This window comes from Zeugodacus cucurbitae, chromosome 2 (genome assembly GCF_028554725.1).
Source record: "Zeugodacus cucurbitae isolate PBARC_wt_2022May chromosome 2, idZeuCucr1.2, whole genome shotgun sequence".
Classification (NCBI taxonomy): domain Eukaryota; kingdom Metazoa; phylum Arthropoda; class Insecta; order Diptera; family Tephritidae; genus Zeugodacus; species Zeugodacus cucurbitae.
In genome coordinates, this window is record NC_071667.1 from 87,377,987 (window position 1) to 87,666,344 (window position 288,358).

The window sequence follows — 288,358 nt, forward strand, 5'->3', positions numbered from 1 at the left end:
AGTTTGAAAAACTGATTGAACTGATGGAGAAATATCCAAAATCTGGGCGAGACAAAGTACAATTCAAAAGCAGCAAAAATCAATCTGCGGGTTTGTGAGAGTAACGCGAACATGGTGAATCGATAGAACCTACTATTCCCGCATACTTACATTTAAAAAAAAAAAGTGAAATGTTACTTGTGAAGCGATAAAAAACAAAAAGCTTCCTTACTTAAACGAAAATAACTTATGAAGCTGCCATAAATATTATTAACCCCACTAGCCACTACAATATTGGCATACTTGGTGCTTGGAAATTCAAATGCCTTTTTGTATTTTGTAGCATATCAGTTTTGGCCAAAACATCTTCGTCGTTTTAATATATGTATATCAAGACTTATCTCCATTATAATACTTATTCGCACTTATAAAATAACTTTATTTTTTATTTTAATTTTCGTTTAAAATGTTTCAGCTGGTAAATTATCTGTTAAATCTACACATTTTTAACTTGGCAACGCGAATCAAGCTTCAACTAAAATTGGTTGGAATTCTAAGTACAAAATTTTATTTTGGTTGCTCTGCTGTTGAATAGCTTTTACTTCAATTCAACACTTTCAGAGCTGGAGAGTTTTCATCCATTCGCTGAACTATGTCAATGTCGTCCTATAAATCGTACAGCTCATCGTTCCATCGTCCGCGGTATTCGCCGTTGCCAATGTTCAGAGGACCATAATCTTACGCAAAACCTTTCTCTCGAAAACCCCAAGAGTCGTCTCATCGGATGTTGTCATCGTCCACGCTTCGGCGCCATACATCAGGACGGGAATAATGAGCGACTTGTAGAGTTTGATTTTTGTTCGTCGAGAGAGGACTTTACTGTTCAATTGCCTACTCAGTCCAAAGTAACACTTGTTGGCAAGAGTGATTCTGCGTTGGATTTCAAGGCTGACATTGTTGGTGTTGTTAACGCTGGTTCCCAAGTAGACGAAACTATCTACTACTTCAAAGGTATGACTGTCAACAGTGACGTTGGAGCCAAGACGCGAGTGTGCTGACTGTTTGTTTGATGACAGGAGATATTTCGTCTTGTCCTCATTCACCACCAGACCCATACGCTTCGCTTCTTTATCTAGTCTGGAAAAAGCAGAACAAATGGCGCGGTTCTTGCTTCCGATGATATCAATATCATCGGCATACGCCAGCAGCTGTACACTCTTGTAGAAGATAGTACCTTCTCTATTTTGCTCTGTAGCTCGTATTATTTTTTCCAGTAATAGATTGAAGAAGTCGCACGATAGTTAGTCACCCTGTCTGAAGCCTCGTTTGGTATCGAACGGCTCGGAGAGGTCCTTCCCGATCCTGACGGAGCTTTTGGTGTTGCTCAACGTGTCAGTTTACATAGCCGTATTAGTTTTGCAGGAATACTAAATTCAGACATCGAGGCATAAAGGCAGCTCCGTTTCGTGCTATCGAAGACAGCTTTAAAATCGATGAAAAGATGGTGAGGTGGATCGATTCTTCTCTCTCGGGTCTTTTCCAAGATTTGGCGCATGGTGAATATCTGGTCGGTTGTTGATTTTCTAGGTCTAAAGCCACACTGATAAGGTCCAATCAGTTCGTTGACGGTCGGCTTAAGTCTTTCACACAGTACGCTCGACAAAACCTTATATGCGATATTGAGGAGACTTATGGATTGGGCAGAGCACACTGAGATTCCAATCGTCGGGCATGCTTTCTTCCGACCATATTCTACAAAGAAGCTGATGCATGCACCTTATCAGTTCTTCGCCGCCGTATTTGAATAGCTCGGCCGGTAGTCCATCGGCCCCCGCCGCTTTGTTGTTCTTCAAGCAGGTAATTGCTATTCGAATTTCTTCATGGTCGGGTAATGGAATATCTATTCCATCGTCATCGATTGGGGAATCGGGTTCGCCATCTCCTGGTGTTGTACTTTCACTGCCATTTAGCAGGTCGGAGAAGTGTTCCCTCCATAATCCCAGTATGCTCTGGACATCCGTTACCAGATTACCTCCTCGGTCCCTACATGATAATGCTCCGGTATTGAAACCTTCTGTAAATCGCCTGATCTTTTCATAAAATTTTCGAGCATTACCCATGTCGGCCAGCTTTTCAAGCTTTTCATACTCACGCATTTCGGCCTCTTTCTTTTTACGTCTGCAAATGCGTCTCGCTTCCCTCTTCAGTTCTCGATATCTGTTCCACCCCGAACGTGTTGTGGTCTTTCTCAACGTTGCGAGGTAGGCAGTCTGTTTTCTCTCCACTGCGGAACGACAACTCTCATCGTACCAACTGGTTTTTTGGTGTGGCCGCAGACCAATTGTTTCGGCTGCAGCGGTATGCAATGAGTTTGAGATGCCGTTCCACAGCTCCCTTATATCGAGATGCTGATGAGTGCTCTCAGAGAGCAGGAGCGCAAGTCGAGTAGAAACTTATAAACCATACTTCGGGCCCCAGCGAAGTCGATCAGCCTCAGGCCGTTTGGCATGTTTCGTCATGGAGGCTGAATTTTCCGACTATTGTGCCAAAGACACCTTCTTTACCCACCCTGGCGTTAAAATCGCCAAGCACGATTTTGACATCGTGGCGGGGGCAGCGCTCATAGGTACGTTCTAGGCGCTCATAGAAAGCATCTTTGGTCACATCGTCCTTCTCTTCCGTTGGGGCGTGGGCGCAAATCAGCGATATGTTGAAGAACCTCGCTTTGATGCGGATTAAGACAAGACGTTCATCCACCGGGGTGAATGCCAGGACTCGGCGACGGAGTCTCTCTCCCACCACAAATCCAACACCAAACTTGCGCTCCTTTATATGGCCGCTGTAGTAGATGTCACATGAACCCACCTTCGTCCGTCCTTGTCCCGTCCATCCAACTTCTTGGATGGCGGTGATGTCAGCCTTTAGTTGTATGAGGACATCAACCAGCTGGGCAGATGCACCTTCCCAATTAAGGGTCCGGACATTCCAGGTGCATGTCCTCAAATCATGATCCTTAGTACGTTTGCAGGTGTCGTCATCAAAAGGGGGGTTTTTCTCCCGAGCCTCTGATTGTTTTTTCATTGGGGAGGTTTTTTTATGTGGTGGGTCCCAAACCCTACGCACAACCGCAGAAGCGGGCTTCGCCTTCTCACTTTAGCTCGTTTTCAGAATAGCAATCAGAAACTTTCCTCACTTGCGTGAACTTCTACATATGACCCTATCCATGAATTTCATATAGTTGTCACAAATAACAAGTAAGCCGACCACCATTTTCATTTCTGGTTTATGGCAAGCAGATTACGTTGATTTCAACAAGCTGTGTTTCAGTCATCACCCTCTATATATTATACATGGTACCCAAATTTTATACATAACCCCAAAAGGAAGGACCATTGCCGTAACTGGAAGTCTGTATATAATTTACCCTCTTCATTTTAATAAGTTGTTTGCATTAAAAGCATTTCTGTGTTCCTTTTTCAGACATTTAGATCTGGGATTTAGAGTATTCTGCATATTGCTATCCGGAATATATTAAACGAAAAAAAAGAGTTTCAAACATTTAGGATAAAAAAGCGCGGCTTTTATTTTGTTTTTATATTGTTCGGTCTTTCATTGGGGAGATTTTTTTTAAGTGGTGGGTCCCATACCCTACGCTCAACCGCAGAAGCGGGCTTCGCCTTCAAACTGATGTATGTTGGCTACCCAGAGGATACTTGGTCTAAAACCGGAAGTCGTGAGCTGCTTGAGTCATATGCAAAAGAATCGTTCCTAACCACTCCCAAGTGACTGGCAATCAGAAACTTTCCTCACTTGCGTAAACTTCTACATATGACCCCATCCCCCAATTGAAAAGTACAGTCCTCTCTCGACGAACTAAAATCAAACTCTACAAGTCGCTCATTATTCCCGTCCTAATGTATGGCGCTGAAGCGTGGACGATGACAACATCCGATGAGACGACTCTTGGGGTTTTCGAGAGAAAGGTTATGCGCAAGATTTATGGTCCTCTAAACGTTGGCAACGGCGAATACCGCAGACGATGGAACGATGAGCTGTACGATTTATACGACGACATTGACAGCGAAAAGACAGCGGCTACGCTGGCTAGGTCATGTTGTACGAATGGATGAAAACACTCCAGCTCTGAAAGTGTTCGATGCAGTACCTCCACTCCGATGGAATGATCAAGTGGAAAGTGACCTGGTTTCACTTGGCGCCAAAAAGCAAAAAGGAGAAACGAGTGGCGAGCTCTGGTGGATTCGGCTATAATCGCTTAAAGCGGTTCCCACGCCAAAATATATATACATATATATATATATATATATTGGTTTATTCATATGCTTACAGCCGTATTAAGGGTAATATACAGTAGCGGACAAAAAAACGGGACACTTACTAGCAGTGACTTTAAATCGATGCAGTGTTAACAAATCAAACTGTCATATACAGGAAAGTATTTATTTAAAATATACTTAGTTTAATATTATTCAAATATAAGAGAACGGTTTTATTTATTTTCCTGAGTGTACACGTCAATGCATATAAAATTAAAAGTTCAAAAAGGACAAAATTGAGTGAAATTGACAAAACAGCAATTTTGGCTTTGCGATCTCAGAACTTGAGGATACGCAAAATTTGTGAACAAATAAAGTTTAGTTAGACTATTATCAGTATTTTCCTTAAAAAATATCCAAAGACTGGGCCTATAAAACGCAAAGCTGGCTCCATACGCCCGAAGAAGGCTACTGTCAAGGACTACCACCATATTAAGCGGATTAGAATCCGCAACAGATTCAAAACCGTTGAAGCATTAGAAACGAAGTTCGGAAACTGAATGGAACCGAAATCAGAACCCGGATTGTACTACGGCGCCTCCAAAAAACCGGAATAACTGGCCGTTGGCCATCCATAAAAACACTTTTTTCGATAAAAATTCGACAAAGTCATATTTTCAGATGAATCCAAAATTAATCACATCGGTTCAGACGATATGTCGCACGCTCCCCCATTGGGGGGAGCTTAACGATCGGGGGGTGTTTTTCTTATCAGTTGCCCTTAATTGATGAAAATGTTAACCCAATTAAATACCAACAGCTCTTATTGGAGAACCTGGCCCCTTCAATTGAACAGCACTTTTCTTATATGGACAACGTAATTTTTCAGTATGATTCTGCACAATGCCATCGAGCCAAATCGGTAAGTAGTATTTTTTAATATTACATAACATTATTAACATTTAATTTCTAAAAAGATATGGTTACTTCACATGTTAATTTTTTTTTTCAGATAAAAAAATATTTAACAGAATTGGGTGTTTTATCACTGGACTGACCCGGAAGCGGTCCCGATATAAACCCCATAAATAAACTCTGGCCCATCTTGAAAGTGGTGATAACAAAGAAGAAGACCAATGACTTTGTTAGAACTTCAATTGAATTGAAGAAGTTTGGTATAACGGTATACCGGCACAAATTGTACAGTCGTTAGTTGATTCCATGCCTGAACGAGCCAAAAGAATAGCAAAGTGCAACAAACATAATTACAGAATATATGTTTTAACGTATTTAAATAAAACGTTATGCGAAGTAAATAATTAAAACTGTGTAAAAATCTATGTAAATTTTACAGCTTTTTGAAAAATTGTTTGCTTTAATGAAAAATTCTATTACTCGAAGTCTCTCTAACTCGAAATTTTTTTGTGAATTATGATGATTCGAGATAGAGAAGTTCCACTGTATTTTCAAAAAAAATTCGAGTTTTTATTGAATCGCGTTTAGTTTTTATACTCTCGCAACAAAGTTGCTACGAGAGTATTATAGTTTCGTCCACATAACGGTTGGTTGTAAGTCCTAAAACTAAACGAGTAAGATATAGGGTTATATATATCAAAATGATCAGGGTGACGAGAAAAGTTCAAATCCGGATGTCTGTCTGTCCGTCCGTCCGTGCAAGCTGTAACTTGAGTAAAAATTGAGATATCTTGATGAAACTTGGAAGACGTATTTCTTGGCACCATGAGTAGGTTAAGTTCGAAAATGGTCGTAATCGGACCACTGCCACGCCCACAAAATAGCGAAAACCGAAAACACTTTAAGTGCCATAACTAAGCTATAAATAAAGCTATGGAAGTAAAATTTGGTATGAAGGATCGAACTATGAAGGGGCATATGTGGATGTAATTTTTTTGGGGAAGTGGGTTCCTACTCAGTTTTTTGTACATATCTCGCAAACTACTAAAGGTATATCAAGAAAACTTTCTAGAGGCAGTCCAAAAATGGAGCAAATCGGATTGTAACCACGCCCACCTCCCATACAAAGGTTATGTTGAAAACTACTAAAAGTGGGTTAACTCACTAACGAAAAACGTCATAAACACTAAATTTCACATAAGAAATGGCAGATGGAAGCTGCACTCAGATTTTTTTACAAAATGGAAAATGGGCGTGTCGTCGCCCACTTATGGATCAAAAACCATATCTCAGGAATTACTCGACCGATTTCAATGACACTTGGTTTGTAATAGTTTCCTTACATCCCAATGATATGTTGTGAAAAAAGGCCAAATCGCTTCACAACCACGCCTACTTCCTATATACCAGAACTTTGAAGACGATCTGAATCGTTTACTTTAGAATATTTATAGTAAGCACTAGTGAAGATATCGGTGCAGAACTTTGCACAAAAACTTTGTTTATAGTGTGGCAGCCTCATTCTAAAAATCGCCGAAATCGGACCATAGGTTGTCAAGGCCCCATATATCGAACATGAGGACCTCGGAGCTTCTAACCTAATATTATGGTTTCCAACTTTCAATGGACTTTATACCATATATATGACGAATATGTGTGTCAAATTGTGTATTATATAATTAATATTAATAAAGTTAAATAAATAAATTGCGAGAGTATAAAATGTTCGGTTACACCCGAACTTAGCACTTCCTTCTTACTTGTTTTAAGAATATTTTTAATAAATACCATATTTGAAATTCAAATATCTATACTTCTATACTAATATTATAAAGAGGAAAGGTTTGTTTTTTTGTTTGTTTGTCTCGAATAGGCTCTGAAACTACTGAACCGATTTGAAAAAATTTTTTCACCGTTGGAAAGCTATACTATCCCTGAGTGACAGAGGCTATATTTAGTAAAAAAAATAGGGTTCCTTACCAAAACTCCGATAATGAAAAAAAAATACCAAACAACTTTCTTTAATCGCGAATGCTGCGAAAACGATTGAAGATATAACAAAGTGATGTACTACAATTTTGTAGAACTTATCATTATCTACAAAAAACATCGCGACATGATATCTCTAACTATTATAGTTCTGTCACAATAAGCGATTTTCTATAAAAAAAATTAATTGATATGCCACTACTTGAAAAGGCTCTTTATTTGTACCTTAGTATTAATCCTTATCGAAATAAATGATTTATTATTTAAGATCGCTTCAAAACCTTTATATAATTTTTTGAATTATTAGATTCTGACATTCCATTCAAAAGATATCACGGTTAAACACGGGATATCATGGTTAAAAATTTTGAAAAGCCGCTCGGCGGATAACTATGCGTTGTAGAGTTGTAGGCGTCACTCGGGCACGGAGTTTACCCCTAAATTGCAAATGAACGAAACACCAGTTGGCAAAATCGCCAAAAGTAGCGCTATAACGAAGATTTTCTAAATATTCAAGAAGTCGGTGGAGGTACTGCACAGGACTTTAAAAGATCTTGATTGTCGATGAACGTTTTTGGTGGAGCCAGGATTCTGTTAGCGGGTGATTTACGCCAGACTCTTCCAATTATTCTTGGATCAACTGTTACTGACGGGCTAATAGCATGCCTAAAATAATTTAATTTGTGGCGACACATAAAGAATCGCAAATTAAAAACTAACATATGAGTGTTTTTGCAACAATATCAAATAGCGATTGTAGAATCAGTTGGAAATGGTAGGGTCGCAGTTGACATCTCGATGGATTAATTTCATTGACTCGAAAGAGAAGTTTTCCTGACATGAAACCTCAATATGATAACCATAAATGACTGATTGAATGACCTATATTGGTGGTAAAAAAAGATATCGATGATCTTAATGCGACAATTTAGAATTTCGTCCAAGAGAATTGACACAGCTACAAACCAGGATGACGTAGTCTAAGATTGGACCAACTTAATTTAATGTATACCTTAACCACAAAAACGTGTAGCCGGGTCTGCTAGTCGCAAATATTTTATTTTGGCTTCTAATCGGAAATGAAAAGATGTATTTTTAACTGAAATATTTATTTATGTTGAAAATACTTATATATATCTAGTTGCATAACAATTTTTTTTTCATATAACTGTTTGTTTTTAAAGAAAATCAAAAGCTCACACATTTCTAGAGTGTCCTTTTTTTGTCCGCTACTGTATGTAAGTATTTAAATATTTCAGCACCATATTTACGTTAGTATACATATGTATATCAATATAGCGACCGGATATTGGAAATTTGAACAATTCTTTTATTAACACAATACATGTGCAACAAGTCCAAGCTCACTTAATTTAACATGATTAATTGTCAGTCCATGCTAAATTATCTTAAACAAAAGAAACAATATGCATTGGAACCAAGAATGATAGAATACAAGATTACGACATTCGTTTACAGTTAGCTTTTTTGGGTTTTAATTTCCTGTGGCGTGAAGACCCAATTGCACAGTAGTACAACTCAATAAAACAAAGCCAAAAGGTGAAAGTGAGCGATAGTGTTTCACTATTATTTAAAATTCACAATGACGGAATTTAATAACAATAGTATAAAAAAACGTATATACAGAAAAAAGTTGTCAAAAATAGCGAACGTTTTGTAACAAAACAAACAATTTCAATTCACTAATGTCGTAATATTGTCTTCTATCATTCTTAATTGGAACTCACTATGGCCATAGTGTTTTAAAAAGTATTTCACAGATTATTTATCCAACAAACGGCACAACGGTTTAAAAGCTTTGCCAGTAAAATGAGTGGATTATTTAAATATTAGGGTGGTTGAAGAGTAACGCAAAAGCTAAACATTATGAGAGACAGAGAGAATTTGAGTATCCATATTTTCCTATATAAATTATACATACATTATACACTTACATGTATAGCTGATAGAATGTAATGCTCAAAATAACCGACTAGTTCCAACAGGTATTCATTTACGTAGTTTACTCGTCAAGGGTGTTTGAAATATTTGAGAGGAAGTTGTAAGGAATTTATACTATGTATTCAAGTTTGTGGCAATTAAAACGTTGATGATGTTATATATTCAGATATACTAACAAAAATATTCATAAGATGGTGGTATACATACTTTTTATACACATTTAATTTTGTATAAATTTGTCTTTATACATAAATAAGTATATATATATAAATCGATTTTGAGGAATTGAAATAAAAAATACGTGCCTACCACTTTGGTATCGAAAGCTTTTCATAGCACATGAATACGTACACATGTGTGCTTTCATGCGCATTGAGGCTAAAAAAGCATTTTATGAGAGAGCACAGCGTGAGTAAGGAGTTCTCTCATCAAGTCCACTTCTCGGTAAAAGCTACAAAAATGTCCACCCATTAAATATGTACACATTTGCCCAATTCGTTCATCTTAAGTTTTCATAGAGTTCAAAAGGTGCGAGACATTTTCAATGCCTCAGAGCGCACCATAGTTAGCGAGCGAACACACACAAAGCACCAGCGATGTGCACTTCGTGCGGTTAACACAGAACAAACGCTGAAAATTCATATAAAAACTTTATACCTACCGAAATAAAAGTTTCTTTAACTAAGCAAAATTATTCCATTTTCTAACGTGGACAAAAATGTAAAAATTACAAATTATATGTAGATGTCAAAATACAAAAGCTAAAACGAAAGATCGCAACTATTTTTTTAATAACAAAACGAAATCGCAAAAATTAACTAAAATATATAAATTTACAAATTTATGCGTGAATAAGTGTGTGTTAATAATTATTCATTAGTTTCAATTCTAAAAATTTTAAACGTGAATTGGAAACGATGCCTGTAAACTCCTTTAACACAGGAGTAACAGTTAGTGCAGTACAATTTGGATATATAAAGTTTTCTATACCCAGTATGTAGAAGAAAAAATCAAATCACACTGTCACGGACTTGTACTTTATAGTATACTTATAGATATGTATATATTATAAGCGAATACTGAGCGCGAGCGGGGGAAACGATCAGTAGTACACGACGAGAATCAGCAAGGCAAGTGTAAAGCAAAGTGTGTGTGTATGGCAAATAAGGTGTATATTTTTTTAGTGAAAATTGCGGAATAATTTTTGTGAAATAATAATCTTTACAGCGAATCTACTTCCAACAATAACTATGTTATTTCTTTCGTAGGCAGTATTGTTTTCAGCAAATATGTAACAAAATAGCAAAGAGTGGCAACGCAGAGGTACCATACGAGTACTTTTATATGTACATATGGATATAGGTATGCATGTATCCTAAAACCCAAAACTATATGCATACATATATATGTATTTGAGGAAGGAAAACTTTAAAAACTTGAAATACCGTCAAAAGTTGCAGCATAAAAAGTTAAAAGGTGAATAATAAAACATATTAAAATAACTTAAGTAAAAGTTTACATATTTACTATATAGATAAATATGTCCGTATGTTTGTACACATATGTGAGTATACTTTTATATATTTATATATTTGGTATCCATATGTACACACAAAGATGTCGAAGAACAAAAAGTGATACGTAGTGAACGTATAAAAAACTTCAATGAAGTACACATGTACATACAATCGAGACTACTGGTACTGTTGCACCTTTTTCCGGAAGTGATTATCTATCCTCCAATAATAATAATAATAGTATTAAAAATAAATAAATATATATATTATAAATAAATAACTGTCAGCGAAGAAAGAATTTAATTTATTTGCTACATTAGCGTACCATAAAGGTGAAAATTTCTGTGCCGAGAATATGAATTGAAAACTGAAGGAATGTTAATACGGATGCAAATAAGCATTAGGAAGTAATAAAACTGCGTTAAAGAGTGGAGTGCTAACTATTCTCAAAACACAATCCAGCGAAATAGATAAGAAAAAAAAAAACAACGAATATAACGGTACAAATCCAAAGATTTAATGAACGAATCGGTTTTCGGCGAATTTGTATACTAAACAACGAGCAGTAAAGGGCGAATAAACAAACGAACGAGCTATATATCTATAAAAATAGAATAGCCTACCTACCACAATCGTTATTAAGTAACGAATAAACCAAGCAAACATGAAAACTATATTAATTTAATCTTAACAATATGTACCTGTGTATATATGTATATATATTTTCATACACATAAGAACATATGTATGCACAATCCAACAATAAAATTGAATATCTTTTTTATCCATTCACACAATTATATATAAGTATCTACTTATCATTCGATTATACCAGCAGTCAACAAGAAGGACTTATACATACAAGTACATACATAAAATTGGATAATACTTACCAGATTTATACCTATAACTAAAATATCGGAAATGTTTTTGCTTTGTTACTTTTGAGAATTATAATTCTGGCATGGAATTTCAATTTAACTAAAGCAGATTTCGGAGTTTCCGTTTTACAATACGATGCCTTCCAAATAATTATTGCTTAAAAGTAATGTATGCTATACTTTTATAACCACTTAAGGTAAAAACTTCGGATGTCCACCACATAAAATATTTGAAAAGAAGGTGTGGCCGGACACTTTGATTCCTTTTTATGAATTTTTGGATAGGCTTACAAGCTGAACTTATGTATACACGTGCATTGATATTGAGTGAAATTACACTTTAACATATGTATGTAAATAGATTTTGCTTTCCCACAGAACTTACAAATAAATCAACATAATTACTAAAAAATGCTTTTTAGTTTGGTAAACCACGGTTAATCAAACAGATTGTTAAACATTCCATGTCTTTTGTAAAAAGAAATTGATATAAAGAATATTAGGTTAAAAACTAAACGTTTTTATGTACTTATGTATATTGAAAATGAGTTCTCGTTCAAATTCGAATAATCTAGCTAACATCTCAAACCCACAAAAAACAATGTTCCAATTGGAATGCTCTTAATTCTGGAAACTTGGATTGATCAGAATTCCTTATATACTCCCAACTCACCTCGTTCAACGTAGCAACATGTATAATATTATTCCGTTTAAAACTTAATACCTTTTAAGTAATTAATTGTTAATTAATGAATTCACTTTTGAGCATTATTCAAGTATAATTAAATATTTACACCTGCAAACATATCGCTCATTTACTTGAATAGTGTCACATCTCAAAAAAGTCGATTCAGGAGTGCGATTTAAAGTTTTCAATTGTCTCTTATCAAATATAGAAAAATGCCATCAGAAAATCAAATTCACCTTTTCCCAATATGTGTTGGAACACAAAATATGTGGTTATTTCGTAAAAATAATTATAACTAATTCTGGCACAACTGAGAAGTGTCTTTATTTTGGTTAAAAACTAATGCAACATAACAAGTTTAAGGACGGCACATTCTAATATCGCCGTTTATTTTCCTACGCAGCTGAATGAAATTTTTATACAATATGGACGATGAAATTGCGCACATTTCTGCATACTCAACTCAAAAATCATGTTTTTTGAGTTATGACTCTATTCAAGTAACTATTTAAGGATAACTACTCCTTGAAGTAGTATGTTGAAGTCAGTAAAAAAAATCGAAAATTTTTTTATTCCTTTATCTTAAAGTATACGTTCTTAAGCAAGTTATCTAAATTTTTAAAGATGTTTAACATTAGATTTATGGATTGAAATCCGCCATTTTGACCGGTATATTAAAAGGCGATTTTGTTGTAAATTATTTATAAGAAACTATAACTTTTTATTCACTAATATCTTCAATACTTTTATATACACACGCTCACATAAGTATACATACGATAACGATTTTGAACATATTTTAAAACAAATTAATAGAAACGTAGCTTTGTTCTCACCATTTGTTCAAACTACAGTGGAACTTCCACAACTAGAACTACTATAACTCGAATATCTATATAATTCGAAGTTCTACATAATTCGAACTCTTGAATTGGCAATAGAAGTCAAATTTGATACAAATATTCTTCCATAAATCGAACTTTTCGACCAGGGCATAATAAAAACTTAAAAATTTTACTATCGGGGCAGAATTTTAAAAGAGTCTCTCTATATCGTATGGAGGCGAACAAAAAATATGATATTACACTTATGGATTGCATAAATCATGTAACAAAGGCATGGGATACAGACGTCAAGAGCCAAAAAATAGAAAACTGAAACAAACAAAATTACAGAATACATGTTTTAACGATTTTAAATAATACTGTTTGCGAAGTAAATAACTAAAACTGTGGGTAAATATATATTTTACATCTTTTCGAAAATTTGTATGTTTTAATGGAAACTATAACTCGAAGTCTCTTTCTAAATCGAAGTTTTACAATTACCTTCCACCTTACGTAACTCGAAGTCTCTCTAATTCGAAGTTGTTTTGTGGATTATAGTGATTCGAGTTAGGGAAGTTCAACTGTATATATATATATATATATATATATAATAAGAAGAGTAAATGTAATGCACTGCTAATATTTATGCGGCACGAAGAAATTAACAACATATTTCTGTTTATGTTTCTAGGAATCGGTCCAAATGTCTGGATGAATAGTACAAATGGATGAAAATGCCGCCGTCGCAGTCACATTTGTCGTCGTCGCCGCCATTTTGTCATCACTTTTATCGAGCACAAACGCAGCAGTACAAAAAACTAAGCCCAAAAAATCAGTCAATAAAGCAACTACTGCTGACACAAAGATCGGAACTAAAAGCCATCAACTGGAAGACAATAGAACATCAACTGGAATTCGAAGCAGCTCAAATAGTCAGGAAACACGTAATAAATATTCAGAAATATATAATTACAGAGGTAGAAAAGGGATTACAAAGGCAATTGAAAGGATCGGCGGTAATTTTTGTGGTCAACCAGAAAAATTGTTTCCAAAATTCTTATTCTGCGTACAATGGACCAATAAAAATATCAGAAGTCACTCTGAGTTATCCAATTTGATGTTGAGCAGTTGAGTGAATTGTCTGCTGTCATACTAAAGGCAACAAAGAAGCAAAAACGATTATTAGAGAAAGATTAAAAAAAATAAACCGCAAATAAAGAAGCATAATAAAAGCTGTTATATTATTACAAAAAAACTTTTCAGTTTCCGTATCGTCGATATCTTCGTTATATTGGTCAGCTGCCAATTGCGATTCAACGATACGCATAATCCGAAGTATCCTTATAGAATGCGCAAAATGGCGGATGGTGGACATACATTCGTAAAGAAGACATTTGGAAAGCCAACGTATTGCCATCATTGTTCAGATTTGATTTGGGGTATTATTCAGATCGGTTATATATGTGAAGGTATGTTTTATTTAATTTACACATAATTGAAATAAAGAAATACATATGTATATGTATATTTGTATATGTAACACAAATATATTTTACGGAGGTATACTGTATATTGGATTTCAATGAAACAAGTCTTTAATTTATTCTTCTTTTTTTAAATTATTTAGTTCATTACTCCATGAGTTCATATGCATTAATATATTTATAATATTATTGTTGCCGTTTTTATAGTGTGTAATTTCGTCATACACGATCGTTGCGTCTCAAATGTTGTTACTCCATGCTCTGGTATTGCCCCATGTATTATAAAGGTAAGAGAAGTTTTCGTTGATACTGTACAAATAAGAACGATTAATAAATAATATACATTTGGAAACACAATATATGTATGTCTTTCATACCTGACATATTGATAATTTAAAATCCCCTATTTTAACATGCCGACGAGTTATATTCGTTTTTCCAACATATGACACTATTAATCCTCGCTTGACACAAGTAGCTATGGGTCCATCTTAGATTTAACTGATTTAAGCTTCCGCCTTTGTTATAACTGTAGTCACAAACAAATTAAAAAAAAGTAATAAAATAGAACAATAACTTTTGTCATTCAACACTTATAAAGTTGTTTTCTGTTATATTTCTAATTACTAGTATTGTACTGTATAGTTTATACATACATATACATATACAGTGGAACTTCCATAACTCGAAGATCTTAGTCGTCTTTTGAATTGGCAATAGCGTTTAGAAATCAAATTTCCTACAAATTTCCTTTATAACTCAAACTTTCTTAACTCGAAGTTCTCTAGAACTCGAACTCTTGAATTGGCAATTGAAGTCAAATTTCATACAAATTTCCTTCCATAAATCGAACTTTTCAACCAGAGCATAATACAAAATTTAAAATATTATTATCGGGGTACAATTTTAAAAGAGTCCCTATATTCGTATGGAGGCGAACAAAAAATATGATATTTCACTTGTGGATTGCATAAATCATGTAACAAAGGCATGAGATACAGACCTTAAGAGCCAAACAATAGCAAACTGTAACAAACAAAATTACAGAATACATGATTTAACATATGTACATAAATAAAACTGTGTATAAATCTATATTTTACAGCTTTTTGAACAATTTTATGTTTTAATGAAACATTCTATAACTCGAAGTCTCTCTAAGTCGATTTTTTATAGATTATGGTGATTCGAGTTAGAGAAGATCCACTGTATTTTTGAAAATAGGAACTTGCAGTGTTGTTTGATAAAGTATTACAAAAAACGACATAATAATTGTTTGAGGTTAATATATGTAGTACTTACATGGTTTTTGTTTAAGATGTAAACTATTTCGTATAATGATCCAGATTGAGACATTCTTATAATGTATAAATATGTCAAGCATTACTTATCAACAAACTCATGAACATATATATATGATTGAGCGATGCAAGCAGGGAGGCCACTTGCAATGTAATTTATAAATATGTTTCATGTTTGACACATAATTAATTTTAAAATATACCAATTGGTCTAATTATATGAAAATAATAGATTATACCTTGTATGAATTATTTAGAAAATGTACTTAAATTGTCTTAACTCATTTTTTTAAGAATCCCGTCGCGCATTGCTGGTCGGAGCCAACTCACCATAAAAAGAAATTCTGTACCGTTTGCCGCAGGCGATTAGATGACAGTCCAGCAGTACATTGTTTAAGTAAGTTTCCAACTCTAAGAAAGTCACATCATGTATGTAAAATTGTATGCCATTTAATCATATATCACTTCTATAATTCTTGCTCTGATAGTTTGCGAATATTTCGCACACATTGAGTGCCAAGATTTTGCTGTGCCTGATTGTACTGAAAATGCGACGTATGTGCCCGGCAAAGAGTTGCAGAGTGTGAAACATCAGGTAATTAAGATGTAAAAAATATTATGGGTATGTATATGTATGTTTGTATTTAAAGGAAACAAAATGATATTGATAGCTCCACAAATTATTACTTCGGCTTTTGATACATCACTATTATGTAAAATGTTCCTTTATTTATTTAAATATGTTTAAACCCGGATGAACTGTTATAGACTATTTTTAATTGGCTTTAAGAATTTTGTTCCTGATACTAGCATAGATAACAATCATATTGTGCATGGACTCTCTTATTTTCTTTACTACGTTTTGTTCAATATCTCAAATGGTTATATTAAAAACCATCTGACAAGCACAAATAATTATAATCATTACATTAGTGCGATGGGAAGCTTAGCACATACCTATACCAGTAAATTTTACCAGACGATATAATGCTGAACCATATTGCATTTTATCATATAATGTCGAAATATCACCGATTTAAAATATATGAAAATAATAACATAATTTATTATAATATTGTTCAATTGCATTAAAAACAGCATCATTGGAGGGAAGGTAATTTACCGCCCACGTCTAAATGCGCCTATTGTAAAAAGACATGTTGGTCATCAGAATGCCTCACAGGTAAAGCAATATGCTTTAATACATATAAATATATATTGTTAAATATATTTTGAATTGTAAATGTTTAGGCTATCGATGCGAATGGTGCGGTATGACAACACATGGTGGATGCCGCACGTACCTGACAACAGAATGTAATTTTGGTGTACTGCAACCCATCTATTTACCTCCACATTCGGTCTCGATTCCACGCACAGAGGTGCCAATTGAAGCTATTATTGGTGTGCAGGTTAAATCGAAAACTACATTAGTACGTGATTACTCGTGCCGTAAGTATTAATTTCGAATGAAGTTCAATAGAATAACGAAAATCATCATATATAGTATACGAGGGCTGAGGTAATTCCTGAACCGATTTCACTAATTTTGACCACCAACATACATTATATCCAAGAGTATATACTCACTTAATTTGGCAAAGATATTTCATATATTAACCAATTTATAAGGTACTAAGCCAATCGTATTTAAAAAAAAACCTATAATTAGGTATATGGTTCCTGAGTAGTTCCTGAGATATGATTTTTGACCCATATCTTAATCTTTACTCAAGTTATCCGTTGCACGGGCGGATGGACGGACAGGCAGACATCCGGAGTTCAGCTCGTCTCGTTATCCTGATCATTTTGATATATATAACCCTACATCTAACTCGTTCAGTTTTATGACTTACAAACAACCGTTATGTGAACAAAACTATAATACTCTCTTAGCAAATTTTGTTGCGAGAGTATACTATATGAGAATACTATGAGTTGCGGATACATTTTCCTAAATGATAAACACAATTTAATGTAATTTTTTATCTGATTATACAATATTTATACAACAATTAAAGCGCCGTTACACTTATAACTTTCTTAAATTAAAGCCATTTCAACGAAAATATTTATAAATTTTACGCTTTAAAATGTTATTATAATTATCCACGACAATTTGTAATTTGTCAGAAATTGCAATAGGGGTTCAATCTTCAGTTTATATATATAAAATTTTAATTACGATAAATAAAGGGAAAGGAAAGAAAAGTCGAAAAAATGATACTCCTGAAATCTGTGTCACTTAAAGAAATATGAAATATTTTAAGGTGTCTGCAATTTTTTTTTACAAATGATTCATATGAATACAACATTCGCTAGTATCCGTAATTGAATCTTTTGGCTTTAAATTCTTAAGATAGCTTAATGTCCTTTATATTCACAGAGATTAGAAATAAAACAAGTAAGGAATGATTAATTTCGGGTGCAACCAAACAATTTATACTCTCGCAATTTATTTATTCAATTCAATTAAAAAAACACACGATGCGTCTAGTATATTCGGCATAAAATCCACTAGAATAGCAAAAATCCTTATTATATGTATATGGAAGCTGGGGTAATTCCTGGTAATTATATCCAAGATTTTATGTTCACATAATTTGTTAAGATCTCACATATTAATATATATACCGATATATATGGTATAAAGTCCTCAGGAAGTTTGAAATCCGTATATGAGGTAAATGGGAGCTAGAGGAAGTATTGACCTTTGGACAGATGATGTCACACTAGAAATGTACTATTTATGCAAAGTTTTGTTCCGATATCTTCACTGGTGCTTAATTTAAACAAATTTCAAACCATACCATTGGATATGATTTTTGACCCATAAGTGGGCGGCGCCACGCCCACTGTCCACTTTTTATACCAGTTTTAGTGTAGCTTTTCTGTACCATCTACCACTTTTCCAAAAAAATTGCATCCAAATATGCCCCTCCTTGGTGTGATCTTTTGTACCAAAATAATAGGCACACTTCCTTTTTTCAAGTAAAACACATAACACAGCAAAAATTTGGAGAAATATATAGATCGACGAAACAAAAATATGTTTTTAGGAACGGTAGTTAAAGAAGTGTACGTCACTCATATGGAAAGGATTTCCACGTCCGGTTTATTCTTTCTCCACTTTTTTGTTCTTTTCGTTAAACGTCAAGCTACCAATGACCTTTTAGAAGCACCTGTGAACTGTCAAATCATTAACTTCATTTCCAATTTTTGCTGCCATCATTTTACCTTTAGTCCTTTTTGCAAAAAGGACGATCAAGCATATTAATAATTTTTTGTAGTTTTTCGCGATTCTAACTGCTAGATTTTTACATTAAAGCATTAAAGAGACCTTTCCCTTAATTTCCCAATATCCAGAAGTAATTTTCCTTGTATTCTGAGCTGGAAACTTGTAGGGCTTCTCCAACTGAGCAGTATGACCTGCGACTCATCTGATATATCCAAAAAAATAAGTAAACCAACCCGGAATGATGGTGGATATACTCTCCATTAACTAAACAATGTTAAATATGTAATAAAACAATTGCATCATAATTTCAATAATAAAAGCCTCATCAAAAGTGTACCAAATTTCTTTGTTCTGCTTTTTTTAAACGTGAAGTTTATTTAATTTAAGTTGTAAACGTCTAAGGAATAGCATTGCATTTCCACTTTTCTCAAAAATTAAAAAAAAACTAATTTTTGATGTGATTTACTTGAAAAAGGTTGGCGTGCCTATTAGGGGCCATCCATAAATTACGTCACACGAATTTAAGGACTTTTTAACCCCTCCTTGTCACAAGTTGTCACATTTTGAACAATACGGGAAACGATATTGCCCTAAATTTTGAAATGTGATGTCACAAAGCTTTTGACCCCCCCCTGCCCCTTGTCACACAATGTCACTTCTTAATGATAACCACCCCCCCAATCCCCCCCCACCTTCAAGGTGTGACATAATTTATGGATGGCTCTATCACTATCGCTTGCATGGACATCAATTCGTCTTACATTGTTTATTCAGTTATTTTTAACCTTATATTCATCTCGTTTAGTTTTAGATATTACAAAGTACCGTTTATACTCACCACAAATTTTACTTCTCAAAGTTTACGTCATAAAGTACTATAACAAGTTTAACTCGTTCTAGTGCGCTGTTTTTTTTTACTAATTAAAATTTGACTCAATATTCAAGCAGACTATTGACCATTATGGTTTTGGTCAATTCTATACTTTGCACTATACTTCCTGCACTCTCAACCGATATTATATCCTCTATGCTCAGGATTTTTATTATTAAACTAAATATACATTTCCTCTAGAAAAATTCTATACATTCATTAGCCGAAAAAAGAAAAAACGCGTATACCGGAGAAATCGTTTATGCAGCCTTTATTTCAATATAATAGCCTATTTTCAAACGTTGCAGTCTTACATGTTCGTAATTAGAACTAGAAATTAAAAATATTTAGGTTTTAATATAGGCATAGCTACACGTGTAATGTAGGTACCCATATGTATATATATATATATATATAAAATACAGTTACATAAGACAGATACAATTCATAAGTCCAAACATTTTGGCATTTTTGTAAATACCATTTAATTTTAATGTAAAGTTTTAAAATAAGTTAAAAATCAAAAATTATCTGTAAAAATAGTTAAGACATCAGGCAGGTGAAGTTTAGTATTCATATTACATGTTCTGCATGCACTGGGTTTAGGTTTATAATGCTAATATTTATCCCAATAAACGTATCATTGAAAAAGAAATATCATTTCGTTTATTTTTATATTTAGTGTTTCTTATTTTTAATTTTATTTCCCTTTTTGAAAATCACTAAAAAACACCTTCAAAACCATAGCTGATTTGGGAACGATAGAGTGCCCATCAAATTCTACTACCGTTAAGTGCATGACAGCCAATGAAGGCTCAATGGCAGATGTTATGAATGAAATAAACAAAGCTCCTGAACTAAGCTTAAAAGAAATTTTGTTTATCGAAAGACAACGTCGTAAGAAATCAAAAGAAAGATTTCTACTATCATCATCGACATCATCAATATCCGCCACACCAACACCATCTTTATCTTTACTTACACTCCCAGTAGTTGAGAAAACAGCTATAAATGCAGAGAACAAAGAAGATGATCAATATAAGTCCATGAGTATTCCTGTACATTTGAGTGAGGATTGTGCTGTAAAGATTGCCAGCGGAACACCATTGAATCCAAATTTGATATGCAATATTCAAAGGTCTTCATCTACATCCTCTTCACTCCATTTATTATATACGAATTTATCGCGCCGCATGCATCCAGTTTCGCGAAAACATTTATCATCAAATACCGAAGATGAGGAAGAGAATATCAATTTTTGCGATGTAAATAATAGTGAAGTTAGTGGTGAATATCATAACCGTAACATTAAACGGCTAGAATGTAGAGAACATGGAATCGGGGGAAACACTTTACGACGACAATGTCCGAGTCATTATGAAACTTCTGATACGGGAGATTATTTGACAACTGCGAACGACATTGAATATGACTCTAACGTAAATCAGAATAGTAATTTAAGCTATAATAGTAGTAAAATTAATATATCAGTAGAAAATCGTTATAAATTAGATGAAAAACTGGAAAATGCTCAAAATGTAATATTAACTGCATGTGCACTCAATGCATGTCAAACAATCAACACACCAACACTAGCTACGCAAGCGGCAATGACTACAAAAGTTGACAACAGCAATGCACATGAAAAATTTTCCAAGACTGCTGCTTTGTTAAAAGCGAAAACTTACAACCTCAACCCATTGAAGGGTGTCCCGAACAAAGGCGGCTCCCTCAGCTGCTCGCCTAATTCCAGCGATTGTTCGTCACATTCGCCTATGCCGGAGAGTTCTTTAAAAATGGATCTTTCGGCAGTGAATCGTAGTAAATCATTCCAGGAGCCTGGCGTCAAACAATATACACGTAAAAAAAACTACACACGACTTTTTCGACGCCGCTCGAAAAAACGTGCTCATGAATTGGTGCCAATAGGCACTAAAACATCTAAGAGTGCTTTCAGTTTAGATACTACAAGACAAAATATAGAAATTACCATACAGGATGAATATGGAAATTATCAACCATATAATGATGACTATTTGAGTTTAAAAGATGTGCGCAGTGGACTTGGCCGAAGCGGATATACTGACGATGATGACGATTACGAGGAGGAGTTCGATGATGAGAAATCAGAATATCAAACGCCAGCGTATGGTAGTGAGGCCAGCAGTCCTATTAACTTTCATCGACATATAGATGTTCAGCCATATGGCTTTACGAGTGACGACGCCACAGCAGGTGATATAAGTGATGGTGGTAGTAGTCGCAGTCGATCGCGCGTTAGTGACAACGAAGAACATGTATTCGGACGGTTGCTGCGGCGAATGCAGTGCATATCGCTTGGGTGGCGGAAGCATCGTTACTACAAACGCAGAGGTGATTAATGTATCCTGTTGTTTTCAATATTGGTATTTTCTTAAACATTGCCTTATTAACTTTCATTTTTTTCTCTTTTACCAATACTTCTTCGTTATACTAATTGAAGTTTATTAATTATAAAATTATTTGTGATAGAAATTATTAATGATTAGCAAGGTTAAAACCGAAGCATATGCATGAAATTTTAGCTAGATGTGACATTTGGTCATTATCGGATCACATTCGTAAAAAGTTTATTGGTACCTCAGTAATTACGTATTTTTTTTTACTTTCAAAGAAGACAAGTACGTATGTACGTATTGCCATGCTCCGAATTGCAAAACTAATTAATTCTTTATTACTGCTTTTATTTTTAATATGTTGACCCTAAAAATGTAAAACAATAAGAACAATAAATACATGCATACGTATGTACATTTGCACGTACTTATTATTGACTTCATTGTATACAGAACATCCGAAATTTATTTAATAATGCACTAATATATTTAATAAAACCATACCAAATCGTACCTCCCTACATATAATAGTAAGAGATATAATAACATCATTTACATGAATAGTGTCAAAACTCAAAAAACACGATTTTTTAGTTAAGTATGAGGGATATGTTAATATATATTTCGGCTACATTAACTCCCCCTAAACGAAGTGGACGAAAAGAGCAAAGAAGGGCTAAGTTCGGGTGTAACCGAACATTTTAAACTATCGCAAATCATTTATTCAATTCTATTAAGATAACAAACAATTTGACCCAAATATTCGACATAAAGTTCAATAACGAAAATCATTATATAAATATAGTATATGAGGAATGCGGTAATTTCTGAACCGATTTTAGTCACATGTACGGTATAAATCTCACTGTAAATTTTAAAATTCTAATAATTGTTGTTGCTAAATATGTTGTAGGCGTGGTTGTGAAGATGAGCGATATTTCACTACCGGTGATTTTTTCACTGTGATTGAAAAATCGCATATAGCAACTGCGATCAATTTTTGTAAATAGTAGTGATTTACAATCGCAATGGAAGTTCAATCACTGTAGCTATAGAGAAGTTCAGTGCTTTTGTTCGATCGCAGTACATATTCTAATTCGATCACTGTAGCAATAGCAGTTCGAAAAGTAGCATTCACAGTTCAGTAGCAATAGCAGTTCGCAAAGTAGCAATCACTGTTCAGTAGCAATCACAGTTGAGTAGCAATAGCAGTTCCAAAAGTAGCAATCACAGTTCAGTAGCAATAGCGGTTCGAAAAGTAGCAACCACTGTTCAGTAGCAATCACAGTTGAGTAGCAATAGTAGTTCGAAGAGTAGCAATCACAGTAGGAATTTTAGTTGCGCTTTTGATAATTTTGGGTACGGTGATTACAAAAGCAGTTCAATGTACCCAAAATTTATTAATTAGTTAATTGTGATTACAAAAGTAGGTAAATTTTAGATATTGTTAAAATTAATAAAAATTTAAAAAATAAAAAAATGTGGAGTACAAATTCTCATAAATTCGTTTTTTTTTGTTGCGATCGCAATAGCAATATAAAATCACAATGATTTAAAAATAGCAATCACTGAAATCACAATGATTCAAAAATGACAAATGAGTAGTTCCTGAGATATGATTTTGATCCAAAAGTAGACACGTCATGCCCATTTTCCTTATTTACACAGATCTAAGTACAGCCCTCCTATAAACAGATCTGACGTTTTCGTCAGGTGGGCGTGATATATTGTAACCATTTTCTGTCCATACAATAATGGGTCCAAGAGAATTTTAATTAGTCTGGTTGATATACATGTTATATTGCTTTAGGTGTTTGCGAGATATATATACATACATACATATGTACATAAAAAACCTATAAGAGGCTTACAACTAACCGATATCACAACAAAACGACAATAATTAATGCAACATGTTGCAAGAATATAATTATAGTATTTTTATTTACTTAATATTCTTACTCCTTTGTTTTAAGTTTTTCACCATTTATTACGCACAGTAAATAATACTTGACATTTTAATAAATAACTTAAGAAATGACAACAATAACAGAAAAAGAGTTAGTATATTATTATTACATACTTATTTATATATGGAAGAATGTATGCATATTTCGACTTTTTATTAAAAATCGATTTATTTTTCCCTTCATCTCATATATGGTAAAATAGAAACTCAGTATATAACTTTATACAGTTCCCAAATACTATACGTGCCATATTTACCGATAATACTGATTTCTGTCTCTTCTTTTTTGAAATATTTTTGCGGTAAACATCTAGCAATAACTCAGATCCATTATATTTATACAAATAAAGAGATTATTTAATATTCTAATTTAATACCAGATATATACATAAATAAATGCATAACAACGTTAAACCAAATTCTGAAATATCGAGAAGATAATTTTTATCCAACATGGTTGAATTTTCTCCGCAAAATTTATGAGATTTATAAGTACATACATATTAGTGCAAATAACACACAAACTGATTTTTTCCAAAGTCTGCATGTCTTCATTTGATAAAGTAAAGTCACGTCAAACGGATTCGTCGGTACTAGTTTGAACGAGTTGAGCTTGATATAGAACACATCAAAAGAATCATGTATGTATATATATTGTTATTGAGTAATACTCTGTCTTTCGACAGAAAGTGGTCGACAGACCACCATTGAGGTTGCGACCGAGTTTAGGTGAAGTACATCGGCAAAGAGAGCAAATTTTGTCATTAATAATTCAAATAATTTTTTAAAACTACTTATGTTTTACTAATGCATGCAAATTTTAAAATACAAGGAATTTTAGTGAAGGAAATGATTTATGAAAAGGTTTTGAACAAAACCAGACATACAAATGTATATGAATACACATGCGCCAATCTTAACAAATAAATACATGGATACAATAATTAATAAGTGGAACTTCTCTAACTCCAATCACTATAATCCACAAAAAAACTTCGAGTTAGAGAGACTTCGAGTTATAGAATTTTTATTTAAGCATGCAATTTCTCAAAAAGCTGTAAAATATAGATTTATACAGTTTTATTTATTTCCTTCGTATAAAGTTTTACGTAAATACGTAAAATCATGTATTCTGTAATTTTGTTTGTTGCATTTTGCTATTATTTGGCTCTTGATGTCTGATTCCCCAGACCTTTGCTACATGATTTATGCAAGCCATAAGAATAATATTACATTTTTTTTTCGCCTCTTTACGATATAAAGAGACTCTTTTAAGATTCTGCCTCAATACTAAAAATTTTAATTTTGTATTATGCCCTGGTCGAAAAGTTCGATTTATGGAAGAAAATTTGTATGAAATTTGACTTCTATTGCCAATTCAAGAGTTCGAGTTATGGAGAACTTTGAGTTATATAGATCTTCGAGTTATGGAAGTAAATTTGTATGAAATTTGATTTCTAAACGCTATTGCCAATTCAAAAGTTCGAGTTATAGAGATCTTCGAGTTATAGAAGTCCGAGTTATGGAAGTTCCACTTTATTACGTTTTAGCATAAGTTTACTAACTTAAAAGTATTTGTATGCATATCGCTAATATTTGGTTTTGTGGTTGCAAAGATTTTACAACTAATATACATATATAATAATACAAATAATATTATAAAAATAAAATTATTATTATATTAGAACGAATATACCCATATACATATGTATGTATAATGATCGCATAGTAAGAGGTAACATAAGTTATAACTTTCTTTAATTTTTTTAAATTTAAATTGCTGGATAGCTCGAAGTATATCAGAAGAGTTTAGCAGTGGTGACACGCCACGCCTAAAAGATGATGAATCTGTCATTAAAACTGATACAATGCACGCTAGTGCAGTTAGTGGCGGCAGTGGTGCGTCATCTCACTATCGCCAAGAATCTTCACACAAATCGGATAAATCAGACAAAGATAAAACCAAAAAGGAAAGAGAAAGCGAGGAAAAGGACATTGGTAAGAATGAAAATATGACGAGAGAATAGACAATTTTACTACTTATATTGTTTCATTTATTTAACAGAAATGATTAAAGTTTTCGACGGTAACAACTCATTTAGACGGCAACTATATCGGGTAATTAGTGTACCACGGACGTATACCTTAGAACAATTATTAACAACAGCATTACGCGCATTCCATATTACTCGGGAACCCAGCGTAAGTAAATTATAAAATCATCATTCCGAACATAATATATTGAAATATTATGTAGTAAAAGAATAATTTTCGTGTTTTTCTGTAGGCATTTTACATGACTGACTTGTATGCTGCTTCTGGTATGGAGGACGCCCCATTACAAGATCCAACGCCCGTAATGAACTTGACGCATTTGGAAGGTAAGAGACCAGCAATATATCTAAGGTTTCATGATAAGGACAAAGGATATGTACGCGTTTATCCTGGTAAACTACAATGCTCTCTGGAAGAGCCGTATGTTAATGTTCCTGTTGAAAATACAACCATTATTAAGGATTTGATTCGTGATGCTTTAGATAGATTTGGTTTACAGGATAACCAAATCCAAGATTACAGGTAAAAACTAGTTTAAATCTTAGAATATTTCACTATCATCAAAAATATGTATTATGCTCACAGGTGTTCTGAGGTATTATTAGACCGTGGGGTTACCGAACGGATATTATCATGGAATGAGCGTCCATGGGATATAATGAAGCAACTTGGCAAGGATTCCATCAGACAAATGGAATTAATGCGATTTTATATGCAGCATAAGCAGGATCCGCATGGACCAAATATCGCGTTATTCGTTGGAAATTTACCACCAGGCTTATCACAACGCAACTACGAACAAATTTTGAATAAATATGTTACAGATGAAAATAAATTTACTAGTATTGGACCTATCTACTATGAATATGGCTCAGTGGTACTGTCATTCGAAGACGCTCAAAAGGCGGTAAGTTAGTCGATTCACAAACATGTTATTATACTATAATATTAATTCCCAATATAAGTATTGACATTTTATTCAATTACATTAAGTCTTCAAATAAACAATGTTCTTATATTGTTGAAATTAATTTTTTTTAAATCTGGCTACATTTTGCGTAGATTTAAGAGACGAATTAATTCGGCGATATCTGACGCATATACACGAAATAGGCCAATTAGTTCATGGAGCAAAGCCACCAGTTTGTGTAAGAAATAAAATGAAATGACACGAAAAAAATTATTGGTCAAAAAAAGTTAAAATACGTCAATATTTTTTTATAATATTACGAATGCTTCCAATAGAATAATTTCCCTACCTTGATCTTTAAATACTTTATGAAATCATATTTTCAAACGATATTTACTTCGTTTCAAGATTTGTATGCCCGGTTTCACAGTCAGTGCTTAGGTTGTGCTTAATATAAAACAGAAATATTGCGTTTTACAGTTCATACTTAAGTTCTGCTTAAGTACTGAAAATGGGAGACTTACGCAGTGCTTAAGTAACAGCTGATTTTTGTATTGACTTATTTGTCAAAAAAAATAAAATAAAAATTATTTGCTGAAAAAAATTTTTGGAACTGCTTGCATTCAATGGCGGTTATATGCTTTCCTGCGAGTTGCAATAGGTGCCACCATTCGCTTGCGGTGAAATTCGGTGTCCTTTTATTGTTTTCATCCATTTCCCAGATTCTAAATTTATTCGTCGCAAAGTTATTTTTCATCCACAATAATTTCAATTTGTCAGATGGTATTTGTAAACAAATGTATTTCATTGTGCTGCCATATATCATAATAGAATTTTATAGAAAATAAGCATTGACTGTGAAACGCAAATGACTACTCAGTCAACAACAATGCTTAGCTAAGATTTTATTTGGGCACAACTTAAGTACGAACTGTGAAACCGGGCATTAATGCTTTTAAAGTTATTGATATAAACATTTTATTACACAAACATTTATAATTCCAATAATTGTGCTAACGCGTTGCTTTTTTATAAGTTGATGATAGTAAATAGAATGCACAGAAAACTAATAATTTCACGAGAAACGTTCAAATAAATAATTTCTAATTCACGATTTTAAATCTGAAACTTAGGGTTGTGATCTCCGTATTCAAGGATACTGAGCTACATAATAAACTTGTATACCCCTTTTCACAGTCCTTGTTTAAGTTGTGCCCAAATAAATTGTCAATGCTTATTTTCTGTAAAGCTATACATTTTTTTATGATATTTATGTATGTACATATGTACATAGTAACACAATGGAAAACATATGTTTTACATATGCCATCTATAAATATATGGATAATTATTGATATTTGCAACGAAAATAGATTTATTTGAATAACGAAAATGGATGAAAATAATAAAAAGTCACCGAATTTTACCGCATGCGAGTCGGGGCACCTGCAAATTATAATTTTGAAAAATTTGCTTTGCGGATTGCCACTATAAAGTTTAGATGTTTTATATTTTAGTTTATATGCATTATTAATAGTTTTGATTTCATTGAAATATTTTCTATGATTGCTATTGGGGAACTAATAAATATATAATTAAAAAAATGGAATTGGATGCACATATCCATTTATAATTTAAAATTTGTTTTCATCAGGTTCGAGCCTTCTATAACCTACGTGAAACTATTATAGAAGATAAGAAACTTTTAGTCATGCTATTACCAAATATAGAACCCAGCATGGTACCACCAGATGTACGACCACTACTAGTATTTGTTAATGTTAAGTCAGGCGGTTGTCAAGGGCTTGAACTAATATCAAGTTTTAGGAAGCTTCTGAACCCATACCAGGTATTCGACTTGGATAACGGAGGGCCACTACCGGGGTATGAGAAATAGTATACAAATATTATTTTAATGTCCTTATTAACCTCACATTGACTTTATAATAGATTGTATGTATTTCGGCAAATTGTCAACTACAAAATACTGGTATGTGGCGGCGATGGCACCATCGGATGGGTATTACAATGCTTGGATAATGTGGGACAGGATTCAGAATGCTCAAGTCCGCCTTGTGCCATAGTTCCTTTGGGCACCGGTAAGGAAGCGTAAACAACAATTTTAAATGATATATGTATAAGTATTTCAATTTTTATTATTCATTTAATCTTCAACATCCAATAGGAAATGATTTGGCCCGAGTACTCTGCTGGGGTTCTGGGTATACAGGAGGCGAAGATCCTTTAAATTTGCTCCGTGACGTTATCGAAGCTGAAGATATTCGCTTGGATCGTTGGACGGTTGTATTTCATCCAGAGGACAAGCCGGATGAGTCTGCATTAAAGACGCCCTCAAATACAACGGGTAAGAAGAAGAAGGCTCATCAAGCACATCTATCGCAACAAACAAATCAGCACCATCAATTACCGGCTATAACATCGACTGAAATATCAGGTCATTTGATGTGCCACATTTCACGTTTTTGTAACCGTTATTTATTATTATCATTTCCTTACACTTGTGGCAAGTTGCTGAAAGTAGAATACTTTTGTTCGGTAACATCTGCTTCGAACGCAAACTATGTTTATACCATGCCACATGATCATTAATTTTTAACACTTTTCAAATTGTCATTATACTGTATATATGTAAATATATTTATATATCTGTCATCCTTCTTTTCATCTATGTAAGGAATAATTAACTTGATCTGCAGTTAAATAAGTTTTCATTAAAGTAAATTTAATCAAAATGTTTCAAGAATGTGCGTTTGCTTGATTCGGATCAAAGCAAAACCCACACAGTGATGGAAAAGATTTATTAAATTTATAAGTTTAAATATTATAGCTTTTAATACATAATCACATCAAGAGAGGTAGTCCCATATTCTAAAACATTGATGTAAATGGAATAAACCTTCACCTAATAACGCAAATCATATTTCACAACTCAAAAGTTGTAGATGTTTCTTTATTGTATTAGCATAATACAATAATGTTGAGAGTAATCGTATGCATTACGGCAGCATTCCTATACAACTTTTACACTCACCCACAGTAATTTTGCCTGGGTATATGTCGGGGATGTAGTAGTACACTTATAAATCAAAATGATAGTAAATTATAGTTTGTTTTATTTAAAAACTAATAATTAATAATTTTATTTTGAACATGTCTCTAGAAATTTTGAAATTGGAATTGAAAATCTGATAAAAAGAAAGACTCATCACAAGGCTATATATATTCTTATTTACTTCGTCATTCAATTCCTGTGCTGAATCATTTAAATTTGTGTTTATTACAATCTTTTTTCCGAACTTAATTTCTATATTGTTTTTTTTTGTGCAGATATTTATAATATAATGGAGAAACCCTTGGCATTCTAACCCTGGAACATTACCATCAAAGGAATTAGTCCTGCTTTTTGAAACAGTTTTGGATTGCAGTTTCTTTTTTATACGTAAAATTTCGTATCGTTTTAAAGGATTTTTTTGCTTGCTAAATTGGTTCACATACATATAGTACATTTGCGACACTTATTTATTGCGTCTGTTTGTCAGATGTTAATTTTCCAACAAAACATGGATCAATTGATATTAATTGTAATAATTACTTTTCAAAAATAGCTATATGATGTTTTAGAAATATTATAATTAACAATTAATTTAGCCAAAACCAATTTTATATTTCTACAATTTGCTAGAGGGTCGACAGTTCGATTCTGCGCGATTCTTTCTTATACAAGTATGTGTTCCGTTTATCTATTCTATTCTGTACTAATATATAGGCCTTTGAATATGGTACAGGAACTTATGAATATTATGAAGCGAATTGAAAATCAGAAGCAAAATACAATAATATAGTTGTAACTTTTACAATGCGAAAATTTGCTCTGTTATTCACCAGGCGCCCTTTTCTATTATGAAAAATTATTTAACATTTATTCTTAAAAATTAATTTGAAATATAGTACTGCGTGCGAGAGTAGCTAGTATTTTAAAATTATGATAAAATGGATTTATTTTTGTTATGATGAATAAATAATACTTCTAATAGTGTAGGTTGCATAAATAAGAATACTTTTCTTGGAAGTCACTTCAAAAATAACTTTCTTTTTTATTGTTGATTGTTTGACTTCAATTTGTTAACAGTATATTTGAACTCCCTTTCCTTTAGGTGGTGGCGCCCAAAATGAGGACAACTCACAAATATTCGTTATGAATAATTATTTCGGTATTGGCATTGATGCCGATCTTTGCCTCGATTTTCACAATGCACGCGAAGAGAATCCAAATAAATTCAATTCTCGACTACATAATAAAGGTTATTATGTTAAGATGGGTTTGCGAAAAATTGTTGGTCGAAAAACCGTTAAAGATCTTCATAAAGAATTAAAATTGGAAGTTGATGGCAAAGTCGTTGACCTTCCACCTGTTGAGGGTATTATTATCTTAAATATATTGAGGTAAGTATATGCAAACATAAGTTATATCTATTACTTCTATTTACATCTATTTTTAGCTGGGGTAGCGGCGCAAATCCGTGGGGACCAGATAAGGATGATAATTTTTCTACACCAAATCATTACGATGGAGTATTGGAGATCGTTGGTGTTACAGGTGTTGTACACTTGGGACAAATACAATCCGGTATACGGACGGCAATGAGAATCGCACAGGTTTGTTATATCATTTGCACGCCAACATTTTCAGGTCTAAACTCAAAGACATTTAATTACCATGGAATTACATTTCAAAATTAGATATCTTCATATATTAATATTCTATTAAAAACTTAAATTATTCTCAATTTTTTTACAGGGAGGTCATATCAAAATTCATTTATACTCAGATATGCCAGTACAAGTCGATGGAGAGCCGTGGGTACAAAGCCCTGGCGATGTTGTTGTTTTAAAATCAGCTCTAAAAGTGAGTATACTCATATTTCAATGTCATCATATGTTTTGGCTTCAACTCATTTCATATACATATGTACATACATATATTACATAATTTCTCTTCCTTTAATTAAAATATTTATGCTATATATAACACAAATATATTCGTAGCTGTGCATGAAAAATCTCTATTACTGTATATTGCTTATAAATACGGTATATGCATGTACATATGTGCATAATAAATACGAATTTCCCTACTTTAAACTATGTAATTCTTATGTAATTCAGATTATTTTCTGTTTTGAATTATACTGTAAAAGTTTGTAAAATTTATTAACACTCAATTTATAAAATAATATTCAATGAAGAAATTTTCTTACCTTTATGTATTTTGCATACTTACCCTCATAACCCATCATTCCTGTACTACGTATAGTACTACTACTACTCAGATAAATATTTTGTGCAATAACATAATTAAATAGATCTTGTTGTTTTTGCAATCCACCTAATTTATTTATTTTTTCTTATATTACAAAATACATATAATATAATAATATAATATTTTTATTTATTTATGCTTTGTTTTATAAATATAACAAAATGAAACAAGAAGTGAATGAATGAGAAAAAATACCCCCGAATGTCCTTAGTTGGTAGAATGTATACCCAGACCATGCGGAAGTTACTATATAAAGTATTAAGTAGTCTACAATAAAAATTGTTATTACAAATACTTCCAAAAAGTATTGGAGGTTAACTACTTTTTTTTAATTTCATCATTTATATTAGATTCATTATATAATTTTTTATTTACATTAATTATTTTATTTTGTTTCGTTTGCGTATTTCTCGTAATCGATCAAACTTAATATGCCGACTTTTATAGAATTTTGTGTAGCAATTATTGCATACATATGTACATATATATTTTGTATTTATATTATTTAAATTTTTGGTTTTAATTTTCTTAACTGTTATTCATGTATGTAACTGAAAACTAAGACTGGCATATTTTATTAGGTCAATAAGTATTTAAATGAGTTATATGACACAAACTTGTTAAATATTAATGTTTATATTTACTAAAAACTATTTATAAACAACTCATAATAAACGGGATTGAGTGATTAATTAAAAGTTAAATAAAATGTGTACGATTTTACGTATATCTGGTCTACATCTTCCCATTCCTTCTCTACACATTTCCAATATAGGCCACAATGCTGAAAAAAAGTAGAGGTAAACGCCGCCTTACTGAGCCACATATTTCGCCAGCTGTACTAGCCAGTAGTTTATCAGCGTCAGCAACGGCATCTACTGCAGCATCACAGGCTACCATCCAAATAAATTCCAGTGGAAGCGGTGGTAGCGGACTCGGGCAAGGACCAGAAAATGGCGATCGCGACCGCGCAAATCCAATTGGCACATAGAGATCGCGTCCGTCCGGTCCAAGTTTTTTGTTCTCTTGTTTTCTTTGATTACTAAAAACAACAAAGCTATTTGACAACAAGAAAAATAACAATTAATAAATCAATTAACTAAAAATGGAATAAATTTATATTACAAATTAAAGCATAACTGCTACAAAACGTTCACAGGACAACATGCATTATAAAAATAATTACGTTTGAAATTGAAATAATTTAATTTACGTAATGATACATATTTTTTACTTTATGTAACATTTCCAAAAATTAAATAGTCTATATACATATATATTGCTTAATCAAATACTAATTGTCTGTGTACACCTGACCCCTTGTAAACTGTTACAGAAGAAAAAATTTTGTAACGCACCTCACAATCTACTCACAAATTTACATACCTTGTACCTATGTGAAGCAAAAACTATAAATTCTTCACGAACGAATTCATATAATGCATTCACTTATTCCCTTTAGTTTCTCTTATATAGTATAGTTTCACGGATGTTATTTAACAATATTTGTATTTCTATACATTATTTCATTTACCATACTAAATAAATTCTGCTTGTACACGCTTTGTATACATTTATACTACATCAATTTTTATACAATTATCTCACAACAACTTAATTTGTTATAATTTTTTCCAATGTTTATAATGCAAATAAATGCAAATTTGCTGTTTTGCACTAGTTCTAAATTTTTCAATAGTGCTATTGAAGTAGATAAATATGATTCTATTCCACTTATTTATTCGTATACATACATATGTATATTTTATTGTTATTGAACTGATACCGACTATGCCGAATGCTGTGTAAATGTAATTTAAAACAAAAGCTTTAAAAAATCGCCATTCACCATCAAGAACTATTTACTGCTTAATCTTTACATAAGATAAGAAAAAATCACGTATGTGAATTTAAATACTTCTTGTTTTATAACAGTTATGCATATGATAGATTTTTGTAATCAAACAGTATAACATTTTTTAATTATAACGAATGGAGTTGAATTTATATTTTTTACAAAGTTTTTATCAATAATAATTTAAAGATTAACGGCGCCTATTATTTAAAAATCAATATATATCGAATATGTCATATGCCTGTTTGTTAAATACATTGCTTTATTTATTTATTAAAGGGTGTTCTGCTTTGATAATTGCATTCCTTCTTTTATAATAAATGGACTATAATCAAGTATGAATGTTTTCATATGTATGTGCAGGACTTAGTTAATATTGTTGCTTACTTGTGTTATAATTTCTATTCTCACATAATCATATTACATTTATTTCTACTATTAAACCAATATAGATTTATTTTACTATACAAAGGCTCCTCAAAATTTTTAATCCTCTTTTCATTGTTTGTTTTTCTTTAATAAACTCTCAACATCTCTTTGGAAAATATTCACTTAATTGATACAATATAAAAAAATCGTCATAAACATTTCGGATATCAATATATAATAAAAAAAACTATAATGAACCTAAAACACTTTAAAATCGTTCAATTGTATCTAACTTCTTCGTCGGCGCAACAAAAATCCATATTATTTATAAAAAATTGAACCGGACGGAATCATTATGGATTAAAAAATCATTAAAACAACATAATCTGCATGCATAAGGCCACAATGTTGAAGAAAAACAAAAGCAAAATGAAGCGACGCAACACCGAGCCAACAATGACACTTACCGGAACAGCAACACCACAACTCTCGCTAATGCCCGTTACCGTATTGGCTGCGGCCAGCGACAGTAGCACCGGCGATGCCGATGCTGAGAATACGCCGAACAATACCGATTTCTGAATATGGTACAGTGAGCGATTAATTTAACGTACTAATTAATGGGAGTTTTTTGGAACATATAAAAATGTGCTTGAAAAATATATATTATAGCTTATTTGGATTTTATATTAATATCAATGCATAATAAGAACAAACATTCCAAATATAAAATTTATTCTCTTTGTACTTCCACATTAAAAAAAATTTGTTTATCCACTGAGTTGGAAAAATATATATACTCTACTAAAATAGTTTATAGCGGGAAATACTAAATTAAAAAGATATGTATATGGATAAAACACTACCCCTATAGCTTATTTAAGTTATATACATACCAAAACACACATAAGATCATTTATAAAAGAGACTTTTTAAACATTAAATTTAAAACTTTTTAAAGCAGAAGTGTGAACCATGCATATGCATAAAGTATAATTGTTGGAAATTTTTGCATTATGATTAATAGTACGTTAAATGGAAATCGCTCTCTGATTTGCAATTTATCTTACTTGCTTCAAATGTATGTATATTATAAGGAGCCACTAGCTTCTACACTATTGTGCAAATTATTGAAAGAAAAAAGAAATATATTTTTCCTTTCACATAAAGTGAATGTATATCATTCAATAAACGAAAGCACTTAAGTAAAAATAATATGACCAAGAATATAATAAATGTCAATAGCACACCAATAGCACACGCACGTATGAGCACAATGAGAATCATTGTAAAAGCATTCACCTATATTTGACAAATGTATTAAATGACTTAATTTACTGCATTAAATATCGGAATGAATTTGGTGTATTTTCATATAGACTTTTAGCTTATTTTAAGTTTATTTTTCTCGCAGAGATACATACATATATGTATATATGAATATGTTTTTCCGGCCAGATAATCAAATATTAAAAATCATTTCATATAATCGTAATTCAATTCAAAATAAATTTGTAATAACAGATTTTACATACGTATTATTATTATTTAATCTGCGCAGTGAATGCAACAAATTCACTTCAGGCACGATATTTTAGAAATTTGTAAATATCAAACACTAAATGATGTGATTTACTCAAGTCAGACGAATAGAACTTACATAAGTATATTCATACTCAAGACTACTCTCAAATATGGACATACGTAAAATAAGAGATGAGCAGAAGTAATGAATGCTTTGAATACCCTGTGCAAACTTTCAAGCAATACGTATAGATATTGTTTCTTATTTTCTTGCACAGAGTCACATCAACCCATATTCACATAAAATGAAATCTATCTACACAAATATATTCCAAAAGTTTGTTGTCTGGGAGTCACGAAACTCAGACAACATCATTTCAACATTCATATTCACACTTAAAATACAGTTACGTATACATAAATTAAATTATTAAAAAATTACATAAACATCTGAGCACATGTTAAAAAAGAGATAATATATATAGTAATAAATAAGCAAATATTGCGATAAATCGCCTCCACCTGCTAAGATTAGGGGCTCAGTGAATGTGGTCTAATCAGCCGCTCATTAAAATTTCGTGAATATTGGTCACTGACACACTGCAGACAAAGTCAATTTTTCAATATTTCTTGCAATTTTAACAACTTAAAATTGGGAGATATATTGATAAGTGTATTATCACCAACGATTAACCGCTTTCACAAAAAATCGGCAGCTGCTTGGCGATTTTGAAACAAAAAATCAATATAATTTTTTTAGCTTAATACATAGTCTAAATGAAATATAAAAAACCTCTCTATCTTAAGAAAAGTGAAATAAGTAAAAACTGAATAAATACTTATAAAATATGCAAATATTTAAAGAAATCCAAAACATAAATACCAACAAAATTTGAACTACTAAAACAGAAAAATAAACCAATTAGAAATTGATGTAGTGTGTAGTATTAAGTCATATAACAAATTATAGAAGAACACATTACCCACTTAAAAACATAAATTGACAAAAACCAAATATAACTACATAAACCCATGCATATGTAAGTACATACATATAAGCATATTAAAATGAAAACAGCACTTACTAAATCGTAACAACCACTATGTACGCTAAAAAATGCAATTATATGTATATGTATGTACATACATATGCATAAGTATGTAGTATGTTTAGAAAAGATTCAAAATGGAGAGACGTGAAGTCAGGAATTTGCTGATTTTCATATTTGTAACCTATATACATATGTATATTGCATATAATTTCAAATTTATGAAAACATCCCCTCCGTTATACATATAATTATAAAAATGCATTATTTTAAACTGTAGTAACCTGCTAATACATGATCATAAAAATATAAGCTTTTTGGTTGAATTTGTTTTAAAAAACAAGCATACATTCATACGAGTTAGCATAGATGTACAGATATACGTACTTCATATATCTGAAAGTGTTCGTTATCAAAGGTTCATAGTTACATACATATGTATAGTTATAGTTGTACATTCACCATATGTACTACTAAGATTTATAGTAGGTTGGTTGACCACAAAAGAATATGAATATGAACGCAGATATTTAGAATGCTGTATCTATGTATCTATGTATAAATGTGGACTTACACAAAATATGAGAATGTCATAAAATATGAAAACATCCACCTTATTTCCTTATTTACAGAACAAAAAAAACTTATTTGAGGTACTATATCATATAACTCGTAGACCTGTTTTTAACACATAATAAAATGTACAAGTATTATGGCATGCATGATCATATTGCTAAAATAGAAATTAATTTGTTTTGATATTGTGCCATAATGCATTTTATATAAATTATTCTATCAAAATGTTCTAGAATTGATCACAGACTCTATTACAATAATTACAAAACATAGATAATTGATGGCTATGTATTCTCTAATTAAATGCATGAAATACATATGTATGTATAAAACAACATTGATGGAACTTGAAACACCATGAAAATACTACATGACATCCTAAAAGTCATAGAACAATGCGAATTTGCAAATAGAAAAAAATACAAAACCATAAAACTACAAATAAATGTAACTAATGACAGAACAAATAAATCTTAATGAAATTTCAATCGGCCAATCAAGACACACATATTTAAGAAAAAGTTGGTAAGTAAATGAACTTAAATTATAATAAAAAGCTAAAGCTAAAAGCTGATGCCCAATTCATTCTCAAGTGAGAGATGAATGGCTCCCCAGCCCTCCTCACTCAAATCCCTGCTGAATTCAACCCATTTATATAACACAATAATCAGTTGGTACATGATCGTTTTAAATCTCTATAACATGTTGCACAATAGTGAAAACAAAGTAATTTCACTGAAAACGTGTGTCATATAGATAGCGACTTAACGTAAATGTCTTTACTTTTACTTCAAAATTGTGTTGATAATCTTTTGTACATTATTACAAGTTGTGAAGAAAGTTAAACAAAAATAAAATGGATATATAGACGCTTCAGTTTAGATACAAGGTCGATTAGACATTTATCTGCTCGTTATCTTTGTGCGCTGCTCTCCTGTCAAAAAATTTGCATGTAAAAGTTTATCCAGTTTTGGTTTTGGTTGAACACAAAGACGACGACACGACACGACGTAGCGACTACAAATGTCGCTTTGAAGCCAGCGTCTTGAACATTTTGAAGACGGCAGCGACATATCAAACAACAATTTCATTGTTGCCGTACTGAAACCTTTCACTTCACGAAAATTTACATATTTTGATCAAAGTGAAATTTTTTGTGCAAAATTTGTATAAATACTAGGTCGATTTAGTTGTTTCAATACTTCTGTTGGCAAAATAACGTCATACTTGTCAAAACTTTGAATATTTTTACATTTCACATAATAGTGGCAACCACAGTATGTATGTATGTTATTGGCGTTCAACCATTTAGCCGGTTATAGCCGAATCGATGAGAGCGCGCCACTCTTCTCTTTCCTTCGCAATTAGGCGCCAGTTGGAGATTCCAAGTGTAACCAGGTCGCTCTCCACCTGGTCTCTACAACGGAGTGGAGGCCTTCCCCTTCCTCGGCTTCCTCCGGCGGGTACTGCATCGAAGACTTTCAGGGCTGGAGTGTTTTCGTCCATTCGGACAACATGTGCTGTGCATGCCGCTGTCTTTTTATTCGCTGAACTATGTCAATGTCGTCGTATAACTCGTACAGCTCATCGTTCCATCGTCTGCGGTATTCGCCGTTGCCAATGTTCTGAGGACCATAAATCTTGCGCAAAATTTTCCTCTCGAAAACTCCTAGTGTCGTCTCATCTGATGTTGACATCGTCCAAGCTTCTGCACCATAAAGCAGGACGGGAATGATAAGCGACTTGTAGAGTTTGATTTTGGTTCGTCGAGAGAGGACTTTACTGTTCAATTGCCTACTCAGTCCAAAGTAGCACCTGTTGGCAAGAGTGATTCTGCGCTGGATTTTGAGGCTGACATTGTTGGTTTTGTTGATACTGGTTCCCAGGTATACGAAATTATCTACGACTTCGAAGTTATGACTGTCAACAGTGACGTGGGAGCCAAGACGCGAGTGCGCTGACTGTTTGTTTGATGACAGGAGATATTTCGTCTTGTCCTCATTCACCTCCAGACCCATTCGCTCCGCCTCCTTATCCATGCGGGAAAAAGCAGAACAAACGGCGCGGTTGTTGCTTCCGATGATATCAATATCATCGGCGTACGCCAGGAGCTGTACACTCTTGTAGAAGATTGTACCTTCTCTATTTAGCTCTGCAGCTCGTATTATTTTTTCCAACATCAAGTTAAAGAAGTCGACGATAGTGATCGACAAAAAGGTGGTGTGTGTCGATCCTATTTTCACGGGTCTTTTCCAAGATTTGGCGCATGGTAAATATCTGGTCGGTTGTTGATTTTCCAGGTCTAAAGCCACACTGATAAGGTCCACTCAGTTTGTTGACGGTGGGTTTAAGTCTTTCACACAGTACGCTCGATAGAACCTTATAAGCGATATTTAGGAGGCTTATCCCACGGTAATTGGCACAGTTTGTGGGATCTCCCTTTTTATGGATTAGGCAGAGCACACTGAGATTCCAATCGTCGGGCATGCTTTCTTCCGACCATATTTTGCAAAGAAGCTGATGCATGCACCTTACCAGTTCTTCGCCGCCGTACTTGAATAGCTCAGCCGGTAATCTATCGGCCCCTGCCGCTTTGTTGTTCTTCAAGCGGGTAATTGCTATTCGAATTTCTTCATGGTCGGGTAATGGAATATCTATTCCATCGTCATCGATTGGGGAATCGGGTTCGCCATCTCCTGGTGTTGTACTTTCACTGCCATTCAGCAGGTCGGAGAAGTGTTCCCTCCATAATCCCAGTATGCCCTGGACATCGGTTACCAGATTACCATCTTGGTCTCTACATGAGGATGCTCCGGTCTTGAAACCTTCGTTAAGTCGCTTCATTTTTTTCGTAAAATTTTCGAGCATTACCTCTCTCTGCCAGCTTCTCAAGCTCTTCGTACTCACGCATTTCGACCTCTTTCATTTTTTGTCTGCAGATGCGTCTCGCTTCCCTCTTCAGCTCTCGGTATCTATCCCATCCCGCACGTGTTGTGGTTGTTTGCAACGTTGCGAGGTAGGCAGTCTGTACAGTGTACATACAGTAAAAACCTTATTCGTGGGGAATTCTCGGTGGTAAGATAGCCGCCATCTTGGAAAGACACAGTGCTGTTTATATTAAAGTACTTAATTTTAGTAAATCTGAAAAAAAAAAAACTATATACAGAGGCAGCAACTCTACAGCGGCCATTGTCGTCGGTAAAATTAGAAAGATTTCTAATTTGGCGACAGCGATAACTTGAAGCCTGCCGTCCCGAAGTAGTGCTGTTGTCTAAAAAGTTATGCCCATAAGAACGCTTGTGTTATAATATTTGACAGATGTTGCTTGTCGTCGTCTATGTGTTCAGCACTTTAGCTGTAATTGATTGGTCACTTCTCTGCTCGCTATCTTTGGGCGCTTCTGGCTTGTCAACAATTTCGTGCAAGAGAGTATGCGGATTCCTCATTAAAATTTTCTATCGCCTATTGCTGAGTGCTACCAAATTTTGTTTTATTTGTGTAGCCCACTCACAATGGTAAAAATGCTCGAAGGACAAATTATTGTCAAAAAGGACAAAACAAATATAATTTTGTAATATTTTTAACTTTATATAAGGCATGGAAACTGGAAACTTTATTGTAAGGCATGGAAACGAAGTGTTAAATAAATATTGTTTAAAAAACTAAAAAACCCGCTTTTAAATCACATCAAACTAAAAAATTAAAAATAATTCTTAATATATGCTGACAAAAATAATTAATGAATAATATTTGTATTTTGATTGAAGAATCAATTTTATTGGGTTGGTTGTCGTCAATCAATGAGAGATTGCATTGCAGCTAAAGTGTTGAGTTTCAAGCGAAGGAAACAGAGATGTGCGCAATTCGTGGTAAAAAGACTAACGAGATGGCGGATGTGTGCATCAAAAATTTGGAAATGCGCCAGAAGCTATGTATCCGGAGAACATTTGCAGTTGTATCACATCCACGATCCGATATCATGGTGGAAAGATTCATCCGAAATTTGGAAGAGCATTTCGGGACGATCAGACTTGAGTGGCGGGCAGTGTAACGAAAATGCCACCCGAACAAACTAGAATTGACTATCGAAATCGATAACTTGCCAGATGTATCTAGACATCGATATTCGTAGTTGCCAGAATGTTCGAGTGCAATGTATCGCTTACAATCGACTATATAAGGGCTGCCCGACTGGCAGCAATACACAGTGCTAATAAGAGAGTTGTCGAGTAGGGACAATTCTAAGAAGAGAGTTGTCGCGTAAGTGTAAACATGTTATATGTTAGAGTTGTAAAGAAGAGTATTGAGTAATACATTGTTAAGTTATAAGGATTTAGAAATAAAGATTAGTGTATAGCCATTAAAGTGTAACTTTTATTTGACAATCCAGTGATCGAACTAAGGGTAGAGTTTCAGCGTAAACAACAGATTTTGGAAATGCTTCACAGTATATATACAAAATATTTAAACATTTTAATTTTATAGTAAATTTTGTGTATGTAATATGCAAGTTCATAAATAATATGTATACTATAATTGAAATATATACGAAAATAGAGAATAAGTTTAAAAATTAGCTAATGATATATATATTTATGTTTATGTTTGCAAATACTGTTTGGAAGTTGAGAGAATTATATGAAAGAGAATGACAGAAAACCCCGAACCGAGTTGACACCAAAAGAGAATCACCCGAAAATTCGCGCCAATAATATTCGTGTATGTACTCGAACTTAAGAAGTTATTTGAGCGCAGGATTGCATCACAACTGCTGCCTGTTTGTTTGAATATCTGACTTGTGTTTTCGACTGGATTCTCCTCAATGATTGCCAATTGAAGACTGCTAATTTTATTTTTTATATGTCATTTCTTCAAACCCCATTCCAACAAAAGGTAATAGAGACGAAACGTCTTTCTGATCTTAATATAACCTGTCATCGATTGGCTAAGCGTTATAGGGAAGCCATAAGAACGCACTATCCTGTAATTCAAACAGATAGGAGCACCTATGGTGCAAGCCTGCGTTAAAATGTCCTCTTAATCATGCCCAATAGTGTTGCACCATTTCCTTTTCGGCGGTAGCATTTTTTATGAGTTATACGCTAGACAGACGGCAGAGTTATTCCCGATTAACTGCGCTTTTAATCAGTTCCAATTTTGTGGGTGACAGACGGCAGCAAACAGCTGCAATAATATTTCCATTTTGGTGAAATGAAATTGGATAGAGAGCAAGTATTGCGGTTGTTAGCCGCTCAAATAGTACAAAATCACTAATTATTAAAAAAATAGATATAAATACGTTATTATTAGAACTTCCATATTAGAAAAAATTAGCATGCGTATGCTTTTGTTTACATTTAATTGAAAAACAGCTGGCAGTATTGCATATTTTCATTCACAATAGATAAAAAGCGGCCATGTTTAACAATGTTGCTAACGAAAATGCCACGAACTCCCACTAACTCTATGAAATTTTGAGGATTAAATGGGAGTTAGCAAACGGAGTTAACTGAGATAACTCTCGAATTAACCCCGATTAAAGCAGTTATGCCGCCGTCTGTCTGGGGTATTATCCGCATACTCTCCTGTACGAATTAAACTAGACAACATTGTTGTTGCTTTCACATGTAAAGATAGATAGCGAGCAGAGAAGTGACCAATCGATGACAGCTATATTTTGTTTTTTGTATCGTGTATAACCAGCTTTATATAATTGCTTTCGATTTGTTATCGGCAGTGCATATTTTGATAGCATTGAGTTTGTTTATTGTAATTATAAGAGGAAATATTAATATACTGAAGTTTATCATAAAATGGTTTTGGCAAATGTGTTAGTATTAAGTCAAATCGCTGGTCATGTAATATTAGTTATATTATCGTTGTGCATGATGGTGCCACTTGGTATGAGTATCCATGAATTTGGGTAGGTATCTCATAAGCCAATCATGAAGTTTTTGGAGCGTAATATGTTGTTGTTATTTTGATAGTGGCCATTGCTTGCTTTTTACAAGTGGAAAATGGCGTGAAGAAGATGGAATGTTTGAAGTAAAATGGTCATCGACAAGTTTTTGTAGCTTTCCCCTTTTTACTGCAATGTTTCTATTCTCAGTATCAACTTTACAGATTTATCGGTATGAGTCCATATGTTCATAAATTTTAGAATTAATATAGTATTTTAAATACAGGTACTCTCGGATGAAAGAGGAAGCTTCATTTCTTTCTTTATTCATAGACGTTGTGGTTGGTATTTGGATGTTAGCCTTTTCTATCTTGTCAGCAATTATGGTGACTTTAGGATTTATTGTATGGTGTGATGGAATGACTGAACGCTTTCCGTCATGTGAAACCGCAGCTGGACAAAATATCATACACGGTGACCAAGACCATATAGACACATCTGGCTTCTATATTGAAATGGGAACAGCTCAGGTGACTAAAAACTTTCCGTAATTACATATATAATTTACGCATTTGGTTTTTTGTTAAACTTTGTATAAAGTTCGGCGCTTGGGGTTCTTTTGCAATATCGGTTGGAATTGGAGTTATAGCACTTCTTAAACTCATTCAAAATCATCAAGTACGTAACATTAAAGTTTCTATGTACTTGGAACGTCAAAGACTGGTGAATCAACATCTACAACAATTAGATGGACAATCTGCAACTCCGACTATTGCTGAAGCCAATAATAAATAATAATTACATGTGATATAGACAAATTTTAAATTACCTAAACACTACTCTTATACTCTAAATTATATGTTTTTAATGTTTGCATTTTACGATTATTAAATGTATCAATTAAATAATTTAACCTGTACCACAACATCAATGTTACAAATCAAGATGTATCATTAAATTTGGTTCGCTGATGTTAGTATGTAACATGTTTACCGTTACCAATATTTATATTAAATTCAATTGCATCTTTTTTAAGGCCGCTTACTCTCGGAAGGGCGCAGTATTTAAGTATAAACAACTAGAATCAATTAAATTAAAGATTCGTATTTCACATGTTCAATTGGACTCTACTTCACATTTGAATCAGGGTAAAATCGCGATTTGTTGTTAGGTCTGGCTTAAATTAAATTACGTTACTTATTTACACGTAATATCCAATATGGTCACACTAAGTCTTCAAATGGTGTAAATATGGATTGCTCTGATTCTGTCCTTAAAGTTTAAAGCGGAAAAAACGACCAATGATCAATTTATACTTACATTGTTAAGGTTGCAACACTTCAAAGTAAATTTTACTATGAAACTAATACTATTTGCAACACCCAATAAACTGTAGGAATTTAAAATATAGTTAAAGCTGATGTCTTAACTCGTTTATTTGTAACCTTTGTATATATGTATATGATCTAATAGAAGTTTGTTTTCCGAATTTTTTATTAGATAGGTTTCAAACATAGGTAATGAAATTTTCTCTTTTAATGAATTTATATACATTAAACAATCATAATTGCAGATATTCCCTTTGTTCGAACTTGATTGCAATTATTTTAATTCATCGACACGTGGTGATATGAAAATTTTTGATTCTGTTTCAATGTATATTAATGCAGGATAATAAATAACGAATTATAATAAAGTAATATTAATTATGATAAGTTTTAATTATACGCTCGCAACCTATTGCATAGTGTCCAGTGTTAACCTATTGGTTGTTGGCAACACCTAAATCTAATTGAAAAGAGAAAGAGTTATGTATACCAAATGATCAGGATGACAAGGCAAATTAATTTTGAATGTCATCTGTCCATGCGTCAGTGTGCACGTACAATCGATAACTTTAATAAAAATTGCAAATGCACTGTGAGGTGGTTGGAATTGGCCATTTCCACGGCCAACTAAATAGCAGTGATCGAAAACATTCAATGTGCTATAACAAAGTAACAAATCATGCGACAAAATTGGAGAAACTGGTCCATTCATATGTAACATGTTGTATTCTAAAGATTAGTTGACACTTGAAAATAATTTCAGGTCATGAACTTTTACGAATTGCGAGAGTATATAATGTTCGGCTACATCCAAACATACTTATGCGATCCTTGTTACTTATACAATTTACAATGGGTTTGTTAGTCCCATCGAATATTAAATGCGCTGATTATACTATGAATACTAATAATAATAATTTTTCAATTTTTACTTAAAATAATTATAATAGCTATCATATAATATAATAATAACTATGTTTTTGAACTCATAATTATTTATATTAGTTATTCCATACAATTTGTAGCTACCAGCAATTCCTCAAAGCACGTACACTATGTGGCAGTGAGTACATTCCATTCAAATCGAGGATTTTTCGAATGTGTCACAGGTAAACATTCCGGTTCAACCAACTTCCAGTCACCTGTATCCATCTCCTCGACAGCGCCTAAACTACAGTATGGTATTTTATGTATCACTTGTCGCAATTCATTTGTTGAACGTGGTCCCGCACCAATTAATTGACGCGTACACGTGTCAAGGGTAGTTGCATGCGCCACTATTAAAATGTTTCCCTCTTCAAAAAAATTAATCAAATTAACAGAATCCAAGTTGTTTGATGAAAATAACTCACTTGTAGTTTCAATGATTTTTCGTACAGTTTCAAAGTTACGCGTATAAAATTCTTCTGTAGTTTCTTTGACACACTCATTCAATTTATTGGCAGAGATGAAAGGATGATAACTTGTATCTATGTTGTAATCAGCCTCCAGCAACTCCGATCTACTCATCCAATCTGGCACACCGTCCGGATACCAGGCCATCCATTCAAACAAGCCAGGTTCCAATTTAATTTTAAATTTGTTACGCGAATGTAAACCTATAAGTTTAGGATTATTTATGAGTAATAATATGTATTTTCTATATATTTTTATTATAATAAACTACTGAATACGAGTATGTAATACTAACCTTCTAATGTACTTATACATGTTTGAACACAGCGATAGGCTGGAGAGCAATAAACATGGTCGATGCGAGCATTACAGTCAAGTAATGCTTCGCCCGTCAATTTCGCTTGATAAAGTCCTATGTTTGTAAGTGGTGAGTCATTTTGCCAACCATCTGGACATCTTTGCCTTTATAAACATAAGTAGAGTAAATCAATTTGTTTCAATTTCCCAAATGCTTCTTATGTCCGTTTTGTTATTTTTAATATGGTTAAGACATTAAGATCTGCTTCCTTACCTGCGTGGTAGTTTACGGGGCATATTTAAGTCCTTACGCACATAATTGTTAAATTCATCAAAACAATAAGGTATCCATGTGCCGAAGGTAAAATCAACACGTTCACCATGTCGCATTATATATAATCTACGACTCTTGTTCGTTGATACCTCTAGGCTTGTACCTTCATTTGAACGCTCAGAATTTATACTAAGAGTGTCATCTGCATGTGGTGTTGAAATGCTAATCGGCTCCACCATTATCTCCATGTCTCTTCGCCTCTTGGCTACTTCCATTGCGTGTGGTGAACTAATTTCTAAGCTTGGTTTTTCTTGTATTAAGATACATTGCGGCTGATGATTTATCGGCTGTGACTTTGTCAGCTGACTACTATTTTGCATTAAATTGTGATTACTCTGTACAATTGGCAAATCTAAACAAGGTTGTAAAGTTTTACGTAAGTAATTTTCCACACTGTTCTCGGATTCCTCATTAAAAGAAGTACCCTCTATTAATTCATGTGACAAGCCAACTATCACATCTGAAATAGGACAGAAATGGACAAAAAATATTTATACAGCCAATTGTATAGAATCATTTAGCAACACCGACTTTGATGATGTAAACCCTTATCCTGTTCGTCATGATCAATAGAAATGATACGACCATCCACAATGTCAATTTCTTCAGCCGATATCAAAGATGGTGTCGTTGATTTAGATAACTGCACAACGCGGTGAAGTGTCCAAGCATCTGATTCAGTGGTACGTTCAATGTAATTCACAGGCAAATGACCAACACTTCCTGTTAGCCATGAAATACCCTCAGCCCATCCATCGCAGGAATTTTCTACAGCATCCGTACTCAAATAAATATAATCGCCGATGCGCAACTCCAGTTCATCAATTTCATGGGGGCTATGAGGATACACCACTTTGTGCACCTACGCAGGCACCTCATAGAAGCGCGAAAATAGTGTTATTTCAAAATACCAATAATTAGGAACAGCAAATGTAAATAGAGAATTGTTTTGAATGTTATTAATAAATAATTGATAAGAGAAAAATGTATATATTATGCTAAATGAAGCAATGTACTTGTTTGGTGGTTAGTCGTGGGTCGCGCGAATACAGACGCAGCTCCCAATTTGAGGCACAAGTTGCATCGAGTGATTCCACTAAGGTTTTAAGTGAATTAAACTGATTCTGCGGAAACTGATATGCTAAGGTAAGATGTAGTGATTTTACATGCGGCTCCAAAGATATAGCTAAAATATATATATATATGTATATGTATATATATATTTATTGTATTTATAGAAAATAAAGGTTAAATTTGGGCTTATCTAAGTTTTATATTTGTATGTCTACGATTGCATTCTTTATTATCCGAATATTTTTTATAAAAGAAAAATAAATAAGAGTACTTTAAGCCAAACAATTACAACTACAGAAACAATAAATTTCAAGGGTGGATTAGTATAAGTATCCTGAAAAGTTTGTTGATAATTTCATGTTTTTTGTCCAATATTTTTTAAGTTCTACCTTGGTTTAAATTAACTTGATATCGCTTTTCTATACAGAATTTTACCGTTATGTGTTTTTTATTTTCAATATTAAAGAGAAGTTCAATTATAATACTATTTCCGAATTTTTATTAATTTATTTATTTTTTATTTCCTATAGGCATTGAAAGTGCAAAGTGCTATCGAGTTTGCGAGTTTACGAGAAGTACAAAAATATACTAATATCGATGCATATGTATGTAACTATGTAATTATCCTTTATTAACAAAGTTGGAAGGGTTTAATTACTTTACTTATTTATATATCGCTTTTAGTTGATCACAACTTATGGATTCTTATATTAATGATGCGAAAAATTTAGTGAAAACAGTACAAGAAAATGTGATTTCCCCAAATGGTTAATACCAGGTCAATTAAACGATATTCAGAATACCTTTGATAATATGTAAAAATAATAATATCTACACATAGCAATGCAAACTCAAACATTAAACATTTTCCCAAATAATTGCTACTTTCCTTACATCGACTACTACGCGGTATACAACGTGTACCAGACGAAACAGCACCGCACCATGGGAAGCAAGCCACTATTGCATCAAGCTGCTCATATGTATCGCTTATGACTTTATGAAATTATTTTTAGCAAAACATTATTTTGGGCATTATGGTACACATTCCAATGAGAGCGTTATTAGAAAATGTAGAAAAGAGCACCAACAAAATTTTACATATTTACATCCTACATCATAATATTTCGGTTAAAAAGTATGACAATGAAAAATTAGCTTAAATGTTATAATATACATATAAGAACAATGTCATACTTGAATTGGACACCTCCTTCACATATTGTAGTGATAACCGTTTCAAATAGTTTGCGTCATCTTCAGCTACAAAAAAGCCCATAAAATTTTGACTCAAATAAGGCTCTAGTTTCAATGGACGATCTAGAAGTGGTCCACTCATATCAACTACTTGTTTCAGAGCTTTAGATAATTGTAAAGAACTTTCATCAGGGGCCTTTATAAAAGGGAAAAAATTAAAACAATGTTTATTTTATTATATGCGTAAAACTCAGAGAAACGCTTACTGTTTACCTTGAAAAATGAAACCAATGTAATATGTGGCACATAATTGTGAGCTCCGTTCCAACCACAAACTCTTCGTGATTTGTTCCAGAATTCCTCCAGCTGATGTAAAAATGAGCCAGTAGGACAAGCGTACAGAATATATTCCCGCGGGCAGTTCTCATCCAAAGTTGAATCATTTACATGCGCAAGCAACCAGTCGGATGCGATTTGCACCCCTCGGTTACCAGTTGCTGCCAATGCCTTTTCACTGTATACAAAGTAATATGTGATATTATATATGTATGTACTATATGTCACACCAAAGCAAATGTTAACTCAAGTTGTCTCCAATGAATTGTAAAGTTTTAATGTCTTTCAAAATTAAAAGCAATATATATTTTTATTTGCCGAAATCGGCTTTAATCGAAGTCGAAATTGTATCGTACTATACTGGTCATTGACAATTCATTATTAGCTATCGATTTGCTACAAACATTCCTAAAGAAACTACAAATACGTTTTGTTTCGAATATTAAAAGTTGGTAATAGTTTAAAAAGGAGAAACGTCAACATATTACTTCTGATTGGTATATACGTAACTGAATGTAATGGAAAAATCTTTATTTTTTTTAAATACCTTCATATCCATCTTAAATTACAAGATGAAATGATATTTATATAGTGAATGTTAATTTTATTGGGTATTTACCGATACCTCGATATATAAATGGATGTAGTTTACATGTGACAATTATGTAGAACTCCGCTTGCAATCATATTATGTTAACTTACGCTCTGTGCTTGGTAAACCCCATTTGCAATAACGTCTGCAACGGCGATAAGTGCTGCTTCGAAATTCTAGTTGGTGTCAGGTTCTTCCGCGGCGGGAGTTGAGCCATATTTTATGCACGCCCTTTTTGTATTAAAAACAAAAAGTGACTTTATGGACTTTAATAATTATAAACGGATACATACAATTTAATAACTTTTGTTGTCGTATAGCATATGAAGAAAATATATCACTAAAAAATCCGAACAGTGTTCACCTTTTCTTTTATCGTCTACATAACTGAAATTGTCATGTAACAGTAGCTATCAACGTTGAATATATTCGATGGATTTGTTAGAACAACGTTCGCAATGAAACGTGACAAATATCAGACTGTGTGCAACCTGTTACTTTTCTCCCTATGGTCAGTTGGCGTGAAACAATTTTATATGGGGTAAATAAAAAATGTCAATTGAAATGTGAAGTTTGACTATTAAAAAATGTAGCGTGACATTTCGGCTGAATTCTAAATTCTTGACTTATTATTTACATCATAAATATGTATGTACATTCTCAAAAAACCTTGACCTTATTTCCGGTTATTGGAATAATTACGAATGATGACTATTGGTCATTCGAATCTGATATTTTTTGCTATTTCTTCGGGATGACTTGTGGTTCCAGTTACGGAATCTCAACAAGCCTCACGGTGAGTGTTATACATATGTTAAATAAATTTGTGAGGCTACATTATTTGAGAACCGTTATCTTGTCATAGATTTGGGTTAAAAAGATAGTGTTTAGAAAATTTATGGTTCTCAAATAAGAATGAAATGTCTTGATAACAAACAGCTGCGGATAGTGATGGAAATATACAGACATCTTATAAGATTTCCTGTATCTATGAATGACACTCGTGTTTTCCTTAAGATCCTTCAATATGCAAAAGGTTAGTTTCGTTTTTATACAGTATACTCTCGAAAAGTAAATCGATTGGTTATTTGGGTAATTTACTTTTTCGAATAATTTACTTTTCCAAATATATACATAAATTATCTGTTTTTAAATGCATTTTTAAACTTAAATAATTCGTTCATTTATTTGCTTCAATAAAACATATGGATTTACATGAAAAACATATTTACATTAACATACATACAATATTCTTTTGCAATATATTTTCTGACAATTTTTGTACGACAATTCAAAAGGTCGTAACACCTGATTTGCATCGTTTTCATTTTTAAACCAGTGGATCAAGTAGGAGAGTTTATTTACTAAAAAGACGCGATAAACAAGAGAGTAAGTGTTTTTGCAACATCGTAAAAAACGTTGCTTGCTTCGTTTCGAATTTTTTATCACACTCTCTGAAAAGTAAATTAAAAAATTTAATTGTGTGAAATTAAAAAATTTACTTTTTCGAGGTGCATGTGTAATCTTAAAAGTGATTAACTTTTCCGCGATTATTTACTTTCTGAGAATTTACTTTTCGAGAGTATACTGTATCTATATAATACAAATTGTTTGTATGGGAGATTAGAAAAATGTGATTTCACAGTTCGTACTTAAGTTGTGCCCAAATAAAATCTTAGCTAAGCATTGTTGTTGACTGAGTAGTCATTTGCGTTTCACAGTCGATGCTTATTTTCTATAAAATTCTATTATGATATATGGCAGCACAATGAAATACATTTGTTTACAAATACCATCTGACAAATTGAAATTATTGTGGATGAAAAATAACTTTGCGACGAATAAATTTAGAATCTAGGAAGTGGATGGAAACAATAAAAGGGCACCGAATTTCACCGCAGTCGAGTGGGGGCACCTATTGCAACTCGCAGGAAAGCATATAACCGTCATTGATTGCAAGAAATTCCAAAAAATTTTTCAGCAAATAATTTTTATTTTATTTTTTTGACAAATAAGTCAATATTCAAAACAAAAATCAACTGTTAATTAAGCACTGCTTAAGTCTCCCATTTTCAGTACTTAAGCAGAACTTAAGTATGAACTGTAAAACACTATTTCCCTATTTTATCTTAAGCACAACTGTGGACTGTGAAACCGGGCATTAGACTTTTTCAGGTAATTTTTTTAAATTTTTCTCTCATCCATTCTCAATTCCCCTGGAATACACACAAAAAAGAATTAGTGAAATCGGTCCAGCCGTTTAGGAGGAGTTCAATGACTAACACACGTACAGAAGATTTATATATATAAAGATTTTAATCATAAAGCTATTACCAACATTGTATAATTTCCCAAAATTTTGAGAGGCTTAAGAAATACATATGTCGTATTCATAAATCACGGTCCGTATTGAAATATTTGTTAAAATATAGATAATTGTAATTATACGTTGTTTACTAAATTCGTCCCTGCATGTCACTAATAAATGGACATAAAACTACAAGTGTATAGAATGATATTTGCGAAATATATCCCATTAAAATTTAATAATTTGAGTCGACTGCAACTGTATTTCGTAAGAGACAACTAAATATATGTATACATTAATATAAGGATAGCTTTATATGTACATGAATACGAATTTTTTGCAATTTTTTTTCATTTCCGTAGTTCAGCCATTTGAGCTTCAAATAGAGCAGTATTTATTTTATGTTTAAGACCCAATAATACTTCACGATTTGTTATGTTGCGCATTTCATTAGATACATATTCGCCATAAGTTGTATATTCATCACGTATAGGACCAGATGAATGAAATAATTGCGCTCCAGAATTTGCATTCGATGGTTTATCTTGATTTCGCCCTAATAATTGTTGTTTGTGATGACTGGGGATTTTGATTTTGGAGTTTAACAATATATTTGCTGGATGTGCAGCAGCAGATGGCGTTGATGATATAGACACAGAAGTTTGTTGTCCTGTGCTCCCATAAAAAATACGTTTATCCTCATGCGACGGCTCAGCTTCATCCACATACTCAATCTCAGGATCATTACTCGTATTATGTTGTGATTTTATAATACGTGTAGGTATTGTTTGCTGATTATGAGAAATACCATCGCAACCATCAGCCCCTGTCGAAGATGTATATGTAATTTCTTCCTCTTCTCCCTGTAATTGAATCGATTCCAATTGTTCCTCATCCTCTTCTATATTTATTCGATGGCTACTTATTTGCTCCTCAACTTGCATTTCATTGTTGTAACTTTGTGGTTCCATAGTAATAGTCATTTTAGGCTTATCATCAGTTTCATCAATATCTTTGGTAGTTTCCTCAATTAATTTTTCTAATGCGCGGGAACGACTGGTATTACGGTAATGTCTAGAGTTGCCCATTGGCTCTATCGCAATGGAAGGCTTTTGATGTATTGTCAAAAATTCTTCATTCACATTGTTATTTAAATTCCCAGAACTACCGCTGCTATCGTGATGATGAGTATTAGAATCTCTAATAATATATTTGGCCGTAACTGTACCATCTTCCGTAATTTCATTTTTAATACGACCCTTCGACAACCTCCGAGCCATTGGAGAACTTAAAAATTGCAAGTTTTTAAAACCAAACCATTTTGAGTTGTATGGCTCTTTACGGTTCATTCGATTTATTTCGCGATGGTATTGAGTGCGCAATGTGTGAAATTTCTTTTCGATCTCGCTAACTGATATGCTTCCTCCAAGACTACTACTAACTTCTATTAAAAGATTCTGCTTTATATCCTTTTTCCTATAATCATCATGTGTCATATCCCATAGACCTCGTCTTTTACGGTATTCATTAATAAGAGTAAGTGTTCTCTCGCGCGTCCATTCCATAATAAATTTTAACGACCACAATACAAGTTATATTGTAATCTCTATGCAAGTGAATCGCCTTAAAGTTAACTTTTTAACAACTCTTAAGTGTTGCAAAATCTTTGGCTGCACAATATTATATGAAACTTTTTTTACACATATGATCAAATCACCTTAAGCACAAATGTATAAATACAAATGTTTAATTAAACAAAATTTATAGGTAAACAATTTTCCATTATTGAGATGCTACAGCTCTGTTTTAGTCTCCATTTTTAACAATCGGGACCTAGTTATCCACAAATTGTTTTTCCCCCAACTTAGGAGACTTTTTGACATTTATTAAATAACTGAGTGGCCACTAATTTAAATTAGATATCCCCTCAGTTTTGAAGAGTTGAAAATTGTGGGATTCGAAATTACTTACACTTCATCTCCACATCCAATATTTGCTAACCGACAGTCCGATTTATTAAGAGAAAAAACTGTAATCATTGGTAATGTTTTTATGTGGGATACAAATATATGAAAAAACATAAAAATATTAATTATGGATGAATACAATGGAAAGATTTTTGTACAAATTAAAATGGAAGTACTTCTTTAGTTAAGTGACAATTTATTGCCACCAATAAAATTTCAGTTGCACACAATCAAATAATTTAGTCTGGAGATGCCACATAAGATGGAAGTTTTGTTTACAAAAACATAGACTATTAAACATTGCTCATAAATAGAAGATACATCGCATTAAATCCTAGGTATACAATTTTATCAAGAATAATAGAAGTGTTCTTGCAATTTTATGGTACAATTTGTGAAATTCATAATACAATTGACGTTTTTATTATAATACAATCTATATAAAAACTAAAGTACGTATTATGAGTCTTAGTTCAATCGCTAACTATTAATATGAAGAGGCAAAACGTTCGTACCTTATCTTTGGTCGTTTGTACGTTTACATATTTGCTTATTGGCGCTGCTGTTTTCGACTCACTGGAGTCGCGCACGGAAGCAAAGAGATGGGAGTTTCTACAAGGTAAATACATTTTTTTTTAAACAGTTAATACAATGTCTACTTACCTAATAAAATTACGCGACTATATTATCTACCTTTTAAGCTGAAATATATAGATTTTCAATTAATTTTTATACATTCGCAACTGTTTGTTTACTTATCATTTGTTTATTATACATAGAACTGCTATAGATAGATATAAAGTTATATATAGAGATCAGAATGTCGAATTCAATTCAATTCAATTTCTATCGTATCAGCTATAAGTTTTGCTGTATGAAATTGAGATATACAGTAATCCCCGCTCAATTTCCCCCCGTTTTAGTTGCTTCCCACTTAAGTGACCATATTTTGGGGCATCGTTGTTTTTTCTATAGATTACATATAAAATTCTTCGGTTAAGAGTATCCGCTTAAGTGCCTTTCCCGCTTAAATGGGCTGTAATATTTAAGCCACAAATACAAAATTGTTTGCAATTTTACTCTTTTAAGTGCCTTTTAATATTTTTACTTTGAATGTGCTGAGTATTGTCAAAAGGAAAACATATATGTATATAGTTTTGTAAAGTTTTTATATCATTTTTTTATGAATAAGAAATAAATGTGACTTTCATTCTAAAAGAAAAAAATATTAAATCGAAGTATTTGAGAAAAGGCTTGGTAAGTACCTCGAGGCACTTAAGTGGGATTCATTTAAGTGTCTTTTCTGTATTATGAATACCACCAAATACCATGTTTCAAAAGCTCAAATGAGATTGTTAAACCAATATGACTACTAATAATAATATTAAATGTACCTTAAACGAAAATTGAGCAGATCGAACGTATATCTGAGATTTTATCTGATTGTGGTCTGTTTTAAAAGTTTTAAGGAGTTTTGAATTATTAATTAAACTTTTTATTAAGTGTCGGGATTAGTAATTTTAGTCTTTGCCTGGATTATCTCTATTTTCATTTAGTGTTTTGGAAATAATGACGAATTTTTAGTCAGCAATGCAATTCCATTTATTGTTCTAAATAATTTTTATATATCATCCACTACTCCTTTTCGTTTTCGATGTCGTCGTCGTCAGTTTTTGTCAAGCATCAAACTAATTTTTGTGAGTACTAATCATATATTTCTACTTTTTCGCATAATTACTCCCCTAAATGTAGCTGTTAAAAGCAATTTCGTTAAAAAGTATAACATCACCGCCGAAGACTATCGGATGATGGAAATAGTGATCATCGAGAATAAACCGCACAAAGCCGGTCCGCAGTGGAAATTTGCCGGTGCGTTTTACTTTGCGACTGTAGTTCTGGCTATGATTGGTTATGGGCATTCAACGCCAGTGACAATCGGTGGTAAAGCGTTCTGCATGGCATACGCAATGGTACGTATATATTCTAATTCCAACTTAAATTCTAATAAGATATGATAAGATAAATTCTAATAATAAGGTAATGGCAATATTATAACAACGAAAATTGCATTAATTTGATGCTTTGTTTAATAATTTTAAGTGTAGTGTTGAATACACTTTGATTTTAAGTATGATATAAACTCAGAAAACACAAATGCATATTTACACTCCAAACAAGAAGAATTGTTTATACTCTCCCAACAAACAGAGAATCTTCTTCTTCATCTAACGGCTCTTTACTATTGTAGAGTTTTTCAAGCGAAAGTGGCCTTTCAGAGAAGTGAAGATTGACCCTGATAGTAGAGCGGCGATACTAGCATTGAGCTCGCTGACAGTGCACTCCAGGCTGGTGAAGGAATACCAGTCCTTACTATCAGTGGCATCGGATCATTTCGGATTCAGCCTAGTTTGGGTGCCTGGCCACAACCGAACGAAATTGCTTGGCTGATGAGCTTGCTAGGCTAGGTACGTCAGTCTCACCTACAATGGAATGGGAACAAGTAGAAGCCACCATCCCCTTGTAATATACTTCTGGATGGCTGGACCTCAGTTGAACTAAGCAAGCGCTGGACAGTCACTAGCCCAATACTACAGTTTGAATGGGCGAAATCGGTTTACAGCCCCGTCTAAAATGTTCGGTTCGGTATATATATATATGCATATGAGCCTTGCGAATTGCGGTTACATCCGGACGTAGCCCATCCTTACTTGCTTTCATGTTTGCTAATTCTCTGCAGTACACATTTTTTCACTATAAAACAAAAATAAAATAAAAAGTCGGTGTTTGATCGAAACTAAATGTTTATAATTTTTGAGATTTTATTATTTAGTTAAATTTTCTACAGAATTTTTTTATTAACCATTACATGCTTGTTTAAATACATAAAGACATACTGGCCAACTTGAAAAGAAGATTAACGAAATTAAAATACTCAAAAATTATATCGTTGCAGGTAGGCATTCCGTTGGGCCTCGTCATGTTCCAGTCAATTGGAGAACGTTTGAATAAGTTCGCGTCGGTAATAATACGACGGGCTAAACGTTATATGCACTGCACTCAAACCGAGGCAACAGAAATGAATTTAATGTTAGCGACGGGTATGCTATCGTCCATCATTATAACCACTGGCGCAGCAGTATTTTCACGCTATGAGGGCTGGAGTTATTTCGACAGTTTCTATTACTGCTTTGTGACGCTCACAACCATCGGATTCGGTGACTATGTGGCGTTGCAAAACGATCAGGCGCTGATCAATAAACCCGGCTATGTTGCGCTCAGTTTGGTGTTTATTCTATTTGGACTTGCAGTAGTCGCTGCCAGTATCAATCTGCTAGTGCTTCGCTTCATGACCATGTAATAGAAATAAAGTGTTGGGTATATGACACTGAATTTCAATTGAATTATGCTTCCGCACACCGATACTCGGACGTCGTTATGTCGACGGCGTACGGGTGTCAAGAAGCATGATATTTGTTTTATAATAGACAGAAATGGTAATGTGTATAATTCGATTAATATTATGAACATTACTCTTACAGGCAAGCCGAAGATGCAAAACGCAACGAACAGGATGCTCAAGAAGCCGCAGCCACTGCTTTCTCCAATCGACAACTAGCCTACGATGTGGAATCCAGTAACTTTAATATGCATGGCAAATTGTTACTGAACTCAAATTATACCACGGATTTCGATGAAACTTTATCAATTTGTTCATGTACTTGCCTTGGAGGCACAAAATGTCTAAATCATGAACCCTTTGTTGATCCTGATTTTCGTCCTACTGATATCATTGAGAGTACCCTGAGTTTAAAACGTGCATCGGTTTGATATATGGTAACAATACTATAATGATTTATTGAACAATGTTAAATTGTCATATGTAGAAACGCTTACAGACAGATAAGCGGAGGATATCAAACAAGGTTGATGAACTATATAGTTATAACAAGCAGCAATTATTACTTTTTTTCCAACGGTTGCCCACTTCCACCCATCAGAGTGTCAGATGTAAAACTAAATTTATCAGCTTATTAAAATGTATTATACAGTGCAATCTAAACTGGCATACGTTATGAGTTAAGAGAAGATTGTATAGTATTTTTTTGTTTCAATATATATTCGATATATCGTGTAGTTTAATACCTTATGAAACAACAAAAATTCCAAAAAGAGCTGTAACATAAATAGTTTCAAAAATACTGACTAATTTACAGTTTTTGGGTAAAAAAATGAAAACAAGTTTGTTCTTCAGTCAGAGGCATCGCTCGAAAATCATAAAATTCTGGCGCATTTAGAGTTTTAATAACAGTCAGCTAGAAATATTTAGTAAATGGGCACTTAGAAAATTTTTGGACCAATTTCACTTAGATATTTTACACATGAGCGTATCGCTCATAAAGCCAAATCGAAGATCATAGGCACTAAGATCCTGACATCAAGCATTGCAAACCTACTGTATTATTAAAAAAGTTAAATTACTGTTATTGGAAACCAAAAATTAATAAAAGCAAATACAACGTCTCAACATCAAGAACATTTTGGTAATTCCTCCAAAGTAATAAGTTGGCAAAATATGGAAATTTGTCTGACTCGAAATATATTTAGAATCTAAATATTATATATAAGAAATATGATTTTGTAAAGTTCCATTTGTTATAAAGAATTTTATTAAAGTAACAAATACTTTGCAAAAAAACACTCACTCTCATTTTCAGTATTTTGTGGAAGTAACGTATCTTTTTAAACTCAATAAACAGAGCGATGTTTTGGAATTTTTTCACACAAAACATATTTTGAAAAGATTTTAGTCAGACAAGAGCGTAGTAAATTAGTTTTTTAAATTGCAAAACCGGTCCAGTGATCAATTATAATCGAAAGTGTACTAAGACGACGAGCACTGCAATTTTATATTACTTTTCCATACGCTAAATTTTAACCTAATATTCATTTCCAACTAACCCAACATTATTTGCCTTATAATAATTTATAATTAATAACAATTACCAAGCTCTTTAAAGGATAATAGTTTTCTGACTTTAAGTGTTAAAGGCAATTTGAAAATGCGCGAAATCGTACATATACAGGCTGGACAATGTGGCAATCAGATAGGTGGCAAATTTTGGGAAGTGATATCTGATGAACATTGCATTGATGCCACAGGCACCTATTATGGCGATAGCGACTTACAATTAGAACGTATTAATGTATACTATAACGAAGCTACAGGTGCCAAATATGTACCTCGCGCTATTCTAGTCGATTTAGAGCCGGGCACTATGGACTCAGTACGTTCTGGCGCTTTCGGACAAATCTTCCGTCCAGATAATTTTGTATTTGGTCAGTCAGGAGCGGGTAATAATTGGGCTAAGGGTCACTATACAGAAGGCGCGGAATTGGTCGACTCAGTACTTGATGTTGTAAGGAAAGAGTCTGAAGGATGCGATTGCCTACAGGTGTGGAATTATATGAAATGCAAATAAATATATATAAGTATACAAAAGGCGAACATTTTTATTCAATTCTAGGGATTTCAGTTAACACATTCCCTTGGAGGTGGCACAGGCTCTGGCATGGGCACATTATTGATATCGAAAATCCGTGAGGAGTACCCTGATCGTATTATGAATACATTTTCTGTAGTACCCTCGCCTAAAGTGTCGGATACTGTCGTGGAACCATACAATGCTACGTTAAGTGTACATCAACTAGTAGAAAATACTGATGAAACATACTGCATCGACAACGAAGCTCTTTACGACATCTGCTTTCGGACATTAAAGCTAACTACGCCAACCTATGGCGACCTAAATCATTTGGTATCTGCAACAATGTCTGGAGTAACGACATGTTTACGCTTTCCTGGTCAACTTAATGCAGATCTGCGGAAGTTGGCTGTGAATATGGTGCCATTTCCTCGTTTGCATTTCTTCATGCCTGGTTTTGCTCCATTAACCTCTCGTGGTTCGCAACAATACCGTGCTCTTACCGTACCTGAACTAACGCAACAGATGTTTGACGCTAAGAACATGATGGCTGCTTGCGACCCGCGCCATGGGCGGTATTTAACCGTTGCAGCAATATTTAGAGGACGAATGTCAATGAAAGAAGTTGACGAACAAATGTTGAATATCCAAAATAAAAATAGCAGTTTTTTTGTAGAATGGATTCCGAATAATTGTAAAACTGCTGTGTGTGATATACCTCCACGAGGTTTAAAAATGTCCGCCACATTTATTGGGAATTCCACAGCGATTCAGGAATTGTTTAAGCGCGTTTCAGAACAATTTACGGCAATGTTTAGACGCAAAGCGTTTTTACATTGGTACACCGGAGAAGGTATGGACGAGATGGAGTTTACAGAAGCAGAAAGCAATATGAACGATTTGGTATCAGAATACCAACAGTACCAAGAAGCGACCGCAGATGAAGAAGGAGAATTCGACGAGGATGAGGAAGGAGGTGGGGACGAATAACAGTTCCATCAATCGTAGTGATGATAGCTAATGTGTCTAACTTAGGAGTTTTGCTAAATTTTAACTTGTGCGCTGAAAGCAATTGTAAAATTGGATTGTAACATTCATAGTTATCATTTACACCTCAGTAAGCACTTTATGTTCATATTCATATAATATTTGATTCCTCCCTGCGTGTATGAACGCCTTTTAGTGGAACTTATTTTTCATGTAATTTTTTGAATAACTTGTCAATAGAAAGAAACAAAATACATATTTATGTCTAGACCAAATTAACAAAATGAGAAGAATTTTGCTTGTGTGTACTGTGACCTCTTGTGCTGATCTTCAACCTGAATTGAACTACTTGTTAATGGAATGCTATGAAATCTTGAGAATAAGGTTTAAACCAGGACTGTATCGGTTTTGAAACGAATCGGTTTCTGAATCGAATCGAATATTTTAAAATGCGAAAACCACTAGTTCAGTTCTTTTCAAATGCATGACAAAATATAAATCACTAACAGACTGCTGCGGCTTAGCACGGGTTTAAACACACATTTCGAAAGTTATAAGTTTTTACACACTTAAATTATATTTTATTTGCAATGAGCTAAAACTTGATTACGAGCTCTAGTTTTTGGTGTTGTCTTTCTCTCTTATTATGAAGGAGTTGGGAACGCTCAGAGTTTGGCGCTATATATTTGTATATTTATAATACATTGTTATTTAAGCCGCAGCATACGCTCCGTAGTCGACTCCCAAGCACGTACTTAGAAGGTTTTGAAATTTTTTTCAGCAAGCAGCTGGGAGCGCTCGTTAATCGACTCCCAGACACGCGATTGCGATGCGAAGAGAAGGAATGACTGCAAGAAGATTTTCAGTTTTAGATTAAGATTCTCCATCACGGAGTTTCTTTGATACCCTCACCTGGGGACTATTTCCAGAAAGTTGAGATGCTTGCAAAAAATATAGCCTATGTTACTCGGGGTGAATATAGCTTTCCAATGGTGAAATAATTTTTGAAATCGGCACAGTAGTTTTTGAGTTTATTCATTACAAATATACATACAAATCTTTTCTCTTTATAATAGTAGTATAGATATAATATATGGTCCTCTAAAAATTGGCAACGGCGAATACCGCAGACCAGTGTTGACCAAACTACCACACGCACAAAATTATACAAATGTTAGTTAAGAAGAACAAGAAGCGAAGCAAGCAGCGAAACAAAAAGTAAACAAAGCAGCTACACCGAAAAAAGTTTTCATAATTAAAAAATATGTTTATTTTAGTTTATTCAATTATTTATTAATGTCAATTTCATATTCATAATTTTTGTAGCTTGTAGATATCGTTTATTGTGTTCTTATATAAAGTTGAATCCAGACATACAATTTCTAAGTCTATATATTGAACATCTAAAAATATATGAACTTATTTGTTCTGTTCGACGGACTAGCGTGGGGCGGGACAAAGGGACAGATTCTAATATCCGACAGGCATCATGACCTTTGTTTCCAAAACAACTAAAAAATTCAAGATTATTTTCATTTTCATACATAAAAAATTGATCAATTTTTTTGCTCAGTGTTTGTTCAAAATTCAGCCAGCAACTGATTTGTTTTCGCTTGTTCTGCTGCGAAGCTTCGGGCATGTTGGTGTGAAAAAACGAACGCTCAACTGTAGGTGTGAAAAAACGAAGACTAAAAATAGTAGAAGCTGGTCGACACTGCCGCAGACGATGGAACGATGAGCTGTACGATTTATACGACGACATTGACATAGTTCAGCGAATAAAAAGACAGCGGCTACGCTGGCTAGGTCATGTTGTACGGATGGAAGAAAACACTCCAGCTCTGAAAGTATTCGATGCAGTACCCGCTGGAGGAAGCCGCGGAAGAGGACGACCTCCACTCCGGTGGAAAGACCAAGTGCAAAGTGCAAAAAGCAAAAAGGAGGAATGAGTGGCGCGCTCTGGTGGATTCGGCTATAATCGCGTAAAGCGGTTCCTACGCAAAATATATATATATATAGATATAATACACAATTTGGCCCACATATTTGTCATATATATGGTATAAAGTCCATTGAAAGTTGGAAACCCTAATATTAGGTTAGAAGCACCGAGGTCCTCATATTCGATATATGGAACCTTGAAAACCTATGGTCCGATTGCGGCGATTTTTAGAAAGGGGCTGCCCACTATAAATGCAGCATTTATGCAAAGTTCTGTTCCGATATCTTCCTTAGGGCTTACTTTACATATTGCAAAGTAAACTACTTCAAAGTTCTGGTATATAGGAAGTAGGCGTGGTTGTGAACCGATTTGGCCTATTTTCACAGCATATCATTGGGATGTAAGGAAAATATTACAAACCAAGTTTCAGTGATATTGGTCGCGTAGTTTCGGAGATGTGGTTTTTGACCCATAATTTTTTGACCAATTTGAGTTTTTCCGTACCTTCTTTATAATGACATTTAAGGTTTCTGCTGTTTTCCCTTACTAAATTAAAGCAATTTTAATAGTTTCAAACATAACCTTTGTATGGGAGGTGGGCGTGGTTATAATCCGATATTCTCCATTTTTGGACACTTTGGTATATATAACCCTATATCTAAATCGTTTAGTTTTGGGTGTGACAAACAACCGTTATGTGAACAAAACTATAATACTCTCTTAGCAACTTTGTTGCGAGAGTATAAAAATTTTAATTTTAAAATTAGCTATCATAATGTGTAAAGCACATTCGTAATCCGAGCACATATTAACGCTAAGAACGCTTACTTCAAAATGATTATTTCGCAGTTTTGTTGTGACTTGCACAAGTCTCGTTTTGCGCAATACTTTTATGTGGTGTAGGGGCCCTATAAGTTTAAGCGCAGCAGAGAAGCAATTAACTGTCATATTTGTGCTTAAAGTCATATTACATTCCGGAAATGTAAAAACTGTAAACTGAAAAAAATTTAAGCCTTTAGGAGGCTCATTGTGAATCCACCGGGTCCAGAATTCCCTCACACTACCTCGTTGTCCTCTTTGAACCACTCTGTGATTTTTATGAAGTTTATCAAACTCAAAAAGTTTTATTTATCTTGGCAGCTTCTACAGTACATAGTCATTGTATAGTTTTCACAGTTGTTGTTTTTGTTGTTCTAGCGGCATAAAGCATTTCCCAAAAAATCATTTTGAAATAGGTCTTCATCGAGTTAATATGTGCTCGGATTGCGAATGTGCTTTGTATTTTTTGATAGCTAATTTTAAAATTACATGTATTGAGGAATGAGGAAAGAAAAACATATGCTGTATTTCGGCCACAGTAATGAGAGAGAACGAGAAAGATAATCAGACCGGCAGGGAAAGAGGAGACATTGCCACTTTTTTCCTGATACATGATGATAAAAGTTGACCTATATGATAATAAAGGCTTGAATTACTGATAACCCTAGTGTGATAATTGCTCTTTACCCGTCTTGTAGGGGGAATGAAACAGTGTTGACTACCCGATGTATATTGTTAAATTTCTGCTAGCATTAAAAGCTAAAAAGCTTATAAATTGCGCGTAAGCGAGGTTGCTACCTAGTTATTAGACGTTCATCTTCTTTTCGGTATGTATGTATGTAATATGTATTTAGCAAATAGAATTGTATATTAGGTAAATTGAAGTTGAAAGTTCTGTAGTCTAAATTTTAGATTGAAAATTGTATAAATGAATTATAAAAAATATTAAACGAAAGGCATTTGTTATACAATAATTGTAGTTAACTCATCCTTTATTTAATATTCGATTGCAGTAACACTGGTTGATGATTCTCCATATCGTAAACTTAAGCTTATCATCAAAGTACATACATACATACTATATCTATTATGAGTTTCTATCATTCTTCACATTCTACCTTGCTTATCAGGTTCAAAGGAAAACAGATGTGAGAGAACATGCGATAGACCAATAGCTACAATCACAAAGAACCCGTTTGCAACTGATGCAGCGTGACCTTTATATTACCACTAATAACCTTATGTAATCTATGCTAAGTATGAGCCATATATCAAAACGTAAGTACAATGATAATTTCTAAATATGTAGTCTAACTTACAAATATATCATGTTTTTGTTCTAAGAGATTATGAGATTGGTTCTGCTTCAATTAAAAGTTGGCGAGGACAAATCGTCGAACATACATAATGCTATTGACAAAATAGCACAAGCCGTAAATGAATATAAACCGCGTTTGGTAACGTTGCCAGAATGCTTTAATTGTCCTTATGGTACCAAATACTTTAGGAAATATTCTGAAACAATACCAGATGGATACACTTCCCAGCAGCTATCTGCCTCGGCGAAGGCTCATGGTATTTATATTATTGGAGGAACGATACCAGAACTAGGTGAAAATGATTGCATTTATAATACATGCACTATTTGGGACCCTGCTGGAAAATTGATTGCCAAATATCGTAAAATGCATCTTTTCGATATTGATGTTGAAGGAGGAATTCGTTTCAAAGAATCTGAAACCTTAACTGCTGGTACCAATTTTACTGTGATAGAAATAGACGGTCATAAGATTGGTGTTGGTATCTGCTATGATATACGTTTTGAAGAGCTGGCTCGAGTATATCGTAACGAAGGTGATTACTCAAAGAAAGTGTATATATATACATATATATGTGAATATTATTTAAAGAGTCCGATATACTCTAATTAAAGGTTGTGAGATGCTAATATATCCCGGTGCATTTAATATGACTACTGGTCCCTTACATTGGGAACTTTTACAGCGTTCGCGAGCCAACGATAATCAATTATATGTTGTAACGACTTCGCCTGCTCGCGATGAAAATGCTGAATATATAGCTTGGGGTCACTCGAGCGTAGTTAATCCATGGGGACAAGTTTTGAAAACAGCTACGCAAGGCGAAGATTTAATTTCAGTTGATATTGGTAAGAAAATATATGTATATGTACATATTGTACATGCATATGTATCCTAATAATGGAGTTTATTTGTCTATTTCTTGTTTCCAGATTTTTCTATTGTACAAGAAGTTCGTGCACAAATTCCAACTTTCAAGCAGCGTCGTTTGGACATGTATACAACAACACGTTTAAAATAAAATGTTATTTCGAATCGTAAAAGTAAATAATATTTTGTGGGAAATATAATAAACTCAGCAAATAAAATACATATTTTCAATTGTTACGTTTAAATTATATTAAATATTAATAAAATACCGCAAACTGAAAAATGCTTGACCGTATCTTCTATAATATAAAAATGAATCGCAAAATGTGTTGCAAAGCGCATAACTCGAGAAAAGCTGAACCGATTTCGCTAATACTTTTTTACAATATTCCTTGAAGTGCAAGAATGGTTCTTATGGAGAGAAAAGTTAAAAAAATTTCCTGAAAAAGACTAAAAACCACACTTTTCTAATCTCCCATACAAACAATTGGTAATCAATAGATATAAAAATTAATTGCTCTGTTCGTTAGTCTCGCAAAAAGTCGAGAACGGCAAAACCGATCTGGCTAATTTTAGTCTTGAAATATTCGTGGAATGCCAGGAAAATATTAGAAAGTAAGTAAATATGGAAAAATTGCTAGGAAGATTATAATCCGAGAACTTTATTCGAGTTGACAACAAAAAAATAATAATATTTTGAAGGTTGTTGTTGTTGTTGTAACGATTATCTATCCCTGCCGAAAAGGAAAGTATAAATCTAGTTGTCGTCGAGGTAACAGGAGGCCCAGGAAGCATGCTGCTTCGACGGGGTCGGACCAAAAGTAAAAGGGTGTTAGATGAGTAGGGTTCGTTGGTCATACAAAAATGTGGTTAGTGTCATGCGAGGACTCGTTGCATGCAGGACAAGTATTTTGTATGTCGGGGTTTAGCCTGGATAATTAGGAGTTTAACCTGCTACAATTGCAAGATCGAAGTTGCGTAAGGGTCACTCTGGTTTCACGTGGCAACTCGAGCTCTTCGTCTGCTAAACGTGGTGGTTTGGTTCCAAGGACGCCATTCACTGGAAGGGAGTCAAGGAAGGTGTTAATAGCTCCACTGTGAATGGCGTTTAGATCGTGTCTGAAACTGAGGGCGGTTCTGCTTCCAGCAAGTGATTACATGGGTGATTTCTACGAAAGCCTAGTAGAAACTGCTTGGTAAGCAGTTCATTATGCTTCTTATGTTAGTGTCATGCGAGGACTCGTTGCATGCAGGACAAGTATTTTGTATGTCGGGGTTTAGCCTGGATAATTAGGAGTTTAACCTGCTACAATTGCAAGATCGAAGTTGCGTAAGGGTCACTCTGGTTTCACGTGGCAACTCGAGCTCTTCGTCTGCTAAACGTGGTGGTTTGGTTCCAAGGACGCCATTCACTGGAAGGGAGTCAAGGAAGGTGTTAATAGCTCCACTGTGAATGGCGTTTAGATCGTGTCTGAAACTGAGGGCGGTTCTGCTTCCAGCAAGTGATTACATGGGTGATTTCTACGAAAGCCTAGTAGAAACTGCTTGGTAAGCAGTTCATTATGCTTCCTTATAGGCAGCATAGTGGCCTCATTGTGCAAATGTGCTTCTGGTGACATCAAGAGGCATCCTATAGCTGTCCGGAGTACGGTGTTCTGACACGTCTGTATCTTCTTCTGCGCGTGCCGCTGCATACAGGCGACCATACCGGTGCTGCGATATTTACGACCGGCCGGCCGATAGCCTTGTAAGTGGCCAGCAACATTTCTTTGTCCTTTCCCCCAAGTGCTACTACCAAGTGTTGCGGCTCTGTACTTTAGTGATTATCGCGGTCGTGTGTGGAGTGCAGACAGAAACCATGTTGATGTACCGCTAGGTTCAGGTTCATGAGTGTCGGGAGCAGCAAGGCCTCAAGTGTCCTCACTACCGGGGAAAGGAGAGTTATCGGGCGATAATAGCCGAGACACACATGTAATAACAATACTATTGTTCGTACGAATACCAGATGTGTTTCACCAAATACCAGCACTTTACCATGTGAGCATTGTAGTATTTTGCTGGTAACAATATCAGTATTTTTTGTTCACTGAACACAGCTAAAAATAGGTAAGAAAATAGGTGAGAGCTTATATACAAAAGCTTTTGAAAATATTTTGTCAAAATGACTTTTAAAAAATAAATAAGTAAAATGGAAAATAAAAAAAAATCCACATGTTTTTTTTTTCAAAACGCCAGAGGTTTCGCCGTAATTTGATGGCCATATGTGACGGACTTTTAAGATACATTTCAACTACTTCTGTTTTTTGTACAGAAGATACATATTTTTGCCATCTTTTTGTAATGTTAAAAATTGCATTCTCCATTACACATATGTAAATATTTATTGTTTACATTTTTTGTGGTCTGTGAAACAAAGTTGGTATTTCAGTTTACTCGATGTGTGACAATACACGTAGTAAACACAATACCATAATTCTTTTATCAGACCATTTACATGTGTGTCTCGGGTATAGACTCCCTTGGTTGGCGGTTAGCGATAAATTGAGTACCTTGGTGAGGCATTCTGCTCCCGTTGAACCTAGTTGTTTTAATACCAGAGAATTGATTCCGTCAGGGCCGATGGCTTTAGAGGACTTAGTCTTCTTGATGACATCCTGAACTGGTGAAAACAAGTGGCGCGCAGTTGTTTCGCATTTTCTGCAGCCGTCTGGTGACAAGTCTTTTAGCCTTGTCAACCGGGGGCAGCAGAATAAATTGTCGGCTAAAATAGCTCGCGCACCCCTCTGAGTCTGAGACATGAAACCACAATGTGATAACCATGAATGACTGATTGAATGACCTATATTGGCGGTAAAAAACAAAGATCTTAATGCAATCTTCAGGAGAGTTGACACAGCTACAAACCAGGATGACGTAGTCAATTATCTCACAGACTATTTAAAATTGCCCTGACTATCCCCACTCAATTGCAATTAAAACATAACAAGACTGGCTGTGAAGAAGGTAATCAATATCGTCATCGAAGCCAAGTTTGAGCCAACTTTGAAATATGCTAATACGATTAAAAAAATTAAACTTTTACAAATTATGATAATTTACGCTTAATAAATATCTACAATATATACATATTCATTTTAAAATATACCGGTTATAACGTTTTCGTCTTTATGCGTAAGAATTTTTTCTTTGTATTGAAGAATTTACTAATTTAATGTATACCTTAGCCACAAAAAAGTGTGGCCGGGTCTGCTAGTTAAAATATAAAAAAATTAAATAATGAATTAAACGGATTTTTTAGCATCTATTAACGTTTTAATATCGTGCAATAACACGATTTAAATAATTAGATTACGATTATAATAATTTATAATGATACAATTATAACAAATTTCCATTCCCTTCATTTGCGTCAATTTTAAAATAATTTACAACAAAAAAACACTAGTTTTGTGCACTTATCCTACTATATGGTCGCTGAACTTGCCCGAAAAGAGCTTTTATCGCTTCATCAGTTGCCATTAAACGCTGACTAATGAATTGTAAAGACTGTACCGCATATTTTTCAGCTTCACAAAGCGGATTTTTACTAGTACTCAAAATATCAACGTCTCCTTCGGGTATTCCAACACCAGAGTGTAGTACCATCTGTTGCACAATATTTAAATTTTCTGAACTAAGGCTAATTACGTCAGTACTAGGAAGGTTTAGATAACGTATCTTTGCTACAAATTTCAAATTGTGTAAAATGTCTAACTGCATTTCTCTCATTTGATGAGTTGCGTGCAATAATCGTTTAGTAGATTCTTCTAGTATTTGGTTCTTCTGCATTAGGTCAGCTTTCCACCTTGCTAGTTCTTCTACCATTACGCTACTAGCAAGGAATTTGGAACGCCACACTTCACACTGGCTCGCAAGGAACTCAATTTGATCCTAGAAAAATAATAACATTTCTAAATTAATATTCATTAAGAAATCATGATATCTAAAAAAACCCATACCGTATGAGTTGTTAAATTTTTAGCGGTATCTAACAACGCGCGTGCTAACTGTAGTTTATCTTCAGTAAGCACATTAACATGCGACTGCATATCTTCGCCTACAGAAGCAACTAACAAGTTTTTTAATTCAGAATTAACTTGCGTTTGAAATCTAAATTGTCCTTGGTAATAATCACGTTCCTCTGTCATTTTTCGGAGATCGCCCCTTAGTTCTTCTAATTCAGTATCCAAGCAACTGCTACCACAACACTCATCTCTGTTCCTGTCACCTAATTCCTTTGAACGCATTGTTGACATTTGACTTACAAGTACTCCAATATCTAAATTGTTTTTACTTTTTATCGTTGTTTTTGGCGTTGAGCTAACGGGGGTTTGCACATTTGGTTCAATGAAACTTGTAGCGCCTGTGTAGGGCTCATATGGGATAAATTTTGGAGGCTTATTTTTCTTATGTGTGCCCATGGTCTTAGTCGGATTGACGAAATGAGGAATCATTTGAATCAATCTACCCCTTGGTAGAACTGGTGCAAGATTTCGTGACCCTTCGTGTCGACGATAAAGTGTTTGCAAACTAGGTTGTAGGAATGAGTTATTAGAAGCTGTTGAAATACTACTTGATGTTTTTTTGTGAACATTTTCGTGTATAGCAACACTAGTTGGTCGACGGACAGAACGAGTTATTAAATTATCGTATTTAATATCAACTTCTTTGGACGTGTTAGTTTTTTGGGGTCGGCTTTAGTATAGTATCCCCCGATTTCAGAGTTAAAATGGGTATGGTTGGAAAGAGGACGATCTCCAGATTACGAATATATATAATAGTTGCCGCAGGAGACTTATAGTTTTCGAGATATTCGCATTTAAAGTTGAAAATTTCACAAATTTTATGTGGCGATATTTCGATTATTACTTAACTTTTAATTTGTATAATACGCTTATTATACACTAACACTTCACTAAATTGTTTCCACATACTTATTTTATATCAATTGGTTTAATATTTGCTTTAAATAAGCATTTTAATTTTTAAACAATTTTGTTTATATGCACAATAACCAGTTGACAGATATCAAGTGTTGCCAAATCTATATATTTTACAAACGAATAAAAGTTAATAAAAAAATTACATGATTTATAATACATTTATTCCTGTTTCTTGAAAAACCATGATATTGGGTGGACCAGAGTTATTTTTCAAAAGCGCGGCCGAAGGCCGCAATTGCACAAAAAAGAAATACGCGAAAGATTATTATTTTTATTTTCATTTGTTTGGTTATGGCAATACTTGATATCTGTCAACCTGGTTATTGTGCATATAAACAAAATTGTTTAAAAATTAAAATGCTTATTTAAAGCAAATATTAAACCAATTGATATAAAATAAGCATGTGGAAACAATTTAGTGAAGTGTTAGTGTATAATAAGCGTATTATATAAATTAAAAGTTAAGTAATAATCGAAATATCGCCACATAAAATTTGTGAAATTTTCAACTTTAAATGCGAATATCTCGAAAACTATAAGTCTCCTGCGGCAACTATTATATATATTCGTAATCTGGAGATCGTCCTCTTTCCAACCATACCTATTTTAACCCTGAAATCGGGGGATACTATACTAAAGTTTCCCCGTTTTTTGTTCTTCCATTCCATCGCCACTGGTTCGTTGTCGCACCAAATCGCCAATAGAACTTTCCATTTTAATTTCTTAAGTTTTAAAATAAATGCACACGGAAAATCAGCGCACTATGAAATACAAAAATGTTGTCAAAATGTATGTAAATTAGTTGATTTAAACAATTTAGGATATGTTAAATGAGGATCGCTGTAAACTCACAATCAGAGCTCTGATTTTTTTTAACTAGATAAACTCACAATGTTGTCATATTATTTCTACTCAGAAATGTCAAATAATAAAAGCAGTGTTGCAGAGTTTAGTTTAGGTTAAACTGTTCAACGATTTTTATAACAAACAAATTATGTGTTGAAATTTTTAATAGTTATGTGTTTGTATTAACATTTTTATTATATGTAAACCAAGAGATTTTTAAAGCATTTATTTGTAAAATAAATTCCATCTCTCAAAAACTATACTACAACACGAAAATGTGAAAATTTTATGAAAAAAATCCGAATAAGTCTCCTAGTATATGAGTTTAACCAAAACCTTAAATTAGATAATATATATTTCAAATTTATTTGAAAGAAAAATAAAACCACAACAAAAGGGTAGTTTAAATTTTGACATTTCTTTTCACACTCAATGTACTCTGCTTCATTACAAAGTAAATAAGTTGGCTTGTAATTCTACATATTGAAGAACTTGCATGACATGTGTTCCTAAAATATTAAATATATGGATAAGAATAGTGAATAAATTCAATGATGAGTTTAGTTTACGTTACCTGCCGTTTTCTATAACACAGGTATACGCAGAATAATAACATTGCTATACATTAATACCAAAATATTGGGATATTGACTGCAAACATCTTTAATTTGGTTATATGAGAAAATACATATTATGTCGTCTGAAAAAATCGATACCATCGGGAAAATTGAGTTAATTGAACCTACAACTGGGAAACTATTTTTCGAGCATAAAACTGAATTAATTTTCTGCCAACCGCACTTAATAGCTTTAAAATCGCAATCATTGTACCGTTTGGAGGAAATGCAGCGCAAAATAGAGCGACAATTACAAGATAAACACGTAGATGATCCTAGAATGAATAACATTCAAAAGCGTATCTAAAGTAATGCTGTTCTTTGTTGTTGTATTAACAAACCTTTAGGATTAGAGCGTAGAATGGCACACTTGCTTACATTAGCGGTCATAGCCGCTTTACTACTAGCTGGATTTTTACTCTTTCGGTATGGAAACATTCCGCGTCAGCATATTATTGTAACATTATCTGTGTTGATGGCATGGTGTTTCTCTTTTCTTATTGTCTTCACTATTCCACTTGATGTCACAAATGTAAGTACTGAACTATATTATTTATCTATATATTTATTTAATTATGATATATTTTTTCTTGTTTACTTCATCAAGACTTTGTACCGACAATGTCTTCAAGAACATAACGATATTGGAATGTCGACGACACCTGCAGTTTTCAATCAGTCGCAAGTTGAAATCGAGTCAGTAGCTTATTCTCATTGTCAAGCTCCATGGGGCATGATTCCTGATGATATGTTTCCAAATTTGTGGAGAATAATATATTGGTCGTCACAGTTTCTTACTTGGTTAATTATGCCGCTTATGCAATCGTATTTGAAAGCAGGCGACTTTACCATTAAAGGAAAATTAAAGTCTGCTCTTGTCGAGAATGCAATATATTACAGTTCATATTTATTCATATGTGGCATATTGTTGATTTATATAGCTGCGAAAGGCGTCTCTCTAGATTGGCAGAAGCTAAAAGCCATTGCATCTTCGTCTTCAAATACTTGGGGATTGTTTCTACTAGTGCTGCTGCTTGGTACGTAATTTGTATAAATATATATATGTTTGTTTAAAATATTATTGCTTGAGACTTTTAGGCTACGCACTCGTCGAAGTACCTCGCTCATTATGGAATAATGCAATGACTGGTTTTACATTACAATACGCATATTTTAAATTAGCAAAACTAAGCTCGAGTAAGGCAGAGGCAGAAGAGAATGTAGACGATGTTTTAGAGTCTCTACAAGGAATAAACCGTGCCATCCCTAATGATCATGAGTTACGTCCATGTGTGGAGACAATACTACGCAAAGTACCAACAGAGCTTATTGAGCGTGCGATTCGGAATTATGCCCGTGGGGGTAGTAACGGGGGCATTCCTACAAATATACCAACAGAAAAGTCATTAATACGAATTCATAAGCAAGTAATTAAGTCGTTGCAGACATTACAACGTAGTGAATCCCTTTGGAGTGTACAGGTAGAGACAGTTCTGTACCTTGAAGATATATCACGAAATATGCATTCTGCGGATAGATTATTCACATCAGAGTTTCCATCCCAACGTCCTCAATTATGTAGAGCCCTTTATAGCCCATCATTGCATTGGTATTGGGAGTGCAAATGTAAAACGCACTTCTTGAAAGCTCTTTCCATTTTGACAGCAATTATGTCTTTCATGGTCGTATGGAGTGAACTTACATTTTTTAATCGACAACCGGTGCTTTCTATATTCGCTCAGGCTATAAATATTGCCAAGTATAACTATAAATTCTTTACTATTGAATTATTTTCAATGATTGTGTTGTGCTATCTCTTCTACTGCACTTATTCTACGATTTTGCGCATACGTTTTTTAAATCTTTATTACTTGGCTCCACATCATCAAACAAATGAGCACAGTTTAATTTTTAGTGGAATGCTGCTATGTCGGCTAACGCCACCAATGTGTCTTAATTTTCTGGGTCTTATACACATGGATTCGCATATAATTGAAAAGGTAAATTCTAATTATAATTTAATTAAAAAAACTAAATAATTGAATACTTTACAGCGGATTCTCGAAACATACTATACCCAAATCATGGGTCACATGGACGTTTTAAGCATAATTTCAGATGGTTTCAATATTTATTTTCCAATGTGTATGTTGGCATTTTGTTTGGCTACTTGGTTTAGTTTGGGTAGTCGCATTTTAAATGCTATAGGATTCCAACAATTCCTTCAGAATGAAACAATTGCAACGGAGTTGGTTCAAGAAGGCAAAGATTTGATTGCGCGAGAAAAGCGACGGCGCCATCGAGCCGAGGATGCAATGTCACGACGTAGAGATACAACATCTGTTACGAATGAATATATTGCTAAATATCGTAATTTTGGTGGAACCACCGCCCAAGTTGGTGCACTTGGCCCTTTACGCACACCAACTGATGGACTTTTGTGTGATAGAGACCGATTAGGATATGAGACTGTTTCATCACCCTTAAACACTCGTATTTCACCGATGGGAATGACGCGTAGTCTATCCGAAGAAATAAATGAACGTTTCGGAGTTAGTACTCATCTGGAAATTGATTTTAAAGGCCTCACGCAACCCCTAAATGATACTGAGAAGAGCTCTGATAATTTTAAAGACGTTACGGAAGGACGTGAGAGATCACCGCTTCGGGGGCTTTTTGATGATGTTTGATAAATCGTAGATATACGGAAAGCACACTATATTCCAAGGATAATTAATTATTATAATTATAATACCCAAAAATTAACAGAAGCGATTCATTTAATACAATATAAATGATACTCGGTTGAACTATTTGCAGTTTTATTTATATCTGTTAGTATATGCTAATAAAAATTAAAAATTTAAGAAACAATGCAAAATCCTTGTATAAAAGATTATATTCAAGGGTAATACATATACAATATGACAAATATACACTTGATCTCATTTATGCACGGTTAACTGGGACAGTAAATAACCCGTGCAATAAAAATTAAATTTTAATATTGAACTCACTATTAGGATCAATAAAAAAAAAATCTGCAAAGAATAGAAAACGTGTAAAATAGATATAATTTTACATGAAAATCTATCTATTCGTACAATGAGAATTTACACTGCAGACTTGTATGGTATTATATGTATTTATATATATTACTTTTAAAAGGAAGAAACAACAATTATTATGGGAATGTTAAAAAAATAAAAAAAGTTCATGTATATTATATAATTATAATGAAAAATCCGTTTAAAAAAGTAAAACCGCGTAAAATATGGTAACTAGGAGGTGTACAAACACACCGTTTAAAAAAAAACGTGTAGAAAGGAGATCAAGTGTTGTTGTTAAAATAATTTTTTTTTATTTCTCTTTATATATAGCAAAATACGAATCGGGCCTTTAGTTTTTTATACAATTTTTTAAAAATTAATTATTTAATTTCAGAAAATGGATGCATACTTTAATGTATTATATTTGAGCTTGTACAATATACAATATATACGTACGTTAAATATAATTTGTTGAGAGATACATATGTGATTTAATTCTTTCTCTCAAACAAAATAGGAAAAGGATTATTTTTTTGCGGTTGCAGCCAATTATCTTCAGAATACTGCACATTATTCTCCGTCTCAATGACATGGAAAGTGTAAGCATGTCGGCTCTTTTGGGAATGATTTTGTTCACTTTTATGCACCACATTGCCATGTATAAGAATGCAGGTACCTATAAGAAAAATAGTAGAATAAATGAATATATGTTTATTTTACTTTACCTTTGTCAACGAGCAATGGTGTATAACTTGATTCTGGATATATTGGTGCTGGACGATCGTAAACAAGTAACTGATTAGCTCCCTTTTCTGGATTTCGTTTGTAATGACGGTGAATACCACTTTTATGGGATCCCTTTATAACTTGTAAACACCCATTTTGAATAGTGCAATCTTCGAGTGCGAACCAAAAACCAATTACAGAATTTGGTTCAGTGTGCAAAAACCAAGAATCCTGGTGTGATATAACTTCGCCGCCAATACCTGGGTTCTTGTAGATATACATGCTTTGGCAAACAGCCGGTTTATTGAAGTTCAACTGCAAACACACCTCCTTAACACGATCACTAAATGTTATCTTGTTAAAAATAGGATGTTGAACATGCAAGTAATGCCCTACTTTGTTTAAAGCCATCATAGGATCTACCAATAATTCACCACTTTCACCGAAAGCACCTTCCTCGAAAAAAAAACGAACTTTGTCACCTGAATCAAGAAAATATGTTTCTCTGCTATGAGCATCTTTTTGATTTACTGTACTGAAAATTTTCCGATTTTCTTTAGGGGCATCCAGACAAAGACCGCGGCCAGCTAAATAAAGTTCATCGACTTCGGTTGGTGTAAGGAAATCTTCGACAACAACATAGCCATTTTGGTTGAGCTGAAAAATCAAATTTTTATTTGAAATGAAATACAAATTTATTTTGTGGAATGAACTATTTATACATACATACATACGAAATTAGATCAAACCTGATAACTAAATCCTGAATTATCTTTTGTGCTTTGTGAAATAAAAAGCCAGTTCGTTTCATTATTTAATTAAAAGAAAAGTACAATAAAAATTTACAATTTAGAATTTTAACGGTACTATTGAGAAAATATACATTGGTCGTCAAGTATAACAAAGGATCGAAATATCGAATTTTGGGTTTAACGAACCATCAAAATTATAGATTACAGGTTCTATTGTAAGTATCGATCATTCAACCATCCTCTTTGATTGCTTTTCAATAGCTCATTTGTAGACAATTTTTTTTTTCAATCGTTAGAAATTTTTGAATTTTGTCTATCAAGTTACACAATAGTGTAATCGACTGGAGTCTATTCCATTTTAAAATCTGGGAATACGTTAAACGCATGGCACGACAAACTAGGTAAATCCCTTAAACCTCAGGAATGGAGCAGGGCCCTCTACAAATGGTTTATGACTCAACCTTGAAATCAATCAATGAAACCAATCGTGGAATTTGTTTTTTGGCATTGATGGTTGAATGACTAAATTCAAAAAATGCTTCGGAATACGTCTTCTCAGAGATTGTGAGAAAAACCTGTCATCTAATTCACATACAGTGGAACTTCTATAACTCAAATCACCATAATCCACAAAAAAACCTTCGAGTTAGAGAGACTGCGAGTTATAGAATTTTCATTAAAAAATATAATTTTTCAAAAAGCAGTAAAATATAGATTTATACAAAGTTTTATTTATTTAATTTGCAAAAAGTTTTATGTTCATACGTTAAAACATGTATTCTGATTTTTGTTTGCTGCAGTTTGCAATTGTTTGGCTCTTGACGTTTGTATTCCATGCCTTTGTTACATGATTTATGCAATTGATAAGTGTAATATCATACTTTTTGTTCGCCTCCATAAGATATAGAGGGACTCTTCTAAAATTCTACCTCGATAGAAAAATTTAAATTTTGTATTATGCCCTGACTAAAAAGTTCGATTTATGGAATTAAATTTGTATGAAAGTTGACTTTTATTGTCACTTCAAAAGTTCGCGTTATGGAGAACTTAGAGTTAGGTAAGGAAATTTATATGAAATTTGGCTTCTAAACGCTATTGCCAATTCAAGTTTTCGAGTTATAGAGATCTTCGAGTTATAGAAGTTCGAGTTATGGAGGTCCACTGTATATATGTATATAGGGTACAAGCTAGATAACGTAATAAAATATAATAACATTTCCTACTAAGCAATTTCCAATGCAAATGAAAGTGGTATTTATTGGTTTACCGATGACGATTTGGGCAATGTAACGCCATCGATTTAGTCAATGGATCAAAATGTTTTTAGGCTTGTTACTTGTATCTCAACGTCTTTAAAATATATCAATATTTTCATCTGCTACTAAAGGATTTGCACGAAGTTACAATAAAACAAGTAAGGAAGGGCTAAGTTCGGGTGTAACCGAACATTTTATACTCTCGCAATTTATTTATTTAACTTAATTAATATTATATAATACACAATTTGACCCACATATTCGTCATATATATTGTATAAAGTCCATTGAAAGTTGGAAACCATAATATTAAGTTAGAAGCACCGAGGTTCTCGTGTTCGATATATGGGGCCTTAAAAAAATATGGTCCGATTTCGGCGATTTTTAGAATGGGGCTGCCACACTATAAACATAGTATTTGTGCAAAGTTTTGCACCGATATCTTCACTAGTGCTTACTATAAATATTCTAAAGTAAACGATTCAGATCGTCTTCAAAGTTCTGGTATATAGGAAGTAGGCGTGGTTGTGAAGCGATTTGGCCTATTTTCACAACATATCATTGGGATGTAAGGAAACTATTACAAACCAAGTTTCATTGAAATCGGTCGAGTAGTTCTTGATATATGATTTTTGACGATCGTTGATCGATTTTGCCCATTTTCGAATGCAACCTCCTCAGGGTGCCAATGAACATATGTTCCAAGTTTTATTAAGATATCTTAATTTTTACTCAAGTTATCGCTTGCACGGACAGACGGACGGACAGACATCCGGATTTCAAATCCATTCGTCATCCTGATCATTTATATATATATAACCCCATATCTAACTCTTATATTTCTTGGTGACACAAACAACCGTTATGTGAACAAAACTATAATACTTTGTGCAACAGGTTGCGAGAGTATAAAAAGCTGCCTGAGTTTATAACGATATTTCGTAGAAGATATCCCAATAAAATGTAGTGGGAATATTTCTATTAGAACCATATCAATCCGTTGGAAAAATTATACCTATTAGTATATACTTTCTCACAGCACATAATGTTCAATGAAACTAAGTGAGTATTTAGTCTATAGTATAAATTATTAAGAGATCAATTATGATCAGATAGCGAATATTTAATTCATATTCAACAAGGAAACTAAAATCATGAAATTGATCGATGAGATTTAAATTTGTATACAAGAGGCACGATTTTTGAAACAGACGGAGAACTGTTATGATAACGATTAATCATTTGATTATTCGACAGTCACCGCTCAGAAACTTAGTATAAACTGTAGAAAAATTATGTACAACCTCCACATATCTGCTCTGCTCTTAATTGGTCTTAACTACATTATCGCATAGCTATTGAGCAATAAACACAATAAACCTACACATGCACTGCAACAGATAGTCCTAAAAAAGTTTATGTATATATGTTTCTGCAAATAAAAAAAAAATAAAAAAATTGTGCTTTGAATTTGATTGTACGCTTTATGTACACGAAATTGTTTCATACATTTTTTATTCTCATTTTCGAAAAGCACGACAATTACGTTTGCAATTACATTTTGATTTTTAGTCATTCCGATTACTACTGCTGTCATTCATAAAGTAGTTATAAAAGTTTATATTTAAAATAAAATTGATTTAAGCTTACTTGTTTATATTATATTTGATATGAACATTGTTAATTTGGATCATATGTAGATCTATGTCAGTAAATGTTTATGGACATATTTATTATGCTTATGTACACAAATAATTCAGTTTCCACTGCATAAGTACAAAGGTCCCGTCCACATTGTACATATGCACATACTTACAGACATACATTTGTAGACGTCATTTACGGCGATATTAATTCGTTTTACATTATTTATTTAGAAACTTCATCATACGTAAGCTTTAAAATCATTGAAATAATAAATTATAAGTATCATAGTAGGTTTAAACCATATGTATGTAAATATGTAATGAATCTTAAAATAAAATGTGTGGTGATTGATTTTGCATATATTGTATGTATATAAATTTGTGTTACAAACCTCATCTAACAATGTACTATGCATTTTTAATCTTTCATTCGTTTTTTGTGTAAAATGTACTCGAACTTTTATTTATTGAAACCGAATAAATCCTAACTATACTATTCAAACACAATTTATTTGCTTAATATCTCTTATCACTCTGCTTTACACACGAAATTTGTACAGGATAAAAAACACAAATTTCATGCGATCAGTTGCACATTCAATTTTGAACTGAGTTGAAAATTTTTCCACTTTTTATTTAACGATTCGGCTTTTCTTCATAGTCTACAGCACTAATGAGAATAATTTTAACCGAACATTAACTAGCCGAGTGACATCAAACGCACGCAGCCATTATCACATACATACATATATGCATTTGTATATGTACCGCAGTGGAACATCAAACTAGTTAAAATTTGTACTAGTTAACAACCAGAAATTTGAGTATGAAATCAAACCATTCAGAACGATTAATCGATTTGTAATATATTTGAATTCCCCAGATACCGAATACGAGGACCGAACGCCTCTGTCTTTTACGAAAGTATCGGTAAAACTATGAGTTATTTTAATAAAAAATCGGGATACAGTAAAACCTGTAAAGTAGGACACCCTTATAATTTGGACACTCGCTCAAATTGGATAAACATAATATAGTACAAAATATCCATATATATATATATATTTATATACGATTTAACATACATATATTTCGTATATAAAGAAAGATTTAGTATTATCGCTAATGATCTCATTACCAATAGCATAAGTAAACAAGTAAGGCAGGGCTATGTTCGGGTGTAACCGAACATTTTATACTCTCGGAATTTATGAATTCAATTTTATTAAGTTATTTTATTAAGGGGAAGTAGTGATCCGCTTTTAACCATTTTTGGCACAAAAGCACATTGTATATATTATATAAAAGAAAAAATATTCTCTCTAAATGTCTATAAAATATCTGTGAGCTTCATCGAGCTTTTTGGTAAAAATTTCGAAACAGGCATTGAGCCATTAATTTTCGATATCTGGAGCGTTGAAAATGTTTAAATTACCGATGCTAGAGCTGTGGCATTAACAAAAAGTAATATTCCGATATCTTCATGCCCACTTTTCCAAAACCAACTCAATCGAAATATGTCCCTCTTCTATTTTTTGGTTTGGCAACGGTCCGATTCCACCTATCAGCAACAGCAACCCATGTACCAAGTTTCATTAAAATATCTTAAGTTCTACTCACGTTATCGCTTGCATGGACGGACAGACATCCGTCTTCCGAATAATTTTAATACATATAATCCTATATCTAACTCATTTACTTTTAGGGTACACATAAACATACGTATGTAAATCAATATTTATTTTAACAGAGTTCTAAAATGTTATTATCAATATCAAGCTGCTGAAAGATACCGTTAGTGGGCGGGTCAATGGTTCGATTATATTCAGTATGAAAGCAGCCTTACTGGTTTCCACTGGTATACAGATTTAACTCAATATACATATGCATGTATAGTGAATACACATAAATATATGTATATGCATATAAACACAAACAACATAGTATAAACATACTAACCGATAGGCACAATACTATTGCTGATAATATCTAAGACAGTCATCAACCAAAAATAATCAACCTATTTTTTGTATTTACATACCGTACATTCTTTACAAACGTAAAATCGTATAATGATCATTACGGTGATATTATTATAGATGTGTTTTTTGAAACGGCATTTAATATCTTTAGCTACGAAGTTAAACCGTATTTTATACACACACATGATTGTATATGTGTTTATATTTTCTTAGAAACACGACGCAAACAAAAATGTGTTTTGGGACATGTTTTAATTCCACTATTTTAAATATCTTTTTGTTTTGCTCTTTTTTATAAAAGCGTTTAAGCGGCCACCATTTTTACAAAACTGACATGTTAGTTTCCACATACATAACTTTAGCATAAACAAGTAAGGAAAGGCTAAGTTCGGGTGCAACCGAACATTTTATACTCTCGCAATTTATTGAAGACATTTTATTAAGATAACATAAAAATTAACCCATAAATTCGGCATAAAGTTTAATAGAATAACGAAAATCGTCATATATAGTATATGAAGGCTGAGGTGATTCCTGAACCGATTTCATTCATTTTCATCAGCAAGGTACAGTATATCCAAGACTATACGCTCATTTAATTTTGCTAAGATAGCTCACATATTAACCAATACATATTTGCGGAATAAAGCTCACCGTAGTTTTGGAAAACCTATAATTAGGTATATGGGAGCTAGGAGAAGATACTTTTGAAAAACCTACAATGAGGTACATATATGGAGATGTTATGACCCGATTTTAATAATTTTTGGAACAGAGACACACTATTAGAAGAAAACAATTTCCTCTGAATTACATTAAATTATCTGAGAGATTTACCCATATTTTCGGTTAAAATTTATCCTTAGGCGCTGAGTTCAACATGTTCGATATCTGGGGCCTTAAAAAGTTATTGTCCGTTTTCGACAATTTTTTCAGTAGTGAAGCCAGAGATAATATGTACTATTTGTGTAAAGTTTTATTCCGCTATCTTCATTGGTTCCTTATGTACGTGGGAATGAGATGGATGAATGAGTAGTTCCTGAGATATGGTTTTTGACCCATAAGTGGGCGATGCCACGCCCATTTTCCATTTTGTAAAAAAATCTGAGTACAGCTCCCTTCTGCTATTTCTTCTGCAAAATTTAGTGTTTCTGACGTTTTTCGTTAGTTAGTTAACCCACTTTTAGTAATTTTCAACCTAATCCGATTTCCGTTATTATCCGATTTCAACTATTTTCATGGTGTGTGGTGGGGTACGTAAGAGAACCGACTGCAGAAAATTTGGTTTATATAGCTTTATTGGTTTGCAAGTTAAATACAAATAACCGATTTGTGGGCAAGGCCACGCCCACTTACCCAAAAAAATTACATCCACATATGCCACCTCCTAGTGCGATCCTTTATTCCAAATTTTGCTTTTATAACTTCACTTATGGCTTAGTTATGATACTTTATGTGTTTTCGGTTTTCCCGATTTTGTGGGCGTGGTAATGGTCCGATTCCTCCCATTTTCGAACTTAACCTTCTTATGGTGCCAAGGAATATTTGTGCCAAGTTTCGTCAAGATATCTTAATTTTACTCAAGTTACAGCTTGCACAGACGGACAGACGGACAGACGGACGGACGGACGGATTTCAAATCTACTAGTCACCCTGATCACTTTGGTATATATGACTCTATATCTAACACTTTTAGTTTTAGGTGTTACAAACAACCGTTATGTGAACAAAACTATAATACTCTCTTTAGCAACTTTTGTTGCGAGAGTATAAAAATTACCTTTGCATCAAGGTAAGTACACATTTCTATTGACGCATGCTTCGATAGCATCTACTATTGAAGCAGAGATAACACTAACCTAAGTACCACTAAAAAAATGCAAATCCGCCACCTTGGTAACAACAACATTATGTACTATAAACGACGATGGAAACTACAACAGCAGCCCAAACTATGAATTGAATATCTATTGTTTTGGTTGTATGTTAGGTTTCGAGTCACTCAAGTAGTTTCATAGCTTTGGTAATGGCCAAGCGAGTCTGGTCAATACGTTTGGTGTTTATTATGGTTTGACTGTGAGTGGCGAACGGACGTGTTTTAAAGAGCAGTGCGGGAACTTGTTCGCTTTGCTTCAGCGAAATTTTTTCCATTTATAGACAAAAACTTATTCCATACATATACTACATACATAAAAAATATTTTACTCGTTTCTTCTTTGTTGTGGTGAATATCGGGTGCTTCCGTGCTTTAAGTTGAAGCTGGTAAAAAGTTGTTTGACTAACAAGAAATTTGCAAATTAGAGATTCATTACCGAATCTTCCTTTTAATACTTTTATAACAATCCAGTTGGCTTAGAAGAGTAGCTTGTGATTCCAACAAAGTAAGCATTAATTAAATGCTATTAAGTGACTTTCCAATTGTTCTTTAAGTGTACGATATATAAAATTGTGGTTGATAATTTGTTTTCCACATTACGCCTGCATATTTTATATTATTTTTAAACGAGAAGAGTTATAATTCTAAAAATCTTAAAGAAAGAGCTGTGAATGTAAAATACAATTAAATTAATTTATCATAATTCAAACGGTCGCAGTACCTCGAAACATCATTTCGCTAACTTCAATATGGCTCCGCTAATGCAGATTCTTCTAAAAGCCTTGATTGGACTAATCTGTTGTAGAAGTGAGTATTAAGCAATACATTAAAACTAGTAACTAACCGCTTTACATAGTGGGATTGGATGTTTTTAAAACATGATGGAATATTAATATGAAATGGAATAATATTAAATAGAGCAAGTTAAAACAAAGGCAATATTGAATATTGAATTATCCTTAACATTTTTTATAAAAATACATATGTACATGATTTAATAATAAAATCACTTATATACATACATACAGAAATATATATGTAAACTTCGTATACTTGCATCACCTGTTTGTGAGCCATAGTTAGTAATATCGTTGTTAACTTTACGCTCCCGCTAACAAATTCATATTGTTGCGATAGATGTAACGATGCGCTGCATACATATGTATGTATTTACTTATATACATAGTAACATACTTTTGAATTTACACATAGATGAGAAAAGTTAATTACGCATATGTTTATTTTAATTTGATTAGCATATTACATACATACTTATGTACATAGGTATATTTTTCCTTGTTTCAATTCCGAAGAGAGGTTTCTACATATACATATGTACATATATGTATATTGCTAATGCCACTTCATCTGTTAGTTGTAAGTTGAGTTGACTACTGAGATACGGATGACCATTGGCTATTCGATTTGTTGATCTCGTCTGCATGTCTTTTGTACCCTTGTTCCAAGTTCGTATATATAACAATAATACAAACAAAAAAAAAAAAACAGAAAATGTTGCGAAAAGTAGGTCATAAGCAGTTTGATGGATGCGCGATTTGCCATCGACTGAATAACCAATGGTTACGAGACGACGGCCTGTGCAAAATAAATGCATACAAATACAACTCAAAATAAAAATGTACATAGTTAATTTAGTACAGAAATATTTTTTCCAAAACGATACAGAAAGTAAAATAATTTTATTAATTTATCGAATCTTTGTAAAAATGTAAAACAAATAAAGAAGGGTAAAATCGTACGGGACCAAACATTAACTCCACTCACACAACCATACTCATTTAAGGATTGTAAAATATGTGTATCACGATTTATAAACATATTTATTGATTATAAAGACGGTAAATTGGTTATATGGGAGCCAGGCAAATATTTTAACATAATAGTATTATAAAATTTATCATTACACAATTTGGACATAGATCTTGACATTATCTTACCATATTATAATATACTGTGGAACTTCTCTAACTCGAATTACCATTATCAACAAAAAAACTTCGAGTTATAGAATAAATTTTTCAAAAAGCTGTAAAATATAGATTTATACACAGTTTTAATTATTTACTTCGCGTAACGTTTTATTTAAATACATTAAAACATGAATTCTGTAACTTTGTTTGTTGCAGTTGGCTTTTTTTGGCTCTTGACGTCTATATCCCATGCCTTTGTTAGATAATTTATACAATCCATATGTGTAATATTATATTTTTTGCTTGCCTCCGTACAATACAGAGGGACTCTTTTAAAATTCTGCCTTGTTGTACAATTTTAAATTTTGTATTATGTGCTGACCACAAAGTTCGATTTATGGAAGAAAATTTGTATGAAGAGTTCGAGTTATGGAGAACTTCGAATTATAGAAATTCGAGTTAGGGAAGAAAATTTGTATGAAATCTAAACACTATTGCCAATTCGAGTGTTCGAGTAATGGAGATCTTCGAGTTATGGAAGTTCCACTGTATAATCGATAATGTGGAAAAATAGATACATATATCTGTGAAGCTAAATAAAAGTTAGTCGGGTAAACGCCACGTACATTAGCTGAGCTATACGGATTAGGATTAGGCGATAGTTGTGAAAATTGATTTATTTTCCTCTAAGCTCAGTGTACCGAATATAAGAATCTGCCTCTTGATTTAACTAGGCTAATAGAAAAGTATACGTTCCTACGCTCGCTAATATATTTTTATAAATATCTCCTAAACTAATAAAGCTATATAAAGCATGGTTCTGGTCACATTTCCTTTTAGTACCATCAAGCACCATGAAAATATGTGAAACCGGATATTAACCACATATAAAAGCTATGTTGAAAATTATACTAAATAACATAAAACGTCAGAAAACGTAGGAATAAAATATTTGGTGCTCACATTGTAGGTGTGGTATTGTTCATTTTAAAATTATCTAAATCAGTTTTCATTCCAGCGAACATGAGGACCTCAGTGTCTACGGATAATTTTTACCGAAGAGATCGGCAAACCTCTTAGATATGTTATACAAATTTTGATGTAATATTTTCCTTACTATATAATCCATTCCATTATACCTAATATCAGGATTTTCAAACTTCTGGGGGGCTTTACACCGTATATATCGATATGTAAGATATGTTAGCAAAATTAACACCCATATTATGTATCTATAATAGCCTGAGTCCAGTCGCCTTCAGGCTACCGTAGCCCGAAAAATACATTAAGAGGTTACTGTCGAATATGACAAGCTACTGATCGCCAGTCGCCATTTTTTTGCATATTATCTATTATTATCTACCCTCATTATAGTATCCAAATATGTAAAAATCAGGCTACTGATCAATACCAGTTTCTTCATTATAGATTGTACTTTTGAGTAAAGCAGTATATATGTATATTGAGATGGCTAAGAAATTGTAAATACAAATAAAAAATTTATTTACATTAATATATGTATAATTGAATGAGTTGATTTTTAAATATTATTTAAAATAAATGCAAAACCATCCGGAGGTACAATGGAATGGCCTTGAAGCCGAAATAAATAGATTCAGGTCACCACATAGGACTGGAAAAGAATAGCAGAGGCTAATATTTTAATAGTACTAAATTTTTAAGTAATTTGTTAGATTTGATTTACTTCTGTAGGTATAGATATTATTATACAGATGTTGCAGGTGCTGAAATGTGCACATGTGTTCCATTCATACATCGGATTACAGCAGGAAATTCTGTTTGATTGCTTATTATTTATTATTTTTTTATTATTATTTATTGTTTTTATAGTATTTTGCTCTTTCACACTTATGTATGTTAAATTTTATTTGTTTTGGACATATTTTATGTTACATCAATGTGGTTAATTCTGTAAAAATCACTGACATTGTACATATTTAGGTTGTTCAATTCGAAGTGTATTCCCTTGGCATTTCTGATAGCTACTTTCAGCAAATAATTATAGCGCTTCGCAAATCTTCTTAATAGAAGGGACAGCAGTTGATCGGTTGATGGATTTAAAATGCTGCCAACAAGTATTAAAATGCTTTTTTATATACCGAAATATCTTTCAAATCTATTTGAAAATATACAAAATGAAGTACAAAAAATAACAAAAAACATTTTTTTAAATTCTTTGCGTACTTCAAAATTGGAAGATCCAAAGGATTGGAAAGATCTCTAATTAGCGGTCGAATTAATGCGACATTCAAACTTTCCTTCCCGACTTATGAAAAATAATTCATAACTACTCATTATAGTTCATTTTTATATTTTGATTCAAATAATATTTGATTTTGATAATATTTATATTTGTTCACGTATTTGTATTTTTAACTGCACAAATTGTCACTCACATTTGAACAATGCTGCCAAATACTTTCAAAATAATTGCCAAAATTGTAAACTCGTGGCTGTTATCTGCGTATTCTAGGCAACTAAGACAGCCAAGGCAACTACACTGGCGGCTATTCGCCAGTAGTCTTACACAATTGGGGTGTAAGTGAATATATAGTCTTGTATATAATGTTGCTTGGTGCCGACAGTTATTCAAATAGCACCTACATCAGCCCTCATATGCTGTAAATAATAATATCTATTATTTTGGCGGAATATTTAGGATTATAGCAAATGCTTTCATTAAATATAGATATTACATGAAATGGTTACCAAAAATTTATATATTCGTTCAAATAATTATTTCTCCGATCTGAACAAACAATATAAATATGTGCATATATACATATATATGTATATGTCAATCCCAATAATGATATTTTCCTTTACTTTTTAGTTAATACCCAAGTCGGTGCATCATTTCCCTATTATGGTACGAAAATCGGCGCTTTAACACGATTACATCATGGCGTTTCGGGAGATGTATACGCCGTTGATTCTCGAACACTGTTTATTAAAAATTTCAATTATGATGGAGAGGCACCAGGTAAATTCACATAAATACGTACATACATTACTTGTTGTATCAACAATTACAATGTACAACACTCGCTTGGGTATTACACCAAACTAATTTTTTACGGGTGATAGAGTCATAAGTAAACAAATTGTATTCTCCGATTTTCGAAGTTCGAAAAAATACTTAAAAAAATATTATTAATTACAAGATAAATAGCCGTTGAAAAATACTTCAGAACGTTTTTTGTTCAAGATCCTTTCATAGCATCTACCATAAAAGCTTGAGCTATACTTCATTGAATTAAAGGAACATTTAGATTAAATCCATATTCTGGATTTTTAGTAGCTATATCCTGTAATTAATATTAAATATTTGTTGAAAGTCTTTTTTTTCGAGCTTCGTATACAAATATTTCGATTTTGGAGGCTAGCTTCGAAAATCGGAGAATACAACTATTTCAACTTATGACTCAATCTCCTGGAAGAAACTAGTTTGGTCCAATATCCAGAAAAAAAGTCGGTTTTGCCGTATAGTGCTATTATATACACACCAGCAATGTATAATCAATTCCAGTGGCCTGGAGATCTTTTATTAATAATGTGTCTGCACACCAAGTATTATTACAGTTGCTGTATAAATTATATAAGCAAGACATCCAAATAGTATACAATATAATAAGTATAAATAAATCATGATTATTTTGTTTTGATGCAAATGTTAATGTGCGTAGGCATAAAATAATTATTATATACACTGACTATAATCATTTATCATTTTCTGAAGCGGCATACTTCTATGTGGGAAACACAGCAAAACCCAGCAACGATGGGGCACAACGCCTAAGAGATGAGCGAGGCGGAGTTACTGCTCTTAGTCGACGTTACCGTAACAAAGACATAACATTACCGCTACCCGATGGGAAAACGTTACGTGACTTTAAATGGTTTTCAGTTTGGTGTGATGAGTTCGCCGTAAATTTTGGTCACGTTTCTATTCCAGCAGATTTGGACTTTCCTCGCCCTCAAAAAATTGCATCCCTTAAGGGTGTACACGCAGTGTCCTCGGAAAATATTGTAATTGTGGATGCACAAACGCTTTTAATACCAAACTTTAGCTATGATGGTGAAGCACCAGGTAAAAATGCTATATTATCAATTTATTGATATACTAGATATAAGAATTTATGAGATTAAGGTGCTAAACGTTTTTTTAATATTTTCTTTTGACCCAGACGCGAAATTCTGGGTTGGTCGAGGTCAGCGACCTAGTCCTCAAGGTCTACGTATCCCTGATGAGAATGGCAAAGAAATACCACTGCGTCGCTATGATCGCAAAACTATTGTGCTCACTTTACCCGATGACTTAACCATATTTGATATTGGACATTTTGGTGTTTGGTGTGAGGCATTCACCGTCGACTTTGGTCATGTTCGTATTCCAGAGGGATTAAATGTGCCACCATCACTGAAAATGCTTGGTATTAGCCCGCAGGTAAAAAATATCGTGCATGCATAACGTTTAAAAATCTAATTACGACGATAAACTAAATATAATAAGTTGTAAGACTACACAACTAAATATTTGATTTTCCATTGTTTTTGGTAATTTAAAAAGTGATAAACCTTCCATTTCAAAAAATATTTTCATCAATTAATGTTATGTTGCAGAAATTATATGTACATATATATATTATATTTGACCATATGATAGTTTTCAAGAGTTACTAAAACACACAGGGACGAATTGATTGAAACAAACTTAAAAAAGTAAGTTTGTAAAACTTTCAATTTGGTTGACATCACTTTTCAGCGAACTGTAAGCTGGTGCAGACACAGCAGAGCAGATTAGTTATTATCATATTGGGAATTTAAGCAATATTAGACTGGTTTTAATATTCCCTAAAACCTTAACGACAAACGCTCCAAAAAAGTTCTAAAAAATTACTTTACTGACTATTTTTAATAGGGTGAAACATTTTTTTCATACGAAGAGTGACAAGACCAAAATAATAGCAGTCTACACAATGTATTGTTTATTAAAGCAATAATGGCAACTGCATAGATTGTTCTTGGCGTGGATGTTATGTATAGAAAAAATCAAATAATTTACAAACAAACAAGTTCGCATTCTTTTCTTGTCTTCCGTTTTTATATGGAGCAATGAAATTAATGTAATATTCGAGGAAATGCTATGAATTTATCTCTAATTTTTAAAGTAAACTTACATTGCATATCTTGATTTCAGAATTTGAAATAGAACTAAGATAATTCGATTATATTTAATGTATCGAATTACAGTCATTGTATTGAATTCTTTCACCAAAGTCAGCAGAACATATGTATGTATAATGAATAGACTAATTCATTTGCAAAAATCGTATCTAGTTGATTAAAATTTTCTGATATTAATATAAGTTTTTATTTTAACATTATTTTTTTCTGCTCTTATTTTTGGAGCTTGAAACAAAAGTAACAGTCTACTTCTTTAATATAGAATTTTTTTGAGGTATTCCTGAATCTTTCAAATCTTAAATGACTACTTGTGTTTCAAATTAGTGTGCAGAATAGTAGAAAATTATATATATGAATATGAAGTACGAATAATCCTAAACAGATTCTCCAGCATCGTCCCCCATCCATAAATTTGGTGTCTATTGAAGTTTGCGTGTCGAAAGAAATATTAGCCCATAATGGAGCCAATACGAATTTTTGGTGACCGAATCATGTAAATCATTGAACATTTAACAATGTGATTTTATACTGTACATAAATTAAGTCATACATATCATATTTGTCATACATATGTAACCTCTTGGTGTCATGTAATTAAAATAACTAACAAGAGAAGACCAAGAGTGCATAATATTTGAAGAAACATACATGAAGAAACAACTATGCATATATTCTAATCATTTATTTTAGTTATTTCTACATAACTACAGTTTAACTTCCCTAACTCGAATCATCATAATCCACAAAAAAACGTCGAGATAGAGAGACTTTCATGATTGAAACTGTGAAATATAGATTTACATAAGTATATTGTTGCAGTTTGCTAATTCTGTCTCGGCAGTAAAATTTTAAATTTTGTATAATGCCCCGGGCCGAAAAGTTCGAGTTCTAGTTACGGATGATTAACTGTATTTAAAAAAAAACGCAAAGACTCAAACATAGTACATATTAGAGCTCTTGCTATTCGACTAATCGACTAACCGAATTAACCGAATAGGGCATTATTCGAATAATAATATTCGGTTTGCACTATTCAGATAGATAGTCAGTCATCGACTATTCGATTAACTGCTCATTTTCGACTATTCGGTTGACCGTTCGTTGTCGACTATTCGAATAGTGCAAGTTCATTATTTTTCTTATTTTTATTGAAAAAAATTAAACATTACTAACAAAAAACTTGCTTTAAAATATAATAAAAAAATAACAATGATTTCACGGGAACCATTAAGTAATGACAAAATAGTTTTTAACCATTTCAACTGGGGAATGTATTAAATCAGTGTTTTTCATAAAACGTTTATTTTGCATATAAGAAAGTTAAAAGGTTAACATTTGTTGGTTGCAAGCAGCTTCTACGTGGTATCACAATGTTTCCAAAAATGGAGAACATCCTCTCTGAATCTGATAAAGTAGCTGAAATTCGGAAATTAAAAAAAATCAAAGGCTGTTTGGATTTCAAACAATTTTCATTTAATCGAATAGTGACAGTATAACTATTCGAATAACCGCAGTAGAACGACTATTCGAATAGTCGTAACAATATGACTAATCGAATAGTACTAATCGGTTAATATTCGTACGGTTACAAACCGGATGTTCGAATAATCGGTTTTCAGGTTAATCGAATAATTTTAAGAGCCCTAGTACATATGTATAAAATGAAGTTATATTTGATTGAAATTCAAACCTTAAAAAAAATATAAAATTTAGCCTACATTTATGTTTTTTCTTATTAATATATAATACATTCCTCATACATACATATACAATAAACGAGTGCACATCCGTATGTATTTGTATGTTACGTGTTGTATAATCAGTGTTTGTAACTCATCGCTTTTAATCTAGTTATTTAGAAGTTATAAGTTGAGAAATAACACTACGAATTTAATAACAATGTAGTGTATCCGTACATACAGATATACTCATATAGAATATGCATGCAACACTTGAAAGTAAAATTAAAATATAAATGGTAAAAATGTAAGCCCAACAATTTATTTGCCCGAAACCAATTTTTATAAGGCTTATGCATAATGTATTGTTAAAACAATATACTTGGTATCAATACCGAATAATGTTGTAAAATTATTCATTAAAAAACTATTCGGAATAATATTATTTGTTTCATTATTCCTTGTATAAATACATCGTCTGTGACTCTTTGATGTGTGTTTAGTAATATTTGCATTTAACCAACATCTACTATCACATTATATAATATGTACATATTTGTTTTGAATAAAATGTATCATTTTATATAAATTCTGTAATTCTACAATATATATAAAATCGCGCATCAGAAATATGTACATACATGTACATAACTAACACAATATTAAAATACTAATAATAATATTTTTCCATATATGTATTTACTTTTGTATAACTGCTAATGTTATTCATATATATATTTTCTTTTGTTCAAACCTCCCAAACATACATATTCAGTACAATTTTCAAAAACAAATCAAAAATTTGTTCAAATTATAAGAAAACATTATGAAGTTTAAATGAAGTTTAAGTGTTTCCAAATTATTGAAACTTTGATTAACTTTTGGAAGGTTTCCTTAATATTTTTTATTATTATGTACATAAGTATGTAAACCAAGTTAAACTCGACTTAAGCAAAGGCAATGAACGGCAGCAGCGATCAACAATACTGGGTGTTGGCACAAAGTAATAAGCAGTACTGTTTATTCTGTAGTGTTAATGAATTTGCAGTAAGAAAATAACTTAAATAAAGTTTCACTGAACTCCAAAACGATTCCGTTATTTTTAAAGATATTTGGTTTATTTTAAAACTGTTTGTACAATTTGTTTGAAGTAATAATAATATCTACAAACTATTCAATGTATACAAATTTATAATATTAATAATATACATATATGTTTGAAATATCGCATATGTTTGTGAATATGTTTATTTTCAATTTCGAGTTGTTTATTTGATCTACACATTTTAACTCTTTCCATTTTTATACAATCCAAACCGTAAGATCCAACAGAATGGTAACCAAACGTATACTTCGGTATAAAGTCAACTGATACAGCTGCACAGTTTTTTTGCCTAAGTAGCTCACGTTGTTTCACCAGATAGAATAATTTTACTTCTTATACTAAATTACACTTTATAATATTTAGTTCGGTACCAAACTTAATTTGTTTGGTGATTTCTTTGCTCGATTTCGCACATAGTACAATATTTGTACACAAAGTTTCTTTTATTATCTATAATAAAAATAACACTAAAGTTGAATAATCGAAATATAATTTAGAAAAGTACCCTTGTACAATCTCTTCTTTATATTTATTTTATTTTTTTCAAAACTTTTTCAGTCGAGATTAAATTGTGAAGTTCTGTATGATGATTTAGCATTCGAAGTGAGATGGGCCGTTGCGGGCGACAGTATTGTCATACAACTTATTGCGAAATTAGGTAAGTTATTGTAGAATATACTTACATATTTATTTAGGTATATATGATAAATGTCAACGAAAATGTTATAATATTCATAATATTATCATCAAATAAAAGAACAATCCTTCAATGCCCTCATTCGAATGAACAGTCGAGCTACCCCTCTACCCTCTACCCCTTGTCTAAAGCATCAGCAGAAAAAAATAAATTGAGATGTTGAAGATGAAGAAAAATAATTTACGGCAAAGCGATTTTTGCGCATTCGAAAATACTGGAAACAAGTGAGAGTTTATTTACAAACATTTTATTAAGACTACCCATTATTTGACACATATATTCGGTATAAGTCCACTAAAATAATGAAAGACATATAATGCTGGAGCAATTCCTAATTTCACTAATTTTTGCTCCGTGCTACAATATATTCAAGATTATATAGAGATACGTAGCCCTTTGAAAGCCCATTTATACAGTATATGGGAGCTAAAGGAAATAATCACCAAATTTTACCCATTTTTGGTACAGAGGCACAATGTTTATAAGGAAAAGATGCCCTCTATCTACCTATATTCCATACCGCATATAACATGCAATTTCCTTTAAGGTTATAAAAACGTTTACTACAAAGTTTTTTATATCAATTCTCTTATCGTAGACAGAAACGAGTACATGTCCTTTGGTGTATCAAAATCTCGTGAAGAAAGCAAAATGATTGGATCCGATGTTGTAGTTGCTTGGGTTGAAAAAGATACTGGTAAAGGTTTCGCAGTGGATTATTATTTGAGCGATAAATCACAATGTTCTGGTGGACTTGGTGTATGTCCAAAAGTTAATATTGAGGTTAAGTATTGGGTTACTCACGATAGCTAATGTAAGCTAATGTAAATTTTCATTAAATTCAAACACAGAACGGTACAAACTCAATACGTCTACTAAATGCTGCATGGGTAAATGGATATTCCATTGTCACTTATCAACGATCTCTACAATCGAATAGCATATTAGATGTACCGATTTTAGTAAATCTGTCACAAGCGATTGTGTGGGGAATCGGTCCACTCAATGAACGAAATGAAGCTTCATATCATACATATTTTACACGATATTCTACTCAAATTGATTTTGGACGGCAGCCCATTTGGAACTGCCCTTCACCTGAAGGCTCGAAAGCAGATAGAGAAAGTGATGATAATAATCATCAAACTGATTTTCAGACATACTCAGCTTATACTCACAATAATACGCAGTCTGAAGAGTTTTACGATAATCGTCCACAAGCCTTACTAAGTACAAGTATGCGCCAGGCAATGCGACCTTTGCAACAAGCACGTCCTCAACATCAACATCAAATTCCAACACCTAAACCTACTAGCACCAATGGAGCCTGGGATATTCCTGCCATACAATGCTATGAACCCGAAGATGGAGTATTTTATGCACAGATGGGGCCCACAGGTGGAAAGCATGGCTATTCAGCAATAACAGGTATATTAATCGAATAAACATTCATACATATATATACATATTGTGTTGCTTCAACTTTTTCTATTTAGGGCATGTTGGTTGGGGTATATCTTGGTATATAAATGGCTTACTTATACCAGAAATTAATGTTGTACGTGGCAAAACCTATACATTTGTTGTAGAAGGTGGTATTGATGCCGATATACCTGCAAAATACCACCCATTCTACATTACCGATGACTCTGTTGGTGGCTACGAACATAAAAGAGAGGAAGAAAAGAAGGTATGAAATACTCGTTCATAATTCAAATATAAAAGTTAAATCCTCACCCTGATTTTAGTTACCATAATTACTTTTGCATTCTGTTGATATTAAATTAAATATTCGCATTGTCATTGGAAATAAAAAATGCAATGTTCAGTATCTTATAAACACATAAATAACGTCTGGAACTGAATAATTGCCATGTTTGCTTTTGGAAGTTAAAATCAAATAGCGATTGGATGTCGAATATATACAGTAATCCTCGCTTAAGTGCCACTTCTAAAAATGTAACTCTTTTAAGGCTCCAAAGCGGGGAAGGCGGAGATCACTGTATATACATACTCTTTCGATGGTAAAAAATTAGTTTGACCACATGAGAAAGCAACGAGCGAACCCTTGAGACAACTTCAGAACAGTGTTTAACTCTGTTTAAGGGAAACTCAAGGGAGTTTCACGCCTGACAAAAATTTTAGTTAAATTAGCAAGTAGTTGTAATGAATAAACTCAAAAACTACTGTGCCGAAAAATGCTGTCACCATTGGAAAGCTACATTCACCCCGAGTAACATAGGCTATATTTATTGCTAGAATCTCGACTTTCTGGAAATAGTTTCCAGGTGAGGGTATCAAAAAGACTCCGTGATGGAGAATCTTAGTCATTCTCTTCGAAACTCAATCGCATGCCAGAGAGTCGGATAACGAGCGCTCGTAGCTGCTTGCTGAACAAAATTTCAAAACCTCCAAAGTACACGCTTGAGAGTCGAGTACGGAGCGTGTGCAGCGGCTTGAAGAACATAATATTATATTAGAAATATACAAGCTCGCACTAGGGCGTCGGGCTCTGAGCGTTACCAACGCCTTCATAATCAGAGAGAAAGACAACGGACACCAAAGACTAGAGGTCGTAATCAAGTTTTAGCTCATTGCAAATAAAATATAATTTCATGTTCGAATTTTCCTCATTTTACTTTTTTAAAATGAACCCACGCAAGAAACGGGAAAGTACATACATATTTATTACAGTGTATGTATAAGTGTGTAAAAACTTATAACTTTTGAAATGTATGTTTAAACCCGTGCGAAGCCGGAGCGGAATGCTAGTAGTAAATAGATCAAAAGGAACATTTTCTATATTTATACTTTTATATTCCTTTTATTTTATTTTCATACTCGCCTAATATTTTTACTCTGCAAAATATAGTCGGTTCGCATATTTGCTGGTGTACATCGAACTCGTTCTGGTCAAGTGACACCGACAGGAGTTGGGCGACTTTGCAACTGGACTCCGGATGTTGATGGTCCACCTGCAGATGATTATCAATCGTTCGGTGCTTACCAACGTACTCTAACTTTAAAATGTGATCCCGGTGAACCTGGTGTCATAACTTGGACCCCCGATCGTAATACTCCAGATACAGTTTATTACCAATGTTTCACGCATCGTTACTTGGGCTGGAAAATTCACGTTCACGATTCTTGTGATGATTCAGAGTTTTCTGCATCGGCATCGGAGAAACACGAAGATCTCACCCCGCATTTTGATCCTGCTGATGCTGATGCGGAAGCATCAATTCGTCATGAAACCAAGGTCAGCCCCAACGATAAGTTTTTATTGATGCACCAAACAAATTTGATTAAAAACCATAATATGAATGGAACTCCGCCAAAATTATCTTTTGAAATAACGAAATCATCAGAAATTACTAAACTGATTTCAGATGGAATCCGAGCCGCTGAAGCTCTCGAGGAGAGCATACTAAAGAACACGAATGCCTACAACACAAATGTCAATATCACCACTATTCAAAAAATTAAATATAATAATACCGAGGATTCAATGGAACCCACAAATATGCAACATCAACAACAGTCTTATATGAAATCTATAGCAAGCATTAAAAAAAACACTGTTGGAACAATTTCCCTTGCAGAATCACCACAAGGAAGATTACCATTGGAACCAATTATTTCTTCAGCTGTGCCAGAAATATTACGTGGCGAAAATCATATTAATATGAATCAAAAAAATTCACAAATATTTTTAGAAACAAGCTCTAAAAAAGCATTATCATCCACATCATCAATTTCTCACAATCATCATTCACAGCATACACAATCTCACAATCATTTGTATAACCTTACTAATATTCCAGCACAAAAGCCTATAGGTCTATCAGAGTTTCTCCGTCCTCCTCAGAATGCTGGACTTTTAAATGCTGTAAAATTACCAGGACGTCGTCCATTTTTCAGACCCATCAAGAAGATACAATCTACTAAACCTGTATTGCCGTATTTGCCTCAACGTACACCTCAAATTTCCTTACAACCGGTACCACAACCATCCGTTATTGTGAGCCATTACCGTAAGGCATTTCCTGGGTTTTTAAAAACATTCCTTAATGAAAAACCATTTCCGATTCAATCTATAGCTGCTTCCGTATTATTACTCGGCGAGCCAACGACTTTGAATGAACATCGAAAAAATGAACCGACATTGGTACAATTAAAATCAAACACGAATATACCTGTGCCATACAGCGATGCTGTACCACAAGAAGCAAATGCGACTATTATTTTTGCCAATAATGAATATCATGCAAATTCAGATAAAGACGATTTTGATTCTGGAACAAAGATTAATAATGGATTTCAACCCAATTCTGTAGTAATAGAAAGTGGTTTTCGACCAATTATTCGTACAGATGGTCATCCTCAACATCACATCATAAATCAAATAGCTCTTCGTCGTGAAGATCCAGGATCAGAAATCGACGAGGTTATGCAAACGGACACACTTTTCCTTACAGCGCAAAAAGTAACACAAACGCAAAATTTTGAACCAATGTTCATTCCATCACCACCCGATAGCACAAATGTAACTATTATTTTACAAAATGTTGTTTCGTCTTCGCCAACTTCGAATCGAAATGAATTTCGCTCAAATCTATCAGAAAAGTACCCTAATACTGCTAAATTGCGCAATTCGACCACAGAGGATGTTTTCTCAGAAGTGGTGGTTGAGAACTTAGATGGCGATGCCACTAATAATCTTGAGGAAGCTGCAACAAAAATAACCACAAAAAATGATAAAACCGGCAAAGATTCTTTGAGCACGCAGGGAAACCACAGTTTGCTTCTCGAAGATATAATGTCTGAAATGGAGCAGATCGATGATGAAAATGACCGAGAAGCGCAAGCAGCCGAGCGAATAGACACATATTATCTGCCTCCCGATAATCGCAAAATCCCACATTCCAGCTTACCGAGCGGCGCCGTTGTTACATTTGACGGAAAATCCATAGTAGATGGTAATTTAGTTTTACCACCGAAACTGGAAACGTTTGAAGACACAAACCCGAGGCGACAAGCTCACGGCCTTTCCCAAATTGAACAACTTATCCGAAGTACACCTCAAGTCCAGCCGTTTCGAGGGGAAATACCACAACCCGTAGTAGAGTTTCTATCGAATGAACGCTCACGAAATCGAGCCATTGGTACGGGTGGTGGGGGTATGGTAGGCGCAGTCGGTCATGAGAACCCAGGTCCATATTTACCTTTAACTTCACTTTCACCACCACGAGTTCATTCAACTAAATTACAATTATTACATTCATCCACCTATAGGCAATAGCTTAAATAAAATGGAAATGGGACAAAAAAAACTATTGTCATTAATATAATAGAAAATTATGTATAAAATTTTTACTAGCAGAAAATAAATATTAAAAAAATATTTTGATATAATTAAATCGATTAGCCTTTCTAGCACATAACCATTGTATAAACCTATATATACAATACAATGCACAATGCATACAATGTTAAAGCAACAATGCAATGTTATACATTACACATAACTTTCAAATGCAATGGGGCAGAGAACGTTAAAAATCTTCAATTTATGATTTTTGTCATCGTCGCGAAAAGCCGTTTGTAGACATGGCATGCGCAGGGAGGTGTGTATGGCGTTGTTTTTATGAATGAAGCAACTTTGCCAAGTGAATGTGCGCTTGCGTTCATGAATGAAAATGGTTTTGTTGTATGTACTACAAAATTTGGCTTCGTTGATTGGCTGCCATATTGACTTGTGATGCTGCTTATGCGTTTGAGGCGCTTGTTGTTTTTGTAGAAAACACTTTTGATTTTTTGTGATGGTGACAAACTTACGTGTACGCATATGCGAATGTAAGTTTGTGTATGCATTACTTGTTCGTCAATGACATACAAACATATTTATGTATATGCATATGTAACAATGTGTGCATATGACCTTCACTGATAAGTGATAACGAGACAATACGAATTTTGGAAGATGTCCATACATATGCATCTACATATGTATGTATGTACGTAAGCGCTTTTGTATATATCTAGGTATACACATGTATGTATATACAAGTCTCATATAATGAAATATGTAGTTAATTTTAGTATTGTAAGAAATGCATTTAATATAAAAATAAAAACATTTTTTATGAAAGTAGGTATATTATTTTAAAACATTACATTCATATGTAGGTCCGCTTAAACATGCCGACAAATATGCCTATGAAATCGCATAATTTATTTGAATTGAATAAATTTTGCATGCAGTCATAAATAAATATCATATTAGCACATATGATTGCATATAAATGTAGCAATATATAAGCAAACGGGCTAACATTCCGATATAATAGAAATGTAAATCTCTGAGCATATTTTTCATTTAATGCTCAGCAATCTTAACGTGACGCTGTTAAAATTTCTCCTTCCGAGCTGGCTGAGGTGAAACACGCTCATCGTGTTTTGTTAGATTTTGACAATTCACACGCTGGTCCGCAATTGGACCTTCTCTATATTTAACGTTCTCTGGCTCATGCTTGTCAAACATGAGTGGAGACGATCAAATTATCGCCCGTCAAATAGAAATACCAAAAATTTTGATTTTCATCAAACAGAGCCGACAACAGGTCGGTGTAGCGTACGTGTAGCCGACGACACCAACACACTTAAAGTGTTTGACGCAATTATTTGATCGTCTCCAAGGCACTTAACATAAAGACACTTGGCGCGGGTTGTCGTGCAGATTTTGGTACTATGAACAACAACAACACAAGGCAATGGACACTTCGCGCGGGTTGCATTGTACTAAAAAAAACTACAATGTCGAGTTGCCGTGTTATACTACAAAATTTATTACTTTTCGTAAATTATTAGTAATTTTTTTGTTTGTCTATATTAGTCGGAATATAATCTGGGTCCGTTTGTCTATCTGTCTATATGGGTCGGAATATCATCTGTGTCTGTGGTTTTGTCTTTTTGTTTTTTGTATGTTTGTTCATAATTTATTGTAATTTTCATAGTTAACTTGATTTGATAGTTTGAAAGGACGACTTTTTTTGTTAGAGTTAGGTTTGTACGCTTATTATTGTTTTTCTTTTGTGTTTTTAAACCGTTTCGTGTACCTGGTTTAGAACCTTTTTCTCAACCACTATTCTTTTGATATGACTTTTAGTTAAGATTTCGCTGTGAGTGATTTTTGTATATATTGTTATTACATAGTAGATTGTTTAGATCGTTATTTCTTGAACTATATATATATATATATATATTTGTTTGTGAGGAAGAGCAATACATACGCAATTAATTTCTGTTACGAATGAAATTTTTCATTAATATTTTCTTTTCAAATCCACAAAAATATTTCTATTTTGCAGTACGTTTATTTAAAACTCTGTGTCGAAATGCGTACTAAATCGAACAGGTGATCTCAGTTGTGAAAAAATTCCCGTTATCCAGCTGATTCTTTTGCTACTTGTATGCTTATACAATGGAACATATTTGGCTAACGTCATTTTGAAAATAATATATCGAGCTATCAAATGCCCACATATAAATTTTACCAACGGGCATAGCAATCAATTTGACAGTTCGTGTGATATGACCTGGACCAGAGAACGGCATTTGCTGAATGAAAAACATTCGTACGCGCTCAACAGCCGAATAATCGCACTGTTCGGATCAGCCGATCAAACTTGCCTGAGCTCACATTTTCGTTGTTGATTTTAAATTCACTCGTCTGTGTGCGATTTTTTGTTTCACTCCGAGTTTGTTCGGCTCGTGTTCAATATAATGATTTCGGGCGCTTGCTCATTCGGTTCAACAATCATTGTTTTGAACAAGAACAACACTCAACTCGCAAAAATCAACTCGTATGATTTTACTCATGCGCGCAGCAAGCGGCACTTTTTCTGCACAGATGAAATGTGAGAAGAAGAACAAGACAAGCTACAACAACAAACTGCATAGAAATTGTTACGGTACATGCAATCGTAACGCTCACATCGTGACGTCTTGTCACTAATTGTTTACTCATAATCGATCAACTCAAATTGAACCGAATGATGCTTTCGTCAACACAGGCTCATTTTATTGAACGCTGACTTTTGTTCAGTGAGTTGAATTGAGTGAGAAATTTTGAACCGAGGACTCAAAATCCAAAGAATGATGTGTACGGCAAATTGAGTTGATTTTTACTCATCACTCTGTTTTTTTTCAGTGAGTTGAGTTGAATGAAAAAGTTCGTGTATGAGTAAATCAAGAAAATAGTGATTTTTGCAGTTCTCTGACCTGGACGTTACACGGGAAAGAAATTGCTTTCAAGGTGCACACACTATCACATTTTTAGTCATACTCTCACTTTACGAACTTGAAAGCCATCTTGCTTTCAATTTTTGCAAGAAGTGTTTCAAGTTGATGATGAAGAAATGATCAGCTGAGTGTAGAGTTCTCCAGTTTCAAATTACAAGTATTTAAATTTTAAAATTAATGACGAATAAAGTTTAAATAAGTGAATTATTCCCTTTTACAAAACTGTACACAAGCAATGCATTTTATGGATTATGAATCTTCCGACGTGTCTACAGAATGATTTAAAAATAAATACTTATGAATCCATTTTGGCGATAAATGGAAGCAGTTTCCTTGACGACCGCATCTCTGTAACAATAATTGATTATCAAGTTGCCTGTAACCTACGTCGTGGCTTTCAACTTATGCCAATTTTGACAATTAATTCGTGTGATCAACTTAAAAGCAAGATCTTTCCCGTGTAACGGCAGCGTTACGGTAAATGGTTGTGAACTCATGAAATAATCTATATTATTAGCAATAATAGTGGTACTCATTTAACTTCGGAAACGTATGGCAACATCGCATAATTGAAATATCGTAAAACCGCTGTTAATTTTTACATGCATTTTATTTTACGACAATCTTGCAAATATGCGAAACCAGTTTCAGTGGCATTCATGTCATGCTTAGACCGCTTTCACACAAGCAATTCCTATTGCCTGTGTGAAACAGCACTAACAATTAATTCACAATCAGCTGCCACAATATTTCCAAAGAGCGCTCATTTATCTTGTGTTGCCACATTGCAAATTTACCATTTTTATATAATTGTGACGTTAAATGAGTACCACTAATGTTTTATTGAAACAAGTAGAATATGGTACTGGGAAAATATTTTTATCTATTGTTTACGCAGTGGTGAAATAAATGGATAATTAAACAATGTGATGTTATTGCAATTATTATAGCAATTATACGTGTATAGTCTCTGTTGCTTTTCCGATTTTCTTGCCATTTCTTGTAGCATTTCTGTTAAATTTTTTTATAATCTCTAATTATAAACTTATTGGTAGGTAACTTGTATATATTCAAGGAAATTGAATTTTTAATAATCATTCACATATTTTCATATCAATGCACATTTTATTCTACTACTGGAATAGTTTTTTTCTTTTTCAAAAAGAATTGAAGATCTAATTAATAGTCATTGTTCAAAAAAAGTTTGCTTGTTTGAAGAAAGTCAAAGCAACCCTGGCTTTAATGTATCGTAAAGTATATAACTATATACATACATAATGTTAATATTAAGTCACGTGTGATGAAAGATGGAGGAAAACAAATTTAAGCACTCTATAAAAGTACCAACGCAATATAAGCGTGTTGCTGCAGTTTTAACGGCGGCATTGGAACGAAAAAAATCGCTCAAGTCGTTAATATTTGAAGAAAAACATGCAGTAGGTTTTGGAAACTATATATAAACAATTTATTATAACATGCCTTATTTCTTTAGCGTTTGCAGGGGATGCAAGCGATTTTGAAGCAATACATAGACAACCGAGAAGTCATTGATAAAGCAATTTCACATACGAAGATTTTGGAAGAAAACCCACGCTTAAATTCTGCTCTTTGTAAGATCCTTGTGACGGAGCTTATATTTGGACGGAGAAAATTGACTGGAGAAAGTAAACCTGTAGTAACAGTTAGCCAATATCGCGAAAAGCTTGAAGCAGCTTTGGGTGAAGCAGTTTGTATTACCAAGAAAACAAAAGGCAAGCAAAATATTGTGTGGTTTGAAAAATTCCCTTTACGGTGGTTATAAAATGAATAAAAGCAAATTGAATATGCTTGGAGATTTAACAGATACAGGCCCAGTACGAAAGCATCTTTGTGAAGGAACTAAAGATAAAGTTGTTAAAGATGAGCATACTCATCAAGATGTCACATTTTCAAATGACACAACCGCTTTAGTATATTTGTGGTTGATAATCTTTAGTATTCTAATGTTTACATTTCCATTCGTAACTTTTTATGGTGTCCGGTCATGGCTGCATGAGTCATTTGATATTTCTGAGTTTTATGTAAATTGCTGGGCAGTGCTTTCCTCAGTGTTTGTTGTAAATGTTATTATTTGCTTATACGTTTTCAAAGCAATTAGTGAGGAAAACAACTGTGACCCAGTAATCGAAAGTCAGAATAAGAAAAATATTTAAATTAATAAAAAGCAGAGTGGTTTGAAAATCTAATCATGTTTGTTATTGGTTTACGTTCCTCAGTTTTGAAGCCTCGCTATGTACGAGTTAATACCAATTTGCTTAGTATGGCCGAAGTTTTTGAAATGTTGGCTACGGAGGAGTGGAGGAAAAAGGAACTCGTCAACTCTGGGTCTTATAATGATTTCTTAGAAGCCTTAACAAAGCTTGAGGAGGATGAATATATGGTTGACTTGCATTTAGAGGATCTGTTAATATTCCACTGGAAACAAAAGCATTACTGGGCTTGTCATCCCTATGTAAAGGATAAAAAGTTTATGCTTCAGGATAAAGTAAGTACATAGTACAGATATATTTGGTTTGAAGAAAAACATAAAGTTATATTTAGGGGACTAGTCTTGTAGCAGAATTGCTACATCCACCACCCGGCGCTTTTGTACTTGACATGTGTGCAGCACCAGGAATGAAAACTATTCATGTTTCAAATGTTATGAAAAATAAAGGAACCATTTATGCTGTCGAGCAAAATATCGAACGTTATAATTTGCTCCGTAATATGACCAATTTAGCTGGCTGTGAAATAGTTCAGCCCATTAACGCAGATGCGCTGACAATCGGTAATTGAAATAGTTTCATATTTTGAAAATTAATATAATTTAAATTGTAGATAGTAGCCGCTGCCCAAATGTGGAATACATACTCGTTGATCCATCGTGCTCCGGATCTGGTATGCAAAATCGGATGTCTTTAGATCCAGATGAAAAAGATCCTGCTCGTGTAAAACGTCTTGCTGGATTACAAATTAAAATGCTTTCACATGCTTTAAAATCATTTCCTAACGTAAAGCGAATAATTTATTCTACTTGCTCCCTCTTTGAAGAAGAGAACGAACAGGTTTGTGTGGGTAACGATAAATATAATATCTTATACATAATAACTATTTCTTTAAAGGTTATTCAACGTTGCTTAGAGTCAAATCCAGAATTTAAATTGCTCAGCGGAAAGAAAGCTTTGCGCAATAAATGGAATAATATTGGCAACACTAACTACAAAAATATAGGGAAAAATTGCCTTTACACAAGACCAGATCAAGATCACGCTGATGGAATATTTATAGCAATATTGGAAAAAAGGCGTTCCAAGGAAAGTGATGAATAATTTATACATATGTATACAGGATTATAATTAAGAAAAGCAAGTTTATCTAGGGTGTTCTAGTCTATACGATTACGTAGCTCTTAAAAACTTGTTTGATTTTAATCTGATCAAAAAATTAGGTATTAAACATTAATAAAATTATGATACCTGAATGGAATTTTGAGTAATAGTAAATATTTTTTATGAAAGACCTCGACCTTTGACAAATATTTTTTTTAAACGTGAGTAATTCAGTTGAACTTGTATAACTCGAAATTGGCATAAGCATTGGCGATAGAAACCAAATCTCATACAAATTTCCTTCCATAAATCGAATTTTTCGAAGAGTCCCTATATCGTGTTGAGGCGAACATCAGTGGCGAATCCATGGGGGGAGTTTTTGGTGTTAAAGCACCCCCTAAACTCAGAGAAAAATATATGTTTGTTGATATGGAATGAGGTTATTTGATCACATCAAATTATAAGCAATTATAATAAGTTACAAGATTTTTGTTGTTATTCATATAATTCGAACTTTCTCTACATTTGTACAAGCAGTATCGCTGAAGCTTTAATTCTCTTTAAAATTGAAAAACTTCTTTCCGGTGATGCTATTGAAACAGGCAATAACGCCAATATGCGTAAAATCTTGAAAACATTCCTAAAAGACGTTTTGTTCACTGCTTCTAAAGCTTCGAGAGCATTCCAAAAATGCTTGCCTGAAGTTCGCTGTTTCCACATTTACACCTCCGCAAGAAAGTTTTTTTTCTGAACAGTTGTTCACCCTTTCATACAAAAAAAAAATATTTCTCAAGCTTTTTTAGCGTCAAATTCGTACTTTGGGAAAAATACACAAAAAAAATAGCCAAGCAATCGCAAACTACAACAAACAAAAATACAGAAGACATCGCTCATTTACATGAATATTGTCACAAAAAAAGTCGATTTTTTAGGAGAGCGATTTAAAGTTTTCAATTGTCTCTAATTTAGCAAATATATAAAAATGCCATAAGATTGTTGAATAAACTAGTGGCATGTAATATATTTAATATAATGCTGAGCATAAGTGGACTAAAGCTTTTTCTTAGGTATAAACGTGACCCCTTGGGAATTATGTCGTCGTTTGTGAAAATATAAATCAATTTCCCTGTCATAAGTTAAATGTGTCGTTATTGCTGAAGAAATCAACATGAAAATTTGAATCCCCTTTTCACAAATATCGTTCTAACACAAAATAAATATGTCGTTCTTTCTCAAAAGAAAACCAATTTCACCCTATGTCAATATGTGACTAATTCTGGCACAATTGAGAAGTGTCGTTTTTGTGGTTAAAAAATAATGCAACGTGACATGTTTAAAAGTCACACGGTTTATTTTCTACTCATCAGAATGAAAATTTTATACAATATGGATGATGGAATTGCGCACATTTCTGCATACTCAACTCAAAAATCGTGTTTTTAAGTTATGACACTATTCATGTAAATGAGCGACATGTTTTAACGAAACGAAATAATGAAAATCATCATATATAGTACATGAGGACTGAGGTAATTCCTGAACTAATTTAGCTAATTTTCACCACCAATCCATCAACAACAAATAAAGCCCACCGTATTTTTGAAAAATGTATAATTAGGTATATGGGAGCTGGCATTTTAATACTTTTTAGAACAGAGACACACTATTATAAGAAAAAAAAATTCCTCTGAATTACATTACAATATTTGAGAGATTTACCGATATTTTCGGTGAAAAATTACCCTTAGGCACTGAGTTCTTCATGTTCCATATCCTGGGCCTTGAAAGGTTAGTCTGATTTCGACAATTTTTCCACAAGTAAAGCCACAGCTCAAATCATTATTTGTGTAAAGTTTTATTTCACTATCTTCATTGGTTCCCGATGTACATATCTATACTACTATTATAAAGAGGAAAGATTTACATGTGAGTTTGTAATGAATAAACTCATTCTCTTTGCATCGCAATCGCGTGCCAGAGAATCAAGTAAAGAGCGTTCGGAGCTGCTTGCGAAACAAAATTTCAAAACCTCCCAAATACGCGCTTGAAAGTCGAGTACGGAGTGTGTGCAGCGGCTCGAAGAACAAAATATTAGAAATATACAAGCTCGCACTAGGGCGTCGAACTCTGAGTGTTCCCAACGCCTTCATAATCAGAGAGAAAGACATCGGACACCAAAGACTAGAGGTCGTAATCAAGTTTTAGCTCATTGCAAATAAAATATGTATAATTTCATGTTCGAGTTCTATTCATTTTACTTTTTTAAAATGAACCCACGCAAGAAAAGGGAAAGTACATACATATTTATATAAGTATTTAAAAACTTATCACCGAAAAACTTATACCGAAGCGGTCTGCTAGTATATTATAAAGTGGAATTCAAAATTGAGTTATATGGAAAGTAATCGTGGTTGTGAACCGATTTCACCCATTTTCCATCCGTGTCATCATGGTGTCAAGAAACTATTATATACCGAATTGAAATCGGTCGAGTAGTTCCTGAGATATGGTTTTTTACCCATAACTGGACGATGCCACGCCCAATTTCAATTTAAAAAAAATCTGAGTCCAGTTTTTCTGTAAAATTAAATTTTTACTGTGTATAATGGAGCACGTAAGGGAAACGATGTCAGAAAGTTTGGTTTATATGGTTTTATTGGCTTGCGAGATATTCACAAAAAACTTATTTAGGGGCGGGGCCACGCCCACTAAAAAAATTAATTCGGATATGCCTCTTCCTAATGCGACCCTTTTTACCAAGCTCTTATAGCTTTATTTATGGTTTAGTTATGATACTTTATAGGTTTTCGGTTTTGCCCATTTTGTGGGCGGTCCCAAGGAACCCATGTACCAAGTTTCGTCAAGATATCTTAATTTTTACTCAAGTTATACGTTGCAAGGACAGACGGACGGACGGACAGACAGACATCCGGATTTTAACTAGTCTCGTCATCCTGATCATTTTGATATATATAACCCTATATCTAACTCGTTTAGTTTTATGACTTAGAACAACCTTTCGATCCGGACAGGTTCTATGTAGAAAATAAGTGGTTAAAAAGTTTAAATTGGTCCCGTTTCGTATCTTATACTATTCTTAACGGTATTTGTTTACATTCGTGGTATTTTAAATAATAAACACGCCTTCATTTGCCAAAATAGAACGAATGGTTGGACGCGTATTTCATAATCCGCAGTAAATTTTTTGAATTATGTAAGTTTACTGTTTTTAAATCGACTGAAACCCTTATAAATAGTTGTGTTAGTATTTTTGACTGCAGTTTAAAAAACAATTGAAATATTTTTTGTTAAAAAAAAATACAACCAATGAATATAATTGTTTTATACACTTTTTTATTTCATTTAATTACATATATATATATATATTAATGTAACATAATTTCACATTCAATTATTAACATACATACTTTTTCATTCTATAGTGCCATCACTTTATAGTGTCATTATATAAGGCGCCAAAGCTGTTTGAATGTTTAAATAAAACAAAACTCAGTCAAAATTTCAGAATATAATCGAGAAAAAAGTACTTCAGATATTAAACTTCCATGCGTTTATACAAAAGAATCAATCTCTGTATTTTACAGTTTTTAATTCAATTAAAAACCACCAGAATTCTTTAACAAAAAAAAAGAAGTTGAAGAATATAACTTAAACGTACGCACAGTTTTACCGAGCATATTCAATCGTTATTACTTAAATTATGAATTATATATTCAAGTTCTAATAACGATTATTAACATTTTCACATATTAAAAAAAAAAATTAACTGAAATAGTTTTACTATAATATCGTAATTTCATAAATAAGTTGAGGATTCTTGTGAATTTACTTTCTAATGTAAACTTAACTTTAACTCAACATTACATATACATATTGTATATTATTCTGAATGTCTTACTATAATTATTAAAATCGAATACACTTCACGCGGTAATAAAATTAAAGGCTTCTCGGTAGAGAAGATAGCTTTTATATGTGTTCTTCATTTTAATTTAAAGTGTAAATATAAGTTAATGATCTTAAACTATCTAAAAAATTTCTAAAATAATGATTTTTTTCTATACTTTCATTCCTTGTTTAAAATACAAGTTTTTCGATAAACGTAAGGATTCTGCCCTAACTGCATCTTCCATTGTAATAATCGGCTTTTGAGGACAATATTTAACGGTATGCGCTTTATCTCCAGAAGCCCTACAAATCGGGCATATGTATGTCCGTAATTTTGGGCAAAGGACACGCCCCAGAGAATCGCGTACTGCATGACTCTTCACCACAGCTTCTGGTTCATTGTTATTTTCGCAGAATACACAATGTTTTACTGCAGACTGAAAAATTGTAAATATTGTAATAATTAATTTACATTTAATAAGAAAATACATTGCCCACAAGCTTTATTATTTTCGAGTTTATAATCTCACTTAAGATAGTATATCACATATTATTTATAATCCCTTGCTCTCACATACACCAGGTAAAAAGTAATTACCCAATTTTTGGCACACAAGCACATTATTATAATGAATTTGTATATACAGAGGTAGTCAAAATTATTTACACACATTTTTTTACGTCAAAATTATTTACACACAACATGAAATGGATTATCCTGTTAGTTTTAATGATAATTTTTTTTTAATTTTAATGTTGAGTCTAAATTACTATTCTAAGCCGATAAATTCATAATTGGTTACACAGCCTTTGGCACCAATAACAGCCTGCTTTATGGTCCGAATTGATTCAACACAATTGTGCGCTAAGTTAACTGTTTAGAATTTAGACCAAATGTCGGTAATTTCGGCGTTTTCGGTTATTATATCAATTGTCCTCTGATATTTAACGAATGTCCAAATATTTTTTTTGCTTCACTTAAATGTTTTGTTGGTAACGATCCTTTATGAAATGGAGCATTGTCCTGTTGTAAAATGTTGTCAATAGTTGGAAAAGGTTGACTAACCACTACAAAGGCAAAGTCATGTGAATTCTGATATATCCGGATGATTTAGGGTCCCAAAATTAGTACCAAATCCCCACAACTTAAGTAAGGAAAACTTCCCCAAAAAATCATAACGTCACCTCCGACTCTATTTAGCGTCTAAACTGCATTATTCTTCTTCTCACGTGGTAAATGCATAAATCGTTTACTAAAGAAGCCGTGGAACTAAAATTTAGCCTTAACTGCCCGCGACAGGCTTTAGGATGCAATTTATGGCAAAGGAGAGGCATATCGATTTTTCGGAATCGGATCGGTTTCAGAAATATTGACCACTTTATGCACAACGCAGTCATTTATGTTAACTTTTTTTAATGTCCTAAGCAGTGGAGCATCATTAACTATTCATGCAATATGCTGAATCGATGGTTATATTATATTATAAACAGTATTCCTTTAAATTCCATAAATTTTTACTAACTCCAAAGCCGAAACCAGTCTTAAACTTTGTAACAGTCTCCGATCTAGTTATAATCGATAATTCCTTTGTTTTCTGCATTTTATGTACCATTTTTTATATTTTAAGGCTGAGTTAGGTTGTTATGAATGCAATATAATTCAATTACTACTCTTGGTTAAACCAAATCCATGGATAAAGGCTAAATCGCCGTATGCAAATACTTTTGACGCAAAAAAAATGTGTGTAAATACTTTTGACTACTGCTAGACTTCAGTTCATTTGCTTATATCTCCGGCATATTTCTAGCTATTCTAGCCAAACCAACTTTATTCGCTTAGGAATAGATCAAGGTTTACAACAGCATAGCATTATGTTACCCTGCGACAACAACAACAACAAGCGATGCATTTTGTGTGAAACTTGTAAAGAAAAAACGTCCGATGTGTAAATAATTTTGACTACCTCTGTCTATATGAATATATGTATATACATGAATATATGTAAGATTTACATATATTTTCGATAACTTATGTTCAATATCTGGGGTCTTGAAAAGTTATAGTATGATTTCGAAAATTTATAAATGAACGATGTCAAACCACCAATGCAGTATTTGTACAAAGTTTTTATCCGATAACTTCTTTGATTCTTGATTTGTATATTGTGAATAAGTTAGGTGAACAAAACTATTATACTTTGTGCCTCGGTATATGTACTGTGCTCTGTTCAACAAGTTGCGAGAACATGTATACATTTTGTATGAACTTTAACAATTACAAACAAATGAAAACCAGAAGAAATGTAACCGTTACATTGTGTGTACGGGGTAAACATATGAACCGATTTAATCAATACTGAATGTCAATAAAATATCTTACGTATTAACCGATATATTCGGCATAGAGTCATTTAGAATAAAGAACATTCTTCTTATATTAGTTATGTAGTAATTCAGGGTAACCTGTAACCAATTTCGGTATTAAACTATATTATAATCACAATAATACATATATATAATATAAAATCTGGTGCAGTTTAAATGGTGTCAAATGGGAAGTATATTTTAGAAAAATTCCACCTTACCATAACGATGTATAGATAAAAAAATAAGACTATATTTTTTTCCATTAATGGCACTCTATAGCCCGATTTCTTTCAAATGGAATTCCAACAACAATGCGCATGTGAACCGAGTTTTTTCAACAAAATTTTCGCAAGGTAGAAATCCGGAATTCAACTGAGCGAAACTCTAAGTGGCATGTTGTTGGAGTATAAAAATATTTTTCTTAATCGAATAAACGTCACAATAATTTACTCACAAATTTATCCAATTTCGCACCGCCAAATCTTTTCTGACTTTTCTTAAGATTTTGACTATTGTAGGCGATGTTGGCAGCAGCAACCGCAGTTGCAGCAGTGCCGGTATCCGCTACTAAAGTAGTTGATGTATGTATCTGTTGACTCTCCGCTGTGACGCCGCTGTTATAATATTGTGACGGAGCAGTCAATCGCATCATCCATAAATTTGGATCAAAATAATGTTTCACAGAAACTTTGTTTTTGTTAGTACTTGGATTCATTACACCTTTGTTGTAAGTTTCATAATTTGCATTATTAAAACTCCAATTGTATTGACTACTAATATCATTGCAGAACAATTTATTACAACTATATTGTGACTCTAGATGCGATGTTCCTTTTAAAGTGTTTTCTTCTTCAAATGAATTCGAATCGTCTGTTACATATCCATTACAATAAAAATCATCCATTATGTCACACACTGGAGACTCTCTGCCTGACGAATCTGTCAAAAATGTTAATTATAATTATAATTTATAAAACATAGTAATTATATTATTTTATCTTATATCATTTACTATTGATAATACTCGTTTATATTCTAAATAAAACGTTATGTTTTTTCAAATATATTAATATAAAAAACTGCGGTACTCTAAAGTACGTACAATATATTTTTAGTGTTATAAACCGATATGCAAAAATCCAAAAGAACAGTAGTAGTACAGTCAAACACAGTAAATATTTCTACGAAATGAAAAAGTCTCGTTTGAAATATATTCCTTATTAGAAATATAGGTTGGAGTGGTAAGTAAAATTCGTAAATTTTTTTTTTCTATACAGCTATCATTAACGTGACAAAAGACTATGGTTTTGTATTGACCCAACGATTTTAAGGTGAACTACAATTTGGCAAAAAATAAAATCCTCTTCCTCTGGCCTTAACTTTCTCTCAGACCTCCAAAACATGTCTTTCTCAGACTGGTTAAAGAAGATGGATGAAGGCTGAGTTAAGTGTATACGTTTTTAGGCTAATTACTTATTGGATCGTCGTTGTATGTACATACAGTACAGTCGAACGTCTATAGCTCGAAGTTCTCCATAACTCAAACTATTGAATAGGCAATAGAAGTCAAATTTCATATAAATTACCTTCCGTAACTCAGAAGTCTCTGTAAATTTAAGTTTTTTTGTGGATTATGGTGATTCGAGTTAGGCAAGTTCAACTGTATATTCATATAATTTGTTTTTGTGATCTCCAGCTTGATAATGCGCATATTTAAAAATATAATGTTTTTTATGCCTTATTATTAAAATCCATTTGTAATCTTGTAAACTATCAATCAAATACTTCGTTACTGTTAGTCAGAAGTTTAAAACAAACCAACTAACATAAAAAACGCTGTTAAAACGATCTTATTAGAACAATATTTTAATCATACAGATTTCCAATTGGATTAATATGTATAAATATTTACGTCACAGCCAGACAGGCGCCATTGAAGGCGTCTGGTATCAATTACCCGTTAGAATAGTTTATTATAAGTTCAGTTATTTTACCCGGATGGAAGTATTAACAATATTGAAATATGTAAATATAAAATATATGCAAGGTTTAAGACTGATATAGCAAAATTATTTTTTTACCATTTCCATACTTATAAGACGCCAACATAGCAAACATTTTCAGAGATTTGGATATTTCGTTTTTGTGGTGCTTTTGATTTAAAATAGCTTCGGAATATATTTGTGGATGACTTTGATGAGCTAAATGTTCTTGCTTTACATTGATATCTTGTGAAGATAGAAGTGGTGCTTTAATATTAAAATCCTCATTTTTGCCATTGAAGTATCCACAACTTTCAGTTCGAGTCTGGCTGATTGACATTGGGGAATCGGCAGTGGAAGTTCTAGTTGATGGAAATAGTGGCGATGGTGTAAATGCATTCAAGGTAGATGCAAGCGAAAAATTTGGCGAGTTCCTGTTTATTATACTGGTAGTATCCAAATATATTTCCGACATGTATTTTATGTCCAACCCGTGTTCCAAAGAAGCAAAAGAATCCTTCGACAAACGTAAAGGTTATATTATATAAATAACGGAAATTTTGTTGCACTCACCCTTCGGGCATCAACATTAAGATTTGCACCCGACATATTCAAATCCCTTTTTTACTTTTTATCGATAAAATTTTAATCACGAATTTAACCACCACCACTCGTGTATTCAAATTACTTCTTTTGTTTACTTTTTCTTGATAAAATTTTAATGATTTGATTTAACCACAACCACTCGTTTATTCCTTAAAAATCTTTTAAAATAACTTATTCGTATAAATCTGCGTGCGGAGTTTTCCCATAAAATAAAAACTCTTTTCCGTACTATTCTACGAATTCCATTTGGTAGGTTTTATAATATTTCCTAACGGTTCATCTTCCGCGGCACAGGGTAATCAAAAAAATTTTAAATTAAAATTCTTCTATTTAATTTAATTGACTCAAGTTTGAATTATTTCTAAAAATTTAATTCAATAGTATTTGTCTCTTCATTTTATCTTTTTGACAAGCTTTTATTGAATTCGTTAAAATTGGATTACATCTTGTCCGGTATAAATATAAATACACAGCTTAAGTTCATTTGTCTTAAATTATTTGAATAACGGTTCACTTATAATCGAGGTCCTACTGTATCTAAAATATATTTATTGAGATCTAAATCGATAACAACGGCATCACTAATAAAAACTATGAAAAATTGTACGGCAACATTAAGGTTTGATACCATCAGACAGAATTTTTGACATTTAGAAAGCGTGATGTTTTCTTCATGGTATGTCTTTGAATAGAATTAGTACCAAATTACATAAATTTGATTGTAACTTAATCAAATCTTGACATACAATACAATTTAAATCTGTAGTTGTTCGAAAATTATTAACTATGGTAAGCTGTCCTAATAAGTACAATTACAAACTATGTTTAGAGATTTTAAAATATTGCATTATCTCTTAATATATAGTACAAATTATTAGCAGCATCCCGAGGTAATTACCACCGGTTTGTTCAAAGTTGTAGCTCCTGGCAAGGACTACAGAATCAGGTAATTGAATTTCTTGTAGAATTATTAGCGTAATAATTTTTTTTTGTTTTTAGCGTTGTTATTCTCAACCGAGCCGAAGACCTGGATTTTTTTCTCAATTCATTGACAATATTAGATCTGAAATGGATAAAAATAAGGAAATGAAGGAGAATATTAAAAAGTTTCGAGAAGAAGCTCAGAAATTGGAGCAGTCAGAAGCTCTTCAGTCGGCTAGGCAGAAATTTAATATAGTTGAATCCGAAGCACACAAGTCTTCAAATATTTTGAAAGAACAATTGGGAAGTATAAAAGATAAAGTTAGTGATGCATTAGATGAAGCAAGTAAATCCGACATTGCAAAGAAAGCTACTAAATTATCGGAAGAAATTTCAAAGACGGCTAAAGGTGTAACTGAAACTATAACGGAGAAAAGCGAAAAAATTGGGCAGACATCTGCTTTCCAGGCTATATCAACGACTACAGAAATGATAAAACAAGAAATAGGGTCACAAAGCATAAATTCAAGGGTTTATCGATCTCCTCAAAAACTGCGAAAACGCATTGAAGTCGAATATGCGAGCGATGAACGAGTGGTTGAGCCTAATGCAGATGCAACAGGTATTAAATAACAAGTATATTAAATTGAATGTTTTATATGAAAAATGGTAATATAATAAATCACCATGATTACTCTTGTCACCTGCTAAACGCATCGTAGAAATTTTCCAGAGACATAAAGTCAAAAAAGTGTTAACGTCGAGATCTAAAACTGACCCCTGTTAATACAATGTTATAAATTTAGAGAAGCCAAGAAGTTTTTAATGCCAAAAACTTATTATTGGTAAAAATGATAGTGTCCTGTTAAGTTACAGAAAACTAGTTTAAATAATATATACAACTTAAAACAATACCTAATTAATTTTAGTCATTTTGTAAATAATTCGTACTATAATCTGAATTCGCTGATCATACTTCCGTGATAACAAAACCACGACTGGTAGGTCTCCGTCATTCAGGTTTATCACTTTAGCGTCTTCTTTTTCTCGATTATATTTTATCCAACTGTGAAGAAGTGAATCGAGCGTAAATTAATATATTTATTAGAATATTTTCCATTCAAAGTTCATAAGTGCGCCAAAATTATACATGTATGTATCTATATATTATTATTCATGAATCTTTGTATTTCTTTTTCTGTCATTAGGGGTCGAGCTTCACAAGGACTCCAAATTCTATCAATCGTGGGAAAATTTTAAAAATAACAATGCGTATGTGAATAAAGTACTTGACTGGAAGCTGAAATACGACGAGTCGGAGAATCCTATGATACGCGCATCTCGTCTTTTGACAGATAAAGTTTCAGATGTTATGGGAGGGCTTTTCTCTAAAACAGAGTTATCTGAAACACTTACTGAGCTATGCAAAATTGATCCGAACTTCGATCAAAAACAGTTTCTTCGTGACTGCGAGACTGATATAATACCGAACATCCTAGAAGCGATGGTGAAAGGAAATTTAGAAATCCTTAAAGATTGGTGTTTTGAAAGCACCTATAATATAATTGCAACACCTATAAACCAAGCTATTAAATCGGGAATGTATTTGGATTCGAAGATCCTTGATATCGAAAATATAGACTTGGCGATGGGTAAAGTAATGGAGCAGGGTCCCGTACTCATAGTTACCTTTCAAGCCCAGCAAATTATGTGTGTTCGTGATAAGAACAACGACGTAGTGGAAGGTGATCCTGATAAAGTTATGCGAGTAAATTACGTATGGGTTCTTTGTCGAGATCCCAACGAGTTAAATCCAAAAGCAGCTTGGCGACTTATGGAAATTTCGGCAAATAGTCAAGAACAATTTGTGTAATAGAGAATTTATTGTTAAATAGCTATTAATTAGTTACCGTTAAATATTTCTGATACATATTTATATTTAAGGAGGAACATAATGGTTGAGCTAATTAAGTGCTTCTTGTAAATATTATATGAAGCGCATTTCTATTCTCATTTGCAGAAAGTTTTCTATGAGTTTTTAATCAAGACTTACTATCTTGAGGAAAAGTTAAAGATAACATTTTGCGAATGAAAATATTGATCATAATGTATGTATGTTGTTGCAATAATAGGTGCGTCTGGCATTAACAATTAACAGTAATTGTTGAACTCGCCAGAAAAATAAAACTTTGTACATATTAAATATTTAAAAAGATTAAAGAAAAGCTAAAACAATAATTATTATAAATAGTTTTTCTTCTGTTGGAGAAATATCGCTCATTTACATGAATACTGTCATAACTCACAAAACACGATTTTAGTTGAGTATACAGAAATTTGCGCAATGTCACCGACCATATTGTGTAACAATTATATTATAGGTAGAAAAATAAACCTTTAAATAAGAATGTGACGTTATGAACCTGAAAAATCGAGTTGTTATGTTGCATTATTTTTTAACCACAATTACGACACTTCTCAGTTGTGCCAGAATTAGTTACATATATATATTTTTTTTTAAGAAATAACGACATATTTTGTGTTACGGCACATATTGTCATTGGGTGAATTTGATTTTCTTTTTAAAAAGAACGTCATATTTTGTGTTACAACGATATTTCTGAAAAGATAATTACATTTTTCACGTTGCTTTTTTCAGGAATAACGACACATTTATCTTATGACTTGGAAATTGTTTTATATTTTTCACAAATAAAGACATAATTCAAAAGGGGTCTCATTTATGCCTACAAAAAGTACATACACTCTTTTTTAATCCACTTATGTATGTTCAGCATTTTATTAAATATGTTACATGCCGCTAGTTTATTCAATAAACTTTATTTTCCAAATAAGAGACAATAGAAAACTTTAAAACGCTCTCCTGAAAAATCAACTTTTTTGAGTTCTGACACTATTCTACATGAATGAGCGATATGTGTAACTATTTTCAGTCTGATGTAGCCATACATAAATCAACTATTTGTGCTTGTGAATTATTTGTATTTTTATTACAAACCCTTTTCTTTATAATAAAGCTAAACTCGTCCATACCATTAAATTATATATATATATATATATATATATATATATTTCTTTTTTGAAAACCACTTGTCTAAAAAACACCCTTTACAAATATTGCATATGTACATACAGTATGTCAACTATTGATCACATACTTTTCAAAATACAATATATGTTCTTTCTTAGTTAAAATAAACTTTTGAGTAAAAAAGTTAAGTTCACTAAGTAGGCCTATGAAATGACAGTTAGTAAGTGCGGAATCACTGGAGATGTGCCGTTACTTTTCAAAGAAAATTTACAAATGCAGATAAAGCCATGTGATCAGTGAAATAAAGAAGTATTGGGCGCTTTAATATTGCTCCACTATTCAAGTTTTTACTTTTATTCTGTAATTAATAGTGGTGGGATCGGTAGATTCAAGTTTTTAGTAAAATTTTAGTATTTTTTCTTTGTTATTTCCTTAAATTTGGCTTTACTATAGATGAAAGAACTAAATACAACAATAATGGAAAATTTTAAAAGGTTTATTGATTTAAACACAATGCATAGATAAATTGCAAGACTCGTTGATGTTCCTATGGGCGTGGTTTCAAAAATAAGACAATCAATGTCGTTTATGCATAAAAATACTCCTGGACAAAAGCCAATTTTGTATGCGACATTAGGACGTATTGTTAGGCTGATAAAGTTTGGTGTGCATGAAAATGCGGGTCAAATCAGGTGTGATCTCTAAAAATATAAAAACAATATCCAAAATTACTGAATACTATACAATTATAAAGAGGAAAGATTTGTATGTATGTTTGTAATGAATAAACTCAAAACTACTATGTCGATTTCAAAAATTCTTCCACCATTGGAAAGTTACATTTTTTATGCTATTTGTGTTTCGATATCACTCCATGAATTTTTTCTCAGACCAATCCAATATCCTTTTTCCTTGCGAAACAATTGACTTACTACCTTTGCTATGTGCTAAATACCCAGTTTATGGACATGGTCTCAAATGGTCAAAAATGGCTCCATTTAATTTTTTAGTATATCTAAATACTGATACCGATCCATTTTACCTTTTATGTGATCAATTTGCACAACACCATACCAAGAAATCGCGACTGATGGTGGTCTGTCTAGGATTAAGAACTTTTTTAGTTCAACTAGGGTTAAGAACATAACTTGTGAATGCCGTACAATTGTTTTTCCATCTGAGATCATCCTATTTATCTTTTCGCGACCTACGTTTTCATGGATCTTAGAAATGATTATTGATTCTTAAAATGTAATTATTAACACGTCAGAAATTAACTTAAAACAAAAAAAAATTAAATAAAATAAAAAAGTGCTATTTGTGTCCACCTCAAATCCACACCTTAATCAGTAAAACTGCGACACACAAAATGTTTCTAAAAGTAAATAGCATTTTTGTGTAGGGATGTAAGCTTCATAACGGTAACAAGTATTTATATGCCACATTTTTAGTGATAATTTATTTCACGTCTTTATATATGTCAATGGCTGTATACATTTTACCCTAAGAATGATTTTACCCTATGAAATGTACTAAAAAAATTCCTCCTAAAAGGTTGTGTTATTTTCGTGCGAGAGGGACAAATATTGCCGATATTAAATTTTCCCACGCTCTGAGGAATTTTCCCACGACGTATGCATATGGCTTACACACTCGCTCACTAATAATTGCGGCAGCACGCCGAATGCAGCGCAGCAGACGTCGAAGTGTGCAGAGTCACATAACAACATGAACAAAAGCAGCCGAAAAAACTTTCATCAATGAGAAAAACTGAATTCACGACAGAAAATTTTAATATATCTCTAGTTACACCAAATTTAAGACTATTCTATCACCATACATAAATATACGTCTCTTAAAAGTTTGAGAGTTTCATGTCGACGGCAGAATATATATTAAGATTAAATGTATGTATATACGTATGTATGCATATTTAAGTTCTCTGCTGCATTGCCTGCGTTGTTCGTTTGTACGCTCGTACAATTCCGCTTTGTTGTCATTCGTTTAGTTCGTTGCTTCATCGTCTTGTGCTCCTCCATTGTGTGTTTCGCGTTGTGTTCTGCATTTTCATTAATAATTAATTCCATTTGACTTGAGTTTTTATAATTAATTGTCGTACTTTTGTTTTAATTTGAGATTATCGAAAATGTGAATGATGAAAATCAAATTGTGTGGTTGCAAATAAGCTTACTAATTAGAGTGAAATCAGTACAAAAACGCTTGGGTAATTGTTAAATATTTCTCTTCCCTTACAGCATACACCAGATAGCTCCTATTACGCCTTTCCGATCTAGTACTGTGCACATTAATAAGTATGTATGCATTTATGACCAAGTTAAATGCGAACGAACGTTTTCACCGCGGTAATATGTGTTCTCAAATATTTGTAAAACAAAATATTTGTCTAATAGGTTTAAACTTAAAAGTTAAAAGGAAAACTCATGTTTGTTACAGAAGTTAATATTGGTAGTTAAGCCAGGTGCTCACTTGACAACTCATTCTGAATGTGTACACATGTACTTCATATTGTATTACCATCGTGTATATCTTTCCAATTTGAGTACACTTTATTTGTTTCAGTACAAATTAATATTTGAGTCCACAATTTCAGTTACTTAATTAAGTATTATTAAAAAATGTTTAACTGGGTGTGTATTTACTTACATATAAATATAACGTGAAAAGTTTCGTGTGTTCAATAAATGTAATGAAAATAATTGAAGATATGCCAATTAACTAAAGAAAAACAGACTAAAATTGATAAGTGTAAAGTGAAAGCCCTAGAAAGGTTATAATTCCGGTTGTATATATTCTAATGTCGTGGAGAAATATAAAAATAACATTATACAAAACGAAAAAATGTCGTTATATACTAAATGTGCTGATATGTGATATGAAAGTTTGTATGTTTTATAAACAATTTTAAATATTTACTCAAACTCAATTGTTTTATCTTTAAACGTGTTGACAAGTATTTATAAAAACAAAAGAAATTAGAGAAGAGAGACAATCTTTATGTCCAGAACAAATCACGTTCAATATATGCATATACATATACGTTCACTTGCTGATCCTTCGGTTTTGTCGTTTTCTGTTAAAAAAATTTAAAATAAGTCGTTTTAGTTTAGAGTTTTCCGACCAGCTCCTGAAACTGGGGTTTTAGAGTATCTCCCGTACATGCTCTGTGATGTTTTATTTAAACGCCTAAGCAAAACATGTTTCGATAATTAAAATTTAAGAACAACATAGCTTTTGAGGTTTGGAGAACGTATAAACAGAGAGATTGCAAAAAAAAAAAAACAAATCATTTTCTTTTGCTCTCAACCACAAATTGACTGAAAAATATTATACGAATTGCTAATTTTGATAAAGAGAGACCTTCATGTTCTCTTTCAGTTACTTTCAGGCTTAGAATTTTTATTATTGTATAATAAACCTTATTATCAATTGATGAAAGTATGCCTACCCAATTCCGCCTTACAACTATACTATCAAAAGGAAGTTTTACAAACATCACGGTTTTAAAACGTCTGAAAAATGTGTAAAATAAGATTTAAAATTCCAAAAAGATCGGAAGTGCTGCACAAATTCAACATATATTTCAATTTACTACATATACTGATTCATAAAACAAAATGGCAGTTTTGCAGAGAGTTATATATTGACTTAAGCTCCCATTTTTATATGGTTGAACATCTCTACCTTTCGTTTTTATAAGCTGTTTAAGACCAAACAGGCCGCCCTGCCGGACTGTCTGCTTCACATTGCTCTCAGTTGTCTTCCTATACTTGTAAAGCTTTTTATTCATTCAATACACTTTACGCATCACATAGTGGCAGTTCTTTTTGTTTTTATGTAGTAATATTCGTAGTTAGTGCTCAAACATCACAGCCAGTTGGGTAAGTTTAATCTGCTTACTACACTAAAGAGATGACGAGTTGTTTAGTTCATTGTTATGCATTCGGTTGATTGGGGCATAAGTTGTGAATGAGCTAGTATGCATAAATGTCGTGGAATATTGAGGCATGAGTGTTCTGACATGGTTTCAAAAAATTTTCACTCAAAAGGCCTTTTGGTAGAGGGCAATTGGAACGTAATGAGTTAGAGCAAAAAGAGAAGTGAAGCAAATTGCAATAGTATGGTGACTATTGCATTCATATTTGCTTTTCTGGGAAGAGAGTACTCATATACAAGGAAACAGTGAATTTTTTAACTATCAATTTTTAATTGTATTCATGAATATATCTAATTACAACGTTGCAATAACTAATGTGCAAATTAAAATTAATTCAAAAGTGAAGGATGTAAATATGTACATTTACACATGATTTTCATGAAATCAAATAAAAAATGAATTAATTATTAAAAAGAAAAAATAATTATCTGAAAGTAAGAAAATACTGTTCGTAGTAGAAAAATTATAGGATTTCTAACATACATACATATGTATATGCATATATGACACAAAATCATGCACAAAAAAATTTGATGATACCAAAACAACTAAATACCATTACGCTAGTGAATATATAAATGTGACAATTATACCTTTGGACGGCAAACCCGATATGGAGGAAATCCTGTAATATCAAGACAAGAAATCAATTGGGTTTCCTACCCAATTTCTGGGAAATAATGCACAAGTCGATTTAACATCGTTTTTGACTAGAAATAGAATCTACGAAAATGCAGATAATAAAAATTCTGCAAACTCTACCAAACCGAAAATTACAGATGAGTTCAACAGCAATAAAAACAAAAACCTTAGATACACCAATCAAAATTTAGAAAGAGGACTTGGTCAAAATAAGTTTTACTTAAATATAAATAAAAATGATCAACAGATTCCGTTTGATACAACAAAACATGATCATTTTGACATAAAGAAAAATCATATTGGAAATATTTTGGAAATAAACGAATCAAATTTGACGACAACAGTAAAAAAATATCACAAATCTACAAAATGTCTAACATTGTCTGATTTTCAATCGCCACAGCTTGCTATAACTGAGCTAAATTTATTAAATTTAGAAAATCATCAAAGGGAAGAAAAATTAACGGCTTCGTCGCCAAACAAGTGTACTGCGAGAAATGGTGCTGTTGCAACGTCAACGACTACAACGGGCTTTAAATCGGTTCCACAGACAGAGGGATCAAGTATTTCTACAACTTTGTCTAAAGCTGCACCATTCTCAAACGTCTCAACGCCTTTGTTTTCATCAATTACATATAACTCAGTCCAAAACGATAAAACTATGGCCACTGCTGCTGCTGCATTGGGTTCTGGGTGCACACCATCCCTATCAACTCACCTAATTAGTGGAGTTAAAGTGTCAAATATTGGAGTCATAGATTGTTCAATGAATTCAACATCTTCTGTTACACTTAATAATAGTAGTATTGCTCTTAACGATAAAGACATAAATAGCACAAAAATCGAAAAACTTCTGGGTAATAAAAGTGGTGGCAGCAGCAATAATGACGTCGAATCCTATCATTCAACTGGGAGCAGTGGAAACATTGGCGGAAGGTTGAAATTTTTCAAAAGTAAGTTATACATAGTATTGCACCATGATTCAATTATAAAATAAAATAATTATTGTATTGCATTGAATATGTCATGAGAGATAATATTTATGAATTGAAATTTTTAGTCATCATATTATTTAGAATAATGTACTGAAATATACGAATCTCATTTCAGATGGTAAAGTCATATTGGAATTGGCTCGATCTAAAGAAGGATCAAAGAGTCGATGGATATCTGTTCCGAGAAAAGTATTTCGCACACCATCAGCCACATCTTCTACGGTTACCCCTACTTTGGCCACATCGATAGCATGCAATAAGAATGAAAGTTTAGCATCTCTAAGCTGTAAGTATAGGCTATTGAAATAACTTATAAACACTTAACATTAAAATTGAATATTATTTTTTATAGTTTCTGATGACAACAGTTCCATACAATCTTCACCATGGCAACGAGACCACTGTTGGAAACAACAATCTCCCCGAAATGGCATTTCAAATGCCATGTCGTTCTATTATCAGCGACCTAAGTACATTATTTTGACTAAAGTTGCATATGTTATCGCTCGAAGAAAACGTCGAAGGCCGCACGATACGAATGTATGTCCTGGAAATTTCATATTTGAAAGTAATAAACAAATGTTAGAAGAAAACCAGAGTGCCAAAATATTAGGGACCCCAACATTGTTGAAACAATTTCATCAACATGACTTGAGAAAAGTAAATGTTAAACAAGATAGTGATATTAAATGCAAAACTCGGAATAATGAATTAAATTTTGGGTTAATAAATGAAGAAGATGGATGCTCAAGTTCATCTACGGCAACGTTGACCGGTTACGATTGTATAGACGATCGAATGGGAGCTAAAACGCCAACTCCGTCTTCAAATTCTTCACCACATTCACCTTGTCATGATAAACCATTTGAAAATAAAGATCCTAAAGAGAAGCAAGCGAGTGCCACAAAGGATAATACATTTACTGATCTGGAACATACGGATAAAGTAGAACATGCTGATTTGATATCAACGATAGAAGAGAACGAACGCCCAGGGCCCACCCTGAATGGTAACGAATCAGAGGTATCCAACGTCAATACCCAGTCCGTTAAAGTATATTTTAAAGACGAACATGATCAACGTAGTGATGATAAAAGATTTAAGAACGCTAAAATACGACATAAGTTAAACACAATTGTCCAAAAGTTGATTGACAGAATGCCTTTACGCCTTGCACAACTTTCAAAGCTAAAACAATCAGTTGGTCCTACAAATAGTTTTTGCGGGTCTACTAATCCACCTTCACAAAAGGTAAGTTAATAAGGATAATTGCGTTCCAATATTTTAAATAAATATTTAATACGTAACACATTAGGTTTCACCATCGAATGCGTCAACTACAACGCGTCTAGTCGAGTATCCACAGCATCATGTATCACCACGAAAGCGTATTCTTCGCGAATTCGAGAAAGTATCTTTGGAAGATAATTCAAACTTAGCCGGCGGAAAACGAAGTCGTGCGAAAAGTAACGCATCATCATCGTCAACGTCTCCACATCATAGTATAAAATCGCCCAATAGTCGTAATAATATCAATGCAAGTAGTAACATAAACCAATCAGTTTCTTGTGGCAACAGCTCAATTCGGTCATCTTCGACTACGTATTCCAAATCAGAGACAACGGAATCAATCAACACAACGGCACCTACACGTCTGTACAGTTCATATAGCATTCATTCACTACTTGGAGGTAATGTTTGTAGTAGCACAATACCGTCTGGTCCTAATAAAATAACTAACGAAACCTTGGGCATCAGTAGTAAGGGCTATCATACCCAGCATCAACATATCTCGCTTCAAACGAATTATAGTGATCCATCATATTTGCGTGCAATGCTTGCTTCGCCCAATTCGCCAGAACAATGTAATATGGGTTGCGGAGGCAAATCACCCTCGACTTCGGCTTCAAAAAAGCGTTCACCACCCTACGTTTCACCTTCACACGATATTCATATTAATGTTGATGTCGGCACGTTAAATAATAAAACACGTTGCCCCTCCGAACAAACTAATAGTGTAGATACCACATCTACAATACTTTCAGGAAGTCATTCTCATTTGCCTTCACAAAATAAGGGTTTCTACGTGCCGTACATACCATTATCAAAATATGTACCTCAGACAAGCACCTCAGTGTCCACAGAATCAACTTCATCAATATCGCCTAGTTCTTCCGGCACTCTCGATGCAAGATCACCTCGACACCTCTCAGCTTTTAGTAGGACATCTTCACCAGCTTCTATATCTTCAGGAATTTTAGCTAATCAATCAACTTCTTCTATTGGTAATAGTCGAGAAAATTCGCCACCAACATCGCGGGCAACTTCCGATTCACCGCGTGACAATATACCCAGAACTGTACCAAAAAAGACTGCTTCAATCCGTAGACAATTCGCTTCGCCCAATGTCGTAGCGTTAAGTATTGGTAGCTCCTCGTCAGGAGAGCGCCACTCTGAAGACATCTATTCAATACAGGACCATCAAACTCCTGTGTCTCTAGTGAATACTTGCAGTAGTGGGAACCATCAGTTACTGCGTGGATCGCCAAATAACACAGTTCCTTCACCCCTGCATCCCTATTATATGTATTCGCCAGTGGCATCTAATGACAATTCAAATCAAGTTCCACGTAGTTCACCTGTATCAACAAGTACATTTTCCGTTGGGCCTGGAGGAACAAACAATTCTGCTGCTCCGGCAGTTGCAGCAGCGTCGTATATTCCATCGGTGTTGCCGACTGCTTATATGAATCCATATTTCGCGTTGGCTGCTTTGAGACAACCACAACTATGGACACATTACGGTGGCCTATCCTTACCTTTGCATCTGTCATCAGTTGCGGCATCAGCTTCACTGCGACTTTCTCCCCCAGCGTTTCATACTTTTGCTTACAGTGGAGTTAACGCGGCTATGGCGGCAGTAGTGCAACAACAACAGCAACAGCAACAAGTATTGGCTTCTTCAGCGTTAATGCATGTACATAACCAAACCAGCGCATCAGCGGTACCTAACAATCATCAAGCTATAAATGCCTGTGGTATCAGACAAGTTTCAGCGGGAACAATGACTGAGCGAACAACTGAGTTAGACGCTAGCTTTATAGCGAATAATACAACAGGTATTGAATTGGTTACAGAAGAAGTGTCAATCAGCAAAAAAGAACATAGTACAGGTACGTAAATGCTATACAAATAGTAATGTAATGAAGATTATTTGTAAAAAAAATTTCATAATGTCTATAGCAGTTAAAAATTTATTAAAAAAGTACGCGACAACTAGACATTTAGAAACGGAACACCTTAATGAAAAGTAGCAGATGAAGCAAATTATAATTATTGGTTTCATAAATTTTACTTTTTTGTAACTGCGATAATATATGAATATTACTCAACATCTACCATCAGTTAAGCTAAGTGTTGATTAAGTGAGCTAAATATTTGTTGTTCAACAGATTATATGCCTGTACCAAGCTAATAAGTATAAGACAAGCAATTTCCAAACGCATATAATCTGCTGAATAAAAAAAATCATGCAGGTTGTAGTGTAAATCTTGATGTATTCCTTAGTTTCTGAGAGATCAACAATATTTTAACGCCGCTTTTAATTTTGATTGCTTTAAAACATATATTTTTATTTTTAATTTGCAGACGTGCCGCTGAACCTTTCTAAACATTGAGCGCACTATCCATTAAATAGCTAAGTAAGTTCCATTCATTTTACGTAGATGTTAGCTAACTTACATGAATTATTGTATAGGAGAGCGATACATTTATATAAGGATAATTAAATAAGAATATTTGTATTCCATGTATTGTTAAAAATGTAATAATTTTTCAATCAAATTTGACTTACATCCTTCGACTTGTGCAATAATTTTTGAATGACATAAATTTTGATACAAAGAAATTAAAAAAGATATACATATGTATATGATTAACAAATTTCACGCAACAAAGAATATATAACATATTTATTTACATCAATAATAATATAGACTGTATACACGATAATTTCATCAGGATTTAGAATTGCAGAGATTTAATGAAGTCAATAATATTAACAGGGGATAGGCTGGCAGAAGGGTGCTTAATTTTAATTATTTAACGAGAGAACTCTTTTCGTTCGGTATAAGTTGCCAGACTTCTTAATTTAGTAAATTGTTATTTTAATCGGAACTTTCCTGATATAGCAATGGGTAATCCAATGAATAGTACTTTTAATTCACATCACAGCGCACAACCAAGTTATACTTTTTAGTGAATAAAAGTCATGTATTAATTGTCATATATTAATTATCTCTTTCCCACTCGTAGATATTTAATATTATAAAATGTTCTCTCTGTAATTGTTCCTGTAGTAATAACTTATTTATTTAAATTATTTTGATAACAAATTTGTAATTGATCTTTGTCTTGTAATATATATAAATTTGAATTAATTTCGAAAAAGTTATTTTAAAAAGTGTTTTCAGTATATCTGTTACATATAACCATTTCAGAACACGACTACACTCTGCTGTTAGCCTTACAATAAATATTTAAGAAAATTGCGAAATTATTTAAATACATATATTTATATATATATATATATATATACAAGTCTTTAGGAATAAAACATTAACGTATATTCGATAAACTTTTTCTAATACATATATATAAAATATTTACAGTAAAAAATAAGTAGGTAGATAGGCATACAAATTACCATTCAAAGATTTTGGGTGGACATTATAAGAAAGATTTTAATGTAAAGAATTTATATATACACAGCTTTCCTTTAATTAATTTAAGATTAATAATTGTAATGCAGTGGTGTCCGAAGCAATCGGATGAAACAGCCGAATTGAACAAATATAAAAGCAAATAGATTTGCATATATTTATGTACATACATGTGCATACTTTAAATGAATGATTATTATTTAATAAAAAATATTTATGGTTTTAAAAGCTCCATCTCTTTAGATAATAACTAATTTACATTAAGCACTATCTCGTTTAACGCTCGGGCTTAATAATTTATTTTTAAATAACTGAAATATAATTTTTCAGTTCATTTTATATTCTTTATATCATTTTCGAAATAAAATCGAAGTTTAGCTTTGCTTTGCAAAAAAATTATTATTTAATTTAACTTAAAACAATTCAAGGAAAGTGAAAAGAATAAAATAAACGTTATATATAAACATAGTGCCTTTATTACATACACTCGATACAAAATGGCAAAAGTATAATACAAAGTTAAAGAAGACAGCACAACAGGCAACAACTGAAACAGAATTCGCACGTTTTAACATACCTATGAGATGTAGTTTTTAATAATAAATTTAAAATAAAAAGTATTTATCTTAAAAAGTATGTTTTAATTTTAGGGTTTCCAAATGAATAATAATCAAATATTCCAAATAAAATAAAAAACTTGTATATATGAACCAAATAACAAACGAAATATTTTTGGCACTTTTTATAAGTTTTGTATTGTATATTAAATGTGCAATGGATTTTTAACAGTAATTAAAAGTTTTGATCGAATGAATTTTAATTTTTCGATGAAAAAGCCTTTTATGTTATGAGTAGATTTAATTATTAAATTATTTAAAACTGCCAATGATAAAATATTTATCAGTTTTAGTAGATGATACATTTAAGGGACTATACCAGAGCTATATAAAGAGCGACCGCTCGTAAGCATAACCCACCATAGTCGAAACTTTAAACGCGTTTTTCTCGAAACGACATTTCTCAAAACTGCTGACATTATAACTCAACGAGAAATTGACCGATCGACTTCAATTTTAAACTGAGTATTCTTGAATATATTTACTATACAATGACCTACCATCTTTTTCATTTGTTGAAAATTGTCAATTTGGCATTTAAAAAACAACAATTTTTTTTACCTAAAAAACGAAATTTTTTTTTTCAGAACTACGCCATTTTGTTAAATTTTGAAATTTTTTCAAAAATCGTAGGACATTGTATAGGCAATATCTTCAACTTTAATACCTGTTTTGAATTTTTTTGTTTCAGCTACTCATTCATCCGGACTCATGTCAGCAGTTGGGGAACTTTTTGTTTGGTACCGTTATTTTTCAACATTTTTGTAAAAAAAATCTTAAAATATACCTTTATATCCAAAAAAGTTGAAATATTCGTTTTCATGGGTTACACTGGTATAGCCCCTTAATGCACATGAATATCATTTTTATAGGACGAACGATCACATTAATTCAAAGCATTTCAATTGACGTAAAACATTTCCATTATGGTGATAGTGAATTCATAGTTTATCCGTATTATTGTTATTTGTTCTTGTAGATATGTGACTTCCTTCTAATTGTGCATTTTTTGAATCACATATATCTTGCAATCAAAAAATTATAAACTACTTTCGAACTTAGTAACCACAAGTCATCAGACGTAGTCTATTTTCCATACTGTTTAACGTAGGAAATTAAAGTGTTTTGACTTAGGGAATATAAACACTGTTAAAAACTCTAGAATTTCTAGGGTAAGCTGTATGTATTGAATTCTTGCTTTGCATGTCTGCAAATGCAGTCGTTTTATGATTTCTTACATAGGCAAATTATGTGGAAGTTATTTACCTACCATAAAACACTATGTCTCTACTATGCCTGCAACAATAATACTTAATCGTATTTTTACGCCAAGTTAGTTACACCAGTGAGAAGAGAAGAATAGACAAAAATATAGTTCCGTTCCCACGAACGTACCCGGAACGGAACTGATTTTTATCCGGCCAAGGTACATTTCAGGAATTCAGGTACAACAATAATAACAACAAGTAGGGAAGGGCTTGCATGGCTGGAATGTGTATAATCATTTTCAAGTATTTATTAAACTTTAGGATAACACACTATTTGACCTATATATTGGGCATAAATCGCACTAGAATAACGAAAGTCATTAATATAGTATATTAGAGACCATATGAACCTATTTAAACTATTTTTTGCTTCCGAGCTACATTATATCAATGATTATACGTTCATTAAATCAGTATTTCAGCTATAAGGGGGCTAGAGGAAGTGTTGACACAATTTTGCTCATTTTTGGCACGAAGGCACACATTACAAGGAAAACATCTCCTCTGATCTGAGAGATTTACCTACATATATTTTCAGTAACAAATTATCCATAGGCACTGATGGTATCCGGGGCTTGAAAAATTATAGTCTGAGGGATGCCACACTATAAATTTGTCCCGATATCTTCACTGGTGCTGAATCATACTACTATTATAAAGATTTGTATGTATGATTGTAATGAATATACTCAAAAATACTGCGCCGATTTCAAAAATTCTTTCATCATTGGAAATCTACATTCATCCCTAGTAACATAGGCTATATTTATTGCTAGAATCTCAACTTTCTGGAAATAATTCCAAGGTTAGGGTATCAAAAAAACTCCGTGTTGGAAAATCTTAAACTGAAACTGAATCGTCTTGCAAGTCATTCTCTTCGCATCGCAATCGCGTGCCAGAGAGTCGAGTAAGGAGTGCTCGCGGTGATTGCTGAACAAAATTTCAAAACCTATGTATGGGAGAGTGGTAAAAACTTATAACTTTTGAAGTGTTTGTTTAAGCCCGTGCGAAGCTGGAGTGGTCTGCTAGTTGATCTATATATAAAAAAAATAAATGTTTGTTCATATACATTCATATACGTCATATACGTTCTTCGACACGAGACTGATATAAAAAAAAATAATGTGCAACATTATTGAACCCACTATTTTGAGTGGAAAATTTGAAGGTGAAGTTGTTAATTCTACCACGAACGCATACATTCAATGGAATGTTAATAAAAGAAATACCTGTTGTAAAATATCCGTTTTACTTTTTAATTACTCACGCATCGACTGGTCGAATTATGACAAGTGTTTTGAAAAAATATGAATTAAGACGTTAAAGAACAACGTCGTTGGGGTCTGCTAGTATATTATAAAGTGAACTTATCGGTGGAATTAAAATATGTGGTATTCGGGATGTGATATTAACTTTTGACCCATAAGTGGGCGGTACCCCGCCCATTGCCCATTTTTATACAATCTGCATACAGTTCTTCCGTGCCATTTTTTTTAAGTGGTGCTTCTACACAGCTGGCTGATGTCCTCGTAAGAGTAAAAGTTGACATCACCGCCGTCCAAGAAGTGTTATAACCGGGACATGGACTTAGTCGAGTAGGTCTTTGTGGCATTTACCACAGTAGCCACATAAAAGCGCGCAAATTCGGTGTGGGATTCGTGGTGGGAAAGAGACTCAGTCGTTGAGTCCTGGTATTCACTCCGGTGGATTAACGTCTAGCCACAATCCGCATCAAAGCGGAGTTCTTCAACATATTGCTTATTTGCGCAAACGCCCGACGGAAGAGAAGGACGATGTGACCAAAGATAGGTTGACTTCCTAAACGTCCAGATACAAAATTTGTATGCAGTATGAATACGCAGTCGATATTTTCCAACGTTACTAGTTCTAAACTTTGTAACACTGTTGCGTTTAGGAACAGCAATATATTTTGTTAGAAAAAATTGCAATTTAATTGAAGTGAAAAAATCAAATTCATTGTAAATAACAAGAATACTTTTACGAACGCGTAAAGGACTGGCTACATTATTTGTGCAATTGCATCAACAAATTTAGCGATGCGTTGATTGCTTTTTTTGCCCATTTATTGCGTAGCGTTGCCATTAGGAATATGATACATTATCAAATTTTTTTCAATTGCGTTTCACAGCCGAAATATTTTCTACTTAACTTGCACTCCTGCTCTCTGAGAGCAAGTATAAGGAACTGTGGGAAGGCATATCAATTTTCTTTCGTACAGCTCAAATTGAAACTATTGGATTATAAAAATGACAAAAGAACAGCTACGAGTGGGATGAGATAGATATCGAGTGTTGAAGAGGGAAGTGAGACGCATGTGCAGACACAAAAAGAAAGAGGACGTAATTCGTGAGTATGAAGAGCTTAACAAGCTATTCAAATACGGCGGCGAAGAACTGATAGGTGTAAGCGTCAGCTCCTTTGCAGGACAAAAGCATGCGCGACGTTTGGAACCTAAGTTTCCTATTGAGGATCGTAAATAAGGTTCTATCGAGCAGTATGTATGTATGAAAGACTAAATCTCACCTCCAACAAACTGATGGGAACTTATCAGTTCGGCTTATTAGGTAAGATGTATATTATTCATGATATAAAATAGATGTTATTAGTTTCAAATATTTTTAAAATTATTCGGCCCTATTCCCGTTGTCGTTGTAGTTTTAATAGTCGTTTCGAAGTCGTCGTCGTTCTTATCGTCGTTTCGTTCCTAAATTGGTATTCTTGAAGTATATCGTAACGCCTAAGAAAAGTTATCGAAATTTGTCTACATATTTTATAAAGTATACTTTAAGGCGTTCTTTTCCCATATAAAATTTTCTTTTTTATGTAACGAGACACATTTTTAAAGCAGTCCTTAATGGATTTTATGCTATTCTGTATTGACTTTAAACAACGTTATCACTATAATTATTGTACTCATGCTCCTTGCTTCTGGCTAATCCGACTACTCTACCGAGTGATCCAGCCAAAGGAGATATGGGTATATGTTTATTAACTCCTCGTATTGTTGGAGTACAATTTTTTTTGAATTTTAAGACCTTTCATATCTTAAATATACTCTTAGATATAAACATGCAATTTTATTAATGCCAACAATTTCCGACGCGAGATAGCGGTGGAATGGATTTGGTTTTTTTTAGAAAAAAAATATCCCTACCAAAAAATCGAAATTTAAAGGATTTATTTCTTTTCTAAAGTCCTTGGCATTTGCAGGATATTTTTCCATTTCAGAAATTAAATTTTCAAACTGTTTCCGATTTGGAATTTTCATCTTTCACTTTAAATATTCCTTCAAACAACCGCGTCGTTTCTATGTCCTTCACAATTATAGCAACGACAAAAAACGTGGTTGAATCTTTTTACCCCTAGAGGCATCATATTTGAATTAAATTTCATCGCGGTCATAATTTTTTCCATGCTGGATAAGGCATCATATTCGAATTAAATTTCATTCCGAAAATCACTTTTTTCCATGCTGGATAAAACCATTTATATATAACTCAGTTATTGCCTGCACAGATTTGATTAAAAATGTCAATTAATAATACTTACTTTCTATGATTTTTATTTAATGTAAAAAGAACTGTTAGCATCATAAATTATGCTAAATAAAATGTAGTGTAATCACAACTTAAACTTAAATTATATGTTATAATTTTTTTCAATCGAAGTGTTGATATTACTATCCAGTACAAAATATTTAATTCGTGCATTAACAAAATTCAGTAGTCATTTTTTATTTTTTTAATTGTACCTTTATGAAAATCACATAAATTTTTAGGACTTTTTCTGGCATAATCTACTAAAAGAAAACATATTTATGTACATAAACACAGTCACTCACAATTATTGAAAGGAGTCTTATAAAAATATATTGCTGCTTCTTAAAATGAAGAGATAAATTAGCAACATATTTATTTTCTCTTTTGCCGAATATAAATAGAAAAATAAAGGACGTGATTTCCAAAATACAGATGTAATAAGCTAAAAAGAAAAGGACATAGAATCAATTCTGTTTAAACAGATACTTTCCAACTATTGTGTACGAATTTAACTCTACCATATTAACTGACAAACATAAGAATCAATAATTGGAGCTCAGCTGACTGGAACAATCATATGGACCCATCGGACTAAATCATTTGGGGTCTGGGCAAACTGTGAAGGGAAATTGCAATCACACAATGTTAGACTTACATTGTACCAAAAGTGATGTGATGTTAAGAATTTTACATTAACATATTAAAAGGCATTATGAATGTACACGAAAAATAAGGCTTACATGTATCTGATTCCAACACAAATTGATTATCAACTGATCGTCCAGACATCAACTTTATAGATCACTCATGGTATAAATAAATACAAATATAATTAAGAAGATTGTTTGGATTAGTTTACTACATATACAAAAATAATGAGAAAACCTAGTAAACAGTATGGTTATTAGGATAAAAGCTAGTAATCAACGTAGTGAGTGACCGCAGATTATAGCGCTGAACGAAATATATCTATAAATATTATTATTAAATTGTTTTAATGCCAACTTACAATTACAGATCTATTGGTTTTAACTCAAATTCAAAATGCTGATTTATGCGTTAATACTTCAAATGCATTTGTCTACTGTTTATTATTTTTTGAAAAATTATGCGAAGCCCAATTCAAAGAAGTCTTCCAAGAGTTGACTAAAGCTTCGCTGAACTTTGAACGGAAGTGCTCGCGGGCTTTCTCCTCGGTATAGTCAAGAACCTAAAACGAAAAAATGTTACAACAAAGGTGAAGGAAAATGGGAAATATTTAAATACCAGAGTTTCCTTTAAGTAATTCAGATCTTTTTCAGAGGATAGTTCTGGCAGTCCGGTTGATATCATCATTGAAAATAAAGATAGTATGAGACAGCCATGTTTTCGTAACACTAAAAATGCCTGCGATAGAGAGGGCAACAAAATTCAAAATATATTTGTATGAATAATATTGCATAATTTTATGTTTTCCTACCTTTTCGCACATATTTTGAAAATAAAGAAATTCTTCGGAATCTCGGTCGTTACGTCCTTTACTTATAACATATACAAAATCATGTGTTAGTACAAAAGGAACTCGCTCACGACGCACACCAAATTTCTCCTTGAAATGGCCTAGTATGTGACCGAAATCAATATGAAAAAGCTATAGGGTAAAGAGTTCTTAATTTCAAAAATTCTAAATTAAGATTAATTCTGATATTTATTTACCTGTCCGTTACGTTTGACCATTATGTTATCTGAATGTCGGTCAGCCACGCCTAGAACATAGGTGGCCACACAATACCCAGCACAACTTAATGTAAATTCGTTTATTGCTTTATTCATTTCATCTTCAGTACGATTATATTCCTTCAACCAACTAAATAAGGAGCCTTTCTTAAAAGGTGATGTTGCTGAGAACATACCCTTCTCTTTTTGTATATTGGCGATTGTTTCGGCATTTAGCACAACTTCGATCATTCCTAAACGACGCTCCATACTAATGCAGTTGTAAATATTCATGCGAAAATCCATACTACGCCAAAAAAATGGAAAGGTATTTTATTGAAAAAAGAGTATGCATTTATAATTAAATATGTCATAGCGAGATTTAAGGGGTTATACCACTCTTGAGTTTTTATAAAACTAATTTTTTCGTTTAAAAGATGTTTAATAGTTATTAAAGTAGGGGAACATTATGGACTTTTGCCATAACTACACCGTATGCTTAACGCAACCTGTTCGAAAAAGCAAAACTAGCATCTGCATCAGAAATTAAAATTCGAAAATTCAAACATGGCAAAGCTGATGCGTATTAACGTTACTTACCCTTCATTCTTCCATAATTGGTCCATGACACGTAGCATTTGCAAGGTTAACATATCCTGTCGTAAATCGTCGCCATTTTTGAAAATTATATAAATATCATTACAACTTTGATCAGCATTTTTTAATACAATCCAAAGTGGCCTCATTTTCGAGTCCATTACTTTGCATTTTTCAGGTTGTATCCCTTTGCATCGAAAGCTGGGATTCAATGGGTTTTGTATGCTCTGGAATATACTGCTATTGCTTGGACTCGAAAGGAAATCCTGCATCTCCTTGCGACCTTTTTCCTTGCTTCCTTTTTTGGCGATCAAAGAACCAGCTTTGAGTGCGTCTAAAACTTTGAGCTGTTTACAAAGATGAGGCACGTGTGGTTTGCAGCCTTTTAGGTACCCTTCAAGTAATAGTCCAAATCGAGTCTGCATTGAGAGTGTTTGCATTTCGGATCGCAAGTGCCAAAAAAAATAGTGACCAATTCTTTGATTGCGCAACGCTCTTTCAAGAAGAAATGTTACTAAATCGCAGTCTAAATAAGACTCATGTTTCATGGCTTGCACCAGTTGTAATAGATATAATAATAATTCCTCATCTCTATTGAATGGAAAAATGTGAAAAATATCTGTTTATGGAAATTAAAATTTTCTGGGATTACACTTACCTTAAAAACTGGAGGCAACGTATGGCAAAACTTCGAACCGCCGGATCCGGATAAGCATAGTCTAGTAATTCAAGAGATCTTTCTACTGATATTGTAGGCCATTGTTGCAATAGATTCCAAGTCTCGGCTACTTCGTCACGTTCGTTCCAGTTAACACAGTGCAGCAAAGTGGATAATTCCTCAGGCGCTTCGGCCAAAAGTTCGTATCTTAAGAAATATTAGTGTTTTTATTGTATTTTTATTGAAATATTAGTTATTTATTGGATAATATTATAATTTTACCTTCTCGACCAAAGTGCATTGCGATCCTGATCATGCATTTCGTATATTTTATCAATGCGAAGATATTGTGATAACATAACACTGATCGGTTTGGAGTTTTCATGCAATTTATCACTACTAAAAACTTCAACTTGATGTAACTCTTCTGCATACTTCAGAACCGCCATCATCCGTGGAAACTGTACATTTTCATGATCGTAACTGTGATATCAAATATTAAAATGCATACTTGGACAATAAGTTAAAATAGGAAGTTTATTTTTTCTTACCAGTGAAATGCTAGTTTCACTATAGCACATCCATCTTTACGAGGGTTTGGTTCAATCGTACCTAGGGGATGGAAAATTTCATCCGATTGAATATCATCTGCGTAAGTCCATGTGTAAAGTGCGAGACACCCAGAGCGCATTTGATGTTTATAGTCAAATATGGTCGTATTAACCCAAGCCAACGGATTATTATTTACATATGTGTTGGCTTCTTTGTAAATATTATCACGATTTGTGTTTGAAGATTTTTTGGATCTTGATGCTTTCGTTACTTCGTAGATAACCATGCATAAACGCGCCATTCGTGGTAAATTTTGTACTGATATATCGAAAGTAATTTCTTTCTCGAATGTAAATGAACGATTGTTACTAATCGCGATTTCAACAGATTGTGTTGCACAAAGACGACGCTCCCCATGGAAAAGACCAATGTGTACACCCACCTTGATAGCACGCGAGAGATCACAATTTACATTTTCGATTTGGTGTACACGCAATTTAAAAAAATTTAATATGTCCCATGACGAAGTGGCTTTTCGCTCTTGACCCGGATCGTTAAGCAGAGATGGAGGATTATATTCCGGCTTTCGTGTTCGCTTGGTGGAAAAATTCAAATCATTTCTGTAGTTTATGTACGATTGCAGTGTGTGTATAGGTTTTAAAACTACATTGGGCACATCGGAGCCGGAAAGACTTTCCTTTATAATAAATAAGGAATTGATAATATAAATATATATTGGAAATTTTCAATATTTATATTATTTACCTGTATATATATGAACTGTATAATTGGGTATTCACCGAAAATAAATTCGTCGCGACCACGTACTTTTAATATATAGTCTGATGGCCGATCTCCTACTCTTATTTGAGAACGCTGCATCTTCATTAGTGCAGATTCAATCACTGTACTTGAAGTATCATGTTCACTAACAGGAATTGTATAGGAGCCTTCGTCATTCTCTAATTTAACAACTATAAGAAAACTTGTACCACCCAATCGTTTACGTATTAATTCAGGCATAACCGGGGTATTTGCAATACGCATTGGATGTTCGTAGAGTAGCTTCTCTGACCAAGTGAATCGAGATCGCACCTGTTCCATTTTATCACAAAGATGTGCTAGTTTGCGTCGAAAATCATCTACCTCGGGAGTACGTTGCGCACTATATTCTTCAAATGATTTCCCAATCATATTGCTAACCAACTTGGATAGTTCATAATCACTTGATATTGTTGAGGGTTCTGTGCGTTCTCCCAATCGAAGTAAACAAAAAAATGGTTGTATTTCCGATAGACGTTTTGTTTCGTCGGTGAAACAATCAACATTAGCAAAATTTGAAATACCACTAACTTCATAGTCACAGGGATCCTTTATTAAATGACATAGCGGAAAGTTTTTTGCTTCTCTAATAACTTCCTAAAATATTCAATAGAAAATTTTAATATTTAAACATTAAATAACTTTTTTTGTTAGAAGTTTTTTTTTTACAAAATACGTATTATAACAAATTTTGAAGCCATGTATATACATATTATGTTGGAGCAGTAAGTATAATTTCAAAAATTTATTTAGAATTACATCCGATTAACTATAAGTGCGATTAATATTGAAATTTCCCAATTTTTAAACAGTTGCAATGATTTATCATTGGCTTTCATATATCATTCGGTTTTTGGCACCTGGTATTAACTCCAACTAATTTCTAACTAATAAATTTTTGCTGGGGTGGCGTTAGCACCGATCTTCGGTAAGTAATGCAATCTTATTACAATAGGTCACTTATAATATATAAAAAACAAAATATGAACAATATATCATAAACTCACCGTTTTGATTTCCCGGATAGTACAATTGATGGGCACTACAGTTAGAATAAGAATTCCATTTGGCATAAGGCAGCTGATTTCGGCGCGTTCTGGCACCTCATTCCTCCAAAAATCGATGGAGTCCGTAGGGCAAGAGAGAGGAGCCATTCTTGTGCCCTATGTCCCGTATTTCCAAATAATATTTGCTCCGATCAACTTTGATAATCTCTTTATGATCAGTTAATATAAGTAGTATTTATACCACCGTCTGTTATTGATAAATCATATGAACGCTAAGGTTTAATCAATCTCAGTTGTCTTTATAACGGCTAAATTCCCTTTATGCAAGGACTGTGAATACTTCCTTCAATGAGAAAGAAAAAAACGTTTAGAAGATAATTTTGATGTAACATTAACTGTATTGTTCACTTACAAAAAACATTTGTTAGCATTTCATTTGTATTAAATAAAATATTAGTTCAATAACATTCGAACAAATTGCTACACACTTGTCCTAAGTACATATAAGCGGGCGTTTTTTAATCACGCTATTTGGTAATTGCTTCGATAATCCTGCTTACAACTCAAATAAAAAAACGCGTATTTTCATGTATTCCTAATTTTGATTTTTTCCGGGGGTGTGAATCATATTTTTCTAATTTTTTATAAAGATCAAAGAATTATCCATGCAATGATGTTCTTAGCTATATTTACTCAATTTTGTGTGTTTTCGATTTTCGTTGTTTTCGTTTTTGACATATTTGACGTTATCTGAATGAAACTGTGTAGAGTGTAAATTGTCAAACACCAAACGCTATACAGAGAACGTATAATACGTTCTATATTATAATTTCAACACGCGTGAGGTGAATTTGCCTTGAACTTGCGCTTTGTATTGATTTGATTTTTTATTGTTCCTACCGTAACGTACTGTGGTAGTACTACAAACATGAAAACAACAGTATATACAGTAGAAAACCTTATTCGTGGGGAATTCTCGGTGGTAAGATAGCAGCTATCTTGGAAAAACACAGTGCTGTATATATTGAGTAATTAATTTTAGTAAAACTTTAGTCTTAAAATAGCAAATATTATATATATAGTTGTCTTATATAAAGCGAAATTATTTATTTATGTTATATTTCACTTATAGAAGATTTTAACATCTATGTGTGCCATATTATTGCAAAAAATTTATTTAATATAGATGAGATATTTTATAAGTGGTGAGAATAAAATACCGCTCTCATACAAATACTTCTCTGTGGTAAGTTATTTTTGGCCACATTTATTTAAACTTTACTTACACAAAATTAAAAAAAAAAATGATTTTTTGTTAGTTTTTACTTAAATTATATACAAATATTTATATATAAAAGGCTTTGAATTGCAAAGCTTGGAAGTACACAAAAGCTTTATGAGCTTGAAACGAAACGTGGTCGCCTCCTTATTAAACATTTTTAAAACAAAATATGTCATGATCCTATTGAATAGGTATTTCAAAGCATCGGATCCAAGGTAAAAAGAATCAAAATCGTCATTTAATACTAATTCAAGTTTTTTATGAAATTTATAAAAGGCTCAAGAGCTTTTACTAAGTTTGACGAATACTACAATTTTTATTTTGTAAAAGTATAGGCATCTTCAGAGATTTAGTCTTTTTCGAATAGTTTTAAAGACAGCAAACAATTGTACATGTTAAATATTCATTATACATATAACCATAAAAATATGCAAATGAATTTCTCTGAAGGAAATCGTTTTCAATTATTGCTGACTATTTATGGAAGACATTGCCAAAGAAGTTTGCCAAGTACTTACTTGAACCAGACATACATACTCTTTCAAGGTTATTTAGTGAAAATTATTCAAATTGTTTCATAGTAATATTAAATCTTTTAAAATTTGAAAACGCCAAATGCAGTGTCACCAATCCAGGGATGTATTTATTTTAATTCAATATTTAAAATTAGATGCACACAACCCAAGTACGCCTCGGTGGTGATTAAAATATGAAAAATAATGTAAACAAACCAAAGGTTTTCTACTTTATATACTGAGATGAAAACTTTCACCATTTCTCTTGGTTTTGCTCATTGCGTTCACACGGGGCAACGTACTCTGTCATTCCCATTGTATGAACATTTCTACAATGGTCATTCCGTTTCTTATAATTTTCTGAAATTCGCGTACACTTTGTTCACTTTAAAATACTTTTACGGAATTAATTTAAATAATTTGTATCAGTTTCAGACTTTTAATTAATATTTTTATTTTATACAAAATTTCCCATTCAGGGAAAGACAAAGCTACTTTATCTGAACCCAGTCGTATAGCTTTTCAGCCAATGCAACCAATTGTCAGAAAGTTTTGAGAGCTACTTTCTGAGTTTTGAGAGCATCGGTGTCTAGTGTACATTTTACATTGTTTGTTTGTTTCATTGAATTTTTGTAAGAAAGAAAATTAAGAAACTAGTAAATGAATGAAAGTGTTAGTTTTTGTTAGAAGTTCAAACCACAAGAGCTAAGATTTTAATATTGTCTTAATTGGGAACAAAAGGACTCGTTTGGATCAATAAAAAATGAGTGAATCTGATTCAGATGCAGGTATGTTACATTTTCGCCTGTGAAGTAGTTCGTAGTTCCACCACGTAGTTCATTTCTTATTAATAACAATAAATATGAAATAAAAACATTACAAAACTATGTACAGTGAGTAACTTTAATATCAAGACAAGACCAAATTCGACGGTTTCCCCCTATTTCGGGTCCAACGAATCGAACTGGATCATTACTTTTTTGAGTTACAATCATGGTTTCATACAAACATTTTTGTTGAAGTTTTTCATCAAAGTGGCCCATTGTAAGAGAAAGGGACATTTTTCTTCGGTCTCTAACTTTTTTAATGTTGACTTTTTTGGTAAACTTTCTTTGGCAAAGCTTCTCAGAATAAGTCCGTCTTTAAGTTCAAAATCAATGTTTTTTGTGTCCCTATAGCCATTATGTCGAAAAAACTGAAATTTAATCAATTTTTTTTGCATTGCGTGCAAATGGTATTTGACACCCAATCTACGTCTCTTATAACGGGCAAATCGAAATATTCCTCGTAGATGCCGGCAGTTCCCGAAGATATTTTGCGTCTACTCCGAGGCTTGCAAATTTTCCACATACGTAGCAGAACAACGATAAGCCAATTGGACACTTATTCATTTTAATTTATTTTCTTAATATACAAGGCACTAAAACAATGTTCTTTCCGCGAAGTCAAAGTCAAATTAATTACTGCAATCTATGCTTAGGCAAGCATTTAACGTTTCTTTCAAACGTTACTTGTTGTTATTTCTTATCAGTGCAGTGGTTAAAAGCTTGACTCATTGCTTGCTGATTTGTGTTGGACATTGATAGATGAGTCTTATTAAATTTAATTTAAATATTGTGTACAAATTTATTATACTTATTGATAACACTTATAAGATACAAAAAAAATAAAACAGCACACAAACATAGTTAGTGTAGCTTTTTTAAAAAATACAAATTTTGTTAAGTTTTTTTCTAATGGTTAGTTTGCTCAGAACGTTGTCTCTGCTTAAGTTTCTTACTATTACAAGATGTCACTTAATGTATAAGTATCAAAGGGTAAATTAAAATATTGACGAAAAAACATTTAAAAAAAATTGATTAAATTTCAGTTTTTTCGACATATTGGCTATAAGGGCACAAAAAACATTGATTTTGGGGTTTACAGTCATCTAAGAACTTAAAGACGGACTTATTCTGAGGAGCTTTGCCAAAGAAAGTTAGAGGCCCAAGAAAAATGTGCCTTTCTCTTACAATGGGCCACTTTGATGAAAAACTTCAACAAAAATTTTTGTATGAAACCATGATTGTAACTCAAAAAAGTAATGATGCAGTTCGATTCGTAGGACCCGAAATAGGGGGAAACCGTCGAATTTGGTCTTGTCTTTTTTTTTTTGAAAAAAGCACTTTAAGTGCGGATAAAATGGTTAAAATCAATAATGAAGTAAAATTTTTGAATGCCAAAGTGGAGTTTTATATTTTAGCTAAGAATATATGTACATATCAAACATTTTTTGTTGGAATAAAACTACAAAATAATTTAAAGTAACAAAACAGTCAAAAATACACGCAACTTTAATATTAGGTTTTTTTTTTTATAAATGAATAGAAAACCGTTTTATTTTTTCCAGTTTTAAGTACTTTGTGTTATTGTCTGGTTTTTTATAACTTCGCTCAAGCGATCTGACATATTCGATATAATTTTTAATACGCTTTTATTAGCTCCACTTGTATGTACCTTTGTATGTTTTTAACTTTTTCCACTGCAAGAAGGCGATTAACTCAGCAAAAAGATGCGCTTAAAAGTATGCAACATATGTGTATAAATAAATATCCATAAAGAAAGTGTACTTTTATAGAAAAGCTGTGCATACTTATATAGCGGGGTATTTAAAATGCAAGGACGCACTTAACAAAAATGTGTAATAACATAAATGTAAAAAATAGAAATATGTTTCATAATTTATTTTTTCAGCATATATTAAGAATTATTTTTAATTTTTTAGCTTGATGTGGTTTAACCCTAGAAGGGTACGGTTAAATTGTAGGCGCTTATAGGTACCGATGAGTAAATTTTATAAATCAAACAACACCATTCAATGCTTGCGGCAGCCGACTTATGACAGAGTGGGACAAGCACTGCTAGTGGCTTGACTTTCAGTGGGGCCAACCTGCTGATTTACGAATAAATCTATTTCGTATGTGAGTAAATTTTACTCACAATACCCTTCTAGGGTTAAAAGCGTGTTTTTTAGTTTTTTAAACTATATTTATTAAAATGTAATTATTGCCTATTTATACCATTCTTCTTGGAGCCGTGTTTTTAGTGCGGTGAGAGATGAAACCGGGTTTTGACGCAACGCCTGTCCAATTCACTCCATAATTTTTTGATTGGATTTATGTCACCACGATCTTTGGCATTCTTGCCTGTAAAATGTTCGGAGAGGGATGGAGGTGGCAGAACAGGTAGACGATTCGACATTCTGCATAATTAATGACGAAGCCCCTACCAGAATTATGGGCACTTGCAGCAGTTCGCCGGACATCACCACTGCCAGCGGTGGTCTGATAAATTGCATAACCTGGCGACCTATGGTAACAAAATCCTCAAGTCGCTAGGCGGTAGCACTTGGGGAAAGGACAAAGAAACGTTGCTGGCCACTTACCAAGGCTATCGGCCGGCCGGTCATAAATTACGCAGCACCGGTATGGTCGCCTGGATGCAGCGGCACACAACAGAGGAAGATACAAACGTGTCAGAATACCGCACTCCGGACATCTACAGGATGCCTCTTGACGTCACCAGAAGCACATTTGCACAATGAGGTCATTATGCTGCCTAATAAGGAGCACAATGAACTGCTTACCAAACAGTTTCTACTAGGGTGCTTTCGTAGAAATCACCCATGTAGTCACTTGCTGGAAGCAGAACCGCCCCCCAGGTGCATCAAGAGGTCACTCTTACAATACGTCGACGATCCAGAACAATACACCGACCAGACTGCGGACGCAGACAGTTTCAGACAAGCTCTAAACGCCATTCACAGTGGAGCTATTAACACCTTCCTTGCTCCCTTCCAGTGAATGGCGTCCTTGGAACCAAACCACCACCTTTAGTAAAGCTCGAGTTGCTGCGTCAAAGCGGAGTGACCCTTGCGCAACTTCGATCTGGATATTGTAGCAGGTTAAACTCCTACTTATCCACACTGAACCCCGACATACAAAATATATGTCCTGCATGCAACGAGTCCCCGCATGACACTAACCACCTTTTTGCATGCCCAACGAACAATACTCATGTAACACCCCCTTCCCTTTGGTCCGACCCCGTCGAAGCAGCATGCTTCCTGGGCCTCCTGTTACCTCGACGACAACTAGATTTATACTTTCCTTTTCGGCAGGGATAGATAATCGCTACAACAACAACGCCAATCATTGAGTATAGTATCAGATTGAACACTCCAAGCTTAAAATAAAGATAAAATACATTAGTATTGTGGACTATCAATGAACTAATTGCTAGCGGACGATTTTTTGAATTGAACTCTTTATTTCTTGGTAAATTTGGGAATCTATTCATTCCCTGTGCAGTTTTACTTAATAAAGAATTCATAATATTTACGCAAAATATATTAACTTTGTTTTATTAAAAATTGGTTTGATAATATATGATCAATTAATTTTTTTCATGATAATTATAATTTCGGCATCCACATTAAAGCGCCGCTTATTTATATTAAAGCAAGCATTATTTTTATGCTCTCATAACATCTTGCACATAATATAATGTTATATTCACCCAATGGTCGTTTGTAATACCTAAAACTAATCGAGATACACTGGTGGAAGTATTTTGTCGTTTCTCTTTGTAGATTAACGAAATTTAACTTTTATTTTATTTGACATTTTTACCTTTTTTCTATCTTTGTTGTAATTTACACATATTCTACCCCTTTATTCAGAAAATCGGTCCGTCACCAGATGATGCAACCCACGTACAATCGAATAAAACTTTCGGTCAAATCCAAACACGTTTGGATAGTTTTTCCTTGGTTTCATCCGACCAAAGCACGTTTCTCCAATTTCGACGAACTAAGTGTGTAGGTGTCTGGCAAATGTTAGCCTTTTTTGTATATTAATTTTACTTAAAAAGGGTACGTTTGTAGAACTGCTTCCAAATAATCACATTTTTTGAAGTTAGTCCCGGACCGAACGACTTCCATTTGAATATTAAATTAATTCTTCAAGTCATTTAAATGTATGAGTATCCTGGCGTAATGTAGTAACATCTTGTAGAAACTGATTGCGATTTTGTTCTTCCTTCCTCTAGTTTCGGGTTCTTTCACATAGTGAAGGGCATTAAATACCTTTATCCTTAGATCAGTCCATGATATTAGCTATTTACATCGTAACCCGATATATAATTTGACGTCTATAGTCTTAATCTGGAGAATCCTTATATCCAACCTATTTTAACCCTGATCGTATAATCATATACCATGTTAAATGTTATAAAAATGAATTAAATGCTTGCTGTTGCTTAAATAATTTTATTGTAATTATTTTTAAGCGTTAATATGATGTGTCAAAATCACCACTCAGTTGTCTTTTTGCTAGTTTTCCATTATTTACTTTTTCGTAGTTTCGCTCTTTGCGAGAGCTTTTAACAGTGCAGTAATAAAAGCGTTACTTCTACCCTGAACAACTTCAGTTTGTTTCTATTGATTTTTCAAAGAATAGCTGTCAAACTAGTCTCTATTTTTCGTTTATTATAGTTTTTTTGGTGACATATGAATATTAGTGAATTAGAAAATCCGTAGTCTATAAAGTAAACCAAACTGTTGATATAAATAATAATATTTCAGATAGACACGCCTATATGCTAGAACGCAGTGGTGATTTGGTAGTGTTTAATTTAATTTTTAAAATAAATAGGATCATTTCACATTAAATGTTAATTCTATGCCATGTTTACATTAATATTATGTTCCAATTAAATTTACTTAGGTTCTTGGCTTTATAAAGAACCCCAAATAAAAGACATCCTTTTTAATAAATTGTAAAATGTGAGATAAATTGGACATAATTGAAAGAACCTATAGTTGTTAAAATAAAAAATTACAATGACGGAAATAATTTATAACTTCAAATTAAAATATAAAATCCCTAACTATAAATCAAAATGAGCTGAAGATTGCAAAAAAGGCTTTAAAAATATGGAAAACCGCCTCATTTGGTGCGGAAAAATAAAGAGTTTCATCTATTTAGTCTTGCCATAAATTCTGTTGCAAAGTTTTGCTTGAAAATGCATATAGCGAGGAGTATGTTTGTATGCACTGTTTACTCATACATATAAACAATAGTGGTGAGCTAAAGAAAATCGTATTGCAGTGATTCTTTCAAATAAGTGTCGTTCGAACTATTTCAGCCATAAGAACAGTTCGTGAAGGCATTCGTAAAAATCCCCATAGAAAACAGAAATTATGTCAAAGGAAATGGATATATCGACCAGATCAATATCAAAACTTATTTGAGATGATTTCATATAAAAGCCCACGACGGTCAACTGGTCATCATCTGACAACGGGCTTCAATCAAATAAGGATCAGTTGCAAACTGCTTCTTCAGTGGCACGCGATTATTTGGAGACAAAATCTACGCAAAAACTTCCAAACACGCAAAAAAGGTTAATCCAAGGGTTCAACTTGATCACCATCCATCTGTTGTAATGGTTTGATGGTCCTGTAAAGGCCTTACACCTCCTCGCTTCTGAAAAAAGGGGCAAAAGTGTACAGGATGTTTCAGAAATTTTGAGATTCTTAATTTTTTTAGCAGCGTCGTCAATACGAATAGAAGTTGGGCGTGTCGCTATTGATCAATGGCCGAATCGTTTGAGGTCTTGTGTGAAAATCGAAAGGTGACCATTTCAAATAAAATTTTGTACATCGCTCACTTAATATATGCATTATTAAATAAAATAAAATTATTATAGATTCATGTTTATAATGGCCTAAACTGGTCACAGATATTATGGCAGCACTAAATATATACATATGTATCGCCAATAAGTTGAAGCTCAAATTGCCAAAAAAAACTAAACATATTCGTCATATAGTCTTTTTATTGTTTTTCTGATTTAATAAAGTATAATTTATAATATTTTTAGATTAAAAAATAGATACAATATATTTTTAGTGACGTTTCGTAGTATAAATTTCTTTAACATCATCATTGTGTTTACCTATAAAAATACTTTTCATATAGATATATTAGAATTTTAAGTTATGTCGTTTAAATCCTGAATGGGTGTTAATATCCCATAATCCCTATCAAATCCTATCTGGTTTTGGTATAATTTGAAGATGTGTTTTATATGTAGGTATTTTTATATTCATGGACTATTTATACATTGTTCTAGTTTGATCATATTTGGTAAAAAATATCTTCTTATCGTCTGTAATATGCCATGGCATTTTGTTGATAAGCCAAAACCTGGCACTGAAACCGCTTTGGAAGCCTGCGATTATTTCGTGGATGAAGTCATTGAATTTTCACACTCCTTAGGTAAAACAAAACTCTACAAATCTTTACGAATGTGAATATTTAATACTTTCTTTTTATTTTTAATTATCTTTCTCTATATTTTCAGATGCGCGCGAGCAAGTTCGAATGATAAAGCATCGCGAATTACGTCACGCAGTACTAAATGGCGATGAACGTACTGTTTGTGTGCTTTTGGAAGCATTAGGTGCTGAAAGACATGTTGTAACGAATATGGCGCCAGCTGGAGCTAGCACGTTGCTTTATCTGTAAGTTTTACGTACATAGAATTTATATTAAAATATGTTTGCTTAAAATTGTACTTTTTTAAGTTCAGTGCGATTAGTTATGTTAATTTCTCACGGAACGGCAAGTATTTAAGAAGTTGGTTTAGTACATATACCGAGGTAGTCAAAATTATTTACACATCGGACGTTTTTTACAAGTTTCACAGAAAAAGCTTTTGCTTTTTCAGAGGCAGAGATATAATTTTCTACTGGTTGAGGAGGCATCCAACACCACTGAAACCATTTCGGCAGAAAAATCATACTCGGCGAGTTTTTAGTTTATCCACATTGGTGGTATTGGCCATGTAGTTCAAAACACTACTTACTTTTCCATTGATGCTTGCTATGAACAGTGACCACTATACTGTGTAGATGTTCATGTACATTTTCGTTATGTAATTAATCCAATGCTTTTTTTATTTTGTATAACAATGTGCATAATATATCTCCGATATTTAAGGAATCAAATTTAGGAGAATTAAGTTATGAAACATTATAAATGCAAATTCTGAGAATATTTGTCGGGATAAATTTTGTTTAAAGTCCTTTAAACAAAAAGATCATGCATCAGTTTATTTGCTATTGTACAGGTTTTATTTTGTTGTTTGTGCCATGCTGCATAACCTGCGAACCCTTTCAACTCGGATTTTAATATTTTAGGGCTTCACAAGCTGGGTATGAGGGTATCACCAATCGTCTTTTAGATGCAGGAGCCGATGGTCGCTCACATGCTGTTACGAAATATTCGCCACTTTATGTTGCTGTACATCATGGACATTATAATATAGCAAAATTAATGTTGGAACGATTCCCGGAATTGATACAGGTATATTTAATTTAGTTTTCGCCTATAATTACGCATGCATACACAAGAACATCATTGATTAAATGTGAGTTTTTACAGCAATCTACGGTTGAGCGCTGGCTGCCGATTCATGCTGCCTGCATTAACGGTCATATTTCATTACTAGAGTTGCTAATAGAATTTAAATACCCACAATATTTGTATACTATTTATCGCGATGTTGAAGGTAAATGGGAGTGGTACTTACCTTTCGATCCAAATGCGCAAGATGTAACAGGCCAGACCAGCCTTTATATCGCCAGCATTCTAGGTAACAAGGCATTGGTAAATTTGTTACTTAGATGGAAAGTGAAATGTCATAAAATAGTATCTAATGAAGTTGGCGGAAACGGAAAGGAAGCTACGCGAAATTCTAGTACCAGCAGTACCCCCATCACGCCTACTCGCAAGCGTATTTCATTTGGAATTCAGGCAATTATGTTAAAATTAAATATAACTGGGGAAGACGATAATCGGGTTAGTGTAAGTAATAACAATTCGATATAAATAATGCAAAGAAGTTGCTCTTTTTTTACATGATTAATTATTTAATAGGAAGAGAAGGAATCTGAAATATGTCCCATTAATTTAAATTTACTTTGCGGGGCAGCACGTGAAACTGCCCTCTTAGCAGCAGTGCGCGGTGGTTTTGTTGACGTTGCCAAATTGCTACTGGAACATGGGGCAAATCCCAATATTTTAGCCAAACCAGTTGAGGATCAAAATGATCCAAAATGCATAGAGGAAATATATGGGCTAAGTAATGTGCCAATTGCGGAGGCGTGTAAACAGCATTCATTACCAATGCTTGAATTGCTTTTAAAGTAAATTTGTACTAACTACATATACCGTAACAAATATTTATTAAATGTTTTCATGTTCTTCCTCTCAGATATGGAGCTCGCGATGAAAATGGCACGGCGTTAAGTGTGGCCATTACATCGGAAGATGAAGTAATATTGAATCGCTTACTTGCCCAGCGTGTGCATCCTGATTCCGATTATAAAATTAACAAAAAGGAGCTCCCAGCACCTATTGATGTAAATGCTTTTCTACCATCAGCAGCAAATATCTCGTATAGCGCAATGTTTCCCAATGTACCAACTATTATAGATTGGCATAATAATTCAAATGTTCAGTTGTCATTTGTGCGGTGAGTCTGAAGAGTACATATTTTACTCATTTTACTATATTTGTATGATGTGAAAATTTAGTTGCTATTGTTGTTATAGCGATAACATAGACCCTGATTGAAGGGGATACGAACAATTTAACGGGAGGCCCAGGAAGCAAACTATTTCGACTGGATCTGAGCATAAGTAGAGGGGTGTTAGATGAGTCTGTTCGGTTGAGGTTGAAATGGTTGTTGGTTTATTTGATATGCCGCGGCCTAGTCTGAATAAGTAACATTTTAATCTGCTACAGTATTCCGATCGAAGTTGCGCAAAGGTCACAGGTGAGGTTAGCAGGTGAGAGTGTAATGCTCCGCGCAAGAAAACTCTGTTAGTTAAAAGAGGTACGAAATTTGGAAGTTAAACAGTAGCGTTGACTGGGCAGCATCCTGCGGAATCTTCTGCTTAATTCTTCTTAACTTAGAGCTTTACTTTGAAATAATACGCATGAATATCGACCGCTTAGGAGGAAGTGTTTTTGCTCTATATTTTTAGTACCGTTGTGATTGCAAACAAGATACCACGCTGAGGAACAGCAAAAAACTCCGATTAGATCGTCGAAATAACAGTCCATCCTTATTATCAAGTCAACATTTCTTATGAGAAATCTTTGTCGCTATATCCGTTTTTAACTTATTATCGAAAGTAGATAGATGTCTGTCCGTAGGCTGTAAAAAGTTCCTTAAATATTATATGGTGTGTATATATACTGATTTTTCGTTATTACTAATGTTAGTACCATTGTTTTTTTGAATATTAAATTAGAGGAAGTGGGCAAATTGATTTCCATCGAGCAACAATGTTTGATACCGTCTTCAATAATATTATAATATTCAAAGCTCATAAAAATTCAAATATTACATCCTTGGCTGTTACCTTAAAAGATGCACAATAATCGCCATATAATGAATATAGGAATTAAAATATGTATATGATTTAAATATATACTATATATAACTTGAATTCATAAGAAAATAGTTCTGACTTTATTTTATTGCAGTGTTAATTGGCTGGTAAATGGTGTTCTAAAATTGAATCCCAAACTTCAAGGACATCCCATGGTAAATGATATCACATTGACTGCCATAACGCGTATAGATTTTTCTCATAACAACATCTCCATTATTCCGCTGGCAATTTTTAAATTAGTTAGCTTGAAGTAAGTATCTTAATGATTTTCAGTATATTACAGCCAGGATAAACTATTGATTTTTTATATTGCGCCTATTCAATAGATATTTAAATATCGCACAGAATAAAATTTCCAGTTTACCTTCGCCTGAGCAGTCACCTAATAGCGTGAAATATTCGTACAATTGTCCTGTACTTGAAGAGCTCTTCATACAGGATAATCGATTAGTAACAATTCCTACGGAAATATTTCACTTACCATCACTTGCTATTTTAGATATTTCAAATAACAAACTTCAAGAAATGCCGTTTGATATGTGGAAAGCGCCAAAGTTGCGTGAATTGAATATAGCTTTTAATTTACTCAGGGACTTGCCAGTACCTCCTATGCAGGTAAATATATATATTTTATTATTATTATTATACTCTTGCAATATGTTACACATATTAGTGTAATAGTAATAGTTTTATTTCCGTAACGGTTTTTGCTACATCTAAAATCATTGAGATAGTATGTATACATGTACATCAAAATGGTCAGGAAATAAATAGTAATTTAGCGTTGTGAGTTTCAAAACAACAACTCTAACGATATGTAGATAGTTTGGATAATAGTAGGTAAATATATATGTATGTATATTTTAATGAAAATTATATAAAAAAATAATGATATTTTTTACTGAAATTAGTACCCTCAAATAGATCAATAAGCAATCTGGAAAATCTGTTATATCTGTTATGTAATGTATTGTTTTGAAAAGACATGCATCGGTGCATCGTGGCACCGTTCGCTTCTAGGTTAATTTTGGTGAAAAAATATGATATCGTTATTGACCCTAGCTTTTGTATACATACGTTGAAATTATTTATAACTTATATTCTATATAAATATATGTTCTACGGAACTTTTGTAAAAAACACTGGAAATTTGCATTCATTTAGTTATTCCTAATTTTTTATTTATTTAATTTTATTTTTACCAGACTCTAATATCTCATCTCAGCTCGGAAAAGTTTGAATCAGAATCATTATTCAAAACTGATTCTTCAAATGAGAATAATTCTAAACAACGACACTTAGTTTTTCAACAGCTGATACATCGTAACATTTGGTCTAATTCGTTAGAAATAACTGACAATGAAATGAAGTGGAATAAATCTAAACAAGAAGAGGGATTTTCAAAGTTAAATAGCTTAAATATAGCCAACAATCTTTTTACCAGCATACCAGTAGTATTACCTTGTTTGGCGGCCAATTTAACTCGACTTAATATATCATATAATAGCTTAAGGTAAATACAAAAAATTATAAAGTCATATTTTGCGATAAAGTCTTTTTATTTATCGTAGATCAATGGGTCATGTTACAAGTTATCCTTCAACACTCAAACAATTGGATTTAAGTCATAATGAAATTTCTTGTTGGCCAAGTTTGCCGCGCATCACCACTGAATCAGACCCACATTTGTTATGTTATAGTTTTATAGAGCAGCCCATTGCTGCATCCGCTGATGATGCAACTTCATTTGTTAAACCCGTGGTTAGTGGTAAAACGACTACATTTCGTAGCACAGTCCTTAAAAGTGTTTGTCAACATCGTCGTCATTTGAGACTTGAGTCTTTGCGTACTTTAATATTAGCGGACAACCTCCTGACACGTATACAGTTATCCACTGATGATGTCACTACACTTTTTAATGAATCTGACGATGCAGATTGGAGTGTTGTGGGTGTAACCAAATCTAAATTGATATTCCCAAATCTATCTATGCTGGATATTAGCAATAATTGCTTAAAGGTGAGTTTAATTTGGTTAAATATGTACATTTAATGCTTTACATATTCAACAGGAAATTCCTACTTCATTACACGAGTTAAATGGACTTAGTGTTCTGAATATAAGTGGCAATGTGAATATTACCGATCTACCACCACATCTCGGCCTTCTTTCCCGTTTGTGGAATTTAAACACACGTGGTTGTCTCCTTCAAGAGCCTCTCAAATCAATGATTGAAAGTAAAAAGTATAAAACAATGGATATTATTGGTTATTTGAAGTCTATTTATGAAAATTCCGTAATTTACGCTCGTATGAAGCTAATGGTAGTAGGCGTACAAGGTATTGGGAAGACGACCCTACTAGATCTGCTTAGACAGGGTGGTGGTTCACAGAAAACACGCGCTTCGGAGAATCATTGGACTAAACGTATGGGCCATAGGCGTAATACCTCTAAATTAAATAATAAAGGAAATATTTCCACTGTTGGCGTTGATATTGGGACTTGGATATGTGAAAGAGGCAAGAAAGCGCCGGGATCTCATGGGCCAGTAATATTTCGAACTTGGGATTTCGGTGGGCAAAAAGAGTACGTATATTCATAGGAATATTTTAATGGAGTCATAAAATATTTGAATGATTTTAAAGGTATTATGCAACACATCAGTACTTTTTGTCGAAACGCAGTTTGTATTTAGTACTTTGGAAGATAACTGATGGTCACAAAGGACTTTCAGAAATTCTTCAATGGTTAGGAAATATACAGGTATGTATAAAGTTTTCATTTCGTTTTCGATTATACCATTATTACTTCGATATTCTCTTCAAATTTATGGTTTTTTGGTAATACTATATGCCGATAAAATATAATTGTCATATAAAACTGTTCGTGCTATATTCTATTTCGATATTTATATGTTTTAAAGTGAAAGAATATGATGAAATTTAAAATGCTGTCATATGGGAATGCTGCCATAGACGTGGTTATTTTACGATTTAACCCTTTTCGTAGCTGTAACAGTTTGCGAGTATATAAAAAAAACCTATTTAGGGCGGGCTACGCCCACTTTCCCAAAAAATATACAGTGGAACTTCCATAACTCGAAGATCTCCATAACACGAAATTTTGAATTGGCAATAGCGTGTAGAAATCAAATTTCATACAAATTTGCTTCCATAACTCAAAATTCCATAACTCGAAGTTCTCCATAACTCGAAATCTTAAATTGGCAATAGAAGTAAAATTTTATAAAATCGGACTTTTCGACCAGGGCATAAAACAAAATTAAAAATTCTACTATCAAGGAACAAATTAAAGGATTCCCTATATTCGCATGGAGGCGAACAAAAAATATCATATTACACTTGTAGATTTCATAAATCGTCTAACAAAGGCATGAGATACAGACGTCAAGGGCCAAACAATAGCAAACTGCAACAAACAAAATTACAGAATACATGTTTTAATGTATTTAAATAATACTGTTTGCGAAGTAAATAACTAAAACTGTAAGTAATTAAAAATGGGCTTCCTGCGAAAGTTCCATGGTAACTGATTTATTACAGACACAGTTTTCTGAAGCTATATAGCTATAGTAAGAGATAATAATATTCTAAATTTATAAGATAGTCCAAAGTAAAAGCTAAATTAACTAAACTTCAATTTTGCAGAGTAGTCGGTTGTTTTGGTAAAAATATTAACCGTCCCTCTTAGCCTTTAAAGAATAACTTTTTATAGTTACTCGTAAATAAACATTATCACTAAAATTTTGACAATTTATAAACTCTTATGTATAATTTTTATACTTTAACTGTATTGAACTGACGTTTTTTTTCCTTTTTCAGGCTCGCGCACAAAATTCTGCCGTAATTATTGTTGGTACACATTTCGATGCCGTCGGTGAAACTTTTTCCGCACAAAAAGCTGAGGAATTGCAGCAAATTATACGCGAAAAATTCATTGCCATACCAGACGCTGAAAAAATCGGTCTCCCACGTGTAATTGACTCAATAGAAATTAGCTGCCGGTGAGTACAGAAACTCCTAAATTTTACATAATTATAGTCTGAATAGTCTGCAAAAGCTCAAAAGTGAACAATTAATAACATTATTGTGACGCATTAAATCTAGTCGATCCCATTAAAGAAAAGGATCGAAATTGAATAAATTGGATACATGAACGAAAAACTAGAATTTGACAAACTTCCAAACCGATTTCATTTATGTATATTCAGCGCTATAATTATCACATTTCGATTAGGAACAAATGTTCACTCAATTTTATTAAAATATCGAACCAATACAAATAATAAATAAAGTAGGACCAATAATCACTTGAACCGACGGACGGACAGATATGCGGAATTCAATTCGTCTCTTCATCCTAGTCAAAGTGTACTGAGATATCCTGCTTACGACTGATATACATATCGTTCATTTACATGAATAGTGTCACAACTCAAAAAACACGATTTAAGTTGAGTATGCAAAAATGTGCGTAATATCATATGCAGGACATATATTGAGTATTTCGTGGTTTAGTCTGAATAAGTAGGAGTTTAACCTGCTACAGTATCCAGAACGAGAAACGATGTAACTCGAGCTCGGTGTCTGTGATGGGTGGTGTTTTATCTCCAAGTACGGGGAGAAGTCGATGAAGGTGTTAATGACTCCTCTGTGAATGACGTTCAGTGCTTGTCGAAAGTCTGTTGCATCCGAAGTCTGGCCGGTACAGTCCTATATGTCGTCGACGTATTTCAGGAAGGTACTATTGATGGCTCTGGGAGGCGGCTTGGCTTACAGTAGGTGATTTCTACGAAAGCATTCCAACAGAAACTGTTTGGAGAGCATTTCGTTATGCTCCTTCACAGGTAGCATACGGGCCTGATTGTGAAGGTGCTCAACCGGAGACATCAAGAGGCAACCTGTCTCTGTGATAACTATTTATTTTTATACTGTCGCAACAAAGTTGCTAAGAGAGTATAATAGATTTGTTCACATGACGGTTGTTTGTAACACCTAAAACTAAAAGAGTTAGATATACAGTCATATATACCAAAGTGATCAGGGTGACCAGACGAGTTGAAATCCGGATGTCTGTCTGTCTTACTAAAAGTGCGTTAACTCACGAACGAAAAACGTCAGAAACATTAAATTTTATAGAAGAAATAGCAGAAAGAAGCGGTATATAATATTTTCTTGACACCCCGATGACACGTGTGGAAAACAACGACAACTTCCCATATAAATCAATTTTGAATTCCATCTTAATCCTTCACATTATAATATATACATAAGGAACCAATGAAGATAGCGAAATAAAACTTTGCACAAATACTCTAGCGCCCATAGAATATATGATCTGTGGCATCACTTGTGAAAAAATTGTCGAAATCGGACTATAACTTTTCAATGCCCCGGATATCGAATATGAAGAACTCCGTGCCTTATGGTAATTTTTCACCGAAAATGTCGGTAAATCTCTCACATGTCTTAATTTAATTCAGAGGAAATATTTTTCTTCTAATGTACCAGAAATGGTTAAAATCGGGTCATAACTTCCCCTTCTCCTCCCATATACCTAATATTCGGGGTTTCAAACTTTACTATATATGTATATGCCGAATTGTGTGTTATCTTAATAAAAATATAGCAATAAATTGCGAGAGTATAAAGTGTTCGGTTGAACTTAGCGTTTCCTTACTTGTTAACTATGATATTTATTATTTTGATCTAGAAAGTTTTAAATTTTACATTTTTAATACAGCACTAGTCGGTGCGGTTAACCTGTTTCTAGCTAGGTTTGCCATCAACATGACCATGAATATTCAACATATAAGTAGTTGCCTATGGAGAAAACAGGGATTCTCTAAATTTAAACCCAAATAGACATTGCTTGGATTTTATACTTTTTATGTTAAACGAATTGGAAATTGTAGCCTTATGAAGGGTGCGTAGATTTTTATTGTCTTCAACCAAAAAACCATAGCGTCCCGGTTTTTACACTCTCGCAAAAATGTTGTTAAAGAGTATTATAGTTTTGTTCAGATAATGGTTGTATGTAGCACCGAAAACTAAACGAGTTAGATATAGGGTTATATATACCAAAGTGATCAGGATGAAGAGTGGAGTTCAAACCCGGATGTCTGTCTGTCCGTCCGTCTGTGCAAGCTGTAACTTGAGTAAAAATGAAGATAGGAAGGTTATTTTCGAAGATGGCCAAAATCGAACCACTGCCACGCCCACAAAATGGCGAAAACCAAAAACCATAAAACCAAGAACTATAACTAAGCCATAAATAAAACTATGAAAGTAAAATTTGGTATAAAGAATCGCACTATGAAGGGGAGGATGTAATTTTTTTTTGGAGAAGTGGGCCAGGTCCGCCCTCTACTAACTTTTTTGTACATATCTCTTAAACTACTTAAGCTATATCAACAAAACTTTCTAGAATCGTTTCTTTTAGGTACCATCTTATACAGTCCAAAAATGGAGGAAATCGGATTATAACCATGTCCTCCTCCCATACAAAGTTATGTTGAAAACAACTGAAAATGCTTTAATTCAGTAAGGGAAAACACTAGATACCTTAAATTTCATTATATAGAAGGTACGGAATTGGTCAAAAAATTATGGGTCAAAGACCATATCTCCGAAACTACTCGACCAATATCAATGAAAATAGGTAACATTTGAAGTCGATCTGAATAGTTTACTTTACAATATGTAAAGTAAGCACTAGTGAAAATATCGGAACAGAACTTGGCATAAATACTGCATTTATAGTGTGGCAGCCCCATATACCTAATATTAGGGTTTCCAGGGTATGTGGGTCAAATTGTATAATATTAATAAAATTAAATAAATAAATTGCGAGAGTATAAAATGTTCGGTCACGTCCGCTATGTTCGGTTCCTTCCTTATTTTTTCAATTTAAATAAAAAAAATTGGAAAATTTAACCTTTAGTGTCAGTGTCAATTGAATTAAAAGACATTAGACATTCTTGGCAACAACTGTTGTATCTCGTCAATTTGGTTGTGAACAATAGATCAGGAATTATCTGACAGTTTAATGCATTGCGTATGTGGTTGCAGTTCTTTTTTACAATTTCCGATATATATATTTTTTTTGGACAAAGTTTATTAAACAAGTATTTAAGTTTTTGGTATTGGATTATTACTTAATTTGCTTCATGCCGCCGACATTTATTTAGTATGCCTGTCTGTCTGGAGGTCTGTCGGTGTCTTGAATAAATTTTGAGTTGCCATATAATTGGAACCCTATTTGTACACAGTTTTATTTAAGTATATTTATTGATATTGTTATCCTTTTTGTAATACTTCGTTTCTATAACACTTATTTGGTCTTATAAATAGTACAATGCATAATGTACGTCTATTGGCTAACATCATTTACGATACTGCCTTTATGCTGCGTTCGCCTGGGTCCAAAGAGCCATTACTGCTGCAAAAGGTACCTGCTACATATATTGCTTTGGAAGACATAGTGAGTGTTATTGCTACTAATCTACGTTCCGCTGGGGTTGATCCTGTGCTTGATGCTGAAGAATATCGTAAATGTATCACTGAAGAAATGCGCTTACATAATTATAAAAGTTTCCGTGATACTGCAGAACTTAATCAAGCAACAATGTTTTTACATGATAATGGAGTTATTTTACATTACGATGACGCAACACTACGTGATTACTACTTTCTCGATCCACAATGGTTATGCGATATGCTAGCTCATGTCGTGACAGTACGAGAAATTAATCCCTTTGCTCGGACGGGAATTATGAATATGGATGATTTGGGATTGTTGTTCCGTAACGATAAAACCCAGAGCAATAAAAACAGAAGGTATGTAAAATGTTTCTAATTAAAAAAATAAATCAAAGATTTTTCACTATTATTTATTTTTAATTGCTAGTTATATCGTAAGTCTGTTGAATAAATTTGAAGTTGCATTAACGTGGGATTCACGCACATTGCTAATACCTTCGTTGTTACCTTCTCATGAAGATTCTACAGCGAACGGAGGTACCACAATTAAAGTATAAAAAACAATCTAACATCAGTCAATTTTGAAATTAATTATGAATAATTAAGGTGTTCCAACGATCTCGTGCTCGAAACTTAAATAAAGGATGCTCAAATAAAATAGATACAAATAACCTAACATTCAAGTCACATTCGCCACATAATTGCTTTGGTTCTGATGTGGGATTACGACGTATCCTTTTAATGACATATTTTCCTTCTGGATTTTGGTCTCGCATTTTAACGAGATTGCTAGCTGATGAACAGATTATGGACGCTATAAAATCGATGTATTTGCCCGAAAATGATGTAAGTTTATAAAAGTTTTTTTCAAATACTTTTACATACCTGTTTGTATATTCTTCTAAAGGCAAACGCTTATTTGTACATTTAATATGTGTTAACTTTTTTAATCTAGAAATGCTTGGAATTTGATGTACGCACCACAGTGGACTTAGAGGCTAAATGGACTTTATGGCAAACTGGCGTTTCTTTGAACTTAGGCTCGATTTTAATTTTTAAAGTATGGGAAGTACCATTTCTCGCCACCACGACAACACAATTATTTCGAAATCCCATGAATCGCTTTAAACTCAAATTAGATGGTTTGTGGGGCGATATAAATTTATGGTCGTCTAGTATATTGGAAATATATTTTCCGCTATTTAATATTGACGTATACAAGCAAGTATCAACTGACGATCCAGTATTTGTTGCACAAATTGAACCAGATATGTCAGTGGTTTCAAAATTATTGGCGCTTGTTGTAGATCATATTGATTTATTACTTGAAGATTGGTATCCAGCGTTAGGTACTCGATTTGTTCATACATCAGAAGGGCGATTTCTTATTACTCGTCTTGCTTTATGCCCAAAATGTTTACAAAAATTAAAGAGTGACAACAGTGGTCGAGAAAATCGTGCTGCTATTAATTGTGGTGCAAGCGGTGGTGTTCCGGCAGACAGTTATAGTGGCAATAAAAATAAGCGAGCTGTAAAATTGAATGGAAGTTCTGATGAAAGCGGAATGAATTTGTTTTCAGCATATGTTAATGCTACAGAGCGGTGTGAACGATCATCAGAAGTGAGTTTTTTTCCTAATTGATGTTTTTCCGTCGGAGTTATAGTGATGCTATATATTTAACTTAAAATGTTTAAGGATTCTCTTTACCATTCGGATGCTGATTCAGGTGTGGGACCTGATTCTACCTCTTCCTCTCGGAATACATCTGTTGACGGACATCCCGTTTATAATCAACTGGAAGTAACAAGTGTCTGCTACTGTTGGATGGTTGAAGAATGTATCCTTTCGGTGTATAATGAGACAAAGATTGTTTGCCCTGTACATTTGGATATACAAATAAATTGGTTGGCTCCCGATGTAGTATTTGCTGATATACCTGACCGATACAGTATAAATTCGGATGCTATTATTAAAGGTACTCTTCTAGGCCGCGGGGCTTTTGGTTTTGTATTCAAAGCAACTTGCAAATTAAAAACTGCACGCAGCTTTAAAGCTGTAGCTATGAAAATGTTGCAGCCTGTACCACCAGGACCAAGAGCCAAAGAGGTGATTACTTTTTATTCATATGTGCTTATTTTGCAAATTAGTAAATACGTAGTTGCTTAAGTACTTAAATTTTTGATTGATTTTAGAGTGCTTTAATGGCATACAAAGTTGCTATGGGTAAATGGGATCGTGATCCACTTCAACATGCTTGTAAGGCTTACTGTACAGCACGACAAGAGTTAGCCGTTCTTCTAACATTAAAGCATCCAAATATTGTTCCCTTGGTTGGTATTTGCATAAGGCCTTTGGCGTTGGTGTTAGAACTTGCCCCAATGGGTGGTCTTGATTCGATTTTACGACAATACCGACGAAGAGGGGCACATATTGGACCGCACACGTTCCAAATATTGGTTTTGCAAGCAGCACGTGCTATCGAATATTTACATAGGCGACGTATAATTTATCGCGATTTAAAATCGGAAAATGTGCTTGTTTGGGATTTCCCAGATCCGCATAGGTAAGCTGATATTATGATTTGTGTTACTTCGGTTAGTTAATATTCCGGACATTAATTAAAATTTGTAGTAGGTGTTAATATTATACCAAAAAGGGTCCGAATAACGAATATTTAATTAATTTGGAACGAATACTAAGTTACTAATCAGAGTTTTGCCAACTTTTGAATATGTACAAAGTATAAAATGTTCGGTTTTCCCCGAAAAAGAGATAAATTAGTTATTAATTTTGTGTTAATGAATACTATTTATAGTGAAGATACCCCGCGAAATAATGTTCAAATAAAGATTGCTGACTATGGTATTAGCCGTCAAACCGCACCAAATGGATCAAAGGGTTTTGGAGGTACTGAGGGCTTTATGGCACCTGAAATTATACGTTACAATGGCGAAGAGGAGTATACTGAAAAAGTGAACATTGATTACAATCATCTGAAGAAAACAGTTTAATATTTTGTTATTGCTTTCTTCTCCAGGTCGATTGCTTTTCATTTGGCATGTTTATTTACGAAATTATTAGCTTACGTCAACCTTTTGAAGGCTACGAGTCTATAAAAGAGTGTATCCTGGAAGGTAGTCGTCCTCCTCTTACTCAGCGCGAAACGCAGTTTCCCACGTATTGCCTTGACCTTATGGTCCTCTGTTGGGATGAATTGCCGAAAAAACGTCCATCAGCTAGTCAAATTGTATCAATACTTACTGCTCCAGAGTGTATACACTTGTTAGACACAATTGCCTTGCCGCATAGTGAAAAAGTGGTTTGTGGTATATTCAATATCCTCGCAACAAATGAGGGTGGGTAATTTCTTAAATTTATTCATAAACGTAATTAAAATGTTTCACTTTAGATGGTACAACAGGTTTTGAGATTTGGCTTCCTTCCTACAATTCACGCATCGACATTCTCGATGTTTTACCATCTGGTAGTTTTTTACAAGCCAGCGCCATATATTGCAAGGATCGATTTCAAATGGATAATCCCCCAAGTTCAGATTTAAGTTATAACTCAAAGAATATTCGTTCAACCCATTCCAGTCAACATAAAACCAATATGCTTTGCTGTTGTATAATTGAAGATTGTATTTGGATTGGTGATACGGTAGGAAGTATACATTCATATAGGTATGTTCTACTTTACATGCTACTAGTTTCATCTCTACATAATGTAATAAATATTTATTTTCTAGCATCAAAAATTATGCCCACACTTTTACTTACATGCTAGATCCAGCTATAAAGTCTCCTGTTATAAGTCTAGTATATCTGCGTAAGATTGAACGTGTCGCTATAGGTTTACACAATGGTCGAGTTTTTTTAGTAGACTCTACGAAAGTACCAACCAATTGTGCTTTTGCTGAGGGTACATTCGTACTTACTGAAATTTGTTCCGGTCTTATATTGCATAGCTCATGTGCCGTGATTATTAATAAGTAAGTTATTGTCGAAATATAATTAATCGCTCATACATACGTACTAATTAATATTCTGTTCTGAATTTATAGCGAATATGAACTTTGGTGTGGTGAAATGGCCGGTAAGATTAATGTATTTCCGTTGAACAAGACCGGCGTTTGTGGTCATCAGTCATTATGCCACAGTGAAGAACCTAATATTATTGAAGATGTGAAAGTCGCTCGGATGTTCGCAACAGACGACTTTGTATTTTCTTGTCTTTATCCTGGTTTTGTTGTATATCAGTGGAATGTCTGTAATAAACGAATCGAAAATAAACTTGATTGCTCTAAACTCTTGCCTTGCTCGGAGTCCTTGAAGAGTATAGCAATCGATGAGCATTTAAGTTTGGTGAAATGTCAAATATCTGCAATGGCTTCCCATCGTAATGAATTGTATATCGGTACAACGTGGGGTTGCCTGATAATTACCGAATTGAAAACGCTGAGGCCTATTAGCGTTTTTCGTCCATATGAAAATGAGGTAGTTTATAATAATAATCAATTGTCCTTAATTTTGATACTAGTTTATTACAATAACTTAAGCTTTCAAAATAAATATATTTATTTAATAATTGCAGATAAAAAGTATTATCACTGTGCCTCATCCAAATGTTCCACTAATTGCAACTATTGGTCGGCGCTATCGTTCTTTGATAGCACGATTTATGGACATGGACAGTCCTCTGGAAGGAACCAAGTGTAAAATTTACGAGCAAGGACGCGAAGTGCGTCCTTCAGTTCGTGATATTGATAACAATATTCATGTTTTGTTATGGAGAACTAACAACTGGCCATAATTAAAAACTTAGTCCACTCAAATTGTCGAGTCTCTGATATACAGGTTTTTAGACTTATTATATTATATACATGATTATAATACCCATGTGTAATATTCAGGAAAGTATTTTTTAGATATTCATTGTTTTATTTATTTATTAAAATATAAATACAATATATGATTATATGATTTACAAAAAATTAATGCTGTAGTGATTTTTGCTCTTCCTTAGATGAATCAGTTGGAAGTGAATTACGTCCGCGAGAATATATTGAAGCAGTATTTTTAAGAATTCGGGTATGACTGTTAAAATCGAGCGCAAATTTGAATTCTTCTAGAAACACTTCTTTCATGGACAACTGAAAATATTAAAAAAACTGAATCATAACACTTGATTATATGCTGCTTTATTGAACTTACGTGATAATGCTTCGCCTTTGTGCGGATGTAAAAAAACCAGCTAACTATTCCATAAACAAATGCCAGGCCACTTCCTACTCCCAAAACTATGTAAATACCTATCAAATTTTTCATTTGTAGCTCGGTTTCTTCACTCCGTTGTTTACCGGACTAAACAAAAATAAAATTATAGATTAATCTATATATATGGAATTATCTAATTTGACAGTGAAACAATTTCCAAAAAATTATTGCCGGTGTGCATCAAATAAACCAAACCAGATCAGATCAAAAGAACTAAAAGTGCAAATATTAGTTATTAGTTGTAGTTATTAGTTAGTCTACAAAATTTATACCAAACTCATCCCCATATAACGGTTATCCTGGAAACTAGTAAAACGTCAGAATCAGTAAATATTAATGTTAAGATGGTACGACACGGTTTACAATGGACGTGGAAAACTATTACACCAGATTGAACTAAATTTGATGTATAACACTACTTTGACGTTTTTATGTTACAGTTTGAAAATCAGAGGATTATAACCATACCTACTTCATATATAATACAATTATTGAATTTAATATTTAAATTGCATCACATTCTTTAACTTCAAAATGTAAAAATGGAACAACAAGATATCAGAACCAAACTTTGTACAAATAATAATCATCTCTCACTTAAAAATTGTCGAAATGGTCTCAATTAAATTTTTTTTCGCTATTTTATTGGACATTTTACCGTATATATGCATATATATATACATACGTATGTATTGATAAATGTAGAATATTTTAAATAAAAATTAATGAAATCGTTTCAGCCCCTTTTCAATCATTAATTATGTGTAGGCTCGTATGTAAGAGGTGATTTGGCTAATTAATAAATATCGGCAAAATTTGAAGAACAAATTATTTGAATTATGGTTTGTCGAGGTGATACAATTCCACCAGTTTTGAATATAGTACATACTCAAATATATCAGGTGTGTATATATAATATATTTATATATTTCTTCCTAGTTAATTATTTTAGAGGAAATACTTTGTTTACACTGACAAGCGATATTTTGTATAATCTTCGATTCGATGGAGGAGTCTTGAGACTTTTTAGACTAGTTAGAATAATTATCTATATGTGACCTGGTCTACGAAAAGGGAGCTAACGTGTGAAAACTAGTTTTCTGGGAAACAGCTGTTAAAAATAAACAACTTGTTTCGTCAGTTTCTCGTTATCTCGTTAATTGTTCTCCTTTGCAGAGGCTTCAAAGACGTCCAGTAAGTGTTGTTTTTGGTCGGAATATTATTATAGTTCATCGTGTAAGTTGCTAGTGTGGAACATTTAAAAAAAGTAACACTGAAGAAGTGACGTTTACTCTAATACCGCGCAGCTGACTGATACCATGATGATGACACTGATACTACGGGAAATGATTATGACTTTTTGGATTCTATCACGTGAAAAAGCATCTCATCTTCCATCCGAATCAACTAAAAAGTGAAAATTGATTTTTTGACACCTAAGCCCCCTTTCCGTAGACCAGGTCAGATGCTACTTGCAATATTTTACTAAGTATAACGTCCACTAAAGAGGTTTTAATATGCATATAGCATTTTGCCGAGACAACTGGGAAACTTTGTAAATGGATTCCTATTTGAATGTATTTGTCTGATTATTTGTTGAAATCCTCGTGCCTGAAAGCCGAAAAATTCCTAATGATCCTGCCCTTAAGAGCACCATGGTGGATTAATAGTGCTTACTTTTTTATTGTTATGATAAAATAATTTTTTATACTCACTGTGCAAATGCCGGCGCCCATTTCATTCCACCATTTATTCTTCATTTTCTCTAATGTGCCCTGTTCTTGCAATTCAAGCAGTGCGTTGTTAAATTTATCACGAAATTCCCAATCTAAAATTACATAAACAATAATTTCACCACACAAATAGTTAAGAACGGTTGTGTAAATATTAGTTATTAGTTATGTACATCATACCGAGGTAGTCAAGAGTATTTATGCGCCGAACATTTTTTTTTACAAATTCCATAGAAACAGTTTCTTAAACAAAACCGAAAACAAAGGAATTGTCGATTATAATCAGATCGGAGATCGGAGATCGGAGTTTTATATTGGTGCTTAGATTTTGGAGTTAATAAAAAGTTATGTAATTTCATAATTACGTAATTCATGGAATAGTGTTTATAATTTAATTAAAAAGAAGAAGGCAAACAATTGCATGAACAATTTAAAGAAAACTGGCCGGAAACCGAAAACAAAGGAATTGTCGATTATAATCAGATCGGATATCTGAGTTTTATATTGGTGCTTAGATTTTGGACTTAATAAAAAGTTATGTAATTTCATGGAATAATGTTTATAATTTAATTTATAAGAAGAAGGCAAACAATTGCTTGAACAATTTAAAGAAAACTGGCCGGAAACCGGTAATAACTCAAAGAGAATGTAGAAAATAAGCAGGCACAGGAATACAAAATTATTAATTAAAAGAAATTATAATAAACACGTACGTTCTTCATAAAATGGTGCACATTTCCGAAGTCAACAAAGCTAATTACGTAACGGGATATAATTGTGACATCAATAATGTACACATTTAACATATATACATATGTAAATATATGAAAATAGTCATAGATATTATCCGAATTCCCTCACTTTTTCTCATTGCTATGCCATATCCTTTTTCGTCCAACGTATTTCCAATTTTACTCAAATTGCACATCCGCATTGTATGGTATTCAATTGAAGTGGATTCCATTAAGAATGCATACGTCATGCTTACGCGCTTGACCCCATCCATATTGGTTTCTGTCAAATATTCAGGATGTTCATTCATGAACTTGTTCATTTTCTTATACCGAGAATCCTCAGATTTCTGGAGTAAAAAGTTAATTTATTTAAATGCAATAGTTTTTAATGTTTTTATAGCTGACAATATATGAATATACATATATGTTGTTAGTAGCTAATAATATTCCAACTTTATGAGATAATTACCTCGAAAAACTCTCTCGTTGAACCCATCTTTTTTGCACCATATACTACACCATGTTTGTGTTCAACTAGATCGTCTATAGAGTTAATAAGAATAGTTGGCTTTTCAATAGTTAAAAAAGCGGCCAAGTTTGCGGTGTACGATGAAACCATTAGCAAAGTGAAAAACCACCAAATAGAAGCCACGGTGCGAGTTGAAATGGCTCTAAAAAGGAAAAATAGTTTCAATTCCGATTTTGGTCACATTACATTTTTTAGATCTTCTAGATCATTTGCTAAAAGGCACAGTCTTTAACTATAATAAAAAGGTTATATATTCCTTTAGGAATCTGCTGCAATATGCTCAAAATTTGTGTTCTTAATTCAAATAAAGTAGGCAGATATATTTAATAATAATTTTGACAAAATGGATAGAGCAAGCGCTGATAAATTCACGTATTTTACTCAAAGTGTAAGTGTGTTGTTTTGCCTAAGCAGAAAGTATTCGGCATTTTCTTTTATTCATTTAAAAAATATTTTTTTTGGTTTGAAATTTGTTTACTTTTGAATTTCAAAATTTGAATTTTTGAATAAATGTATAGGTTAAATCAATGGCAACAAACATGTCACATTCGGGTAAAAAATTGTGATATGTCATATACCTGGTTCACTTTGTTGAATACACTTTGATTTTACTTACTTTGGTTCCATTTCCGAACCTTGTTGCAGGAGAGCTCCCGTTGTAAACCACAGCGAGTTTCCTATAGTAAATTGATTTACTAATTCCGTTGGTTCTTCAATGCAGGGATGAGGATTATCCCATTCGGAGGGCGAAAGGCGTCCCAATATAAAAAAACTGAATGAAACTAAAAGGAATGAAAGCCCCAAAAGCCACCACACACCGTTTGAAAATGGATCCATAAATTTAAAATATGCTTGCGTTTCTTTTTGTGGCTCTACGTGTATAATTGCTATACCTAATAAGAGTATTATTAGTGATATTTTACCCCGGTGGTAGAAACTTACCCAAATTCATGAAGGGTATGGAGAAATCGACCACTTCCTGACGTGCAGCTGTTATTGTCAAATCTGTTATAGCTAAATGTGCTCTCTAGAAATAAGAAAAGTAAAACTTCCGATGCTAGTACAAAAATACATATTTAGATGTTAGAATATATTTTCATATAAATGTTGATACTTACTTTGTCAATAATTTCTTTTAACATTCCAGTTGTCGTATTTGTAGTAGCATTGTAAGATCCGTAATCGTTGCCACCATTTTTTAAAACATAGTTAAAGCCTAGCTTTTGTGCGAGTTCTTTTATAAGATCAACGCCATAACCATGATACTGGCTATTTCCTTCTAGTTTTTCAAAGCTCTCTACTAAACTAGCATAAGGTTCGTTCTAATTTTTTTTAATAAATGTTTTTATTCAGGTATGAAATAAAAAATATTATAGAGTAAAATCAACATTTTAGTGGTATTGAACCAAACCAAGTTTTTTTTCTAGAGTTTGAGTCATTGATCAGTAAAAAAGTAATTTCTCCTTTTTTTGAATTTAGCCTCCAAAATATAAATATTTGTCTTCGAAAATTAAACATACAGGGAACGACATTGTATATAAAAACGCTACCCTGAGAGATATTTCTAATTCACATTCACAGCATTACCAAATGTAAAAAAAAAAATTGACCAGTATTTTTGAAATAAAAAAAAATTTAGTGTTATCGAGGATCCAACTTTGACCCCATTTAGCAACTGCTATATAAGCTTATAAAAAAGAGGAAAAGGTAGGTTATATCCATCTATTTATTTTTTTAGTAACTACACCTTGTAATATTACAATTATAACGTTTTTCAATACGCTTAAAAAATAGTTTGGTTCAATACCGTAGGGTGCTGTAGAGGATAATTGAAGTTTGTATATTTATAAAGTTTATGTATGATATACATACATATACATACGTACATAAGTATATTCGTGCTGAATTTTTGAAATTGAAAAAAAAATGTAAATAGTAAACATTTCATGTGTTTGGTTACATTAACCCTTCTTTGTTATCTTGAACAATATGAAGCTATTTGAGTACATATACATACATATATATTTGTTGCGATTTGTCAGTTGGAGCATAAAACATTGGTAAGTTGTTTCCATGAGTTGTTTTGCACAAGCAAAAAGTATTCGGCATTATCTTGTATCTATTTAAAAAATATTTTTTTTGGTTTGAAATTTGTTTATTTTTGAATTTCAAAATTTGAATTTTTTAATAAATGTAAGGGTTAAATCAATAACAACACACTTGTCAAATAAGGGTAAAGAAAAATTAAATGTCATATACTTAGTTCACATTGTTGTATAAAGTAATTTTCTTCAATTGAAAATTTTTTAAACAATGCGCAGAGAAAATTACTTAAAAGTTTCTGAGCAGTTGGAAAAAGGTGGATTATTTCTACTAGAAGATTCTAGATTGTATAGCACATTTTTAATTATATGCCTGTAGTGAAATCAACTTGCTATAAATTACTTTACAACTTGAATAAACCCTAAGTCCAGCTCATCAGGCAATAGCCATTTTTCATTGAGGTTAATAATCAATTGTTAAAAAAAGGTTCCAACTTCCAATTTCATGGCAAATATTCCTTTGACCACTAGTACGAGTTGTTGCCTTATATAAATTCGTTAATAATACCGTAATATCCGTTTTAGTCAAATGTATACCAAAAGCAGACGATATAAACTGTGTATATGTATGTACATTAGGGTGGAGCGACTTTACTATTTTTTTTTTATTTTTGTTTCGGCATACCTGTAGAAAGTTGTTGTTTTAGGTAAAAATTAAACATAACAAAAATCAGTAATCTCGTGCTATGTTTAGAGGCGCCCCCATAAACATGAAGTTTTGAAAATTTATCTTAAATACTCATATATATATTTGATAAACGACAGTTCTTAAAATACCCGAAAGAGTAGGAATTTTAGATGTTTAAAAGGGTGTCGTGTTCCCAAGGAGGAAGTAAGGATATGAATTTGTTTCGTATTATTAAACAATGGAATTTTACAGAAAACGACGGATAGAAATCATTATATGATTTTATCGGATCAAAGAAGCAACTAGTATTTTGGCCATGTCACCTGTGAGTAGCTGTTGTTGTTGGGATAGAACTGTAGTGAATACAGGTTTCAAAGGTGGTGGATGGAGGAGGAATTCAATAGGCCATCACAGTGGTTTATCTGTCAAATGCATTCGAATGAGTTACCACTACATCTTTTTTTACGTCGGGCGACATTGGATCTCAATTACTAATTTGTCAAATAAACAATGTCGATAGTCGAATTCACCGTTATACCTACAGTTTTACAAGAAATAACTAGGGAAGAGCGACGGCTATCAGTACTGATATATTTTCTTCTGATTCCAGATGGCTACCAATAGCTAATCGAATTCTAAGATTGTAAACCATTTAAACTGACCCGTAAAAAAAGCTAGTTGTATTAGCCACATACGTTATGAAAGTTTATGGAACAATGTTACAATAAAATGTAATTCCTCGTGCATTAACGGAGCTAAACCATTAACCTAAGTCCTTATTTAAATTTCGATATGAAAGCAATCGTTGACTAAGTATTCTAATGAAATGGATATTTCAGAAAATTTTCTCATTGCCATGCTTGATGAGACAGATAGGTTATAAGAGATATTGCATATTGATGAATTGTAAAAGCAAGATTAGAGTTTAAACTTCAACTTCGATGCCAAATGTTACACTGACATTATTATGTGGTGAGACTGTGATACTGAACTGAACTGAGCTACCTCCAACTTTAAAATATTTCTGATGAAACCATGAAAGACATTGTCAAAGTGGTCTTGGTACATGCCACACCCAAGCCGTGCAGCGCTGTATCAAGTTAGTACAGAAGCATAGAGTGCAGTTTGTGGGAAAAACAAACGAGATGGTTTTATTAGGACAAGGCTGCTATCGCGTCAACGAATGCATTATTGCAATACAAAAACAAGTATGGAAGGGCTAAGTTCGGTTGTGACTGAACATTTTATCACATTCTATCGCAATTTATTTATTTAATTTTATTAATATAACACACGATTTGTCCCACATATTCGTCATATATATGGTATAAAGTCCATTGAAAGTTGAAAACCCTAATATTAGGTTAGAAGCACCGAGGTCTTGAAAACCTATGGTCCGATTTCGGCGATTTTTAGAAACGGGCTGTCACACTATAAATGCAGTATTTATGCAAAGTTCTATCTTCAATAGTGCTTACTTTACATATTGTAAAGTAAACTATTCAGGTCGACTTCAAAGTTCTGGTATATAGGAAGTAGGCGTGGTCGTGAACCGATTTGGCCTATTTTCACAACATATCATTGGGATGCAAGGAAAATATTACAAACCAACTTTCATTGATATTGGTCTAGTAGTTTCGGAGATATGGTTCTCGACTCATATATGGGCGGAGCCACACCCACTTACAATTTTATATACCAATTTGGGTAGGCTCTTCTGTGCCTTTTTTATAATGAAATTTAAGGTTTCTGGTGTTTTCCCTTACTGAATTAAAGAATTTTTTAGAAGTTTTTAACATAACCTTTGTATGGGAGGTGGGCGTGGTTATAATCCGATTACCTCCATTTTTGGACTGTATAAGGTAGTAACTAAAAGAAACGATTCTAGGCCACGCCCACTTCTCCAAAAAAATTACATCCACATATGCTCCTTCATAGTACGATCCTTTGTACCAAATTTTATTTCCATAGCTTTATTTATGGCTTAGTTATGGCACTTTATGTGTTTTTGGTTTTCGCCATTTTGGGGGCGTGGCAGTTTCGAAAGCAACCTTCCTATGGTGCCAAGTTTCATCAAGATATCTTAATTTTTACTCAAGTTACAGCTTGCACAGTCGGATGGACGGACAGACAGAGATCCGGATTTGAACTCAACTCTTCACTCGTTTAGTTTTGGGTGTTACAAACAACCATTATGTGAACAAAACTGTAATACTATTTTAGCAACTTTGTTGCGAGAGTATAAAAAACACTTTGATGCGTAAATAGTATTTGAGTAATATAAGAGAATATTTTTCTTAATAAATGTTTAAAATTCAATTTTTTTTTTAATATTCGACCGTACTGGGGCACCTCAAAACATTAAGCCCGCTGTTTGACAATTGGGATGTTTGTTTAATTATTAGAAGGCAACTTTTCATAGCTATGCCGTTAAGAAACAAAAACGAATTTTTTTCTCCATTCATTATCGCTCCACCTTAATGTACATACATACACATATACACATATTTACCGGTACATTCAATAATATAGTAAATGTTTGGTTGACCAGTGAATTGTCGACGTTGTCAATGACAGAGTTTGTCTGCGCTACGCGTTGTATGGTTAAATTTGAATAGTCGTTCCAAGTACCAATTTTCATTATTCCAGATGGATGTAATTCAATTATATCTAAAGCATATCCTTTCCGTACGTTGCCATCAAAATATATCGGTCCAGTTAATGTTCTTTTCGCCAATTTCAGCTTAAGAAAGAGAACAAACAATATTTCAATCATTATTCAAATCTAAATATGCTATTATTGTTTATCTAACGAATAAGTGTTTTAATTAACAAAACTCCTATGACGCATAACACAAATTTTGCCATAAAAAAGGAACTAAGTACTAAATAAAAATACTGGGGTAGTGAAGCAATCAGTCACTTCACGAAGTCACTCCTGAAGTGGAAACCAATAAACGATCTGTTCATATGATGTCGATTTTACTCTAGAGTAAGAATTATTACGATTATCCTTACTTATGGCCCCAATGAAATGGCTGAAAAGTTATTAAGGACACTCACAAGAAGGGCATACTGATAGTCATTGGTGACATAAATGCAAAAATCGGTTCAGACAATAAACACGTCGAACGTGTAATATGAAGACATGGATACGGCGTTTGAAATGAATAATAAAACATTCAGTAACAGGACATATTAGACACTCCATGCTACCTGTGAAAGACAAGTTGTCGTTAATCAGCACCAAAACTTTCCTTGTTTGAAACCACTCTATTCAAATATAAAAATAAACAAGCATTTCAGGCAAATACCGTTCTCATATAATTTTTAAAAGTAGATCCATCATCTAGAACGCTTTCACTACGGTCGCTACAGTTCAAAGGCACATTTCGTACTCTGAGATGTTTTGTAGTTTCCGCGAATAGTTGAACCGAATCATATGTTAAGGCCATGGAAACAGTTATTGGACAGGACCCTGGAATTAAAAAAAAAGATTCTATAGCATAAAATTAAATATTTTAAGCATATTTTAATAAAGAGCAGTGCCGGGCATTGTTATAAACATATAAATAATTTATCTATATTGCAACTTACCATTTCTTAAATTTTCTGACGAAGATTTTTGACCCATTTTTTCCAAAATTTCTTGAACGGCTTTCTGTTCCGGGGAAAACAATCTAAAGCTTGTAATGTTAGCTTCTGTATATTTATATTCTTCGAGATCAAAAGCGTGGAAATCTAAATTTGCTATAATGTACTTATAGTCCTTATTTATAATGCCAACTTGTTGAGCCTAAAATTTAAATTTACATATATGCATTCATAAAAAATTGTATTAATAGAGCAAATAAAAGATTGTTTGAATTCTTTCTGATCATCACAAATTTTAAAGGGCAATAATTTCTTTGTTATTTTAGTACTGTTAGTATTTAGGATCCTATTAGTTCAATATCTTCTATCTTTATATATAAATTTAACGTCATGTTGTTTGTCCGGAATTGACGCCTAAACTATTGAAGCGATTTTAATGAAATCGTATGCAGCTTGGTCCAACTTAAAATATGGGGTAGTTTATATTTCAAATTTTAGTCGCAATGTCCATCCGTGTGTCCATTCGGCCATTCGGTCAAAAGATAATATGAATTAAAATCTATCGATATCTATCTAGATATCGTAATAAAACTTCGTACACGTTACATTTAACAATACGAAATTGTATTGTATATAGTCAAAACCGGTCAAATGCAAGAAATAAAAAAAAAAAAATTATCAAAAAAATTAAGACAAACTAATTAAGATTTGGGTTTACACATTTTTAGGTAAGTGGACGTGGTCACAGCTTAAAATTGACATACATTACTTATGGACTTCAGAGAAAATTCAAAGATGTATATTAAAAAAAAAAATACTGGTAAAATTTTTGGCAGTTTTGTATGGTTATGAATGTGATTAAGCGACCTTCCTCCTGTTATGCGGGTTTTTTAATCTTGTTATTGCAACGGAATTGAAAAAATTGATTTTAACAGTGCGTTTAGAAGTAAAGTTGCCAGCGAAAAACGAATTTTCTTTGCACAATAAAATTTCAAAATCACAATACAAGTAAACTTTCCACATTGGCGTAAAGCTGCCGCTTTTATTTAAGGATGCCGCATCGATGTTAACGGTGGTAGAAACGCTCCGCTCAACGTTTTTATTTAGGAAGGGCAGAAAAAAGTAAATCATTGAATTTCCAAAAATTATGCCAGTATTTCTGAAATATAAAATTTTAAATTTTATCTATTATATACGCATGATTGAAAAATTATATACACCATTTGAATAAGAAGAAAAGGTTGACCAAAGTGTATTCAACAAAGTGAACTAAGTATTTGACATACCCGTTTTTGACAATAAAATAGTAAACAATTTATGTATTTATTTACATTAACCCGTCTTTTTTATCTTGAACAATATAATATATATTGATAAAATTGTTTGCAATTTGTCAGTTGGAGCACAAAACATTAGTAAATTGCTTCCATGAGTTGTTTTGCATAAGCAGAAAGTATTCGGCATTTTCTTTTATTCATTTAAAAAATATTTTGTTTTGGTTTGAAATTTGTTTACTTTTGAATTTCAAAATTTGAATTTTTGAATAAATGTAAGGATTAAATTAATGGCAACATGTCAAATTCGGGTAAAAAATTCACTTTGTTGAATATATTAATACACTTTGAGGTCTCTGTGAACTATATTTTTACTTTTTTGGTAACTTTCATACTATAATTAAAAAAAGCGTTGCCAGTAAGGTAATTTTCAAAATTCGAAGATGAATATTTCGATTTTGAAGGGTAACTTTTTACTTGTGACTGAATCTCGGAAAAATTTGATTTGGTCCAATACCTATAAAAAATCGATTCGATACATAGCGTAAAAGGATATGAAAGAAATCATGGTATACAACTTTTTTGGAAATACGGTTTTTTGTAATAATGATTTCTAGGATATGTAAGATAACAGTTAGAGATTTCACTAAGAAAACATATTAATTTAACACACCTGTTTTAAAAACTCTGGCATTGTATCGGAAGAGCCGGTAACTACGATGCAATTATCCCCTGATTTTTTCACACGCCTTAAAACAGACTTATAATTGTTGTTCATCTCTATGTCGTAACGCAAAACCGTTATAGTTGTACTATTATTGCCGTATAATGACTGGAGGCCATTTAGTATATTGAGGTATTCAACTTTATATAGTCAAAACAAAATAAAAACGAATATATGTATATACTTCTGTAATTGTATTAAAGAAAAATTAAAAAGAATTATGTTGACTAAAATATTGTATATATTATTATACTATTTTTTCGGAATTTATCAACATTTTAAACAATTTGTCCCCGCTTCTAGTAGATTTTTTATATACATCTCAAACCACTAAAACTATATGAACTAAGATACACCATGAAACTTGGTGAAATCGTATAATAAATATACTCAGCTTCCAGAGAAAAGTAAACTACTATACTCTACTCACTAACTCGCTAACTTTATACCGAAATATCGGTAAATCTCTCAGATATTGTAAATATATTCCATATATTATGGTTTTCAAAGCTATAAGATATATCTTAGCTAAATTAAGTGAATTTATAGTCTTAGATATAATTTAGCTTGGTGGCCAAAATTAGTGAAATTGACCCCTATTTTTATAGACTATATATAATGATGATCGATAATATGATGAAGGTAGTGAAATTGTGAGTTATCCTAATACAATGAAATAAATAGTATGCAAGATTAAATCTTCAGTTAAAATGCACACTTAATATCACAAACGAATTTATAACAATGAACAACGATCAAAGAAGAGCATGTACATTTATTTTTTAAGATGTTATATATTTTCACCGATATCTGTTTTATTATGATGTCTATTTTGATATTTGCTTATGCGAATTAGTGTGATATGGTTCTGATAGCGGCCATTTTCAAATCCTAACATATGTTAAAAATTTGGTAGAAACAAGTCCACTAGTTACAGTTTAACATTTAAACATGCCGTACTATATTTAATTTAAGTGTTTTTAACGTATTTCTTTGGAAAATGTCGTATTATTTTTTATTCGATTTTATCCATTTTCACACTATATAATAGTTCAAAATGTTTTCATTAAGTCTGAATGTTTGTGAGATAGTACATTGATCCCATTATGAAGGTGGACGTGTAGATTCTACATCAGTATTTTCTTTGGAAAGATGAATGATCAATAAGAATCTACAATAATATTATAGTCACTCAATTATTTTTAGTAAAATCATTTACCAGACTCATATAAAAATATAAAACGGGACCACTTGTAGGTAGTGAGTAAAAAATATAAAGCTTTTGAAAAGTCCATAGGATGGGGATATAAGTTGAAAGCCTCTGGGTTTTCATTCATTTCAGAAAAAAAATAGGGCACATCTTTGGCATCACAAATCGTGGTCAAGTGTCTAGCAGTGTGTTTAGAAGAGGGCCCAAAAATTCCACCTACACCATTCTGGAATAAAATAATATTTCTGTATGCATATACATATAATTATAAGACTATGATTAAAAGTTATTGGTTTACCTGTAATAGTTTACATAATATACCATAAGCTTGAAAGGAATCTCCGTAATTCACTTCCTCTTTTGTAGCTTCCAGAGGTATTTTTAATTCGCCATTAGCTACTTCAATTGCATGCTCAAAAATGATACCCATTTCTTCACTGTATTGATCAGTAATCAAACCTACAAAAATACATGTATAACGTTTTAATGTAAATGTTGTGTGTTGTAAATGTATATATTCAATGATTGTTTCAAAGTTTTAGTAGTAAAATGTGCTCCAAATCAATAAATAACAATTAAAATAAATATTATGTATTATCAATACTACTATTAGAAAGATTTGTATGTATGTTTGTAATGAATAAACTGAAAAACTATTGTGCCGATTTCAAAAATTCTTTCATCATTGGAAATCTACATTCACCCTGAACAACATAGGCTACATTTATTGCTAGAAAAGGTTAGGGATCCTTATTAAAACTTAATTAACTTAATCCAAGGAGTAAAAAAAAAGTGTCCTAAACGTCTTTCGTCGCATGCTCTGCGGAAACTATTGATAATAGAACAAACGTATGTTCTATAATATTAAATCTACAAAAAATATCGCGACAGCATAAAAAATATATTTAAACACCACCGCTATAAAAAAAGCTCCTTTATTTCATTATCACGAGTTTAAAAATGTAAGTTATTTGAAAATTGTCGCATGGTCGCCTACCTACATACATACATATTGTTTGTTTTTGATTTGAATCTCACAACGCTAAATTACAATTAACGCAAAAAACATGAAAACATCGGACGCATGGATTATCCGACGGGATTTTCGCCCATGTTGCCACTCTGAATATTTCATGGAAGTGTAAAATGATCTGTCACTAAAAATTATCAGAACTAATATTCAGTTCTTTTCAAAACTAAATCCATCTTATAGGCTAGACAGACGGCAGTGTTAACCCCTATTAACTGCGCTTTTAATCAGTTCCAAATTTGTAGGTGACAGACGGCAGCAAAGCGAGTTATAAACTCCCATAAACAGCTGATTAGCAATAATATTTTCAGGTTTGTAAAATAAAATTAGATAGAAAGCAAATATTGCGGTTGTTAGCCGCACAATTAGTACAAAATCACTAATTACTAAAAAATATAACTTCCATTTTAGAAAAATTAGCTATTTCATTGCATGTATATGTTTTTGTTTACATTTAATTGAAAAACAGCTGTCAGTATTGCATATTTTCATTCACAATAGATAAAAAGCGACCATGTTTAACAATGTTGCCAACGAAAATGACACGAACTCCCTCTAACTCTCTAAAATTTTGACGATTAAATGGGAGTTAGTAAACCGAGTTAATTGAGATAACTCTCGAATTAACCCCGATTAATGCAGTTATTCCGAATTAACGCGCCGTCTGTCAGGGGTATAAGATAACTCTCGAATTAACCCCGATTAAAACAGTTAATCCGAATTAACGCCGCCGTCTGTCAGGGGTATTATTTTAATTTTTTTCACTAAATAATATATTGTAACGTTGAACTATACATCAGCGTATCGACTCGGATATTTCTTCATAATTTTTCAGTTACATTTTTATAGCTATTAAGCAAATAATTTACAAGCACATGCGCGAGAATCGATTATCGACCGATCGCAGCTGATTGTCAAGTACGCGCTAGAGATTAGAGTACGGCTTGAAGAAAAGAATATTAGAAATATACAAGCTCGCACTAGGGAGTCGAACTCTGAGTGTTTGACATTACAAAAAAAGTTCATGTTCGAATTTTTCTCATTTTACTTTTTTTAAATTACCCCATGCAAGAAACGAGAGAAGAACGGGGAGAGTGTGTATGTGTGTGTGGAAACTTATAACTTTTGAAATGTTTGTTTAAACCCGTTCGAAGCCGTAATCCGCTGCTAGTATATTATAAGAAAAAATATATGTATGTATGTGATTGGCGTTGCAACCGTTTAGCCGGTTATAGCCGAATCGACGATAGTGCGCCACCTCTCTCTCTCCTTCGCAGTTCGGCGCCAGTTGGAGATCCCAAGTTTAACCAGGTCGATCTCCACCTGGTCCCTCCAACGGAGTGGAGGCCTTCCCCTTCCTCGGCTTCCTCCGGCGGGTACTGCATCGAACACTTTCAGGGCTGGAGTGTTTTCGTCCATTCGGACAACATGACCTAGCCAGCGTAGCCGCTGTCTTTTTATTCGCTGAACTATGTCAATGTCGTCGTATAACTCGTACAGCTCATCGTTCCATCGTCTGCGGTATTCGCCGTTGCCAATGTTCTGAGGACCATAAATCTTGCGCAAAATTTTCCTCTCGAAAACTCCTAGTGTCGTCTCATCTGATGTTGACATCGTCCAAGCTTCTGCACCGTAGAGCAGGACGGGAATGATAAGAGACTTGTAGAGCTTGATTTTGGTTCGTCGAGAGAGGACTTTACTGTTCAATTGCCTACTCAGTCCAAAGTAGCACCTGTTGGCAAGAGTTATTCTGCGCTGGATTTCGAGGCTGACATTGTTCGTGTTGTTGATGCTGGTTCCCAGGTATACGAAAATAACTACGACCTCGAAGTTATGACTGTCAACAGTGACGTGGGAGCCAAGACGCGAATGCGCCGACTGTTTGCTTGATGACAGGAGATATTTCGTCTTGTCCTCATTCACCTCCAGACCCATTCGCTTCGCCTCCTTATCCATGCGGGAAAAAGCAGAACAAACGGCGCGGTTGTTGCTTCCGATGATATCAATATCATCGGCGTACGCCAGGAGCTGTACACTTTTGTAGAAGATTGTACCTTCTCGGTTTAGCTCTGCAGCTCTTATAATTTTTTCCAGCATCAGGTTAAAGAAGTCGCACGATAGTGAGTCACCTTGTCTGAAACCTCGTTTGGTATCGAACGGCTCGGAGAGGTCCTTCCCAATCATGACGGAGCTTTTGGTGTTGCTCAGCGTCAATTTACACAGCCGTATTAGTTTTGCGGGGATACCAAATTCAGACATCGCGGCGTAAAGGCAGCTCCTTTTCGTGCTGTCGAAAGCAGCTTTAAAATCGACAAAAAGGTGGTGTGTGTCGATCCTCTTTTCACGGGTCTTCTCCAAAATTTGGCGCATGGTGAATATCTGGTCAGTTGTCGATTTTCCAGGTCTAAAGCCACACTGATAAGGTCCAATCAGTTTGTTGACGGTGGGCTTTAGTCTTTCACACAGTACGCTCGATAGAACCTTGTATGCGATATTTAGGAGGCTGATCCCACGGTAATTGGCGCAGATTGTGGGATCTCCCTTTTTATGGATTGGGCAGAGCACACTGAGATTCTAATCGTCAGGCATGCTTTCTTCCGACCATATTCTGAATATGGAAAAAATATATACATATGTTAATTTTAAAATACGTGTGGTTTCAAGCTTAATTTGAATCAGTGTAGCACTAATTCCTTCAAAATGGCAAAATACCCACGTACGGTGTTTTATCTGGATATTCTAATTTTACTCAAGTTAGTGCTTGATTTGATAATTAATCATATTATACTAAGCGGTATCTTACCGCTCCAAAATAGTGAGATAGCTCTCTTTACGAAACGGAAACTTTTATTTTAGGCATATGACAGCTAAGAAATGGTCATTACTATCAATATTTAAATTATTATTTCTGTGTAGAAGCGGGCGTGTCTGTGGATTTTATGAAAATGAATATTGTACGAACATTTGATTTTGGTTATTGGGAAGAATACGTGCCGTGAACCGTTTGAATCCGTGAAGACCGTTTGAATGGTGCATACTATGTCTCTTCCGTTTCGATGGTGGCGTTCAAAGATTCGTTGAATGAGTTTAAATGCAGTTGTACGTCGGATTTTGGACGACGGTCCACGTGCACCGAAAACGGCTACCTTCGAGGAATACGTGACAAAAGTCTACGATCGCGTATTGGCTTTTCATCACTCCGGACAATACGGTTAAATTAGGTACGGATTTGCAACAGTTTTTGACGATATATAAACCCAATCCAAAGGAATTTCTGCGATTTTGTTTTAATAATAAAACAATCCTAGTTAATTTTGTGCTTTATATGAAAGTACTAACCCTGACATCTACTGCATTAAATGTTACAAATCAAGTATTCAATTGTTTTTTAGACCACAGGCTTTTAATTGTTTCCGAATTTCAAGTTGACAAAATAATTCTGACTTCAATTATTCCTGACTTCTGAAGTACACAATCACGAATGTAATTAAAATTAATTCTGCTTATTCACTAAGACCTGTTGTAGGCATGTTCACATTTTCCATGTAAGCTAAAAATAGAATCTATTATTATAATGCATTTCCACTTTACCTATTTGTATTGGTTTAGAAAAACTATATTTATCGTTTTCGTACTCCTTGTTACTCCATTTTTCGTACTGCGCTGTGGAAAACCAAAATTGTTTACTCAAAAAAATCAAAACTAAGTAAATATTTTGTTTTATAAACATTTTTTTATTTTCACTTTTAAATACATAAACGAAACGGCATCAGCTACGTAATGCGAACTTGTTGCGACTGTTTGTGGTATTTTCTAAGTTGACTCAAATAATGGAATTTAGATTATGACAGTTCGCCTCGGTTTATTTTCTAGGGTGTGTTCATGAAGTCATGGATAAAAGAAGAGTAAAGTTTTGTTTATAATCTCTATAAAAGTTTGAAGTGTACTTTACTCTATCATGATTCTATAAAATTGATTAGTTGTAAAATGTAAATGATTTCAAGGTAGAGAACAAGATAGACCGAACAGTAAACATTTTTCTTAAAAATAAAGTTTGAAAAGTTGAAGTATAAAATTAATTTGTATGTGGTTCATGTCGTCAGACCTGTACCCTGATCATGTCTAGTTCAATAATAGTATAAGTACATATTTTGCAAACACTAAAATAGTCAACTTAATTCGGTCTACAGACAAATGGAAAACAATTCTCATGACGGAAGATAATTAATAAAAAAATAAGATTAATGTGAAGAATATAGTATTTTGGAGCTACCAAAAGAATTGTCCAATTTTAATCAAATCCGGTAGATAATATTTTCAACATTACATTTTGAAAATTGGCGAATTTGGACTACAAACCCACGACCTTCCCATTATAGATGAAGCAACAATTAAGATACAGAGATAGAACTTAACACAAGGAACAATTTTAAGTTGTGGCAACCCTTTTCCAAAAATACCCTTAATATAATAGAATGTCTGTTTACCACACACCGTCCACTTGCTGTACTTGTTTGATGGGAAGTCTTCGCAACTCTTCACTTTTATAAAAATGCGTTAAAACTGGGTCAAAAGTGTACCAGCAGAATGTTTTAGAAGGATTGATAAAACTGTTAATTTGGAAAATCTCAAAACATAAACAGTATACAATATACGTACCAATATACACACATACAAATATATTTGGTTAATTAAGATATAATAAAAAATAGTATATAAAGACATGAAAAACTAAATAATAATCAAAATTAAATATATCTTATACGCTGTCTTTTATTGAACCCCACTCCAGTAGTATGGAATTAAAGATACCTCATTCAGTTAACACTCTGCTGATCAATGTCCAAATAGTTTGGGGGCTTGAGTGAAAGCAAAATGTGACCACATCATATACATTTTGTTGGAGCTTTGAGAGGTGCACAGGGAGAGTGGTTTCCAAATAATTTTTTTTAGGAGTTGGTAGAAGATATACCAAAGTATGTATAAAATATGCTATGTTACTCAGATCTTTGAACTAAGTGTTAAAAATAATGTTTAACCTTAAACACCCTCTATGGTACAAAAGCGAGTACATATGAGTTGGTTGCAACTTGTTAATATTTTTTATAAATTTTTGTTGTTGATAAAAAATAAACAAAAAACAATAAAAAAAATGTTGTATATCATGATGAAACAATTAAGACGGGCTACGTTCGGGTGTCACCGAACATTTTATACTCTCACAATTTATTTATTTAATTTTATTAACTTAACGCACAATTTGACTCACATATTCGGCATATATATAATATAAAATCTATTGAAAGTTGGTACATGGGAACTAGGGGAAGTTATGACCCGATTTTACTCATTTTTGCAAGAACGTGTTTAAAAATACTAAATAAAACTGTCGTAGTAGATAATCTGCGCAAGGGAATATATCTTGAACTCTGGCTCCTTGCTCTTTAATTGAAGCGAAAGCAATGTTTAGGCCTACTTCTGCCATACCAATCTGTTTCTAGATGTCTGATGATTTATAATAAAATTTTCATACTAATTTCCAAAAATACAATTAAATGTTTGATTCATGGATTCTTTATGATTACACTTTACGGCAAAAATTGAGTCATAAATAAAAAAAATTATATTTTCAGATTTTCGAACCTAGCCTCAAATCATCGAATTTATGGCATTATATGAAGAAACTTAAGTTAACCACGAATCAATCGGATTGATTTCATTTCCTCCAAATTTCTATAACACTGTATCATCGTAAAATGAACTCATCAACAAAGTATTCCCAGGCATAATTCTAACCACAAAAATAATAAACTACATAATACAGAATGAGATCATTGGTACACATCAATTATTTAAATCGATTGACTGTGTAATATACGAAGATGAAGCGACTATCCAATTGCATTTTTAAGCTCCTTGAATGCGCCTTGCTTACCACCGCATATTTTACGACTAAAGTTTGACTCCGTAGTAATCATGCTTCGAAACTTCAATCAACCAAAACCATGCAACGGAACGCGCTTGGTGGTAAGAGAATTGTTGAACAATGTGATCTACTCGATTATACTCAATGGAAAGTACGAAGCTGAGGAAGTTCTCATTCCTATTATCCCGATGATCCCAACCGATATGCCGTTTCAGTTTAAACGATTTTGATTCGTCTTGCATTCGCTATAAATATTAACAAATCATAACAACCAAAATCAGTTCATTTATTGCCTCTAGGGCGGAAGAAAGTTTGACGCCGGGCCAGCTAGTTTTGAATAAAATACAGTTTGGTTAATAATCGAACATGAATTGAAACGCAAAGAGAATTTTTAAATTTCGATGACTACTTTAATTTTTATGAAGTAATATGTCTTAGGTTTTTAATGTTTCGGTTGATACTATATTTTACTCATTATTGTGTAACTCATAATTGTAAATGAATATTGTTATGCAAGCAATTTTATTTAATAAAGTACTCATTACAAGATACATAGTTAATATTGTTAAGAAAGTTAGTTAAAAGTTGACATAAATTATAAAAGAAAGTGGTTTTAATGTAGTTTAAAATGGTTATGCACATTTTGGAGCCTAATAAGTATTTTCCGATTCTTCGTCAGTTTTTGAACTCTTTTCAACTTCAGAATCTGTGTCTATTGAATCGATTGAAAGAAGTGAATTTCGACTCCGTGAGTACACGGACTGTGCGCTCTTCAGTATGCGTTCGTTATTCGCAACGTTAATTGCAATTCGTAGTTCTTCCAAAAATGCGGCACCAAACGGTACCTAGAGAAGAAGAAAAAATAATTCTGTATAAACATTACATTTTGGATCTCCGCAAAAGGTATGCACCTCATAATAATTGGCTTTTCTTGCCACATATATGCACCACATAATTAAACCATATATAAGAGACAGTCCGCTTCCGACCCCAAGTACTAGATATACACCACCTAAACTCTTTAAATCCAAAGATGCCACTTGGCTATCAGATTTTTTCTAAAAAATATTAATTCATTGTTATTAAAAAGGTATTTGCCAAAGTACAATTTACCGTACTTTGCAAACACCAGCACCAACTACGTTCCACCATTTATTCTTAAGTTGCGCTAAAACACCCTGTTCTTGAAGTTCTAACAATGCGTTGTTAAGTTTATCACGATATGGCCAATCTGTAAGAAATAAATTTATATAGTGTCAGTGGCTACATACAGAAATGAAAAATACGGATTTTGTTTTTTGAATATTCGATATGCTAAAGCTGAAAAAATTACCGCTTTACTTCGTCGCTAATTTATCTATATGTATTAATATGTATCTATAGTCCAGTACTGCTGGACTGTGTGCTACTGTCAACATTTCAAGTGTTATTGAGCACTTAAATAAATTATTCACACAAAATTTAATGCAAATTCTTTGATCAATTTTTTCGACAGCAGGAAATCGCCGAACACACAAAACACGTCTAACTTTTATTTCTCCTACAAACAACATTAATATGCTATATAGATAAAACAGTGAACATATCGCTCATTTACTTGAATAGTGTCACAACTCAAAAAAGTCGATTTTTCAGGAGAGCAATTTAAAGTTTTCAATTGTCTCTTATTTAGAAAATATAGAAAAATACCATCAGTTTATTGACAAATCTAGTGGCCTGTAATATATTAAATACAATGTTGAGCATAAATGGACCAAATAGAGTGTACTAATGCTTTTTCTTGGGCATAAACGTGATCCACTTTAAATTATGTCGTTATTTGTGAAAAATATGAATCAATTTCGCCGTCATAAGTATGGTTGCTAAATTCTGTGGAATTGAATGCTTATTTATGTATTTTTCAGAGAGAATATTCCGTTCAGTCAGATAAAATTAGAGCTGTTGTTGTTTGTACAAAATTGTTTATTGATATAAAACTTACTTTTTACCATCGCGATGCCATACCCTTTCTCATCGAGTGGTTCGCCAACTTTCATTAGGTTGCACTCGCGGACAATATTGTACTCAATAGATGTGGACTCCATTAAGAAAGCATAATTTTTACCATTTTTCACACGATCTACTCCTTGAAAATTTGTCTCGAAAAGTAAATCGGGATTTTTAATCATGAACTCATTCATCTTTTTATAAACTTCATGCTCGGAGGCCTAAAAGCATATATACCTACATCGTTATGAAAAGTTAATTAGAAAATACGCAGTTATCATACTGAAAAGAAAGTTCGCGTTGAACCAGTTCGCTTAGCACCATATTTTACACCATCTACATTATTAGCTAAGTCATCGACTTTAGTTATGACTGCAGCAGGTTTCTCGATAGTTAAAAACGCTGCCAAATTGGCAGTGTATGAAGATAGTATTATCAGTGTGAAGAACCACCAAATGGATGCAAGAGTACGGGTAGAAAGAGACCTACATAAAATTGTAAATTTATATACATATGAATGTGTGAGTTTACGGTCAGTTCAAATATGTCCTTACTTTGGTGCTATCTCAGAGCCTTGCTGTAGAAATGCCCCTGTTGTAAACCAAAACGAGTTATTTAATGTAAATTGGTTCTCCAGTTCTTCGGGTTCTTCAATACATGGATATGGATTATCCCATTCGGTTGGTGACAACCGCCCCAATATAAAAAAACAGAGCGATATACCAATATAAACAAGACCCAAGTAAATCCAAACTTCTCTAGAGAATGGATCCAAGAATGAAAAATAGTTAGCAGGCGATTTTTGTGGTTTAGTGTACAAAATCGCAATACCTAGTTGAAAGTACCCGCACACATAATATAAAAATTAAAAATTATAGTTTTTATGTACAAATAAATATGTATACCTAAATTCATGAATGGTATAGAGAAATCAATTATTTCTTCGCGTTCCGATGTAATTGTCAAATCGGTAATTGCCAACTCTGCTCTCTTAAAATATATTATTATAATGATAATCTTTGCAGATTACATGAAAAGTACACTTACACCTTCATTTATCTCTTTCATCATTCCTGTTGTCTTATTTGTTGTTTTATTAAAGTTGCCGTAATTACTCCCACCATTAATTAGAATATAATTGAATCCTAATTTTGCAGATAACTCTTTTATTAGGTCTATGCTGTAGCCTTCATACTGGTTGTTGCCAACCAATTTCTTATGACTCTCCACTAAACTGGCGTAAGGCTTGTTCTGATGTAATTTAAGTTGAATGTATTTGATAAATAAATTAAATGATAATAATATGAGAATATGCACGTGTATAGACAACCTACTGGCACTGATATAAGAACACGAAATGTTTGGTTCACCAAAGAATTGGCATCAACCTCACTCCATAGTTTTGATTGAGGTGGACGTTGAATTGTCAAATTATTACGTTCATCCCAAGTGCCGATCTTAACGAGTCCAGTAGTCTGCAGCTCAACAATATCTAAAGTATAACCTTTTCGTATATTTCCATCAAAGTATACAGGTCCGGTTATGGTTTTTTCTTCAATATTGGTCTGTATATACAAAAGTGTAAATTTTAATTTATCAAATAATCATTATATATGTAAATCATTGATTTATAATTTTGTAAATACCGAACGCATATAATTCTTAAATGTTGATCCATCAGTTTGTACTTGGCTGCTTTGGTCGGAACAATTTAAAGCCTGTGGACGATACATTATTTTTTTTGTAGTTGCGGCAAAAACTTGTACGGCATCATAAGTCAATGCCATTTCCAAAGTTATTGGACATGAATCTGGAAGAAGAATATACGTTGGTTATAAATAATGAAATTAGCTAAATATAATTCTAAAATTTGTAAATGTACATTGTTTTTTTAAAATCTTTCTAGAATTAACTACATACATACATATGTATGTATATGTGCAGGTATGTGAATATTAGCATAGTCACATTTTGGCTTTTATATATCATAAAAAATACCTTAAAGGATAGGGTTTTGCTGAAAAACCGTTTAAAATCCCAAAATATGTACATATATACAGTAGTTTTCCGAAATAACGAATATTCGTTTTAACGAAAACCGCTTATAACGAACAAGCAAATTTGTTACATTGAGTACCTTAAATAACGAACATCGGGGATTTGTAGGTACTCGGTTCAACGAACAACATGAAGAAGACATACATATAAAGAAAGAAAAAAAATCAAATAATATCGGACCAGAATTAAAAATATAACTTAACAAGTAAGGAAGGGCTAAGTTCGGGTGTAACCGAACATTTTATACTCTCGCAATTTATATATTTAACTTTATTTATATTATATAATACACAATTAGACCCACATATTCGTCATATATATTGTATAAAGTCCGTTGGAAAGCATAATATTAGGTTAGAAGCACCGAGGTCCTCATGTTCCATTAATGGGGTCTTGAAAACCTATGGTCCGATTTCGGCTATTTTTAGAATGGGGCTGCCACACTATAAATGCAGTATTTATGCAAAGTTCTGCACCGATATCTTCACTAGTGCTTACTTTATATATTGTAAGGTACACGATTCAAAGTTCTGGTATATTGGAAGTAGGTGTGGTTGTGAAGCGATTTGGCCTATTTTCACAACATATCATTGGGATGTAAGGAAACTATTAGAAAACAAGTTTCATTGAAATCGGCCGAGTAGTTCCTGAGATATGGTTTTTGACCCATAAGTGGGCGACGCCACGTCCATTTTCCATTTGTAATCTGACTGCAGCTTTCATCTGCCATTTCTTATGTGAAATTTAGTGTTTCTGACGTTTTTCGTTAATGAGTTAACTCACTTTTAGTAATTGTCAACCTAACTTTTGTATGGGAGGTGGGCGTGGTTATGATCCGATTTCTTTCGTTTTTGGACTGCATTAGGAAGTGGCTAAAAAAACGACTGCAGAAAGTTTGGTTTATATAGCTCTATTGGTTTGCGAGATATGTACAAAAAACCGATTTGGGGGCGGGGCCACGCCCACTTCCCCAAAAAAATTACATCCAAATATGCCCCTTCATTGTGCGATTCTTCATACCAAATTTTATTTCCATAGCTTTATTTATGGCTTAGTTATGGCACTTTATGTGTTTTTGGTTTTCGCCATTTTGTGGGCGTGGCAGTGGTCCGATTTTGCTCATTTTCGAAAGCAACCTTCCTATGGTGCCAAGAAATAAGTGTGCCAAGTTTCATCAAGATATCTTAAGTTTTACTCAAATTACAGCTTGCACAGACTGACGGACGGACGAACGGACGGACGGACAGACAGACATTCGGATTTGAACTCCACTCTTCCCCCTGATCACTTTGGTATATATAACTTTATTTGAATTTTATATTATAAAAAAGCTCAAAATTATTTAAATTATTTAGCTGATTTGAATTATTTTGTTATGGGTTTTATTTTTTTAACAAATAATTAATAAAATAAGCTGCAATTTACGGATATTTAATTTACGGATCATTTTTATTGAAAAACATACCCCTAAGTGAGTACTCGAATTAACGAAAAGTTCGATATAACTAATGCTAGTTTTCTATTAAATTACTTATTGTTAAGAGTCCCACCGATTAATCGGCTTTGGCATCATTGTACTTCTTTCGAATGTCACTTAAATCAAATTTTGTTTTCTTTAAAGCTTAAGATATGAGTTCTCCTTGTAAAATATAGTTTAATTCCAATTCTATTATGACCGTTTTCGCTTGACATTTTCGTTACTTGACCACTTTTCATCAACAGTAACCATCTACTTAAGAAATGTTACGATTTTACTACGATTGCACAACGCGAGATATAAATTTAATAAAGTTATCCCTTTGAAAAATAACATATTTCTTTTTACTAAACATACTATTTTCGAATATTGGCTTCCTTATACGATTATTATCTGATTTCAAGATGTAATGTAATTATGTGAGAATATTTTGATTAGCATTATACCGTTCGGTATTAAAAATTATGGATATATTTGTGTATCTTCACACTGCACAAATATTTGTATTAGTTAGATAAATTTTGATAAGAATTATGTCCAAGCTACCAAGGTGAATTCATGAAATTCATGAAGTCATGATAATATTTCTCTATTTTGAGCCTTTTGCAAATTGCGAGAGATAAAATCTTCTATTACTCCCGAGCGTTTTTACTTGTTTTGAAGCGCCTTTGACGTCAGGCAGGTCTAATCGATGGTCCTAAAACTGTTCGTGCTGTTTTTGTTGTTATTGTCACGACATAAAATTAATTTCCAAGCATTTTTGTAGAATATAGCGGCAGTCTTTTTTAAATCCGAGTTTTTCGAAATACTTACCATTGATTATTCGATCATTGATGCTCCCACTGTAATCCAAGTGTGATATTAAATCTTGGACGATGGATTGAGTTGGAGAAAACATTCGAAACCCCGTGATGTTCGCCTCACTGTATTTATATTCTTCCAGATCAAAAGTTTGTAAGTCCAGATTACCAATAATATAGGAATATTTATCATTCATTATTCCAACTTGCTGTGCCTAAAGAAGAATGAAAAATAAGAAATAACATAACATATGTATCAGAAATGATGTGTTTATGTATGTGTATGTATATATACCTGTCTTAATAGTTCAGCTACAGATGGTGTAGAGCCTACTACTACAATCTGTCCATCTTCCGATTTGCGCACTCGTCGCAGAACTGCTTTGTAATTTCCATTTAATTTAAGATCATACCGCAATACATTAATTAGTGGTCCGTCACTTATGTAAAATGACATTAAACCATTTAAAATGCTCAAATAGTCGGCTGTAATAATACGGTGTAAAATTCGAAGTTTTATATATAGATAAGTATATTTATAAGAAAGTACAGTGGATCTTCCATAAGTCGAAGATCTCCATAACTCGAACTTTTGAATTGGCAATAGCGTTTAGAAATCAAATTTCATACAAATTTGCTCCCATAACTCAAACTTCTATAACTAACTCGAAGTTTTTTTGTGGATTATGGTGATTCGAGTTAGAGAAGTATCCAGTGTATTTCCTTACATGATTCATAAAGGAAAATAAAACGAGTCCACTTGAATAAGTCGATTACGTTATGCAATATTCGTGCCAAATCCAATGGATTTGGGTACAAATTAAATCCTTCCACATGATCACTCATATGTGGATACATATATGGTACATCCTTAGCATCACATACTGTTAAAAGATGTGCCGATGTTTGACGCGATGAAGGGCCAAAAATAGCACCTATGCCATTCTGAATATATGAAAGTACAGGATTATTTATTACGGTTTCGTAACAAAACAACATATATGCATATACTATAAATAATTTTATTTTATTAAATATATTTCAAAATCTCAGGCTTGTATAAAGTTTTTAATCGAAAATATTTACTGCATAAATTAAGCTGACAGTTACTGACCAATAATGCAGACAGTGTGCGAATATGTTATTAGTTTTAATATTCTTACCTGCATAAATTTGCAAATTTTAGTATATCCTTCTATAGAATCGCCGAATTTTATTTCTTCGTTATATCCTATTAGAGGTACTCCTAATTCAGTATTGGCTACATTAATAGCATATTCAAAAGTCTTTCTTATCTGCTCCGTATTATGATCGGTTATAATACCTATTTAATTTGTAGAGAAATTGATGCTGATGATTACATACTTATGTACGGTGGTAGCGATTTAACATAAATCTATACTAATATATACAATATGAAATTCCATATACATATCGTTTATTTACATGAATAGTGTCACAACTAAAATAAAATTCGATTTTTCAGGATAGCGATTTAAAGTTTTCAATTGTCTCTTATTTAGCAAATATAGAAAAATTTCATTAGTTTATTGACTAAACTATGCAATATATTAAATAAAAGCTGAGCATAAATGTACTAAAAAGAGTGTACTGAAACTTTTTCTTGGGCATAAAGGTGATTCACTTTGATTTACATACGTCGATATTTGTGTAAAATATAAAACAATTTCGCTGTCATAAATTAAACGTGTCGTTATTGATAAAAAACAACATGAAAAATTTAGTTATCTTTTCACAAATATCATTGTACGCAAAATATGTCGTTTTTTCTGAAAAACGACATTCTTGTCTCAACGGTTTAATTTTCTACGCATAAGAATGCAATTTTTATACTCTCGCAACAAATGTTGCTAAAGAGAGTATTATACGTTTTGTTCACATAACGGTTGTTTGTAACACCCAAAACTAAAAGAGTTAGATATAGGGTTATATATACCAAAGTGATCAGGGTGAAGAGTGGAGTTCAAATCCGAATGTCTGTCTGTCCGTCCGTCTGTGCAAGCTGTAACTTGAGTAAACATTAAGATATCTTGATGAAGCTTGGCACACTTATTTCTTGGCACCATAGGAAGGTTGCTTTCGAAAATGAGCAAAATCGGACCACTGCCACGCCCACAAAATGGCGAAAACCGAAAACACATAAAGTGCCATAACTAAGCCATAAATAAAGCTATGGAAATAAAATTTGGTATGAAGGATCGTACTATTAAGGGGTATATTTGGATGTAATTTTTTGGGGAAGTGGGCGTGGCCCCGCCCCCTACTAAGTTTTTTGTACATGTCTCGCAAACCAATAGAGCTATATAAACCAAACTTTCTGCAGTCGTTTTTTTTTTAGGCATTTCCTTATACAGTCCAAAAATGACAGAAATCGTATAATAACCCCGCCCCCCTCCCATACAAAGGTTAGGTTGAAAATTACTAAAAGTGGGTTAGCTCACTAACCAAAAACGTCAGAAACACTAAATTTCACATAGGAAATGGCAGATAGAAGCTACACTCGGATTTTTTTACAAAATGGAAAATGGGCGTGGCGTCGCCCACTTATGGGTCAAAAACCATATCTCAGGAACTACTCGACCGATTTCAATGAAACTTGGTTTGTAATAGTTTCCTTACATCCCAATGATATGTTGTGAAAATAGGCCAAATCGCTTCACAACCGCGCCTACTTCCTATATACCAGAACTTTGAAGACAATCTGAATCGTTTACTTTACAATATATAAAGTAAGTACTAGTGAAGATATCGGTGCAGAACTTTGTACAAATACTACGTTTATAGTGTGGCAGCCCTATTCTAAAAATTACCAAAATCGGACCATAGGTTTTCAAGGCCTCATATATCGAACATGAGGACCTCGGTGCTTCTAACCTAATATTATGGTTTGTAACTTTCAATGGACTTTATACAATATATATGACGAATATGTGGGTCAAATTGTGTACCATATAATATAAATAATAGGTTAAATAAATAAATTGCGAGAATATAAAATGTTCGGTTACACCCGAACTTAGCCCTTCCTTACTTGTTACACAATGATTTTACGCATATTTCTGCATACTAAACTCAAAATAAAATCGTGTTTTTTGAGTTATGACCCTATTAATGTAAAAGAGCGATATGTTGGTGGTGATATGGTTTTGTTTAGACGTGTGGTTTTCAATGAGGTAATACTTGATTTAACTTAGTTTGCTTTGCCATTTCATAATGACTCCGGAACAACGTTTATTGCTGACATACGGCCCTAATCGCTGCAAAAAGCTCGCGGTCAATAGCCAGAAATAATTTTTAAAACATAATGCCAAACGCTTTAAAAATAAACAGACTTTATATATACATACATACTTATATATTTATGTATATATTTAGTCGAATTAAGTTAAATATACCATAATTAATATTTTATATATTTTACTATTAGATGTAAAAAATTACTCATATTTTGTGTAAAAGTATTCGTTTTTGTACTCTCGCAACATGTTGCACAGAGTATTATAGTTTTATTCACATAACGGTTGTTTGTATCACCCAGAAATTAAAGAGTTAGATATGGGGTTATTTACATAGAAATGATCAGGATGACAAGTGAAGTTGAAATCCGGATGTCTGTCCGTCCGTCTGTCCGTGCCAGCGATATATATATACAGTGGAACTTGCATAACTCGTACTTCTATAAATCGAAGATCGCCAAAACTCGAACTCTTGAAATGGCAATAGAAGTAAACTTACATACAAAATTCATTCCATAAATCAAACTTTTCGACCAGGGGAAAATTTAAAATTTTACTATAGAGGCAGTATTAAAACACTTAAAAGAGTCTCTCTATTTCGTATGGAGACGAACAAAAAATATGATATTATACTTATTGATTGCATACATCGTGTAACAAATGCATGGGATACTGTATATAATCTAAATTTTACAGCTTTTTGAAAAACTTTATGTTTTTATGAAAATTCTATAACTCGAAGTCTCTCTAACTCGAAGTTTTTTTGTGTATTATGGTGATTCGAGTTAGAAAAGTTCCACTGTATATATTTGGCGTAGGAACCGCTTTAAGCGATTATAGCCGAATCCACCAGAGCGCGCCACTCGTTTTTCTTTTTTGCTTTTTGGCGCCAACTGGAAATACCAAGTGAAGCCAGGTCACTTTCCACTTGAGCCTTCCATCGGAGTGGAGGTCGTCCTTTTCCGCGGCTTCCTCCAGCGGGTACTGCATCGAACACTTTGAGAGCTGGAGTGTTTTCTTCTATCTGTACGACATGACCTAGCCAGCGCAGCCGCTGTCTTTTTATTCGCTGAACTATGTCAATGTCGTCGTATAAATCGTACACCTCATCTTTCCATCGTCTGCGGTATTCGCCGTTGGATGTTGTCATCGTGCACGCTTCAGCGCCGCACATCAGGATGGGAATAATGAGCGAGTGACATTGTTGGTGTTGTTAACGCTGGTTCCCAAGTAGACGAAACTATCTACTACTTCAAAGTTAAAACTGTCAAGCCTCGTTTGGTATTGAACGGCTCGGAGAGGTCCTTCCCGATCCTGACGGAGCTTTTGGTGTTGCTCAACGTCATTTTACATAGCCGTATTAGTTTTGAGGAGAATTCAGACATCGCGACATAGAGGCAGCTCCTTTTCGTGCTGTTGAAGGCAGCTTTAAAATCGATGAAAAGGTGGTGAGTGTCGATTCTGCTCTCTCGGGTCTTTTCAAGATTTGGCGCATGGTGAATATCTGGTCCATGGTGGATTTTCCAGGTCTAAAGCCACATTGATAATGACCTTGTATAACTTGTGTAAAAATTGAGAAATCTTAAACTTGGAACGGTCCACTGCCACGCTCACAAAATGGTGAAAACCGAAAACACATAAAGTGCCAACTAAGCCATAAATAAAGTAATGAAAGTAAAATTTGCTACAAAGGATCGCATTAGGGAGGGGCACATTTGGATGTAACTTTTTTAAGTGGGCGTATCCCTGCCCCCAAATAGGTTTTATGTATCTTCCAAATATATGTATCTTCCAAACCAATTAAGCTATATAAACCAAACTGCAGTCGTTTCTTTTAGCCATTTCTTTCTTTAGTCCAAAAATTAAAGAAATCGGATAATAACCACGCCCATCTCCCATTCAAAGGTTATGTTGAAAAACGCCCCAAATGTTAATTACCTCGCATAATTTGGAAACCACAAGCACACAATTTTGTGGTGCTTAATAGATTAGTTTTTTAATTGTTGTACAATTTGGGAAAAAGAATTGTTTTATCTGTGCAGGAAAAATCAAAAATCGAAACAGTTCATGAATGTGGACTGTTTTTGCATAAAATTGCAGAAAAAGGGGGAAGGCATCGAAACATAATTTTATATTTTCTTCGAAATAAAGAAACTTAGGAAAAGAGCTTCAAATGTGGCAATAATCGACGATGTACGGAAGCAGGCGGGCGGTGTATACTCAGAGAAGATTCAAATTATCACTACTCCTCTGCCAAAATTTAAGAGAAAGTAATATTAATGTGATCAAATCTACTATTAGAAGGGTGGTTAAGGAAGCTGAACGTTTAAAAATGCATAAACTAACGAAAAATCCACCTCTTAATAAGTTGATTAGAAAGGTCTATGAGAGTGATAAACAATATACCACCAGAAGGAACTAATCGATGACATAAGATACATCTGGTCAACCATTACACTATATTTTATTAGAAACAAGTAAGGAAAGGCTAAGTTCGGGTGCAACCGAACATTTTATACTCTCGCAATTTATTGAAAAAACTTACAAACATACAAAATTTACCCTTAAATTCGGCATAAAGTTTAATAGAATAACGAAAATCGTAATATATACTATATGAGGGCTGAGGTAATTCTTTCATTTTCACCAGCAGGGTACACTATATCCAAGACTATACGCTCACTTAATTTTGCTGAGATATCTCACATATTAACCAATACATTATGCGGAATAAAGCCCACCGTATTTTTGAAAAACCTATAATTAGGTATATGGGAGCTAGGAGATGTTATGACCCAATTTAATAATTTTCTTAACAGAACACTATTAGAAGAAAAAAATTAATTGAATTACATTAAGTTATCTGAGAGATTTACCCAAATTTTCGGTTAAAATTTACCCTTGGGCGCTGAGTTCAACATGTTCGATATCTGGGGCCTTAGAAAGTTATAGTCCGTTTTCTACAATGTTTTCACAAGTGAAGTCAGAGATGATATGTACTATTTGTGTAAAGTTTTATTCCACTATCTTCAATGGTTCCTTATGTATACATGATAAAGTGAAGGAATCAGATGGAATTCAAATTTGAGTTATAAGGAAAGTAGTCGTGGTTGTGAACCGATTTCGCCCATTTATTATCCGTGCTATCAGGGTGTAAAGAAAATATTATATACAGAATTTCATTGAAATCTGTCGAGTAGTTCCTGAGATACGATTTTTGACCCATAAGTGAGCGATGCCCCTTCCTAGTGCGATCCCTTATTCCAAATTTTACTTTTATAACTTTATTTATGGCTTAGTTATGACACTTTATGTGTTTTTGGTTTTCGCCATTTTGTGGGCGTGGCAATGGTCCGATTTCGCCCATTTTCGAAAGCAACCCTCTCATTGCCCCAAGAAACATGTGTTCCAAGTTTCATTAAGATATCTTAATTTTTACTCAAGTTACAGCTTGCACAGACGGACAGACGGACGGACGTACAGACAACCGGATTTCAAATCTACTCGTCACCCTGATTACTTTGGTATATACGACTCTATATCTAACTCATCTAGTTTTAGGTGTTACAAACAACCGTTATGTGAACAAAACTATTATACTCTCGTAGCAACTTTTTTTGCGAAGGTATAAAAAACTATAGGGATTTCTTCCCAATAAAATTTATTTTTATTAACAAAGGTGGCACCTCCCATTACTAATTTAAGTTAGAAATATTCGAATCATAAATTGAAAATGTTAAGCTTAACTTTTCATATGAATTAAACGGAAAAAATATTGTATCGTTATTCTCCATTTACAAACATATTTTAATTATATTATGCATATTACTATATGTATTTGCAAATTATATACAAAAAATACATTATAAAATTCAAATTTTCAAATATATCGTATACATTAATTTTAAAATGTGCGCAAATGCAACACTGTTACGTAGCAACGAACTGTTACAAATAAGAACACAAAGCGTGTTGCCGAACACAGATCCGTGTGAAAGAGTTCTAACATATGTTCGTCAAATAAATTTGTATTTGTAATACCACATGCTACGAGTGGACAAAAATACAAATCTTTGTTTTATATGTAAAGACCAAAGCCAATTTTAACTCTCAGGTATCTATTCTTGAAACCATCGTAATATCATTAAAATAAAAACTTTTAGACTAAGTTCTTTCTTTATTACTTTGGAAATTTCTAATGAATACAATTTACTTACCAACGGCTATGCCTTCATTTTCTTTAATATTAATAAAACCATTAACATGAAAAATAAAAGCGTATAATACTCCAATGATCCAGTTGTTTTGTATATGCTGCAATTTGATTAATTTTTACGTATTATAATTTTGGTAACTATCCATTTTTAATATTCCGCAATTAATTATGTGGTATTTACCATATTTTATTAATTAGAGTTAATCAAGACTACTGACACATCCATCGAGAACGTATGCTAGCAACTAATTTGAATATTCATAGTGATGCACTTAACATTTTGGAGCAGTTCCAAAAATATTCATGTACTTTATGTATGTATATTTGTGCGCAGTGATGATTTTGGTACAATTTAATAAAAATGCAACACTGTGTATATTTCTCGATGCCTGTGAATCAATTATATATTCTCTGCATGAAGTGCTGAACACAAAGACGACGACACGACACGACGTAGCGACGGCTGATCACAAATGTCGCTTTGAAGACAGCGTCTTGAACATATTGAAGACGGCAGCGACATATCAAACAGCAATTTCATTGTTGCCGTACTAACATCTTTCATTTCAATAAAATTTACATATTTAGTTTAAAGTGAAATTATTTGTGAAAAAATGTAAAAATGGTCGATTTATTTGTTTTAAATTATCGATTGTTATTATAAATGATATATCAAAGTTATTTTACGTTTCTGCTGGCAAAATAACGTCATACTTGTTAGAACTTTGAATAATTTTACATTTCACATATTAGTGGCAGCTCTACAGCGGCCATTGTCGTCGGCAAAATTAGAAATATTTCTAATTTGGCGACAGCGAAGACTTCAACCCTTTTGTCGTGAAGTCGTGCTGTTGTCAAAAAATCTGTGCTCATAAGAACGCGTGTATTTTAATATTGACAGATGTCGCTCGTCGCTTGTCGTCTTCTATGTGTTCAGCACTTAAGGAGGCAAACAATTTACTTGGTGTAAAAATAACTTGTGCCCCGTACCAAATAAAATGTAAAATAAGAGGAACATGTAACAATTCAAATTTTATAATGTTATTTAAATAAAGAAATCATATTTTAGAATATATTAGTAAAATAAATATAATGAAAATAAAATTATTTCCTTTGCTGAGGTAATATTAATAACATTCAAAAGTATCTATTCATTTGAGGAGTTATTGCAATCGTTAATTGTTGGGCTAGCCGTCTAGTATTTGTACATGTATATACATGTCTGAATACATACATATGTATATGTATATGTATATTTATTTAAGCAGAATACGCTAAGGGGGCGTCATCCGAAAAAAAAAATATCAAAAATATTGAGTTTATTTTAGCACTCTTCCAGTGTATTTGAAAAAATAAGCAGAAGTTCTTTCAATTTTGCTGTGTTCATTAATATATATTATCGATTTTTTTATTATATTTATATATAGTTAACGAAGAATGCAGTTTCATTATCACTTTAGGTTCACAATCTTAATCTTCTGACAAGAATATGGGTTGTTGTCTTAATCAATTGAAGAAACTTTCATTTTCACATAAATAGAAAAAATTAGAATTAAAATCTTTTAAATTGTATAAGGGTGAATTTTAAACATTTGTATGTACATATATTTCCACGTAAATTGCAACACGTTTCATATAATATACTGGTTTAGTTAGCCCACGTTCCATGTTATGTATCGTTATTTAGTTTATTTTCTTTATAAACGAAACTCATTTATTATGTAAGAAGTGTCCGAACTAGGATAATATGCGAAATTCCTTAAGAAAATTAGCCGTTAAGGCTTGGCATATAAAGATTGGTATCAAAAATTAATGACAACAATATAAATATGGCGAATCAAACACATTGCATGTATTTTATATTTACATAAATGGTTTTGTTTGGTTCAATTGAATGAAAGTTAACTTTTTTGACGCACATGTCGACGCTGTACGACGCGAATCATTAAACGATACGTTGATACCATACATAAGTTGTTGCAAATCTTGAATTATTGCTCTACGATATGACATGATATGACAAAATCGACTTTTTTTTGGTATTGAACCAAATATATATAACCAATTGGCGCCAAACCGCCAGAAGGAGGGATACGTGGCGCGCTGTTTTGGACTCGGCTATAACCGCGTAAGCGGTGTCTACGCCAGTCAAGAAGAAGAAGAACCAAATATAAATTATCCGAGAGATTGAGTCATAAGTAAATAAAAAAGCTCTCAGTTTTTTCAAAGTTAGCCTCCAAAGGAGAAACATACGGTTTCGAATTACGAAATTTACCTTACTGGAAACGTCATTATTAATTCTAGTACAGTGTACTCGCGAAAACTCGAACACACGATAACTCAAACGTTCGGAAAGTTGAACATTTTTTCTTCTCCACTGGCTACTTTAAAACTCGAACAAAAAATGTCCATTATTTTATACGCGAAAACATATCATATACGAAATACATACATATTCGTACTGTTGTATGTTAATACGAGTATGTCCACCTCAGTATCCAGCCAGAAGTTATACAACGGCCGATGTGTGCACTGCTGTTAGATGCGCATTGTTTTATTAAAAGGCGCCTCAAAAGGCTTCTTATTGACAACGCACCTTCGCATTCAAACGAAGATGAATTAAAGTCTTAAGATGGCAGCGATGTTTTTGCCCCCGAATGTCACTCCTTTGATTCAACCAATGGATCAAAACGAAATAAGAATAACAAAGTTACATTATCGAAATTCTCTGTTGGCAGCCATGTTCACTGATGAATGCGATTTGGTCGAATCAATGAAAAAAATTGTAATTTGAGGGATGCTGTTACATTTTTGGATATAGCTTGGAATAAGTTGGAGCAAGATATTTTGGTGAAGTGCTGGAAAAATATTTTAAACTTTGCCAACTTGGAAGACGATGACGAAGATGATGTTCCGTCTAATGTTTTGAAAAACCAAATGGAAGCAGAAGCAAAAAAATTGGAAAAGGAAGCTGCAAATATTCTCGAAGGCTTACATCCCGAGGTATGGTGGTGACTCAAAATAAAAAACTCATGTTTAACAACAACAAATTTTTATTAGCTTACATTTACAAAATAAATAACTGGAATAAAGACCTGATTGAAGAGGAAGAAAGCAATTCTGAAGATGAATTTGAGGCGGAAGGTGAAAATGAACCAGAACGCACAGGTTCATACGAAGCGGTATCAACTTTTAGCAAAACTATACAATGGGTAACTGCTGAAAGCCCAAGAAAAATTAATATGCTGCAATCATTGCGCGAAAAGACCGTATTGAATTCGGTCGAAAATAAGAAACGGTAAACAGAAATCACTACTTTTTTTTAACAATTCGAAAACAACCTACCTTTTACATACACATGTTCCTTGTATTATTTAAGAAAACAAAAATAAAAATGGTCGAATAAACTAGTCATGAATCACTTAACATGAAACCACATTCTAATATTTTTAATTATGCAAGAAAAATAAAGAAAAACACTCGCAAACTGGAATAATTCGTTAACTCAGACAGGTGTGGTTTTCCTTAGTAAAAATATGGGCATAATCTACCTTACTTTCTTATTCAATTGGTGTATAATCGGTCGAAGTTGGATATTTAAAAAATACTTAAAAATTTTAAATTTAAACAGATACTGGCACAATTTTTGAACAAACTCTAACCTTTTTACTTTCGACTCAATCTCCCATAAAAACTAAATTTAATCCAATACCCAGCCGAGTGTTGTATAGTCTTATCAATCAAAAATTATCAACGTTTCGATTTTTTATAGCAAAAAAATGAAAATAAATCATAACTGGAATTTTTTCAAAAGTCTACCAAAGGTTTAATCTTTGGTATGATCATTTGATAATATTCCATTCCATGCATGAAAACAAATTTATTTTTCTATATATTTCAAACATATTTAAGTCCTTTATTACAAAAAATATCCGTAAAAAGCAAACTTGGTAAAAATACATTAATAAATTAACGAACTGTTCCAAAAGATAAACAGACCCGGATTATTGTGATATTAATTTATATACAGTGATCCCCGCTTAAGAGCCCCCGGAGTTCTTCACGTGCAATTTCATTTTCTTATTGAAACCTTTCAGTAAGAAAAGCGCAACACGGAAAAAAATAAACCGGTTAAGTTAAAATTCAATTATAAATTGGAACGTAATGACCGCAAAGATTTGTCAATGCTTTTAAATAGAAAAAAATTAAAAAATGTATTTGTTTTTCATCAAATTGATGTTTTGAGTGATAATTTTTTCGTTTTTCACTTTTGTTTTCATTTTTATGAAAATATAACCTCTAATGTTTTGAATAACACGGGAATGGAATAAAAAGTATCCTATGTCCTGCCTCCGATCTCGATTCAGCCATTCTTGAGTTATAAGTAGTAACGGGTGATTTTTTTGAGGTTAGGATTTTCATGCATTAGTATTTGACAGATCACGTGGGATTTCAGACATGGTGTCAAAGAGAAAGATGCTCAGTATGCTTTGACATTTCATCATGAATAGACTTACTAACGAGCAACGCTTGCAAATCATTGAATTTTATTACCAAAATCAGTGTTCGGTTCGAAATGTGTTTATCGACAAATTTTGTTCAGCGATGAGGCTCATTTCTGGTTGAATGGCTACGTAAATAAGCAAAATTGCCGCATTTGGGGTGAAGAGCAACCAGAAGCCGTTCAAGAACTGCCCATGCATCCCGAAAAATGCACTGTTTGGTGTGGTTTGTACGCTGGTGGAATCATTGGACCGTATTTTTTCAAAGATGCTGTTGGACGCAACGTTACGGTGAATGGCGATCGCTATCGTTCGATGCTAACAAACTTTTTGTTGCCAAAAATGGAAGAACTGAACTTGGTTGACATGTGGTTTCAACAAGATGGCGCTACATGCCACACAGCTCGCGATTCTATGGCCATTTTGAGGGAAAACTTCGGAGAACAATTCATCTCAAGAAATGGACCCGTAAGTTGGCCACCAAGATCATGCGATTTAACGCCTTTAGACTATTTTTTGTGGGGCTACGTCAAGTCTAAAGTCTACAGAAATAAGCCAGCAACTATTCCAGCTTTGGAAGACAACATTTCCGAAGAAATTCGGGCTATTCCGGCCGAAATGCTCGAAAAAGTTGCCCAAAATTGGACTTTCCGAATGGACCACCTAAGACGCAGCCGCGGTCAACATTTAAATGAAATTATCTTCAAAAAGTAAATGTCATGAACCAATCTAACGTTTCAAATAAAGAACCGATGAGATTTTGCAAATTTTATGCGTTTTTTTTTTTTTAAAAGTTATCAAGCTCTTAAAAAATCACCCTTTATAACTAACACGACTTTCTTTTATATATATTAAATAGATATATGTATATACTATAATTAATATTTGTCGGTATATTTATTAAAATAAATAATTTATCATAATGATATAATTATTGATTTGTATTAATTAAGTCTAAACACATACATATGATATTTTATATGTCTAAATATATATCTACATACTTAAATAGTGATATCCACATACATTATAGAATATCTTAGTATGAGACTGTTGATATCGTTACAATACTTTTACTTTGTAATAAAAATGGCGTTTACAATTTGGTAATCGACAATATGTTAAAATACCCTCCCAAAATATGTGAATTGTGATGTTTCATAGAAACTAAATATTTTTAAGATTTTGCCGACTAAACTATTGTTACCAAACGCTGCACTTATGGACTGGGTTCATGGGTGAACCTTCCGGACATTTAAATTCCCTAGCAAAATCTTTTGAGTTGGAAAGCGTTCCTATGACGCGAAATCGGCCAGGGCTATGTATTGCGGTGTTGAGTTTATTGCGTACTGCTTCTGGTCTCATGGCACCACACCACACTTGTCCAAAATTAAGGAAGAATAGTTGTTCGCCAGTCATGTTGATGCCGGGAAGATTTTCGTCAGCAGCAGCCTGCGGATTGTTTTTCAACCAAGCTTTATAAGCATGGAATGCTTGGCGTAGACCCCCATTGTCAGCGATATTTTCACCTAGGTAAATATAGAAGAAAAAAATCATATCGCAAGTATATTTATATTTACATGTATGTACTCTTCAACTAAACTAGTATAATTAGTTATATGCACGATAAAATATGAAAATAGAAAAAATAACGTAGTAGGTAACAATACTACTATTTAAAGCATTTACATTAATTTTTGTTCACATAATGCAATACAATATGGTGTATTAGGTACATCTGAAATAATACGTTCGCATAACTATGCTAAGATTTCTTATATATTGACCGATATATGTACATATATAGTACAAAGGCAGCCGGAAATTTGAGAACATATATGGGGAACATTACTTTTCCAAAGACGATTTTAATAATTTTTGAAACTGAAGCACATTTTAAGAAAATATTTACCAATATCCTGTAAAACATCAGCCACAGGTACTGAGGTCATCATAATATAAGATGTAGGTGTTGTGGTCAACCGATTTCAACCGTTCGACCAACGTGTCAGCAGGATAACAAGAAAATATTATGTAGCAAAGCTCATTTTATATTGATGCACATACTATCTACATATTTTGCCCATCTATATAATACCAACCCCTCAGATCAAAACTATTATACTCTATACATCATATTGCGAGAGTATAAAAATAGATTTTATGACTTTTATAATTTGACAATAATTGAATTTAGAAGAAAAAACAAAATTATAACTTAGCGTATTTGATATAATAAATATCTGTAAAGTATTCTCAAATTAAATAATATACTTTTTAACACTTAACCCTTTCATGCCCAATGTTGCAACATGAAAATAATTGTATTATTTTAAAACCAAGTGAACTGTATAAATAAATAAAGATAAGAGAGTTATTTAAAAAAAAATCAGTCATGAGAAAAGTGTTTAGTTTATTTATAATAATTTAGTTGTTGCCTATAGGCAACATCCTGTAACTAATGAATCAAGATACAAAGGACTTTGAAATTTATATCACTTCATATTTGAGTTCAAACTAATATACATATATCTGTTCTAACAAATGTTAGAAATGTCAAATTTCAATTCGGGCATGAACGAGTTAAGCAAATAATGTACAAATCTTACGAATTTATCTAACAAAGTATTGTTGTTTAAGACATATGGATACAAATTATGTTTGATGCAAACATACAAACAAAAACAGCATAAAAATTATGTTCTAAAACTATGGTAGATTGAAGTATGGTAAACAAGTTATCTCATCAAAAATCATAATAAGTACAATAAAACAGTAATGATTCATTTCATTCATATCTAATGAAATTCGTGTTAAATTTCAATATCTGAAATGAAGTGGAAAGATAGGAATGATTACCAACCTTGTGTACTTTCGCCGTTTAGAGATATGCCGACTTCTCCGACAGTATAGTTACTGTATTGGGAAATTATACAACGTGCTCGTTCATCGAAACCCTTAATAGAGGCATCTGTCCACCACTTATGTATGCTACCGTTTCGGTCGAATAGTCGGCCTTTATCGTCGAAGCCATGGGTCAACTCATGTCCAATAACTACACCAATTCCACCAAAATTTAATGATCGTGGGAAATGACGATGATAGAATGGAGGTTGAAGTATACCGGCGGGGAACATAATTTGGTTCTTGTTTCGACTATAATACGCATTCACAATTGCCGGTGCTGTCTGCCAAGCTGTTTTATTCACTGATTCCTGAATTTTGTTTTGTTCTGTTTTAGCCGTATGCAATAGTACATGTAAAGTGTTTTCAAAATATTTATCAGGATGTATCCGTATACCTGTATACTTTTCGTTAAGCTCTGTAGGGTTTAGTATAAAGTCAGGATAGCCAATTTTCAAAGACATTGCATTTACTTTCAATTCAGCCAAATGCTTGGTACTCGAATCCAACCAGTCTGTGTTTTTTAATATTTCACGGAAAGCTTGTTGTAGTTCGTGTGTCATTTTCAGTGTATCACGTTTACTATTTTCATCGAAATATTTTCTAACAAACATTGAACCCAGAGCCATTCCCATATTAGTGTTTACTTGTGCTATACATACTTTCCACCGTTGGGGGCTCTCTTCTCGGCCGAATAAAGAATGATAAAATTTTTGTTTAGTGTCTTCGAAACGATCATCAACATTGTTAATGCGATGACGTACAAATCGCCAAAGCAAGTAATTAGATACTGTCTTAGGTTCAGTTGCACGTAGCAGGCGAACAAGATCATTCATATAGTCTAAGGCATAAATAACCACCTCCTCAGAGTCGTGGATATTGCGATTTTGCAAGATACTAAGGTAGCGTAGCCAATTAATCTCTGGTACTACTTGATGTAGGTGCTTAAGGGTCATACGATTGTACAGCTTTGTAACATTTAAGCGCTGTTCAGCCGGAGCTGTTATCGATGCCAGTTGTGTTTCGAATTCCACAACTTCTGACGCTGTTTTGATTGCGCGATCTCGGGAAGCACCCAACTTTTGCATTATTTCGGACATAAACAACTGATAGGCTCTCAAATAGCGCGAATTCATGTCTTGTAAGTAATACTCGCGCGTAGGTAGTCCAAGGCTCGTCTGATCAAACTGTATGACATTTTCGTCAGAGTTCTTTATATCTGGGCCTACCCATTCTACGATTAGGATATCATTATTATAGCGTCGTAGTTGCGCCGTTAAATTTAACCAATCGAAATTTTGAGCGTTCCAATTCGGATCTAGTACGGGCCATCCACCTAAACTATCGATCAAATTCAGTAGAGGCTTAGTGCCACGTTTTTGTAGAAGGTTAGTGTTTATGCAGGATTGATATAAATATTTTGCTTTCAGCTGCGCATCATTGGTGTCTATATATTCCGTGAAGCTGCTCTCCTCAGATGAAAGATTACTGAGACTCAACAGAGTAACTAAGAGATTTCTTTTATTTGCTGTGGCTTGTTGACGTTTATAACGACGTAAAACAAAGCCTAGGGCGTCTCTATGCTCTATGATATGCCGTCGGATGCGTGCTGATTTCTCTTTCAGTTGTTTTTCAAGCTGATCAAAGGATTTGGTTGCATCGAGTTTTTTATTCAGATCTCCTTCTGCGACAGATACTGATGAACCTGACTTTATAATATCCGCATGGGTTTCAATACCATGTTCGTAGTTATTATGCGGAATATTTACAATTTTGTTTTGAGCCGACACAGCTTCTGTGGTGTCTTTGGATTCTAAAAGCTCCCTTAACACTACATCTAAATTTTCACGCAACATTTCAAACGTATCAAATCCAGCTTTATCCCTTGGTATAGGATGTAAACGTTCCCAGTTACCACAGGCATATTTATAAAAATCTGTACAAGGATCAATATGAATGTCCATATATTTTTTCATTGTCTTTGCCTGTGCTATTCGTATGGTCTCCTTCGTGCCTTCCTCGTTCCAGAATGTTTGCAACGCTGAAGTGGATCCAAAAAGTTGCGCATCTTCTTCGCTAAGGGGATTCTGTTCATTGACTGTCTCATAATTATTCAACTTTATTTTACCACCATGGGATGAGCTTTCAGCGAAAATAGTTTTGGATTTGTCAGTACTCATTTTATCAACGGAAGTTCGCCTTGAACGACGTCGCAGTAGTTGCGTAATCATATCGTTTATTAAACTAGAATCAGCTTTGACTGAACTTAGTCTGTCCAAACATTCGCGCGGTATTACTGTTGTATCTTGTGGAAGAAAAGATGTGCGCGCATCTTTCATGATATCCCTATCTTCTACTTCTATTGTTTCGCTAAGGCCAAACTTAAATGATATGCATCGTTTAATACGTTCGTGTTCGTTTGATTCATTCTTATTTATATCCACTGGTAAAATAAACTGTTCATTGATAATATCTTTTATAACATCCCTTTTATTAGGGAGCAAATTATTAGTTAAGTCATCGATATAAGAAGAATATTTTTGCTGTGGCTGATCTTGCAGTTTTTGCTGCGTTCGAAGTGCTGTTAACATATTGTCAATACGCATCAGCAGAATAAGTGCAATTGTTATTGGCAGCAACACCACTGGAAATATAATCAAAAGTTTATTACAAGTCATTCCAGGACACCACTGTAGTCGACCAGTTCGTGCATTGATGCCCAGACGCATATTACGTTTGCGAATACGACGCAAATACTGATGCTGCTGGTTAGAGTTGTGAACTCGGGGAAAAGGATATGATTGAGAAGATTGAATTTTTGAAGAGTCCAAGAACGAATTTTCACCCATTCCTAATATTAATGGGTCGTTACAGTTTTTAAAATTTTGTAAGGAACAGTTTGATTTGGACACTACTTTAACAGGCTACCGATATATGTATCTTTGTATGCATAAATATATGCATTAACAAATATATATGTATTATACATTCACAACTTATATTTCGCCCATTAAAACCATTGGTTAAATACGACAGTATCTGTATACATACGGGTAAATTTTGTATTCAAATCTGCATAAAATAATTTTATGCACTACTGCATATGAGAATCGGGAGGATGGAGCTTCAAAGCTACTACTTTTTTGCTAACACAATTATTTTCACCGTTCAGATGGGTTTATTTGTCGCGCGCGCATTTCATACTGAATGAGCTACTCTTTAATGCGCCATTTCAAGTCGATTTATTCCAATTTTCTAACATCGAGTGACAGTCTCGGCGTAGGGGCATTTATTTTAATGTCGGAGGGAGAATTGTATGTTAGCAGAGGTCAAATTGAAACTACATCTGATTATATTTTTTGTATATACCTAAGTACATATACGCACACATATATAAAATTAGTTTGTTGTAACAAAAATGTATGCATGTAGTGAACATATATTTATGTGTCTATGTATAAAAAACGAAAAATATTAAGTTTGTAAATATAAGTAGCTATACAAAATGGGAAATATCAAATTCGTTCTATTTAATATAATAAAAGTTTTTAAATAATTTACAGTAGTTGAAAGCAAACAATGTAAATGTAAAAGTGAGACAGTAATGGCTTACTAATTACACTCACACAATAGCCAATAACAGATAACAAAATTGCCCAGTCAATTTAATACATTTGTTATAAGCTAATGCGGGCTTACTTTAAAGCACAAAAGAATTGAATATCTAAGATATTAGTCTGTCGGCATGGCTGTGTTATAGTGTTCTGGTCACAATGTAACAATATCATACCTTTGTTGTAGTATAGTAATGAGAAGCAAATAGTTTTACATCGGTTCATATGTCAAAACAAAAAAAAGAGATTTAAAGTTAGACACATATGTACGTATGTGAGTATGAGTTACGGAACCATGTAACAATGCTGTGTTAGTCAACTTTGTAATTCCTTTGTCATCATAATCATAATGAACCATAAATACTAATGAATTTATTGAACTTGTACATTTCATTGCACTTTATTGATGTATATTTTTCGTATTGGTTGGATTCATTATCATTTTTTTAAGTGTCTGTACTAAGAAGCAACAGTTTTCAAGAATTCGATACAATTAAAAAATTTGTTGTTTATCTAAATCTTAAACTTCAAACTAAAAAAAATAAACATCTACATCTAAATTTATATATTATTTGTTTATAGTATTATATGTCATAGCAAATGTGTTTACGACATGTGACATATGATATTTTTCTATTAAACACGACTAGATATCCTACATAGACAATTCATTTTATATAATATTTTCAATGAAAATTTGTGCGCCCACAAACTTGATGTTTTAATTCTAATTGGTTTTATCTTACATAGTCGAGTCGATATGACGGGGCAAAATGAAATTAAATGATACATATATAAGTACATACATATATGTAAATGTATCAAAGATTTGCAAATCTATTATATGTATTATTGCTTTATATCTTTATACATATATGCTTTATATGGATAAGCTGCGCCCGGGTATTAAAACTGATACGGATATTTTTTCATATATCATACTGTAAGCAGAGCATAAGTTAAGCATATTTCAGTATGCATACTGTAAGGCCAAACACGATTTTATTTCCAGTAATACTGTCGATATTTGACGTTAGTCGGATGAGGAGATTAAATCCTGTTTCGATATCCACAGTTGTAATTATAATATTATCACTTTTTTTCCTCCTCTAGTAATTTAATATTTTATACATTTAAATCTATGTTGTGAATATAATTGACATTAACTCTGATGATGAAATTAAGATATTTTTTTTATATTTAATATTTTGCCCACTGTAAAATATACATATGTATGTTCTATTTCGCTAAATATGAGTATTGTATATGTCTGCTCTCTTTTCCATTTATTTGTCTGATATTTAATTAAAACCAGCATTCAACTAGATGTGCATGATAATTTAAGAGAGAATGTAGAAAAAATTTGGTTACAGTCAGCAGGGAGCGGACAATTCAAATACAGTGGAACTTCTCTAACTCGAATCACCATAATCTCACAAAAAGACTTCGAGTTAGAGAGACTTCGAGTTATTATAGTTTGTAAATTCATTAAATTGTAAATTTTTCAAAAAACTGTAAAATATAGATTTATGCACATTTTCGCATAAAGTTTTATTTAAATCCGTTAAAACATGTATTTTGTAATTTTGTTTGTTGCAGTTTGCTATTGTTTGGCTCTTGACGTCTGTATCCTATGCTTTTTTTTACATGATTTATGCAATCCATTAACGTAATATTATATTTTTTGTTCGCCTCCATACGATATAGATAGACTCTTTTAAGATTCTGCCTCGATAGTAAAATTTTAAATTTTGTATTATGACCTGGTCGAAAAGTTCGATTTATGATTTAAAATTTACTTCTATTGTCAATTCAAGAGTTCAAGTTATGGAGAACTTCGAGTTAATTAAGTTTAAGTTATGGAAGGAAATTTGTATGAAATTTGATTTTTGAACGCTATTGCTAATTCAAAAGTTCAAGTTATGGAGATCTTCGAGTTATAGAAGTTCCACTGTATATTTTTCGTTTTAAACTCTTGACTGCAGTCGTTGATTCTACAAGTATATAAAAGCACTCTCTCTAATTCAAATTGAAATGTTTTATTCGTTTCTTTTGAGCGTAAACCCCTCTTTTTAAAATGATTTGGCCGTGGCACAAAATTGGGAAATTTCAAGCTTTTTACATATATGAATACATACTAAAATTAAAAATATCCGACTATAAAAGTAAAAGAGCTACGTACGTTATAAATGAGTGATTAAGAGTAATTAAAACCGGTAAAATAATGTATATATGTGTCTGAATACTCATACCAATGTAATTTAATGGTTTATTAAATTAAGTTCAGAAATTTGTTTTTAATTTTGAAAAAAGAAACCAATTGATATAAAAGAAATCTCAAACTCAATAATATATATCGTTTAAACAATACAACCATTCTATAGGTAAGGGACCACGGTCGAGGCTACTTAACAAATACTAAGAGCAATATACATACATCATTATTTACAGAAGTACATATGTATATATTTGTATTTAATGATTGATGATATCAAGTTTGTTTGAAGAAAATAATTCTTTAGGAAACTAACCCAATATTACTCCATGGTTGTATTAACTCTAATTAATGATATTTGACCAGATTTATTTATTCGTTTTTATATAGTGTGACCCCCATACAACGGGTCTATGCAAACAATGAATGAATTATGAACTTACGCGTAAAGTTTAAATTATAAATTGTGAAAAGAACTCACTAGTCCGATTTGCATCGCTATTTATTCTTGTAACATGTACACGCATATGCATATATATTAGAGTAAGACGTGAGACGAATCGTCTTATGTTTTAAAATTTTTGAAATACATACTTGTAGTGTCAAGAAATTCCTATTTTATTCCTTATATGCCAAATATTCAGTTTTTCCAGCAGTTTTTGATGATTGATTTCAGATTTTATGTTTTTAGCTTTGAATTGAATTAATTGTTACTTCGACAAAAAGTTGACTTTCATGATTTTACGTTTTTCAACTTTTTAAGTATGACGTATATTGAAATGATTTCTTGATTCTAATCATTTGTATCATGATACAATAGTTCATTGAACACCAGATTCAATTATAAAAGGTTAGTAATGACAGTAAAGTTTTGACACAGCGTTACAAAAGGTTGTATTTGCGAAGGAAAGAAAAGTGGGAAGAATTTATTCGCTTTTTGTGAAAATGTAGTTAAATTATTTTTTAGCAGATAGACAGTCTATCGTTTCAGCAGCAGCATGATCTCACGTATTATAATTTTCGGCACGATTTTAGTTACTGGGGCGCCAAGATTTGAGTTAATTTTTAGGTTAATTAGCTCAAAATAAACCCCTTTTATTAAATAAAAAAATCATATCTCGCTCCGTTTACGAGATATCGAGCGTTGAAGTTATGTGTTAACAGCAGCCGATGCGCGCACTTCTGCATTGTTGCATTGTTATGTTATTGATTCACAAGTTCTTTCGCGTAGAATTACTTTCTGCATTTATAAAATAAAAAAAATTACATTACTTTATAGTAAAGTATCCGTGGAAAGTACCCCTGCAAGACGGAGGTAACAAACTGCACAAACCCAATCAAATATTTCCAGCTGTTTACAAATACAATTACAACATTTACATTTGTTTACAATTTCCAGTTGAATTCGAGAAAGCTTTAATTGGAACGAGAGAAAATATCGCTACTCTAAGCATAACATGTTAAAAGAGAAAGGAATAATAAACTTATTTTTTTGTATTTTCAAAAAGAAGAAATTCATCCTAGTAGTAGTAGTAAAAATTTGGCGTGTAAGCAGGTAAGCGTATTATTTGCTGTTTCTTTAAAAAATAATTTATTTTGTTTTATATATAGAAGAAGTGCGAAAGCTCAAGAAACCATATACCAGCATAGTGACACACATGTAGTATTGTACTATGTTTACGTCCATCTGCTGATACAAATAAATTCAGCAAAATATAATTATGAATAACAGGCAGGAAAATTGATCCTGACTTAGTTATAACTTCAAGCAATCTTAAAATATTATTATCCAATATAAGTATTACATAATTACATATTTTTCACATATTTTTTTTTTTCAAATTTTGTTTTTTTGATTTCAATTAATTTTGAATATAATTTATTTTCTGTATGTCAAAATGTTAGAAAACATATGATTGTGGCAGAAGAGCTTAAAGCTTTCGGTGTGTTCAATGCAATCCATTGTAGTAAATTTCACAACACCACAAAATTTCAATGGTTTCTAGAACTCTATTGTAGTACGGAACATCATTTGCTTTCAAACAAAATTCGGAAAACCGGTGATACACATATGGTTTCTGAAGCATACTACAATATGTACCAATCTGTACTACAATGTGTACGACAATAAAAGCTCAAGAAACCACGTACCAGCATAGTGACACACATGCAGTATTGTACAAGGTTTACATCTATCAGCTGATACAAATAAATTCAAGCAAACTATAATTATGAATAACAGGCTGGAAAATTGATTCTGACTTAGTTATAACTTCAAGCAAGCTTAAAATATTAGTATCCTTTATAATTATTACTTCTCAACATGTTCAATGCGATCCATTGTAGTACTTTTCACAACACCACAAAATTTTAAATGTTTCTTTATTTAATCAAATAATGTTCAACGCTTCACAGAAGTGGAGTTCTTCGTCTACAATCAGGAGGAGTAGCTTTATCAATATGTACAATATGTGTGATAGTATTGGCGTTTACTGTTATGCTATTGTTGATTGAAATGTGATCGCGTTGAGTCTTTTATACTACGTTCGGCTGACATTGAAAACCTCTTGAAAACACAATTTGTGGATTGTGAAACCAAAGTCGTTCTAACCGACATTTTGTGTTTTCGATGTGTTTTCATTGACAATTCACAAATTTATTTGTTTGTTACATTTGAGCATTTTTATACTCCCGCAACGTGTTGCTAAGAAAGTATCAAAGTTGTGTTCTCATGTTGTTTGTAAGTCATAAAACTAAACGATATAGGGTTATAAATATCAAAATGACCAGGATGACGAGACGAGTTAAAATCCGTCTGTCAGATTTACTTGAGTACAACTTCTGATATATTAATGAAACTTCAGGAATTACACCATCTTTCATATATGATTTTTGTTTTCTAGTGGACTTTGTGCCCAATACATGAGTCGAGATGAATGTAATTTTAAAGCGCTTTTTTTCTCAAAAAACTTTTGAATTTATTCTGCCCTGTACTCTAGTTATCAAATTGTCCGTGAGAGAAGACCAGCATAATAGGGTGATATTTTTTTGTTCTTTAATCATGTAAAAAATGGAGCACATTCAAAAAGGTAATGCATCATGTGTATAATGTTGAAATATAAAAAGTCACCATTCGAGAAAAGAAAAGAAAACGCGCTTATTAACATTAAATAAATAAATTGCGAGAGTATAAAATGTTCGGTCACACACGAACTTAGCTCCTCCTTTTTTATTTTTATATATCTTTCTCCATTATTTTGACAAAGTAGTGGAATATGTTTACAATATCAAATGACAATTTAGAGCTGGCAAAATATGTCTTCCATAATATCGACTAAACTAGAGCAGATTATAATGAGTAGAATGTAAGTTTTCAAGGAGTTTTCAGCGAAAACTGTGATTTCGTTTGTCAAATTTCGTAAGGATGAAAACAAAAGATCTCGAACTAAACCCCATTTTTTCAATGAAAACATGTTTTCAATGTCGGTCCGAACGTAGTATTAGTCATTTAAATCAAAACAACAACGATTACAAATCGGAATTACACCTAATGATAAGTACATAAAATATTATTGAAAACAGCAAAATCATAAACAACATTTCGTTTCTCCTATAGGCATTTTCTTATACATATTTGAAGCATCACAATTATCTGCCACCACTCCAGGTAAAACAGTGTCTCGGAAGCATAACCCCGTTTTTATTAGCAATTGTCAGCAATTGGTAATACAGAAACTGATGGCAGAAGAATATAGAAGTGGACTAAAATGAATATAGTCGAACCTAAATATTTGCAAGGTTTATCAGATATGAATATTTGTAATGTTAAATTAGAACATAAATTGTATACTTTAATATACAAAAAAATATAAAATAATTTGTATATGTAACAATTTAATAATAAGTTTAATATGTTTAAGTTTATACGAATGTACTATCTACATATTTGAATTTGTAATCATTAAAAATGTAATAAATTAAAAAAATTAAATAAAAATAATTTTTTTGTATCTGTTAGCGGGAAAAGGGGTAACAGATATCCATGTTAAAGGTAACAAACCGGGAACTAGCAAAAACAATGACCCGTATGGTAACAAATACATTTGTTCTGAGTAACAGATCATCAGGGGTAACATAGCTGTAACAGTATTAAAGCAGCAAGGATTGTTTTTTTGGTTTCTCAAGTGAAGTAACTACGATATCATTACGAATCGGTAAATAATAAGGAATGTGCTTAGATGAACCACTCTTTTTGCACCACGTTATTAAATTGTTTGCACTCTGAATAGCAAAGGGAATAAGATATGGATCGTTCGATTTCGATTATTTCCTCTTGGTCAATGTCTTCGTCATCAGAAGGAAATTCGTTTTCATCAAGTTCTGAATCGTTGAAGTTTCTTCAATTTTCAGACATACAACGGTTTGGGTCAAGTTATTTTAATAGAGCTTGAGCTTGTTGAAGAACTTCATTGCTATCCTGGTTTTTTAATTATATTTTGCGGCAACAGGGACCGGAAATAAGAGTTATTTTACAATTTTTAATAAAAAAAAAATCATACATAAAGGAACATCGTAGAAATGTTTTGGTGTAATCAAATTCATGATTTTTAGATGAACTATATGTGAAATATTGTATGATTTTTAAATTTTGATTTTTATTTTTTTAGATCAAAAATAAAAGTTACTTTTGATTTTTATTTTTTTAGATCAAAAAATAAGAATTATTTTTCAATAAATAAAGCGAATAAACCATCACCTCGATGTATATACAATGGAACTTCCATAACTCGAACTTCAATAACTCGATGATCTCCATAATTCGAACTATTGAATTGCCCATAGCGTTTAGACATCAAATTTCATACAATAGAAGTTAAATTTCATACAAATTTCGTTCAATAATCGAACTTTTCAACCAGGGCATAATAAAAAATTTAAAATTTTACTATCGAGACAGAATTTTAAAAGAGGGCCCTCTAGACGGCGATCAAAAAATATAATATTACACTTATGGATTGTAACAAAGGCATGGGATACAGATAGCGAGAACAAAAATAATAATACATGTTTTAACGTATGTGCATACAAATTTATACAAAGTAAATAAATACGAGTGTGTAAAAGCTCTTAAAATTATAAAACCACTGTAGTATCGCTTTTAACACACACGAAGAACTCATTAAAAATATATATACATATGTATATATTTAACGAATGAAACCATGATTTTTACATATTGTAGTATGATACAGAAACCATATGTGTATTACCAGAGAGAGTTCTGTATTTTGTTTGAAAGCAAATGGTATACTATGATATTGGCATCCATCAGTTTATTAAAATAAAATGAAAAATAAAATAAAATAAAGCTCTAAATAAAAAGCAAGAAAATAGATTCAGACTTAGTTAAACTGCAAAGAATCTTTAAATATTAATTTTCATTATTATTATAAGTTTTAAATTATTGCAATTCTTTTTTTGATATCGAGTTTATTTGGAATATAATTTTTTGTTAGTTGTCAAAATACATATCGCTCATTTACACGAATAGTGTCATAACTCATAAAACACGATTTTTGAGTTGAGTATGCAGAAATGTGCGCAATTTCATCGTCCATATTGTATCGTTCTGATACGTAGAAAATTAAACCGTAAAATAAGAATGTGCCGTTATTAAACTTGTTATGTTGCATTATTTTTTAACCAAACAACGACATATTTCAGTTACGCCAAAATTATTTATGCTTTTTTTCCGAAACAACGTGTTTTTATGTTACAACACATACATATTGTCATACGGTGAATTGAACGATATTTGTGAAAAGGGAATTAAAATTTTCGTGTTGCTTTTTCAGCAATAACGACACATTTATGTATGTAACTTATGGTATTGTGATAGAATGGATTAAATCTCTCGGTGTGTTCAATGCGATTCATTGTGGTACATATCATACTGTTTAATTGACCCTATGGTTAATTGTGGATCGAAAATGAGGAAAATCTACCGTAGACTTTATGTCGAATTATGTGTCTTAATAAAATTAAATAAATAAATTGTGAGAGTTTAAAATGGTTAATTATACCCGATTTTAGCATTTCTTTACTATTTTAAGCATCGAGATTTTAAACTGCTCAGCACACAAATCTCAACAGCTGAGATTTAGACATACTTACTTATGTATGTATTTATATGGGTGATTGGATAGAATAAACCGATTTCGCCCATTTTCACCAGCTAACTAGTACATATCCAAGATTATGGAACCGTTTAGCCGGTTATAGCCGAATCGAAGATAGCGCCCCACTCTTTCCCTCGCAGTTCAACGCCAGTTGAAGATTCCAAGTGTAACCAGGTCGCTCTCCACCCGATCCCTCCAACGGAGTGGAGGCCTTCATCCTCGGGTACTGCATCGAACACTTTCAGAGCTGGAGTCTTTTCGTCTATTCGGACAACATGACCTAGCCAGATTATACTTCACATAATTTGGTAAGATATTGATATCATCGGAAGCAACAACCGCGCCGTTTGCTCTGCTTTTTCCCGCATGGATAAGGAGGCGAAGCGAATGGGTCTGGAGGTGAATGAGGACAAGACGAAATATCTCCTGTCATCAAACAAACAGTCGGCGCATTCGCGTCTTGGCTCCCACGTCACTGTTGACAGTCATAACTTCGAGGTCGTAGATAATTTCGTATACTTGGGAACCAGCATCAACAACACGAACAATGTCAGCCTCGAAATCCAGCGCAGAATAACTCTTGCCAACAGGTGCTACTTTGGACTGAGTAGGCAATTGAACAGTAAAGTCCTCTCTCGACGAACCAAAATCAAGCTCTACAAGTCGCTTATCATTCCCGTCCTGCTTTACGGTGCAGAAGCTTGGACGATGTCAACATCAGATGAGACGACACTAGGAGTTTTCGAGAGGAAAATTTTGCGTAAGATTTATGGTCCTCAGAACATTGGCAACGGCGAATACCGCAGACGATGGAACGATGAGCTGTACGAGTTATACGACGACATTGACATAGTTCAGCGAATAAAAAGACAGCGGCTACGCTGGCTAGGTCATGTTGTCCGAATGGACGAAAACACTCCAGCCCTGAAAGTGTTCGATGCAGTACCCGCCGGAGGAAGCCAAGGAAGGTGAAGGCCTCCCCTCCGTTGGAGGGACCAGGTGGAGAGCGACCTGGTTACACTTGGGATCTCCAACTGGCGCCGAACTGCGAAGGAGAGAGGGAGGTGTCGCACTATCGTCGATTCGGCTATAACCGGCTAAACGGTTGCAACGCCAATCACATACATACATAATTTGGTAAGATATCTTATTTGAAGTTTGAAAATCTCAATACTCTATATGTATCTGGGGCCTTCAAAATTTATTAACTGATTCTGACTAGTTTTTTATGTACTTTAGAGATATAGTGTGTGCAAAGTATTTTTCGATATCTTCTTTGTTTTTTTTTTCATTGTATGTTTATACCTTTCCAGAATGATGCATTTAAATTATAAGCTATCTATTTTGAGGTTTCAAATCAGCCACATTTAATATGAATGTATATGTATATGTAGGTTCATAATCAACAAGAAAGAATATTTATTAAGTTTTATTTACTAGGTTTTATTAATACTAAACCACTCAGCTGCCAACTAAGAATAATGTTAATCCAAGAACTGCTCCAGTATCAGACTGTCAACACTTTAACCACTAATTCCACTCTGGTTGAATAAATATTTCATTTTTTATGTGAATAATTTAACGAAAGCAACTAAAGTCATAACTATTCAGAAGGAATTTTAACGAGATTGTGAGTAGTAACGATATTCATAATGCTTTGGAAGTAATTTCTGATTTAATATATTACTGAAATAATGGTAATAATCAAGTTAAGCGCTTAAGTCGTATGTATGCTAGTAACACTTATAGCAATTAATATCTGTTTTATATTGTACAAATGAAAATTGAACTAGTGTATACTACTAGTATGTAGTAAATTCGTAAGAGCATGAAAGCGGTCTTGTACAGAAACTAAATTTTCTTTCTATCGTACAAGTGTATTACAAAAACAAGAAAGGAAAACCTAACTTCGCGTGTAACCGAACATTTTATACTCTCAAACTTTATTTATTTAATGTTATTAAGATAACACACAATTCGTCCCGTACATTTATGTTTGAAAACCCTAATATCTGACAGGTTTTCGATATTTTCGTTAAAAAATTATCTTTATGCACAGAGTTCTTGTTCGATATCTGGGGCCTTAAAAATTTACGGTCCGTTTTCGACAATTTTTAAATGAGTAATGCCACACCTTAAATGTAGTGTTTGTGTAAAGTTTTGTTCCGTTATCTTTATTGATTCTTGAAGTATATATTAGAGTCCGACCGATTAATTGGCCTTGGCATCGGCATCGGTCAGTATCGACCACAAAATTCAATTCTTTCTACTTCTTAGGGGCCATAGGGCCACGCCTATTTAAAAAAAAAATTATATGCAGACATGCCCCGATTTCGACAATTTTTCCACAAGTGCACAGTGGTTCCGCTATAGACCAAAAATCAAACAATTCATTTTAGGATTTTTTGTAAAAATTTATACAGATGTCTTCTAAATTGTCCAAACTTCATATTTGTTCCCCCGCGATCCCACTTTAATTATATTTTATATAGTATTTAGCAGAGTCTTAAGGTAATAAAAGTGTTAAAGTTGGGTGCGGAAAGTTGCGGATGTATTTGCAATCGTCAAAATAATAATGCCTTTTGAATTAACTATTTTTAAGTTCAATCTCATTATAATTGGGCTAAAAAAGATTGGAAAGAAGGATAAATCGTCGTTATTTCAGTCTGTGTACGGTTTACTAGAGGAGACATTTTAAGTTTTTGTTCTAATAATTATGGCTGTGGAATGGCAGTGAAAAAATGAACTGTATTAAATTGGTTGATAATTTGCTTTTTCCCTACATGATTTTTTTATATGATATTATTCATATAGGTTGAATGTGGGGGTTGGATGGGGGAAACTATAACGACAAATCATATTCAGCTTGTGTATCGCTTTCTTAAATTTTTTTTTGCAAAGCCTTACTGAAAGTTTTGTCGCTCCAACTATGACCATGAGAAGTATTTTTGCGCATCATTGCCATATTATGGCAATTACTGTTCTATGGGAGCTATAGGACCTAGTAGTCCGATGGGGCCAATTTTTATGGCCTCGTTTCCTTCTAAGTTTTTTGTACATATCTCGTAAATTACTGAAGCTATATCAACCAAACTTTCTGAAGTCATTTCCTGGATTGTACATTCTAATAATAAAGGATATCGGATTATAACCTCGCCTACCTTCCATACAAAGGTTATGTTGAAAACTACTAAAAACGCTTTAATTCAGTAAGGAACAACACCAGAAACCATAAAAGATGGCTTTACCATGAAAGATGGTACAGAAGGGCTGCACTCAAATTTGTATATAGTAATTGAAATGGGCGTAGCTCTGCCCACTTATTGGTCAATAACTTTTCAAAGCCCCAAATATCGAACCTGAGGACATCAAAGCTCTTGGCTAATTTTTCATTGAAAATATCGGTAACTATCTCAGATATTTAAAATTCTTAATTTTTCAATTCAAAGGAGATATACTCCTTCTACTAGTGTGTCTCTATGCCGAAATTGGGCAAAATCGGGTCAATACTTCCTGTAGCCATGTACCATTAGGTACATTGAAGATACGTATATTAATACGTATTTTCAAACTTACGATGAGCTTTATTCCGTATATACATATCAGTTAATATGTGAGATATTTTAACAAAATTAGTTGAACGTAAAATATTGGATATAACTTACGATGAAGTTTATTCCGCATATATAAGTTAATATGTGAGATATCTTTACATAATTATTGGACATAATTTAGCTATCTCCTAGAAAAAATTTTTTGGTCCAATACCCAGAAAAAAAGTCGAGTATGTCGTATAGTGTTAGGGATAATAGCCTTAAGCAGAGGAATGGAGGAGCGCTAAGATAATAAAAATAAATTAACTTTCAAAATGTCTGGATGGATTGTAAAACTGAAATAATATCTTTGAATACGGATTTAAAATTATTATTAAAATTTAAATTAATATCATGCAGCATAACACAATAATCGGAAATCCTGTTGTATTCAGTTGCACATTAGTTGCAAATTAGTGCATTAAAATAAAATATAAGCAAACTCATTATAAATATATGTTTTTTTACGTAAATATTTTATATTCTCCTACGATGTATGTATGTATGTAAATACAGTGAAGCCACTTCGACAAAGAAGCCGCCCAAATACAATTGCACAGGCAAGTTACTCCAGTAAGTTATTAACTTACTGCAGAAGCCAACAATATTGAAATGGAAACACGTTAATATTATACGTTAATGTGGGCTATAAATATAGCAAATAATTTATAATACAATAACATATTGCACTTGATCTTTGAAAGTTTTTAACTCATGCTTAATGCGTTCGCTATATTTAATTACTTCAATAACAAGTTTGTGATATATGTATGTATGTACATATGTTTGAGTGTATATCTGCTTTAGTTATTTTGCTGCTGCTATACATGTGATTATAAAGGGTTTCTCGGCTAAAACTTTGTTTTTGAAATGAGCGCAATTGTTTAACTATATTCAGTAAGTTAAGAGATATTTCTATAACTATTTGTGGTGTGTACCTTGTTGTTACCCGAGAAATTGAAGGACAAACAAGTTTAAGCGGTATCTGAACAGCTGATGATTTTTTCTGAGAATAAAATAAAACAAAATTTGTATGTGAATAAATCAAATGAAAACCAAATTACTTTGTATAAAATAATTATTGAGGAACATTTTTTAAATTTCCCAAAAAAAATATACATAATACTTTCGGTTACTACATCGACCTGTTTCGGGACAACTGTTCTGGCCTACCATAATTTTTTTAAATTTAGCATACCGAAGAAAATAATTGAGCCAAATTTCCCGACATTAAAATTTACCGAATAATTTTTTTTTCTAACAAAATGCCAATAATATAGTTTATTGTATCTAATCATTCCTAATATAAAATATAGTTATTATTTGTCGCTTATACAATTTTTTATTTGATTTAGAAAATAAGAAGTTGATGTTGACAACCCCTTTACGTACAAATGTTATGTACAATGGTAATATAATTATTTATATAATTGTTTTTGCAATAAACTGGCTATTCGAGGGATGAAATTTAATTCTTTTCTTGCTCTGTTTATTATGCTTTTGCTGCGTAATGTCATCAATACCAATAAAAATATTATGAACAACTTTTTATAATAGTTTTTAATGCTTTTATGAGTATAGGTAATAATATGAAATTTGGTACTTGAAATATTGTGGTAATTTTTAACAACCTAATCATGATGTTTTTGAAAAGTTTTTCGGTCTCACAATATTTCATTTTTATACTCTCGCAACATGTTTAAAAGATATTATAATAGTTTTGTTCACATAACGGCTGTTTATCAGTTATAAAACTAAACGAGTGAGGTATAAGGTTATATATATCAAAATGACGAAACGAATTGAAATCCGGATGTGTCTGTCTATGCAAGCAAAACTTAAGTAAAACTTGATACATTTTAATGAAACACATATTTTAATGTACACACATTCCTTGGCACCATAAGAGGATTGGTATTGCAGATGGCCGAATTGAGACCGTTGCCAAAAAGGCGTTAAAGGAAAAGCTAAAAAAAGCTATATCTAAGCCACAAATAAAGCTATGAAAATCAAATTTTGTACAGAAGATCACAATGGAGAGGGACATGCCTGCATATAATTTTTTTTCCAAAAGGTGGCGTGGTCTCGCCTCTAAATAGGTTTTTCGACAAAAATGGGTGAAATCTGGTAATAACCAAGCCAACCTCCCATACAAAGGTTATGTTGAAGACTACTAAAAGTGCGTTAAATTACTAACGAAAAACGTCAGAAACACTCAATTTTATAGGTGAAATTACAAAAATGAGCTGCACTCTGATTAAAAAAATGAAAAATGGGCGTGGCGTTGCCCACGTTTTTCGTTAGTCAGTTAACCCACTGTTAGTAATTTTCAACTTAACCTTTGTTTGGGAGGTGGGCGTGGTTATTATCCGATTTCTTTCATTTTTGGACTGTATTAGGAAGTGGCTAAAGAAAACGACTGCAGAAAGTTTGGTTTATATAGCTCTATTGGTTTGCGAGATATGTTCAAAAAACCTATTTGGGGGCGGGGTCACGACATCTTCCCCAAAAAAATTACATCCAAATATGCCCTTCATAGTGCGATCCTTCATACCAAATTTTATTTCCATAGCTTTATTTATGGCTTAGTTATGGCACATTATGTGTTTTCGGTTTTCGCCATTTTGTGGGCGTGGCAGTGGTCCGATTTTGCTCATTTTCGAAAGCAACATTCCTATGGTGCCAAAAAATAAGTGTGCCAAGTTTCATCAAGATATCTTGATTTTTACTCAACTTACAGCTTGCACAGACGGACGGACGGACGGACGGACAGACAGACATTCGGATTTGAACTCCACTCTTCACCCTGATCACTTTGGTATATATAACCTTATATCTAACTCGATTAGTTTTGGGTGTTACAAACAACCGTTATGTGAACAAAACTATAATACTCTCTTTAGCAACATTTGTTGCGAGAGTATAAAAATAAGAAAAATAATGAACTTGCACAATTCGAATAGTCGACAACGAACGGTTACCCAAATAGTCCAAAATGAGCGGTTAATCGAATAGTCGATGACTGACGACTATCCGAATAGTGCAAACCGAATATTATTATTCGATTAATGCCCTATTCGGTTAATTCGGTTAGTCGATTAGTCGAATACCAAGAACTCTAATATGAACGCTGCCTGTATTTTATGATTATCTTTTTTAGTTTTAAATTGTTATACTTTACCCTCTCTGAAAATTCTATACAAAATATGAATGCACAATAATGCTTTTATTAAGTGCGGACGAAAGTAAAACTACCGTAGTTCTTTGACTTTAACTGCTACGTATTACGCTATAGTATGATTGAAATGAAACTGAAATTGAATAAAAAGTTGGAAATGTAAAAATCGTCAAAATGAAAAGGCAAGTATTGATAAAAAAAGAGTTTCAACAAATAATAACGCCCATTATTATCAGTCCCATGAAAAGAAATTTTGTGCAAAACTATACTACATGAAACCAACATAGCGCTTTAAAGATTGTACTAAGGTGTGAAGCGTAAATAAGATTCGGCATAGTTCTGCCATAAGTAATATACTGATATTTCTCAACATTAGAAAGAAACCATATGGTGTGCTGGAATCGAATATAAATACACCATAAAAACTGCATTTGGCATATATATGTACTTATATACTCATATAAAACAGTGAAGGAATGTTTGCCTTGCCTTCGGGTGTTACAGTAAGATTGCACAATGTGTTCACAAGCATTTGCCACTTACCTGCAGATACATATGTACATACATACATACATATGTATACACTTATACGATACATACACAAGTATTTGTTATGATACCTCGGCCATTGCACTTGACAAAACCAATTGCGATTCATTTCTTTCGACCGGTTCATTTATTTTTACGTTCGATCAGTTTCTGGTTCTTCGGTTCGTTGCGGCTCTATTTCTTTTTGCGTATAATATTAAGCTTGCTTAAAATACTATTACATGCAATCTTTCGATTACTTCAGCTTGTGTATACGAAATTGTAACAGCGATGCTAGCGTCTATTTTTTCCATTTCATGTTGTTATTGCTTTGCATCGAGTTCTGCACAGAAAAGTTGATACTGTTGTTATGGGTGTACTATGTTAACATTTTGTTAGTATTATTTTTATTGTTGTAATGATTAGTTTGGTTACCATTGTTACAGTTTATTATTGCATAGCTTCCATACAGCTATTGGTGCTGTATATTAACTACTTGTTACAGCTGACTTGCTGTCTATTTATTTTCTTCTGACTAGTATTTGGTGTATTTCATTTTGGGGTTGGTGGTATATATTGGAGGTGCTGGCTATTTTTCAGCACAGTTCGTTAACAGTCCTAGTCGCGAATCTAGGAGGTTAAGCCAACTAGAAAATAAGAAAAAAATATTCAAATTCAAACAAACATTGTGAAGTATGCGAATTAGTTGTATATTAGTTTAATTTTCAAGGAACTGGTTTAATTTGAGGGCTAAGTTTTTTGGTCATAAAGTGTTACTTCAACTGATCACAGCGTAACAAAAGTGTGATCTCGAAATTATAAAATATGAAGCAATATGTAAGTAGACATTCAGTGAAATTACTTATAAGTGAACTAAATAGGAATAACTAAAGTTATTTTTGGATTTTATTTTTATAAAATTTAACTATTTATAACGTAAAGTATCATCATTCTTAAAGACAAGAATTTTAATACAAATAACATAAAATAACTTTCTTACTTCTTCTGCCATTCATTATTATTTACATACAAATATAGTTGAAATGTTGAATATTATTTAAAAAACAAATGGCACCAGAACATTATGTGCTTAGCGAAACATTTTCTTTATCATATAATTAGTACCATATCACTTAATCATAACATGATTTATAATTTTAATATTGCTTATATGCTAACCACGATTTTCTGTCAGCCAGAAAACTATACTGATACAAGAATTTTATAAAGTCGATCCAATTTAACATTATCCAGATTCCTTTATATAAACGTAATTAAAATGACTATCAATATTTTTTAACGTACAAATGCGCAAACAGTTGTAACACCTCGTTTAAAATTCTCACTTACTTCATTAATATACTAGCAGATCGCTCCGGTTTCGCACAAAAACATTTCAAAAGTTATAAGTTTTTACACACTCTCCCATACATATGTATGTACTTTCCGGATTCTTGTGTGGGTTCATTTTAAAAAAGTAAAATGAGGAAAATTCGAACATGAAATTATATAATATTTTATTTGCAATGAGCTAAAACTTGATTACGAAAGTCGCGTACTTTGGAGGTTTTGAAACTTTATTCAGTAAGCAGCTGCGAGCGCTCGTTACTCGGCTCTTTGGCACGCGATTGAGATGCGAAGAAAACGACTTGCAAGACGATTTTCAGTTTCAAATTAAGATTCTCCATCACGGAATCTTTTTGATATCCTCACATGGGAACTATTTCCAGAAAGTTGAGATTCTAGCAATAAATAGAGCCTATGTTACTCGGTGTGAATGTAGAATTTTTGAAATCGGTACAGTAGTAGTATAATAGTAGTATATATTACTCTAATCATTTATGATCATATATAAGTTAAATGTGTTCATACAAAATGAAGGAGGTATGTGCCTAGTTCATATTACCGGTTTGGTTTACATAATTTTTTTGTATATATCTGGTAAACTACCAAAGCTATAATTACACTTGCTGTTCTATAGTCTCGCAAAAAGTCGATAACGGCCAAACCGCTGTGGTTAATTGCAGTCTTGAAATATTCGGGGAAGGAAAGGTTTAGAAAGAAAGTAAATGTGGAAAAATTGCGAGGAAGATAATAATAAGAGAATTTTATTTGAATTGACAACAAAAAAAAAAAAAAAAAACAAAAATAAAAATATTTTGAAGGTTGTCATTGTTGCTTCGTTAAAATGTTTTTGTCATTGTTCAATTGTATAAGGTTGTGTCGATAGCTCAAAACGATTTGTAACAAGTAAGGAAAGGCTAAGTTCGGCTGCAACTGGACATTTTATACTCTCGAAATTTATTGATTTTACCTGTTAGTAGGCAAATAAACGGTATCAGACTTGAAATTACTGCTACATTGCAAATCTGACGAACTAATCGTATGCCTAAAATCATCAAATTTTTGGCAACACATAAAGAATCGCCAATTAACACTAAGATACAATCAAACTGCGATTGTAGAAGCAGTTGGAAATGGTAGGGTCGCAGTCGACACCTCGAAGGATTAATAACATTTCAAAAAGATTTCTGTCACTTCATGGACTCGAAAGAGGAGCTTATTCATCGTGTTTACCTGACATGAAACGACAATATAATAACAATAAATGGCTTATTGAATGACCAATTTTGGTGGTTAAAAACAAAGATGTCAATGATCTCTATGCGACAATTTAGAATTTCGTTCCAGGAGAGTTGACACAGTTACAAACCAGGATGACATAGTAAATTAAGCGTGTGAAGCCAAGATTTATTGATTTACGCTTAATACAGACCTATAATAATGTATGTCAATCAATATACCGGCTATAACGTATTCGTTTTTATGCGTAAGATTTTTTTTACTATACATATTGAAAAATTTACTGATTAAATGTATACCTTAGCCACAAAAACGTGTGGTCGGGTCTGCTAGTATTATATAGAAAAATGGTATGGAAGGGTTTTACTCAGATTGGTATAAGAAATTTAAAATAGTTGTAATAGTTTGGGTTAAAAACCTCAAATCAACCAATCTCAATGAAATTTTATGTGTAATATTTTCTCGACATCCTGATGCTACGCATGACAGACGGGCAAAGTCATTTCCCCACCACTATTTCACTTTCACAAACCAAACTTTCGAATCAAGAACCAATCAAAGAAATTTAAAAAATACTTTACACCAACACTACATTGGAGGAGTAATAATACATATATATATTCTATATTGATTTTCGTTATTCCAGTGGACTTCATTCCGAATATATGGATAAAATAAACTGCGACAGTATAAAATGTTCGATTATACCCGAACTTAGCCATTACATGTTTTAATATAAAATTTTGCTGATACAAAAAAGTGTGCACACCTTTGGTTTGTACAAATTGCAAGAGTGTATAAAGTTCGACTATTCCCGAGGAAGTTTAATTTTTCTTATTGTTTCTGTTCGTTGATTTCGAGGGTCATTCAATTTTTTTGGATGAATTCTAGTCGAATCTGGGAACGACAAAACTGATTAGGACGATAAGTTGTTTGTTATTATTGACATTTATTATATATAAGAAATATGAAAGTAAATTTTCTTCCAAATTCAAGTTCGGTAGATACATTTGAAAAATTATCTATAAAATTTTAATAAACGAACATTATTATTCATCAATTTCTTGTCTTTTCAGTTAATTTTATTTGTGTTACTCATCTCTACATGTAGCGGGACTCTCAATGGGGTCGTCTCAACGCAATTTCAACATATCGATCCTCATGGTCATACATATTCATATGGTTATGCTGATCCCAACTCCCAGAAACATGAGACGCGTTCTTATGATGGTGTTACACGTGGGTCCTACTCTTACGTAGATGGTAATGGACATGTGCAGTCATTGTCGTATGTTGCTGATCCCCACCATGGCTTCAACGCTGTTGGTACAAATTTACCAAAATCTTCGCCATCTCCAGCTACTCATTTCGCTGCAATTCACAGTGCTGCTGCCCAGTCATACGTGCCATACGCCCATCATTATCCCGAACATATTCCGATATTAACTCATGGTGGCGTGCCCGTGGATACGCCGGAAGTACAACACGCACGTGCTGAACATTATGCTGCCTATGCTGCTGCCGCTGCAGCTGCTGCAGCTCATCCAGAAACATATAATAGTCACTCTCATCATTTGTACAAACGGTCATTATACAGCCATCCCTGGAACTATGCCCATCACAATGCCATTACCCATGTGCCACTGACACATGGAGGCGTTCCTGTTGACACACCAGATGTACAGGCAGCCAAGGCCGAACACTTTGCAGCGCATGCTAAAGCCTTAGGTCATGTGACACAAACAAATGGCGTACCCACGGACACACCTGAAGTAGCTCATGCAAAATCTGCTCATTATGCTGCACATGCTGCTGCCCGTTCTGGTCCCCTACATGGCTATCACATTCCAGTGATCCACAACGGAGTACCAATTGAGACACCGGAAGTTCAACATGCCAAAGCAGCTCATTATGCAGCAGTTATTAAAGCTTCATCTAGAGTTGCTCACGACGTATCAAACGATAACGGAGGTCATTATGACGGGCATTGGAATGATCCTCATAATAATGGTTATACAGAATACAAACATAGAGGTCCAATCCATATTCCAATCATCCACAATGGTGTGCCCGTTGAACCACCAGAGGTCCAGCATGCTCGCGCCGCCCATTTGAATGCGTTGGCTTCTGCTAATCATGGGTCGGGGGACGGTGGTTATTATGAGCATGATGACCATTATCATGCCCAGCATTATTAAAGCTTGACCTTTTACTTTAGACTAATTGCGGATATCGGAAAGAAATATACTTACATATGTACATACATATGTGTGTATATTCATCTGAAAAAATAAAAGAAACGGCGGGCATGATACAAATAAATCGACCATCATTCGACATAATATTATTTAACGAAGAAATAATAACATGAAATGATATGATTTTGTCTCAGAATTTCTTAGTTGCTTATTTGCTTATTTTTTTACATTAACTATTTTCTACATAAAAACAAACAATTACTTCATGGATAATGTAGACGAGTTATTTGCTATAATACGAAATTTGAAATAATCTTTTATTTTCAAAAATGCTTATATACATATACGCATATAAAAATAGTGGTTTACTTATATAGTGATACAATTGTCGGTATATATATATGTATATACATATTTACTAAATAGTGTATACATAGATATAGGAAATTTATAAAAAGTGCACTACTCAAAATGTTAAACTAATTCAAGAAAATAAAGAAATCCATTATTTCCAGATGACCCCCAGTCATTTTTGTAGCTATGCTTTTTAGGATATATACATATAAAATCGCATTTGGTTTATCCGTCCCCTAATAAGTTTACTATACTTCGCAAACTACTATAACTACAACTATCTCTGCCAGCCACATTTGCTATGGTCATTTCATCTTAATCTCTATACGGATGTGTATGCATATAAAAAATGTATGTTACGTTGTTTGTGAGGGATTCACGCCTATTTTAATGAAATTTCGCATGCGTATGCAGTTTGATCCAACTTGAGAGATAGGATAGTTTATATTTAAAATATTACTGTCAATACCCATCCGTCTGTAAAGTCAGGACATACTTAACCCTTGTAGATGATCAAAAACGACTTCTGTAGCGACTAAAAAAATGCAGGGAACAAAAAAGGAATTATGACAAAGCTACAAATTACGCTATACAATTTGGAAAAGAAGATCAAGGTACGGAAGGGTATCTGTGGTTAACCTACATGTAAATTGTCAAGGTCAAAGCCAAAAAGAAATTTTTTTAAAACCAAAGCTGACGAAAAACTTCAAAAGAAGAGCCTTATTCAAAAAATTGTCATTGGGCGTGGTACTGTATCCTACTATTTGACCTATTTAATTCAAATTAAGTACATACTATTATTTACACATTCTTCTGCTGCAATGGACAAACACTACACTACATCTTCCAGATATCGGAATTTTGTAAAATATTTTTGCATGTACGAAACAATAATTTTTATGGAATAATAATTTTGAAACACTTCATTTGCATACAACTTCAAATTGATCCGTCAGCAATTTTTTTCAATTGCCAGCTTTTGGGGATGGTAGAATACGCAATGCATTAAACTGCCAAACATTTTCTGACCGATTATTCACGAAAATTATTATTCGTTTAGCATTCATCTTTAGTATAACAGTATATGCATATATCATATAGTTAACGACAATATAGTGATATTTGTCTTTATAAACAAATAAATCGATCTGGAACTTTGTCTAGCATTGATACTTCTAAAATGATAATTTTCGCCCTTCTCATTCATTTACACCATATATTTAATGTCGTTCCTTTGGTTGAGTTTATATCGCATACATTATTGTCCACCATCCCCGTCCACCATATCTAAGAACATAGTAAATGTTTTTTCTTCCGAATCTCTTACACGTTACATTAGCAGTATTCGATTCGCGAAACCCTAAAGTAAATCGAATTGAACAAACTATCTATTCCAAGAGATAGTAGTTTAACCAAACATGGAGTATTTCCGGTAAACCTTTCGCTAATATGTTGCACTGACGCATGCGCAATTGTGAGCTTTTCTTAAAATGCAGAATATACTGATAACTCTGCGAAGTAGATCCGCCAAATTGAATATTATTTTGTAATATTGTACATGTTTTACATAGGCGTTCAAAATTTGAAAAAAAACCGCGCGAATTCAGTTATAGAGCCAATACATGAAGTGATATTTAAATATTATACATCAAATCTAAGCATTTTTCTCATATATATTATATATTCGAATATTTATTTCTCTATCGCCATAGACATTGCCAAATTTGAGGCTTTAGCGATAGAATCATTTATATCGCCCACCATATAGAATGCAATCTCTGGTAAGTCATCCATTTCACCGCTTAAAATACGTTTAAAGCCGTCTACTGTTTTTTCGATTGGAACCATTTTGCCAGGGTGACCAGTAAATATTTCTGCTACTTGAAATGGCTGAGAAAGAAACCGTTGAATTTTTCGAGCACGTGCTACGATTAATTTATCATCTTCTGAAAGTTCGTCCATACCAAGAATTGCAATGATATCCTGCAATATAGAAATATGTTATTACAAATTTGAGTGCTACAATTTAACTCACCTGAAGTGATTTATATGATTGAAGAGTCTTTTGTACTCCTCTGGCTACATTATAGTGTTCTTCGCCAACAATGGCTGGATCCATTATACGTGATGTCGAATCCAAGGGATCCACTGCCGGATATATACCCAATTCGGCGATAGCACGTGACAATACGGTGGTGGCATCTAAATGTGCAAAGGTAGCGGCGGGTGCTGGGTCAGTAAGGTCGTCGGCTGGTACATAAACTGCTTGCACAGAAGTAATGGAACCATTTGTAGTGCTGGTAATACGTTCTTGCATAGAACCTAATCGAAGAGGAAACCATTGGTATCAAGAAAATCTAAATCATATATTACTTGTTGCCTACCCATGTCTGTACCTAGTGTGGGCTGGTAGCCCACTGCTGATGGTATGCGTCCCAACAACGCTGAAACCTCAGCCCCCGCTTGAGTGAAACGAAATATGTTGTCTATAAATAGTAGAACATCCTGACCATCAATATCGCGGAAATACTCGGCTATTGTCAGACCAGTTAATACGACACGTGAGCGCGCTCCTGGGGGTTCATTCATTTGTCCATACACCAAAGCTACTTTGGAACTATCATCTTCGATTGAAATTACTTTGGATTCAATCATTTCCATATATAGGTCATTTCCTTCTCGGGTTCGTTCTCCAGCACCGACGAAAACGGAATAACCTCCATGTTTTTTAGCAACATTGTTGATTAGTTCCATTATAAGAACAGTTTTACCTACACCAGCGCCACCAAAGAGGCCAATTTTTCCTCCTTTTACATATGGAGCCAGGAGATCAATCACCTATATATTAAACTATTTTTAAGAGAATAATGATTCACTATAAAAACGTACCTTTATTCCAGTTTCAAGCAATGTGGGATTTACATTTAACTCTATCATTTCCGGGGGTTCCGCATGTATAAAGGAATGATAATCGGATTTGATGGGACCGCGTTCATCAATGGGTTCCCCAACAACATTCATAATCCGACCTAAGCAAGATTTTCCGACTGGAACTCTGATTGGATACCCAGTATCTATAACCTTCTGCCCTCGACGTAGTCCCTCTGTACTGTCCATTGCAACAGAACGCACAATGCCATTGCCAAGGTGATGAAAAACCTATGAAAACACTTAAAGGTCTTTTGTTGTATTAAGAAATTCTTCATATACTTCCAAAACTAATTTTCCATTTGGGTATTCTGGTACAATCATTGCATTCATAACATCAGGTAATTTTTTTTCAAAAATGACATCCACTACAGGGCCTATAATAGCAAAAATTTGTCCAATAGCCGCTTCCTTGGGACGAATTGAATTTCCATTTTGTGCATCTCTAACATTCTTATTGAGCGAAACATTGTTATCTACATTTTCCGATTCGCCCCGGATAGATCGATTATTTACTTCTTCTGCATCATCGCAGGCCGTTTCTTTATTAGGTGGCTCTTTAAAAGTGATGATTTTAAAGTGTTAAGGTTTGTGGTAACAGATACATACATACATATACATATATTATCACGTAGTTTACTTACTGGATGTACACAATTTCCTATTTACAATACCGTTAGAATTGAACACGGGGTAACAAAAGCTTCTTCCTCGTATTGTTCGTAAATCCGAATATATTAAAGCTGTCATTTTTTTGGTTAAAAGAGAAAGATTTCGTGTTAATATAACTTACTTTGCGATAAGCGTTGAAAATACAACAAAACTCGATCCATGTTCCCTTTATTTATGAATTATTAAATAAATTCTCGGTATATAAATGTATTCATACGTACGTTTTGTCAAATATTGCTCAGTTAAAAATTGCACAGTTATTCACACCGAAGTATAAAGTTACTAAAAACTGTAAAACTTGTAATTAAAAGTAATAAACAATTATGTTTACACAGTTTATGCAATAATCTCCAATTCGAAATAAATTTATTATGATGATGATGATGTTTTTTATATTTTCGTTTAAGATCATAATGTATTTATTTTTAGTTTGAAAGCCTAACCACATAATTTATGATTTAAGCAATATATATTTTATATCGTACAAATATGCATACGTGTAGTACATATATCTATATAGATTTCACCAACTGAACTGAATGTATACAACTAAATTCTTTATTAAAAATTTCGCAATAAGTATACGATTTTTGTTTAAATAATAAATTATAAATACAAATAATCATTACATTTAAAATAATGAATTATAATATATACACACATAAATTAAATATTCCAATAATTCTAGAAATTATAACCTCGCTCTAAACGATTTGTTAGAACAATTCTATCTAAAGTTAATCGCAATAGACAAAGATGACGGTACAAATTATGTATGCCCATTGGACTATCTGTGAAAGCGATATTTTAATAAAACAATGCATGAGCACATACAAACATACATACATATGTATCTTGTAAATACTAAAGTTCTGGCAATGCAGTGGTTTAAAATAAAATATACTAGCGTTGCTATAATATGTGAATTTGCGAAACTGATAAATAGCTACATAATAATATATGTAAATGAAAATTGGAAACAAACAAACAAGTAAAGGAGGTATTAGTTTGAGTATAAACGAACACTTTACACTCTCGCAAGTCTCAATTGCGTAAAAAATATTTTCAGGTATTGGTAGAACCTGCGATAAAGATATGTACAAGCATCATGTCATTGGAATCGAGAGTGTAAATCACCTTCCCAACTTTGACAGTGACTGGATTGGGTAGGTATTGCCGTTTAGACTCTTGCAACTTGTTGCACAGAGCAACATGTGGAGCTAAATAAAACTATCAACTGGACACAGATGGAATTTACAATTTATAAACGGTATCGGAATAAGAAATACTGCGTTGTAGGTGAGGCATCGCCCATTTTAAAATACCGGTTAATACTGAAAATACCGGTAAATCTATCAGATATAAATTATTGAAGCTATGTTATTCATTTTTTGCGACAGATCAAATTACTATTAGGATAAGATGCTATTCTAATTTCATTAAAAATCTATCAAATCGTCCATTTAGTTCGGTAAAAAGTCAACCACGTCTCATATTCGGAATCTGGGGAGTTATGGTCCGATTTCGAGCATTTTCATTATGGGAATGAATTTATTCGAATTCGATTTTAAAATTCCGAAATATTTCACGGTTGGCGATGTGCTCGGTATCGTTTCAATTTACACCTCCATGCAAGTTTTATAAAAAAAATCAATTACTGTCATATTCTGATACTGTCAGATTATCTATTTCATGTTTGTCTCAATTCTTTCTTGTTTACATTTTGACCATTTTTGGATCACAATATGTGTGACGTGCGATGTCCCGATGGCACATAATTCCTGTACTCTTGGCTAACCGAAGAATTTTATTGAACACCGGCAGATATAATAAAATCATGGTTTGAAATTTAATACTTGCGCTTACTTTGTATACGATATTAATAACACGAATTGTTGATTTTCAAGACATTTATTGAAAATGTAATTTTGTAGAAAAAATGCAGACTCTTAATATACAAAACTGCGAAGTCTCAAAACCCACATTAAAACCAATAAATTCACTAAAAATGCAGAAGAAATTTGCCTTTTATCACCAGCACTTACTAAACGTTTTCTACCAATGGCTGAATAGTGATATGCAACAAATGTTGCTGGGACGATATCATGAGGTGCACAATAATTAATTAATTCATCAGTTAAATAGAAATCTGACTCCAAACAGACTATGAATCCATCAATATTCCCAATGTCTTCCCAATTGCCTTTGTTCATGCATAAGAAGGAATTGCGGTTGGTTACTTTCAACCGAGCGCAATTATTAATTGTACTTTCACCAATCGTTACAAAGAAATGGTTTCTATGGTCCTCAGGAAATTGAAAGACCGTGTATATTTCCTTGGGATTAACCATTTCATCCTTATATTTAATCAACGCATCTCCGGGATAACTGCTGATACAAATTCGCTTTAACTCTTGGTTTTGAAGAATTTTGCATCGAGAACTCAATCGAAGACATTGTGCCACGGTACTTAATTTCCAGGCCAAGAAGAATGATATGAAAATAATTTTGTAACTAAACATCACGAAAGCATATATGTACATATATTGCAGTTTGTTATCACATTTTTTCAGAGTTGAAGACAAATTTATTTTTTCTTACTTAGATCTCTTTCTTAGTTAGATATTTAAAGTTTTTGCATTAATATTGACACAAGTAGGTAAACTGTAAATAACCAAGTAAGGAAGGGCTAAGTTCGAATGTAAACGAATGTTTCTCCTTTTGGCAGTTTGGCGCCAATTGGTAATACCAAGTGAAGCCAGGTTCTTCTCCACCTGGTCCTTCCAACGGAGTGGAAGTCTTCCTCGGCTTCCACCAGCGGGTACTGTATCGAACACTTTCAGAGCTGGAGCACTTTCGTCCATTCCAACAACAAGACCTAGCCAGCGTAGCCGCTGTCTTTTTATTCGCTGAACTATGTCAATGTCGTCGAATAACACATACAGATCATTATGACATCCCCTGTGATATTCGCCGACCCAGTACATAGTATCACCTGTTGGCAAGAGTGATTCTGCGTTGGATTTCAAGGCTGACATTATTGGTGTTGATGTTGGTGCCTAGGTATACGAAACAGGTAAAGCGCCCAATACACTATACCAGCATGCTGGCGCAATCACTTATCGCACAATCTGCTGGAGCAAAACCAAAACGATTTTGATATATTTCTGATTGCACAAGCATGCTGGCGTAGTGTATTGTGAATTTACCGTATTTAATTGGAATTTTCAAGAATATTTTGGTGAGAATTAATTGAAAATTCGATAACTCAAAGTCTCTGTAACTCGATGTTTTTTGTGGATTATGATGATTTGAATTAAAGAAGTTTCACTGTATGGATATTGCGACTTAAATTTTAAATATAAATTCCATCAAGTTGGAGCAAACTGCACAAGTGGGCAAAATTTTATTAAAATCTGTTCTGTAGTTTAGATGTGAATCCCGGACAAACAACGTGATATGACATTTTTATATATGTACTAGTGGCCGAGCCACGCATGGAAGTAATTATTCCGGGCAACGATTCAAACGCCGATTTAAGCGAATTGTGAGGCAATATTCAAATTTTTTTGATTGTACAACATTGTGCGTTGATATGAATTTCTCCCAAACATAATTTATAGCTTTTTTAATGAAATATTTAACACATTCGCACGGCACATTTTTTTCCATCATAATCTTTATATATGTGGGAATGGTTCGATCTGGCAGCACAGAAGAAGAAGATGACGTTGAATAGTAGTAGTTGAAGACGGCGAGCGTGAGTAAGATGTATACGACGTGAAGCAGCCAGTTTTCTTAATGAATAACTCGTTTTAATTCATATTCAAATCATTTAAAGTATTATAATTCATTAACATTCAAATATAAATCATTTGTATTTATCATCATTTAAATCATTATAATCATTTTCAATAACTAAAATAAAGTGAAATACACCATTCCACATATGTATATATAATATAAATGAAATACATTTACTTGTTTGAACTTAATATTCTGTACATGATGAATGAAAAATAAATTGTTAGTTGGTAAGTGAGTTATGGTTATTGTAATTCTAATTTCAAAATAGTACAAAAATGGGATAAAATAAACTACTTATGTAATGTTTATGAAGAAAGTAGTACATAAGTATGTATTTACTTGTAACTCGGCTGGAATAACTAACAAATATTATATACTTATGTATGTATGCATGTATGTAGTTTGTACAGACGACCACATTTGATTCTATATAGACTGAAACATTTTCAAAACTTGAAATAAGAAACTTGTAACGTGTAAATTATTTAAACTTATTTAATATGGAGTAGCAATAGAAAATGCAGGATTTATACTATAAGCTTTATTTGAATTACTGATTTTTTATTGAGGTGTTTTGCTGATATACGAAAAATAACCGTTAAATAAATATCCTAAAGTAAAAAACTCTTTTATAACAACTTTTTGTAACAAATTACATCATCGTATTATTATTATAATACAAAATTAAATTTATTTTTTCAATTGCCATATCATTCTTGTTAATTTATAAAATAAAAAATATTAGTTTATATAAAACTCTCAGTCAAATCTCTTACCCAAATCATAGTACAGTGGAACTACCATAACTCGAACTTTTGAATTGGCTATAGCGTTTCCTTCCATAACTCAAACTTCTTTAACGCGAACTATAATATTACACTTATGAATTGCATAAATCATGTAACAAAGGCATGCGATACATAGTCAAGAGCCAAATAATAGCAAACTGCAACAATCTGAATTACAGAATACATGTATATGTATGAAACTTTATGCGAAGTAAATGAATAAATCTGGGTATACGTCTCTCTAACTCGAAGTTTTTTTGTGATTCGAGTTAGAGAAGTTCCACTGTATTTCTATTTTTATACTACCTTACATGCAGAAGAAGTGTGATTTTGAATGTACTCTATAAATTACTTTATTTACACAAATTTACGTTTCCTAAATTATTTTGATTTGTACTAAAAATAAATCTCGTTCACACTTTGCAAATACTTTGGGATCATGTAAAGTAAAGGCTTCACAGAATTCACATAATTATCCATTTAAGAATATGATGCATAATAATTTTGTTCTCCTGCAAACTATCGAAAGAGAAACATACTAACTGCTTTCGTGAAACTACATATTATTCTGAAAATTAGGAAACAGACCGAGAAGATTGTCACCTATAGTCGTTAATTAGTTCTGGACGATGTATTTCACTTTCTTCACCTAGCGAATGAAACTTTAGTGCACTCGGAGTTATGCTAGGTGTTCGATCACGAAAGCGTCCAGCCGAAATATCACTGCCCCGCCGAGAACTTTTTAATGAATTGATTTCTTGAGAAAAAGAGCAATGACAAATAATAACCTTAAATGCAGAACGAAAATCTTTAGAAAACAGCGCATAAATCATCGGGTTGATCGCGGAGTTACAGTAACCAAGCCAAAAAAGTATGGAGAAAAGTATTGGATCTATGCAATCCTGACAGAAGGCGCGAATAATATAAATTGTAAAAAATGGCAGCCAGCAGAAAATGAAGAGACCAACAATTATAGCAAGAGTTTTTGTAGCTTTAGTTTCTGTTCGAAAACGTTTTACTTGCGTTTTGAGATTCCTTCGCCCGATTTTTTTGTTTCGATGTGATTGATGTTGCTGCACAAATGCCGTTCCATGCTGATGAGTTATATCACTGGAGTTTGATTGACGACGCTCAATGTCTGTTGTACACTTGTCAACTTGTAAATAGCAATTATTGCTTTGCTGTTGGGGAAAGAGTTGTGACTCGGTCGTTTCGCTGCCGCTGACTGAATTGTAGTGCACCGCATAAAGGGTGCTGCCACTGTTGAAAGGACGGTTTTCAACAGAAACTGTCGACTCACCAGCAGTCAATTCATTAATAGTTTCACTGGACGCATATGACACGGATATTTTAATTTTATCGGGATTATGAGTCCGGCGAGTGGTATATTTTGAAAGACGCTCTGGTGATGGAGTGCCCAATGTAGTGGTGGTGCTTTGGGTGCTGCCACTACTGTAGGTTGAATCGTGTTGGTTCGAACCGCGTCCACGATGAATTCGTAATGTTAATCGTTTTTCTTCGAAACGTGAACCAATACATTTAGAACCTATAGAAAATCCAAAAAAGGAATTAAACAAAATTATAATATTAATTTATTAGTACACAGTATTTTATATATTTATGTGAAAAATAATTATTATTATGTATATGCATACTTATATTGTGCATTGTTTGAATTTAAAGCCTGGAATTATTTCTCTTTAGGAGTAATGCTAAAAAAATAAGAAATGAAATACCTCCAAAAAGTACTAATGTTTTATATATTTCCAACTAATGCAATTATTGAATTCTTCCCCTACCTTAATATGCTAAAAAATAGATGAGTAATAATTTACAGATTAAGAAAATTTTCAAATATTGTTTAGTTCAATTCTTAAAGCTCTTGAAACCAAAAGAAAGAAATTTAGTTTTCAATTGCTATACCATACTTGTTTATTTTTTTGTAAAATATCAATTATTAGTTTCTTTATATAAAGCTCTCATACATAATATTTCTATTTTTTATTACCTTATATACAGGCATATATAAGGAAAGTAAGAATAAACACCGTTGTTTGTGTAAAATTTAGAAACGCATACTCATATGCATTATAATATTTAGTATTTTATTAATTAAAAGATGGTTACTTTTTTTTTTTTAAATCAAATATATTTAACATAGATAATATATTTATAAAAAATATTCATAAAAAGAAACACTAATTCAAATCGAGAGCTATACTTAAATAAAAATGAAATAAATTTATTCTGACTAATATTATTAAAAAAGATTGTAAAATGTTGGTGCCGTCATCCGTCTAATGGGGGGTTCTACAAATTTTCATTGTCCTCCGGACCGTAGACAAAATACGTAGACGGAAGTTTAAATTATACCTAAATGCCTCATTTTCAAAATACATATTTGGAAATATTGTAAAGTAGCTTAAGTTGACGTTGGTATATACATACATATATATATATATCTATTTCCTTTTTATCATGATTTTTCTAGGATATTGTTTAACATAGAACACAACGTCGAGTTTTGATTAAATGTCCCTGTTAACTTAATCATTTCTATACGTATCCACTTTAATAAAATAAATATAGTAGCGTGGGTTTCGTTTCTTTTATTGTCATTTTTATCCATTAAGTATGTTTTGAGTTTTAATTTCATTAAGAAATTCCCTTAAAGTATTTTGTGGCAATAATATACGAAATGTATTATACATATATAATATTATATATACGTAGCAATCCACATATGTGTCATTGTATAAATATGTTAGTTCTATATGTTTTAAAATAAAAATATCAGACATCTATAAAATTTTATGATTTTGTTTAGTTGCACAAAGGTAGAGATTGCATATTATCTCTATATATTCTACATATTTTTTATATTTTCTGAATATTATAATTTTGTAAAACTTTGTATTAATGTATATATTAAAGTTTAAATGTTATTTTCTTTGGATTTGAATGCTTTAATTTATAAGGTATATTATATACATATACACGTATACCTATGGTAAATATTTATGTTATTTATACATACTTGCATGCACGTATGCATATCGAATATAGAATAACAATTAAATTTTTCCATTTTCTAGTCTTTTGTTATTGCTTTGTGCAGATATGGATAAAAGTTATAAATATTAATACACTAGTTAATGCGTTTGTTCTGTTTAAAATGTTAAAAAAAAAAATTTTAATAGAATTTATTAGAAATAGCTCTATCGATTTTACATTTTCATTTCAGATAGTGTGAAACTCCATTATGTAAGCCAAACGGAGCAAGGGTATTACAAAGCGTAAACGAATAAAAGCACCTCTGTTTTCCAGTACATCTAAGAATTTGCTCATCAAAATGAGTTACAAATTATTTGTTCAAGCGCATGTGTGTGCAAATTCGAATACCGCTTAAATGTTCGAATATGGAAATTGAATTTCTCCTCAGTTTATTTGATAATATCAGCTCATTCATTTAACAGAGAAGATATTAAAATAACTGCGTTTTATTTTTTAGATGGTCCAATATATTTTCCAACATGTGGGAAAAATTAAAAGAAACTATTTAAAAAATGTATTCTCACATCCACTTAGTGTCAATACTCTCATTAAAATTAATTTTATAAACGCATATATGTATGTATGTACGTCTATGTTTTTGTTAATTATCATATTAAGCACAGAGATTAACCAAAATGTATTCCAGCATCCTCATCATCTGAGCAACCAGAAATAGTTTTATGGAATGTAGCCGGTGCCATTAATGCCCGAGCAGCAATCATTTGGAAATTCTCAGATGCACGGAATCCGCTACGAGTGCAAACACATCGGCAAAGTATGCGTTTAAAAGCGATGCGAAATTCATTAGAGAAGAGGGCATATATGAGGGGATTGACCGCCGAATTACAGTAGCCCAACCAAAAAAGTATTGAAAAAATTGTGGGTTCAATGCACTCTTCACAAAAGGCCCGTATTAAGTATATAGTAAAAAAAGGTAGCCAGCAAAAAATAAAACCGCCAACGATAATGGCGAGTGTTTTTGCTGCTTTTGTTTCCACGTGGAAGCGTTTTACTTGAAATTTGGCACTACGTTTACCTCCACGCCTTTTCCCTGGCAAATTGATCATGCTGCTGATATCACCGCCAAAAGCTGCCACTATATCCCGTTTACTGCCGGTCATACTTTCGCTTGTATTTACAATGCATGCGGCCTTGCCAAAAGAAGTCTCACCAATCTCGCAGCCGCTTGTCTTGAAAGAAGGCCGTCGGCCGTTCTTAAATTCTAACTTGCTACCCGTGTTTTCTATAATGGGGGTAGAATAAGGGGGGTTAGAGTTAACAAACTCTGATCGCAAATCTAGAACATTATCAGACGAAGGGAAGGACACTTTAATCGATATTTTTTCATGGCGCTGTCGGTGTATACGCATTGAGGTGGTGCGTCTTGGAGTATGTGGTATAGAGTTGCCATCGTCTCCGTTGCTATTTATACTAAGCGTAGAAGACACAGAATGCATGGAGAGAGGAGCTCGCTGTGGTGCCCCGAGTGGCCTACCACGGTGCATGCGTAATATCATCTGAGATTGGTTGGTTTGGCTGCTGGTAGCATCGCGGGGACTACCTGAAAGTAAATTATTGAGGTTTGGAACCAGTATTGCATTTTAGCTTTGGGAATCTCATGCTAAAATATGTAGATATGTTTTATTATATTTATTTGTGAGTTATAGTTATATTCAATTTACACATTTATAGACAAACAGGGAACCACTTAGATGTTGAGAAACATTATCTATTGGACACGAACTATTTCTGAAGATATGTGTGTATTTGTATCTCATACTTATTGATGTTGTAATAAAACATTTTTACAAGAAATGATATGTCGTCGGAAGAATTGGGAAAAATCAAAAGGATATTAAGTTAAATATATTTTTCGCATAAATTTTACATGCATATATATGTAATTCAATATATACAAAAGATACATTTGTTCAAGTGTGATTTTCTTCTGTTTTAATGAATTGCGTTGCTATACTTATGGTATGTATTATTTGAAGATGGCTATAATCTTTAGTACCACATTTTTTATAAGGACCCTGAGTCTAGGAAAATGAATTCCTATTGGACAATTACGAAATTATGTACAATTTAATTTGTTTTTAATTCATATTGTGCATATATTCAATTGTAAATACATATGAATGTATGTATGTGGTTCCAAATAGATATGTATTTCCAATATTATATAGGTAGGTAAACATATAGATTCAACTCTGTACATTCAACTCATATATTTTTTAAATATACATATAATGAGAGCCCATTGTAGTTAGAAGTATTCGGATCAAAGTTCTTACACTTTAATATTAATTTTCAAAATATTGCCGGTGTGCGCAAAAAATATTCCTAGCCAGTTCCGCATGGAGTATATTGACTGTTTATTGTTGAGGCCTGACTGACTTACCTCAAAAGTTAGGTTTTTAATAAAAACTGGCTGTTTACGTGGTGTCGGAGTTTTGATAACAAAAGACATGATGTTAGTCTAATGATTTATTACACCTCCTGGACCATCTTATCTTAGTATATACAACCTTTTAAATTTCGGAAAATATTAATTTGTGTTTCTTATATGTATGCAGACTCCTCATATATTGATAATACTTCACACAAATTACGAGGTTGGTTGGATTTCTGATATTCCTAAACTGTTTTTATATATACAATCATATATTTTATTTTAAGAATTCAGCATACCAAAAATACATATTTTAACAAAATTTTGTAAAATTTTTATTTCACAATTCCGAAGAATCAGTCATTGGTTTATAATCTCCCTTGCCGTCTCAAAAACGTGCTTTTGTCAAGGACAGCATAACTCATTATTGGTTCATAGAAAATAAAAAACCAAAAATATTTCGCTGGTATATGGATATCTCTCGTTATTCGATACAGGAAATAAAAACATAAGGAAGGGTTAGGTTCGGGCGTAACCGAACATTATATACTCTAGCAATTTATGTATTTATTTTTACTAAAATATTAATAAGGAGTTGAATGTAGTAACAGTGAAAAAATATCAAACCAATTCAATGAATACTTCATAAACAGTATTGAAGAAATAAGTATAACAATTGAAAAAGTAAAATACATAAATCAAATAAGGAATATTAACAGTAGATTTAAATTAAGGGAAATCATAAGTGGAGAACTGTGTAAAATATGTAAAAATATGAAAAATAAACATGATTTTAATAAAATAAATAGAGACACGATTTTAGATAATTCGGAAAAAATTTGATTATCACTCATGTGAAATAGCGATAAATTATATCATAGATGAATGGAAAACAAAAGGAACAAATAAAAAAAATATTGCTGTTTTCTTGATTTTAAAAGGGCATTTCAAACCATTGATAGAAATATTCTTATAAATAAGATGTATAAATATGGGGATCAAGGAGTCGAACTAAATTGGTTTAAATCATATCTGGAAAATAGATGTCAAAGAACGAAAGTGAATGGAAAAATATCACAGTGAGATATTATCGAGAAAGGAATACCCCAGGAACAATTCTAGGACCGATATTATTCGTATTATATATATAATAATTGAAACTTTTTGAGTTTAATTAAGCGATATTTCGTTGCTTTTTAGATAATATGTAGTTTTTTAATTTTATTTTCTTCTGTACTTCGATTTTCACTATTTGAAAAAAGATCTACTAAAACCTTTCGGTCACGTAATTAGAAACGCTTCATATTTTGTTAAAAATATTTTGTTATAAATAAATTAAAAAATTTGTTTGTTATTGAAAAGTTAATATTTTGTGAAAAACCGTTATTTGAATGAAGGCCTGATATCTGCGAGGCATTGATTCAATTAATTTCTCACATATCCTTCTGGAAATTGCTCTCCATTCTATCTTGCTGTAACAGCCAAGAAACACAATTATCGTCGTCGAAATATGGAAGCATTTCACCTCTCAGTATAGAAATATACTAGCACTGATCCATATGACCCTCAATTTTTGTCATAGACCACTTCATGACACAACATCACATATCATTATAGTACCCCGTGCTGCAGCGTGGGGAGAATGTACTTGGGGTCAAATCCTTTACTTCGTGAACGCCGAACAGATGTTTTTTCCATCTGGTGAAAGTGTATTTTTATTAGTTCCTTCCGAAAATATGACTCTTTTCCACTCCTTTAGAGTGGTGAATTGCATTGATTCATTCGTCATCTATAGCGATGGTTATACGAGGTTTCTTGCTTGGCGCTCTAATTGTGGTTTTGTGTGAATACTGTGTGTTGCAACCCGTTATTTTAAAGATCTTTAGATTGTGCAATCTCAAAATAGGACTTCGCATCGTTGTTCATATTAATAATAGTGGCTTTCGTATTTTCGTCACAGGATTTTTTTCTGCCCATTTTACACCAAGCTAATTATGCACAATACTTTTAGAATTTATTGTAGTATGCAGAAATTAAAGAAACTTACCTAAATTATTTGTAAATGTGGATAAAAAAGTATTAAATATATTTGCAATTTTCCTAAAAGAAAATAGTAGATCGAAATATTTGAGAAAAACGTTGGTTAGTTTAAGTGCGTTCCCCGGTTTAGTGTCTCAAAAGTGTTACACCTTTAGCAGTGGTACTCAAGCGGGAATTACTGTATATACAAAAAACATAACTGGTGGCGGCCGACGCTCACTTTTCGGAAAATGTTACATCCAAATATGCTGCTCTACTGTAATCCTCTGCACAAAATTTCATTTTCATAGCCTTATTTGTGGCTCAGTTATAGGCTTTCATATGTTTGCGCCATTTGACCATTTTGTGGGCGTGGCCATGGTCCGATTTCGCCTATTTACAATGCCAACCATCTTATGACGCAGAGGAATACTTATTTCATCAAGATATCTAAATTTTTACTCAAGTTATCGGTTGCACCGACGGACGGACATACAGACATCACTCTACTCGTCACTCTAATAACTTTGGTATGTATAACTATATCTAACTCGTTTAGTTTTTAGACTTACAAACAACCGTTATGTGAACAAATCTATTATACCCTGTGCAACATGTTGCGAGAGTATAAAATTTAATATTATTCACATGTATTTTTATTTCAATAATTTATTTTTTATTACAGCATTTGAATAACATTTTTGACATGTGCCAATGGTTTTCTTGTACGTACTTATTTCTTCAAAAATTTATTACAATTACTTACATGTATGTAAAAGTACAGATCTAAATCAAAAAGTGATTTACGAAAGTCTGAATACTAATATTATATTTATATCAAACCAACTCAAAATTTTAGTTTCTTTGCAATTGTAGAATTTATTCAAAAATCTTTGAACCAATCTCTTCGATGCTTAATAAGAATATATACATTGTCTAATTTTTTAATATTTACAAATCTAATGTGCTACTGTCGTAGGTAATTTGCTTTATTTTGAAAATACTTACCCTTCGTGGTCTTGAAGCCCTGTTTTATTGCTCGCGTAGTTCTCACTGCTGCTTTATATATGCGCCAGTAAAAAAAGAGCATCACAAACATTGGGATGTAGAAGGATCCCAACGCCGAGTATAGCACATAACCTCGATCATTTGTCAATTCACACTTTGAGGCACAAAATGACTTTTCATACACAAATTTTGAACTCTCGGTATATTCGCCACTCTCTAAAGACACTTGAGCTGGATCTTGGTAATTAAACCCCTCAGTAGCTGGCATTAATATGTCAGACATCGCATCTATTGACATGTGTGTCCGATTGTATTCGTATCGTAACTGCTTCATTTGCCTACTACGTTGAACAGATACAACAGTTGTAGTGTAGAAACGGGTGTAATTTTCTCGTTTGTGTACTGATTGTATTATTGACTGATATAGAAAAAATATATAACAAGGGTTATATATGTATATATATATATATATAATGAGCAAAAAAAATGTGTGAAAAATGTATGAATGGCTAACTAACGTAAAAAATCAATGCCTCAAGACTTGAGATTGTTACACTGCAATAATGATAGAATACAAGATTACGACATTCGTTTAGAGTGAGGTTTTTTGGGTTTTAATTTCCCCTGACGTGACGTTGAAAAGACCCAATTGCTCGATAGTACAAATCAATAAAAGCAAGCCAAAAGGTGGAAGTGAGAAATAGTGCTTATTATTATTTATAATTTTAAGTGAAAAATAAATTAACTTGAAAAAAAAGTGCACAATGACGGAATTTAATAACAATAGTACAAAAAAATCTTATATTAAGACTTTTTTTCACTTTTCCAACTAACAAAACAGTTGGCAAAAATGGCGAACTTTTTGTAACAAAACAAACTATTTTAATTATAACATAATTTTAATTAACATAGTATTCGATATCTTCACTAGTACTTACTTTATATATTGTAAAGTAAACGATTCAGATTGTCTTCAAAGTTATGGTATATAGGAAGTAGGCGTGGTTGTGAAGCGATTTGGCCTATTTTCACAACATATCATTGGGATGTAAGGAAACTATTACAAACCAAGTTTCATTGAACTCGGTCGTGTAGTTCCTGAGATATGGTTTTTGACCCATAAGTGGGCGACGCCACGCCCATTTTCCATTTTATAAAAAAATCTGAGTGCAGCTTCCATCTGCCATTTCTTATGTGAAATTTAGTGTTTCTGACGTTTTTCATTAGTGAGTTAACCCACTTTTAGTAATTTTCAACCTAACTTTTGCATGGGAGGTGGGCGTGGTTATGATCCGATTTCTTTCATTTTTGGACTATATTAGGAAGTGGCTAAAAAAAACGACTGCAGAATGTTTAGTTTATATAGCTCTATTGGTTTGCGAGACATGTACAAAAAACTTAGTAGGGGGCGGGGCCACGCCCACTTCCCCAAAAAAATTACATCCAAATATACCCCTTAATAGTACGATCCTTCGTACCAAATTTTATTTCCATAGCTTTATTTATGGCTTAGTTATGGCACTTTATGTGTTTTCGGTTTTCGCCATTTTGTGGGCGTGGCAGTGGTCCGATTTTGCTCATTTTCGAAAGCAACCTTCCTATGGTGCCAAGAAATAAGTGTGCCAAGTTTCATCAAGATATCTTAATTTTTACTCAAGTTACAGCTTGCACAGACGGACGGACGGACGAACAGACAGACATCCGGATTTGAACTCCACTCTTCACCCTGATCACTTTGGTATATATAACCCTATGTCTAACTCGTTTAGTTTTGGGTGTTACAAACAACCGTTATGTGAACAAAACTATAATACTCTCTTTAGCAACATTTGTTGCGAGTGTATAAATATGGCAAAGCGGTAACAGCGGAATCAGAAACGTCTAATTTAGTGAGAAGAAGTATACACTCAAGTTGAATGTAAATGAATGATCGTTTTTATTTCATTTAAAATTTCAATATACACCATTAAAAATTTATTAAATTGTCTCACATTTCCGACTAGCTCGTAGCTAGCCCTTATACCAAATATTTTTACCTATGATACTTCAATTAACGTAAGTGCTTATCTACCGGTCATCCTATGAGAACGATTAAAATATTCACTTTGACTTTAAGTGTGCATATAACAATAAATACATTACGATTTGGTAGTAAAAATAATTTCCCTCTGAGATAGTGATATAGCATTTCACCATTTCGGAGTCGAATTTTCTTCCGCCTTAAAGGAAATAAATTAGCAGATTTTTGATGAGTTAATTTTTTTATTAGGATAATCTAATTGACCATGAGAAAAACAGAAATTTTCTAGATTAAGACCACAACTTATAAGGAGAAATTTGTTTGGTTTTATGCTTTCAGTAGAGTTGATGGAATAGAATCGTAGTCACGGCAAGCCTTTTCGAAAAAAACGCTTTTTTTGTAAAATGTGATAACTTTGACAATTATTAGTATTTTTGTATGTTCTTGAGCTGATTTTACAGAATAGACATTGCACCACACAAGACGTACATATACCAACCCTGCAACACGGAGATAACAACCCATCAAAACCTGCGTGAGCGAAACTCCTACACATTTACACAATTTTTACTTATTACTAACACAGTCTCACAAATAATTAAAATGAGTAAAGAGTCAATCCGCTGTCTGTAAACTAAATACAGTATATGAAAAACATATTTAGTGATTTTATGAGCCAAGAAAAAAGTGCATACAAATTTAAATTTAGGAAAACTGAAGAGTCTTGTAAAAAGTTAATATATAGTTAAAAGTTAATAACATAATAAGTATATGAAAAACATATTTAGTGATTTTATGAGCCAAGAAAAAAGTGCATACAAATTTAAATTTAGGAAAACTGAAGAGTCTTGTAAAAAGTTAATACATAGTTAAAAGTTAATAACATAATAAGTATATACATACATATTTAGTAATTAAGTTTTTAAATATCTAGTGTTGAAAAAGCATTTTTTGATATTTGGTTTATTTCAAATTAATATTTAAATGTCAATATAATGAAATATGTATGTAATTTTTCAAAAATATTTTTTTTATTTTTTGTTAAAAACAGTTAAAGCAAAAATTAGTTCTAAAGTTAATTTGCTCAATGAAAAATAATATTGAAGAATTTAACTCTGAAATTGTAAATAGGAAAAATACATAATTAAAAAAAAATAAATAGATAAAATATAATGACAACAAGTAAGGAAAGGCTAAGTTCGGATGGAACCGAACATTTTTTACTCTCGCAGGGCTGAGGTAATTCCTGAACCGATTTCACTAATTTTCACAACCCAGGTATATTATATCCAAAACCATACGCCACTTAATTTTTCTAAGCTATCTCACATATTAACCGATATATGCGGAGTAAAGCCCATCGTATTTTTGAAAAACCTGTAATTGGGTATATGGGAGCTGGGAAACTTATTACCCGATTTTAATAATTTTTGGTACAGAGACATGCTATTAGAAGAAAAAGGTTTAATTGGATTACATTAAAATCTCTGTGAGATTTAATGATATATTCGGTCAAAATTTACTCTTAGGCACTGAGTTCTTCATGTGCGATATCCGGGACTTGAAAATTTATAGTCCGATTTCGACAAATTTTCCACAAATGATGAATAATTTTCACCATCCAGGTATATTATATCCAAAACCATACGCCACTTAATTTTTCTATGCTATCTCACATATCAACCGATATATGCGGAGTAAAGCCTATCGTATTTTTGAAAAACCTATAATTAGGTATATGGGAGCTGGGAAACTTATTACCCGATTTTAATAATTTTTGGTACAGAGACATGCTATTAGAAGAAAAAGGTTTAATTTGAATTACATTAAAATATCTGAGAGATTTAACGATATTTTCGGTCAAAATTTACTCTTAGGCACTGAGTTCTTCATGTACGATATCCGGGACTTGAAAATTTATAGTCCGATTTCGACAATTTTTCCACAAATGAAGCCACAGATAGCTATCTTCCTCAGTTCCTTATGTATACCTTATAGAGTGATGGAATCTGAAGGAATTCAAAATTGAGTAATATGCGAAGTAGGCGTGGATGTGAACCGATTTCGCCTTTGTATGGGAGGTGGGCGTGGTTATTATACGATGTAAACTATTTTCTTTTGTGTAATGGGGTACTTAAAGGAAACGACTCCAGAATGTTTGGTTCATATAGCTTTACTAGTTTGCGAGATAGATACATAAAACCTATATGGTGGCGGGGCCACGCCCACTTAAAAAAAATTACACCCAATATGCCCCTCCCTAATGGGATCCTCTGTACCAAATTTTACTTTCATATTTATGGCTTAGTTATGACACTAGGTTTCGACATTTTGTGGGCCCATATTCAATAGCAACCTCCTCCCTCAAGGTCCCAAGGGACATGTGCACCAAGTTTCATTAAGATATCTCAATTTTTACTAAAGTTATCCGTTGACAGACGGATGGACAGATAGACAGACATCCGAATTTCAACTTGTCTCGTCGTCCTGATCATTTTGATATATTATATATAACCCTATATGTATCTAACTCGTTTAGTTTTATGACTTACAAAAAACCGTAATTTGAACAAAACTATATTACTCTCTTCGCAACTTTTGTTGCGAGAGTATATAAAAATCCTTCTTTTATTTTGGGATTCGAACTCGAGTCTCGCGGAATACCTAGCCGTGTGTTTAACCACTAGGCTAATATGACATGCATCGTCGCGCTTTCCTGGAAGCAGTTTTCTCCATTTGCCTTAAGGGGTTAGGTGTAGTCAGGATTTTCAAAAAATTAATTTTTTTTTAATTTTCGTTAGGTGTAATATCTGAAAAATATTCTCCGAAAATTGGAAGTTGATCTGATAATTACTTTTCGAGTTACGTCAAGTTATGAAAGCATAATCACGTTGTATTTAGACGCTTTTTGTATTCCACGCACAATATTGAGGGCCCGCATACATCGGTAAATCGTGCCCGTGTCAACACTGGACATGGCGTTATTCGACAATAACAAAGAGCGCTCGGGCAATCCAACACGCTAGTGTGAAACTTTAAATGCGGTTATCTCAAAGCTTTGTTTTTTGAACTGGTGGCAATTTTTCCCGAAAATCTAAAAAAAATATCCTGAATCCGCATATAAATATAAATCTGCTAACTCTTGCAATCTTTTCTTATTTGCCAGGCAACAATGCCAATAATCATACATATTTTTAGATTAAGAATAAAATAAAATTATATATCATTTGAATTGTTAAATTAGAAATTGTATAGTTTCATTTACAAAAAAAATAAAAATTCAGTTTATACGATAGTGATATCTACATATTCGAACTTGTAATGAATAAAATGAAATAAAAAATAATTGTTTTTAACTGTTACCGGAGGTAACAGGTACAGTTTTCAATAAAAATATGGCTACATTCATCTACAGAAAATCAAAATTTTCCCCATTTTTCCGCTCCTCAACATACATATTATATATACAGACATGCAACCGAACATTTTATATTCTCCCAATGTATTGATATAGTTTTTTTAAGATAACACACAATTTGACCTATATATTCGGAATAAGTCCAATAGAATAACGAAAATCATAATATATAGTGTATGACGACTGAAGTAATACCTCAACCGATTTCACTCATTTGCACCACCAATGTACACTATATCCAAGACTACACGCTCACTTATTTTTCTGATTTCATACTCTAGTTGTCTCTTGTTCGGACAGACGGACGGATATCCGGATTTTAACTCCACTTGTCATCCTGAACAATTTGATATATAATACAATACAATTATAAATAATCATTAAGTGGACAAAACTATTATAATCTGTGCAAAATAGTGGGAGTGTATACAAATAAACATATATTTTTAAGTTGATACATTATTATTTGTATTATTTTAGTATACGCATTATATTTACGAGAATTTGTAAATTTTTGTACATAGTATATCTATATTTTATTTTTTTGAATTAGTATTTAAAAGTTGTCATTCATTTGTATACCGGAATGAAAACGAAAATGAATAAATGTCGGATTCCAGAACCTGCCTGATAGATTAGGTAGTTTTTAGAAATTGTGCAGAAAATTTCATTAATTTCATACCATACTTTACTCTACCTTCAAATTAGCAAAATATGGATAAACTTTCATTTGTCAGCTGGATTTGGAAGTAGATATTTACTCAAAGTTTTATAAATTAATCACATATTTTCAGATTGTTACATACGTAATGAGGATGTTTTGTCTTATAAAATAAATAAAGATATTTATATGATTATAACAAAACAAGTAAGAGTATTAGTAAAAATAAAATGAAAAGATATATATTGTTCGTGGAAAATAAATATACACTTGTAAGTTTCTTGTATGTTCATTATCTACCTTCTGATCCTTCCAACCAACAAGCGGGGGAAAACATATCACAAATGAAAGCACCCAAACTCCAGCGATCAATGATTTAGCCCGTTTTGTTGACATTATACTAGGATAAGCCACTGGACGGGTAACGGCTACATATCTATCCAGAGATATTGCGCATAAGTTCAATATGGATGCAGTGCACATCCATACATCCACAGCAAGCCACATTCGACACCAGATATCACCGAATATCCATATCTATAAAAATATTATGGAAAATAACAATAAGGTAAAAGTTTAAATAAAAGAATTGAATGAAAATTGATATTTTCTATGAGTTTTTTTAATAATAAAATTATTAAAACTTGCAGCACATTTGCATGGTATAATGTAAAAATGCTTATATGGTTTTCTAAATAACTCATATATTCCTGACATGTTTCAAAACTTCTTAACTAACTAAACATCTATAATTAAATTTAAGCGGTATATTAAAATAAATTTTAGGACAATGCAAAAGAACCCATCAGCGACAGTATAAGCTGAAAACTTTATTTCATTAGTTTTTGTAAAACCTACCATAGGCAACAAAAAAGCACAGTGACAACACATTCAGTATTGGTTTATACGTCCAAACATATATATTGACCTTAATATCTATATACATATGTATATGTATAAAAATTTAATGTGAAGTTGTTTGTCCGTGAACCGATCTTAATGAAGTTTTGCACAAGTGTGCAGTTTATTTTCATTTAATACATCAATTACACTTAATTTGTGGCATTAACAATTGGTTTATGCTTTCACAGCATTGATTTTTTATGAGAATGTTCTTTTCTCACAAAAATTATGCTTATATTCTGTCCTGTGCTGAGGCTGTCAAATTGGCGTATTATTTTCTAAAAAAATTTCGGGTACGTTTTTCCTTCTGGCAAAAATGCTCAACACCCATCATGAAATGGTGGCCTTTTTTGTATTTTGGTATTGTAAAAAATGGAACATTTTCACAGGGTATAATTGATCATGTGTATATTTTGAGACAGCATTTTTATCCAGAAAACGATATTCGTATTAAGTTGCATGTCATCTGGTCTGATTTAATTTTTTTCTAACTCTAAATACACAAAATAAATTCAAAACAAGTAAGGAACGGCTAAGTTCGGGTGCAACCGAACATTTTATACTCTCGCAATTTATTGATCTAGTTTTTTTAAAATAACACACAATTTGATCCATATATTCGGCATAAAATCGAATAGAATAACGAAAATCCTCATATATAGTATATGTCTAAGGTAATTCCTGAACCGATTTCACTAATTTTCACCACCGACATACATTATATCTAAGATTATATGCTAACTTAATTTGGCTAAGTTATTTCACATATTAACCGATTTATAAGCTATTAAGCCCATCGTATTTTTGAAAAATCTATAATTATGTATATGGGAGCTGGGGGAAGTTATGAACTGATTTTAACCATTTTTGATACAGAGACACACTATTAGAAGAAAAAGATTTCCTCTGCATTAATCTGAATTAAATAAAGATATCTGGGAGATTCGCCGAAATTTTCGGTGAAAAATTACCATGGGACACTGAGTTCTTCATATTCGATATCCGGGGCATCGAAAAGTTATAGTCCGATTTCGACAATTTTTTCACAAGTGATGCCATAGGTCATATACAGTAAATTTGAGTAAAGTTCCGCTATCTTCATTGGTTCCTTATCGACAGATTTCAAATTTGGTATATAATATTTTCTTGACACCCTGATGACACATCTGGAAAATGAATGAAATCGCGTGACAACCATTAAAAATTCCCATATAACGCTATCACGGTCCCAAGGAACATGTGTTCCAAGTTTCATTAAGAAATCTCAATTTTTACTCAAGTTAGACAGACATTCGGATTTTGACTCGACTCGTCACCCTGATCATTTTGATGCAACTTTTGTTGCGAGAGTATAATAATAATGTTTGGAATCATGTCTTTGGTACTCACCTTAAAAACTTCCCATATTGCCGAGAATGGGAGAACAGCCAAACCTACCAATAAATCTGCAACAGCTAAATTAACTATTAAGTAATTCGTAACACTACGTAACTTGTTTGAACAGAATACAGCAGCTATAACTAGAGAATTTCCGGCAATTACCAAGAGTATGATAAATAAAAGTATGGCTAACGAAATTATATTCGTTGGATCCGACAATTTCAAGGATGTTACCATATTTTCACACTCCGTCCCATTCATAGCTGTAAATTTTGTATTTAATGCTGAAGATGCGAACGATAACTACATTCCTGTAAATAAAAAGCAAATAAAGCGGAGAAAAATTAAAAATTTATTGTTACTAAGGAAGAGTTAATTTTCATTGCAGCCAAATATTATATAGCATGCTCTATCAATTTGCAATAATTAAACAATCAAGGAAGAGCTAACACACAATTTGATCCACATATTTGGCATACAGTTCTCTAAAATAGGAAAACCTATTATATACAGAATAAAACTCAACGGATGTTTGAAAACACTAATATAAGGTATATACGATTCGGCGATTTTTAGACGGCCTATGCTGTGCTAGGTTTTCCTCGATATCTTCACTGGTACTTATCTATATATTATAATATATAATGTACTAGATATGCGAATCATGATTTGACAATTCTGCATAATGATGAATATTTAAATAATAAAAATTTGCCTATCCGAGAAATATTTCACATTGTAATTATTGAAAATCTTGAGAGTATATAAGGTTCAGCCTCTCAAAAAAATTTACAAATAGTTTTAATTTAAATACATTTTGTTATTATATAATTACGAAAATATATACAATTGTGTTTATTGTCGCAATTGTCTTTCTGTCCCTAATATTATTTTCTGTATTTCTATGTATATTCTTAACCTTTATGTATGTATGCACATACTAGCAGACCGCTCCAGCTACGCACGGGTTTAAACAAACATTTCAAAAGTTATAAGTTTTTACACACTTATACACACTCTCCCATACATACATATATATGTTTCCCGTTTCATTTTAAAAAAAGTAAAATGAAGAAAATTCGAACATGGTGTCCGTTGACTTTCTCTCTAATTCTGAAGGCCTGGGAAACGCTTTTTGAAATTTTGTTCAGCGAGCAGCTGCGAGCTGCTCGACTCTCTGTCACGCGATTGCGATGCGAAGAGAATGACTTGCAAGAAGATTTTCAGTATCAGATTAAAATTCTCCATCACGGAGTCTTTTCGATACCCTCACCTGATAACTATTTCCAGAGAGTTGAGATTCTAGCAATAAATATAGCCTATGTTACTCGGGGTGAATATAGCTTTCCAATTGTGAAAGAATTTTTGAAATCGGCAAAGTAGTTTCTGAGTTTATTCATTACAAACATACATCCAAATCTTTCCTGTTTATAATAGTAGTATAGATGTACATATGTATATGTATATACCTATGGCGAAGTGTCAATAAATTATGTCTTACACTTGATATGCGGGTTCAACTTCAAAATCAATCGACTGTCTGAAATTTTTTGCAGCATGGATCACCTACGATTTTTCTACGAAATCTAAATCCCCTTAAATTGTTTAATGGCACAAGACTGGTCATAAAATAATTATGAGCAACATTCTCAAAGCGACTATTTTGAGTAAAGGATTTCATGTGAAAAAGCTACCACGGATACCAATTTGTGGCTTAATTTAGAAAATCTTTGCTCTTATCACCAATTATATATTGTGTGTTCCAGAGTTGGAAAAGTGATAAGATAAAATAAAATAAGATAATAATCATTCTTAACAACAATGCAAAGATTTTGGCTAAAACTACTAAACGGTCAGAAGAATTAAATGCTATGATAAAGATGGTAAAGATTAGGTGTATGTGATTACGTATGTAAAAAAAATTAATTATAATCTACCTATCCCATTCATAAAATTAAATGTTGTCTGCTATCAAATGAAAACTTTCTAATTTACTTGAATGGTTCATATATGAATGTAAGATTAATCGAATATAAAATCCAACATTTTATGTGATTTGTGCATAATAACACCTGAATATCACCGAAATTTTTATATAAAGTTTCAATTTGTATCGTATTGATTAGCTGAAAAAAAGGTATTTACGCCATATAAAGGTAGATACATATGTAATAAAAACTTTTTAGAAGACTGAGTACTGCAGCAATAGTTTTTTTTATTTACAGCAGTAGTCGACACTTGTCACCCCACATAGCTTATTGCTCAAACACGCATTTATTAATTCTGGGCAGTTGGCTTTCGATAGGGCGAACCTGTTCGTTGAAAGTCGATTACATTCCACTGTCCTCCTTAATTCACCGTTTAATATGGATAACAATTTAATAGTTATTTACCACTTCTTTGCAAATATTTTTTTTCCATTTGTCACTCAACATATAAATATGAATAACTTAGTTAAGAAAATATTTTGCTAATGATTTATTTTATATATGTATGTTATGTTGAAAACTTAATAAGTAGTATAAAGCTTATATTCCATGTTTGCTTATTATATTACAAATTACATCAAACTAATATATATATATAACTATGTTTATCAACTGAGATATCACGACAAACAGTTGATATTATCTCCCATATTATAATATAACTTGGTGTTGCTAAAAGTACAATAACTGTCTAGGTAAAGAGAAAAAATTAGGATGATGTATATGATGGTATAAGCACATGTCATTTAAATATAATGTAGATTGTTACTAAATATTGCTTGAAATTGGTTCCTATCATCCCATAGCCCTCATATTACTAATCTATCCGTCTATTCGTCTGGTGCAAGTAAAATTGCGATATTTTAATGAAACTCGGTTCACATGCCCTTGGATAAATTTGGATACCTATCATATAAAGGTTATTGTGAATATCACTAAGTATGCTGTAAATCAAAACGCATATCTCAGGAACCACTCGACCGATAATCGGTTAATAACCACGCCTACGTCTCATATAACACAGTTTTAAAATCCATCTAATTCGTTTTGTTTACCATATATAAATTAAGCACCAGTGAAGATATCGGCATAAAACTTTGCACAAATTTTGCATTGAGCCCCGGCATTAATAATTTAAAAATTGTCGAAATCAGACTATAACTCTTCAAGGCCCTACACTGTCTGGAGCTAATTTTCGCCCCGTTAGCACTATGAAAAAGTTAATATTGCAGATAGGCCATGTCCACTGCAACGCCCACAAAGGCGCGAATATCTAAAAAGTGCTATTACAATATAACCTTAGGCACAGTAGTGCACATCTGAATCCACTAGTGACAATATAAAAATCTTTTGAGTATATAATAAATTAATTGGCAATTCTTACTTTTCCTATTTGATAAAGCACTTTATAATAAAAAGGTGCCGCATTCATAAGCGGTAAATAATTTCCAGCGTCAGTCTCTTCAATAAAAAATATTCGCTGTTTTTTAAATATAAACATTTTATTTTACCCTTATTTCTCAAGGGTATTTTATTGTTTTAGGTGAATTATTATATATTGTAAATCTGAAAATATGCTTACTTAAATTAATTTTGCGGTATTTGTCTGCTCCACATTTTATTTTGCTTTTGGTGTTGTAATGTACATACATAGTATTGTAATTACTGCGTTTGCATATGTTTTCTGTGCTTGGTCACGTATACAAGTTACTTATTATATGATTTTTTGTTTATTTTAGGTTTTAAAAAGAGGTTTAGGTTTTAAAAAGATATACAGTTGCACTGGCATGTTATCCAGTGGTGACTATTTTTATGATATACGTATGGGGAATTGCCAATAAATAACACTTAAATAAATATTAGAACTTAAATTAATTTTTGTATTTATAAGTATAGATACATAAATTATATATCACCACATAAAAATTACTTCAAAAGCATTACATTTTAATGAATTTTACTTAATTAAAAAATACTGAAAAATAAATTTATTTTATTTATTCTGCACAGCTACATATATGTATGGTAACGCGTTTTATTCACTAAAATATATTTTAACAAGAAAGGTATGGCTAAGTTCGGGTGTAACCGAATTTTTATACTCTCGCAATTTATTTATATATTAATATAATTTTAACATAATAATTTTATTAATATAACACACAATGTGACCCATACACACACACATATATTCGGCATATCTATGGTATAAAGTCCATTGAAACTTGGAAACCCTAATATTTGGTATGTGGGAGCAAGGTGAAGTTATGACCCGACCATAACATATCATTGGGATGCTAGGAAAATATTACGAATCGAATTTCATTGAAATTGGTCGAGTAGTTTCTGAGATATGGTTTTTGACCCATTTTGTATACCAATTAGAGTACAGCCCTTCTATACTATCTTTATACTGAAATTTAAGCCTCCTTCTTCTGGTGTTTTCCTTATACCAGAGACACACATGTAGTAACAATACTATAGTACGTACGAATACCAGATGTGTATCACCAAATACCAGCACTTTACCAAGTGAGTGAAATACTACATTGATTTTTCTGGTAACAGTATCAGCAATTTGTTTGTGGTAAACACTAAACACAGATAAAAATATGTAAGAAACCTAGGAGAGGGCTTATATACAAAAGCTTTTCAATATATTTTGTCAAAATGACTTTTTAAAAATAAATAAATAAAATTGAAAACAAGTAAGGAAGGGCTAAGTTCGGTTGTAACCGAACATTGTGTACTCTCACAATTTATTTATTTAATTTTTTTTACTGTATATATGTAAAGTAAACGATTCAGATCGACTTCAAAGTTCTGGAATATTGGAAATAGGCGTGGTTGTGAACCGATTGGGCCTATTTTCACAACATTGGGATGCAAGGAAAGTATTACAAACCGAATTTCACTGAAATTGGTAAAGTAGTTTCGGAGATATAGTTTTTGACGCATAGTGGGCGGAGCAACGCCCATTTAAAATTTTGTATACCAATTTGAATGCAGCCCTTCTGTACCGTCTTTATGATGAACTTTTCTGGTGTTTTTCCTTGCTTTATTAAAGCATTTTTAGTGGTTTTCAACATAACTTATTATGGGAGGTGGGCGTGGTTATAATCCGATTTCCTCATTTTTAGACTGTATAAGGTAGTACCTAAGATGGTTGATATATAATATCTTTAGTGTTTTACAAGATATGTACAAAAAACTTACAGACGGACGGACAGACATCCGGATTTCAACTCCACTCGTCATGCTGATCATTTATGTATATAGGCGACACAAACAACCGTTATGTGAACAAAACTATAATTTCTTGTTATACTCTCGCAACAAAGTTCTATAGCAGTATAACAAGAAATTTTTCACATTTTTTCCAAAACGCCAGGGTAATGTATCGCCATATTTTAATGGCCGTATGTGACGGGCTTTTAAGATACAATTCAACAACTTCGTTTTTCTGTGCAGAAAACACATATGTTTGCCATTTTTTTGTAACATTAAAAATTGCTTTCTCCATTACACATATGTAAATATTTATTTTTTAAATTTTTTTGAATTATCTGATGTCTGTGAAACAAAGCTGGTATTTGAGTTTACAACAATTCGATTTGCGTCATAGTATGTACTAAACACAATACCATAAAACTTTTATCATGGTATTTTTTACCACATGTGTGTCTTGGGTACTACTAAAATAAAGCATTTTAAGTAATTTTCAACATAACCTTTGTATGGGAGGTGAGCGTGCCCATAATCCCATTATATCAATATTTATGATGTGTAATGGGGTACGTAAGAGAAATGACTGCAGAAAGTTTGTTTTATATAGCTTTATTGGTTTGCGAGATACTCACAAAAAACTTATTTAGGGGCGGAGCCACGCCCATTTAAAAAAAAATACATCCATATATGCCCCTTCCTAGTGTGATCCTTTATACCAAATTTTATAGCTTTATTTATGGCTTAGTTAAGATGTCGGTCCCAAGGAACATTTGTACCAAGTTTCGTCAAGATATCTTAATTTTTGGTCAAGTTTTCTGTTGCACGGACGGACAGACAGACAGACATCTAACCGATATATAACCCTACATCTAACTCTTTTAGTTTTATGACTTACAAACAACAGTTATGTGAACAAAACTATAATACTCTCTTAACAACTTTTGTTGCAAGAGTATTTATTTTATGAACAAGAAACCAGCTGACCTTAAAATTTTCATGTATATGTATACATATATTAATGTATATGCAAATAGATAAATTAGTTCGATTCCAAAAATAATAATTATTATTATTTTATTGTTTACAATTACTGACAATAACTAGCATATATAAAGAACTAGGGTGTGCTAGTATAACCGTAAAATTCGTTGGCATTAGTGTAAAGAACATATGTATCATTATTTTATTTGTTTACCCTTACCAATGCTGAGTTTATTTATATAAATTATCTACACGTGTTTCATGAATTGACTGCTTTTGAGTTGACCCATTATTATTATATCGACAGTAGTTGTAGTAGTAATATTCGATGTAATTATAAAAGCAAACGTGTCTATCAGCTTTGATTTTATTTAGGTAAAGTTTACAAATAGTACTAACAGTTGGATCTTGATTATCCGTGAATCGTTTAACATCTTTAAACCAGGAAAAGACAAATAGAATTAAAATTTTCTCATATTCAATTCTGTTATATATATTATATATAATATATATAATACAAGAGGCCCGGTAAAGTGAATTAAGAAAGTTTTTATTTTAATATCACACTTATTAATTCAATCCAAAAATTTTTTTTTATTATAAATGAAGAACCCCTCGCCCAATTTTGGCAAACTTCACATAAACCATCTACTAAATTTTTTTTTGGACAGGTAAGCCCGTTCTCAAGTTATAAAATTACAACGAAAAGTGGAATTATTTTTTTATATAAATAGATGTATGTTCGAAATGTTCATAAAATAAATACTTACATATATACTAATATTATTGATTGTTATTGTACTTATAAACTTCTTTAATTATATCAACTGTATGCGTATCCACAAAATACATACTATATACATATATATACATGCATCAAGCTGACATTTAGTACATAAATTAACAAATACACACTTATTTGCGTTTATTAAAATTTGCATACCTGTACTCCCAAAGATTTATTCATATTCGTTCACACTAATTTATTTGTACTTGTGATACATTAGTATTCAATAATTTTACGCTTTGACCAAATGTACTATTTCCTTCGGATTCGGCTTAAAACGTATGTATACTAGTGTATAGATCTCATTTGTTTCGAACAGAAAAATGCCTTGCTGATCTTGCATAAATTATCGAATTCGCTTGTATAAACGTGTGAATATATATGTGAATTGCTGACATATGCTAGTACATATGTACATATAGTGTCCGACAGAATTATGTATACCCTATGATTGTTTTTATTTTTTTCTTATGGGTATATTGCATGAAAAACAATTAAATTTAAATATTTTACATTTGAAATATTTGTTGCAAAACACACGATCATCTGAAAAAAAAACAAATATTTAACAACGACAAAAGTATGGATACCCTGTACATTATAAGGATAGCTTCTAAATAGAATTTCAATATTTAGTGTTGGCACCTTTAGCGTTATTTACATGCAGATACGCTGTCTACCAAGTGCAGAAAAAGTGATTGTGGTATGCTTTCCCAGGAGCCCTTCAATCTATCTAAAATGTCTCATTTATTGGGACGACAAGAATATCGGTCGAGCTTGTCATTCAAATATTGCTATAAATGCTTAATAGGATTAAAGTCAGAGGTTTTGGCAGGCCATAGTAGGAGCTCTATCGATTTTTGATCGAAACATTCTTTCTTAACCCGACTTGTATGTTTGTCAGCACTTTTTGTGCTGAGGGCTCCAAATTTTTACTCAGCAACACTCCGTAGGACTCTCCGGTCATTTGCCTTCAAATACATTATACTCTCGAAAAGTAAATTCTCAGAAAGTAAATAATCGCGGAAAAGTTAATCACCTTTAAGATTACACATGCACCTCGAAAAAGTAAATTTTTTAATTTCACACAATTAAATTTTTTAATTTACTTTTCAGAGAGTGTGATAAAAAATTCGAAACGAAGCAAGCAGCGTTTTTTACGATTTTGCAAAAACACTTACTCTCTTGTTTATCGCGTCTTTTTAGTAAATAAACTCTCCTACTTGATCCACTGGTTTAAAAATGAAAACGATGCAAATCAGGTGTCAGACTTTTTGAATTGTCGTACAAAAATGGTCAGAAAATATACTGCAAAGAAAAAAACAAAAAAAAAGAATATTCAAGATTTTTTCTCTTCATAGTAAATACATATGTATGTATGTAAATGTAAATATGTTTTTCATGTAAATCCATATATTTTATTGAAGCAAATAAATGAATGAATTTTTTAAGTTTAAAAATGCATTTAATATTATAAAAACTTATAATTTATGTATATATTTGGAAAAATAAATTATTCGAAAAAGTAAATTACCCAAAATACCAATCGATTTACTTTTCGAGAGTATACTGTAATACCGGATTTGAAAAACCACTCTAGCTACAATAATCCCAAACTAAAACATTTCCACCTCCGAACTTAACGGTGCCTTGGATGTACTTAATTTGGAGCCTCTGAAGATTTTTTTGTCAAACTTTTTGACTGCCTTTAATATTTTTTTAATTCAAATTTGCTCATTACTCAACTTATTAGTAATTTCCAAAAATATGTGCAATTTTCTGTTTGTTGCACTCTTGGAAGAAATATTCAAATAATAGTAAAAAATAGTGGTGGGGTATCCATAATTTTGTCGGATACTGTATATATTCTCACTATATAACAAAAACAACATACTATAATTATTTTTTTAATGCTTTATAATAAAGCATGCAGATACATACTTGGAATATGATTTATGTAATGCACTAGACATATTTAAAAAAAAATTCTTTACTTAGGCTTTAACCTGACCTTGACTTTGAAAGCTGTATTAATCTTTGGCACAATTTAACTGCACCTTTTTACTTTCACTTATTAAATTATTTCTTTACATTTTTAACGTTTTATAAATGAGCCAATGTAATGTGTTGAGCGCCAATTGTTACTGCTTCAGCAATTTAAATATTGTGATTAGGGAAAAATAAATAGACACCGACATCGCGAATATTCAATTATTATTACTTCTTACAATACGAAATACAAAATATCCTTTCTACAGTGACATTTTCGCAATAATTAGAAAGTCATGCGCATTATTGTTGTCATCGGGGTATAATTAAGTATTTATAAATCGCAATTTAGTGTCACAATAAAAAGCACCACACACTTACGGCATAATAGTTATTTCAGAAAAAATGTGTCGTTATTTTGCTAATAAGGATTTTAGAATTATTTTACTTAAAGCTACACAACTTAATGCATTAACACACTATCGATATTTTTCACTACATTCAGGTCTGGAATATGATTTATATTACGAACATGACTAATTTTTTAAAAACATTTTCGCAAACAGCGACACACTCAAACTGGCCTTGACATTGAACTTGAAAAATCTTTTTCACAATTTCTTTGGTTCTTTTTACAGATTAAATTGGAACTTCACATTTCAGTAAAAAGGTGTAGTACACCTAGGAGCAGTGGAATTCCTTTAGTCAATAAAAATTAAAACACCCACAACATTAACAACGACAACGCAAATATTGAATTGTTACTTGCTACAACACAACATACAAAATATCCTTTCTAAACTAACATTAACACAATTTTTAGACAGCCATGCGCATCGTTGCTGAAATCGGGTCGAATTTAGGTATTTATAAGTGACAATCACATATCACCATATTTTTAGTTACCGTTTTCGGTTGGATAGTCACCACCGGTTACCGTCATCGGGTTCTCAGAAAAAATTATTCAGACACCAAACAATTATTCACTCTGCAATTGAAACGCAAACTAAACTACAGAATCACTAAACCAACATACCATATAACTAGCTTGCAAATGTTCATGTCATAAAAAAGCTTTTTGCTTGCCGCATACATACACAGGAGCTTTTATGGAACATAATATGTTCCACATACAAATGATTTATTTCAAATAGTTAGAACGGAATGCTAAAACGTATAAATCGTTTTACAGTATATAAAACTAAATATATATTAAAAAAAACTGTTTTTGTTGAAATATAAATTTTTATATAACTTATTTCAACGAAGTGGGGATCGAACCTTGATCCATCTTACATATGGGTAGGTTTTACAAACAATAAATATAAAATTAAATCCTTTCATTTGCAACTATGCGTACTTTAACATATCGGAGCTGTAAAATATAGGATGCTTAATCCCTAAGATTTGAACTACGAAAAAACAGTTTATTACAATTTCACATTCAACGCAGCACAAAAATGTAATATACATAAGTATGATAATGAAATTTTAGTATCGTGAAGTGGGGATCGAACCTTGATCCAACAGATGGTTGGTAAAACAATAAATTAGGATTGAATACATACATTTTTGCAACTATGCATACTTGTTGGATTATTAATATTGGATGCTTAATCCCTTAAACAAATTGCAGCTGCAGAAATATTGGATGCTTAATCCTAAGATTTTATCCACGAAAAATAGTTTATTACAATTTCACATTCAACGCAGCACAAAAATATAAGTATGAAATGAAATTTTAACATCCTGAAAGTCAAACATCGTTAGAGAAAAACTTATTTGCTGCTGATGTCAAATTAATCACTGTATTACTACTAAATAGTATGCAAAAAATTTAAAATTAAATTGTACGACAAAGAGAGTTCATCAACAGCTTCGTGAACCTGAAGTGTAATAAATTTAGTTTTAGGTTGGAATAGTATAAATTGTTTTACCTTAACTGTGCGACTGGTTGTAGTATATTTAACGACTGTCGAAATTTCGGTTTTCACCATTTTGTGGCCGTGGGAATGGCCCGATTTCGCCTATTTTCAATACCAATTATTTCATTAAAATATCTTAATTTTTACTCAAGTTAGCGCTTTACACAGATATATGGCCGGGCAGACAGACATCAGGATTTCAACTGGTCTCGTCAACTTGAACAGTTTGACATACACATATAACTATATATCTAACTCTTTTAGTTTACGGTGTTGCAAACAACCGTTACGTGAACAAAACTATTATACAAATTTGAAACAAAGGGAATCGAACGCTTAAACGACTTTTCCCCACTAATACTGAAAATATTTTTGAGATTAGAAGTCATTAGTCCATGTTATGTTCCATTTAATTATCTATGATCATGTTAAAGAAAATATTCGTATTTACATATTTACTTAACATTAATTTTGTGAATTAAATGAACATTAATCGATTTGTCCTTTGTGAGTAATGTATGTTTCATGTAAAGATGCATCTTTACTGCGTCTCTTTAGCCGAGCACAAGTTACCACTAATGTGCCCGAGAGTATGCACATAACTACAGAAAAGGTTATTGTTAGCGCTGAAAACGTAGTCGTTTTCATACATGTTTGATTTATTAGAGGTTCCAACCGACGAGAATGTGAGTCTCCATCGGACTCACCCTCTTGTAGTACTCGCAACGATTGAAACAGATTCAAATTCTCCGATAACGAAGTATGTTGTTTATCTGCGTTCGAGACAGCCATTATATCATCTTCTAATTTATTTCTAGGATTTTGTGATAAATGCATTTGTTCTACTTCAGAAGCGGTGTTGAGCGTTGTTGAATTCGATATATCACGTTTAGATACAGTTTTCAAATTACGCCAGTGACATGGTTGGCTCTAAAATTAATTATATATGTATGTCGTATATTTTACATGGTATAATATATATAAAAAAAATTGTTTACTGGGCATCGGCCATGACACATTTGTACATCACATTCTATATATAGTGCTGGTGAGCCTGTAAACCGAAAAGTCTTCATATATGCATACACTTGTGTTTCGAAAATTCCCGAATCAGACCAAGAGCCTCGAAATCTGGAAATAAGCTTATCATCCACAGGGCAACCGTATTCATCAATAAGCTGAATCTTTTTGTTAGCTCCGTTATGAGCATAACAATCGTTGACAACAATATCGAAACCATCTGTCAAAATATCGTTTATTACTTTGTGTTTAATTACATGCTCTAATAAATAATATAAATATTAATCATTCAAACCGTATTTGCTGCGCATGTAAATTATCAATGTAAGCGGATCACCGACCCGGACAGGCCCAGTGACACGTGGTCCTCCAATTCCGTACCCATTTTGTATTTCCATATAACACTCTGGTGGGCTTAGACTAAAGACCACTGGGTTGCCAGTAGCTACTCTATTTGAGTTAAAATTCCAATATTTGACAACGCTATATGCACACTATTTTTCTTTCGAACTTACTCTACATCTAAAAATGGAAATGTCACTGTTTTCCAAAAATCATAGCCATATTCGCAGGTGACTTTAAAATGTTCATCAAATTCTTCTTCGATATGGGGATTGTATTGTACTGTTACAGTATTCCACATAAAGTTCTGTGAGAAAACTAAATTTGGGTATAAAAATTATATATGTATATTTGTTTGATGTCATTACGGTAGGATTTTTTCTTTTTTCTTCATGAAATCCATTTTTTCCTAAAGTTCCACAACGGTTCAACTGAATAAAAAATTCATAATAATCTCGACCTGAACTATTTATATACATGCAATCGGGATCATAAGCATAGCCAGCTGAATATATTAGTCCATTAAATGTATCATTGAATCCAATGCGAATTTTCATGTAGTCATCCTGACACTCAGCCTCAATATCTGTCAAGCAGAACTAAACATATACCCTACTTATGCACATATCAATTGCTGGGGAAATCTTACGGTGTACTCGAGTATTATTAAAAAGGAATTGTTTATTGTAGTCTCGTTCCCAGTAATCACTTAGCCACTTATCGGACTCATAGGACAAATTGTGGTAGTCGTCACTGCCATCATTTGAACTGTGACTCACTGCGGTGGATTCGTATCCTGACAGTCCAAGATGCGGGCGGCTTATTCGATATGGAATATGTCCTGATGAGTCGGCAATGTGGTCCTATATTAAAGAGAAAAGTTATAAAAATATCATAAATTTAGATTTATAGCTGTCTCACCACTTCTTGACGGAGTTTTCCACGTGTTGCAACATCTCCCGTACGATTTAAATTATCTTTACTTATTTTCTTTATTTGTAAAAAAAACGTTAAATAAAAAGTTGTGAAACTTCATTAGAAATTAACTTACATACTTTATGTTTTATATCAGCAGCAGAGCCAGCACGTTTTGTAAGTTTAACCGGTGTAGGAGTTGTTGAGTTTGGCTTACTAATATATGATTTGGAAGACAATGCCACAAGTAATTGCTTTGAAAGTTCTGCATTTTTCCCGCCGCCTCTGTTGCTTTGATTATCAACTCTCAACGCAGATTTCGGTACTGTTGGATTCTTTAAAATTTTATTGCCTCGGTTTATAATGGGCATTGATATACTTGTACTGCTAACTGTACTTTCCGTAGATGACTCAATTGTCACTGCTGTTAGGAGTACCGCCTACGTAAATATAATATTAAGAACATTTATTAATATTAAGAATACTCTTTGGTTACATGGTATCAATAGAGCGTATTATAATCTAATGTTATCTCTATTTGCTTATAACGTATACCAGAGAATATATAATATAGAGGAGGTTCACGGTTGGCTAATGTCCACTCTGGTCCACTTTTCGAAGGGGTACTCGTTTCTATAAGCGAGTTTCACCACAGTTTAACATCAGCGGGCCCTAAAATAGGAGAATTGAGCGTTTTCAGTGTTAAATGAAAAAAATTGTGTTCATTTCTATGTTAGCAAATTTCGTTTATATTTGATATAAAATAATGCGCATACGAGTATACATATGTATGTATATGCAAAGTCGTTTACGCATTGTATATAAGCGAATCAGTAAGCGTACATTTGCTAACATAGAAATGAACACCATTTTTCTCATTTAACACTTTAAACTGTGGTGAAACTCGCTTATAGAAACGAGTACTCCTTGGAAAAGCGGACCACTTCTTTATCGGCTGCATTTTTATAATTTTACGTAACTTAAAGATGCCACTACGATAGATGGTACTCGCTTATTTATATTAAATATATTATTATATTAAACTTAGTATTAAAATGAACATAACAAGTGTATGTATGTGCATGTGTATATTTAAATCATACAATATATTCACATAAATTTACAGGCTTTATTGCTAAATATAATGCAATTCATATTGATTCAAAATGGCCTGTAAAAAATTTGAATTCGTAACAACCACCAAATCTTAAGTAGTACCATGTCATATACGTGTATACTAGATATACATATGTATATATGTATGTATCTTTCATTAAACATTAAAACCGTCTGTCACGAAAAATACCAATTTGTACCTAGAATTTGGCTAGATCGAACATGTCAGACAAGTAACAAATGTATAACAGTTCTTCGGAAAGTCTGCTCAGTAATAGAAGAGAGTTGCGATGGCATATCAATATTTGTTTAATACTAGTATATTCATTGCAGAGTATACTTCTGGTGTATACTGGCATGTATGCACATACATATGTATGGACATTCTCCGTCAGGTATGTATGTATACTGTCTCTTCGTTGATAAAACTGCAAAGAAATAAGAAATATATGTTGATGTTAATTTATTGTAAATGTATTGCAATTAAAATTATTATTTCTATGTATTTCTCCTGTTTTCAATACTTGCGCGCAATTCAACACAATAAAAGAAAAAAACATCGAAGAACAAATTAGTTACCTACATATCTTATATACCTATAACAAGTTGAATAAATATTTCGAAGTAATAGTATAATTGAAGACATATGCTATAGGCCTACAGGACTAAAATGGCAAACAGCAAATAACAAGTGGTACATAGCAGTTAATGAATATTTAAGAACTTGACATAGCGAAAGGAAGTACAGGAATCTATGGTACAAGCATATATGCACATAAAAATGTTTGCATACATACATATACACGTATACATACATATAAAAGTACATATAATCAAATTTATTTTGCGTAAAAAAACAACTTAGACAATACTGACACTAATCTTGTGAAACTTAATTTCGTTTACATTTTTCCTTTTGAAACAAGAGCAATGTTTTTTTTTTAAATTATCATAGTAAATTGGTTTAAATATGCATAAGGTCAGTTTCTTCAAGAAGACTAAGGACTAGTTATAATTTAAGTTAGCTGAAATATTAAGGAATGGGCCTGACTTTGCCCTTACTCTTTTATCTATATTATTATATGCACATGTATTTACAGTAAGCATTACGTCTGTGCCGCAAATATGGTAGTTAATATGAATGGCAACAAAGAAACTTACTATTAAAACTAACTAGCTTTCAAGTTTCCTAACCTTGAGTTAAGTAACATTTCTTCATGGTCTACTGGCCTTTAGACTTGTAGTGCTTCACAACCGCAGAAAATAAGCCGTTAACGTCACTGTAGCGTGTTTCAATATATTTGGTGATGAACTATTTACAGTTTAAAAATATTTTTAGTTTGCTGCTTTTATTATGAGCATTTAATCAGCTAACGTTATTTGATGAATTTAGAAAATTGTTTCGGTATACACCTGCTCATAATATAAAAAGATAATATAATGTTTTTTATTCACTCTGCGAAACACTGCGACTACTGGAGTACTCGCATGCAAATAAATAATATTGACCTTTTAATAATTTTGTCTTAAATAATTCAGAAATAATGTATATAATAACAGTAAAATATGTAGCTAGGAACATTCGTTTGAGTTGTATCCGGTTTGAGTAACCATCGAACTTCTATAACTCGAAGATCTCCATAACTCGAACATTTGAAGTGGCAATAGCGTTTAGAAATCAAATTTCATACAAATTTCCTTCCACAACTCGAACTTCTAAAATTTTACTATCGAGACAGATTTTTAAAAGAGTCTCTCTATATTGTATGGATGCGAACAAAAAATATAATATTACACTTATGGATTGCAAAAATCATGTAAGAAAGGCATGGGATACAGAAGTCAAGAGTCAAACAATAGCAAACTGCAACAAACAAAGTTAATGTATTTAAATATAACTTTTTGCGAATTAAATAACTAAAACTGTGGGTAAATCTATATTTTACAGCTTTTTGAACAATTTTATATTTTAATGGAAATTCTTTAACTCGAAGTCTCTCTAATTCGAAGTTTTTTTTTTGGATTATATTGACTCGAGTTAGAGAAGTTCCATTGTAATTCTATAATTGATGACACATTTTTAGTAATGGTTTGATTATCCTTTGCGATCACTACAGAAACACTTTGTTAGACAAACTTTCACTTTTTCTGATAGTGTACAGAAGTATATCCTGTAGTTTATTGAACAATAGGCAAGTTAGCCGCTAAGTTTAGCACTATTGCACTACTCAAATTATTCTTAATACGATATGTTCGAAATATTCTTGAGAGTTTATTTATTCTTAATTTTGATACAATCTCACTGTTGGCTAGTGGTTACGCTTTCCTGTTTTTCCATTCATTTGCCTATATTCACATTATTTAACTTTTTAACTCCACTTATATGAAGTTTTCTACGCTATTTGTACAACGTTTAAGCAGAAAATCACTCAAATGGAATAAAAAAGGAAAATAATAAAATATTGGACACTTCAACACAAAATAATAACTAAACGAGGATATGTTTTTTATAACACAAGAAATTTATATTACATAATACACAGCAATATATATGCACATTCACTACTATCGAAGAACTACCTTTCAACTGCCGCCTTAAGAGCAAGTATAAAATTAGTATGCTTTTATTCCGTTTAAGTGCTGCAAAAGTGTGAAGCGAAGCGAAAACCGCGCAGATTTTTATAAGATCTTGTACTGGAGCTACAAAAATAGTGGAAATGTTGGAAGAGGCAAATTGGAAGTTACATATAAAAAGAGTACTATCTAAATGCAACGAAGTCATAAATATAATTGGAGTAAACTGACAAATTCAAAAGAAACTCGAAGAGAATAAATCTATACCTATACTGGAAATGTAACATCGGCAATGCTATAAATGAATTTATGGGTCTAAATTAGTACATTAATATTGTGTAACTTTTGGAATCCAAATTCAAGTGAATTTAGAATAAGAGCACTTATGTATGTACATATTGAAAATGCGAACTTAGTAAAACCTATCTACCTATCTTATTTGATAACCAACACTACTTTGTATAAAAACGACCCCTTTACAAAGAACGTATAATAATAAGAAGATGCAAATGTTAGCTGTGTTAAACCGGTCTTTGACATTACGGAACATCTAAAACGAACACTATAAAGGAACACAAAGAACGTATAATTAATTGCATATGAGCAATTGCTTTCTAGAAATATTTTAATTATTATAATAAAGAAAATATCCTATTAAAATTACTATATCAACGTAGATCTGCCAAAATTCCTTTAACAAAAAAGATTATTAAAAAGTTTCAGCATTACAGGATTCGAACGTAAATGCTCGGGACCACATTTCGTTAACTCCTTCGTGCTTACCATCTGCGCCATATCGAAAGGGGCAAACCGCGCGCCTTTGTCAGTGTTTTGTTCAGATCACTTTCGTCTGTTTGTATCATTGTTTCCAATGCATTATTATTATACGTTCTTTGGTTTGTGTCTTTGCTATCTGCGTCCCCCCCTATATGTCAACATTGTAACTAATCCTATCTCACTACCACAGAGTTTTAAACCAAATTATCTACAAGTAAAAGAAAATATATGAAATAGGAAATAACTATTCATCGAACCGTCGATATCCCACATTACATAATAATATTGTTATACGTTCTTTGACATTACATTCTTTTCTACGTTCTTTACCATTGACTGCCAGCACATTTAAATATCTCCCAAGACAGTGTCTTTGCTATCTGCGTTTCCCCCTATATGTCAAAATTGTAACGCATCCCACTTTAGCAGAGGTTTAAACCAAATCATCCACAAGTTAAAGAAAATATATGAAGTGTAACATATTAAAGAGTTTCCAAACCGCTGCCACCATTACCTGGATTCGCTCAGACGATAGGACATAGTACTGATAGGTTAAAGGTAGCGAGTTCGAATCCAGGATTAGGCAGTCTTAGAAAATTAGTTTTAAGGCACGGACGAACAGGTAAGTAAACAACTATAATACTAACAAACAAAAATAAACATTAACAATAAAAATAACTCTACAGTAGGTGGGTGGGGGTAAAGGGGAGGTTTTTACTGCAGAAAAGTAATAGTAATGAAGAACTGCAGTAGAGAAGCAGTCCACCCGGACGCACCCGCTCCTCAGGAGCGTGTCAAAGTGAAAAATTTGGTTTTTATGGTACTCATATGATTGTCACGCTCCTGGTGAAGCTAGGTTCGCCACAAATGGCTCTAATGGTAGCCAATGGAACCTACTAGGTGCCCCAAAGCGTTTGAGCCACCACCCGGACGCACCCGCTCCTCAGGAGCGTGTCCAAGCGTGTCAAAGTGAAAAGATCGGTTTTATGGTACTCATATGATTGTCACGCTCCTGGTGAAGCTAGGTTCGCCACAAATGGCTCTAATGGTAGCCAATGGAACCTACTAGGTGGCCCAAAGCGTTTGAGCCACCACCCGGACGCACCCGCTCCTCAGGAGCGTGTCAAAGTGAAAAATTTGGTTTTTATGGTACTCATATGATTGTCACGCTCCTGGTGAAGCTAGGTTCGCCACAAATGGCTCTAATGGTAGCCAATGGAACCTACTAGGTGCCCCAAAGCGTTTGAGCCACCACCCGGACGCACCCGCTCCTCAGGAGCGTGTCCAAGCGTGTCAAAGTGAAAAGATCGGTTTTATGGTACTCATATGATTGTCACGCTCCTGGTGAAGCTAGGTTCGCCACAAATGGCTCTAATGGTAGCCAATGGAACCTACTAGGTGGCCCAAAGCGTTTGAGCCACCACCCGGACGCACCCGCTCCTCAGGAGCGTGTCAAAGTGAAAAATTTGGTTTTTATGGTACTCATATGATTGTCACGCTCCTGGTGAAGCTAGGTTCGCCACAAATGGCTCTAATGGTAGCCAATGGAACCTACTAGGTGCCCCAAAGCGTTTGAGCCACCACCCGGACGCACCCGCTCCTCAGGAGCGTGTCCAAGCGTGTCAAAGTGAAAAGATCGGTTTTATGGTACTCATATGATTGTCACGCTCCTGGTGAAGCTAGGTTCGCCACAAATGGCTCTAATGGTAGCCAATGGAACCTACTAGGTGGCCCAAAGCGTTTGAGCCACCACCCGGACGCACCCGCTCCTCAGGAGCGTGTCAAAGTGAAAAATTTGGTTTTTATGGTACTCATATGATTGTCACGCTCCTGGTGAAGCTAGGTTCGCCACAAATGGCTCTAATGGTAGCCAATGGAACCTACTAGGTGCCCCAAAGCGTTTGAGCCACCACCCGGACGCACCCGCTCCTCAGGAGCGTGTCCAAGCGTGTCAAAGTGAAAAGATCGGTTTTATGGTACTCATATGATTGTCACGCTCCTGGTGAAGCTAGGTTCGCCACAAATGGCTCTAATGGTAGCCAATGGAACCTACTAGGTGGCCCAAAGCGTTTGAGCCACCACCCGGACGCACCCGCTCCTCAGGAGCGTGTCAAAGTGAAAAATTTGGTTTTTATGGTACTCATATGATTGTCACGCTCCTGGTGAAGCTAGGTTCGCCACAAATGGCTCTAATGGTAGCCAATGGAACCTACTAGGTGCCCCAAAGCGTTTGAGCCACCACCCGGACGCACCCGCTCCTCAGGAGCGTGTCCAAGCGTGTCAAAGTGAAAAGATCGGTTTTATGGTACTCATATGATTGTCACGCTCCTGGTGAAGCTAGGTTCGCCACAAATGGCTCTAATGGTAGCCAATGGAACCTACTAGGTGGCCCAAAGCGTTTGAGCCACCACCCGGACGCACCCGCTCCTCAGGAGCGTGTCAAAGTGAAAAATTTGGTTTTTATGGTACTCATATGATTGTCACGCTCCTGGTGAAGCTAGGTTCGCCACAAATGGCTCTAATGGTAGCCAATGGAACCTACTAGGTGCCCCAAAGCGTTTGAGCCACCACCCGGACGCACCCGCTCCTCAGGAGCGTGTCCAAGCGTGTCAAAGTGAAAAGATCGGTTTTATGGTACTCATATGATTGTCACGCTCCTGGTGAAGCTAGGTTCGCCACAAATGGCTCTAATGGTAGCCAATGGAACCTACTAGGTGGCCCAAAGCGTTTGAGCCACCACCCGGACGCACCCGCTCCTCAGGAGCGTGTCAAAGTGAAAAATTTGGTTTTTATGGTACTCATATGATTGTCACGCTCCTGGTGAAGCTAGGTTCGCCACAAATGGCTCTAATGGTAGCCAATGGAACCTACTAGGTGCCCCAAAGCGTTTGAGCCACCACCCGGACGCACCCGCTCCTCAGGAGCGTGTCCAAGCGTGTCAAAGTGAAAAGATCGGTTTTATGGTACTCATATGATTGTCACGCTCCTGGTGAAGCTAGGTTCGCCACAAATGGCTCTAATGGTAGCCAATGGAACCTACTAGGTGGCCCAAAGCGTTTGAGCCACCACCCGGACGCACCCGCTCCTCAGGAGCGTGTCAAAGTGAAAAATTTGGTTTTTATGGTACTCATATGATTGTCACGCTCCTGGTGAAGCTAGGTTCGCCACAAATGGCTCTAATGGTAGCCAATGGAACCTACTAGGTGCCCCAAAGCGTTTGAGCCACCACCCGGACGCACCCGCTCCTCAGGAGCGTGTCCAAGCGTGTCAAAGTGAAAAGATCGGTTTTATGGTACTCATATGATTGTCACGCTCCTGGTGAAGCTAGGTTCGCCACAAATGGCTCTAATGGTAGCCAATGGAACCTACTAGGTGGCCCAAAGCGTTTGAGCCACCACCCGGACGCACCCGCTCCTCAGGAGCGTGTCAAAGTGAAAAATTTGGTTTTTATGGTACTCATATGATTGTCACGCTCCTGGTGAAGCTAGGTTCGCCACAAATGGCTCTAATGGTAGCCAATGGAACCTACTAGGTGCCCCAAAGCGTTTGAGCCACCACCCGGACGCACCCGCTCCTCAGGAGCGTGTCCAAGCGTGTCAAAGTGAAAAGATCGGTTTTATGGTACTCATATGATTGTCACGCTCCTGGTGAAGCTAGGTTCGCCACAAATGGCTCTAATGGTAGCCAATGGAACCTACTAGGTGGCCCAAAGCGTTTGAGCCACCACCCGGACGCACCCGCTCCTCAGGAGCGTGTCAAAGTGAAAAATTTGGTTTTTATGGTACTCATATGATTGTCACGCTCCTGGTGAAGCTAGGTTCGCCACAAATGGCTCTAATGGTAGCCAATGGAACCTACTAGGTGCCCCAAAGCGTTTGAGCCACCACCCGGACGCACCCGCTCCTCAGGAGCGTGTCCAAGCGTGTCAAAGTGAAAAGATCGGTTTTATGGTACTCATATGATTGTCACGCTCCTGGTGAAGCTAGGTTCGCCACAAATGGCTCTAATGGTAGCCAATGGAACCTACTAGGTGGCCCAAAGCGTTTGAGCCACCACCCGGACGCACCCGCTCCTCAGGAGCGTGTCAAAGTGAAAAATTTGGTTTTTATGGTACTCATATGATTGTCACGCTCCTGGTGAAGCTAGGTTCGCCACAAATGGCTCTAATGGTAGCCAATGGAACCTACTAGGTGCCCCAAAGCGTTTGAGCCACCACCCGGACGCACCCGCTCCTCAGGAGCGTGTCCAAGCGTGTCAAAGTGAAAAGATCGGTTTTATGGTACTCATATGATTGTCACGCTCCTGGTGAAGCTAGGTTCGCCACAAATGGCTCTAATGGTAGCCAATGGAACCTACTAGGTGGCCCAAAGCGTTTGAGCCACCACCCGGACGCACCCGCTCCTCAGGAGCGTGTCAAAGTGAAAAATTTGGTTTTTATGGTACTCATATGATTGTCACGCTCCTGGTGAAGCTAGGTTCGCCACAAATGGCTCTAATGGTAGCCAATGGAACCTACTAGGTGCCCCAAAGCGTTTGAGCCACCACCCGGACGCACCCGCTCCTCAGGAGCGTGTCCAAGCGTGTCAAAGTGAAAAGATCGGTTTTATGGTACTCATATGATTGTCACGCTCCTGGTGAAGCTAGGTTCGCCACAAATGGCTCTAATGGTAGCCAATGGAACCTACTAGGTGGCCCAAAGCGTTTGAGCCACCACCCGGACGCACCCGCTCCTCAGGAGCGTGTCAAAGTGAAAAATTTGGTTTTTATGGTACTCATATGATTGTCACGCTCCTGGTGAAGCTAGGTTCGCCACAAATGGCTCTAATGGTAGCCAATGGAACCTACTAGGTGCCCCAAAGCGTTTGAGCCACCACCCGGACGCACCCGCTCCTCAGGAGCGTGTCCAAGCGTGTCAAAGTGAAAAGATCGGTTTTATGGTACTCATATGATTGTCACGCTCCTGGTGAAGCTAGGTTCGCCACAAATGGCTCTAATGGTAGCCAATGGAACCTACTAGGTGGCCCAAAGCGTTTGAGCCACCACCCGGACGCACCCGCTCCTCAGGAGCGTGTCAAAGTGAAAAATTTGGTTTTTATGGTACTCATATGATTGTCACGCTCCTGGTGAAGCTAGGTTCGCCACAAATGGCTCTAATGGTAGCCAATGGAACCTACTAGGTGCCCCAAAGCGTTTGAGCCACCACCCGGACGCACCCGCTCCTCAGGAGCGTGTCCAAGCGTGTCAAAGTGAAAAGATCGGTTTTATGGTACTCATATGATTGTCACGCTCCTGGTGAAGCTAGGTTCGCCACAAATGGCTCTAATGGTAGCCAATGGAACCTACTAGGTGGCCCAAAGCGTTTGAGCCACCACCCGGACGCACCCGCTCCTCAGGAGCGTGTCAAAGTGAAAAATTTGGTTTTTATGGTACTCATATGATTGTCACGCTCCTGGTGAAGCTAGGTTCGCCACAAATGGCTCTAATGGTAGCCAATGGAACCTACTAGGTGCCCCAAAGCGTTTGAGCCACCACCCGGACGCACCCGCTCCTCAGGAGCGTGTCCAAGCGTGTCAAAGTGAAAAGATCGGTTTTATGGTACTCATATGATTGTCACGCTCCTGGTGAAGCTAGGTTCGCCACAAATGGCTCTAATGGTAGCCAATGGAACCTACTAGGTGGCCCAAAGCGTTTGAGCCACCACCCGGACGCACCCGCTCCTCAGGAGCGTGTCAAAGTGAAAAATTTGGTTTTTATGGTACTCATATGATTGTCACGCTCCTGGTGAAGCTAGGTTCGCCACAAATGGCTCTAATGGTAGCCAATGGAACCTACTAGGTGCCCCAAAGCGTTTGAGCCACCACCCGGACGCACCCGCTCCTCAGGAGCGTGTCCAAGCGTGTCAAAGTGAAAAGATCGGTTTTATGGTACTCATATGATTGTCACGCTCCTGGTGAAGCTAGGTTCGCCACAAATGGCTCTAATGGTAGCCAATGGAACCTACTAGGTGGCCCAAAGCGTTTGAGCCACCACCCGGACGCACCCGCTCCTCAGGAGCGTGTCAAAGTGAAAAATTTGGTTTTTATGGTACTCATATGATTGTCACGCTCCTGGTGAAGCTAGGTTCGCCACAAATGGCTCTAATGGTAGCCAATGGAACCTACTAGGTGCCCCAAAGCGTTTGAGCCACCACCCGGACGCACCCGCTCCTCAGGAGCGTGTCCAAGCGTGTCAAAGTGAAAAGATCGGTTTTATGGTACTCATATGATTGTCACGCTCCTGGTGAAGCTAGGTTCGCCACAAATGGCTCTAATGGTAGCCAATGGAACCTACTAGGTGGCCCAAAGCGTTTGAGCCACCACCCGGACGCACCCGCTCCTCAGGAGCGTGTCAAAGTGAAAAATTTGGTTTTTATGGTACTCATATGATTGTCACGCTCCTGGTGAAGCTAGGTTCGCCACAAATGGCTCTAATGGTAGCCAATGGAACCTACTAGGTGCCCCAAAGCGTTTGAGCCACCACCCGGACGCACCCGCTCCTCAGGAGCGTGTCCAAGCGTGTCAAAGTGAAAAGATCGGTTTTATGGTACTCATATGATTGTCACGCTCCTGGTGAAGCTAGGTTCGCCACAAATGGCTCTAATGGTAGCCAATGGAACCTACTAGGTGGCCCAAAGCGTTTGAGCCACCACCCGGACGCACCCGCTCCTCAGGAGCGTGTCAAAGTGAAAAATTTGGTTTTTATGGTACTCATATGATTGTCACGCTCCTGGTGAAGCTAGGTTCGCCACAAATGGCTCTAATGGTAGCCAATGGAACCTACTAGGTGCCCCAAAGCGTTTGAGCCACCACCCGGACGCACCCGCTCCTCAGGAGCGTGTCCAAGCGTGTCAAAGTGAAAAGATCGGTTTTATGGTACTCATATGATTGTCACGCTCCTGGTGAAGCTAGGTTCGCCACAAATGGCTCTAATGGTAGCCAATGGAACCTACTAGGTGGCCCAAAGCGTTTGAGCCACCACCCGGACGCACCCGCTCCTCAGGAGCGTGTCAAAGTGAAAAATTTGGTTTTTATGGTACTCATATGATTGTCACGCTCCTGGTGAAGCTAGGTTCGCCACAAATGGCTCTAATGGTAGCCAATGGAACCTACTAGGTGCCCCAAAGCGTTTGAGCCACCACCCGGACGCACCCGCTCCTCAGGAGCGTGTCCAAGCGTGTCAAAGTGAAAAGATCGGTTTTATGGTACTCATATGATTGTCACGCTCCTGGTGAAGCTAGGTTCGCCACAAATGGCTCTAATGGTAGCCAATGGAACCTACTAGGTGGCCCAAAGCGTTTGAGCCACCACCCGGACGCACCCGCTCCTCAGGAGCGTGTCAAAGTGAAAAATTTGGTTTTTATGGTACTCATATGATTGTCACGCTCCTGGTGAAGCTAGGTTCGCCACAAATGGCTCTAATGGTAGCCAATGGAACCTACTAGGTGCCCCAAAGCGTTTGAGCCACCACCCGGACGCACCCGCTCCTCAGGAGCGTGTCCAAGCGTGTCAAAGTGAAAAGATCGGTTTTATGGTACTCATATGATTGTCACGCTCCTGGTGAAGCTAGGTTCGCCACAAATGGCTCTAATGGTAGCCAATGGAACCTACTAGGTGGCCCAAAGCGTTTGAGCCACCACCCGGACGCACCCGCTCCTCAGGAGCGTGTCAAAGTGAAAAATTTGGTTTTTATGGTACTCATATGATTGTCACGCTCCTGGTGAAGCTAGGTTCGCCACAAATGGCTCTAATGGTAGCCAATGGAACCTACTAGGTGCCCCAAAGCGTTTGAGCCACCACCCGGACGCACCCGCTCCTCAGGAGCGTGTCCAAGCGTGTCAAAGTGAAAAGATCGGTTTTATGGTACTCATATGATTGTCACGCTCCTGGTGAAGCTAGGTTCGCCACAAATGGCTCTAATGGTAGCCAATGGAACCTACTAGGTGGCCCAAAGCGTTTGAGCCACCACCCGGACGCACCCGCTCCTCAGGAGCGTGTCAAAGTGAAAAATTTGGTTTTTATGGTACTCATATGATTGTCACGCTCCTGGTGAAGCTAGGTTCGCCACAAATGGCTCTAATGGTAGCCAATGGAACCTACTAGGTGCCCCAAAGCGTTTGAGCCACCACCCGGACGCACCCGCTCCTCAGGAGCGTGTCCAAGCGTGTCAAAGTGAAAAGATCGGTTTTATGGTACTCATATGATTGTCACGCTCCTGGTGAAGCTAGGTTCGCCACAAATGGCTCTAATGGTAGCCAATGGAACCTACTAGGTGGCCCAAAGCGTTTGAGCCACCACCCGGACGCACCCGCTCCTCAGGAGCGTGTCAAAGTGAAAAATTTGGTTTTTATGGTACTCATATGATTGTCACGCTCCTGGTGAAGCTAGGTTCGCCACAAATGGCTCTAATGGTAGCCAATGGAACCTACTAGGTGCCCCAAAGCGTTTGAGCCACCACCCGGACGCACCCGCTCCTCAGGAGCGTGTCCAAGCGTGTCAAAGTGAAAAGATCGGTTTTATGGTACTCATATGATTGTCACGCTCCTGGTGAAGCTAGGTTCGCCACAAATGGCTCTAATGGTAGCCAATGGAACCTACTAGGTGGCCCAAAGCGTTTGAGCCACCACCCGGACGCACCCGCTCCTCAGGAGCGTGTCAAAGTGAAAAATTTGGTTTTTATGGTACTCATATGATTGTCACGCTCCTGGTGAAGCTAGGTTCGCCACAAATGGCTCTAATGGTAGCCAATGGAACCTACTAGGTGCCCCAAAGCGTTTGAGCCACCACCCGGACGCACCCGCTCCTCAGGAGCGTGTCCAAGCGTGTCAAAGTGAAAAGATCGGTTTTATGGTACTCATATGATTGTCACGCTCCTGGTGAAGCTAGGTTCGCCACAAATGGCTCTAATGGTAGCCAATGGAACCTACTAGGTGGCCCAAAGCGTTTGAGCCACCACCCGGACGCACCCGCTCCTCAGGAGCGTGTCAAAGTGAAAAATTTGGTTTTTATGGTACTCATATGATTGTCACGCTCCTGGTGAAGCTAGGTTCGCCACAAATGGCTCTAATGGTAGCCAATGGAACCTACTAGGTGCCCCAAAGCGTTTGAGCCACCAGCCGGGTGCAGCCGGGACGCACCCGATAGCATGTATAAGTGTACACACACTTTTCTACCCCTATCATATCATATATGTGTTCAAGTGTACACACTATTCTGTTCTGTTCTACAATACACACATATGATCATGAATTTGTTATAAATTTGTCAACATATGGTAGAATTTGTTATAAATTTCTTTGTTTTTCACATATAGATGGATACCCGTACAATAACAGCTGATGTGGCACACATGTGTTTCTACTACGCAGTAGGGGTACATGAGTACATGAGAGTATGTATGTATATGATAGTATTACACACGCATAAATCTCCGATTATATATACTATATATATATGCGATGCGATCACCATATATGTATGTACACATGTGTATGTATGTATATATGTATGTGTATGATGATTTTGGTCTCAGTAAAAACATTATTATATATAGATATTAAAGTTGAATGGGTTGGGATTCGAACCTCGGACTTTCGAGCTAACCAGATATATGCCCGTATTTTCCAGATATATACAGTGAGCGGTACAAATCGGTCGGGAAGTGATCGGGTGGATCGGCACGAGCTAAACGGACCACTGACCGACCCCAAAAAACCGGGTCTTCCCCGAGAACCGGCTACCAACTCGTCCAAGTTTTGCCCCAAAACGCCCCCCGACCCCACCCACCACACCGCCACACCGCCACGAGTGTGCCCCACCAAAAAAAAACCGGGTCCAAAACCGGGTCCGGCTGCAGTACTAGGCAAAAGCCGCAAAAAATGCCGAAAAAATCGGCGGCAATTGGGTAGGGGTATTTTCGCCCCACGCCCCGGACGCACCCGCTCCTCAGGAGCGTGTCAAAGTGAAAAATTTGGTTTTTATGGTACTCATATGATTGTCACGCTCCTGGTGAAGCTAGGTTCGCCACAAATGGCTCTAATGGTAGCCAATGGAACCTACTAGGTGGCCCAAAGCGTTTGAGCCACCACCCGGACGCACCCGCTCCTCAGGAGCGTGTCAAAGTGAAAAATTTGGTTTTTATGGTACTCATATGATTGTCACGCTCCTGGTGAAGCTAGGTTCGCCACAAATGGCTCTAATGGTAGCCAATGGAACCTACTAGGTGCCCCAAAGCGTTTGAGCCACCAGCCGGGTGCAGCCGGGACGCACCCGATAGCATGTATAAGTGTACACACACTTTTCTACCCCTATCATATCATATATGTGTTCAAGTGTACACACTATTCTGTTCTGTTCTACAATACACACATATGATCATGAATTTGTTATAAATTTGTCAACATATGGTAGAATTTGTTATAAATTTCTTTGTTTTTCACATATAGATGGATACCCGTACAATAACAGCTGATGTGGCACACATGTGTTTCTACTACGCAGTAGGGGTACATGAGTACATGAGAGTATGTATGTATATGATAGTATTACACACGCATAAATCTCCGATTATATATACTATATATATATGCGATGCGATCACCATATATGTATGTACACATGTGTATGTATGTATATATGTATGTGTATGATGATTTTGGTCTCAGTAAAAACATTATTATATATAGATATTAAAGTTGAATGGGTTGGGATTCGAACCTCGGACTTTCGAGCTAACCAGATATATGCCCGTATTTTCCAGATATATACAGTGAGCGGTACAAATCGGTCGGGAAGTGATCGGGTGGATCGGCACGAGCTAAACGGACCACTGACCGACCCCAAAAAACCGGGTCTTCCCCGAGAACCGGCTACCAACTCGTCCAAGTTTTGCCCCAAAACGCCCCCCGACCCCACCCACCACACCGCCACACCGCCACGAGTGTGCCCCACCAAAAAAAAACCGGGTCCAAAACCGGGTCCGGCTGCAGTACTAGGCAAAAGCCGCAAAAAATGCCGAAAAAATCGGCGGCAATTGGGTAGGGGTATTTTCGCCCCACGCCCCGGACGCACCCGCTCCTCAGGAGCGTGTCAAAGTGAAAAATTTGGTTTTTATGGTACTCATATGATTGTCACGCTCCTGGTGAAGCTAGGTTCGCCACAAATGGCTCTAATGGTAGCCAATGGAACCTACTAGGTGGCCCAAAGCGTTTGAGCCACCACCCGGACGCACCCGCTCCTCAGGAGCGTGTCAAAGTGAAAAATTTGGTTTTTATGGTACTCATATGATTGTCACGCTCCTGGTGAAGCTAGGTTCGCCACAAATGGCTCTAATGGTAGCCAATGGAACCTACTAGGTGCCCCAAAGCGTTTGAGCCACCAGCCGGGTGCAGCCGGGACGCACCCGATAGCATGTATAAGTGTACACACACTTTTCTACCCCTATCATATCATATATGTGTTCAAGTGTACACACTATTCTGTTCTGTTCTACAATACACACATATGATCATGAATTTGTTATAAATTTGTCAACATATGGTAGAATTTGTTATAAATTTCTTTGTTTTTCACATATAGATGGATACCCGTACAATAACAGCTGATGTGGCACACATGTGTTTCTACTACGCAGTAGGGGTACATGAGTACATGAGAGTATGTATGTATATGATAGTATTACACACGCATAAATCTCCGATTATATATACTATATATATATGCGATGCGATCACCATATATGTATGTACACATGTGTATGTATGTATATATGTATGTGTATGATGATTTTGGTCTCAGTAAAAACATTATTATATATAGATATTAAAGTTGAATGGGTTGGGATTCGAACCTCGGACTTTCGAGCTAACCAGATATATGCCCGTATTTTCCAGATATATACAGTGAGCGGTACAAATCGGTCGGGAAGTGATCGGGTGGATCGGCACGAGCTAAACGGACCACTGACCGACCCCAAAAAACCGGGTCTTCCCCGAGAACCGGCTACCAACTCGTCCAAGTTTTGCCCCAAAACGCCCCCCGACCCCACCCACCACACCGCCACACCGCCACGAGTGTGCCCCACCAAAAAAAAACCGGGTCCAAAACCGGGTCCGGCTGCAGTACTAGGCAAAAGCCGCAAAAAATGCCGAAAAAATCGGCGGCAATTGGGTAGGGGTATTTTCGCCCCACGCCCCGGACGCACCCGCTCCTCAGGAGCGTGTCAAAGTGAAAAATTTGGTTTTTATGGTACTCATATGATTGTCACGCTCCTGGTGAAGCTAGGTTCGCCACAAATGGCTCTAATGGTAGCCAATGGAACCTACTAGGTGGCCCAAAGCGTTTGAGCCACCACCCGGACGCACCCGCTCCTCAGGAGCGTGTCAAAGTGAAAAATTTGGTTTTTATGGTACTCATATGATTGTCACGCTCCTGGTGAAGCTAGGTTCGCCACAAATGGCTCTAATGGTAGCCAATGGAACCTACTAGGTGCCCCAAAGCGTTTGAGCCACCAGCCGGGTGCAGCCGGGACGCACCCGATAGCATGTATAAGTGTACACACACTTTTCTACCCCTATCATATCATATATGTGTTCAAGTGTACACACTATTCTGTTCTGTTCTACAATACACACATATGATCATGAATTTGTTATAAATTTGTCAACATATGGTAGAATTTGTTATAAATTTCTTTGTTTTTCACATATAGATGGATACCCGTACAATAACAGCTGATGTGGCACACATGTGTTTCTACTACGCAGTAGGGGTACATGAGTACATGAGAGTATGTATGTATATGATAGTATTACACACGCATAAATCTCCGATTATATATACTATATATATATGCGATGCGATCACCATATATGTATGTACACATGTGTATGTATGTATATATGTATGTGTATGATGATTTTGGTCTCAGTAAAAACATTATTATATATAGATATTAAAGTTGAATGGGTTGGGATTCGAACCTCGGACTTTCGAGCTAACCAGATATATGCCCGTATTTTCCAGATATATACAGTGAGCGGTACAAATCGGTCGGGAAGTGATCGGGTGGATCGGCACGAGCTAAACGGACCACTGACCGACCCCAAAAAACCGGGTCTTCCCCGAGAACCGGCTACCAACTCGTCCAAGTTTTGCCCCAAAACGCCCCCCGACCCCACCCACCACACCGCCACACCGCCACGAGTGTGCCCCACCAAAAAAAAACCGGGTCCAAAACCGGGTCCGGCTGCAGTACTAGGCAAAAGCCGCAAAAAATGCCGAAAAAATCGGCGGCAATTGGGTAGGGGTATTTTCGCCCCACGCCCCGGACGCACCCGCTCCTCAGGAGCGTGTCAAAGTGAAAAATTTGGTTTTTATGGTACTCATATGATTGTCACGCTCCTGGTGAAGCTAGGTTCGCCACAAATGGCTCTAATGGTAGCCAATGGAACCTACTAGGTGGCCCAAAGCGTTTGAGCCACCACCCGGACGCACCCGCTCCTCAGGAGCGTGTCAAAGTGAAAAATTTGGTTTTTATGGTACTCATATGATTGTCACGCTCCTGGTGAAGCTAGGTTCGCCACAAATGGCTCTAATGGTAGCCAATGGAACCTACTAGGTGCCCCAAAGCGTTTGAGCCACCAGCCGGGTGCAGCCGGGACGCACCCGATAGCATGTATAAGTGTACACACACTTTTCTACCCCTATCATATCATATATGTGTTCAAGTGTACACACTATTCTGTTCTGTTCTACAATACACACATATGATCATGAATTTGTTATAAATTTGTCAACATATGGTAGAATTTGTTATAAATTTCTTTGTTTTTCACATATAGATGGATACCCGTACAATAACAGCTGATGTGGCACACATGTGTTTCTACTACGCAGTAGGGGTACATGAGTACATGAGAGTATGTATGTATATGATAGTATTACACACGCATAAATCTCCGATTATATATACTATATATATATGCGATGCGATCACCATATATGTATGTACACATGTGTATGTATGTATATATGTATGTGTATGATGATTTTGGTCTCAGTAAAAACATTATTATATATAGATATTAAAGTTGAATGGGTTGGGATTCGAACCTCGGACTTTCGAGCTAACCAGATATATGCCCGTATTTTCCAGATATATACAGTGAGCGGTACAAATCGGTCGGGAAGTGATCGGGTGGATCGGCACGAGCTAAACGGACCACTGACCGACCCCAAAAAACCGGGTCTTCCCCGAGAACCGGCTACCAACTCGTCCAAGTTTTGCCCCAAAACGCCCCCCGACCCCACCCACCACACCGCCACACCGCCACGAGTGTGCCCCACCAAAAAAAAACCGGGTCCAAAACCGGGTCCGGCTGCAGTACTAGGCAAAAGCCGCAAAAAATGCCGAAAAAATCGGCGGCAATTGGGTAGGGGTATTTTCGCCCCACGCCCCGGACGCACCCGCTCCTCAGGAGCGTGTCAAAGTGAAAAATTTGGTTTTTATGGTACTCATATGATTGTCACGCTCCTGGTGAAGCTAGGTTCGCCACAAATGGCTCTAATGGTAGCCAATGGAACCTACTAGGTGGCCCAAAGCGTTTGAGCCACCACCCGGACGCACCCGCTCCTCAGGAGCGTGTCAAAGTGAAAAATTTGGTTTTTATGGTACTCATATGATTGTCACGCTCCTGGTGAAGCTAGGTTCGCCACAAATGGCTCTAATGGTAGCCAATGGAACCTACTAGGTGCCCCAAAGCGTTTGAGCCACCAGCCGGGTGCAGCCGGGACGCACCCGATAGCATGTATAAGTGTACACACACTTTTCTACCCCTATCATATCATATATGTGTTCAAGTGTACACACTATTCTGTTCTGTTCTACAATACACACATATGATCATGAATTTGTTATAAATTTGTCAACATATGGTAGAATTTGTTATAAATTTCTTTGTTTTTCACATATAGATGGATACCCGTACAATAACAGCTGATGTGGCACACATGTGTTTCTACTACGCAGTAGGGGTACATGAGTACATGAGAGTATGTATGTATATGATAGTATTACACACGCATAAATCTCCGATTATATATACTATATATATATGCGATGCGATCACCATATATGTATGTACACATGTGTATGTCAGTAAAAACATTATTATATATAGATATTAAAGTTGAATGGGTTGGGATTCGAACCTCGGACTTTCGAGCTAGTACCATAACCAGATATATGCCCGTATTTTCCAGATATATACAGTGAGCGGTATAAATCGGTCGAGAAGTGATCGGGTGGATCGGCACGAGCTAAACGGACCACTGACCGACCCCAAAAAACCGGGTCTTCCCCGAGAACCGGCTACCAACTCGTCCAAG

The 288,358-nt window shown here is 33.6% G+C and overlaps 25 protein-coding genes and 3 long non-coding RNA genes across 62 annotated transcripts; 14 read left to right on the plus strand and 14 right to left on the minus strand.

Moving 5' to 3' along the window:
- Positions 1-9,173: 9,173 nt before the first annotated feature.
- On the plus strand, positions 9,174-38,437 carry LOC105214294 (diacylglycerol kinase theta). 5 transcript variants are annotated; one of them, XM_054225135.1, is made up of 19 exons: positions 9,174-9,316; positions 13,724-14,501; positions 14,724-14,803; positions 16,112-16,214; positions 16,306-16,412; positions 16,916-17,000; positions 17,069-17,269; positions 20,674-22,299; positions 26,059-26,268; positions 26,336-26,472; positions 26,558-26,847; positions 26,911-27,232; positions 28,890-29,119; positions 29,186-29,334; positions 29,421-29,690; positions 31,411-31,699; positions 31,756-31,912; positions 32,055-32,162; positions 33,352-35,346. In XM_054225135.1, exons 2-19 carry the CDS (start codon positions 14,381-14,383, stop codon positions 33,565-33,567), a joined length of 4,701 nt encoding a protein of 1,566 aa, XP_054081110.1. In that variant the 5' UTR covers positions 9,174-9,316; positions 13,724-14,380; the 3' UTR covers positions 33,568-35,346. The 5 variants fall into 5 exon arrangements, with proteins under 5 accessions (XP_054081110.1, XP_054081111.1, XP_054081112.1 ...); XM_054225136.1 differs by having other exon boundaries at positions 9,178-9,316; positions 35,200-38,437; XM_054225137.1 differs by having other exon boundaries at positions 9,179-9,316; positions 29,421-29,600.
- A 5,232-nt stretch (positions 38,438-43,669) lies between these two features.
- LOC105214291 (transmembrane protein 179) lies at positions 43,670-44,788 on the plus strand. The gene is made up of 4 exons (XM_011187631.3): positions 43,670-43,872; positions 43,937-44,080; positions 44,135-44,378; positions 44,449-44,788. Exons 1-4 carry the CDS (start codon positions 43,763-43,765, stop codon positions 44,641-44,643), a joined length of 693 nt encoding a protein of 230 aa, XP_011185933.1. The 5' UTR covers positions 43,670-43,762; the 3' UTR covers positions 44,644-44,788.
- Positions 44,789-45,264: 476 nt separating this feature from the next.
- LOC105214292 (ecdysteroid-phosphate phosphatase) lies at positions 45,265-50,914 on the minus strand. 4 transcript variants are annotated; one of them, XM_054225140.1, is made up of 12 exons: positions 50,695-50,914; positions 50,512-50,632; positions 49,747-49,987; positions 49,474-49,669; positions 49,171-49,272; positions 48,219-48,388; positions 47,734-48,064; positions 47,627-47,662; positions 47,143-47,554; positions 46,867-47,033; positions 46,529-46,774; positions 45,265-46,471 (listed from the first exon to the last, which is right to left on the minus strand). In XM_054225140.1, the coding sequence occupies exons 2-12, from the start codon at positions 50,616-50,618 to the stop codon at positions 46,230-46,232; spliced, it is 2,250 nt and encodes a 749-aa protein (XP_054081115.1). In that variant the 5' UTR covers positions 50,619-50,632; positions 50,695-50,914; the 3' UTR covers positions 45,265-46,229. The 4 variants fall into 4 exon arrangements, with proteins under 4 accessions (XP_054081115.1, XP_011185934.1, XP_011185936.1 ...); XM_011187632.3 differs by having other exon boundaries at positions 47,143-47,662; positions 50,695-50,906; XM_011187634.3 differs by lacking the exon at positions 49,171-49,272 and having other exon boundaries at positions 47,143-47,662; positions 50,695-50,804.
- Positions 50,915-51,984: 1,070 nt separating this feature from the next.
- Positions 51,985-54,603, minus strand: LOC105214290 (uncharacterized). The gene has a single exon (XM_011187630.3). It carries the CDS (start codon positions 54,272-54,274, stop codon positions 53,060-53,062), a length of 1,215 nt encoding a protein of 404 aa, XP_011185932.1. The 5' UTR covers positions 54,275-54,603; the 3' UTR covers positions 51,985-53,059.
- Positions 54,604-54,951: 348 nt separating this feature from the next.
- Positions 54,952-59,630, plus strand: LOC105214288 (two pore potassium channel protein sup-9). Its single transcript, XM_054225148.1, has 4 exons — positions 54,952-55,295; positions 56,429-56,646; positions 57,630-58,030; positions 58,216-59,630. Exons 1-4 carry the CDS (start codon positions 55,169-55,171, stop codon positions 58,502-58,504), a joined length of 1,035 nt encoding a protein of 344 aa, XP_054081123.1. The 5' UTR covers positions 54,952-55,168; the 3' UTR covers positions 58,505-59,630.
- Positions 59,631-59,736: 106 nt separating this feature from the next.
- On the plus strand, positions 59,737-61,430 carry LOC105214287 (tubulin beta-2 chain). Its single transcript, XM_011187628.3, has 2 exons — positions 59,737-60,129; positions 60,202-61,430. The coding sequence occupies exons 1-2, from the start codon at positions 59,737-59,739 to the stop codon at positions 61,147-61,149; spliced, it is 1,341 nt and encodes a 446-aa protein (XP_011185930.1). The 3' UTR covers positions 61,150-61,430.
- Positions 61,174-62,199, minus strand: LOC128919803 (uncharacterized). The gene is made up of 2 exons (XR_008469938.1): positions 62,059-62,199; positions 61,174-61,994 (listed from the first exon to the last, which is right to left on the minus strand). It is a non-coding gene; the product is annotated as an uncharacterized LOC128919803 (long non-coding RNA).
- A 2,838-nt stretch (positions 62,200-65,037) lies between these two features.
- On the plus strand, positions 65,038-66,381 carry LOC105214286 (omega-amidase NIT2). The gene is made up of 4 exons (XM_011187627.3): positions 65,038-65,185; positions 65,252-65,761; positions 65,841-66,074; positions 66,159-66,381. Exons 1-4 carry the CDS (start codon positions 65,158-65,160, stop codon positions 66,245-66,247), a joined length of 861 nt encoding a protein of 286 aa, XP_011185929.1. The 5' UTR covers positions 65,038-65,157; the 3' UTR covers positions 66,248-66,381.
- LOC105214285 (uncharacterized) lies at positions 65,881-73,023 on the minus strand. Of its 4 annotated transcripts, XR_008469931.1 has the most exons (5): positions 71,931-72,078; positions 71,725-71,839; positions 70,095-70,815; positions 69,001-70,026; positions 65,881-68,935 (listed from the first exon to the last, which is right to left on the minus strand). XR_008469931.1 is itself a non-coding variant. In XM_054225146.1 (4 exons), exons 2-4 carry the CDS (start codon positions 71,790-71,792, stop codon positions 69,538-69,540), a joined length of 1,278 nt encoding a protein of 425 aa, XP_054081121.1. In that variant the 5' UTR covers positions 71,793-71,839; positions 72,883-73,023; the 3' UTR covers positions 65,881-69,537. The 4 variants fall into 4 exon arrangements, 3 of the variants coding, with proteins under 3 accessions (XP_054081121.1, XP_011185927.1, XP_011185926.1); XM_054225146.1 differs by lacking the exon at positions 71,931-72,078 and adding an exon at positions 72,883-73,023 and having other exon boundaries at positions 65,881-70,026; XM_011187625.3 differs by having other exon boundaries at positions 65,881-70,026.
- LOC114804240 (uncharacterized) lies at positions 72,295-73,029 on the plus strand. The gene has a single exon (XM_029041701.2). It carries the CDS (start codon positions 72,618-72,620, stop codon positions 72,846-72,848), a length of 231 nt encoding a protein of 76 aa, XP_028897534.1. The 5' UTR covers positions 72,295-72,617; the 3' UTR covers positions 72,849-73,029.
- LOC105214284 (LMBR1 domain-containing protein 2 homolog) lies at positions 72,870-75,351 on the plus strand. Its single transcript, XM_011187623.3, has 4 exons — positions 72,870-73,073; positions 73,149-73,578; positions 73,640-74,541; positions 74,596-75,351. The coding sequence occupies exons 1-4, from the start codon at positions 72,903-72,905 to the stop codon at positions 75,229-75,231; spliced, it is 2,139 nt and encodes a 712-aa protein (XP_011185925.1). The 5' UTR covers positions 72,870-72,902; the 3' UTR covers positions 75,232-75,351.
- On the minus strand, positions 75,342-80,591 carry LOC105214283 (phytanoyl-CoA dioxygenase domain-containing protein 1). 2 transcript variants are annotated; one of them, XM_054225149.1, is made up of 4 exons: positions 80,364-80,591; positions 80,142-80,221; positions 76,317-76,974; positions 75,342-76,267 (listed from the first exon to the last, which is right to left on the minus strand). In XM_054225149.1, the coding sequence occupies exons 2-4, from the start codon at positions 80,145-80,147 to the stop codon at positions 76,083-76,085; spliced, it is 849 nt and encodes a 282-aa protein (XP_054081124.1). In that variant the 5' UTR covers positions 80,148-80,221; positions 80,364-80,591; the 3' UTR covers positions 75,342-76,082. The 2 variants fall into 2 exon arrangements, with proteins under 2 accessions (XP_054081124.1, XP_011185922.1); XM_011187620.3 differs by lacking the exon at positions 80,142-80,221 and having other exon boundaries at positions 80,364-80,590.
- Positions 80,592-83,987: 3,396 nt separating this feature from the next.
- LOC105214282 (protein Skeletor, isoforms B/C) lies at positions 83,988-99,869 on the plus strand. Of its 4 annotated transcripts, none has more exons than XM_029041709.2 (10): positions 84,008-84,636; positions 88,615-88,764; positions 89,521-89,871; positions 89,969-90,228; positions 94,311-94,410; positions 95,048-95,232; positions 95,301-95,877; positions 95,946-96,139; positions 97,322-97,708; positions 97,839-97,938. In XM_029041709.2, the coding sequence occupies exons 1-10, from the start codon at positions 84,579-84,581 to the stop codon at positions 97,878-97,880; spliced, it is 2,304 nt and encodes a 767-aa protein (XP_028897542.1). In that variant the 5' UTR covers positions 84,008-84,578; the 3' UTR covers positions 97,881-97,938. The 4 variants fall into 4 exon arrangements, 3 of the variants coding, with proteins under 3 accessions (XP_028897542.1, XP_011185921.1, XP_028897540.1); XM_011187619.3 differs by adding an exon at positions 98,550-99,869 and having other exon boundaries at positions 84,009-84,636; positions 97,322-98,483; XM_029041707.2 differs by having other exon boundaries at positions 84,009-84,636; positions 97,322-99,869.
- A 4,105-nt stretch (positions 99,870-103,974) lies between these two features.
- On the plus strand, positions 103,975-106,299 carry LOC105214281 (28S rRNA (cytosine-C(5))-methyltransferase). Its single transcript, XM_011187618.3, has 6 exons — positions 103,975-104,189; positions 104,246-104,504; positions 105,009-105,277; positions 105,334-105,562; positions 105,613-105,839; positions 105,897-106,299. The coding sequence occupies exons 1-6, from the start codon at positions 104,061-104,063 to the stop codon at positions 106,101-106,103; spliced, it is 1,320 nt and encodes a 439-aa protein (XP_011185920.1). The 5' UTR covers positions 103,975-104,060; the 3' UTR covers positions 106,104-106,299.
- Positions 106,300-109,435: 3,136 nt separating this feature from the next.
- Positions 109,436-115,235, minus strand: LOC105214276 (protein nanos). Its single transcript, XM_011187613.3, has 4 exons — positions 114,935-115,235; positions 114,461-114,878; positions 112,834-113,318; positions 109,436-110,449 (listed from the first exon to the last, which is right to left on the minus strand). The coding sequence occupies exons 1-4, from the start codon at positions 114,968-114,970 to the stop codon at positions 110,183-110,185; spliced, it is 1,206 nt and encodes a 401-aa protein (XP_011185915.1). The 5' UTR covers positions 114,971-115,235; the 3' UTR covers positions 109,436-110,182.
- Positions 115,236-115,535: 300 nt separating this feature from the next.
- Positions 115,536-118,126, plus strand: LOC105214277 (mitochondrial import inner membrane translocase subunit TIM44). The gene is made up of 4 exons (XM_011187614.3): positions 115,536-115,756; positions 115,833-115,913; positions 115,967-116,510; positions 117,097-118,126. The coding sequence occupies exons 1-4, from the start codon at positions 115,754-115,756 to the stop codon at positions 117,759-117,761; spliced, it is 1,293 nt and encodes a 430-aa protein (XP_011185916.1). The 5' UTR covers positions 115,536-115,753; the 3' UTR covers positions 117,762-118,126.
- LOC114804241 (uncharacterized) lies at positions 117,881-120,478 on the minus strand. Of its 2 annotated transcripts, none has more exons than XR_003752474.2 (2): positions 119,983-120,478; positions 117,881-119,641 (listed from the first exon to the last, which is right to left on the minus strand). It is a non-coding gene; the product is annotated as an uncharacterized LOC114804241 (long non-coding RNA). The 2 variants fall into 2 exon arrangements; XR_003752475.2 differs by having other exon boundaries at positions 120,282-120,460.
- A 465-nt stretch (positions 120,479-120,943) lies between these two features.
- Positions 120,944-136,544, plus strand: LOC105214278 (protein hairless). Of its 8 annotated transcripts, none has more exons than XM_054236008.1 (6): positions 120,944-121,164; positions 123,463-124,490; positions 124,648-124,818; positions 124,885-125,783; positions 125,848-127,705; positions 128,181-129,886. In XM_054236008.1, the coding sequence occupies exons 2-6, from the start codon at positions 124,199-124,201 to the stop codon at positions 128,207-128,209; spliced, it is 3,249 nt and encodes a 1,082-aa protein (XP_054091983.1). In that variant the 5' UTR covers positions 120,944-121,164; positions 123,463-124,198; the 3' UTR covers positions 128,210-129,886. The 8 variants fall into 8 exon arrangements, with proteins under 8 accessions (XP_054091983.1, XP_054091985.1, XP_054091986.1 ...); XM_054236010.1 differs by having other exon boundaries at positions 123,610-124,490; XM_054236011.1 differs by having other exon boundaries at positions 123,675-124,490.
- Positions 135,750-140,880, minus strand: LOC105214274 (phosphatidylinositol 4,5-bisphosphate 3-kinase catalytic subunit delta isoform). The gene is made up of 12 exons (XM_054236013.1): positions 140,723-140,880; positions 140,442-140,663; positions 140,030-140,372; positions 138,966-139,619; positions 138,200-138,897; positions 137,931-138,131; positions 137,649-137,855; positions 136,994-137,581; positions 136,394-136,700; positions 136,158-136,328; positions 135,965-136,084; positions 135,750-135,908 (listed from the first exon to the last, which is right to left on the minus strand). The coding sequence occupies exons 3-12, from the start codon at positions 140,174-140,176 to the stop codon at positions 135,780-135,782; spliced, it is 3,222 nt and encodes a 1,073-aa protein (XP_054091988.1). The 5' UTR covers positions 140,177-140,372; positions 140,442-140,663; positions 140,723-140,880; the 3' UTR covers positions 135,750-135,779.
- Positions 139,614-140,372, plus strand: LOC128924142 (uncharacterized). Its single transcript, XR_008472825.1, has 2 exons — positions 139,614-139,747; positions 139,835-140,372. It is a non-coding gene; the product is annotated as an uncharacterized LOC128924142 (long non-coding RNA).
- Positions 140,881-141,776: 896 nt separating the features above from the next.
- Positions 141,777-165,851, plus strand: LOC105214270 (leucine-rich repeat serine/threonine-protein kinase 1). Of its 3 annotated transcripts, none has more exons than XM_054236005.1 (28): positions 141,777-142,614; positions 144,591-148,501; positions 149,003-149,148; positions 149,234-149,393; positions 150,072-150,237; positions 150,316-150,732; positions 150,811-151,079; positions 151,148-151,408; positions 152,428-152,586; positions 152,663-152,951; positions 153,542-153,849; positions 153,908-154,355; positions 154,408-154,922; positions 154,982-155,099; positions 156,179-156,360; positions 159,710-160,195; positions 160,266-160,389; positions 160,445-160,684; positions 160,794-161,459; positions 161,535-161,945; positions 162,032-162,402; positions 162,655-162,811; positions 162,877-163,195; positions 163,249-163,522; positions 163,588-163,830; positions 163,903-164,335; positions 164,433-165,142; positions 165,261-165,851. In XM_054236005.1, exons 3-27 carry the CDS (start codon positions 149,046-149,048, stop codon positions 164,649-164,651), a joined length of 7,338 nt encoding a protein of 2,445 aa, XP_054091980.1. In that variant the 5' UTR covers positions 141,777-142,614; positions 144,591-148,501; positions 149,003-149,045; the 3' UTR covers positions 164,652-165,142; positions 165,261-165,851. The 3 variants fall into 3 exon arrangements, with proteins under 3 accessions (XP_054091980.1, XP_054091979.1, XP_054091981.1); XM_054236004.1 differs by having other exon boundaries at positions 141,778-142,614; positions 150,316-150,738; XM_054236006.1 differs by lacking the exons at positions 141,777-142,614; positions 144,591-148,501; positions 149,003-149,148; ... (2 more) ...; positions 150,316-150,732; positions 150,811-151,079 and having other exon boundaries at positions 151,236-151,408; positions 152,406-152,586.
- Positions 164,612-182,493, minus strand: LOC105214272 (glutamate receptor ionotropic, kainate 1). Of its 5 annotated transcripts, none has more exons than XM_054236016.1 (16): positions 182,428-182,491; positions 182,265-182,336; positions 177,942-178,102; positions 177,653-177,869; positions 176,383-176,573; positions 174,439-174,637; positions 174,156-174,319; positions 173,354-173,584; positions 169,230-169,433; positions 169,054-169,138; positions 168,728-169,004; positions 168,052-168,253; positions 167,710-167,929; positions 166,831-166,943; positions 165,053-165,202; positions 164,612-164,991 (listed from the first exon to the last, which is right to left on the minus strand). In XM_054236016.1, the coding sequence occupies exons 1-16, from the start codon at positions 182,441-182,443 to the stop codon at positions 164,833-164,835; spliced, it is 2,661 nt and encodes an 886-aa protein (XP_054091991.1). In that variant the 5' UTR covers positions 182,444-182,491; the 3' UTR covers positions 164,612-164,832. The 5 variants fall into 5 exon arrangements, with proteins under 5 accessions (XP_054091991.1, XP_054091992.1, XP_011185911.1 ...); XM_054236017.1 differs by adding an exon at positions 182,013-182,223 and having other exon boundaries at positions 182,309-182,441; XM_011187609.3 differs by having other exon boundaries at positions 182,265-182,493.
- Positions 182,494-185,091: 2,598 nt separating this feature from the next.
- LOC105214273 (glutamate receptor ionotropic, kainate 2) lies at positions 185,092-198,734 on the minus strand. 2 transcript variants are annotated; one of them, XM_011187610.3, is made up of 16 exons: positions 198,575-198,734; positions 198,395-198,491; positions 192,084-192,244; positions 191,649-191,865; positions 191,216-191,406; positions 190,934-191,135; positions 188,232-188,395; positions 187,920-188,150; positions 187,633-187,836; positions 187,491-187,575; positions 187,140-187,416; positions 186,869-187,070; positions 186,581-186,806; positions 185,718-185,830; positions 185,511-185,657; positions 185,092-185,444 (listed from the first exon to the last, which is right to left on the minus strand). In XM_011187610.3, exons 1-16 carry the CDS (start codon positions 198,575-198,577, stop codon positions 185,250-185,252), a joined length of 2,715 nt encoding a protein of 904 aa, XP_011185912.1. In that variant the 5' UTR covers positions 198,578-198,734; the 3' UTR covers positions 185,092-185,249. The 2 variants fall into 2 exon arrangements, with proteins under 2 accessions (XP_011185912.1, XP_054089785.1); XM_054233810.1 differs by lacking the exons at positions 186,581-186,806; positions 186,869-187,070; positions 187,140-187,416.
- Positions 198,735-203,769: 5,035 nt separating this feature from the next.
- Positions 203,770-212,448, minus strand: LOC105214269 (neprilysin-4). 2 transcript variants are annotated; one of them, XM_054233550.1, is made up of 4 exons: positions 212,223-212,448; positions 206,197-208,443; positions 205,759-206,127; positions 203,770-204,424 (listed from the first exon to the last, which is right to left on the minus strand). In XM_054233550.1, coding segments are annotated over exons 1-4 (2,943 nt in total). In that variant the 5' UTR covers positions 212,224-212,448; the 3' UTR covers positions 203,770-204,098. The 2 variants fall into 2 exon arrangements, with proteins under 2 accessions (XP_054089525.1, XP_028897559.1); XM_029041726.2 differs by having other exon boundaries at positions 205,759-208,443; positions 212,223-212,447.
- Positions 212,449-225,695: 13,247 nt separating this feature from the next.
- Positions 225,696-230,406, plus strand: LOC105214267 (histidine-rich protein PFHRP-II). 2 transcript variants are annotated; one of them, XM_011187598.3, is made up of 2 exons: positions 225,696-225,943; positions 228,766-230,406. In XM_011187598.3, the coding sequence occupies exons 1-2, from the start codon at positions 225,932-225,934 to the stop codon at positions 229,885-229,887; spliced, it is 1,134 nt and encodes a 377-aa protein (XP_011185900.1). In that variant the 5' UTR covers positions 225,696-225,931; the 3' UTR covers positions 229,888-230,406. The 2 variants fall into 2 exon arrangements, with proteins under 2 accessions (XP_011185900.1, XP_054082333.1); XM_054226358.1 differs by lacking the exon at positions 225,696-225,943 and adding an exon at positions 228,642-228,689.
- Positions 229,853-235,782, minus strand: LOC105214268 (ATP synthase subunit beta, mitochondrial). The gene is made up of 7 exons (XM_011187600.3): positions 233,963-235,782; positions 233,814-233,912; positions 233,452-233,726; positions 233,131-233,400; positions 232,626-233,079; positions 232,277-232,563; positions 229,853-232,224 (listed from the first exon to the last, which is right to left on the minus strand). The coding sequence occupies exons 1-7, from the start codon at positions 234,000-234,002 to the stop codon at positions 231,934-231,936; spliced, it is 1,716 nt and encodes a 571-aa protein (XP_011185902.1). The 5' UTR covers positions 234,003-235,782; the 3' UTR covers positions 229,853-231,933.
- A 391-nt stretch (positions 235,783-236,173) lies between these two features.
- LOC105214265 (octopamine receptor Oamb) lies at positions 236,174-265,304 on the minus strand. 4 transcript variants are annotated; one of them, XM_054226339.1, is made up of 7 exons: positions 265,174-265,304; positions 263,460-263,586; positions 262,435-262,824; positions 255,304-255,605; positions 253,312-253,548; positions 246,913-247,330; positions 236,174-239,982 (listed from the first exon to the last, which is right to left on the minus strand). In XM_054226339.1, the coding sequence occupies exons 4-7, from the start codon at positions 255,553-255,555 to the stop codon at positions 239,036-239,038; spliced, it is 1,854 nt and encodes a 617-aa protein (XP_054082314.1). In that variant the 5' UTR covers positions 255,556-255,605; positions 262,435-262,824; positions 263,460-263,586; positions 265,174-265,304; the 3' UTR covers positions 236,174-239,035. The 4 variants fall into 4 exon arrangements, with proteins under 4 accessions (XP_054082314.1, XP_054082308.1, XP_011185894.1 ...); XM_054226333.1 differs by lacking the exon at positions 262,435-262,824; XM_054226345.1 differs by lacking the exons at positions 236,174-239,982; positions 262,435-262,824 and adding an exon at positions 240,022-243,051.
- Positions 265,305-266,150: 846 nt separating this feature from the next.
- Positions 266,151-272,460, minus strand: LOC105214264 (uncharacterized). Its single transcript, XM_054226367.1, has 10 exons — positions 272,166-272,460; positions 269,786-270,013; positions 268,610-268,909; positions 268,476-268,544; positions 268,204-268,417; positions 267,923-268,140; positions 267,728-267,861; positions 267,508-267,662; positions 267,191-267,432; positions 266,151-267,122 (listed from the first exon to the last, which is right to left on the minus strand). The coding sequence occupies exons 3-10, from the start codon at positions 268,838-268,840 to the stop codon at positions 266,682-266,684; spliced, it is 1,704 nt and encodes a 567-aa protein (XP_054082342.1). The 5' UTR covers positions 268,841-268,909; positions 269,786-270,013; positions 272,166-272,460; the 3' UTR covers positions 266,151-266,681.
- Between the last annotated feature and the right edge of the window lie 15,898 nt (positions 272,461-288,358).

What these genes read in the sequence shown, in the direction of transcription:
- LOC105214294 (XM_054225135.1), top strand. Translation starts at nt 14,381, where the DNA reads ATGCGCAAAATGGCGGATGGTGGACATACATTCGTAAAGAAGACATTT. An exon ending in AGTACGTGATTACTCGTGCC is followed by an intron (nt 17,270 to 20,673) that starts GTAAGTATTAAT and finishes TCAAAACCATAG; the next exon opens with CTGATTTGGGAACGATAGAG. An exon ending in CGGCAATGAGAATCGCACAG is followed by an intron (nt 31,913 to 32,054) that starts GTTTGTTATATC and finishes ATTTTTTTACAG; the next exon opens with GGAGGTCATATCAAAATTCA.
- LOC105214291 (XM_011187631.3), top strand. Translation starts at nt 43,763, where the DNA reads ATGGTTTTGGCAAATGTGTTAGTATTAAGTCAAATCGCTGGTCATGTA. An exon ending in ATGAGTATCCATGAATTTGG is followed by an intron (nt 43,873 to 43,936) that starts GTAGGTATCTCA and finishes TTATTTTGATAG; the next exon opens with TGGCCATTGCTTGCTTTTTA. An exon ending in TCAACTTTACAGATTTATCG is followed by an intron (nt 44,081 to 44,134) that starts GTATGAGTCCAT and finishes TTTTAAATACAG; the next exon opens with GTACTCTCGGATGAAAGAGG.
- LOC105214292 (XM_011187632.3), bottom strand. Translation starts at nt 50,618, where the DNA reads ATGGCTCAACTCCCGCCGCGGAAGAACCTGACACCAACTAGAATTTCG. An exon ending in CACGACTAACCACCAAACAA is followed by an intron (nt 48,065 to 48,218) that starts GTACATTGCTTC and finishes GTGCCTGCGTAG; the next exon opens with GTGCACAAAGTGGTGTATCC. An exon ending in AAAAATCATTGAAACTACAA is followed by an intron (nt 46,472 to 46,528) that starts GTGAGTTATTTT and finishes ATTTTTTTGAAG; the next exon opens with AGGGAAACATTTTAATAGTG.
- LOC105214290 (XM_011187630.3), bottom strand. Translation starts at nt 54,274, where the DNA reads ATGGAATGGACGCGCGAGAGAACACTTACTCTTATTAATGAATACCGT.
- LOC105214288 (XM_054225148.1), top strand. Translation starts at nt 55,169, where the DNA reads ATGAAGAGGCAAAACGTTCGTACCTTATCTTTGGTCGTTTGTACGTTT. An exon ending in TCTGCATGGCATACGCAATG is followed by an intron (nt 56,647 to 57,629) that starts GTACGTATATAT and finishes ATATCGTTGCAG; the next exon opens with GTAGGCATTCCGTTGGGCCT. An exon ending in GTGCTTCGCTTCATGACCAT is followed by an intron (nt 58,031 to 58,215) that starts GTAATAGAAATA and finishes TTACTCTTACAG; the next exon opens with GCAAGCCGAAGATGCAAAAC.
- LOC105214287 (XM_011187628.3), top strand. Translation starts at nt 59,737, where the DNA reads ATGCGCGAAATCGTACATATACAGGCTGGACAATGTGGCAATCAGATA. An exon ending in AAGGATGCGATTGCCTACAG is followed by an intron (nt 60,130 to 60,201) that starts GTGTGGAATTAT and finishes ATTCAATTCTAG; the next exon opens with GGATTTCAGTTAACACATTC.
- LOC105214286 (XM_011187627.3), top strand. Translation starts at nt 65,158, where the DNA reads ATGCTAAGTATGAGCCATATATCAAAAC. An exon ending in TCGAGTATATCGTAACGAAG is followed by an intron (nt 65,762 to 65,840) that starts GTGATTACTCAA and finishes CTCTAATTAAAG; the next exon opens with GTTGTGAGATGCTAATATAT. An exon ending in TTTAATTTCAGTTGATATTG is followed by an intron (nt 66,075 to 66,158) that starts GTAAGAAAATAT and finishes TCTTGTTTCCAG; the next exon opens with ATTTTTCTATTGTACAAGAA.
- LOC105214285 (XM_054225146.1), bottom strand. Translation starts at nt 71,792, where the DNA reads ATGGAAAGTTCTATTGGCGATTTGGTGCGACAACGAACCAGTGGCGAT. An exon ending in GGAATGGAAGAACAAAAAAC is followed by an intron (nt 70,816 to 71,724) that starts GGGGAAACTTTA and finishes ACCCCAAAAAAC; the next exon opens with TAACACGTCCAAAGAAGTTG. An exon ending in AAAATTTAACAACTCATACG is followed by an intron (nt 70,027 to 70,094) that starts GTATGGGTTTTT and finishes TTATTTTTCTAG; the next exon opens with GATCAAATTGAGTTCCTTGC.
- LOC114804240 (XM_029041701.2), top strand. Translation starts at nt 72,618, where the DNA reads ATGTCGTCTGAAAAAATCGATACCATCGGGAAAATTGAGTTAATTGAA.
- LOC105214284 (XM_011187623.3), top strand. Translation starts at nt 72,903, where the DNA reads ATGGCACACTTGCTTACATTAGCGGTCATAGCCGCTTTACTACTAGCT. An exon ending in TTCCACTTGATGTCACAAAT is followed by an intron (nt 73,074 to 73,148) that starts GTAAGTACTGAA and finishes TACTTCATCAAG; the next exon opens with ACTTTGTACCGACAATGTCT. An exon ending in ATTCGCATATAATTGAAAAG is followed by an intron (nt 74,542 to 74,595) that starts GTAAATTCTAAT and finishes AATACTTTACAG; the next exon opens with CGGATTCTCGAAACATACTA.
- LOC105214283 (XM_011187620.3), bottom strand. Translation starts at nt 80,387, where the DNA reads ATGCATAGTACATTGTTAGATGAG. An exon ending in ATAGTACATTGTTAGATGAG is followed by an intron (nt 76,975 to 80,363) that starts GTTTGTAACACA and finishes TTGATTTTTCAG; the next exon opens with CTCAACCAAAATGGCTATGT. An exon ending in ACCATTGCTCGTTGACAAAG is followed by an intron (nt 76,268 to 76,316) that starts GTAAAGTAAAAT and finishes TTTTTCTTATAG; the next exon opens with GTACCTGCATTCTTATACAT.
- LOC105214282 (XM_029041707.2), top strand. Translation starts at nt 84,579, where the DNA reads ATGGCTCCGCTAATGCAGATTCTTCTAAAAGCCTTGATTGGACTAATC. An exon ending in TTATGATGGAGAGGCACCAG is followed by an intron (nt 88,765 to 89,520) that starts GTAAATTCACAT and finishes CATTTTCTGAAG; the next exon opens with CGGCATACTTCTATGTGGGA. An exon ending in ACAACTTATTGCGAAATTAG is followed by an intron (nt 94,411 to 95,047) that starts GTAAGTTATTGT and finishes CTCTTATCGTAG; the next exon opens with ACAGAAACGAGTACATGTCC.
- LOC105214281 (XM_011187618.3), top strand. Translation starts at nt 104,061, where the DNA reads ATGGAGGAAAACAAATTTAAGCACTCTATAAAAGTACCAACGCAATAT. An exon ending in TATTTGAAGAAAAACATGCA is followed by an intron (nt 104,190 to 104,245) that starts GTAGGTTTTGGA and finishes TTATTTCTTTAG; the next exon opens with CGTTTGCAGGGGATGCAAGC. An exon ending in CGCAGATGCGCTGACAATCG is followed by an intron (nt 105,563 to 105,612) that starts GTAATTGAAATA and finishes TTTAAATTGTAG; the next exon opens with ATAGTAGCCGCTGCCCAAAT.
- LOC105214276 (XM_011187613.3), bottom strand. Translation starts at nt 114,970, where the DNA reads ATGTCGGGTGCAAATCTTAATGTTGATGCCCGAAGG. An exon ending in GTCTTATAAGTATGGAAATG is followed by an intron (nt 113,319 to 114,460) that starts GTAAAAAAATAA and finishes CATTTTTGACAG; the next exon opens with ATTCGTCAGGCAGAGAGTCT. An exon ending in GTGCGAAATTGGATAAATTT is followed by an intron (nt 110,450 to 112,833) that starts GTGAGTAAATTA and finishes ACAATTTTTCAG; the next exon opens with TCTGCAGTAAAACATTGTGT.
- LOC105214277 (XM_011187614.3), top strand. An exon ending in GGCAAGGACTACAGAATCAG is followed by an intron (nt 115,914 to 115,966) that starts GTAATTGAATTT and finishes TTTTGTTTTTAG; the next exon opens with CGTTGTTATTCTCAACCGAG. An exon ending in GCCTAATGCAGATGCAACAG is followed by an intron (nt 116,511 to 117,096) that starts GTATTAAATAAC and finishes TTCTGTCATTAG; the next exon opens with GGGTCGAGCTTCACAAGGAC.
- LOC105214278 (XM_054236008.1), top strand. Translation starts at nt 124,199, where the DNA reads ATGGCCACTGCTGCTGCTGCATTGGGTTCTGGGTGCACACCATCCCTA. An exon ending in AAGTTTAGCATCTCTAAGCT is followed by an intron (nt 124,819 to 124,884) that starts GTAAGTATAGGC and finishes TATTTTTTATAG; the next exon opens with TTTCTGATGACAACAGTTCC. An exon ending in CTAATCCACCTTCACAAAAG is followed by an intron (nt 125,784 to 125,847) that starts GTAAGTTAATAA and finishes GTAACACATTAG; the next exon opens with GTTTCACCATCGAATGCGTC.
- LOC105214274 (XM_054236013.1), bottom strand. Translation starts at nt 140,176, where the DNA reads ATGGCTCCTCTCTCTTGCCCTACGGACTCCATCGATTTTTGGAGGAAT. An exon ending in TACAGTTCATATATATACAG is followed by an intron (nt 138,898 to 138,965) that starts GTAAATAATATA and finishes TTTATTATAAAG; the next exon opens with GAAAGTCTTTCCGGCTCCGA. An exon ending in TGGTCAAACGTAACGGACAG is followed by an intron (nt 136,329 to 136,393) that starts GTAAATAAATAT and finishes TTTACCCTATAG; the next exon opens with CTTTTTCATATTGATTTCGG.
- LOC105214270 (XM_054236004.1), top strand. Translation starts at nt 149,046, where the DNA reads ATGCCATGGCATTTTGTTGATAAGCCAAAACCTGGCACTGAAACCGCT. An exon ending in GCTAGCACGTTGCTTTATCT is followed by an intron (nt 149,394 to 150,071) that starts GTAAGTTTTACG and finishes TTAATATTTTAG; the next exon opens with GGCTTCACAAGCTGGGTATG. An exon ending in TGTATTTGCCCGAAAATGAT is followed by an intron (nt 160,685 to 160,793) that starts GTAAGTTTATAA and finishes TTTTTAATCTAG; the next exon opens with AAATGCTTGGAATTTGATGT.
- LOC105214272 (XM_011187609.3), bottom strand. Translation starts at nt 182,403, where the DNA reads ATGTTTATAAAACAAAATATTTACTTAGTTTTGATTTTTTTGAGTAAA. An exon ending in CAACGAGAGAGTTTTTCGAG is followed by an intron (nt 167,930 to 168,051) that starts GTAATTATCTCA and finishes TTTTTACTCCAG; the next exon opens with AAATCTGAGGATTCTCGGTA. An exon ending in TGGCATAGCAATGAGAAAAA is followed by an intron (nt 166,944 to 167,709) that starts GTGAGGGAATTC and finishes ATGTAATTTTAG; the next exon opens with ATTGGGAATTTCGTGATAAA.
- LOC105214273 (XM_011187610.3), bottom strand. An exon ending in TAGCTGAACTATTAAGACAG is followed by an intron (nt 191,136 to 191,215) that starts GTATATATACAT and finishes ATTCTTCTTTAG; the next exon opens with GCACAGCAAGTTGGAATAAT. An exon ending in TGGCATCGCGATGGTAAAAA is followed by an intron (nt 185,831 to 186,580) that starts GTAAGTTTTATA and finishes TATTTCTTACAG; the next exon opens with ATTGGCCATATCGTGATAAA.
- LOC105214269 (XM_029041726.2), bottom strand. An exon ending in AAACGGCGAAAGTACACAAG is followed by an intron (nt 204,425 to 205,758) that starts GTTGGTAATCAT and finishes ATATTTACCTAG; the next exon opens with GTGAAAATATCGCTGACAAT.
- LOC105214267 (XM_054226358.1), top strand. Translation starts at nt 228,657, where the DNA reads ATGAAAGTAAATTTTCTTCCAAATTCAAGTTCG. An exon ending in TTCTTCCAAATTCAAGTTCG is followed by an intron (nt 228,690 to 228,765) that starts GTAGATACATTT and finishes TTGTCTTTTCAG; the next exon opens with TTAATTTTATTTGTGTTACT.
- LOC105214268 (XM_011187600.3), bottom strand. Translation starts at nt 234,002, where the DNA reads ATGGATCGAGTTTTGTTGTATTTTCAACGCTTATCGCAAA. An exon ending in TAGGAAATTGTGTACATCCA is followed by an intron (nt 233,727 to 233,813) that starts GTAAGTAAACTA and finishes TCACTTTTAAAG; the next exon opens with AGCCACCTAATAAAGAAACG. An exon ending in TGCTTGAAACTGGAATAAAG is followed by an intron (nt 233,080 to 233,130) that starts GTACGTTTTTAT and finishes TTTAATATATAG; the next exon opens with GTGATTGATCTCCTGGCTCC.
- LOC105214265 (XM_011187592.3), bottom strand. Translation starts at nt 255,555, where the DNA reads ATGAATGGGACGGAGTGTGAAAATATGGTAACATCCTTGAAATTGTCG. An exon ending in CAATATGGGAAGTTTTTAAG is followed by an intron (nt 253,549 to 255,303) that starts GTGAGTACCAAA and finishes ATATTTTTATAG; the next exon opens with ATATGGATATTCGGTGATAT. An exon ending in TTGGTTGGAAGGATCAGAAG is followed by an intron (nt 247,331 to 253,311) that starts GTAGATAATGAA and finishes TTTCTATATCAG; the next exon opens with TCAATAATACAATCAGTACA.
- LOC105214264 (XM_054226367.1), bottom strand. Translation starts at nt 268,840, where the DNA reads ATGCCCATTATAAACCGAGGCAATAAAATTTTAAAGAATCCAACAGTA. An exon ending in CTGCTGATATAAAACATAAA is followed by an intron (nt 268,545 to 268,609) that starts GTATGTAAGTTA and finishes TTACAAATAAAG; the next exon opens with AAAATAAGTAAAGATAATTT. An exon ending in TGTGTCATGGCCGATGCCCA is followed by an intron (nt 267,123 to 267,190) that starts GTAAACAATTTT and finishes AATTAATTTTAG; the next exon opens with AGCCAACCATGTCACTGGCG.